Source organism: Erinaceus europaeus, chromosome 8, assembly GCF_950295315.1.
Source record: "Erinaceus europaeus chromosome 8, mEriEur2.1, whole genome shotgun sequence".
NCBI lineage: Eukaryota > Metazoa > Chordata > Mammalia > Eulipotyphla > Erinaceidae > Erinaceus > Erinaceus europaeus.
In genome coordinates this window covers 100,523,920-100,812,277 of record NC_080169.1, presented here as the reverse complement: position 1 = coordinate 100,812,277, position 288,358 = coordinate 100,523,920, and the positions used below count along the sequence as shown (strand labels likewise).

At 44.5% G+C, this 288,358-nt stretch overlaps 1 protein-coding gene, 1 long non-coding RNA gene and 1 other non-coding gene across 6 annotated transcripts; all 3 read left to right on the top strand.

Moving 5' to 3' along the window:
- The first annotated feature begins 63,728 nt into the window (after positions 1–63,728).
- On the top strand, positions 63,729–195,879 carry UBE2H (ubiquitin conjugating enzyme E2 H). Of its 4 annotated transcripts, XM_007524195.3 has the most exons (7): positions 63,730–64,216; positions 133,743–133,819; positions 135,220–135,294; positions 160,567–160,606; positions 161,991–162,043; positions 185,863–185,991; positions 191,747–195,879. In XM_007524195.3, exons 1-7 carry the CDS (start codon positions 64,164–64,166, stop codon positions 191,869–191,871), a joined length of 552 nt encoding a protein of 183 aa, XP_007524257.1. In that variant the 5' UTR covers positions 63,730–64,163; the 3' UTR covers positions 191,872–195,879. The 4 variants fall into 4 exon arrangements, with proteins under 4 accessions (XP_007524258.1, XP_007524257.1, XP_060052534.1 ...); XM_060196551.1 differs by lacking the exon at positions 133,743–133,819 and having other exon boundaries at positions 63,730–64,240; XM_060196552.1 differs by lacking the exon at positions 133,743–133,819 and having other exon boundaries at positions 63,774–63,810.
- LOC132539929 (uncharacterized) lies at positions 91,372–128,545 on the top strand. The gene is made up of 4 exons (XR_009551220.1): positions 91,372–92,214; positions 99,517–99,579; positions 125,136–125,219; positions 127,625–128,545. It is a non-coding gene; the product is annotated as an uncharacterized LOC132539929 (long non-coding RNA).
- On the top strand, positions 96,421–96,526 carry LOC132540050 (U6 spliceosomal RNA). Its single transcript, XR_009551326.1, has one exon. It is a non-coding gene; the product is annotated as a U6 spliceosomal RNA (small nuclear RNA).
- Positions 195,880–288,358: the final 92,479 nt, after the last annotated feature.

Sequence of the window (288,358 nt, the reverse complement as noted above, 5' to 3'; positions counted from 1 at the left end):
CATAGCCATACAAGCACACATAAAGAAACAAGAAAAAGCACAAATAAACAGCCTGATTGCACATCTTGAATACATAGAAGAAAAACAAAGGAACCCTAAAGCAACCAGAAGGACAGAAATAACTAAAGTTAAGGCAGAAATAAATAAGACTGAAAATAAGAAAGCCATACAAAAAAAAGATCAACGAAAGTAAATGTTGGTTGTCTCAAAGAGTGAACAAAATCAACAAACCTTTAGCCAGACTCACAAAATAAAAAAGGGAGAAGACCCAAGTAAATCAGATCATAAATGAAAGAGGAGATATCACAACTGACACCACAGAACTTCAGCATAGCATGCGAGACTTCTATGAACAATTATATGCCACCAAGTTAGAGAACCTGGAAGAAATGGACGATTTCCTAGATACCTACAAACTTCCAAAATTAAGTAAAGAGGAACTAGATAACATGAACAGGCCCATCATAGCTAATTGAAATTGAAACAGTTATCAAAAACCTTCCCAAAAATAAATTTCCTGGACTAGATGGTTTTACAAATGAATTCTACAGAAACTTCAAGGAAGAGTTAATACCTCTACTTTTAAAAGTCTTTTAAAAGATTGAAGATACTGGAATACTCCTTTCCAGCTTCTATGAAGCCAACATCACTCTGATACCAAAAGCAGACAGGGACACAACCAAAAAAAGAAAACTACAGACCAATATCTCTCATGAACAGAGATGCGAAAAGATTGGACAAAATTCTAGCCAACCGGATACAGCAGTCTATTAAAAAGGTTGTTCATCATGACCAAGTGGAGTTTATCCCAGGCATGCAAGGTTGTTTAATATACATAAATAAATCAACGTGATCCAGCACATCAATAAAAGCAAGACCAAAAACCACATCGTCATATCAATAGATGCACAGAAAGCCTTTGACAAAATACAACATCCCTTTATGATCAAAACACTACAAAAAATGGGAATAGAAGGAAAATTCCTCAAGATAGTGGAGTCTATATATAGCAAACCTATAGCCAACATCATAATCAATGGTGAAAAACAGGGCTGCCCACTATCAGCATTACTATTCAACATAGAGTTAGAAGTTCTTGCCATAGCAATCAGGCAAGAATAAGGAATTAAAGGCATACAGATTGGAAGAGAAGAAGTCAAACTCTCCCTATTTGATTTAATATGACATAATAGTATACATAGAAAAACCTAAGGAATCCAGCAAGAAGCTTTTGGAAATCATCAGGCAATATAGTAAGGTGTCAGGCTACAAAATTAACATTCAAAAGTCAGTGGCATTCCTCTATGCCAACACTAAGTTAGAAGAAATTGAGGGAAATCCAGAAATCAGTTCTTTTACTATAGCAAAGAAAACAATAAAATACCTAGGAATAAACCTAACCAAAGAAGTGAAATACTTGTATACTGAAAATTATGAGTCACTATTTAAGGAAATTGAAAAAGACACAAAGAAGTGGAAAGATATTCTATATTCATGGGTTGGAAGAATTAACATCATCAAAATGAATATATTACCCAGAGCTATCTACAAATTTAATGCTGTCTCCATCAAGATCCCAACCACATTTTTTAGGAGAATAGAATAAATGCTACAAATGTTTATCTGGAACCAGAAAAGACCTAGAATTGCCAAGACAATCTTGAGAAAAAAGAACAGAACCAGAGGCATCACACTCCCAGATCTCAAATTGTATTATAGGGCCACTGTCATCAAAACTGCTTGGTACTGGAACATGAATAGACACACTGATAGTGGAATAGAATTGAGAGCCCAGAAGTAAGCCCCCAAACCTATGGACATCTAATCTTTGACAAAGGTGCCCAGACTACTAAATGGGGAAAGCAGAGTCTCTTCAACAAATAGTGTTGGAAAAAATGGGTTGAAACATGCAGAAGAATGAAACTGAACCACTATATTTCACCAAATACAAAAGTAAATTCCAAGTGGATCAAGGACTTGGATGTTAGACCAGAAACTATCAGATACTTAGAGGAAAATATTGGCAGAACTCTTTTCCGCAAAAATTTTAAAGACATCTTCAGTGGAATAAACCCAGTGACAAAGAAGACTAAAGCAAGCATAAACCTATGGGACTACATCAAATTAAAAAGCTTCAGCACTACAAAAGAAACTACTACCCAAACCAAGAGACCCCTCACAGAGTGGGAGAAGATCTTTACATGCCATATATCAAACAAGAGGCTAAGAACCAAAATATATAGAAAGAGCTTGCCAAACTCAACCACAAGAAAACAAATAACCCCATCCAAAAATGGGGAGAGGACATGGACAGAATATTCACCACAGAAGAGATCCACAAACCTGAGAAACACATGAAAAAAAAATGCTTCAAGTCTTTTGATTGTCAGAGAAATGCAAATAAAGACAATGAGATACCACTTCACTCCTATAAGAATGTCATACATCAGAAAAGGTAACAGCAGCAAATGCTGGAGAGGTTATGGGGTCAAAGGAACCCTCCTGCACTGCTGGTGGGTATGTAAATTGTCCAGCTTCTGTGGAGAACTCTCAGAAGGCTAGAAATGGACCTACCCTATGACCCTGCAATTCCTCTCCTGGGGATATATCCTAAGGAACCCAACACACCCATCCAAAAAGATCTGTGTACACATATGCTCTTTGCAGCACAATTTGTGATAGTCAAAACCTGGAAGCAACCCAGGTGTCCAACAACAGATGAGTGGCTGAGCAAGTTGTGGTCTAGATACACAATAGAATACTATTCAGCTGTAAAAAATGGTGACTTCACCATTTTCTTTTTATTTTTTATTTTTTATTTATAAAAAGGAAACACTGACAAAACCATAGGGTAAGAGGGGTACAGCTTCACACAATTCCCACCACCAGACCTCCGTATACCAAACCCTTCCCAATAGCTTTACTACTGTTTAACCCTCTGGGAGTATGGACCCAAGATCACTGTGGGATGCAGAAAGTTGAAGGTCTGGCCTCTGTAATTGCTTCCCCACTGAACATGGGCATTGACAGGTTGATCCATATTCCCAGCCTGCCTCTCTCTTTCCCTAGTGGGAAAAGGCTCTGGGGAATCAGAGCTCCGAGGCACATTGGTGAGGTTGTCAGTCCAGGGAAGTCTGGTCGCATCCTGCTAGCATCTGGAAACTGATGGCTGAAAAGAGAGTTAATATATAAAGCCAACAAACTGTTGGAAAATTATGGACCTAAAGACTGGAATAGTGCAGGTGAAGCGTTGGGGGGGGGTCCTCCATTTTTGTAGATAGTTAGTAGGCATATTTTAGTTATATTTCAAAGGGCCTGTAGCTGTACTAGTTTTTTTTTTTTTTTTTTTGCCTGAGCCTGAAATCTGGGGAGATGATGTCATGGCTGGGAAAAGGACCAGAAAGCTGGATTAGGGAAGAGAGTAGCTCCCTAATATGGGAAAGGGGTAAAAATATTACTGTAAACCCCATCAATTTGATGTGATCTGGGCCCCATAATTAGCTTAGGAGCCTGTGTGACCTCTGCATCCCTCTAGATCTGGGGTCACATTCTGTGGTTATGAGTAGGAACATTCCATGCTGCCCCAGTATTGACCCATCTTCCTCAGGTGTAGCATAGAGTATGTTGTCTATCCTCCCTTCAGAGGATGGAACATTCTCTACCATGATCCTCGTTGAGGGCAAGGTCCTATGTGGGCTTACAAAGGGGTCTATTGTGTTGTTCCTGATGGAGATGGCCAGTGACAGGTCCCATGAGATAGGGCATATGAACACGTGTCCTTAAATTAGGGCAAATTAGATGACAGGAAACAATGGAGAGAGGGATTTATTTGAGGTCTAGGCCCATCAAGTCTGTTTGGGAATCTCAGGACTCCCCGATTAGGGCCCCAGCTGGTGGAATGGCCTGATAGTGACTAAAGAGTCATCGTTAAAGTATGCCAGTCTCTTGCTCTTATTCAGCTTTTGCAGTTCTTGCTTTGCTAAGGTTAGCTTTGGAGTGAGTGAGAGAACTGTAATAGGAAGTAGGTGAGGAGGGTATTTAAGTCTAAGTGGACACTATTTCATTATGAACTTGATAGTGACTCACTACAGACTATTGTGTACTTCTGCTTTCAGGTATATATTTTGCCCTAATTTACAGAGACATGTGAACATATGCTCCATCTTATGGGACCTGGCCTATATCTAAGTTTTGGGACTTTGTTAGGAAGTGAACCTCCTGGAATGGAATTAGAGAATACCATGAAAGGAAAGGTCTCACCAGAGTGATGAGGGTGAATGAAGGGTTGGCATTCCATGCCTGACGTCTCTGTACACAGTCTGAGGTGAAGCATGCTGAGATGGTACTTGTTGCATTGATTAGGTTGGAATCAGCAAATGCAATATCATTTGGCCTGACTTGAGAGAAGCATGCAGGGAAGTGAGCCCCACCCCAGAGGTGCCAGGATTGGGAGAAACATAGGCTCTATAGACGAAGCGGGAGATTCCTGTTGTCTTAGGGTTTAAGAAGACAATAGATGGTTATTGCAATAATCACATTGTTTGGCAATTGGGTTACCTTTGAAGACTTCACCGTTTTCAGCTGATCTTAGATGGCCCTTGAAAAATTCATGTTAAGTGAAATAAGACAGAAACAGAAGGATGAATATGGGATGATCTCACTCTCAGGCAGAAGTTGAAAAACAAGATCAGAAGAGAAAACACAAGTAGAACCTGAACTGGAATTGGTGTATTGCACCAAAGTAAAAGACTCGGGGGGGGGGGGGGGGAGAGAGAGTACAGGTCCAAAAAGGATAACAGAGGATACCTAGTGGGGGTTGTATTGTTATATGGAAAACTTGGAAATGTTATGCACGTACAAACTATTGTATTTACTGTCTAATATAAAACATTAATTCTCCCAATAAAGAAGTTAAAAAAAACAAAACCAACAAATAATTCTGAATTTATTGCTGCTTAGGCAGCTTCACAGCCATTAATACACCCTTTTTAACAACATCAGAGACTACCTATAAATAGAAGTTTTAAGTTACCAAAGTAGTAGATTTAAATATTTACCAAATGTGGGAGTCGGGCCATAGCGCAGCGTGTTAAGCGCAGGCGGCACAAAGAGCAAGGACAGGAGTAAGGATCCCAGTTCGAGCCCCCAGCTCCCTACCTGCAGGGGAGTCGCTTCACAAGTGGTGAAGCAGGTCTGCAGGTGTCTTTCTCTCCTCCTCTCTGTCTTCCCCATCTCTTTCCATTTCTCTCTGTCCTATCCAACAACAAATGACATCAATAATAATAACCACAACAAGGCTACAACAACAAGGGCAACAAAAGGGGAAAATAATGGCCTCCAGGAACAGTGGATTCATGGTGCAGGCACTGAGCCCCAGCAATAACCCTGGAGGCAAATATATATATATATATATATATATATATATATATGTTTATCTATTGTGATTGTTTCACAAAATTTCATAAACTGAATGCTTGCTCACACACTATTTACAGTGACCATATTGTGTGTATCATTATGTTGTTACTTACATGAGTTGATATCATGCAAACTCAATACCTGAGAAATTTATATGTATTATTGAAGATTTAAAAAAAAAAAGAGGAAGTCCGGCGGTAGCACAGCAGGTTAAGCACACGTGGCTCAAAGTGCAAGGACTGGCATAAGGACCCCGGTTCGAGCCCCCCAGCTACCCACCTGCAGGGGAGTCACTTCACAAACAGTAAAACAGGTTTCACAAACAGTGAAGCAGGTCTGCAGGTGTCTCTCTTTCTCTCCCCTTCTCTGTCTTCCCCTCCTCTCTCCATTCTCTCTGTCCTATCCAACAACAATGACATCAATAACAACAACAATAATAACTACAACAACAAGGGCAACAAAAGGGAATAAATAAATATTAAAAAAATTAAAAAATCTAACTGAGAAGGGAAAGTTAGGGGCACAAAGGGGCTAGTGAGTGCTGTATTTATCTCCTTCCCCTCCCCTCACCATCCTTCCTTCCTTCCCTCCCCTTCCCCTTTTTGGCACTAGGCTAATTGCTGGAGCTTGGTGTCCACCACTCCTAGCAGCCATATTTTTGACAGAGGGTGAGAGATAGAGGCACCAGCAGCATTGCTCCACTGCTCATGAAGCTTCCCCACTTCAGGTGGGTATCGAGGCTTGAAGTTCAACAATTAAAATTTTTTTTTTGCCTCCAGGGTTATTGCTGGGGCTCAGTGCCTGCACCACGAATCCACTGCTCTTGGAGGCCATTTTTTCTCTTTTTCTCCCTTTTGTTGCCCTTGTTGTTGTAGCCTTGTTGTGGTTATTACTGTTATTGTTGATGTTGTTCGTTGTTGGATAGGACAGAGAGAAGTGGAGAGAGGAGGGGAAGACAGAGAGGGGGAGAGAAAGATAGACACTTGCAGACCTACTTCACCTTCTGTGAAGCGACTCCCCTCAAGTGGGGAGCCGGGGGCTCAGACCCGGATCCTTCCGCTAGTCCTTGCACTTTGCGACACGTGCGCTTAACCCGCTGCACTACCGCCCGACCCCCACAATTAATTATTTTTAAGAGGGCAGCCTGGGAATGACAACACCTGAGATCTGACTCCTTCAGTGCCTTTGAGAGCAGGTGTTTTTCTGAAGGGAATCTGGAAATGCATCAAGTTAGGGTCAACACACAAACACATCAATGACAGCAGGTACCGTGTGTGTGTGTGTGTGTGTGTGTGTGTGTGTGTGTGTGTGTGTGTGTGTGTGTGTGTGTGTGTGTGTGTGTGTGCGCGTGCGCCAAACTATCAGCCAACGTCTAGGTGAACTCAAGCCTGAGGAATCAGGGGCTCTGCCCACAGGAAAAAGCAGTCTGAAGGGGGAGCAAATGTTTTCCAGAATAATGTGGTCAAGAGGGTATTCTGAGTAGAGGGTTATATGGCAGATGGGAGCTGTTTTGAAAGTTTGTGGTGGGGAGATGGGTGGTGGCCTACCCAGTGGAGCTCACACATTACCATGCCCCAGGACTTGGCTTCAAAGCCTTTGTCTCCACCTGCAATAGAAGGAAGCTTCATGAGTGGTGAGGCGGTGCTGCAGGTGTTTCTCTCCCTCTCTACCTCCCCCTTCTCTCTTGATTTCTCTCCACCACTATCCAAAATAAATGAAAAACATTTTTTTTTAACTGTGGTTGTTGGTATGCATGAGACTCCTTCTGTTTCATTTGGTTTAAATCCCCCCTGCTTAACACTATTCTATTTACATAACCACTTCATTCTATTTACATAACCACTGTTAACAAGTTCCACCCTCCCTCCAGGGCATTTGTGGTTCAGTGATAGGATTCTCACCTAATCTGCCCGCTCTTTGTCACACTCCGATTTTCACCAGTCACTTTTCTCTCCACCCTCTCTATGTCACATCCTGTTTCCACCCTACTTCGCAAGTATATATAAAGACAGCATTGTGAGTTTTACTTTACCTTGAGTTTAGCTTAGCTCGGCTTAGATTGTGCTGCGTCCTGCATGAATAAAGAGATACTGCCTACAGCTCAACCATGAGTCCCTGGTCGTCTGTTACCTGCCCGTGAAGCCAGCCCGGCGAAAACAACCTAGCCCAGCGAAAACAACAGTGGTAAGTTGGGGAGTGGTGGGCAGTGGTGGTCTCAATTGAGTGTACTTATCATATCACCTAGTGCAAGGACCTGGGTTTGAGCCCCGCTTCCCACCCATGGGGGGAGCACTTGATGAGCAGTGAAGCAGGCCTGCAGGTGTCTATCTTTCTCAACCCCTCTTTATCTCCTCTCCCTCTCTCAATTTCTCTCTGCCTTGTAAAAAAGAAAAAAATATGGTAGTCCCGGGGATGGAGCATTGGATAAAGCGTTAGACTCTCAAGCATGAAGTCCTGAGTTCGATCCCCAGGAGCACATGTACCAGAGTGATGTCTGGTTCTCTCTCTCTCTCTTTCTCTTTCTTTCTCTCTCCTCCATCCCTCTCATTAGTAAATAATAAATATGAAAAAAATTGTGGTCTGGGAGGTAGCACAGTGGATAAAGCATTGGACTCTCAAGCATGAGGTCCTGAGTTCAATCCCCAGCAGCACATGTACCAGAGTGATGTCTGATTCTTTCTCTCTCTTCTCCTACCTTTCTCATTAATAAATAAATAAAATCTTTAAATATATATATATATATATATATATATGAAAAAAATTATGGTGGGAGGGTCAGATAGTGGCACACCTGGTTGAACACACATGTTACAGTGCACAAGGACCCAGGTTCGAGCCCCTGGTCCCCACCTGCAGGGGGAAAGCTTCACAAGTGGTGAAGTAGTGCCTCAGGTGTCTCTCTGTCTCTCTTTCCCTCTCTATCCACCCCTTCCCTCTCAATATCTGTCTCTATCCAGAAAATAAAGATTTTTTTTTAATTATGGTAGATTAAATTGAAGATACCAAGCACTAAAAAAAAAAAAGTTTAGTGGAGGGTAGATAGCATAATGGTTATGTAAGCCGACTCTCATGCCTGAGGCTCCAACATCCCAGGTTCAATCCCCTCACCACCATAAGCCAGAGCTGAACAGTGTTCTGGTAAAGTAAATAAATAAATAAAACAGTTTAGAAGGGTTGATGAAATAGCTTATTGGATAGAGTGTGTACCTTGCCATGCATGTGGATCAGGTTTGAGACCCAGCACTGTATAGGTGATGCTATGACACCAGATGAAGCTCCAGTGATGTGGTATCTCTCCCTCTCTGTGAATCTTCTCTGCCTCAGTCTTTCTCTCTAAGTTTTGAAAAGGTTGTTGCAAATATAGTTTAGTGGAGTGGTGGAAGCCAAGTCCTGGTTAGAAGGGTTAAACAGACCAATGTGTGTGTGTGTGTGTGTGTGTGTGTGTGTGTGTGAGAGAGAGAGAGAGAGAGGATGGTTTTTTATTCTATAGAGAATTAAAATACAGAACTAGAAGAGAATTTGGCTTGACTTGTTTCTGTTTCAAGGTGTGTGTGTGTGTAATTTATTTATTTTGCCAGAACACTGCTCGGCTCTGACTTATGATGGTGCTGGGGGCTGAATCGGGGGCTTCAAAGCCTCAGGCATGGAAGTCTCTTTGCAGAACCATAATGCTGTCTCTCCAGCCCTGCAGCATGCTTCTGTGCTGATGGGAATGGTCCGTAGGGGTGGAAGAACGAATGATGCCAGAAGATCATGCAGAGGAGAGAGGGATTAACTGCAGAAATAGCATGTTTGAGTAGAGAGCAAGGAATTAGCCCAAGATGAAGGGAGGTAGATGGGGTTCATTCTGAGAAACAAAGGTGATTGTCCTTGTTCATCTGTGTTTGAGAGGGAAGACAACCTGTGTATATCAGATTGGATTCCCTTGCAGGAAGCAGCACACTTTCCAGCACACTTTTCAGTTGTCAGCTGAATAGGATTTTTTTGTAGAGCTGAAGGTTTATAAATTCACTGGCAAACATCTGGCTATGTAGATAGCAAAGAAGGGACTTGCCAGGGCAGCTGCTCCCTCAGCCATAGTCAGAACAGTGGGAAGCATTTGAGCACAAAAATATACCATGCGCTGTGGCTTTAGAAGGTGGTGCAGTGGATAAAAATATTGGAGCTTCAAGCATGAGGTTTTGAGTACACCTGATGGTTTTATTTATTTGCTTGTTTGTTTGTTTAAAGCCATTTTTATGTGGGGATCGGGCAATAGAGCAGTGGGTTAAGCGCACTTGGCCGTGGCGCAAAGCGCCAAGGACCAGCTTAAGGATCCCCGTTGAGCCCCAGGCTCCCCACCTGCAGGGGAGTCGCTTCACAGGCGGTGAAGCAGGTCTGTCTGCAGGTGTCTGTCTTTCTCTCCCCCTCAGTGTCTTCCCCTCCTCTCCCCATTTCTCTCTGTCCTATCCAACAACTACGACATCAATAGCTACAATAAAACAACAAGGGCAACAAAAGGGAAAATAAATAAATAAACAAAGCCATTTTTATTTGTGATTTATAGTAGTTTGCAAGATAGTAAGATTACTGGGCATCAGGGCTGGGTGGCCGCTCACTTGGTAGAGTGTACATATTGCAATGTGCAAAGATCTGGGTTCAGGGCAGGGGTAGATAGCATAATGGTTATGCAAACAGACTGTCATGCCTGAGGCTTCAAAGTCCTAGGTTCAATCCCTTGCACCACTGTAAACCAGAGCTGATCAGCGCTCTGGTGAAAAAAAAACAAAAAAAAACTGGATTCAATCCCCTGCCTCTACCTGCAGGGGGAAAGCTTCACAAGTGGTGAAGCAGTGCTGGAGGTCTGTCTATCTATCTATAGCTCTAGCTCCCCCTTCCCTGTTGATTTCTCTCTGTCTCTACCCAGTAAATAAATATTTTTTGTAATTACAGGACGTAGTTCCACAGCACACCTACCACCAAATTTCCATACCTCTACCTTTCTAACTCTAACCGCCATAGTTTTCATAAAGTCTTAGTGACAGTTATTTGATTCTTTTTTTGTCTGTTTGTTTGTTGCAAGTTTATGTATTATAATTCTCTAGACTTCATACATGAATGAAGCCATCTGGTAGTTTTCTGCTCTTGATTTTGCAAAGCATAAGCAGCTCCAGTTCTACCCATTTTCTCCCAAAGGACAGAGTATTATTCCATAGAATATATATCCCATAACTTTCTTTTTCTTTTTTCCTTTTTCTTTTTACCAGAGTACTGCTCAGCTCTAGGTTATGGTGGTGCAGGGGATTAAACCTGGGACTTCAGAGCTTCAGGCATGAAAGTCTCTCTGCATAACCATTATGCTATCTACACCCCGCCTATCCCATACTTTCTTTATCCACTCATCTGTTGATAGGCTTTTAGGCTGCTTCTTCTCTCTGGCTATTGTGTAGAATGCAGCCCTAAACATAGGGGTGCATTAGCCCCTTGGAATTAATGTTTAAGTATCTGTTGGATAAATACCTAACAGTGGTATTTCCAGATCATAATGAAATTCCATTTTTACTTGTTTAAGGACTCTCCATATAGTCTTTTTGTTGTTGTTGTTAAATATTTATTTATTTATTCCCTTTGTTGCCCTTGTTGTTTCTTTTTATTGTTGTAGTCGTTGTTGGATAGGACAGAGAGAAACGGAGAGAGGAGGGGAAGACAGAGAGGGGGAGAGAAAGAGAGACACCTACAGACCTGCTTCACCACCTGTGAAGCAACTCCCCTGCAGGTGGGGAGCTGGGGGGCTTGAACCGAGATCCTTAGTCCTTGCACTTTGCGACACGTGGGCTTAACCCGCTGCGCTACCTCCCGACTCCCTCTCCATATAGTCTTCTAAAGGGGCTGTACCAGTTTGCATTCCCACCAGCAGGGTAATGGAGTCCCTTTTCCTCTATAACCTTGCCAGCACTTGTTATTTCCTGTTTTGTTAATGTAGACTGTTCTCACAGGTATGAGGTAGACATTTAGTGGTTTTAAATCTCTAGCAATAGCAACCAAGACAGAGAGTATGCTGGTTTCAGGATGGTATGGGAGAGAAAATATACCATCTGGCTAGTTGAGATGGTTCACAGAAAACTAAAGTAAAAACTTTTTTTTTTCAGTGAGAGAGATGTAGAGAGAGAGAGAGAGATCAGAGCACTGCCCAGTTCTGGCTGATACTGGTGCTGGAAGGGAATTGAACCTGGCACCTTCCAGCCTCAGGTCTGAGAGTCTTTGGCATAACTGTTACGACATCTCCCTAGCCCTAAAGTCACTTAAAAAGCCTTAAGTGTTATTTATTTCTGCCCTAACTTTAGTAATTTCTGTCCTTCTGGTTGCTTTAGGGTTCCTTTGTTGTTCTTCTTCTAGGTCTTTAAGATGTGCAATCAGGCTGTTTATTTGTGCCTTTTCTTGTTTCCTAATGTGTGCTTGTATAGCTATGAACTTCCCTCTTAGGACTGCTTTAGCTGTGTCCCAAATATTTTGATAGCTTGTGTCTTCATTTTCATTGAACTCTCGAAACATTTTGATTTCTTCCTTGATTTCCTCTTTGACCCAGAAATTGTTAAGAAGTGTACTGTTGAGCTTCCACATTTTGGCACTGTTACTAATCTTTTGTTGATTGTTAAGTGTTAGTTTAATTCCACTGTGGTCTAAGAAGATGCTTGGGATGATTTCAGTGCTCTTGAATAGGCTGATGCTGTCTTTGTGGCCTAACATATGGTCTATCCTTGAGAATGATCCATGTGGATTTGAGTAAAATGTGTATTCCAGTTTCTTGGGATGAATGACTCTGAAAATGTCCAATAGTTCTAGTTTATCTATCTCTTCATTTAGCTCCCTTATGTTTTTACTGATTTTCTTCCTGGATGATCTTTCAAGTTGAGATAGTGGGGTGTTGAAGTCCCCTACTATGATTGTGTTACTGTTAATATATTGCTGTAGCTCTTTCAGTAGAAGTTTGATGTATTTAGATGGCTTCTCATTGGGTGCATAGATATTAATAATTGTTAAGTCCTCTTGATTGACTGATCCTCTGAGCATTAAGTAGTGTCCATTCCTATCTTTTTTAATCTTATGTATTTTAAAGTCTATCATGTCAGATATGAGAATAGCTGTTCCTGTCCTTTTTTGTGGGCCATTGGCTTGAATGATAGTTTTCCATCCTTTCACTTTAAGTCTGTGTTTGTCTTGTTGCGTTAGGTGAGTTTCCTGTAGACAACATATTGTTGGGTTGTGTTTTCTGATCCATCTTCCTACTCTGTGTCTTTTAATAGGTGAATTCAGGCCATTCACATTTATTGATATCAAAGATTGAAGATATTTTAACGCCATTCTTGTAGAGTTTTAGAGTGTTTTGATATATGTTCTATTTGTGGTGGTCTGGTTGTTTATAGGAAACCTTTCAGAACTTCTTTCAAGGCAGGCTTGGTGATGGTTGCTTCCTTCAACTGTTGCTTGTCTGAGAAGGTTTTGATGCTTCCATCTAGTCTGAATGACAATCTAGCAGGATATAATATTCTTGGCTGAAAGCCTTTCTCATTGAGCACTCGATAGATATCTTGCCATTCTCTTCTGGCCTGTAGTGTTTGTATGGAGAAGTCTGCTGCTAATCTTATGGGTTTTCCTTTGTAGGTGACTCTTTGTTTTTCTCTTGCAGCCTTGAGGATCCTTTCTTTATCCTTATTCCTTTCCAATCTAAGTATGACATGTCTTGGTGTCTTTAGGTCTGGGTTAATTCTGTTTGGGACCCTCTGGGCTTCTTGAATCTTTATGTCTTTGGTGTTGTCTAGACTAGAGAAATTTTCAGCTATTATGGCCTGGAGAACGCTTTCTTCTTCCCCTTCTCTTTCTTCCTCTGGTAAGCCAATAATGTGTATATTGTTTCTTTTGAAGTCATCCCATAGGACTCTGTTGTTGTTTTCAGCATCTCTTAATCTCTTTTTGAGATCTCTTACTTCTTCTTTAGTTGTCTCTAATTCATCCTCAATCTTGCTAATTCTGTCTTCAGCTTCATTGATTCTATTCTCTCTGCCCTCTACTGCTTTCTGGAGTTCATCTATTTTGTTGCCCTGCTCTGATACTGTTTTAGCTTGTTCAGCTAGTTGCCTTCTTAGCTCAGCAATTTCAGCTTTCAGCTCTCTAATAACCATGAGATTATTAGAATTTTCTTCCATATTCTCATTTGTTGTTCCTGCAGTTCTGATTACAATTTTTTCAAATTCTTTACTCACTCCTGTTATTATTTCCTTAGCTAATGTTTGGATGTTGAAATAAATAACATTGAGAATAGGAAAACCATACAAAAGATCAATGAAAGTAAATGTTGGTTCTTCGAAAGAGTAAACAAAATTGACAAACCTTTAGCCAGACTCACAAAACAAAAAAGGGAGAAGACCCAAATAAATCGGATAGCAAATGAAAGAGGAGATATCACAACAGACACTGCAGAAATTCAACATATCATGCGAGGCTTCTATGAACAACTATATGCCACCAAGTTAGAGAACCTGGAAGAAATGAATGATTTCCTAGATACCTACCAACTTCCAAAACTAAGTAAAGAGGAAGTGGACAACATGAACAGGCCCATCACAGCTAATGAAATTGAAACAGTTATCAAAAATCTTCCCAAAAATAAAAGTCCTGGACCAGATGGTTTTACAAATGAATTCTACAAAACTTTCAAAGAAGAACTAATACCTCTACTTTTAAAAGTCTTCCAGAAGATTGAAGACACTGGAATACTCCCTGCCAGCTTCTATGAAGCCAACATCACCCTGATACCAAAAGCAGACAGGGACACAACCAAAAAAGAAAACTACAGACCAATATCTCTGATGAACATAGATGCGAAAATATTGAACAAAATTCTAGCCAACCGGATACAGCAGTATATCAAAAAGATTGTTCATCATGACCAAGTGGGGTTTATCCCAGGCATGCAAGGTTGGTTTAATATACGTAAATCAATCAATTTGATCCACCACATCAACAAAAGCAAGACCAAAAACCACATGGTCATATCAATAGATGCAGAGAAAGCCTTTGACAAAATACAACATCCCTTTATGATCAAAACACTACAAAAAATAGGAATAGATGGAAAATTCCTGAAGATAGTGGAGTCTATATATAGCAAACCTACAGCCAACATCATACTCAATGGTGAAAAACTGGAAGCATTTCCCCTCAGATCAGGTACTAGACAGGGCTGCCCACTATCACCATCAATATTCAACATAGTGTTGGAAGTTCTTGCCATAGCAATCAGGCAGGAGCAAGGAATTAAAGGAATACAGATTGGAAGAGAAGAAGTCAAACTCTCCTTATTTGCAGATGACATGATAGTATACATGGAAAAACCTAAGGAATCTAGCAAGAAGCTTTTGGAAATCATCAGGCAATACAGTAATGTGTCAGGCTATAAAATTAACATTCAAAAGTCAGTGGCATTCCTCTATGCAAACACTAAGTTAGAAGAAATTGAAATCCAGAAATCAGTTCCTTTTTCTATAGCAACAAAAACAATAAAATATCTAGGAATAAACCTAACCAAAGAAGTGAAAGACTTGTATACTGAAAATTATGAGTCACTACTCAAAGAAATTGAAAAAGACACAAAGAAGTGGAAAGATATTCTATGCTCATGGGTTGGAAGAATTAACATCATCAAAATGAATATATTACCCAGAGCCATCTACAAATTTAATGATATCCCCATCAAGATCCCAAGCACATTTTTTAGGAGAATAGAACAAATGCTACAAATGTTTATCTGGAACCAGAAAAGACCTAGAATTGCCAAAACAATCTTGAGAAAAAAGAACAGAACCGGAGGCATCACACTGCCAGATCTCAAACTGTATTATAGGGCCATTGTCATCAAAACTGCTTGGTACTGGAACATGAACAGACACACTGACCAGTGGAATAGAATTGAGAGCCCAGAAATGAGGCCCCACACCTATGGACATCTAATCTTTGACAAAGGGGCCCAGACTATTACATGGGGAAAGCAGAGTCTCTTCAACAAATGGTGTTGGAAACAATGGGTTGAAACATGCAGAAGAATGAAGCTGAATCACTGTATTTCACCAAATACAAAAGTAAATTCCAAGTGGATCAAGGACTTGGATGTTAGACCAGAAACTATCAGATACTTAGAGGAAAATATTGGAAGAACTTTTTTCCGCATAAATTTTAAAGACATTTTCAATGAAACGAATCCAATTACAAGGAAGACTAAGGCAAGTATAAACCTATGGGACTACATCAAATTAAAAAGCTTCTTCACAGCAAAAGAAACCACTACCCAAATCAATAGACCCCTCACAGAATGGGAGAAGATCTTTACATGCCATACATCAGATAAGAGTTTAATAACCAACATATATAAGGAGCTTACCAGACTCAACAACAAGACAACAAATAACCCCATCCAAAAATGGGGGGAGGAATTGGACAGAATATTCACCACAGAAGAGATCCAAAAGGCCGAGAAACACATGAAAAAATGCTCCAAGTCTCTGATTGTCAGAGAAATGCAAATCAAGACAACAATGAGATATCACTTCACTCCTGTGAGAATGTCACACATCAGAAAAGGTAACAGCAGCAAATGCTGGAGAGGATGTGGGGTCAAAGGAACCCTCCTGCACTGCTGGTGGGAATGTCAATTGGTCCAACCTCTGTGGAGAACAGTCTGGAGAACTCTCAGAAAGCTAGAAATGGACCTACCCTATGACCCTGCAATTCCCCTCCTGGGGATATATCCTAAGGAACCCAACACATCCATCCAAAAAGATCTGTGTACACATATGTTCTTGGCAGCACAATTTGTAATAGCCAAAACCTGGAAGCAACCCAGGTGTCCAACAACAGATGAGTGGCTGAGCAAGTTGTGGTCTATATACACAATGGAATACTACTCAGCTGTAAAAAATGGTGACTTCAGCGTTTTCAGCCGATCTTGGATGGACCTTGAAAAAATCATGTTGAGTGAAATAAGTCAGAAACAGAAGGATGAATATGGGATGATCTCACTCTCAGGCCGAAGTTGAAAAACAAGATTAGAAAAGAAAACACAAGTTGAACCTGAAATGGAATTGGAGTATTACACCAAAGTAAAAGACTCTGGGGTGGGTGGGTGGGTGGGGAGAATACAGGTCCATGAAAAATGATGAATTAAATAGTGGGGGTTGTATTGCTAAATGGGAATCTGGGGAATGTTATGCATGTAAAAAAAAAAAAAAAAGAAGTAGAAACACAAAGCAGAAATTGACTGAGTTTGGAGTATGGCACCAAAGTAAGAAAGCAGAAGTATACTAGAGTTTGCAGGGAGTACCTCCCTAATACTACCTCTCCACTTTTCCAAGCTTTGGGTCCATGATTGCTCAACAATTTGTTTGGCTTTGTATGTTAATTCTCTTTTCAGTCACCAGGTTCCAGGTGTCATCAGGATGCCGGCCAGACTTCCCTGGATTGAAGACACCACCAATGTGTCCTGGAGCTCAGCTTCCCCAGAGACCTATCCTACTAGGGAAAGAGAGAGGCAGACTGGGAGTATGGACCGACCAGTCAACGCCCATGTTCAGCGAGGAAGCAATTACAGAAGCCAGACCTTCTACCTTCTGCCACCCTCAATGACCCTGGGTCCATGCTCCCAGAGGGATAGAGAATGGGAAAGCTATCGGGGGAGGGGGTGGGATATGGAGATTGGGCGGTGGGAATTGTGTGGAGTTGTACCCCTCCTACCCTATGGTTTTGTTAATTAATCCTTTCTTAAATAAAAAAAAAAAAAAAAAAAAGCCTTAAGTGAAAGGTTGCCTTATCAACATGAACCCCCCAGTAATGCTTAGGACAAACTAGTGCTCTGGCCCCTTTCTCATGGAAAAAAAAAAAAAGTTAACCCACATGATTTTGTGTTTTTCTCTTTATTATTATTATTATTTTATTTATAAAAAGGAAACACTGCCAGAGTAAGGATCCCGGTTCGAGTCCCCAGCTCCCCACCTACAGGGGTGTCCCATCACAGGAGACAAAGCAGGTCTGCAAGTGTCTTTCTCTCCCGCCTCTGTCTTCCCCTCCTCTCTCCATTTCTCTCTGTCCTATCTAATAACGATGACATCAATAACAGCAACAATAATAACTACAACATTTTTTAAAAGGGCAACAAAAGGGAAACTAAGTTAAAAACAAGAGGGGTACAACTCCACACAATTCCCACCACCAGAACTCTGTATCCCACCACCTCCCTCGATAGCCTTCCTATTCTTTAACCTTCTGGGAATATAGACCCAAGGTCATGTGGGATGCAGAAGGTGGAAGTTCTGGCTTCTGTAATTGCTTCCCTGCTGAACATGGGCATTGACAGGTCGATCTATACTCCCAGCCTGCCTCTCTCTTTCCCTAGTAGGGCAGGGTTCTGGGGAATCAGAGCTCCAAGACACATTGGTGGGGTTGTCTGTCCAGGGAAGTCTGGTTGGCATCATGCTAGCATCTGGAACCTGGTGACTGAAAAGAGTTAACATATAAAGCCAAACAAACTGTTGACTAATAATGAACCTAAAGGCTGGAATAGTGCAGATGAAGAGTTGAGGGGTCTTCGTTTTGTAGATAGCTAGTAGGCATATTTTAGTTATACTCCAAAGGGCCTGTGGCTATACCAGTTTTATTTTCTTTCTTTTTTTTTTCCCTGAGCCTGAAATCTGAAATGCAAGTGGATCCAAGTTACTGTCTGAGGAGATGATGTCATGGCTGGGAAAAGGACAAGAAAGCTGGATCAGGGAAGAGAGTAGCTCCCTAATATGGGAAAGGGGTATAAATATTGTTGACTGTAAACCCCATCAATTTGATGTGATCTGGTGCCCATACTCAGTTTAGGAGCCTATGTGACCTCTGCATCTCTATAGATCTGAGCTCACATTCTGTGGTCATGAGTAGGAATGTTCCAAGCTTCCCCAATATCAGGACCCATCTTCCTCGGGTGGAGCATAGAGTATGTTGTCCAGCCTTCCTTCGGAGGATGGAACGTACTCTACCATTGTTGATCCATGTTGAGGGCAAGGTCTTATGGGGGCCCACAAAGGGGACTATTTTGTTGTTCCTGATAGAGATGACCGGTAACAATGGAGAGAGGGATTTATTTGAGATCTAGGCCCATCATGTCTGTTTGGGAATCTCAGGACTCCCTCAATAGGGCCCCAGCTGAATTTTGTGGTTTTTTTAGAGGGCTATTTACAGAGCAAGCCAGAGTGACTGGCGGCTGCCATAACAAAAGCTCACAGACAGTGGATTTATGCCTCAGACACTTATTCCCTCTGAGGCAATTCTGCAAGTCTTAATTTCTAACACTGTCAAGGCTGTGCTCTCTGTGAAGGTGCTGAAGGCACTGGGGTGGGGAGACATTGCACTCCATGTGATGCTGACTCCATTCCATGTCACATGGTGCTCTCGCCTCTGCTTGTCTGTGTGCCCACAGGGCCCTGTTTTTCATTTGTTTTAATTTTTTTCTTTAATTGCCACCAGGGTTACTGCTGGGGCTCAGTGCTGGCACTACAAATCCATGGCTCCTGGTGGCCATTTTTACTTTTTTTTTCTTTCTACTTTATTTATTTATTTTTGACAGGACAGAGAGAAATTGAGAGGGAAGGGGAGACAGAGAAGGAGAGAGAAAGATAGACACCTGCAGACCTGTTTCACTTCTCATGAATTATCCTCCCTGCAGGAGGGGAATGGGGGCTCGAACCTAGATCCCGGCACATGGTGATATGCGTGCTTAACCAAGTGCGCCCTTCATTTATTTCAGTAATAAAGTTAGACTCCTTGTTTGTTTTCCACCATGGCTACCACCTGGGGTTCATCACCTGCCTCCACTGCTCCTGTCTGATACTGGGACGGGAGGGGGGGTGGGTGGGGAGGAGAGGAGAGACACAACACCACTCAATCACTTGTGAAGCTTCTCCCCTGAAGGTGGAGACCTGAGGCTTAAACCGAGGTCTTGTACATAGTAATATGTGCACTTTACCAAGTGTGCCACCACCAGGTCCCCCATAAAAAATTATTTGATTTTTTTATTTTCTTTTTTTTAAACTACTTTATATGATAGAGACAGAAAGAAGTAGAAAGGGAAAGTGGAGAGGGTAAGAGAAAGATGCCTGCAGCACTGCTTTACCACTCGTGAAGCTCCCTCAGGTGGGGATCAGGGGCTCGAATCCAGGTCCTTGTGCATGGTAGTAACGTGCACTCAACCAGGTGCGTCACTGCCTGGCCCCTATAGCAACAACAACAAAAATACTCTTTGTTTATTTATTTATGAGAGAGTGAGAGCAGATTCCCCATATCACAAATCTTGGTATTCACAGAATGAATGCTAAACAGGTGTGGGATGAATGAATGAATGAATGAATGAATTGCCTGTGTAATTGAGAACTCTCAGCACAATACATTTTGTGCTCACTGACCTTGCTTCAAAGCTTGAACACCAAGGTCCGTTTCATTCTCTTCCACCATCCCAGAGCTCCTGACTGTCAGTGTGCTGGTAGGTCACCCTCCCAGCCTGGGGACCCACTGTGTAAGGCAGAATGCTCATGCTGGGATTTTCTAGCCTATTAGATTAGATCTTGGTCAGTCAATAATGGCTCTGTTCTACTGTCAGTGAATGGATTTGATCTTTCTGATTCCAAGCAGTCAAGAGTCAGAGTGTTGGGAGTCGGGCGGTAGCGCAGAGGGTTAACTGCACTTGGCACAAAGCGCAAGGACTGGTTTAAGGATCTCAGTTCGAGCCCCCAGCTCCCCACCTGCAGTGGAGTCGCTTCACAGGCAGTGGATCTGCAGGTGTCTTTCTCTCCCCCTCTTTGTCTTCCCTTCTTCTCTCCATTTCTCTCTGTCCTATCCAACGACAACAACAATAATAATAACCACAACAATGATAAAACAACAAGGGCAACAAAAGGGGAAAAAATGGTGTCCAGGAGCAGTGGATTTGTGGTGCAGGCACCGATCCCCGGCAATAACCCTGGAAGCAAGAAAAAAAAAAAAAGATCCAGAGTGTTGGGGGTGTGGGAATAGCATAGTGGTTATGCAGAGACTCTAAGGCCTGAGGCTCTCAAGTCCCAGGTTCAATCCCCCATGCCACCATAAGCCAGAGCTGAGCAGTGCTCTGGTAAAAAAAAAAAAAAGAGTCAGAGTGTTGAGTGGTCTGGAGGTGGCGCAGTGGTAAAGCTTTGGACTCTCAAGCATGAGGTCCTGAAGCATGTGCCAGAGTGATGTCTGGTTCTTTCTCTCTCTTCCTATCTTTCTCATAAATAAATAAAATCTAAAGAAAAAAAGAGAGAGAGAGAAAGTGTTGAGCCAGGTGGTGGCACAGCAAATTAAGCGCACATGGCTCAAAGCACAAGGACCTGCATCAGGATGCTGGTTTGAGCCCCTGGCTCCTCACCTGCTGGGGAGTCGCTTCATAAGCAGTGAAGCAGGTCTGCAGGTGTCTTTCTCTCCCCTCTCTGTCTTCCCCTCCTCTCTCAATTTTTCTCTGTCCTATCCAACAATAATAATAACAACAATGATGATAAACAAAAGGGGGGAAAGTTTTTAATTTTTTTCAAAAGGGTCAGAGTGTTAATAATTGGGCTGGGGAGATAGCATAATGGTTCTGCTAAAGACTTTCATATGGGTTGAGGGTAGGTAGCATAATGCAAACAGGCTCTTATGCCTGAAGCTCCAAAGTCCCAGTTGTTTTTTTTTTAAGATTTTATTTATTAATTAGAAACACAGGAGGAGAGAGAAAGAGCCAGCCATCACTTTGTCACATGTGCTACCAGGGATTGGACTCAGGACCTCACGCTTGAAAGTTTGATGCTTTATCCACTGCGCCACCTCCTGGACCACCAAAGTCCCAGTTTCAAACCCCCACCCTACCACCACCACCACCGCCACCATAAGCCAGAGCTGAACAGTGCTCTGGAAAAAAAAAAAAAAAAAAAACTTTAATGTGTGAGACTCTGAGGTTCCAGGTTCAATCCTCAGTGCTACCATAAACCAGAGGTGAGCTATGCTCTAGTCTCTTTCACTTTCTTTTCTTTTTAAATTTTTTAATTATCTTTATTTATTGGATAGAGACAGCCAGAAACTTAGAGGGAAGGGGGAGATAGAGAGGGAGGGAGACAGAGAGATACCTGGCCCCTCTTTCACTTTCTATATCTTTTTCTGTGTATCTCTCTCTCATTAAAATAATTTTTTTTTTTTAACCAGAGCACTGATCAGCTCTGGCTTTTAGTGGTTGGAGGGCGGGTGGATTGAACCTGGGACTGCAGAGCCTCACACATGAGTCTCTTTGCATAACTATTATGCTATCTACTTCCACCCAATAAAAATATATTTTTTAAATTTTTTAATATTTATTTTCCCTTTTGTTGCCCTTATTTTTTTTATTGTTGTTGTAGTTACTGATGTCATCATTGTTAGATAGGACAGAGAGAAATAGAGAGAGGAGGGGGAGAGAAAGACACCTGCAGACCTGCTTCACTGTCTGTGAAGCAACACCCCTGCAGGTGGGGAGCCAGGATCTTGAACCAGGATCCTTACGCTGGTCCTTGCGCTTTGCGCCACGTGTGCTTAGCCCATTGCGTTACCTACCGCCTGACTCCCTAAAAATATTTTAATTTTTTTATTATCTTTATTTATTGCATAGAGACAGCCAGAAGCCAAGAGGGAAGGGGGAGGTAGAGAGGGAGGGAGACAGAGAGACACCTGCAGCTCTGCTTCACTACTTTCGAAGTTTTCCCCCTGCAGGGGGGCTCGAACCCAGATCTTTGTGCACTGTAACCAGTGCGCTCAACCAGGTGCGCCACCACCCAGCCCCCCAAAAAACATTTTTAAAAAGAGCCATTGTGTTGATAATTGGGTAGTGGAGACAGTATAATGGTTATGCAAAAAGGCAGTTGTACCTGATTCTCTGAGGTCCCAGGTTTAATCCCCAGCACCACCATAAACCAGAACTGAGCAGTACACTGGTTAAAAAAAAAAAAAGTTAATAATTTCGTCAGGGAGACATTTAATGGCAGAGAGCAGAACTAGATATGCATGAAGTCAAATGTTTGATTCCTGGCATCCTGTTTGCTGGAACCATACTCTGGTTCTTTCTCCCACAAATAAAACAAAGTTTTCATGATTTATCACTTGTGGACTTGGAAGAAATGTTCACCCAAGACCACTGCAAGTTCCTATGAGGTTTGGGCAGGGTTTTGCTTGGAAGCAATTGTGTTTTATTTTGTTTTGTTTTGTGCTTACTCCATCCAAACCTTGACTTATTTCAGGTGTCATTAAAATCAGCTGAATGACAAAGAACTGAGGCAGCACCGGCCCAGAAACCGAGGTGCCTGGGGATGAAGCGTTTCCATCTGTGCTACAAATGAGCATTCTGAGCACAACTGACCGCAGCACAGCACCGTCCGTTCCAGAAGGCAGGCAGCCAAAGGAGGGCTCCTTGGCACCAGCTCCCAGGCTCTGCTGACTCAAGAGCTTCAGCCAGCACTGGGAACAGAGGCGAGCTTACTTATCTCCCCCAGACAAGTTGTTAGCTCCAAGTGAGAGAAATTTATTTCTGGTCACCTCTGTGTATGAGAACTCACAAGTGCAAAGGCAGCAGGACTTGTGACGAAAGTGTCTGAGAACCTCAGACGTGTAACAGGAAGGTGGTGCTGTGGAGAGTGTCAGACTCACAACGTGAAGTCCAGAATTCGATCCCTGGCATCGCATCTGCCAGAGTGATGCTCTGGTTCTCTCTTAATAATAAATACATCTTGGGGCCGGGTGGTGGTGCACCTGGTTGAGCGCACATGCTACAATGCACAAGGACCCAGGTTCGAGCCCTTGGCCCCCACCTGCATGGGAAAAGCTTCACAAAAGGTAAAGCAGTGTTGCAGATGTCTCTGTCTCTATTACCCCTTTCCGTCTTGATTTCTGATTGTCTCTAGCCAAAAGATAAATAAAGCTAATAAATCTTTAAATCTAAATAATAATCAGGGCTGGGCAGTGTTATACCCAGTTAAGTTCACATGTTAAAATGTGCAAGGACTTGGGTTCTCCAAGTAAATAAATAAATAACAACAATCAGATGCTTCTGCAAATCACATCAGGTACATTTATAGATTCTCTCTCTCTCTTCACTACCAGTGTTATTACTGAGGCTCAATGCTAGCACAATTCCACTGCTCCTGGTCACCATTCTTTTCTTTCTTTCTTTCTTTCTTTCTTTCTTTCTTTCTTTCTTTCTCTCTTTATTTCTTTCTTTCTTTCATATTTATTTATTCATTTTTCCTTTTTTTTTTGCCCTTGTTGTTTTATTGTTGTAGTTATTGATGTCTTCGTTGTTGGATAGGGCAGAGAGAAATGGAGAGAGGAGGGGGAGACAGAGAGGAGGAGAGAAAGATAGACACCTGCAGACCTGCTTCACAGGCAATGAAGCGACTCCCCTGCAGGTGGGGAGCCGGGGGCTCGAACCAGGATCCTTATGCCGGTCCTTGTGCTTTGCACCACCTACCATTCTTTTCTTTTCTTTTTTCTTTTCTTTTTCCCTCCTCCTCCTCCTCCTCCTCCTCCTCCTCCTCCTCCTCCTCCTCCTCCTCCTCCTCCTTTTTAAAGTATTTATAGGAGGGGTTTTCACGTCCTGATATATACAGTGATGGACCTAGTTGAGGGTGAGAGTGTTTTGCAGACACCCATCTTGGTGACATGAAAAATGGTATCTATGTGCCAACAACTGTACTGTAAACCACTAACCTCCAAATAAAAAAAATAATAAAGAAAAAACATTTATTTGATTTGATAGTACAGAGAGAAAAGGGGGAGATAGAGAGAAAGAGAGACACATTCAGGACTGCTTCACCACTCTTAAAGCTTCCCCCTGCATATAGGGACAGAGGGCTTGAACCTGGGTCCTTGCACACTGTAATGTGTGCACCCACTCAGCCCCTCATTTTTTTTATATATAGAGATAGAGAGGGCGAAAAAAAAGAAGGAGAGACACCACTGCATCCCTCCACTGCTCGTGAAGTTTCCTTTTTCCAAAGTGGCCCCTTGTGATGCTCGGGATTTCTGACCCGGCTCCAGTTATATGATCAGATGTGCATTCTACCTAGTAAGCTGTCACCAGGTCAATATTTATTTCTTCATTTGTGGAGATAGGGCATTGAACATGCATGATTTCACTGATCTCCCCCCACCCAGCCCCCACCCCCACCCCCGGACTGACTTTTTCTATTTCATTCAAATAGAGACGCCAAAGTACTGGAGTTTCCCCTAATATCATCATTCTTCCATGTGGTGCCAGAGTTCAAACCTGGGTTTCCCACTTGGCATGGCACACCAAGTCTGTCTTATTTATTTATTTATTTATTTATTTATTTATTTGCCTCCAAGGTTCTTGCTGGGGCTCAGTGCCTGCACCATGAATCCACTGCTCCTGGGGGCCATTTTTCCCCCTTTTGTTGCCCTTGTTGTTGTAACCTTTGTTGTGGTTATTATTGTTGTTGTTGATGTCATTCCTTGTTGGATAGACAGAGAGAAATGGAGAGAGGAGGGGAAGACAGAGAGGGGGAGAGAAAGACACCTGCAGACCTGCTTCACCGCCTGTGAATCGACTTCCCTGCAGGTGGGGAGCCGGGAGCTGGAACCGGAATCCTTATACCTGTCCTTGTGCTTTGTGCCACATGCGCTCAACCTGCTGTGCTAACGCCCGACTCCCCAAGTCTGTCTTTTATGCCCGAGTCACAGGTTGTCATAGAGTTGTCCTCTAGTTCCCTTTCCCTCTCTCTTTCTCATTAATAAATAAAGAAGTAAATAGGATTTTTTTTTAAGTCTTACAAAGTTCATACCCTTTGCCCAGGAGTTCTATTTTCTTTGGAATATAATCTTACGTGTTTTGTTTTTGCTTCCACAGGAAACCCAGGCAATTTTTCAACCATTAACATTCTTTTTGTTTGGCCGCTTCTTTTTTATGAAGTGCCAGGGCTCAAACCCAGGACCTCACACAGACAATGCTTGTGCTTCTCCAGTGAGTCACCTCCCAGGCCCCTAAGGGGGGGGGGGTAGTTAAATTAGTATTATGTGCAAATATTAATTACAAATGACCAACAAACAAAAGGGAGACAGAATGGGGGGGAGGGATGCAGCAAGTGTCCTTGGGCCTATCAAACACACAGCAGTCTTGTGATGCCATAGTTTGCAATAGCTAAAAACGACTGTAGGAGCAGGTGTTTGTGATAAAGAAATTGGAGGGGATGGTAGCATAATGGTTATGCAAAGAGACTCTCAAGTCTGAGACTCCAAAGTCCCAAGTTCAATCCCCCCATAGCTGAGCAGTTTTCTGAAGGGAAAAAAAAAAAAGGCAAGTGCAAGAAAAAGGTGCTTTACACTCATATATCAAATTTAAGCCCTTCCATGATCTGAAAATAAGTAAACATAAAAACTGAAAACATGGGCTGGAGAGAGAATATAATGGTTCTGCAAAAGAACTTCCATGCATGTGGCTCTGAGGTCCCAGGTTCAATCTTTAGCATAAAGCAGAGCTGATCAGTGCTCTTCTCTATCTACTATATATATAATAGAGAGCATTTTACTTATTTTACTTTTGAGAGAGATGCACAGAGAGAAAGACACAGAGAGAAACACTGGAGCACTGCTCAGCTCTGGCTTATGGTGGTGCGGAGGTTTGAATCTGGGATTTCGGAGCCTCAGGCATGACAGTCTCTTTGCATAACCACTATGCTATTTCTCTTTTTATTAAAAATAAAGTAAATAATGTGATGTTTAAACAAAACTGAAGGGGTGGTCTGGGAGGTGGCGCAGTTGATAAAGAATTTGACTCACAACCATGAGGTCCCAAGTTCAATCCCCAGCAGCACACAAACCAGAGTGATGTCTGGTTCTTTCTCTCTCTCCTATCTTTCTCATGAGTAAATAAATAAATAAATTCTTTTTTAAAATTTAATTAATTTATTTATTTAGCCTTTTGTTGCCCTTGTTGTCTTTTTAATGTTGTAGTAGTTATTGTTGTTGTTATTGATGTCGCTGGTTGTTGGATGGGACAGAGAGAAATGGAGAGAGGAGGGGAAGACAGAGAGGGGGAGAGAAAGATAGACACCTGCAGACCTGCTTCACCTCCTGTGAAGTGACTCCCCTGCAGGTGGGGGAGGGGGACTAGAACCGGGATCCTTCCACCCGTCCTTGTGCTTTGTGCCACGTGCGCTTAACCTGCTGCGCTACCGCCCACTCCCAATAAATAAATTCTTTTAAAAAAACAGAAGGAGGGAAAACCGAAGGGCTGAGTGGTGGTGCACCCTGTTGAGCGCGTTTGCTACTACCATGTGTAAGGATCTAGGTTCAAGCTCCTGATCCCTGCCTGCAGGGAAGAAGCTTCATGAGCAGCAGAAGAGTGCGGCAGATGTTTCTCCTTTTTTAAAGTTTTATTCTCCTTATTTAGTTGATAGAGATGCTAGAAATCGAGAGGATAGGGAAGAGAGAGAGGGAGAGAGACAGACACCTGCAGAACTGCTTCACCATTTGAAAAGCCTTCCCCCTGCAGATGGGGACAGGGGCTCAAAGCTGGGTCTTTGCACATTGTAATATGTGTGTTTAACCAAGTGTGCCAACGCACCAGTCCCCTGCAGGTGTCTCTCCTTCTCTTTCCCTCTCTATCTCCCCCTCCTCTCTCCATTTCTCTCTGTCCTGTCAAGAAATTAAAATAATAAAATAAAATAAAGTAGGCCACCGAGAGCCGTGGATTCATTGTATAGGCACTGAGTCCCAGCAATAACCCTGGTGGCAAAACAAACAAACTGAAACTATGCCCCATCTTAAGGGAGTTTTCACAAGGAGAGGAGTATTCTGGCGGGGCTGCTCTTCTCTTTAGGTGTTCTAAAATGCTTGAAATTCCCAATTCCCTCTGGGTAGTTGTTACTTCTAAATTCAGAAAACTATTTAGGGCAAGGGAGACAACATCATGATTATGCAAAGGACTCTTAGGCCTGAGGTTCAGTCCTCAGCACCACCATAAACAAGAGCTGAGTAGCTCTCTGAAATCTTGTCCACCCCACCCACCATGCACTCCTATGTGATATACTGGGGGCTCTTGGTGCATGGCAAAGCAGGAGTCCTCCCAGGTGAGCTTTCTCATCTGCCCAGGTTTCTCTCCCTTTTTGTGCACTGGTTAAAAATCCTGAGCGATGGAGCCCATGAGGTGACCTAGTGGTAAAACATTGGACTCTCAAGCATTAAGCTCTGAGTTCAGCCCCTGGCATCCCATGGAACCAACCCCCTGGTTCTCTGGTTCTCTTTCCCTCTCCCTCTTATTTGATCACATTAACAAAAGAACAAATCTTTACTAAAAAAAAAACAACAGCAACAACAACAAAAAAAAACCCACCATATATAGAGGTAGACCGGGCAGTTGTGAAGCCTACCAAGCACACCAAACTCACCTTTAGGCAGGAAACTTCGAGAGCAGTGAAGCAGTGCTACACATGCCTCTGTCTCCACCCACCCTTAATTTTTATCTATCTCTATCTCTTAAGTAAATAAATGGCATCAGGGCAGTGGTGTATCTGGTTAAGTGCACATGTTACTATGTGCAAGGACCCAGGTTCAAGCCTCCTTCAACCTGAATGGGGAAAGCTTCACAGATGGTGAAGCAGTGCGACAGGTGATTTTCTCTCTTCCTCTCTATCTCACTCTCCCCTCTCATGTTCTCTCTGTCCTATCAAATTAAATACAGTTTGAACTATCTTTAAAATAAATCAATAAAATATATTTTTAAAAATAAAATAAAATGTAGCTGAATAGGTAAGTATCCAGGGCAAGGGCTCCAGAGAGCTGAGTCTGTTAGAGCACAAGCTTATATGCCTGAGGCCCCAGAGGTGACAGGTTCCATCCCTGGCACCACTTATGCTGGAGCTGTGCCATGCTCTGGTTTCCCTCCCCTTCCTCTCATAACAAAGAGAGAAGTCAATCCTGGGCATAGAGGTCGAGTAGGCAGAGTATGAAATCTTTCTGTGCTCAGAGTGTTTCTTGTCTCTTTCCATCCTGTGCCAGAAAATACCAGAAAGAGTATTGCTTCCTTTCCAGGAGGTCAAGATCCCAGTGGCTCAGGGGATGGGGTTGGGGGAACAGAGCAGCAAACAAAGGCACAGTTACCTATGCTCAATACCCAGCGCACCTGTGGAGGCGGGGAGGGAGTGCGTTGGGGAGGGGGGGTTCCTGGGGAAGGGAGGGGAATCTATTTGGAGCTGGGAAGGAGCAGGGGAAATGGCCTCAAGGGGCCAGAATCACTAACTGAGAGGCAGAGGCAGAGGTAGGGCCTAACTGTTATTGCTAGGAGAAACAAATAAGGAAGGCAGGGAGGAAAGATCTGCATATTCTGCTGCCCTTTCTTTAGCACAGCCTCTCATTCCTCTGGCCACCTTGTTTCAAACGAGCCTTCTACTCAGATAAATCAGCTCTGTTTCCCCATAAGGGATGCTAGGTAGACACAGGCTGTCTGCATTTGGTTTCCTTGATTCCCTGATTCATTCGACACATACGCGTCTGATCGGCTTCTCGCATCAAAGGATCCAAAACATTTTCAGCTGGCAGGCAACTTCCAGGGAGGCCACGGATCCCTGATTAAAGGCGTGATTGTCTTGTCTGTGACAGATGAGGCTCAGAGACTGGTCTGTCTTCTCCAGTCATTTATGTAACACAGGTTTCACTGTGGGAATAACACTTTATAATAATCACACATGCCATTAGCACACAGGATAATGCTCAGTGGTAAATTGTTGCATTCTTGTTCCAGGCAAAGAGATGTGTGTGTGTGTGTGTGTGTGTGTGTGTGTGTGTGTAATGAATTCCCAACGCAGGCGTGCGTGCGTGCGTGCGTGCGTGCGTGTGTGTGTGTGTGTGTGTGTGTGTGTGTAATGAAGTCCCAACTTAGGCAAGGTGCTCTTTTCTCTGCGGGCTTCTTGAAAGAATCAACTGGTCAGCCCAGGACTGCAGTGCAGGCCAAAGCAAAAGCCTCTTGTTGCTGTAGCTGCATGCCAGCAGAACAAAGAGGCTGGTGTTGGCAGGCGAGATAATCTCCTTCAAGGACTGCTGCCCAGTTTGCACCACTGCCAGTGAAGAGAAGCCTTGCCTTGGCAGAAGAGAATGCCCCAAGGTCTTCAGAGACTTCTTTAGACCAGCAGAGGGTAGTCACCTTGCCCAGACAGGACAAATCCTCCCAAACCAGTCATCATAAATGCTTGGCATTTGTTTGTTTTTTCATCCTTTTAATTTTAGACTGACAGAAACAGGGAGAGAAACACTGCCCCGCCAAATGTGGAGCTTTCCCCGGTGCTCCAACATGCAGGTTTGAACCCAGGGCTTCAAGCTTAGTAAGGAATGTGTCCTATATCTTTTGTTCCCACACTCTTGGTATTTCAAGTTTAAAAACCAGAATAGTGAAATAGCTCGCTTGGATAGTGCGCTGTTTCGTCATGCATGCAACCCAGGTCTGATCTTTCACTTCACTGAAGGAAGGGTTGGTGCTATGGTCTTTCACTTCCTCTCTCTCTCTCTCTCTCTCTTTCTCTCTCTCCTTCCCTCCCTCCCCTCTCCCTCTTCATCTCTATCTAAAAATGGATAAATAACACAGGACTAGGGAGACAGCATAATGGTTTTGCAAAAGACTTTCTTTTTTTAAAATTTTTTATACTTATTTATTTACTTATTCCCTTTTGTTGCCCTTGTTGTTTTATTGTTGTAGTTATTATTGTTGTTATTGATGTTGTTGTTGTTGTTAGATAGAACAGAGAGAAATGGAGAGAGGAGAGGAAGACAGAGGGGGGAGAGAAAGACAGACACCTGTAGACCTGCTTCACTGCCTGTGAAGTGACTTCCCTGGAGGTGGGGAGCCGGGAGCTCAAAACAGGATCCTTACTCCGGTCCTTGCGCTTTGCACCACGTGCACAAGACTTTCTTTCACGCCTGAGACTCCAGGGTCCTAGGTTCTATTCCCAGCACCATTATAAGCCTGAGCTGAGCAGTGTTCTGATACCTCTCTCTTTCCCTTGCTCCCTCTCTCTCACCATCCTCTCTCTGTATCTTTTTTTATTAAAATAAATAATTTAATTAAAATAAATAAATATAAAGCTTAAAACCCTGCTCTGTTCATAATGGGTAAACACTAGGTAATGCAACCATTTGGATAACACCGTCCTACCTCTGTTCATATTAAGCAAGTTCATTATCCCAAATCCAAACAAGTTCAAAGCACACACCACTTTGTCTGGAACATAGGTTTGCAATCATTAAGAAATCAGAACAGGGGAAGGGGGTAGATAGCACAATGGTTATACGAAGTGACTCTCATGCCTGAGGCTCCAAAGTCCCAGGTTCAATCCCCTGCACCACCATAAGCCAGAGCTGAACAGTGCTCTGGTAAAAAAAAAAAAAAAGTACAAATGATCCTAGGTAAAAAAAATAAATAAATAAAATTAGTTTAAAAATATAAGAATAGGGCAGGCAGCATAATGGTTATGCAAACAGACTCTCATGCCTGAGGATCCCAAGTCCCAGGCTCAATCCCCTGCACCACCATAAGCCAGAGCTGAGCAGTGCTCTGATGTTTCTCTGTCTCTCTCTGCATCTCTCTCAAAAATAAAATTGAAAAAAAAAAAAATCAGAACATGGGCAGGGGGAAGATAGCATAATGGTTATGGTATCAAACACTCTCATGCCTGAGACTCCAAAGTACCAGGTTCACTCCCCCCGCCCTACCATAAGCTAGAACTGAGCAGTGCTCTGGTGTTTCTGTGTCTTTTTCTGCATCTCTCTCAAAAATAAATAATTTTTTTTTTAAAGTCAGAACACAAGTGAGGTCTATCTTGATGTTTCGCAGACAATTTCCCTTCATAGCATGCTCTCCTATCAGATGGACCTTTGTAAACAACTGGGTAGCAGCCCCAGAAGCACCAGGACAGGGTGGAGGGGTTGGACAGCCCTTCTCCACACATCTGTAATATTCACCTTCCACTGGGAAGTCTCAATCTGAAATTTGGAAACCTAGCTACTAGGGGCCAAGTGGTGATGCATACATTAGACTGCACATAATACCATGTGCAAGGACCCAGGTTCAAGCCCCTGGCCCCCATTTGTGTGGGGGGATTCACAAGTAATGAAGCAGTGCTGCAGATGTCTCTCCTTCTCCTTCCTTCTCAATTTCTTTTTTTCTCCCCATTTTTGTTGCCCTTGTTGCTCTTGTTGTTGTTATTAATGCCGTTGTTATTGGATAGGACAGAGAGAAATGGAGAGAGGAAGGGAAGACAGAGAAGTGGAAGAGAAAGACAGACACCTGCAGACCTGTTTCACTGCCTGTGAAGCGACTCCCCTGCAGGTGGGAAGGGGGGGGCTTGAACCCAGATTCTTACTCCAGTCCTTGCGCTTTGCGCCACCTACGCTTAACCCGCTGTACTACCTCCCAACCCCCCCCCCAAATTTATCTCTGTCTTTATCAAAAAGATAATTTGAAAAATGGCTGCCAGAAGTAGTGGATTTGTTATGCAGGCACCCAGCCCCAGTGATGACACTGGCAGCAACAAAAAGGGAGGGAGGAAGGAAGGAAGGAAGGAAGGAAGGAAGGAAGGAAGGAAGGAAGGAAGGAAGGAAGGAAGGAAGGAAGAGAGGAGAGGGGAGGGGAGGGGAGGGGAGGAGAGACCTATGACACACTTGATAGAGTGTACATACTATGCATGAGGACTCAGGTTAAAGCCCCCTCTCTCAACTTAGAGAGGAAGCTTCATGAGTTGTAAAGCAGGTCTGAAAGTGTCTCCCTCTACCTCCCCCTCTCCCCCCCTCCTTTCCCTCTCAATTTATCTGTCTCTATCCAGAAAAGAAAGGAAGGAAGGAAAAAATAAACCTAGCTACCAAACAAAATTCATGGAGGGAGTCGGGCAGTAGTACAGTGGGTTAAGCACAGGTAGCGCAAAGCCCTTTGCACAAAGCACAAGGACTGGAGTAAGGATCCTGAGACCCCAGCTCCCCACCTGCAGGGGAGCCCCTTCACGGGCGGTGAAACAGGCCTGCAGGTGTCTTTCTGTCCCCCTCTCTGTCTTCCCCTCCTCTCTCCATTTCTCTCTGACCTATCCAACAATGATGACATCAATAATAACTACAACAATAAAAAACAACAAGGACAACCAAAGGGAATAAAGAAACAAACAAACAAAAAATGACCAGTCAACGCCCATGTTCATCAGGGAAGCAATGACAGAAGCCAGACCTTCCACCTTCTGCAACCCACAATGACCTTGGGTCCATACTCCCAGAGGGATAAAGAATAGGAAAGCTATCAGGGGAGGGATATAGAGATATAGAGATCTGGTGGTGGGAATTGTGTGGAGTTGTACCTTTCCTATCCTACGGTTTTGATAATGTCTCCTTTTTTAAATAAATAATTAATTTTTAAAAACTGATCAGTCTCTTGCAAAAGAACTGGATCACTATTTCTATGCCATACATGCAAAGGAAAAAAGTAATAAAGCTATTTTAGTTACACACACACACAAATTAATAAATGGAATTAATAAATGGAATTAATAAGTGGAATTAATAAATGGAAAGCATATTGGGGGACCACACATTACAGTACACAAGGGCTGGCTCGGGTTCGAGCCCCTGGTCCCCATCTACAGGGGGAAAGCTTTGCAAGTGAAAGCTTTGCAAGGTGAAGCAGTGTTGCAGGTATCTCTCTCTCTTCCCATTCCCTCTTGATTTCTGGCAGTCTCTATCAATAAATAAAGAAAAAAAACTTTTTTTTTTTTAAAAAAAAGCATATTGGTCAGTAACAGAATAACCACCATATATATTAGTGTGGACACATTTTTATTTTTATGCCCTAGGAAAAACCTGGGCATTTTTATTAAGATTCATTTTCTCATTTATGAAAGAGAAAACTAGAGCCTCATTCTGACATACATGGTGCCAGGGCTTGAACTCAGGGCTTCGTGCATGGAAATCTGGTGTTCTGTCCAGTGCACCACCTCCCAGACTGCAAACCATTGGCATTCTAATATGATGATGCCCTCCTCCTTGCCAGGGTCATCCTTGTAAAGTCTCTGCCTGCTTGTTAACCCAGTATGATTCTGAGCAAGCCATTGGCCAAAGGGCAGCTTGTTCTGAGCCACAGGAATACTTGATGGTTTCCAGATGTCTGTTCTTGCCCACGGATGGTCTGAAGTGTCACCATCCTCATTACAATCGCATAACCATCAGATTACTATAATTTTATAGTAATTCCCTCCTCAATCACCATAGATGCTCCAGCCAGTGAGAATAAGGCTTCTAGATTAGATGAACTGAGAGGACAGTGAAGCTTTCTTACTGATAAAACTCAAATGGAGAAAAATGTGGCTGAGTACTGCCTCCAAATTGGTTGTCTTTTTTCTTCCCGGGAATCAGCTTTCCCTCAGAGTCTTCTGCAAAGAAACTAGATATCTGCTGGGCAGATAACCCCCATCCTTCCAGCACCCCACAAAATATGGTAGAATGGGAGAAGGGAGAATTTTTTTCTTTTTTATGCTTTTAATTTTTTATTGTCTTTATTTACTTATTGGATAGAGACAGCCATAAATGGAGAGGGGAGGAGCAGATAGAGGGAGTGAAAGAGAGACACCTACAGCCCTGCTTCATCACTCAGAAAGCTTTCCTCCTGCAGGTGGGGATTCTTTTCTTTTTTTAACCAGAGCACTGTTCAGCTCTGGTTTATGGTGGTACAGGGGATTGAACCTGGGACTCTGGAGCCTCAGGCATGAGAGTCTGTTTGCATAACCTTTATACTATCTACCCTCTTTTCTCTTTTCTTTCCTTGCTTTTCTTTTTTCTTTTCATACCAGAGCACTGCTCAGCTCTGGTTTATGGTGGTTCAAGGGATTGAACCTGGGACATCAGAGCTTCAGGCATAAGAGTCTCTTTGCATAACCATTATGCTCTCTACCCACCCCCCCACTTTTTTTCCAGTCCTATTTCCTCCTCACCAGGCCAGTCCAGTTTCTGCTTAAAGAGGTAGGAATGCAGTTGAGAGAGAATAGCCCAAAGAGCCTGGGTTGATAGAGCCTCTACCCTCAAACAAATGAATAGCTTGCCTATCTTAATCTGGTTTTCTAAAAAATAGTTTGAGGACAAGCCTCAGGGTTGAGATTGCTTTGGATAATGTATAATCCCCATGAGAGCAAAAGTAAGACAAAGAGAGGGGAGGCTGGGAAAATAAATTGTGAGTTTGTGTCTTCTTGTGCCTAGTGTCCACCTGGTGGGGGGAAGTTTCACCTGTGGTGGAGCAGTGCTGCAGGTGCCTCTTTTTTTCCCTCTCTCCTTTTCTGTCTCCCTCTCTGCTTCTCACTGTCTCTGCCAGAATAAGTGGAGGGGAAGATATAAAAATTAAATTTAAAAAATGAAAGAAAATGCACAAGAGAGCTGGCAAAATATCTCACCTGGGAGGCACTTGCTTTGCCATCTCTATGACCCAGGTTTGAGTCTAGCCCCCTCCACATTGGGTGTTGATGTCTTTCTCTCTGTGCCTCTCTTTTTAAAATTAATTTATTTATATTTATTGGATAGATACAGAAATAAACTGAGAGGGGCAGATGAGACAGAAAAGGAAAGAGACAGAGAGATGCCTCCAGCCTGCTTCACCACTTGTGAAGCTTTCTCTCCCACAGATAGGGGCCAGGGGCTTGAACATTTAAGCAGGTACAGGTACACCACCACCTGCCACCCTCTCTGTGCCTCCCTATTATAAGAAAAAGTCAACTAGGAGCGGCAAAGCTCCAGAGAGATAAGAAGAAAGGAAGGGAGGAAGAAAGAGAAAGACAGAGACAGGACTGGGGACACAGCATAATAGTTCTGCAAAAGATTTTCATTCCTGAGGCTTTGAGGTCCCATTTCAATCCTCAGTACCACCATAAGCCAGAGCTGAGCAGTGCTCTGGTCTCTCCCTTGTAAAAATAAATTTTAAAAAAATTTTAAGAAATAAAGAGAAATTATAGAAAAAGCAATGAGACAGGAGTCGGGCAATAGCACAGTGGGTTAAGTGCATGTGGCACAAAGCGCAAGGACCGGTCAGGATCCCGGTTCAAGCCCCCGGCTCCCCACCTGCAGGGGAATCACTTCACAGGTGGTGAAGCAGGTCTGCAGGTGTCTCTCTGTCTCTCTTCCTCTCTGTCTCCCCCTTCTCTCTCAATTTCTCTCTGTCTCTACCCAATAACAAATAAATAAAGTTAAAAAAAAAAAAAGAAAAAGCAATGAGGAAGGGAAGGGGGACTTGTGCAATGGTGAACCTGGTTGAGTGTCCACATTACCACTGCCAAAGACCCAGGTTCAAGCTCCCGATTCCCAACTGTAGAAGGGGAAGCAGTGCTTCATGAGCTCTCTCTGTCTCTCTCTCCTTCCCTCACAATTTCTGCCTCTATCCAAAATTATATATGAGAAAGGGAAAGAAAGAAGATAAATAGGAGGTAGCATAGTGGCTAGAGAATTGATTAAAAGCATGAGGTTTTGGGTAGAAGGCAGATAGCATAATGGTTGGGATGCGTTGAATCGACCTTCTCGTGGTGCATCCCGTGAGTACCCATTCATTGGGGAAACTGACGATCCTTCCTAGCCGACTGAATCCACATGGATCCCAGTCACTTTCAAAGCCAGCAACAAGCAGCTCCTGACAGCTTTCAACCTGACGCTGTTGACTGGCTACGGAAGAAGGGCAAACGCTAGAAGAAGAAGAAGAAGAAGAAGAAGAAGAAGAAGAAGAAGAAGAAGAAGAAGAAGAAGAAGAAGAAGAAGAAGAAGAAGAAGAATGGTTATGCAAAGAGACTCTCATGCCTTAGGCTCCAAAGTCCCAGGTTCAGTCCCCTGCACCATCATAAACCAAAGCTGAGCCTAGGAGATAATTTTCCTGGTAGAACACACTGTACCATGTGTGAGGACCTGGGTGTGAACCCTGGCACCATATGAGAGCACATGGACTCCACAGATGGTGGAGTGGTGCTGTGGTGTCTCTCCTCTTTCTATCTCCCCCTCCCCATCTCTTTATCTGAAATAAACAAAATGAAAAAGTCAAGCCTGGAGGGTGGAACTACATATGATCTAGGCACTGGGGCTTCAAAATGATCGTAGGAGGTAGAAAAGAGAAAGAGGAAGAGGAGATAGACAGGAGGGAGGAGAAGAGGCAAGGAAAGAGGAAGGAACAAAGGAATCAGGGAGGCAGGGCAAGATAAAGCAAGTTCCAGCCTTGGGAAAGGATGGGACTCAGCCAGTCTAGGAAGGTATCTGTCTACACAGGATCTAGAACTTACTTAGGAAACAATGGTCTGAAAGTACTCAGATTCATGGATGCTCTAGGTATCAACTGTATTGTGACTATGACTTTGATGAGCATTGACTTAAAAAAGGGGGTGAGTCGGGCAGTAGCACAGCAGGTTAAGCGCATGTGGTGCAAAGTTCAAGGATGATCCCGGCTGGAGGCCCCAGCTCCCCACCTGCAGGGGAGTCCCTTCACAAGCGGTAAAGCAGGTCTACAGGTGTCTACCTTTCTCTCCCCATCTCTGTCTCCTCCCCTCTATTTCTCTCTGTCCTATCCAACAATGATGACAACAAGAATAACTACAATAAAACAACAAGGGCAACAAAATGGAATAAATAAATAAATGTTAAAAAAAAGTTTTGGGATCTGGGTGGTAGCACAGCTGGTTAAGTTTATATTGTGTAAAGTGTAAGGACCAGTGTAAGGAACCCGGTCCGAGCCCCCAGCTCCCCACCTGCAGAGGAGTCATTTCACAATCAGTGAAGCAGGTATGCAGGTGTCTATCTTTCTCTCCCCCTCTCTGTCTTCCCCTCCTTTCTCAATTTCTCTCTGTCCTATCCAACAGCAATAACAAGGGCAAAAAAAAAAAAAGAGAGAGAGAGAAATGGCCTCCAGGAGCAGTGTAATTGTAGTGCAGGTACCAAGGCCCAGCGATAACTCTGGAGGCAAAAAGGAAAAAAAAAAACAAAAAAAAAAAAAACGGGGGTTTTCAGAGCAAGGATAGATAGCATAATGGTTATGTAAGGAGACTCTCCAGCTTGAGGCTTCAAAGTCCTAGGTTCAACACACACCCCCAACCCCAGAGCTGAATAGTGCTTTGGTAAAGAAAAAAAAAGTTTTAAATAGTATCTTACTCATTTCATATGAGACACAGAGAACTCAGAATACCACTCTGGCACTGGTACCAGGGATCCAACTGTGAGCTTCAGACATGCAAGTCCCCCAATTGCAAGGCTGTTCATTGAGAGATCTCTTGTGTTTTCTTTCTTCTTGTGATTAAATGATAAGACTGTCTGCAAGGACTCAATAGCCCGCTAAGAGTGCTAGGCATTTATCCAAAAGGCATGAAATTACTCATTAGAATGGACATGCACCTCCATATTCATAGCTGCGTTATTCACCATAGCCAAAACATGGAAGCAACCTAAATGCCCGTGACTGGCTAAAGTTGGGGGGCATATACTCAATAGAGTACTACTTGGCAATTTAAAAGGCTGATCTTGCGTGGGAGTAGATAATGGTTATGCAAAGAGACTCCAATGCCTGAAGCTCCTAAGTCCCAGGTTCAATTCCCCACCCCATCATAAGCCAGAGTTTAGCAGTGCTCTGGTAAAAATAAATAAAATAAAATAGTGGTCCGGGAGGTGGTGTAGTGAATAAAGTGTTGGACTCTCAAGCATGAGGTCCTGAGTTCAATCCCCGGCAACACATGTACCGGAGTGATATCTGGTCCTTTCTCTCTCACTTCCTATCCCTCTCATTAATAAATAAATAAATAAAATATATTTTAAAAATAAATAAAATAAAATGATGGTCCTGTGTCCTTCAGGACAAAATGGATGTACTCGGAGGTGATTATATTTAGTGGAGTAAGGAAGGAAATGAAAGACAACTACCAGTTGGTTTTGTTACAGGGAAAACATGTCCCCCAAATTAATATGGGGTTTTTGTCTGTTAATATAGAAATTACTACTTCAAGGTCATTACCTTTTAGGCTATTATAAAACCAACAGACAATTAATTGAATGAAAATGGGATTTTTATTGCCTGAAACTAGAGATAGTGAAAAACACTTAGATAAGTGCATGATGACTGCTGCCCCTCCACCCTCAGTCACTGTTTCTGTGCTTGGCTGATCCAGCCCTCATGTGTCCTCTGCTCAGCTCAGCTCAGTGCTCCCAGTTCCAACTACACCTCCTTCTCCACACTGTTCCTTCTGTGCTACTGCTTCAAGCTTTTCTTCTGGTGCAGCTGGTATTTATAGCCCAGAGTCAAAGGTCTTTTCCTGTCTAATCATTTGCCTTACATCTTCCCTTTGAAGCACCTTTTCTTTCTTTGTTGCCTGGTACCAGGAATTCTGGGAGATATAGTTTTTCTGTATCAAGTTTCACACCTTAATTCTTTTTTTTTAACATTTTAATTTACTTTTTAAAGTATTTTACTTGTTTTATTTTTGAGAGAGATGTAGAGAGAGAGAGACACAGAGAGTAGCACAGGAGCACTGCACAGCTCTGGCTTATTGTGGTGCAGGGGGGTGGGGTGTGGGGGGGTTTGAGCCTGGGACTTCCGAGCGGCAGGCATGAGAGTCTGTTTGTATAACCACTATGCTGTCTACCCCTTCCCCAGCCCTACTGTTTTCTAAAGTGGTTATACCATTTCCTTTCCCACTAAAAATCTATGAGAATTCTTTTTTTTTTGTACTTTTAAAATTGATTTAATAATGATTGACAAGATTGTGCAATGAGAGGTACAATTCCCACTACCAGAATTCTGTACCTCATCCCGTCCACTGGGAGTTTCCCTATTCTTTATCCCTCTAGTAGTATGGACCCAGGATCATAATGGGGTGCAGAAGGTGGAAGGTCTGGTTTCTGTAATTGATTCTCTGCTGGACATGGGCATTGGCAGGTCGATCCATACCCCCAGCATGTTTCTATCTTTCCTTAGTGGGGCGGGGCTCTGGAGAGGTGGGGTTCCAGGACACATTGGTGAGATTGTCTGCCCAGGAAATTCAGGTTGGTGTCATGGTAGCAACCACAACTTGGTGGCTGAAAAGCATTAAGATATAAAGCAGAACAAAATGTTTAATAATAATCAGGAAACTAAAAGTAAGGATATAGTACATGAGATTTGGGGTCTACATTTTGTAAAAAGCTAGGATATCTATTTTAGGTATATTCTTCTTCTGGTTTTGTTTGTTTGTTTGGGTTTTTTGTTTGTTTTTCTTTTTTGCTTTTCCCCCTCTTTTGTTGCCCTTCTTTTTTTTCTTTAATTGTTGTTGTTGTTATTATTGTTGTCATTATTGTTGGATAAGATAGAAAAATAAAGAGAGGAGAGGAAGACAGAGAGGAGAAGAGAAAGATAGATACCTGCAGACCTGATTCACTGCCTGTGAAGAGATTCCCCAGCAGATGGGAAGCCGGGGGCTCGAATCGGGAACCTTACACTGTTCCTTGCTATTTTAGGTATATTCTAAGGGGTATAATTCCATAATATTCCCACCACCATAGCTCTGTCTCTCCATTGGAAACTGCAGGGGTAGGGGAGACAGCATAACGACCATGCAAACATATCATCCCTGAGCCTACAATTCTCAGATTCAATTCCCCTCCCCCCATAGGCCAAAGCTAAGCAGTGCTCTGGTAAAATAAATAAATAAATAAAGCGGGCGGGTTAAGCGCACATGAGGACAGGCATAAAGATCCTGATTCCTGGCTCGAGCCCCCAGCTCCCCACCTGCAGGGGAGTCGCTTCAGAAGCATTGAAGCAGGTCTGCAGGTGTCTATCTTTCTCTCTCCCTCTCTGTCTTCCCCTCCTCTATTTCTATCCTATCCAACAACAACAGCAAAAACAAAAATAACAATAATATTAACGAAAGCAACAAAAATGGGGAGAAAAAAAAGGCCTCCAGGAGCAGTGGATTCATGGTGCAGGCACCCAGCCCCAGCAATAACCCTGGAGGCACAAATAAATAAATAAACAAACAAACAAATAAGGGAGTCGAGCGGTAGTGCAGCAGGTTAAGCACAGGTGGCACAAAGTGCAAGGACAGGCATAAGGATTCCGGCTGGAGCCCCTGACTCCCCACCTGCAGGCGTAGGTGGCATAAAGCACAAGGACCAAAGTAAGGATCCCGGTTTGGGCCCCCAGCTGCAGGGTAGTTGCTTCACAGGCGGTGAAACAGGTCTGCAGATGTCTATCTTTCTCTCCCCCTCTCTGTCTTCCCCTCCTCTCTCCATTTCTCTCTGTCCTATCCAACAACAACATCAACAACAACAATAATTACAATAATAAAACACCAAGGGTGACAAAAGGGAATAAATAAATAAATAAATAAAATTAAAGAGTGGATCCATGGTTACTGATACAGTTTTATTTTTATTTTTGCCTCCAGGGTTACTGCTGGCCACCTGCACTCTAAATCCCCTGCTTCCGGGTTTGTTTTTTTTTTCTTTGGTTAGGACAGAGAGAACTTGAGAGGGGAGTGGAAGATAGAGACAGAGACAGAAAGATAGAAACCTGCAGATCTGCTTCACTGCTTCTGAAGACATACCACCCCCAAACCCCCAAACCCCCTGCAGGTGAGGAGCCAGGGACTCCAATTGGGATCCTTGCAGGGTCCTTGCTTCCTGTTATGTACGCCTAACCCCATGTGCCATCACCTGGCCTCTGGTTTACTTTTTTCTTTTTTAAGATTTTGTTTATTCATGAGTAATGACAAGAGGAGAGAGAGAGAGAACCAGACGTCACTCTGGTACATGTGCTGCCAGGGATTGAACTCAGGAGCTCATGCTTAAAAGTTCAGTGCTTTCTCCACTTTGCAACCTCCTGGACCTCATGGGTTTACTTTATATCTATAACTACTATATGTATTTTTTTGCCCATTTAAAAACTATTTTTTTTATTTATTGAATAGAGACATAGAGAAATCGAAAGAGAAAGGGAGATATTTGTAGCACTGCTTCACTGCTTGTGAAGCTTCCCCTCTGTAGGTGGGGGCTGGGGACTTGAACTGCAGTTCATGTGTAAGGACACATTATAACATGTGTGCTCTACTGAGTGTGTCACCATCCATCCTCAATGCAAGAATTCTTTATATTGTCTGTATCTAACCGCACTTTGTCAGCTACCTGCTTGTAAATTATTCAGTCTATTCTGTGGTTCCTTTTATTTTCTTGATGTGTCCAGTCATGTGTAAAATGACAAAAATTCTAATATGGTTCATGTCTTTGTATTACTTATATATGTGCATGTCTAATGTACTCTCCAGGGTTATTGCTGGAGCTGGTTATATATAAATCTATACTATAAATCCACCGCTATCAACAGCCAATTTTTTTTTTAGATTTTATTTATTGATTGAGAAAGATAGAGGGGCCGGGCAGTAGTGCAGTGGGTTAAGTGCAAGGACAGGACTGGAGTAAGGATCCCAGTTCGAACCCCTGGCTTCCCACTTGCTGGGGCGGGGGGGGGGGGTCACTTCATAAGTGGTGAAGGTCTGCAGATGTCTGTCTTTCTCTCCCCTCTCTGTCTTCCCCTCCTCTCTCCATTTCTCTCTATCCTATCCAATAACAATGACATCAATAACAACAATAATAACCAAAATAACAATAAAGCAACAAGAGCAACAAAAGGAAAAAAAAATAGCCTCCAGGAGCATTGGTGCAGGCACTGAGCCCCAACAATAACCCTGGAGGCAAAAAAAAAAAAAAGAAAGAAAAATGAAAGATAGAAAGACATATAGAGAGATTATCAGAGATCACTCTAGTACATGTGCTACCAGGAATTGAACTCCAGACCTCATGTTTGAGAGTCCAACACTTTATCCACTGTGCCACTTCCTAGATCACTCGACAGCCCATCTTTTTTTTTTTTCCTTCTATTTTTTATTGGCTAGGACAGAGAGAAATTGAGAGGGGAAGGAGGGATAGAGAAAGAAAAAGAGAGACTCCAGCAGACCAGCTTCACTGCTCATGAAGCATCCCCCCCCCAATGTGGGAAGTGGGGGTTGGAACTCAGGTCCTTACACATGGTAGCATGTGTGCTCAACGAGGCATACCACCACCTGTCCCCCTGTGTACTTTCTCTTGAGATTACAACCTATATATAAAAAGTTAGTTTGGGGAGTTGGGCAGTAACGCAGTGGGTTAAGCACATGTGACACAAAGCACAAGGACCGTCGTAAGGATCCCGGTTTGAGGCCCCGGCTCCCCACCTGCAGGGGAGTCATTTCATAGGCGGTGAAACAGGTCTGCAGGTGTCTATCTTTCTCTCCTCCCTGTCGTCCCCTCCTCCCTCCATTTCTCTCTTTCCTATCTAACAACAAAGACATCAATACAACAATAATAACTACAACAATGAGGAACAAAAGGGCAATAAAAGGGGAAGTAAATAAATATATTTTTAAAAAAGTTAGTTTCAACAACAACAACAAAAAAGGCCCCATCAAGTGGGGAGAAGATGTGAACAGAATATTCACAGACTTTTCGCCAAAGACGAGATCCAAAAGGCCAACACACATATGAAAAAATGCTACAATTGACAGATTATCAGTAAAATGCAAAGAAAGACAACAATAAGGTACCACTTCATTCCTGTGAGAATATTACCCACCAGAAAGGTTAGTAACAACAGAACTAAAGAGATCACAGGGGTAAAGGAACCCTCCTGTACTGCTGATGGGGATGTAAATTGGTCCAAATCCTGTGGAGAGCAGTCTGGAGAACTCTCAGAAGGCTAGAAGTGGACCTACCCTATGACCCTGCAATTTCTCTCCACGTGATATATCCTAAGGAATCAAACATACCCATCCAAAAATATCCGTGTATACCTATATTCATAGCAGCACAATTTGTAATAGTCAAAACCTGGAGGCAATGCAGGTGTCCAACAACAGATGAGAGGCTGAGCAAATTGTGGTCTATATACACAAAGGAATATACTCAGCTATTAAGAATGATGAATTCACCTTCTTCACCTCATCTTAGATGGCATTTGAAGAAATCATGTTAAATGAGATAAACCAGAAAGAGAAGGGTAAATAGGGATGATCTCACACATGGACAGCAGTTGAAGAAGAAGAACAGAATGATGAAACACAATGTAGAACTTGGACTGGGTTTGGTGCACTGCACCAAAATACAGGATTCTTGGGGAGCTGGGGGTGGTTTTCAAGTGCTGGTGCATGATGATGAAGGAGAACCTAGGCTTGGGGCTGAGACTATGTTTTGCAGAGAACAAAAATTTGGGCAGGGGTAGATAGCATAATGGTTATGCAAAGAGACTCTTATGCCTGAGGCTCCAAAGTCCCAGGTTCAATCTTCTGCACCACCATAACCCAAAGCTGAGCAGTGCTGTGGTAAAAAACAACAACAACAAAACACCCAGAAATCTTACACATGTACCAAAAACTGTTATTACTGTAAACCATTAATTCCCCAAATAAAAACAAAGGGGGGGGATAGATGGTAGATAGCACAATGGTTATGCAAACAGCCTCTATTGCCTGAGGCTCCAAAGTCACAGGTTCAAGCCCCTGAACCACCATAAGCCAGAGCTGAACAGTATTCTGGTAAAAAAATAAATGACTAAATAAATAATAAAATAAAATTAAAAGGGCAAATAAAATAAGATTGTTCATATTTGTTCATGACTTGGGGAAATTTCAGTAGGTTTGCTAAAAATGAAATAAAAATTATCATCAAGGGGCCAGGGGTGGCACACCTGGTTAAGCACACACATTTCAGTGTACAAGGACCAGGGTTCAACCACCATTCATGAGCCTTCCCCCCTGCAGGTGGGTACCAGTACATTGAACTCAGATCCTTGCTCATTATAATGTACGTGCAATTGGGTGTGCTACCACCTGGCCCAAAGTGTTGATTTTTAATCAAGAAGGATGTGACTGAGTCAAATTAAATCATCATAGAGTTTGGTAAGAACCCCCCCCCCCCATTCCCCACTGTGGGTCAGTCAGCTGAGGGCACATTTCCTGGACTGCCTGTGTGTGACCATGGAGGAAGGCCAAGGCAGTTAACACACCCTGGAGAAAACCAAACAACCTCTTGAGTCATTTGGGAGAAAACAGACGAAGAGAACTGCTGAAGAAAAAGCAATCATGGGGGGGCTGGGTAGTGGCACACCTGGTGGAGTGCATTTTACCATGCATAAGTTCCCAGGTTCAAGCTCCCCGTCCGTCCCCACCTGCAAAGGGGAAGCTTCATGAGCTGTGAAGCAGTGCTGCAGATATCTCTCTATCTCCCCCATGCTTCTCAATCTTCCCTGTCTCTATCCAAAATAAATAAATACAATTAAAATAATAATAATAATAATAAACCAGGGGCTGGTGAGATAGCTCTCTTGAAAAGTGTGCTGCTTTGCCATGCACATGACCCAGGTTTGAGCCTAGTCTCCAATGAATTGAAGGAAACCTTGACGCTGTTGTCTCTTTCCCTTTCTTCCATTTTTGCTTCTCCTGCAGAAGGAGGGAGAGAGAAAGAAAGAGAGAGGGAGAGAGAGAGAGAGAGAGAAAAAGGAATGGAGGAAGAAAGAGGAACCAGGTATACTGTTTCTCCTTTAAGATTTCTTGCATTTGGATGTTTTTGTTGGTGGTGGTACATTTGCTTGCTGCTTTTTTTTTTTTTTAAGATTTTATTTATTAATGAAAAAGATAGGAAGAGAGAGAAAGAGCTAGACAGCACTCTGGTACACATGTTGCCGGGGATTGAACTCATGACTTCATGGTTGAGAGTCCATTGCTTTATCCACTATACCAACTCCCAGACCATGCTTGTTTATTTTTGTCAATGAAGCAGATTCTTACATCTCACTTTCCACTAAGCCAATTCCATCTCTTCTACATCAGAATTAGCAGAAATGTCCTGGCTGGCATTGTGTTGGGCAGTATGCTAGCTTCCCCCTGCTTATCCTTGTGGTCTATTTACATAACCAGTTACCTAGGAACTGCCCTGCCTGCAGGGCATTGGTTTAATCCCCACTGGTTCACAATGTCTTTTTACTCCCTCCCCTCTCAGCACCCTGATTTCCACCAGTCTCTTTTCGCTCCACCCTCTCTATGTCACATCCTGTTTCCACCCTACTTGGCGAGTATATATACAGCTGCTCATGTGTTTTAACACACTTGGGATTGCCTTCTGGCTCCCAGAGTTCCAGAGTTTATCTCCTGCAACTCTAGCTCGGCACGAGTTCCTCATCCCTCTTCCACACAGCAGCCTAGGTTGGCTCCAGTTGAGTTCTCTCCAACCCAGAGAGCACTTGCTCGGGAAGAAACACCCTCAGGCTATCCCGGCAGCATTGAGAGGAATAAAGAAAAAAAAATCAGAGTTAATAATGTTTCAACAAAGCTACTGTGTCAATGTAAACTGTCAAAAGTGTATCTCAGGTAGGGAGATAGCATAATGGTTTTGCAAAAAACTTTCATGCCTGAGGTTCTGATGGTCCAGGTGTAATTCCCTGCACTGCCATAAACCAGAGCTTAACAGTACTCTGTTTAAAAAAAAAAAAAAAATCCTGGTATTAACCAGCCCACGGGTGTGCATAGGTGAGTCCCCAAGTTGTCAAAAGTTGGGCTTGACTTCATAACCCTAGATCTTGAGACCATGCCCCTCAAGACCAAATCCTCCAACCCTTCCCAGAGTTAGACTGGAAATGCTAATTCCACATATTCTGCCTTGTAAGCCTAAATGGCTGTTCCAGACATGGGAATGACAAAGATGAATAAGATAATTTCTTCTCTGAGGGCAGTGGGGAAGCTGGACTGACCACAAGTAGCCATTTCAGCCACACAGCAGCCGGAACATGGGAGAGCAGTGTATACGTGGACTGAGGCAAGGCCGCCTTTGATTGCAGTGGTGGCAGAGGGGCAGCTGTGTGTGCCCTTGCAGAGGACCTTGGCCTACAAAAGCCACACAAGCCAGAGGAAAGAGCCAAAGCCACATTCGGAGGGGCAAAATGAGACTCTGTCTCCAGGAGGGGCAAAGTAGTTTATTTAGTGGGAAAGCAAGTTGTGGTTCTTCTACACCAGCAGACTAGAAAATGACTGGCTTTCTCCATCCAAACAGGTGAAGTTTCCTTCTTTCCACTCAATTACCTTGGGCTTGTTTTAGGTAGAGGGGAGAAAAGAGAAGCAGGAGAGGAGAGAGGAAGGAAGAGCATGTTTGCTCAACATTTGCTATTACTGAGATGCAAAACAAGGAAGAGTGGAACTCTTAAAAAAAAATTGGAAGTCAGGAGCAGCGGGTTAAGCATATGTGGCATAAAGCTTAAGGACTGGTATAAGGATTCTGGTTCAAGGCCGCGGCTCCCCACCTGCAGGAGGGTTGCTTCACAGGCGGTGAAGCAGGTCTGCAGGCGTCTATCTTTCTCTCCCCTCTCTCTGTCTTCCGCTCCATTTCTCTCTGTCCTATTCAACAACAACAACATCAATAACAATAATAACTACAACAATAAAAGAACAACAAAGGCAACAAAAGGGAATAAATAAATAAACAAATTATTTTTTTAAAAATCTGTTGAACTGTAACTCACATCCCATACAATTAACTCCAAGTCTATAAGCCACTGGTTTCTAGTTTCAGAACTGTGAAGCCACCATTACAATCAGTCTGGGAACATTTTCATCACCGTGGAAAAAATCTTGGACAAAGAAGATGGCACAGTGCTCAAAAAGTGTTAGGTTTGAGCCCTGGCACCACCAGTAGTGAGAGCTGAGTGGTGCTCTGGTAGTAAGTAAATAAATATATAAGGAATAGGAAAGAGAGGAAGAAAAAAAAGAAGGAAGATTAAAGGAGAAAGCCTGAAGTCTGTAACTATCATCCACAATCCTCCCTATATCTCTGCTCTTGGCAAATGCCCATTTAATTTCTGCCTCTCTAGATAAGTATATTCTGGGTATTTGATATAAAAGGAACTGTGCAGTCTTTGGAGACTGGCTTGTTTCTCTTTACATAATGCTTCCAAGGTTTTTGCAAACTGTAGTATCAATATTTTGTTTCTTTTTGTCGATGAGTCAGATTCCATTATATGGATGCCATTGCAAATTTTATTTGTCAATTTCAACAACTGATAGGTATTCTGGGCATCTCCCCTTCCTTCTTTCCTTTTTTTTTCTTTTAAATATTTTATTTATTTTCCTTTTTTGTTGCCTTTGTTGTTTTTATCATTGTTGTGGTTATTATTGTTGTTGTTAATAATGTTGTTCTTGCCAGACAGGACAGAGAGAAATGGAGAGAGGAGGGGAAGACAGAGATGGGGGAGAGAAAGAGAGACACTTGCAGACCTGCTTCACCGCCTATGAAGCGACTCCCCTGCAGGTGGGGAGCCGGGGGCTCGAACCAGGATCCTTAGCCGATGGTCACCTGCAGACCTGCTTCACCACTTGTGAAGTGACCCCCTGCAGGTGGGGAGCCGGGGTCTCGAACCAGGATAATTAAGGGTCCTCCAGTTTCATGCCATGTGCGCTTAACCCGCTGTGCTACAGCTGACCCCTCCCCTTTTTTTTTTTTGTGGAGTCCTGTGTGTGCCATTTCACTGCTTGCTTCCAGGTCACTTTTCCATTCACCTCCAGAGATGGAGATAGAGAAGGAGGGAGAGAGCACAGAACTAGAGCTTCTTCCACTGCCATAGAACCTTCTAGAAGGTGTCAGGGTTCCAATCTGAACCATTCACATGGCCAAATCCGTGTCCTACAGCTCACTTGGATGGTAAACTGTTTTGCCATGTGCAAGATCAAATTCAAGCCCGGCCCCACACTACTAAGGAAGCTTTGGTGCTGTAGTCTCTCTTTCTCTTTGTACCTCTATCTAAAAATCAATAAAGGCCCACGCCTTACCTGATGAGCTAGCTCTCCAGCTTCTCCAATTCTTGACAGTATGGGGGGAAAATGCTACTTAGAAGCTTTCATGGGGGGCTAGGAGGTGGCACACCTGGTTAAGTGCACACATTACAGTGCACAAAGATCTAGGTTCAAGACCCTGGTCCCCACTTGCAGCGGGAAAGCTTCACAAGTGGTGAAGCAAGGATTAAGGTGTCTCTGTCTCTTTCTATCTCTACCTCCTCCTTCCCTCTAAATTTCTGTCTCTATCCAATAAATATGTAAATAAATAAGAAGCTTTCACGGGTAGAGGGTAGATAGCATAATGGTTATGCAAACAGACTCTCATGCCTGAGACTCCAAAGTTCCAGGTTCAATTACCCACGCCACCATAAGCCAAAGCTGAACAGTGCTCTGGTTAGACAATAATAAAAAATAAATTAATTAATTAGAAAAGATAAGATTTCTAAAAATAAGAAGTTTTCATGCCCTAGTTCATTGGGTGGAGGAATAGAGTTTTCAGCTACCATTTCCTAGCTATCTAGTTTGTACTCAGCACAGAAGTAGGAGCTAGGGTGAGGGAGGGACTAGTAAGGCTGCAATCCAAAAGAATCATAACCAGAAGTCACTCCCCAATTGTCCTTTGACTACTTTGGGGAAGCCAGACTGAGCACTGAAGGCATGTTGTATAACCAGTGATCATCACCCCACCAATGTGTCCTGGAGCTCCGCTTCCCCAGAGACCCACCCTACTAGGGAAAGAGAGAGGCAGACTGGGAGTATGGACCGACCAGTCAACGCCCACGTTCAGCGGGGAAGCAATTACAGAAGCCAGACCTTCTACCTTCTGCAACCCACAATGACCCTGGGTCCATGCTCCCAGAGGGATAGAGAATGGGAAAGCTATCGGGGCGGGGGTGGGAAATGGAGATTGGGTGGTGGGAATTGTGTGGAATTGTACCCCTCCTACCCTATGGTTTTGTTAATTAATCCTTTCTTAAATAAAAAATAAAAAAAGTGATCATCATCCTTTTTTTCTATTTTTTTTTATTTTCCCTTTTGTTGTCCTTGTTTTGTTGTTTTAGTTGTTGCTGTTGATGTCGTCGTTGTTGGATAGGACAGAGAGAAATGGAGAGAAGAGGAGAAGACATAGAGGGAGGAGAGAAAGATAGACACCTGCAGACCTGCTTTACTGCCTGTGAATCGACTCCCCTGCAGGTGGGGAGCCGGGGGCTCGAACTGGGATTCCTTACGCCGGTCCTTGCGCTTTGCGCCATGTGCGCTTAAGCCCCTGTGCTACCCTCCGACTCCCTGATCATCTTTAATAGTTGTTAAAACCTTATTGCTGAACTCTGACACTCAGGTCAGAGGGTCAGGCCTGTTTTGCCTGGCAACAGAAGCAGAAAGGTTAAGCAACTCGCCCAAGGACACACAGGTGAGGAAAGGCTCAATCCAGATTCAAACTGAGATGGGCTTCATCTAGAATTCTGTTATTGGGTTGAGGAGAGAGCATAATAGTTATATAAAAAGACTTTCATGCCCAAGACTTTAAGGTCCCTGGTTCAATCCCCAGGACCACCATAAGCCAGAGACATACTCTTTGTGACTCTCTCATTCTGTATATATCTCATTAAATCAAACAAATAAAATTTTGTTTTGCCATCAAGGTTATTTCTGGGGTTCCATGTCTACACAATTCCACTGTTTCTAGTGAAGTTAACATTTTTTCCTTTTATGATGTTACTGGGAGGTCAATGGCTTACATACAGTACAGTTGTAGACACCTGGGTACAATTTCTCCTCTCCCCATGATAGGTGTCTGCAAAACACTCTCACCCTCAACTTAGGTCCTTCTCCTCCATCATGTGCCATGACCCCAAAGCCCCCCCCCCAACCCTCCCTCTCCAGAGTCCTTTGCTTTGGTGCAGTACACCAAACCCAGTCTAAGCCTTGCTTTGTGTTTTCCCTTTACCAGAGCACTGCTCAGCTTTGGCTTATGATGGGGGGGGGGGGGGGGGATTGAACCTGGGACTTTGGAGCCTCAGGCATGAGACTCTGTTTGCATAACCATTATGCTATCTAATTTCTGACGGTCAGAAATTAAGAGGGAAGGGAGGAATAGAGAGGGAGAGAGACAGAGAGATATCTGCAGCACTACTTCACCACTTGTGAAACTTTCCCCCTGCAGGTGGGGACTGGGGGCTCAAACCCAGGTCCTTGTGTATTGTAACATGTGCTCTCAACCAGGTGCGCCACTACCCGGCCCCCTCCTTTCTTTTTTTTAAGATGTTTTTACAGAGACTGCTGCATGAGGTCACATAAGATGACCTTTAAAATTATAAGATACCTAAACCAGTTATAATCATCGAGTTATCAATTATAGTAAAATTCTAATTTGTTACAAGTTTTTTCTTCATAAGTAATTGACTACAGCTATGTCGAGCCTTCACATGATGAAGCATCTGCTCATATGGAATCCCCAGAAATCCATCTTGGACCCCTGTCTTCTGACATTGCCCACAACTACAGATACCCCCCCCCAGAGCAGTCTTATCTCTATGGTCTCTATCTCTCTCTCTCTCATGTGTATGTATGTGTATGGCTATATATGGTCATATATATATTACTCAAAGATAAGTAAATATTTAAGAATATTTTCTCAAGGTTTACTTTATGGGAGAGACAGAGAATTACACATGAGGCACAGAGGGAGAGAGAGAGAAGCCAGAGTACCGCTCTGATACATGGAATGCTGGGGGTTGAACTGGGAACCTCAGATCTGCAAGGCTGGTACTCTACTAGTTAAGCAATTTTCCTGGCTACTGATAGGATATTGTTTAAAAGGATTTATTGGGCCAGCAAAAGAGCTCACTTGGGTAAGTGTGCTGCTTTATCATGTGAGCAACTCTGGTTCAAGCCCAGCCCCCACTGCATTGAAGGAAGAGGAAGTTACTGCATTCCGTCTCTCTTTCTCTCTTTTAATTTTACCAGAACACTGCTCAGCTCTGGCTTATAGTGGTTTGGGGGATTGAACCCAAGACTTTGGAGCCTCAGGAATGACAGGCTGTGTAACTATTATTTTATCTACCTCTGCCCACTTCTCTTTCACGCTTATCTTTATCTAAAAATCAATGAATGGGGCGGGGGTAGATTGCATAATGGTTATGCAAAGAGACTTTCATTTCTGAGGATCCAAAGTCCCAGGTTCAATCCTCCTGCACCACCATAAACCAGAGCTGAGCAGCGCTCTAGTATTTCTTTTATATATATATAAATATATATATATTTATTTATTTCCTTTTTGTTGCCCTTGTTTTTATTGTTGTGGTTATTATTGCTGTTGATGTCATTGTTGGATAGGACAGAGAGAAATGGAGAGAGGAGGGGAAAATAGAGAGGGGAAGATAAAGACACCTACAGACCTGCTTCACCGCCTGTGAAGCCACTCCCCTGCAGGTGGGGAGCTGGGGGCTCGAACCCGGGTCTTTGTGCTTTTCGCCACGTGCGCTTAACCTGCTGCGCTACCACCTGACTCCCAGTGCTCTAGTATTTCTCTCTATATCTTTCTCTCTCTGCATCTCTCTCAAAAATAAAATAAATAAAATACTTTTAAAAAATGAATGAATGGATGGATGGATGGGTGGGTGGGTGGGTGGATGGATGGATGGATGGATGGATGGATGGATAGCCTATAGCCAGGTTATGTGACATCACAGTGGCCAGAGAATTGAGATCCTAGTCTGAGTTTCAGATTCACCCGCTGTAGGAGAGTGAGGAAGGATTGGTTGTTTGGTCTGGGCTGACTCACTGCCAGTCTCCAGCTCCTTAAGGGTGGGCATTGGAGTGGGTGTGGGGACTCTGGGTGTGAGTGTGGAAGCAGAGGCCCATACCCTGAATTTATTGAAGAGAATGTAGTATTGAGGCTAGGTGGTGGTGCACTCTGTTGAATGCACATGCTACAGTATGGAAGGACCTAGGTTCAAGCCCCAGGTCCTCACCTGTGGGGGTGAGGGGAGCTTCAAGAGTGGTGAAGCAGAGCTATAGGTGTCTCTGTCTTTTCCCTTCTCAATTTCCCCCTTCCTTTCAATTTCTATATCCAATAAATAAAAATAAATAGTGTCTCAGACTAAGTGATGAGCCTGGGGACAGGCTGAGAGTGGAAAATATGTTGAATTGTGTGTGTGTGTGGTGGGGGGGGGTCCTAATGGAGTCTGGTGATAAACTGGGTGTGGGGAGTGAGAAAAAAAAAAAGCAAGAGGCTAGGTGGTGGTGTGTCGTTTTTGCTGGGCAAGGACATGGGTCCAAGCCCCTACTCCCCCCCCTGCAGGGGAGAAGCTTCATGAGCAGTGAAGTAGAGTTGCAGGTTTCCACAGCAACAGAGTAACTGCTGAGTTGGGGTTTTTGTTGTTGGTGTTTGTTTTTAATGGCTTTTAATCCACAATTGATAATAGATTTGTATCATTAAAAAAATGTTTGACAGGACAGAGAGAAATTGAGAGGGGAAAAGGGGAGAGAGAGAGAGAGAAAACACACCTGCAGCACTGCTTCACCACTCTTGAAGCTTCCTCCCCTGCAGGTGGGGACCAAGGGCTTGAACTTGAGTCCTTTGCATATAGCAACATGTGCACAAGTGGGTGTGCCACCGCCCCACCCCAGAAACTACTGATATTGTAGCCTTCTTAGGGAAAGTGTGTGTGTGTGTGGGGGGGGTCTGGACCTGTAGTTTCAGATGCCACGAGCACCAACTCCAAAGAAACTGATACCCTGATGAGAAAACCCAGCGGCCTCAGGAGGAGGCCTGATTTGGGTGACTTTGCTTTTCACAGGGACAAAGAGAAATCCACTTTGGTTTGCTACGAGCTGTTGGGTGGGCAGCTCCCTTCCAGGTTGGGTCTCATCTTATACCCTCTTAAGTGATTGGTTTGTTTTTGATGCCATAGAGCACAGCAGAGGACATTTCTTTCTTTCTTTTCTTTTTTTTTTTTTTTAAAGAATTTATTTATTTATTCATAAGAAAGATAGGAGGAGAGAAAGAACCAGCCATCACTCTGGTACATGTGCTGCTGGGGATCGAACTCGGGACCTCATGCTTGAGAGTCTAGTACCTTAGCTACTTCACCACTTCCCGGACCACCGGCAGAGGACATTTCTAGTCTCTCCTCATTCTAGGCTCTCACCTTTCAGAATCTTCAAATGGGTGTTTTCTCTTAGTCAAGCTGTGTCCTGCTCCAGGGGAGAGATAAACAGGCCCCGAATTCATTTCCCAGATTGCAACATTGGAGGAGGGGCAGGGTCAGACAGCTGTTCCCCAGCAGCCTCTGGCAGCACCTGATAAGGAGGAAGGTGGCTCATTCCAGCTTGTGCCTGAACATCAACAGGCACTCCCAGGCCCCCATGTTGTCTTCGAGGCAATTACTGACATTCCAGATGGCTGAAACACTGTAAAGGTGTTTTTTTTTTTTTTTTTTTTGCCTCCAGGGTTATTGCTGGGGCCCAGTGCCTGCACCATGAATCCACTGCTCCTGAAGGCCATTTTCCCCCTTTTGTTGCCCTTGTTGTTGTAGCCTTGTTGTGTTATTATTGTTGTTGTTGATGTCATTCGTTGTTGGATAGGACAGAGAGAAATGGAGAGAGGAGGGGAAGACAGAGAGGGGGAGAGAAAGAGAGACACCTGAAGACCCACTTCACTGTCTGTGAAGCGAGAGGAAGAGAAGCTTCCCCCTGCAGGTGAGGACTGGGGATTTGAACCTGGGTCATTGTGCAGGGTGACATTTGCACTTTACCAAGTGCACCACCACATGGCCCATGCTCTTGTTGTCATCATCATCATCTTCTTTTTCCTTCTTCTTTTCTCCACCTCCTCTTTCTCCTCCTCTTCCTTCTCTTCCTCCTCCTCCTTTGAAGGAAACATATCAGGGTACTCACTGCTCAACTCTGGTTTAAGGTGGTGCTGGGGATTAAACCTGGGACCTTGGAGCCTCAGGCACAAAAGCCTTTATGCTGAACCATTCTGCTGTTTCCCCCTGCTCCAGGTTCTAGGAGTCACAAATCACTAAGACCAGGACTATTCATGGGCACTGCTTTGTTTTGCTCTTAAAGTTTTTAGGCTGAGGGTGAGAGACAGAGAGACATGGAGAGAAAAGGAAACTCTACAGCATTGCTTTACCTGCTTCAACCAGAGTTCTCACTTGGTCACATGTGCACTCTACCTGGTGACCCACCTGTGGGTCCCACAGTGGCGTTCCTTTGAACTCACCTGATCAAGGGCAGGACTGCAAGGAAGGAAGGGCAGGAGGTGAGAACAGGGATGGGCAAGGTTAGCACTCTTTCACCAAAACCCAAAATGTTTTCCAAAGCAAAGCCTCAAGCTGGGGAGATAGCATAATTGTTCTGCAAAAGACTCATATGTCTGAGGCTCCAAGGTCCTAGGTTCAGTTCCCAGCACTAACATAAATCAGAGCTGAGCAGTGCTCTGTTGTATGTCTCTGTTTATCTATCTTCCTCTCTTTACCTCTCGCTCTCACTAGAATAAAAATTTGTAACTTAAAAAAAAAAAAGCACAGCAGGTAATGCGCACATGGCGCAAAGCGCAAGGACAGGCGTAAGGACCCCAGTTCGAGCCCCGGGCTCCCCACCTACAGGGGAGTCGCTTCACACGTGGTAAAGCATGTCTGCAAGTGTCTATCTTTCTCTCCCCCTCTCTGTCTTCCCTCCTCTCTCCATTTCTCTCTGTCCTATCCAACAACAATAATAACTACAACAATAAAACAATAAGGGCAAAAGAAGGGAATAAATAAATAATTTAAAAAATATATTTTTTAAAAAAGCAAAGCCTTAGATTTGGGAGATAGCATAATGGTTCTGCAAAGGACTCTCATGTTATGTTTGAGTCTCTGAGGTCCCAGGTTCAATCCCCAGCGCCACCCTAAGCCAGAGCTGAGCAATACTCTGATAACACACACACACAAACACAATTTATCAACAACTGTATTTACTGTAAACCATTAATCTCCTCAATTAAAAATAAATAACGGGAGTTGGGTGGTAGTGCAGCGGGTTAAGCACTTGTGGCACAAAGCACAAGGACCAGCATAAGGATCTAGGTTCGAGCCCCTGGCTCCCCACCTGCAGGGGAGTTGCTTCACAGGTGGTGAAGCAGGTCTGCAGGTGTCTATCTTTCTCTCCTCCTATCTGTCTTCCCCTCATCTCTCCATTTCTCTCTGTCCTATCCAACAACAATGACAATAAAAATAACTACAACAATAAACAAGGACAACAGAGGGGAATAAATAAATATAATAAATAAATAAATAAATAACAAGGGAGTCAGGTGGTAGCGCAGAGGTGGCGCAAAGCACAAAGAGAACGGCGTAAGGATCCTAGTTCCAGCCCCTGGCTCCCCACCTGCAGGGGGGTCACTTCACAGGCGGCGAAGCAGGTCTACAGGTGTCTGTCTTTCTCTCCCCCTCTCTGTCTTCCCCTCCTCTCTCCATTTCTCTCTGTACTATCCAACAACGACGACATCAATAACAACAACAACAATAACTACAACAATAAAACAACAAGGGCAACAAAAGGGAAAATAAAAATTAAAAATAAATAAATAACACAACTTTTCTTCTCTTTAAATGATATACAAAGAATCAGCTAGGGAAATAGCTCAACTGGTAGACACCAGATTCATGCCTAAGGTTCCTGGCACAGTCCCGGGCACTACATGTACCAGAGTAGTGCTCTAATTTTTCTCTCTCTCTTCTCTCTGCCTCATCTGAAACTCTCTCATATGGAATAAATAAGACAAATCCTTACAAAATATATATAGCATATAAAGAATTGTGCAAGTGGGGGCATTAATACTAATAATGCCACAATGCTGTCATACACTGTGCTTTGTAATCCACACTTAAAGCTGCTTTTTTTAATATTTAATATTTATTTATTCCCTATTGTTGTCCTTGTTATTTTATTGTTGTAGTTATTATTGTTGTTGTCATTGTTGGATAGAACAGAGAGAAATGGAGAGAGGAGGGGAAGACAGAAGGGGAGAGAAAGATAGACACCTGCAGACCTGCTTCACAGTCGTGAAGCAACTCCCTGTAGGTGGGGAGCAAGGGGCTCCAACAGGGATCCTTACACAGGTTCTTGCACTTTGCACCACGTGTGCTTAACCCACTGCACTACCACCGGACTCCCTTTACTTTTTTTTAAATTAATTCATTCCCTTTTGCTGCCATTGTTTTTTATTGTTGTAGTTGTTGTTATTGATGTAGTTGTTAGATAGGACAGAGAGTGTTAGGCCAGCTCCCCCCTGCTCCATTGCTTGATGCTGTGGTCTATTTACATATCATTGTTTTGTCTGAGACCTGCCCTGCCTGCAGGGCATTGGTTTAATCCCCACTGGTTAAATGGAAGCTTGCTAGATTTGAGCTCTTTCCTTCTTCCCACCCCCTATCCTACCCATTTCCTTTTCTGTCCTGGCACTTCTGCTGGAAGATATAAAGGCAGTTCTTTTCTGATCAATAAGGGCAGAGTTGCATTGTGTTCCTGCTCAGCCATGAGAGTTCCTGGTTCCTCTCCCAAGTCCCTGAGTAAGCAGCAGCCTAGGTTGGCTCTGGCCAAGTTCTCTCCAACCCAGAGAGCATGTGCCCAGGAAGAAACACCATCAGGTTAGCCCAGCAAGAGAGAAATGGAGAGAGGAGGGGAGACAGAGGGGGAGAGGAGGGGAGACAGAGAAGGGGAGAGAAAGATACCTGCAGACCTGCTTCACCGCCTGTGAAGTGACTTCCCTGCAGGTGGGAAGCCAGGGCCTTGAACTGGGATCCTTAGGCCAGTCCTTGCGCTTTGCACCACCTGCGCTTAACCCATTGCGCAACTGCCTGACTCCCTTAACTGTTACTTTCATGAAAAACAATTTAAGTTTACAAGGGGGATTTATTTATTTTATTGCCATTAAAGTTACTGCTGGGGCTTGGTGTCAGTACTATGAATCCACCACTCCTGGTGGCCTTTTTTTCTTCTATTTTGTTTTCATAGGACAGAAAGAGATTGGGGGGAGCAGGTCATAGCACAGTGGGTTAAGCGCACATGGCAAAGCTCAAGGACTCTCCCCCCATCATCTCCCTGCCTGCAGAGGGGTTGCTTCTCAAGCAGTGAAGCAGGTCTGCAGGTGTCTATCTTTCTCTGCCTCTCTGTCTTCTCCTCCTCCTCCTCTCTCAGTTTCTCTCTGTCCTATCCAACAACAACAGCAATAACAGAAAAGGGCAACAAAATGGGAAAAATGCCTTCCAAGAGCAGTGGATTCATAGTCCAGCGATAACCCTGGAGGCAAAAACAAAACAAAACAAAACACCCAAAAAATGGGAGGGGAAGGGGGAGATAGAGAGACCTGCAGACCTGCTTCAGCGCTAGTAAAGCAGCCCCCTTTAGGTAGGGAATGGGGCTCAAACCCCAGTGCTTGGACATGGTAATGCGTGCACTTAACTAGTGCGCCACTGCCCAGTTCTCCGCAAGGGGGCTCTCAGATTCATCTATTCCGTTGACTATTACCCACTGAGCTGGGTGGGGCATGGTAAATCACTTTTTTTTTTTTTTTTTTAAATCACAGGTGTTTCACTGCTTCCATACAAAGTTTTTCAGATAGAGGACTGGGTGGGTGGCTCACTCACTAGAGAACACAGGTCACCATGCTTCAGAACTCAGGTTCAAGACCCCAGTCCTCACATGCAGGGTGAAGCTTCACAAGTAGTGGAGCAATGCTACAGGTGTCTCTCCTTTTCTCTATTTCTCCTAACTCTCTCTGTGTGTCTCTCACCCTCTTTTAAAATAAAAAAGTGAAGCAGTGGAGTCATGCAGCTCCCAAGACCCAGTGATAATCTTTGGTGGCCAGAGAGAAACAGAGGGAGAGAGAGAGAGAGGAAGAGAAAAAGAAATCACAGCACCAAAACTTCCTCCAATACAGTGGGGCCCGGCTTGAACTTGGGTCACACCTATGGTACACTAGCCAGGTAAGCTATCTTGCAGGTCCCTGAGCCACATTTTGCAGATGAGAAAACCAGGCTCAGAAGCTGCCGGGAGCCAAGGCCTTAGCTAAGACTCTCATATAGCCGGTGAGCGGACATTCCGATCATTGGAACTGAGATTACCATCTAGCTGTTTGGAAAGTTGCTCACCCACCTCCCTCCCCCACTACCTTAGCAGAACTTCCTCCTTGTGTATGCATAAATTGTGGCTGTAAAATAAAATTTTCAGAGCTTGATCAGACCTCCTGTCTTGCTCTCGTTCTTCGTGTCTCTTGTCCCCTCCATTCTCTCGCCCCCTACCCTAGGTTTCTGTCGATAACCCCGCAGGCCGGGGCAAGAAGCAGCTATGCAATGAAAGGAGGCGTGATTGAAAAACAGCCTGAGGGGCTGGGCCACCTGTAACATACTCACTTGAATGCACACTTTACCAAGTGCAAGTACCTAGGTTTGAGCCCCAGTTCCCCACCTGCAGGGGGGATGCTTCACAAGCAATGATCAGTCTGCAGGTGTCTCTCTTTTTCTGTCCTTCTCTATCTCTCCCTCTTCTCAGTTTCTCTCTGTTCTCTCCAATAAAATAGAAAGAAAAAAAAAAAAAAAAGCTGCTGGGAGCCGTGGTTTCATAGTGCAGGCACCGAGCCCCAGCAACAACTCTGGAGGTAATTAGAAAATAACAACAAAATTAACAAAAACCCTGAAAATAATATATTTTTTTAAAAAAAAATTTTATTTTTGAGAGAGATGCAGAGGAAGAGAGAGACAGAGCACTGCTCAGCTCTGGCTTATGGTGCTGTGGGGGATTGAACCTAGGACTTTGGAGACTCAAGCATGAGTCTGTTTGCATAACCATTATGTTATCTCCCCCACCCTATTTTTTTAAAAAAAGATTTTATTTATTTATTTATGAGAAATGATAGGCGAGAGAGAAAGAACCAGACATCATTCTGGTACATGTGCTGACGGAGACTGAACTCGGGACCTCACCTTTGATAGTTCAATGTAGTGTGCCACCTCCCGGACCACAGAAAATAATATATCCTTAAAAAAAATATATTTATTTCCTTTTGTTGCCCTTGTTGTTTTATTGTTATACTTATGTCGTTGTTGGACAGGACATAGAGAAATGGAGAGAGGAGGGGAAGACAGAGAGTGGGAGAGAAAGGCAGATCTGCAGACCTCCTTAACCACTTGTGAAGTGACACCCCTGCAGGTGGGGAGCCGGGGGCTGGAACCGGGACCCTTCCGCTGATACTTGCGCTTTGCGCCATGTGCGTTTAACCCACTGCGCTACCGCCCAACTCCCAAATAATATACTCTTAAGATCAAGAATAACACACAACTGTTGGTAAGGAAAATAAAAGTGAAACTTTATTAAAAAGAAAAAGAAAAACCGGGAGTCAGGCGGTAGTGCAGCGAGTTAATCCGACGTAAGAATTCCGATTCGAGCCCCAGCTTCCCACCTGCAGGGGAGTCACTTCACAAGCTGTGAAGCAGGTCTGCAGGTGTCTCTTTCTCCCTCTCTGTCTTCCCCTCCTCTCTCCATTTCTGTCTGTCCTATCCAACAAGGGCAACAACAATGATAACTACAACAACAACAACGGCAACAAAAAGGAAATAAATAAACATTAAAACAAAAAAAGAAAAAGAAAAAGCCTTTGGCCAATGGGGGGCGGAAGAAGATAAACTTCTCAAATCTTGGGAGTCTGGTGATAGCGTAGGGGGTTAAGCGCAGGTGGCACAAAGCGCCAGGACTGGCGTAAGGATCCCAGTCGAGCCCCAGCTCCCCACCTGCAGGGGAGTCGCTTCACAGGCGGTGAAGCAGGTCTGCAGGTGTCTGTCTTTCTCTCCCCCACTCTCTCTGTCTTTCCCCTCCTCTCTCCATTTCTCTCTGTCCTTTCCAACAATGTGACATTGGTAACAACCACAATAATAACTACAATAATAAAACAAGGGCAACAAAAGGGAATAAATAAATATTAATAAAAAATATTTTTTAAAAAAGCTTCTCAAATCTTTTCCCTTATTCTCCTTGTCTTTCTCACTTATGTAATTTTTCTCTTCTTGTTTACATGTTGGTTCTTCTTCTTCTCTTTTTTTTTTTTTTAAGATTGTATTTATTTGTTAATGAGAAAGATAGGATGAAAGAGAGAAAGAACCAGACATCACTCTGGTAGTACATAGGCTGCTTGGTATTGAACTTGGGACCTCATGCTTCAGAGTCCAATGCTTTATCCACTATGCCACCTCCCACACCACATGTAGGTTCTCATATGCTAAAAAAAAAAAAGTGAAAAAATTATTTTAATGATTAACTATTGTTATCTTCCAATATATATTCAAACTAGAGTAAATGCCATTGATACTCAAAGTAAACATCACAGACATTCAGACTACAGTAAACTAGAATTCCTTTCCTACCACTAAAGAGGCATAAATCAAAATCTCATTTTATAAATTTTTTAAAATACTTCACTACATATATAGATATGCAAGCACAGATGATTGTTCAGTTCTGGTTTATGGTGATGCTGGGGATTGAACCTGGGACCTCAGAGCTTCAAGCATGAGAGTCTTTTGCATAACAATTATGCTGTCTCTACTGGGATGGGGCAGTGGTACACCCAGTTAAATGCACATAGTACCAAGTACAAGGACCCACTCTAGGATATGGGTTTGTACCCTTGGCTCCCCACTCCCTCTGCAAGGGGGATGCTTCATAAGTAGTGAAGTTAGTGTTCTGGGAATCACCTTTGTGTCTTGCCACATGGCTCTCAAGTGAGGAGGAAACACCTGCAGAGGACATTTGGGGAAGCACATGACCTACCTAGACGGGTCTGGCAGGTGTTTTGAAAAGTCCCCACGCCTGATGGAATCCTCTGGCAGTGGTTCTCAAACTTTGGCCTGCTTCAGAATCACCTGGAGGGCTTGTTAGTGATGTGGCCATTCAAGCTCCAAGGCAGACCTTCTGCATCACAATCCCTGGGGGTGGGGCCTGGACATCTGTGAGCTTAATGAGCTCCCCCGGTGATCCTGAAATACACAAAAGCTGAAGACCTACAAGATTGGCACAAGGATGGAGGGTGGGGGAGAGGGGTGAGTTTGGGGTAGTGGGAGGTGTGATCTGGGAGGTGGCACAGTGGATGGAGCACTGGACTCGGAAGTGTGAGCTCCTGAGTTCAATCCCCGGCAGCACATGTACCAGAGTGATGTCTTGTTCTTTCTCTCCTCTCCTGTCTTTCTCCTCAATAAATAAATAAATAAATAAATAAAATCTTTAAAGAGAGAGAGAGGAATCTAGTTGAGAGAGGAGGTGATAGCCATTGGAAACTAAGAGCTTGGAGGAAACATTGCCAAGTCTCAGCCCCATAAAGATCTTGCTTGAACAAAGTGAATTCTCCAATGAATTTATTAAAGTTTCTGTTTGAAACCGATAGTGATGGCTGTACAATACTGTGAACGTATTTAATGTCACTGAATTGGACATACTAAAATGGCAAATGTTTGTGTACCGGGGATGGCATAGTGTTGAGTTCTCAAGCATGAAGTCTCAAGTTTGATCTCTGGCCATGATCATATACCCAAGTAATATTCTGTTCTCTCTTTCATCAATGCATGAATAAATCTTAAAAGAAATTATATTTTGCTACAAATGACACATCTTCTTGAGGGATGGGATGATAGGAGCAAATAACACTAACTTTAATAACTTTAGCTGGCAGCTTCTGCCCTGTGAGTGTGTCTCTGTGTGTGTTTATATGGGGTCTCAACTCACACAGCACACAAACTGACAAAGTACAAATGTATTCATGAGAACAAGGGAGTAGATTAAACAAAAATGAAAACAGATGGCAGCACAACTGTAATAGAGAAGGCCCTGAAGGTAGCATAGTGGTTATGCAAAAAGAAGCACCAGAGGTGCCAGATTCAGTCCCTACAGAGCTGAGCACTGTACTGATGAAACAATCAAATGTGACAGAAATATAGGACTACAGGTTGGGTGGTGGTGCACCTGGTTGAATGTACATGTTACCAAGCACAAGGACCTAGTTTTGAGCCTCCTCCTCCCCGTGTCCTCCCACCTCCCTGCTCCCCATCTGCAGGGGGGGATGCTTCAGGAGCAGTGAAGCATGACTGCAGGTGTCTCTCTTTCTCCCCCTCCTATGTCATTTTCTCTCTGTCCTATCAAATAAAATTGTAAAAAAAAAAAAAAAAGACATTAGGAGTGGTGAATCTGTAGTCCAGGCACAAAGCCCCAGCAATAAGCCTGGTGGCAATAAGAGAAAGAAAGGAAGGCAGGCAGGAAGGCAGGCAGGCAGGCAGGCAGGCAGGAAGGAAGGAAAAAAGGAAAAAAGGAAGGAAAGATTGGTCAGAACAGAACATCCCATCCTTCCCAGCCTTCATTGCCTCATTGACTCCTGGGTCCCTTATCCCTTCCTTTGGTAGAATAGTGTCTCTGAAACTTCACTATGCATAGGAATCACCTGGGGACCTTGTTAAGCTGCAAATTCTAATTCAGTAGGTCTGAGGTGAAGCCTGAGACTGCATTTCTAACAAGTTCCCAGGTGATATTGACACCATAGACCCACAGACTATACTGGGAAGGCCCTGTGAATTCCAAGTATTAGAGTTTGCTGTGCTGTGCTGTGCTTTTGCCCAGAAAAGAGATGAGTGTACAACAAGTGGTCTTTTTTTTTTTTTTTTTTTTAAACTAGAGCACTACTCAGCTCTGGCTTATGGTGGTGTGTGGGGTGATTTTTTTTTTTTTTCATGAAGGATGTAGGAATCTGAGGACAGAAAAATCTTTATCCTGAGCCACAGTGTGCTGACTTTTCTTCCTGTCCTTACCACCTTGCTTCTTTGTGTCACTCCTTGAGATAGTGGCCTTCTAAGTGTTGAGGGTAACTAGCCTTGGGTTTGCAACTGGGAGGAAGCCTGGCAGTCTCCTGCCATTGTTGCAAACAGGCGCTCTCCACCCAGCCAAGGAGCAGAGTGCAAGGCAGCTAAGGGGGTGTGGGGATTTCCATATTTTTGGTGCTTGTCTTACTGCCACTTTGGTCTCCAAACTCAAATAAGCGACTTTTTTTTAACAACGTGTAAGATCCTAGGGGTTTCATGACCCTAACTCCCATGAATGTACCCATACTGCCATTATGCACTTCTATCGTTTATGGTGATGATCACGACACTGGCAGTTGAGCGATGAAGTGTGCGAAGAAGTTGGGGGGGAGGGGGGCCCGGCAAGAGGGCCGAAGGGAGAGAAACTACAACTCCCAGAAATCCCCGAGAAAGCCCACGCCGGGGCGGCGGCGCCCCGCCCATTTCGCCGGCTGGGCCCGCCCCGCGGATGACGTCACAGAGGTGACATCACGGCGCCCAGAGCGAGGCTGGGGTAGAGGCCGACCGAGCTGGAGTCGTCCGCTTGTCGTGGAGGCTACTAGGGAGCCGGCGAGAGGGTGAGCGGGCGAGCAGAGCCGAGCAGAGCCGAACAGAGCCGAGCAGAGCAGGCAGGAGGCAGCGCCGGGGCCGGGCCTCGGCGGAACTCACCGCCCGAGAGGGGCAGCCCGAGCCGGGCGCCGCGGGGTCCCCACCCCCACTCGGCCGGACAGTGCCCGGTGTTCCCCCGTGCGGGGGGCGGCGGCTGCGGCTGACGGGACCCGACAGGACCGCGGCGGGGCTGGGGGTGGGGTTGCCACCTCCACCGAGGAGCCGGCGCGGCCGCCGCGGGCTCTTCAGCGCCGGGGCCCCGGGGCCCGTGACAGACGGGCCGAGGAAGGGAGAAAGGCGACGGGGAAGCAGCGGCGACACCATGTCATCTCCCAGTCCGGGCAAGAGGCGGATGGACACGGACGTGGTCAAGCTGTATCCTTCGTGGAGGACTCGTGTGTGCGCGCGCGTGTGTGTGTGTGTGTATGGGGGGGTGGGGATGCCCAGGGCGCCCCCAGAAGCCAGGCAGTGACCCCACCTCCGAGCCACCCTTCCCCCCCCGCACCCCGCACCCCCAGGCCCTCGACTGCCCCCTTGGCACCTCCCCGGAGCAGAGAACCCCCTTCTGCTCGTCCTTTTACCCGCAGCACCCCCGAAATAGTGCGTTGTTTCCTCGCTTTTCTTGCACCCCCATTTTCCCTCACAACCCCCCTCCAGTGCCCGTGACTTTTCGTCCACGACGTCTGGACTCCCAAAGCCACCTTCTAACATTAAATTTTTTTTAAATGTTTTTTTTTTTCTTCTTTTTTCTTCTTTTTTTTTTTTTGCCGGACCAGCTTACCTCTCTCCTCCAGGCTCGGTCTGTCCTTTCTGTGGGCTCGCCCCGGAACGAGGGAAAAATCCCCCCCTCCCCGAGAAGGGGGGTGGGGTGGGGTGAGTGAAGCTTTTTTTTTTTTTTCTTTTTTTTCCCCTTAACCTTTCCTTGAGATCTCCCTCCTCCATTCCTGCCACTCACAATGCTGCCCTAACCGGGGGAACTCGAGTGACCTCCTTTATCCCTAATTCCTTTCTATATTAGGAAGAGAGTCTCCTGGGCCGCCCCCTTCTTGGCATAAAGAGCTCCAAAGCTTCCAGCCAGAGGGGGAGAGAGAGACCCCCAACGCCCCGGAAAAGCTTTCGGAGTTGCAGGCGAACCGAACCCCACTGTTTGGTTCTTCTCCCCCCCCACTTGACAAAAGCCTGTCTCACCCATAGTTGTAGGTGACGAAACCCCCCCCCGCCAAAGCAAGTCACCTCCATGTTGTGGCTGTGACAGCTGGGGGTGGAGAAAGAGGAGCTGCTTAAACAAAATAGCTCCTGAACTAACCACTTGAACAAACTCCCTTGGTGAAGATCAGGGTGCTGGGGAATAATTGCCCTGAACTTGATCTCACCCCCCCCCCCAACTTTATACACGCTGGAGGTTTCAAGTGGGAAAGCTACTATTGATAAAGAGCCCTCCAGGCAGTGGTTTGGGCCGGAATCCGGACCAATTTCTTTCATGAGCAGCTAAGAGAAATTCACAAAGGTCCCTGAGCTACTAGGAGAAAAGATCTGAGGGGATCGTGGGGGTGGGGGCCAGGATATGAGCCCTGTGGTTCTGAACAACAGATCTTTGGGGTGGGGGGGAGTGGTCGTGTGTGAGAAAGTCCTGTCTGCCTGCTGCTGCTCTCCCCCCACCCCCACCCCCCCCATCTCCCCCATCTCCCCCCTGTTGCAGGGTTTTGTTTATATAACTCAAGTTGTTTGGCTAGATTCTTCAGGTGAATTTCTTCTCTCCCCCTTCTTTTATTTGTTCCTGGTTGCGATTGGCTGTCGTCCCTCTCGGTGGAGATCGATAATTATTGTTCAATACTTAGGGAATTCACAGAAGTATTAAAAATAGTTTTTTTTTTTTTTTTTTTTTGGCATTTGGTTGGAAGTGGGGGATGGGAAGGGAAGTTGCCTGGGCAAGAGTTTTTTTTTTTGTTTTGTTTTGTTTTTCTCCTCCCCTTCATCTTTTCAGGAATAAGTAGGTGGGTTTTTTTGTTTGTTTGTTTTGGTCTTTTTAACCCCCTCCTTGGGAACACTTGCCTAGACATTCAGAACTGTCGATAAACTTCTACATTTTCAGGGTTTGAACTTTCAAAGTCAGGGGCCACAGGGATGAGAGGGTAGCAAGCAAGAAAATAATATTTTCCATATTAGATCTACATGGAGGCACAAGTGGAATGGACTCTGAGCTGTTGTGTGGCTGTGATTGAGTTTTGTCACTGTGTGAGTGGCACCATTAATTGTTGGTGTTTCATAAGATTGCAGGAAAACTTATAACTATGGCTGTGAGTACATTTTACACAAAGCAGCTTCTGGGTTTTGTTTAGAAACTAGGAAATGACATGGTGGCAGAATCGAAGTTATTTTTATCTGGAGAGTTACTGTCACACCTAATGCAGATTTCTACCTAATGCTTAATTGGGGACTGGTGATGGTGGGTGGGAGAGGAGGAGTCCAGCTGTTTTTGATCAATGTCAGATTCTCAAATTATACACCTAGAGGTTTTTTTTTTGTTTTTTTTTTAAAGAAGATTGAGGATAGAGTGAGGCCTAACTTGACCTGATGCCTTTTCCATACAGAGCCTTTTGTTCATCTAGTAGTTGTGGCATCTAGAATGATTACTGCATCTAAGAGTGGGGTGTGGGGGGTGGTGTGGAGAGGCAGAGGAAAAACAGACAAAGAACAGCAGGGTGTCCCCCCTTCTCCTAAGTGGCTTATTTCATAGCTTATTTTTAGTAAAAGATGAAGAAAGGCAAAGATGCATTGACATTATGTTCTTTCTCCACCTTCCTCCTTTCTGACAAAAGAAAGCAGAGGCGCTTTTAAAATCTGAGATAGGAGGACAACAGTCTCAGGGTTTAGAAGCCAGAGGTTATCTTTGTTCTGTGCTGCTTTTCTGGTCGAAGGTAGTTTGGAAGTTAACATTTTCCTGTTTCCTTTTGTGTGTGCATGTGTACTGGTGTGTGTGTGTGTGTGTGTGAATTCGTGTGGCCTCCTTTCTCTGTAGGATTCACATTAGCAGGCCCAATAGTTTTCAAGCAAGGTCTGTTGGGGTGGGGGGCTGAGAAATTCCCCAGCTGATGGGAAAAAACGAGTACAATTGTGTGAAAGTGCTGAGGGTTGAAAAGGAAAGATGGTGGAGAGGAAGTAGAAAAGATCTGAAGGAATGTGATTGCTTTTTTTTTTTTTTCTTTCCCTTCCCTGCTCCTTCGTCGTGGTTCCCCCACTCCCTACCCCGGGTAATTTCTTTGGGGTGGAGGCTGATGGTTGGTTTCATTGCAAGCTCCTGTTTCAGCCCATTTTTGGATGTCATTATGCCTCCGAGATTCCCAGCCTGGCAGGGATCCTATATAGTAGGAAAGTAGTGGGGGTGGGGGCAGGGAGGAAGAGGATGTGTAACTAACTGGCCTTCCACCATCTCGGACTCTTCTCTGGCTGCTTGTTGGGAGCCTGGGCAATTTCTTTTGTGCCGGGTTGGTAGGAGGAAGGGCTGCCTCCCAAGTTATGCAGGGAGTGAGTGTTTTTGCACCAATGCTCTTAATCTGCTGGGCGATTATGTTCTGAAACTCTGACTCATTCATTGTTTCTCTTTCTGATCCTCGGCTGAGGGTTGAGCAAACCTCTCCAAGGAGCCTAGAAACCGATTGGCATGACTTTTGGGCTCTGTTGGAATGTGTCCCAATTCACACACACACACACACACACACACACACACACACACACACACACACACACTTCACAGTGAGCCCAGGTCTTGTGACACGGTTGTGAATCATGTGGCCATTTGTTTGCAAAGTTAGGTCGGTCGGGTGACAACCCGTGTGCTCTCTCCCCCAGCTCAGCCACCTTTGAGGTTTCCACCTTTAGCCTGACTGTTGGTGGTGGTGGTGGTGATTTAGATGGTCTGAGGACTGGGACCCTGGTGACCTTAAGGCGTGATTTGCTTTGCCCCAAAGGAATATCAGTTTGAAGTTCTCTCCGGTGGAGGAACCCACAGCTCAGATTACACGGGTTTCCTGGCCGGTGAGGGTGAGCGGTCTCACCCTGTTGCACCACCCGGTGAGCCTTTTATCTGTGCACCAGTGGCCCCTGCCGAAGGCTGGAACTGCTTGTTTTGGAAAAGCGTCTGAGGGCGAAGGCCTCAGGCACAGCTGCTCGCTGCTCATTGGCTGCCCTGTTACTACCCGGAAAGGGAGCAGGGGCGGGGCCAGCAAACAGCTGATGGAGTGTGTGGCCAGAGCGTGTTTATATACAAAGAAGCAGGGGCTGGGGGAGGCCCGCCGTTGAGTTCCCGCACCCAGTGGCTGTTCACAGGGCGAGAAAGCAAGGGAGGGAGACCTGTCAGAGCCCAAGAACTGCTCAGAAAAAAATAGTAATAAGGCCGGAGCAGAAAAGTAGCTCTGATAGTAAAGGGAGGCTTGGCGTGCGCTGCAACTGTTGATGCCAGATGTCGAAGTTTGTTTTCTAATACCAAGAATATTGTTTATAATTTATTTTTATTTTGTTAACTTTATTTTGATAGGACAGAAATTTAGAGGGAAGAGGTAGATAAGGAGGTAAAGAGACAGAAAGACACCTGCACACCTGCTTCACCATTTGTAAACTCTCCTACTCCCCCCCCCCCCCCCCCGCAAGTGAGGACAGGGACTTGAACACAGGTCCTTGCTTACTGTAATGTGTGCACTTAACCAGGTGCGCCTCCACCTGGCCCCCATTTTTTTCTTGTAAGATTTACTTTTTCAAATGGAGGACAGTAAGTTGAAACAAGAGAAGCTATCTAAACACACTTCTCAGACTCATGCAAGGATTCAAAAGTATGGTAACAATGCAAGCTTTTCCTGTAAATTTTATTTTATTCACCTACTATTTACTTATTTATTTTACAAGATCATGGCATATGGTGGTGCTGAGGATTGAACCTAGGATATTTTGTGTCTTAAGCATGATTCTTTTTTTTTTCCTTCTTTTATGATCAATATGCTATGTCCCCAGCTTTTCCTGTCAAAGTTTAAGTGACTGCCCCAAAGCAAAAAAAAAAAAAAAAAAAAAAGCAGTTTCTGGAAACTGTACTGGTTACCAAAGACAACAGGGTGGGGCCTCTTTGATAGTGAGAGGAAACCAGAACTTCGGTGGTGGGTATGGAGAGCCTTAGACACAGAGCTGTAAGCCGGTGTTAAGCCACGTGATTGACAGAGAGGAGCAGTGTCTTCCATTGAATTCACTTAACAGTATTAGTGAATTTTGCTGACTCTTGGATATCTGCTTTAGGAGTCCTGAAGTTTCTATAGCACATTCATCTCCACAGATGTGATCGTGAGAACTACTCCTTTTTGTGGCAGCCTAGGTGCTGGGGGTTCAGCAATGAAAAATTCAGTGTGGGTGGACATATTTATATAATTAAAATTTTTTTAGATGAAAGTACAGGCTGTGTTTATAGCGGGTCATGCACACACACACACACACACACATGTTCTTTTTTTTAAATGATTTGTATTTACTTTCAGCAGTGACTCTTTAAAGAATAGAAAGGTTGAAAGGTGAATTTTATATGGTGGGGTGTTTGGAGCTGTTATTTGAAAGATGTTAAAAAACTGCATCAGAAACTTTATTAACATGAGTAGCTGTTTGCCTTTGTCTGTCATTGTTTTCTCGTTAATCAGTAGTTTCTCTAGTCCTTGTAACTCTGATTTGTGCTCCAAACATAGACAATTCTGCAGTCTCTTGACTAGTTCCAGAGTCAGTCGGGAACTTGTGGTTTGCCTGTTACTTACTGCCTGTGGCCTGTTTCAGTGAGATGATGGAGTGGAAGGTAGGGCAGCTTTAAAGGCCTTCACATGAAGAATGAAAGCTTTAGTTAACTCCCAGTGTTCTGATTTTGTTTCCTCTGCCTAGAGTTTGGTGACAAATATAACACATTTGCTCTTATTTTGGTTAAGCAGCCACCTCCATGAGTAAGCATTCACAGCTTCACAACATCTTACTCCTGCAGTGCAGTTCTATTAAGTTAACATTGGAACTTAAAATTTAGCTTTTGTGGAAAAAAAAATAATTTGCAGATGTGACCTATAAAAATCCCTAACCTTGTTTGTGTGTCTGTTTGCCAGAAAGACCTGTATATTTTGGAAAGTGTTTTGCAATTTGACCCATGTGTGTTTCTGTATAATTTAGATTTTAAGTTTAATGTTTTTAGATCTGCAAAAATGCTTAAGTGTGTAATAGTTTATAGTTTTTTTTTTTGGTTGTATGGAGTTAGAACTCAGGGGTTCACACATGAAGCGTGTTTTCTTAAAAATTTTCTTTTTATTATCTTTATTTACTTATCTGGTAGAGACAGCCAGAAATAGAGTGGGAAAGAAGTAGAGAGACAGAGAGACACCTGCAGACTTGCTTCACCTGAAGCTTTTCTCCTGCAGGTGGGCATCGGGAGCTTGAGCCCGGTATGTGTGATGTGTGTGCTTAACCAGGTATGCCCCTACCCAGCCCCAGGAGCATATTTCCTACTACTGGACTACATCCCCATAAAAATAACTTTTAGCTATAGGCTCACAGTGTACATTTTAGAAAAATGATTTAATAAGAAAACTTAGTTGGATTATAAAAGAAATGGGATAATTAAGAAAAATACAGGTTACAGAGAGGGAAAGAAAACAATAACCCACAGTTTAGTCTTTTACGCAGTAGCCCTCAGTCTTTGCTTCTAGTCCTAATTACCTAGAGGATTTGTCAAAACAAGTTACTAGGCCCTGCTCTTGGAGTTGTTGGGACCTGAGACCAACCAGCCCTTCTTCCCTCCCTACCTCCTTCCTCTCTTCCTTCCTTTGTATTTATTAATGAGAGAGGAAGAGAGGAAACAAACCAGAGTATCACTGTAGCACTTGAGATGCTAAGAATCAAACCTGGGACCTCATGCCTGAGAGTACAACACTTTATCCACTGCCACTTGCTGGGACAGCGAGCCTGTATTGCTAACTCATTCCTGGGTGCTGCTGTTGTTGGCCCTGGGACCACAGATTAGGAACCCCTGTCTTCAAATTTGTGACTTTCTTTGTTTTGCCTTTGTTGTCAGTGTCTTATTCCCTCCTAGGTATGTTATAGTATCTTGAATCTGTTGGTCATATACTGTCCATGCCCTTTTTTTGCTGAATGTTTTTTGCAATTGTTTTTCCTAGTGACAAATAATCAGACATGGCTGGAAGGTTACTCTTGGCAGAGCACATGACTTGCAAGCATGAGTGCGACTCCCTAGCACCACACTGGCTGGAATGACGTGCTGATCCGCTCATTAATAAATACATTTATTAAAAAATAAGGTCAGGGATGAGGTGGTTGCTCACCTAGTTGAGCACACATGCTTTTTTTTTAAAAATTTTTTAAAATTTATTTTCTCTTTTGTTGCCCTTTTTTTTTTTTTGGTTGTTGTTGGATAGGGCAGAGAGAAATGGAGAGAGGAGGGGAAGACAGAGGGAGAGAGAAAGAGAGACACCTGCAGACTTGCTTCACCACCTGTGAAGTGACTCCCCTGCAGGTGGGGAGTCAGAGGCTGGAACCGGGATCCTCCCACTGGTCCTTGCACTTCGTGCCACCACCACCTGCGCTTAACCGCTGCGCTACTGCCCAACCCCCCCCATGCTTCCAACACAGGTTCAAGCCCCTAGTCCCCTCCTGCAGGGGGAAAGCTTCACAAGTGGTGAAGCAGGGCTGCAGGTGTCTTAACTCCCACTATATTTCCCTTATCCCTCTCTTGATCTCTCTGTCTCTGTCCGAGAGATAAATAAAACATTAAAAAAAAATCAAACATAGGGTTCAGATCAGGTTGAATGCACACATCACAGTGTTTGAGGACCGAGCTTCAAGCCCCTGGTCCACACCTGCAGGGTGGAATCTTCATGAGCAGTGCTGCAGACTTCTTTCCATCAAAAACAAAAGTCAAGCATAAGGAATAACTTTTTTTTTTGGGTATCTTTTTTTAAAAATATTTTATTTATTTATTCCCTTTTGTTGCCCTTGTTGTTTTATTGTTGTAGTTATTATTGTTGTTGGATAGGACAGAGAGAAATGGAGAGAGGAGGGGAAGACAGGAGGAGAGAAAGATAGACACCTGCAGACCTGTTTCACCGCCTGTGAAGCGACTCCCCTGCAGGTGGGGAGCCGGGGTTCGAACCGGGATCCTTATGCCGGTCCTTGTGCTTTGTGCCACCTGCGCTTAACCTGCTGCGCTATAGCCCGACTCCCAAGGAATAACTTTTTTGATGTGCCAATCTGTACCTCTGTGATTGAGTTAATGCTTTATCATTTTTCTGTGATAAGATTGAAATCCATGCTTTAAAAAAGAGTTACATATTAATGCAAGAGTGTGTACCAGATACAGAGAGCTAGAATGTTGCTCAGCCTTAGAACCTCCTGCCAGCAAGGACTGCTTTCCTGCACTGAGGCCCCTGCCCACCAAAATGAGCCACTCTGTATAGTCTTCCTTTGTATTTTTGGATTACTTCTTGTTTCCAGAAATGCGAGACTAGATCAAAGTAGGTATGAAATTTGGATCAAAATATTCACAGTAAAACTTTTTTTTTAAGTAAAAAAAGTCAGGGATACAGCTCAGTGACAGAGCCCATGTCTTGTGTTTATGAGCCTCTGGGTTTGATTCCTATCACCCCCCAGCCCCACATTGTTAAAAATCTTGGATCCTTATGCTCAGTGGACTTTCACCTTGTTCTGTTGTGCATTAGTTTTGTCGTGTCAGTACTGAACCAGCCGGACATAGTGATTAAAACATGTTAATTTCTTTGTTTCATGTTTCATGTATGTGTGTGAGAGAGCTAGTGGTCATTCTCAAAACAGCAGCTTTTTACTTTTTGTTTTTGATTTCTTTACGGGGGGGGGGCTAATGGTTTACAGTCGACAGTAAAATACAGTAGTTTGTACATGTGTAACATTTCTCAGTTTTCCACACAATTCAGCCCCCACTAGGTCCTCCTCTGCCATCATGTTCCAGGGCCTGGGACCCCCCCCCCCATTTCTTTTACTTTGGTGCAGTTCACCAACTCCACTCTTCAGTTCTGCTTTGTGTTTTCCTTTTTTTTGCCTCCAGGTTATTGCTGGGGCTCAGTACTGGCACTATGAATCCACTGCTTCTGGTGGCCATTTTTCCATTTTATTAGATAGGACAGAGAGAAATATAGAAAGGAAGGAGAGAGAGGGAGAGACAATGATAGACACTTACTTGTATGTGTGTACGTATTTAATATTTACTGCAGAGACACCTGAACACTGTTCTGGCATATATGGTGCCAGGGATTGAACCTGAGACTTCGCACTTGTAAATCCTGGTGTCTACCCATTGAGCCACTTCTTGGCTACATATTTGATAAGTTTTTTATAAAAAAGATTTTATTATTTATGAGAAAGATAGGAGGAGAGAGAAAGAACCAGACATCACTCTGGCACATGTGCTGCCAGGGATCAAACTCGCAACCTCATGCTTGAGAGTCCAAAGTTTTACCACTGCGCCATCTCCCGGACCACATATTTGATAAGCTTTGACATGTCACCCCTGAGTCTCATCATAGCAGTCCAGAAGACACTGAAAATAACGATCCTCATTTCCTCCCCAAACTTTGTGTCCACTTAGGTAATCTTCCCCTGACTATCCGCTCCCTGTCCCCCTCCATTGATACTGTTTCTGTCATTGTAAGCTGTTTTGCATTTTCTAAAATTTAATGTAAGTGGAATCATATGGTGTGTATTCTGTGTAGATTTTCTCTATTTTTACTTTAATATTTTGAGATTTTACTTGTTTTGTTACTATACAGTACTTTCCTTTTTATTGCTGAATAGTATTTATTTTTTAATTTTTTTGTTTCCCCTTTTGTTGCCCTTGTTTTTTATTGCTATAGTTATTATTGTTCTTGTTACTGATGTCGTTGTTGGATAGGACAGAGAGAAATGGAGAGAAGAGGGGAAGACAGGAGGAGAGAAAGATAGACACCTGCAGACCTGCTTCACTGCTTGTGAAGCGACTCCCCTGCAGGTGGGGAGCCAGGGGCTTGAATCAGGATCTTTACACTGGTCCTTGCACTTTGCGCCATGTACGCTTAACCCGCTGGGTACCACCCTACTCCCAATGAGTAGTATTTCATTGTGTGGTTATATCACAATGATTTATCTCTCTCTTTTTTTTTTTTTTAGTTCCACCTGGGTTATTGCTGGAACTTTGCTGGTACTACAAATCCACCTCTCTCAATGTCCATCCTTTTTTATTTTTATTTTTATTTATTGTATTTGAAAGGACAGAATTGAGAGGGTAAGGGGGGGTTGGGAGAAAGACACCTGCATACTTGCTTCACTGCTCATGAAGATTTCTCCCTGCAAATGGGGACCAGGGGCTTGAACCCAGATCTTTGCACATGGTAATGTGCACACTCAACTGGGTCTGCTACCGCCCATCCCCTGTACTCATCTCTTTTTTTTTTTTTAATTTATATTTATTTTCCCTTTTTGTTGCCCTTGTTTTTCATTCTGTTGTAGCTATTGTTATTGATGATGTCGTTGTATAGGACAGAGAGAAATGGGGACAGAAGGGGAAGACAGGAAGAGAGAAAGATAGATACTTGCAGACCTCTTTCACCACCTGTGAAGTGACTCCCCTGCAGATGGGGAGCTGGGGGACTGGAACCAAGATCCTTAACGCTGGTCCTTGCGTTTTGCGCCATGTGCGCTTAACCCACTGCGCTACTGCCCGACTCCCTTTTTTTTTTTAAAAAAAAAGAATTTATTTATTCATGAGAAAGATAGGCAGAGAGAGAAAGAACCAGGCATCACTCTGGCACATGTGCTGCTGGGGATCGAACTCGGGACCTCATGGTTGAGAATCTAGTGCTTTATCTACTGCACCACACCCTAGACCACTGTACTCATCTCTTTATAGGCATTTATTGTATAGAGACAGAAATCAAGAGGGAAGGAGGAAATATAGAAGGAGAGGAGGGAGATAGAGAGTTGTAGCACTGCCTCACTGCTTGTGAAGTTTTCCCCTTGCAAGTGGGAGCCAGGGGTTGGAACCAGAGGCCTTGCACATGTTATGTCCTTCAGAATGTCACAGTCAAATGACGCATGGTTGCAAGTGAGACTCTGTACACCCTTTAGAAAGGTAAGCAGTGTTGTTGTTTGTTATTGATTGGTGCCATTCTCTGGCTTTTTATGAAGGATTGAAAAGAACCTTTTTTGTGACTGAGGAGGAGGTGGCTCAGCAGGTGAAGACAGGCCATACACACAACCCCCAGGTTCTGTTCCCGGCACCACATAGGACAAGGCAGTGCCCAGGTTTCTCTGACACAACAGTTCTTAAAACAGTATGCATTTTGTAACATGAAAGTCTTACTTATCACGTCTAGTTAAAGTGTACACCCATTTACAAATGTTTACAGAGGACTCTTGTTCTGAATAGCATCTTCACTTTTCATCTCTGCTGAACTCAGATGAAAGGACCCGGCACCATGTCAGTGACAGAACTGGAAACATTCTAAGAGTACCCTTTTCATTAGTTTTCTGGAGTCTACTTTTTTCAATTTAAATTTTGAATTTATTTTGTCAGTGATTAAATACTGGTTTACAAAATTACAAGATAACAGGTACAGTTATACACCATTCCCACCACCAGAGTCTTGTGTCCCTATTCTCTCTATTGGAAACTGCAGTGGTTCTCCCAAGGTTACAGATATGGGTCGACTATTATTTCTATATCTATGTGTCTATCTCTATATATTTTTGCCTATTTTTTTCCTGTGATCCTGTCTTCTCCTTCCTTACTAAGTCATACCTGCATCTATTACTGCTTCTGAATGCCTTTTTTTCCTTCTCTCTCTGTGTCCTGATGGAATTGGAGTTCAGAGCCCTATAGTCATCTTTCTCTAGTATTTCTCCCCCTCTGGGAGTATGTGCCAGGATTCTTTTTGGGGTGCAGAAGGTAGGACTTCCAGCTTTTGTAATTGCTTTTCTTTTCTTTTTTTCTTTTTTTTAAATTTTTTAAATATTTATTTATTTATTCCCTTTTATTGCCCTTGTTGTTTTATTGTTGTAGTTATTATTGATGTCACTGTTGTTGGATAGGACAGAGAGAAATGGAGAGAGGAGGGGAAGACAGAGAGAAGGAGATAAAGGAGAGACACCTGCAGACCTACTTCACCACCTGTGAAGGGACTCCCCTGCAGGTGGGGAGCCGGGGGCTCGAACCAGGATCCTTACACCGGTCCTTGTGCTTTTGCACCACCTGCGCTTAACCCGCTGCACTACCACCCGACTCCCTTTTCTTTTCTTTTCTTTTCTTTTCTTTTTTTTTTTTTTATCTATTTAAAAAGGGAGACATTAACAAAACTGTAGGATAGGAGGGGTACAACTCCACACATTTCCCACCACCAGAACTCTGTATCCCATCCCCTCCCCTGATAGCTTTCCTATTCTCTATCCCTCTGGCAATAATATGGACCCTGGGTCATTGTGGGATGCAGAAGGTCTAAGGTCTGGCTTCTGTAATTGCTTCCCTGCTGAACATGGGCTTTGACTAGTCGGTCCATACTCCCAGCCTGCCTCTCTTTCCCTAGTAGGGTGGGGTGCTGGGGAAGCGGAGCTCCAGGACACATTAGTGGGGTTGTCTGTCCAAGGAAGTCTGGTCGGCATCACGCTGGCATCTGGAACCTGGTGGCTGAAAAGAGAGTTAACATACAAAGCCAAACAAATTGTTGAACAGTCATGGACTTAAAGGCTGGAATAGTGCAGATGAAGTGTTGTGGGGGTACTCACTGCAGACTATTGTGTACTTTTGCTTTCAGGTACATATTTTGCCCTAGTTTATGGATACTTGTGAACATATGCTCTATCTCAGGGGACCTGGTCTATATCTAGGTTTTGGGACTTTGTTAGGAAGTGAACCTCCTGGAATGGTATTAGAGAATACTATGAAAGGAAAGGTCTCACCTGAGTAATGAAGCTGAAGGGTTGTCATTCCACACCTGAAGTCTCTGGACACAGTCTGAAGTGAAGCTTGCTGAGGTGGCACTCGTTGCTTTTCGTAATTGCTTTTCTATTGGACATGGGCATTGCTAGGTTGAACCATACCCCCAGCCTGTTTCTCTCTCTTTTTTTTAATGATTTCTTTAAAAAAATTTTTTAATTATCTTTATTTATTTATTGGATAGAATCAGCCAGAAATTGAGAGGAAGGGAGAGACAGAGGGAGAGAATCAGAGAGACACCTGCAGCTCTGCTTCTCCACTTGTGAAGCTTTCCCCCTGTAGGTGGGGACTGAGGGCTTGAACCTGGGTCCTTGCACATTGTGACGTGTGCACTCAACCAGGTACACCACCACCTGGCCTCTTTCTCTCTTTCTCTGGTGTATTTTTAAATATTTTATTTTAATGGGAGGGACACACAGGGAAAGAATGAGAGAGACCAGTACACTTCTCAGCTCTGGCTGATGATGGTGGTGCTGGGGATTGAACCTGGGACCTTGGAGTCTCAGACATGAAAGTCTTTTTGCAGAACCACTGTGCTGTCTTCTCAGTCCAAATTTTGAATTACTAATGATAGGAGGAAGCCATATGATTGCATGAGATGACAGGGATCAAACTTGGGACATCATACTTGAATCCAGTGCTTTATCTACCAGCGGTCCACTTCCTGGGGCACAATTTATAAGTGGTGTGTTAAAAAAAATTGTTGGTATTCTACATGGGTCATTGAGTATGAGTCAATAGATGTCATAGTAAAATTTTTAGACAAGACTTGCAAACATGAAAGGGGCTTGGCGGTGATACACCTTGTAGAGCACACATGTTAAAATGAACAAAGACCCTCGTTCAAGTCTCTGTAGCGCGGAGGCCTTAGAAGTAGTGAAGCATTGCTGTAACTTCTCTCCCTCTTTCGTTATCTTACCCTCTCCTCTCAACTCCAAAATAAATAAATATCCAAAATAAATTAAAAAAATATTTTTAAAAAGTTGCTAGCATGAATACTTATGTGTATATGTATTGACTTGCTTATTGCTTAAAAAAAAATCAACCTCTTACTGCTGTCTGAAACCTACCTTGACAAGAAAAAAGACAGTCTGGTTTATCTTTTCCGATGTTGGACTCAGTGGCAATTTGGTGGGTAGATTGGATGGATGGTGCTCTGACTGCAACTATTACCTTCAGATTGTCAAGATGTAATTCAAGTGCAAGGTAGAGACCTTCGGAAACAGGTCAGCATGTACCTTTCGAGGCCATTGTTGCTTGCATTGGTGATTCTCAGGTTGGGGCATTGCACTGGAGGAGAATTGCTGTGCCTTTATAGGCAGGTTTTGTGGTTTCTTCTCTACCCTTCACTGCTTGCAGGCTGGTGCTTGTGTTGAAATCTGACATTGTCTGGCAAAGTTGAAATCCTTAAGAGCCATGCAGGAAACCCCAGGAGACCCCTACATGAGCGATAAGGATCATTTTGACCCCCACCTGTTCTTCAGGTATCTAAAACTTGAACAGGTGCTTCTGATCTTTTAATCTGACCCTGCAGAGGAGTAGGGGGGAGTAGGAAACGCCTGGGAAGGGAAGAGACATGTTTGGACTTTGTCACCTTTAGAAGACAGGTATAGCTGATCAGCTTGTCTTTGGGATTATAGAAGGTGTCTGGACTCTCTAGCGTTTGGAAAAAACTTTTTTTGGGGGGAGATAGAATATATATATATGGAGACATTAACAAATTAACAAAACCATAGGATAAGAGGGGTACAACTCCACACAATTCCCACCACCAGATCTCCGTATCCCATCCCCTACCCTGATAGCTTTCCTATTCTTTAACCCTCTGGGGGTATGGACCCAAGGTCATTGTGGGATGCAGAAGGTGGAAGGTCTGGCTTCTGTAATTGCTTCCCTGCTGAACATAGGCATCGACAGGTCGATCCATAATACTCCCAGCCTGCCTCTCTCTTTCCCTAGTAGGGTGGGTCTCTGGGGAAGTGGAACTCCAGGACACATTGGTGGGCTCACCTGTCCAGGGAAGTCTGGTCGGCATCATGCTGCCATCGAACCTGGTTGCTGAAAAGAGTTAACATACAAAGCCAAACAAATTGTTGAACTATCATGGACCTAAAGGCTGGAATAGTGCAGATGAAGTGTTGGGGGTGGGTCCTCCATTTTGAAGATAGCTAGTAGGCATATTTTAGTTATATTCCAAAGGGCCAGTAGCTATACTAGTTTTTTTTTTTTTTTGCCTGAGCCTGAAATCTGATATGCAGGTAGATCCAAGTTATTGTCTGGGGAGGTGATGTCATGGCTGGAAAAGGGACAGAAAGCTGAATCAGGGAAGAAAGTAGCTCCTTAATATGGGAAAGGGGCATAAATATTGTTGACTGTAAACCCCGATTGATTTGATTTGGTCTGGGGCCCATATTCAGCTTAGGAGCCTATGTGACCTCTGCATCCCTGTCGATGAGCTCACATTCTGTGGTCATGAGTAGGAATATCCCAAGCTGCCCTAGTTTCAGGACCCATCTTCCTCAGGTGTAGCATAGAGCATGTTGTCCAGCCTCCCTTAGGAGGATGGAAAATTCTTCTACTGTTGTTGATCCACGTTGAGGGCAAGGTCCTATGGGGGGCCCACAAAGGGGTTTATTGTATTGTTCCTGATAGAGATGAGCAGTAACAATGGAGAGAGAGAGAGATTTATTTGAGGTTTAGGCCCCTCATGTCTGTTTGGGAATCTCAGGACTCCCCGAATAGGGCCCCAGCTGATGGGGTGGCCTGATAGTGACTAAAGAGTCATCGTTAAAGTATGCCAGTCTCTTGCCCTTATTCAGCTTTTGCAGTCCTTGCTTTGCTAAGGTTAACTTTGGAGTGAGTGAGAGAACTGTAATAGGAAGTAGGTGAGGAGGGTATCTGAGTCTAATTAGATACTATTTCATGAGGAATTTTATACTGACTCACTGCAGACTATTGTGTACTTTTGCTTTCAGGTATATATTTTGCCCTAGTTTATGCAGACATGTGAACATATGCTCTGTCTCATGGGACCTGGTCTATATCTAGGTTTTGGGACTTTGTTAGGAAGTGAACCTCCTGGAATGGAATTAGAGAATACTATGAAAGGAAAGGTCTCACCTGAGTAATGAAGCTGGAAGGGTTGTCATTCCACACCTGAAGTCTCTGGACACAGTCTGAAATGAAGCATGCTGAGGTAGTACTTGTTGTGTTGATTAGGTTGGGATCGGCAGTTGCAATATTTGGTATGAATTGAGAGAAGCATGCAGGAAAGTGCGCCCCACCCTAGAGGTTCCAGGACGGGGGGAAGCATAGGCTCTATAGTGGAAATGTGAGGTTCCTGCTGTCTTAGGGTTCAAGAAGACAATAGATAGTTATTGTTATAATCACACTATTTGGTAATTGGGTTAACTTTGAAATATCCCTTTGTTAGGATTTGCTGTATCATACCCAACATCACCATAATTTATTTGACATTATTTGTATATAGCTGTGCCATTGGTTGCTTTTGTTCTCCCTGGTCTAGGCTTTTGAGAGAGTCAACATATCAAAGATTCAGCTTATGCTTTAAAAAAACTCTGTGCTTTAAAAAGTTTGAGACATACAATCAATTTTCCCCCTCTCATTAAGTAGTGATTTATATGACTATAAATTAATAGGAGTATACAAAAACACCATTCCCACCATCAAAAAACTGTGTTCCATCCCACTCACCTGGTAGAATATTTTATTTATATATTTATTATTGGAAAAAGAGAAATTGAGATGGAATGGGGAGATGGAGAGAGTCAGAGAGACACCCGCAGCCCTGTTTCACCACTTCCCCCCTGCAGGTGGGGACCAAAGGCTTGAACCTGGATCCTTACATACTATAAAGTGTGTGCTTAACCAGGTGCGCTACCTACTGACTGGCCCCTAGCATTTTTTTTTTTCCCCCAAATTGACTGGGAGTGGAATCCTTTTTGTTCAACTTCCTGGCCATTTATTTATTTATTTTAACCAGAGCATTGCTCACCTCTGGCTTACGGTGGTGCTGGGGATTCAGCCTGGAAACTTCTGAAGAACTGTTTTTTTTTTTTTTTTTGAATTTTTTTTTATTTCTTTATTGGGGAATTAATGTTTTACATTCAACAGTAAATACAATAGTTTGTACATGCATAACATTCCCCAGTTTCCCATATAACAATACAATCCCCACTAGGTCCTCTGTCATCCTTCTTGGACCTGTATTCTCCCCACCCACCCCATTTTTTTTGAATTTTATTAGTGATTTAATAATGATTGATAAGATTGTGGATTGAGAGGGGTACAATTCCATACAGTTCCCACCACCAGGGTTTCAGATACCCTCCCCTCCATTGGAAGGGTCCTTAGTTTTTATTCTGGGAGTATGGACCAAAGATTGTTATAGGGTGCAGAAGGTGGAAGTTCTGGCTTTGGTAATTGCTTCTCCCATGGAAATGGTTGTTGACAGTCAATCTATACTGCCAGCCTGTTTCTCTCTTTCCCAACTGGGGTAGGGTTCTGGGGAGGTGGAGCTCCAGGACACACTGGTGAGGTCCTCTGCCCAGTAAAGTCAGGAAGGCGTCATGGTAGCATCTGCAACTTGGTAGCTGAAAAGCATTAAGATATAAAGCAAAAAAAAAAGATGTAAAGCAGAACAAATAGTTTAGTAATCAGGAACCTGGATGTTGGACGGTGGCACACCGGTTAAGCACACATAGTACTAAGTGCAAGGACCCACTCTAGGATCCCGATTCGAGGCCACCCCCCCCCCCACCTGCAGGGTTGGGGGTCACTTCACAAGCAGTGAAACAGGTCTGTAGGTGTCTCTGTCTCTCTCCCTCTCCTCTCTCAATTTGTCTTAGCCAAAAATCAAAAAAAGAAAAGAAAAGAAACGAAAGCCACAGGAGCAGTGCAGGCACTGAGCCCCAGTGATAACCCTGGAGGCAAAAAATAAAATAAAATAAAATGTGGTAGTTGAGGGTAATATAAATAGAAAATTAGACATAGCATGTGCTTGGTTCATTTTACTTCAGAAGCAGTTGGGTTTCTGCTCAACTGAGTGAAAATAAGTTCTTTTATCCAAATGGTGCCCATGCAACTTTTGTTATGAGGCTATTGATTTACAGTTAGTTGATTTTTGTATCACCTAGACAAGGTTTTGAAAAGTTGATGAATTAAAAATAGGAGTGTCTCCAATGTAGTGTTTATCCATTGAAGGTTGATTCAGTTAAAGTCCTGACTGTAGGTGAGCACAGGCCCAATACAGGTGAATATACTGATTAATCTCCTAGGCTTCTGAATGCTTATTCTCCTTTCATAATCAATTTATCTCAGTTTGTAAATAAGTGTCTTTGGCAACAGAGCTTGAAATAGCATAACTTTTTGTTTTACTCCAAAGAAAAGAAATGGGATATATTAACAAGTGGTCACTTTCATATAACTTTTAAGCTCTCAGTTGTGAACTGGTGTTGAGATGCAAACTCAGGTGCCTACTGTGAGATCATTCCTTGCGGTGCCCTGCTTGGACATTGTAGATTTTTGCCTCCAGTTATGTTTGCATTCACTTGGACAACACTGGAGAAAAATACATTTTCAACCTTTGTATTTTCTTTTTCTTTTTTTTAAATTTATTTCTTTATTGGGGAATTAATGTTTTACATTCAACAGTAAATACAATAGTTTGTTTTTTTTTAAAATAATTTATTTCTTTATTGGGGAATTAATGCTTTACATTCAACAGTAAATACAATAGTTTGTACATGCATAACATTCCCCAGTTTCCCATTTAACAATACAACCCCCACTATGTCATTTATCATCCTTCATGGACCTGTATTCTCCCCACCCACCCACCCCAGTCTTTTACTTTGGTGCAATACGCCAATTCCATTTCAGGTTCTACTTGTGTTTTCTTTTCTGATCTTGTTTTTCAACTTCTGCCTTAGAGTGAGATCAGCAACCTTTGTATTTTCTGACAAGAGGATTGCTTGCTTTAATTTTATGACTGATCTTAGTCTTGCTTTAAAGTGTATTTCAGTAAATAGACCAAACAGTATAAACATAACACTTTTTTTTGTTAACACAATCACTAGGTTAATTGAGGAATGAAGTGCTACATGTAGCAGCAGACTTTGACATTAACATCTGTTATCATTACCAGCTGCTTCATTCAGTTCACCCCTAGCCACTGTCTTGATAATGGATCAGTAAGAAACCTGGTTTTTGCTCACTCATTCATATCTTCAGAGACCAAAGGGGGGCAAAAATAGCAAATCGCTTTTAAATCATTTGTTTTTATGACAGGAGAGAGGAAATAGGCCTTTGAATCTGCCCTTCGACCTAATTACCTGGATTCCTGCCCATTTCTTTTCCTGGTAAAGAAAGACAGCTCTTAAATGCTGTCTTTGATTATCAGGCGAAATATATTTGAATATACCTGTAGTGCCTCATTCAAGCTTTTGTAAACACATACTTTCATTTTTTTTCATTTCCACAGGTTCTTAGAATTGCTAGGTACCACATTCTGTCTTTGAGTAATTGGTGACTTTTTCCTTTGAGATTTAGTGAAGAGTTTTACAGTGTGTAAATGTTCTCATGATATATCAGAGAAGTCTATGGGTGGATCATAAAAGACTGTGATTTTTCATTTTTGCAGGCTTTTCAATCTCCATGGTCTGTTACTGTATCTGGTTTATACTTTGACTAAATTTCTAGAACTTGAACAAGGTAGTTAAATTCACTGGCAGGAAAGTACACAAATAACATCTTTGGTGAGAAAGTATTATGAGATCCATTACAGCACCTTATATTCAGGTGTAATGCAGAGTAGAAGGGGGTGGCCTAGGTAGTAGCACAGTGGATAAAGCAGTGGAGTCTCAAGATGAGGTCCTGAATTCATTTTCTGGCATCACAAGTGCCAGAGTGGTGCTCTGTTTCTCTCCCTCACCCCCTTACTAATACAATGCATCTTTTAAAAGTGTGTTAAGTAGTAGTAGGCTAGGTAGGGCTTAGTGGTAAAGCTACATATAGTTTATATGTGAGGCCCTGGGTTCTATCTCCAGCTCCTGGAACAAAAAGCAAAAACCACAAATAGTGAAGCCAGCTTCTTCATAGGAGTTGAAACTCCAGAGTCTACTGACCTATTTCACTTTGTGCAGTGTGTCGGTTTTCATCAGACTCAAACACATGTTGAAAATGTGGCCTCTGAATGTAGAAATATAGTCTGTGCCTTATGCTTGTCTTCACTCTTAAACAACGCCTGACACGATGGAATGCGACACCCGTATTTTGTGTTTACATTGGAGCTCCTGGTCGCTCTTGGCCTCTGAAGAACTCGATTTTTTCTAAATTAGAATTTTTATAATCTGGTTAGTCTTTCTGAGCTTCAGGAGCTACTACCTGACTGTTTTCTTTTTTTGTTATCACTGGGACATCACTGCTTTTCAGTTAGGGGTGGGGGGAGAGGGACCACAGCACTTAGGCTTCCTCGATTGTAGTGTGGGCTGGGTTTGAACATGGGTTGTGCACATAGCAAAGCAGATGCACTGTGCAGTATTTTCTTGAAGTCCTCCAAGTAGGAAGTCTCTGATAACCACCACTGTCTTGTGCTCTTCAGGCAAGGTAAATGGGAATTCTTCCCAGGTCCCATGGGAGCTTATTCCCAGGGTCAAATTTCAGCCCCATCTCATCTTTGCATCAACCAGTGCAGTGACTAGTGAAATACTCTTTCTGTTTGTGCTTATTTCGCATTGGTGGTGGTGGTGGTGCGTGGTGATCTGATAACATACTCAAGCCTTTGAACTAGAGTATTTTAATTAACCAGAGGTACATGTCTTATCTCTCATTGCTTTCTGGAAAATAAGAGTAGGGGGTCGGACAGTAGTGCAGCGGGTTAAGCACATGTGGCGTGAAGCACAAGGACTGACTTGAAGGTCCTGGTTTGAGCCCCTGGCTCCCCACCTGCAGGAGAGTCGCTTCACAGGTGGTGAAGCAGGTGTGTCTTTCTCTCCCCCTCTCTGTCTTCCCCTTCTCTCTCCATTTCTCTGTTTTATCCAACAATGACATCAATAATAAGAATAATAATTACAACAACAATAAAAAGCAAGGGCAACAAAAGAGAAAATAAATAAGTATTAAAAAGAGAAGAGATCTCTTTGGTCACATGCACAGTTTCAGCCTATTACTCTAGGGCTGACTTTTTCATTCATTTTATTTCAGGCAGGGAGAGGGGGAGATACCATAGTGTCACTCCATCTTCTATGCAGTTTTTTTTGGTGCTGTAGTGCTCCCAAATGGGGCCAAGTCTCCCATCCAGGACCTCACAGTGGTAAAGGCACATACTCCACTGGGTGAGCTATCTCTCAACCTCTAGAAACTCTGCTTTTTATAAAGGAAAAGATTAATGAATGACTTTTGTGCTTTCACGCGCTAGGTAAAATGGAATGATTTTAGCCTGTCACTTCTGGTTGTTTCATTTCCTACATGTCATTCTTAATGTGTTTTGTCAGTTCTGATGTCCTGGTGACAATTTTTATTATTTAAAATTAAGTTTTAGTAATCTGATACTTGTGTAGATTTTAGTGCATCGTTCTACTTGGAGAACACCCAGAATGCAGATAACAGTACCCCTAAGCAATGGGTTCTTTCTGAATATAAAAAGTTTGAGTTGGGCTAGGGAGACAGTGTAATGTCATGCGTGAGGCTCTGGGATCTCAGATTCAATAACAGAGCTGTGTAGTGCTCTGGTGTAAAACAAACAAGCAAACAAAACCTGAGTTAAAATTAACTGTGTTCTTTGTGAGCAGTAAGGAGTGTGCATCACCATGACTTTAACAGCTTAGAAAATACACTTGACAGAGGACCTAGTAGGGGTTGAATTGTTATGTGGAAAACTGAGAAATGTTATATATGTACAAACTATTGTTTTTACTGTCATATATAAAACATTAATCCCCCAATAAAGAAATTAAAAAAAATACACTTGATTGTACGGCTTCAGGTCAGAAAAGTAATTTCTGGGAACTTTTTTTTAAAAAAATTATTGATAGAAAAAAAAATCCTAGGTATAAAATGAGTAGTCTGCTTTTGACTTGTGACTTACATTTAATAGTCACATTTTTATGGTAATTAGATTAGACCATTCCAACAATCTTCGTTAAGCCTATTTAAGAGTCATAAAGAAAAAAATTAAAAAAAAAAACTTAGTTGGTTTTAGTGTGCATGTGTTAAGATAAGATCTCTTACACAGTAGACGATATGGTGTTGTAGAGAGGGGGAGTATGTGTGTGCACATGCTTTTAAAAATTTATTAATGAGAGCATGAGAAGCCAGAGCATTACAATGTTGGGGATTGAACCTGGAACCTAACATATATTAAATTGTGCACTTTACCACTGAACTAAGTCCCCAGCTGCATGCATTTTGTATTCTCAAGATGTCTGAATTATAATTATGCAAAGTAAAAAAAAAATGCCCAGTAAGAGTTTCTGATTTATGGAAGCTTTTATCAGGGTCCAATGGCAGCATACTATTCCTTCTGAGTTTTCATGTATTTAATAATGTAAATTATATTTTGTTTTTTTAAAAGGTAGACTAGAGAATTGGGAATATGAGTGTAAAGAATATACTTAGGGCCATGAAATAATTCATCAGAGTTTAGCCCGTGAGTGTTTATTTAAACCTAATTTTTAATTTTATTTATTTTTTATTACCTGTATTTATTGGATAGAGACAGCCAGTAATGGAGTGGGGGAGGAAGAGAGGGAGGGAGAGAGAAAGAGAGGCACTTGTAGCACTGCTTCACCACTTGCAGGTGGGAACCAGGGACTCGGACCTGGGTCCTTGTGCATTGTAAAGTGCTGCACTCAACCAAGTGTGCTAACATTCAACCCCCAGTATTTAAACTTTGTCTTTATTAGAGAAAATTTTGGCTCTTTTTTTTTACTGTGAGACAGATAAAACAGGCCAAGCTGTGTGTTTCTTCTTAAATATTCTTTTTTCTTGTTCTTATGTGATGCTGGGGGTCTCATGCACACAAGGCATATATTCTGCCACTGAGCCACCGTCCCTGCCCCTTGCCAACATTATTATTATTACTATTATTGTTATTATTATTGCAGTGGTGGGTTTATGAGCTCACTGCCTCCAGGCTGCTTTCATTCAGACTGTGAGACACAGACATCACAGCTCTGGAGATTCCCCCACTCCCATGTAGTGTCCTGGGTGAAGATTTCTTTTCTGATCCACCAACAATCATTTATTTATTTTCCCTTTTGTTGACCTTTTGTTTTTTATTGTTGTTGTTATTGATGTGATTGTTGTTAGATAGGACAGAGAGGAGGGGAAGACAGAGAAGAAGACGGAAAAACAGACACCTGCAGACCTGCTTCACCACTTGTGAAGTGACTCCCCTGCAGGTGGGGAGCCGGGGGCTTGAACTGGGATCCTTAGCTTTGCGCCATGTGCGCTTTACCCACCGTGCTACCGCCCGACTCCCCAAACAATCATTTTTAATTGATATTTCAAAAATCTGTCTAGATCAGTTGTGCTTCATGTGTTTCGGTAATTTTAATATTTGTCTCCAAACTTATGTTTGTATGAGAAGTTTAGGGGCCTACTTTTTTAAATGGGGTGGCTTATTTATTTTTTTTTTGAGAAGTCATTTTAAGAAACATTACGGGAGTCGGGCTGTAGCGCAGCGGGTTAAGCACAGGTGGCGCAAAGCACAAGGACCGGCATAAGGATCCCGGTTCGAACCCCGGCTCCCCACCTGCAGGGGAGTCGCTTCACAGGCGGTGAAGCAGGTCTGCAGGTGTCTATCTTTCTCTCCCCCTCTCTGTCTTCCCCTCCTCTCTCCATTTCTCTCTGTCCTATCCAACAATGACTACAACAATAAAACAACAAGGGCAACAAAAGGGAATAAATAAATAAAATAAATATTTTAAAAAATAGTTTAAAAAAAAAAGAAACATTTCAAAATGATAGTTTCGGGATGCTACATGTGCAGTTGAAAAAGATTTAAGGCTAAGTTTCTACATTAAGAAAAAAAAACCCAACGACCAAAGGGTTGGAGAGATGAAACCAGGCACGACACCCAGTTTCCATATATTCAGACCGACTTTGAGTCCAGGCACCACACAGCACTGCCCCGGTGGCACATGGGGAACTGGTTCTGTGGTGTCTTTGTCTCTGTCTCTTATCTGAATGATGGGCCCTGGACGGGAAGCCTGGGCTTCGCAAATAAATACCGAAAGACCAAAATTGTAACTTGGGGTAAGACTTGGGATGCCGGTAGCCTTTCTTATAGTGCATTGTTGCCTCAGTGTTTGATTACTTACAAGTTATTTTACCAGAACTGTTTAGCTCTGGCTTAAGGTGGTGCTGGGGATTGAACCTGGCACCTCAGAACCTCAGGTATGAAAGGTTTTTTTGCATTATGCTTCTCTCCAGATCAACAGTACTTAAATTTTTTTTTTTTTTAACCTCCAAGGTTATTTCTGGGGCTCAATGCCTGTACTACGAATCCAGTGCTTCTGTGGACATTTTTTAAATTTTAATTTTTTTTTGGATAGGACAGAAATTGAGAGGGAAGGGGAAGAGAGGGAGTGAGAAAGATAGACACTTGCAAACCTGTGACCCCCTCCTACAGGTGGGGAGCTGGGGACTTGAACTGGGATACTCGAGCAGGTCCTTATGCTTCGTACTATGTGCGTTTAACTTGGTGTGCTCCACCACCTGCCCCTCACCCCACAGTATTTAAAAAAAAAAAATTATTAGAAAGGTAAGAGGAGAAACAACCAGATATTTATCACTCTGGTATGTGTGCTGCTGGTGTTGAACTCAGGACCTCATGCTTTATCCAGTGTGCCACCTCCCAGAACTTGACACAGTACTTTTCTAGATAAACTTCTAATTTCAGATTTATAGAAAAGTTACAGAAAGGTCATAGAAAATTCACTCATTTATAGTTTTACCCCGTTACCTTATGTTACAATGGCTAAATTATTATTATTATTATTATTTTTATTACTGGATAAGAGACAAAAATTGAGAGGGGTGGGGGCATTAGAAAGGGAAAGAGACAGATACCTGCAGCCCTGCTTTACCACTTGTGAAGCTTTCCCCTATAGATAGGGACCAGGGGCTTGAGCTTGGGTCCTGTGCGTGGCACCATGTATACTTAAGCTGGTGTGCCACAACCTGGCCCCTATTTTTTTTTTTTGCCCACTGTGGTTCTTATTGGGGTTTGGTCTATACAATTCCATCACTCCCAGTGAGCCGTTCCCCCCCCCCACACACACACACACCCCCTACTTTGTCTTTCAGGGTCAGAGAGAAATAGGGAGAAATGGAAAGAGAGAGAGAGAGAAGGAAAGACACTTGCAGCACTGCTCCACCGTTTGTGAAGCTTTCCCTCTGTAGTTGGGGGCCTGGAATTTGAAACCAGGTTCTTGGCCATGGTAACGGGTGTTCTTTACTGGATGTGTTACCACCCAGCCCCAATGGGTCAGTTTTTTTAAAAAAATATTTTTATTATCTTTATTTATTTATTGGGTAGACAGCCAGAAATGTAGAGATAGACACCTGTAGGCCTGCTTCACTTGTAAAGTGACTGTCCTGCAGGTGGGGAGCCAGGGGCTCGAACTGGGATCCTTGCGCTTTGTGCCACCTGCGCTTAATCCCTGCTGATTTTAGTTCTAATGACTTGTACAGCTTCAGATTTGATTTTGAACAAAGTATGAATTTGTACTGCCTTCCTGGCAGCAAAAGGGAGTGGGCTATATGGGGAGGTGGTCTTGGAGTACACAGATTTGATGGCATTTGTTTATTTAGCAGTATTTTCTTTAATACCAGAGCACTGCTCTGCTTTGGTTTATGGTGGCACTGTGGATTGAATCTGGGACCTCAGAGCCTCAGGCATGAAAGTCCTTTGCATAACCATTTATCTCTCCCCAGCCATTGATTCAGCAATTTGCACAGCAAATATAGCTTTGTACATTTGATGTTTTTTTATTTATTAAATGGAGATATTGACAAAACCATCGGATAAGAGGGGTACAATTCACAGTTCTTACCACCAGAACTTCCTATCCCCCACCCCAAAGCTTTCCTATTCTTTATCCCTCTGGGAGTATGGACCTAGGATCATTATGGGATGCAGAAGGTAGACGGTCTGGCTTCTGTAATTGCTTCCCTGATGAACATTTGACTTTTTTAGATCTATAGTATCATTGAATGTGGAAATGTTAAGTAGCTTAGCAATGTGAAAATAAAGACAGAAAGGATGAGCTGCAGAGGTTTTAGTTAATAAAATTGTGACTCAAATAGTGCTATAAAGAATTTTAGACCAGAAGGGGAACTTGGAGGGAAAAGGCACAGGGTAGTGATAAAATGCTGTTTGATTCTGTATATTTTATTTTATTTTTAAAAAATATTTATTTTCCCTTTTGTTGCCCTTGTTGTATTTCATTGTTGTTGTAGTTGTTATTGATGTCATCGTTGTTAGATAGGACAGAGAGAAATGGAGAGAGGAGAGGAAGACGGGAGAGATAGACACCTGCAGACCTGCTTCACCGCCTGTGAAATGACTTTCCTGCAGGTGGGGAGCCGGGGTTCGAACTCTGATCCTTAAGCCGGCCCTTGCGCTTTGTGCCACATGCGCTTAACCCACTGCACTACTGCTTGAGTCCCTATTTTATTATTATTTTTTTACCAGAGCACTGTTCAACTCTGGCTTATGGTGGTGCAGGGGATTGAACCTGGGACTTTGGAGCCTCAGGCACAAGTGTCTCTGCATAACCATTATGCTATCTACCCATATATATCCCCCCCCTTTTTAAAAGATTTTATTTATGGGAAAGACAGGAGGAGAGAGAGAGAGAACCAGATATCACTCTGGTACATGTGCTGCGGAGAATCGAACTCAAGACCTCACACTTGAGAGTCCAGTGCTTTATTCATTGAGCCACCTCCTGGACCATGATTCTGTATATTTCCTTCCTTCCTTCCTTCCTTCCTTCCTTCCTTCCTTCCTTCCTTCCTTCCTTCCTTCCTTTTTACATTTATTTTATTTTCCCTTTTGTTGCCCTTGTTTATTATTATTATTATTATTATTGTAGTTATTATTACTATTGTCATTCATGTGATCATTGTTAGATAGGACAGAGAGAAATGGAGAGAGGAGGGGAAGAGAAAGACAGACACCTGCAGACCTGCTTCACCGCCTGTGAAATGACTTCCCTGCAGGTGGGGAGCCCGGGGCTCGAACTGGGATCCTTACACAGGTCCTTGCACTTTGCACCACCTGCGCAGGTCCTTGCACTTTGCACCACCTGCGCTTAACCCACTGCACTACCACCCAACTCCCACTGTATATTTTCTTATAAGTATCTAGTTACATAAATTAACTCAGAAAAATTCTTTAAAAATTTTATTTCATTTTCCCTTTTGTTGCCCTTGTTGTTTAGCATTGTTGTGGTTATTGATGTTGTTGGATAGGACAGAGAGAAATAGAAGACGGGAAGACAGAGGGCGAGAGAAAGACAGACACCTGCAGATCTGATTCACCACCTGTCAAGCGACTCCCCTGCAGGTGGGGAGCGGGGCGCTCAACCGGGATCCTTACGCTGGTCCTTGTGCTTTGTGTCACGTGCGCTTAACCCGCTGCCCCACCGCCTGACTCCCAAGAGAAAAATTCTTAACTCCTAATTCTAGCAGAGGTGCACTGTTTTGGCCCACAAAAACTAAAAAAACAAAACAAAACAAAAAACCTCAAAGGAGTTTATTCTTCACCAATATTTGCTTATTATGAAAGAGCAGAGCACTACTCAGCTCTGGCATAGGGTGGTGCTGGGGATTGAACCTATGACCTGTAACTTTAGGCATGCAAGTTGTCAGCTCTCACAGGCACACCTAACTCCCTGGTCCTAACAATTACACATTGTTTTCTAGAACAGAGTATATTTATAGTTGAGGCTGTTGGCTAAATAGCTTCTGGAGAAGTAACAGTGAGATGTTAAAATTTGGCCAGACCCTGCGGGTTCCTTAAAGAATGAGGTGGAAATTGAATGTTAATGATAAATATCTTGCTGGTTACCAGTACAACAGTAATAAAGTTATTAATTTGAGACTGACAGAGACCATTCAGGATCAGTGTATCAATTCATGGGACCACGTGAGTTTCTTAAATGTAAGTCAGAAATGTTTGTCATCAGTTCTTCATTGGTTTAGTGACTGGGGTGGAGGGAGAAGTGATTATAGACCTTTGACTTAAATATTGCCATCACCTACACACCCTGCAAGTGCCAGGAGCTAATTTTGTGACAGGATTGGCCAACTAGAGTCTGGGCAGGTATGCATATCAGATGTCAGGCTCAGGAAAAAAATGTTTTTTTGAAAAAGATTTTATTTACTTATTTTTTATTTTTCCCATTTTGTTGCCCTTATTTTTTTTATTGTTGTAGCTATTATTGTTGTTGTTATTGATGTTATCATTGTTGGATATGCAGGTGGATCTAAGTTATTGTCTGGGGGAGATGTCATGACTGGAAAAAGGACAAGAAAGCTAGATCAGGGAAGAGAGTAGCTCCCTAATATGGGAAAGGGGTATAAATATTGTTGACTGTAAACCCCATCGATTTGATCTGATCCAGGGCCCATATTCAGCTTAGGAGCCTATGTGACCTCTGCATCCCTATAGATCTGAGCTCACATTCTGTGGTCAAGAGTAGGAATGTTCCAAGCCGCCCCAATTTCAGGACCCATCTTCCTCAGGTGGAACATAGAATATGTTGTCCAGCCTCCCTTTGTAGGATGGAGCATTCTCTACCAATGTTGATCCACGTTGAGGAGAAGGTCTTATGGGGGTCCACAAAGGGGCCTATTTTGTTGTTCCTGATAGAGATGACCGGTAACAATGGAGAGAGGGATTTATTTGAGATTTAAGCCCACCATGTCTGATGGGGTGGCCTGATAGTGACTAAAGAGTCATCGTTAAAGTCTGCCAGTCTCTTGCCCTTATTCAGCTTTTGCAGTCCTTGCTTAGGTTAGCTTTGGAGTGAGTGAGGGAAGTATAATAGGAAGTAGGTGAGGGGGGTATCTAAGTCTTAAGTAGACACTATTCATTATGAACTTTATGGTGTCTTTGGGTCTTTCTACTTGCTGCATATACTGACTCACTGCAGACTGTTGTGCACTTTTGCTTTCAGATATATATTTTGCCCTAATCTATGGATACGTGAACATATGCCTTATCTCACGGGACCTAGTCTATATCTAGGTTTTGGGACTTTGTTAGGAAGTGAACCACCTGAAATGGAATTAGAGAAGGAATTATGAAAGGAAAGGTCTCACCCGAGTAATGAAGCTGAAGGGTTGACATTCCATTCCTGACGTCTCTGGACACAGTCTGAAGTGAAGAGGTGGTACTCGTTGCGTTGATTAGGTTGGTATCAGCAGATGTAATATCATTTGGTATGAACATTTGGTATGAGAGAAGCATGCAGGAAAGTGAGCCCCACTCTGGAGATTCCAGGACTGGTGGAAATATAGGCTCTGTAGAGGAAGTGGGAGGTTCCTGCTGTCTTAGGGATTAAGAAGGCTATTGATAGATAGCCAATAACTATTAATAGATAGTTGTTGCTGTAATCGTTATTTGGCAATTGGGTTAACTTTGCAAATCCCATTGTTAGGATTTGCTATATCATACACAACATCACCATATGTAAAAGGCTATCATGCCTGAGTGTCTCCTCTCCCAGCTTATTGCTGGGGCTCTGTGCCTGCACTACGAATCCACTGCTCCTGGAGACTATTTTTTTAAAATAATTTTTAAATATTTATTTATTCCCTTTTGTTGTCTTTGTTGTTTTATTGTTGTGGTTATTGTTGTGGTTATTGTTGTTGTTATTGATGTCATTGTTGGATAGGACAGAGAGAAACGGAGAGAGGAGGGGAAGACGGGGATAGAAAGATAGACACCTGCAGACCTGCTTCACTGCTTGTGAAGTGACTCCCCTGAAGGTGGGAGCCAGGGGCTTGAAACGGGATCCTTATGCTGGTCCTTGCACTTTGCGCCACCTGCACTTAACCCGCTGCACTACTTCCCGACTCCCTTTTTATATATATATATATATATATATATATATATATATATATATATATATATATATATATATGTATTTTTTTCTCCTCCAGGGTTATTGCTGGGCTCGGTGCCTGCACCATGAATCCACCGCTCCTGGAGGCCATTTTTTCCCCCTTTTTGTTGCTCTAGTTGTTGCAGTCTCCTTGCGGTTATTATTGCCATTGTTGACGTTGCTTTGTTGTTGGATAGAACAGAGAGAAATGGAGAGAGGAGGGGAAGACAGAGGGGGGAGAGAAAGATAGACACCTGCAGACCTGCTTCACCGCCTGTGAAGCGACTCCCCTGCAGGTGGGGAGCCGGGGGCTGGAACTGGGATCCTTACGCCGGTCCCTGCGCTTTGCGCCACGTGCGCTCAACCCACTGCGCCACCGCCCGACCCCCCCTTTTTAATATTTTTAAGATCAAAGAAAAATGTTAAGATTGTGGATAAAGGAAACAACTCAGATGTCTATTAATTTCACTTGTAACAAACACCTTAGACTCATTGAAATCATATGACTTAACAGTATTCTGTTTCATAATATGTAAAGTTGCTCAAGTCTCTCTTTGCAAAGTTAGTGCATCTGAAAGGTTACTTGTAGCACATTAAGATTTGATACTATCATTGTTTTGAACTTCTCAGGACTTCTTTGGGAACCTTTCTTTATTTTGTACTTACTTTTGCCTTTCATCCAAGGAAAGAGATTTTAAGAAATGCTTAAAGAGCTCATGCCTTCTGTAAAAATTGTGACCAGCTTCTAGTTATTCAGAATCATGGAGAAAATATTTTATAATAGCCAAGTATTTACTTAATTTTACTTTGGAGACACAAAGCTCAAGGTTTAGTCTTTTTTTTTTTCTTTTCCTTTCAAAATTACAGGTACAATTCCACACCATTCCCACTCCCAGAGTTCTGTATCCCCATTCCCTCCGTTGGAAACTGCAATGATTCTCCCAGGGTCATGGATATGGGTTAATTTAGTGATGTTTTTAACTGCATATACACACCAAGTAGCTTTCTTTCTTTCTGTTTCTTTCTTTCTCTCTCTCTCTCTTTTTTTTTTTTTCCCTTCATGATCACATGCACTGTTAAGGAAGAACAGATTTTACTCATCAGGTTCTGAGTAACTTCTCCATTTTAGCCTTCAGAACAGAGAGTTGGCAAAGACTATGAGGCCAAAGCTTGTTTCATAGTTATTTTAACTCATGTGCTTGTCTATTTTAGTAGTATTGATACTTCAAAAACCACAGTGGATAAAGCTTTAGCTTCCAAAACTTTGTTCACAGCACCACCACATACCTGCAGTTTTAAAGAAGGTGGTTCTTAGACCACCTTAGATCAGTGGCATAGAGTCAATGCATTTTTTCTATATTTATTTTTTTCCCTTTTGTTGCCCTTTTTTTTTATTGTTGTAGTTATTGTTTTTATTGATGTCCTTGTTAGATATGACAGAGAGAAATGGAGAGAGGAGGGGAAGACAGAGGGCGAGTGAAAGATAGACACCTGCAGACTTGCTTCACCACCTGTGAAGCGACTCCCCTGCAGGTGGGGAGCTGGGGGCTCAAACCGGGATCCTTACACTGGTCCTTAAGCTTTGCACCATATGCGCTTAACCCATTGCACTACTGCCGGACTCCCGAGTCAATGCATTTTGACCCTTGACTATGTGTCTCTTTAATAATCCATCTGATGCCATGGGAAGCACCTTTCCTGCATACTGAAGTATCGTGGCTGCTTCTAGAACCTTGGACTCTCTCTCAAATCCATCCCTGGCAGCACATGTACCAGAGTGATGTCTCATTGTCTCATTCTCTCTCTCCCTCCCTCGTCCTGTCTTTCTTATAAATAAAATACTTTAAAAAGAAACGGACAAAAGAGATAGATAAAAATGAGGAACCAGCATTTAAAGAAAAAAAAGTACCTACCTGATGTTGAGCTGAGCTGTTTTTTTTCAAGAGAGGCCATTTGTGCTCGAGTCTGACTGCCTACAGAACTGTGGTTATTAAGCCTTCACTTTTTGGCAGTTCTTTCTTTTCTTTCCTTCCTAGCTTTCTCTCTCTCTCTCCCTCTCTCCTTTCTTTTCTCTCTTTATTGCTGGGATTAATGGTTTACAGTCAACAGTAAAATATAGTAGTTGGTACATATGAGCAGACAGTTTCTGCCAACAAAGTGAGCTCATCACTTGAAGGGGTGTTGATGGAATATATGGCAAATGACAGAAGATGAACGCTAAGCAAACAGAATTATGGAAAATTCCTGACACATGTTTTTGATGGCTTTTCTAATACTTTGATATTTATGAACTCAATGGTGATGTTAACAGGTGTGGATCTTGATAGATAGTGATATGTACATGTCAGTATTTGGGAGATCTGTGTAAGTCATTGAGCCAGTATTTTCAAAATGACCAGTGAAAAGTCTAAATATGCTCTGTGCTTGTCTTGGCAGCACACACACTAAAACTGAAACAATACAGGGGAGACAGGATGACTCCTCTGGAAAGATGACATGCAAATTTGTGAATCATTCCATATTTAAAAAAAAAATTCATGCTTGAAGCATGACTAGGGGTTGGGGAAAGTTCTCAGAGATAGAATGCAAATCGAGTGGTAGACACTTGTGTGTGTGAGGTCCTGAGTTCAGTCCAGGCACCATACGCTAGATTGATGTTCTGATTCCCTCATTCTTCATTAAATTTAAACAAAAGAGATTTTTGAAAAAAATTCAATTAAAAAAAATAAATGTGTGTGTCTTTGTGTTTGGGTAGAGGATACATTCAAAATGCAAGGCAGACCAGTGGATTTTAATGTAACCATGTGAAATTGAAAAAGCTCACTGGTACTCTTTCAGAATCCATGTTGCACTTAGCGTGTTTATCTTATTAACCAGAACAGTGCTCAGCCCTGGCTTCTGGTGGTACCCCCAAACCTCAGGCAAGAAGGTCTGTTGCAAAAACCACTTTGCCATCTTCCTGGCTGCACTTAGCATTTATGATACTACCACTTGGAAAGTTTTGGTGTAACGTCAATAAAGAATGTCCAAGATTTATCAGAATGTACTTACTAGACTCCCACTCACTCTCTTCGCACTAAGAATACTGCATCAGGTGGAAAGTAGACACACGTGAGAATCCAGCTTAGTTTCTGTTAAGCCAGACTTTTAAGAGAGTCACAAAATTGTGAAAGTTGTCATTCTACTCAATTGACTTTTGCTCTGGAAATGGGGATATATATATATATTTAAATAAAAATGATATATTTGCATTTTAAATTTTAAATTGTTTATCATTTCTACAATGGTAAATCTTGATGTTGCCACATTATAAAAAGCCCTTTGGGAGAAGGTGGTCACCAGTATTTGGGTGTAAAGGAGCCTGAGGCTAAAGTGTTGAGATCCACTGCTTTAACTAGTGTATGTTGGAAGAAGAGTCACATTGTTAGACATGTTTTATTTGTACCTAGCAGAGTGTTGACATAATAGTAGGTTCCTCAGTAAGATCTTGAATCCCATCAAATTGAATTATACAGTAAAGCATGTAAATATACATTTAGCTAAGAAGGAAAATTGGTATTATGTGAAGATGGCAAGTGCTTTTATAGCTAGGAAAGAATGTCAAATTTGTATCATATTTTATAGGTTGTAAGACGTTTTTCTCCCCCCTGTACCTCAGATCTGTGAAATTGAGATGTCTTACAATAGGCGATGAGTCATCGTTTAATTGGCAGCTTCTTTCTTCTCTGGTGTGTCATAAAATAATGGCATGTCATAAATGTGATGAAATCAGGTAGCGCCTGGTTTTGTGTGGAGATGAGGAAACTTTGGAAAGCAGTTTTGTTTTGGGGCCACAGGGCATATGCCGAACTGGGCAGTTGACAGTGCACCCATGGGTAGCATACTCCCTTCACAAAGCAGTTGTCTTTATCCCAAGTTAGAAGACTCGACTCTAACATACAAATTCAGGCTTTTCAAATAAAATGCAAAACTAAGAAATTGTATTTATTTTATATGCAAACAGTCTAGTTATTCTCATTATTTGATCAGACCGCTGCTAAAAACATAATAGTGAATATTGAGTTCCTGCCATTTCTGTTGTAAAGCAGGCCTTGACAGAGTTTACTGGCTACCTCTTGGAAAACAGAGGAAGTAGGGACTGGGGAGACAGCATAATGGCTCTGTAAAAGACTTGCGTCCTTGAGGCTCTGAGGTCCAGGGCTCAATCCCGGCACCGTCATAAGCCAGAGCTGATCAGTGCTCTGGGGAAAAAAAGGTTTTAAATAAGTTTAATACTTCACTGGCATTTCAGAAGTTAGTTCATAGATTTACTATAGCCATACCACCTTAGATGCATCGGATCTTGTCTGTTACTGTGAATGAAAACATTGTTAATGTTCTGTGTACTGAGGAGTCCTCCTCCCCTCTCTCTCTCTGATGAAAAGATACCACAGTATTCAAGCTTCCTTTAATGCAGTGGGAGTTGGCCTTGAACCTGGAGTCCAGCACAGGGGAATGCAGTACACCCAAATCAGCTGTTTGCTAGCCCTCATTTCTTCATCCTTTGAGTTTTTTCCCCTCTGTTCTCTCAAATAAGACTATTTTATAATGAGTTTTTGGAGTTTCTTTCTTAATTCTGTATAAAAACAAACTGGATCATATTCTGGAGTGATAAATAAAAATACCATACAAACAACATAGGTTCCTTAAACTTAAAAATGAGGGTAGGACCTGGGAAGTGTTTGGTGTTGAGTCTACCAGCAAGGACTTCCTGGAGGAAGCTGAATATCAGAGAGACAAGAGATAAGTGAACAAAAGGACACCCATGGAACTAGGAGATGGTTGTAAATTAGTCATCATAAGTACACATGTACTCAAGTGCAGTGTGTGGAACCATGTGGGCTGCCTTGCCATAAGGTGACAAGAATGAGGTGGTCCCCCCCACCAGGATTATCGCTGGTGCCTGCACTATGAATCCACTGCTCCTGTGGCCACTGTTTCAATTTTTTTTGGGGGGGTAGGACAGAAAGAAATTGAGAGAGGAAGGGGGATAGGGAGAAAGACACCTGAAGACCTGCTTCATTGCTTGTGAAGTGACACCCCGCTGCAGGTGGGGAGCTGGGGGCTCAACCGGAATTCTTGTGCAGGTCCTTGCACTTGCACTTAGTAGTATGTGTGCTTAACTCAGTGTGCCACTGCCTAGCCCCTGGATGAACTTTTTTTTTTTTTTTTACTTTCTATGATCTAATTGGCCACTCGAGCAAATAGTAGGTCACATCTGGTACTCTGCTGGAGGTAGGGTCTCTGATCTATCAACCAAAGAAGGATTTTTGAGAAAGAATCTACCCATCCACAGTGGAGGTTAAAGTCTAATCTTGATTAGCAGGGTTTTAATAATGTTTGTAGAAGGGAGTGAATGGGTTTACGGCATGTTATGTGAGAAATATTACTTGTGATAATATTTTCAAATATATGTACCTTTTTAGATAAGTCCTATATTTGATTAAAATGTTTTTTAATTTATTTTATTTCATCAGAGCACTGCTCAGCTCTGGCTAATGGTGGTGTGGGGCACTGAACCTGAAACGTTGGAGCCTCAGGTATGAGAGTGTCTTTGCACATAACCTTTATGCTGTCTCCTGCACCCTGTGCTATATTGGAAAAGTAAATTTCGCTTTGGTCACATTAGGATGTGCATCTGCATTTGTTTTCCTCTTCCTAAAATGAAGAAAATGCCATGTTACAGGATTGCCTAGAGGGTTTCTTGAAATAATGTCTGTGAATATATTTATATGTAATTGCTTAGGTGAATTATTCAGGAGTTGTAGTTGATCTGAAATAGTGTGGCTGTAACATCTGTAACATGGATATAACAGACAAGGTTGCTATTCCCAGGGGGAGGGGGGAGGGGGGAGGGGGGAGGGGGAGACATCTATAACATTGCTTGTGAAGGGCCTTGGTTCCGTCTTTTTTTTTTTTTTTTTAGCCAGAGCACTGATCAGCTCTGGTTTGTGGTGGTGGTGGTGGTGTTGGGTTTATTGAATTTGGGACCTGGGATCCTCAGGCATGAAAGTCTTTTTTTTTTTTCTTTTATTTATAAAAAGGAAACACTGACAAAACCATAGGATAAGAGGGGTACAACGCCACACAGTTCCCACCACCAGAACTCCATGTCCCACCCACTGCCTTGATAGCTTTCCTATTCTTTAACCCTCTGGGAGTATGAACCCAAGGTCATTGTGGGACGCAGGAGGTGGGAGAAGGTCTGGCTTCTGTAATTGCTTCCCCGCTGAACATGGGTGTTGACAGGTCGATCCATACTCCCAGCCTATCTCTCTTTCCCTAGTGGGGCGGGGTTCTGGGGAATCAGAGCTCCAGGACACATTGGTGGGGTTGTCTGTCCAGGGAAGTTTGGTTGGCATCATGCTAGCATCTGGAACCAGGTGGCTGAAAAGAGAGTTAACATACAAAGCCAAACAAATTGTTGACCAATCATGAACCTAAAGGCTGGAATAGTGCAGATGAAGAATTGGGGGGGGGGGTGTCTCTATTTTATAGATAGCTAGTAGGCCTATTTTAGTTATATTCCAAAGGGCCTGTGGATATACTTTTTTTTTTTCCTCTGAGCCTGAAATCTGATGTGCATGTGGATCCAAGTTATTGTCTGGGGAGATGATGTCGTGGTTGGAAAAGGGACAGAAAACTGGATCAGGGAAGAGAGTAGTGCCCTAATATAGGAAAGGGGTATAAATATTGTTGACTGTAAACCCCATTGATTTGATGTGATCTGGGGCCCATATTCAGCTTAGGAGCCTATGTGACCTCTGCATCCCTGTAGATGAGCTCACATTCTGTGGTCATGAGTAGGAACATTCCAAGCTGCCCCAATATTGACCCATCTTCTTCAGGTAGAACATACAGTATGTTGTCCAGCCTCCTTTCGGAAGATGGAATATTCTCTACTGTTGTTGATCCGAGTTGAGGGATCTTATGGAGGCCCACAAAATGGGGAGGGGGTGTCTATTTTGTTGTTCCTCATAGAGATAACTGGTAACAATAGAGTGAGGGATTTATTCAAGGTCTAGGCCTATCATGTCTGTTTGGGAATCTCAGGACTCCCAGAATAGGGCCCCAGGAAAGTCTGTTTTGCATAGCCATTATGCTATCTTCTCCACCTTCTTCTGTCTTTTTTTTTTTTTTTTTTTACCTCCAGAGTTATCACTGGGGCTCAGACAAATCCACTGCTCCTGGAGGCAGTTTTTCCCATTTTGTTGCACTTGTTGTTAATGTTGTGGTTGTTATTATTAGATAAGACAGAGAGCAGTGGAGAAAGAAGGGAAAGACAGAGGGGGAGAGAAAGATAGACACCTGCAGACCTGCTTCATCGCCTGTGAATGGACTCCCCTTGCAGGTGGGGAGCTGGGGGCTCGAACTGGATCCTTGTGCTTCACGCCAGGTGTGTTTAACCCTCTGCTATCGCCCACCCCACCCCCACCTTCTGTCTTTTTTACCCATCTTTATACCTATTATTCCTCTTGTCACATTAGTGTTTTGTGTAGAAGAAGGAAGAGAGGAGTAATATAAAAGGATAAGAACTAGTTAAGACTTCCTCTCCCACTAATTTTGAAGGGTTTTTTTTGTGAGTGTCCTTTACAAATTACTTATATCATGGACAAGAACTGTCAGATGGTCAGCCTTACATGTAGGGGAGGCTGGGAAGTATAACCTTTGACTTCTCTGAATAAAATCAAGAGTTCAGCTAATGAGAAAACCTGATAGAGTAGATATTGAGTAACCGGCAGTGTTTGTCACAGTGAGTGTTAAATTTCATTTTTAGATCTGACCTCCTACGAAATACTCCACTTCCTTGGATCTTGGTTCATAAACTGTATCTCTTCATTTCCATGTCTAGGTTCTGCTTTGCTAGGGATTGAGCTCTGTGATGAAATGATTTTCTCTTAGGCATTAGGAGAGAAAGAAATACATTGATTTGGTTTCTTTCATCTAGTTTAGTTAATATGGTTAAACTTCGGCTCAGAGACCCTGATCCCTGATTTGGGTCACTGCTGCAAGTCTGGTAGAGAGGCAGCTAGTTAATATGCAGACTTCCTGTAAGGCCTGACACTCAGGCTCTTGTCCTTGACTTAGAGTCCCAAGCCCTTGTGTCTTTCACTTCCTTCCTGGGTGTCTGTTTCCTTGTCTATTGATAAAGGAATCATCTTAGATGAGTATTCTATACAAGACCAGGGTTGGGTAGTGACACAACTTGTAAAGCACATAAGTTATTGTGCCAGGACCCAAGTTCAAGCCCCCTGGTTCCTTCCTGTTGGGAGAAAGATTTGTGAGCAGTGGAGCAGTACTGCAAGTGTATGGGTTTCTCTCTCTCTCTCTTCCCCCCTCTCCCCCTCTCACACCTCACTTCTTTCTGCCTATCATAATAAATAAATTTTTAAGAAGACCACCTTTATAGCCATATGTGTATCTGCCTTCTAGGGAATAGGAATTAAAAATAGCTTTATATCATAAATTTAGAATCTTACTCCTTGTACATACTAAAAATAAGTTCTGCCATTTTTACTTTCTTGGAATTAGAAGTATGAAATAGAAAACCTGACAGCTTCATTTCTGAATATGAAATATAGTAGTAAAATGTGACTTCATATTTAGAAACCTGTGTTGTTTTAAAAAAATTTAGAGACTAGGAGGCCAGCTCACTGCTCACCTGTGGTGTAATGATGGTGCCGGGGAATAAATTTGGGATCTCCAGGCCCCTAGGCATGCAAGTCTGGTGAAGTACTGCCACACAATCTCACCGGTTAAACTTTTGACTAGGAAAAAAGTGTCTTATATCAGTATCAATCATTACTCTTTCATTTCTGTTGGTTTGTCGTAAAAGTCATGATATAGTTTTATGATGCCAAAAAAAAAGTGTCATGACTTTTCTAACAACCCACTAGAAATCACTCTTGAGATTAGCTGAAGCATTATGATACCGTAAGCATTAAAATGCTACCCAGTGTCAACTCATCACTTGAGAATTCAAATCCTGTTTACCTGTTTACCAAATCCTGTTTAAGTCAGACTTTGACTTACTCTATGAGTCAGTCAGCTGGCCATTGTTAGGATTGGTGGAGTTAATTCACCATTATTATGGTCCTTGTCTGGTTAAGAGCACATGCTGATTTGGTTCTGAGGGGTGAATGTGTCTCAGTCACTGTGCTTTGGGGGAGGGGAACTTGTGGTCCCCACATGTCTGTCTTTAGTTTTGTCTTTATGCATAGTACACCTTGAAAGGCAGGCAGTATGGCTTTGTTGATCAAAAGGAACCCATGTTAAAATTCTTTCAAATAATTGATGGAAATTTTTTTTTTTTCATTTTGGCCTATGACTGCATGTGTTATGAACAGTATACTTAGAACTCTTCCATGGTTAGAATCAGTCCTATTGAATGCCAGTTACCTTAGATATTTTTAATTGTAAATTGGGCTAGTTTAGCTAGTTACTAGATAACAACAAGGCATAACATTTCCAGAACTTGCCTTTTTAGTTGGAAATGTGATTGAGAGAACTATCAGTTTTATGATTTTCCTCCTAATTTTTTTTTTTTTTTTTTTTTTTTTACACCAGAGCACTGTTCAGCTCTGGCTTATGGTGGTGTGGGGGATTGAACCTGGGACTTTGGAGCCTCAGGCATGAGTCTTTTTGCATAACCATTATGCTATCTACCCTCCGCCCATACTACATAATTTCTAATCACATAAAAAGTGTCTTAAGATAAAGATAATTCCAAAAAAAAAAAAATGGAATGAACTCCCCCCCCCCTTTTGAAACAGGAACTGGCAGAATTATTCTCTCACGATAAACTCTATGGCTGGCGAAGTAGTTCACTTGAATAGTGTGTTGCTTTGCCATGTGTGCAGCCCAGGTTCAAGCCTGGCCTCACAACAGATTTACTGAGAGTTAATGACTGCAGGGAGTCAGTCCCAGGGCTTAGGAGGCCAAGGAAAAGCAGAGGAGAGTCTGCAGCCGTGTGGGCAGGTTAAAGGAGTTGTGCAGGTTTGAAGAAGGGTATTAGCAGTAGACTTTTCTTAAAGTCTGTAAATGGATTTTTAAGATTGTGGTCAATCCTCTGTTTTAAACTCATCCAGTTGACTCTTACTAGTGCTGGTTTAAAACAGGTAGATAGTAGAAACTGGTGTTTTTTTCTTTGAACTGGATTCGGTCATTTGCTTTTCAAAATAGGAATAATTGTAGCCTAGCATGTGACATATTTGCTCTCACCCATGCTCCTGGATTTTAAGTAGGGCAACAGATGGTCTTCACAGTATTTTATTTTCGTCATCAGATTGAAATAGGTGTAGGTCTGTACAGGGCTGGTAATTTACAAATTCGTAATTTTGGACGAGGGTTTTTTTTTATGAATATAGTATGAATATAGTTGAAATAATCTCCTTTAGAATGTGTGTCTTTTCCTTCGACTGTATATGTATTTCTTGTATAAATGAGAAATCTATGGGGTCCTTGCTGCTTTTAATATTCCTGAGATGTCAGCTCTCTTCCGCCCTCCCCTCCCAGATTTATATATGAGAAAGAGAGAGAGAATGAGAATGAACTAGAGTGACATTCTAGTACATGAAATGGTGGGGATTGAACTGGGGACTTTATGCCTGCAAGTCCAGTGCTTTGTTTACTGTGCCACACATCCCACCAGCTGGCGTGCATGCCCCCCCCCCTTTTTAATTAGGGCATTTGCTTTGCTTTAAGGTACTAGAGCTAAGGCCTGCCTGTGCCCGATGTAAATAGGAAGTTTTAAAGATCAAGTTGTAGAGGTACACAGCATCTTGAAATTCTCAGTGCCTGAAAAAGAATAAATGATAAGCATATAGGAAAGAATCATGAATACTTGCTGGTATTTGCGTGTTTGTAATAAATAACCACATTTGGTTTGTGCTCTTGGTAATCTCACTTGTGCTAGGTTGAAAGAAATTACTTAATGAAAGAGTGAGAGAGACTGACCTACCAGAACACTGCTCTGGCATGTGTGGTGCTGAGGGTCAAATCCTGTGTGCAAAACATCTGCTCTACCTGCTGAGCCACCTCACCAGCATCTAGAATATTTAAAAGTATATGCATTGGGATGCTGGGTTAAAAATGAGTATTGTACAGATAGTATGTTTAGGAAAATCAAAAATTTTTAAATTAGTACTTAATTGGATTTTTGTTTAAAATTTTTATTATTGAATAGAGGCAGAAATAGAGAGGGGAGGGGGTGACAGGGAGAGAGAGATAGGCAGCTATAGCTATGCGTCGTTACTTGTGAAGCTTTCCCCCTGCAGATGGGGACCAGGGACTTGAATCTGGATCCTTGTGCACTGTAATGTGTGCATTTAACCAGGTGTGCCACTACCTAGCCCCTGTTTATTTTTTACCAGAGCACTGCAGCTCTGGTTTATGGTGGTGCAGAGGATTGAACCTGGGACTTTAGAGCCTCAGGCATGAGTGTTTCTGCATAACCATTATGCTATCTTCCCCCACCCCTATCAGTGGATCTTTTAACTCTCCAAACTTTACACTTCAATGTTTTCTAGTTGTCTTTCCTAGCTACTTGATGCTTTGAAAATGCATATTTTTGTGACATGGGGATGGCACAGTGGACAAGGCATTGGGGTCTCAGACATAAGATCCTGAGTTCCAACCTGGCATCATATATGCCAGAGTGGTACACCTGTTTTTTTTTTCCCCCTTTCCCCTGTCAAATAAGTCTACTAAAAAAAAAAAAAAAGGAGATGCATACTTTCCTTCATGATATCTCTAAAGTACAGATTGTTAGTTTAGAACTTCGTGCAAGGAGAGTTCTTTTATTTATTTTTTACCAGTGCACTGCTCAGCTCTGGGTTATGGTGGTGCAGGGATTGAATCTGAGACTTTTGGAGCCTCTGGCTCAAGAGTCTATTTGCATAACCAATATGCTATCTTTTCTGCCCCAATGAGAGTCCTTAGTGAGAGAGTCATACTTGGGATTAGACAAGCTAGAAAGACTTTGCATTGCCCAAAGTGCCTGCCTGTGCCCATTCCTAGTGGAGCTGCCTGCAGTGTTGATGCCCTCAGCCTCCTCTTCTGCTGTCACCTACACAATCTCTCTCTTGTGTGTGTGTTTTTTTAATATGTGGGGAATGAGCTGGGATGTAAGTGTCCTTGTAGGTTTCTGGGACAGGAATTTGCTTCCTGCCTTGAGCAAGTGTGCCACATGTGAACACCTTGGCAGCAGAAGTGGGCTGGCAGGACCAGTTCGTTACAAGGTGACTGCTAAAGTCAACAAAGCGAGACAGTTAATCTGGAGTTTGTGGGCCACATGCAAGACTGAACAGTCACAGCCGTAACTGGTGCAGGTGGTTTGACCCTGTGGGCGATCCCAGTAGACAGGCTGTTCCCTATGTTTACTGTAGAACCTGGCCTCCATGCCCAGGAAGGACCATCTACAACAGAAAAACTGCCTGCCTTCTTTAGAGCCTTCAAAACAAAAGTCAGACTTGTACATAGGAACTCAGCTGCTGCCTAGTGCTGGAAAAGATGCCCCTGGCCAGGGATTTGGGCCTGGTGAGAATTGAAAACAAGAACAAACAACCTGTTACAAAGTGAGCGTAGGGACCAGGCAGTGGTGCACCTGGTTTAGTGCATGTTACAATGCGCAAGGATCTGGGTGCAAGTCCCTAGTCCCTAACTGTAGCGAGAAAGCCTCATAAGTGGTGGAGCAGGCTGAAGGTGCCTTTGCCTGCCTGCCTCCCTCCTGCCTTGCTGTCTCTCTCTGTCTGTCTGTCTTATCTATCTCACTCTCTTTTAATTTCTCTCTGTCCTGTCAAGTGGAAAACTATATAAAAGCCCCTGGTCCCCACCTGCAGGGAGAAAGCTTTGCGTGTGGTGAAGCAAAAATGAAGTGTTGCAGGTATCTCTCTCTCCCTCCCTCTCTATCTCTACCTGCCTTCTCAGTTTCTGCCTGTCTCCAGTAAATAAGGATAATATGCATATATATTTAAAGATTTTATTTGTTTATTAATGAGAAAGATAGGAGGAAAGAACCAAACACCACTGTGGTACATGTGCTGCTGGGGATTGAACTCAGGACCTCATGTTTGAGAGTCTAGAGCCTTAGCTACTGCACCACCTCCTGGACCATTGGATAATATATATTTTTTAAGTGAGCATAGATTAATAATTGAAAATAATAATGGCCAGGGGTCAGGCAGTAGCACAGCAAGTTAAGTGCACATGGCGCAAAGCATAAGGACCGGTGTAAGTATCCTGGTTCAAGCCCTCAGCTCCCCACCCACAGGGGGGTCACTTCACAAGTAGTGAAGTAGGTCTGCAGGTGTCTTACCTTTCTCTCCTCCCCTCTGTCTTTCCCTCCTCTCTTGATTTCTCTCTGTCCTATCCAACAACAGCAGCAGCAACGACAACAATAATGGAAAATAATAATAATAATAATGGCCACCTATGCATGTTCTCATGCCAAGGGCTGAGAAATTCAAGGCATGCACATAAGGTCTGTGTAAACTAAATGTTGACTTGTGTGATGGAGACAGCTGATGTGTATCAGTAGCCCATTTTCCTTGACTCCCTCACCCTGAACTACTGGGTATGTTCAGTGGCAGAGAGGATTTCTGTTTTCTGTTGGTTCTGGTACCCATTAGAACTTTGCTTAGTGGTCCAGGAAGTGGCACAGTGGATGAAGCATTGGACTCTCAAGCATGAGGTCCTGAGTTCAATCCCCAACAGCACATGTACCAGAGTGATGTTTAGTTTGTTCTCTTCTACTTTTCTAATAAATAAATGAATCTTTAAAAAAAAAAAAAAAACAACTTTGGGAGTCAGGAGGTAGCACAGCAGGTTAAGCGCATGTGGCACAAAGCACGGGACCGGCATAAGGATCCTGGTTTGAGCCCCTGGCTCCGTACCTGCAGGGGAGTCACTTCACAAGCGGTGAGGCAGGTCTGCAGGTGTCTTTCTCTCCCCCCTCTCTGGCTTCCCCTCCTCTCTCCATTTCTCTCTGTCCTATCCAACAATGACGACATCTATAACTACAACAATAAACAATGGCAACAAAAGGGAAAATAAATTTATTTATAAAAAAAACTATGTTTAAGGACATTCGAGTCCTGAGCTAAATATATAGTTTTCTGCTGATAAAAACAAACAAACAAGCTGAGATCATTTGAAGAAAAATTAACAAACATCAGGAATATAAACTGTTTGAAAACTTCTAGTGCATCTGAGAAAGCCTTCCGAGAACTATAGGATTTTATGTATTTCTCCTGTGGGTCATTAGTTAATTGCCCTTGGTGCGAAAGGCATGTTTAACATTTTGGCCAGGTGGACTTTTGAGGCTCACATTAAGGGAATTAAAAAAAAATATTATTACTATGTTTAATCATAGCCTATTTTCGCATATTCTCTAGTCTGCTTCTATATCCTGAATTAATGCTTGGAAGAAAAATCTCTTAATGATTCGTGAGATGGGGTGTAAGGCTTAAGGCTGGGGACAGGCGTTCTCTCGTAAGACAGGCAGAATTGGGTTTTGGGCCACGTTGCCAAATTTCTTTGCTTTTGCTCTGGTCACAAGCACAGAAGGCAGACTGTGCTACAAAGAGTCAACATTCTACTTCGAAGCCGATGACTTTCCGGTGATTCTTCTTGGCGCTTTGAAAATGGTATTTGTTTGGGGGCAAATAGTCTCGATCTCTTTAGCAGCATTGCCTGCTGAAAGCACCAGGAGTAGTTTGTAAATATTTTAAAGTTTGAAGCAACAGATGAGGAAAACTTTTCTCTATTTTGACAAAGTGGAGCCAGATCTCACACCCTTGGGTTTTCTCCCACTCTTCTACAATAGTTTATTTCCTCTGAAGATCTGAGTTGTCCTTTTGGTATGTATTTTAGACAGGTAGAAAACCTCTTTCAGTGCCTTGCATGTGCCAAGCACTGTGCACCTAGCACTTCAGCTGTCTCAGTCCTCAGAATAACCCCAACAGGTCAAACTTGGCTGACATTGTTCCTGCTTTGCAGATGAGAAACCTGAGGCTCGGACGCCTGGCTCGTGCCAGGCAAGCTGCTGAGCCGGGTGATACAAACTCAGGCCTTCTGACTCTGAGCGACTAGACTGTTCTAGTGCAGATTGCTGCCAGGACCATGGGTCGAGGAGGGTGGTCTCATTTCTTGGGGCAGGGGTGGGGTGAGTGGGCTTAGAGAAGATAAGCAGTTAGCATTTGTCATCCATAGGGTGAGTCTTAGAGCCAGAACTCACACCCCACCCCCACCCCGGGTCGGTTTGAAGCGAAAGCCTGTGTTCTTTCCACTGAGCCTCTCCTGTTACCTCTGAGAGTACATTACTATAATATCTGATTTACAAAGATCTTTTCATCTCTTGTGTTGGCTGACCTCAGCCTACAGTGGAGGTTAAGAAAGTTCACTTTGGGAGGTGGTTTGGAACTGAGAATCCGATGTCTGCTGGTGGTGGTGCTGCACCCGGTTGTGGCCGTGAGGCCAGAGCTCATTGGGAAGGATGGTTTGCTTCACCTTCTTTAATGCCTCTGATACGTATGTGTGAGTTGAAGGTTGAAGGGGGGAGAGAAGCAGATAGGTGTTCCTCGTTGTCTCCAGATTCCATTTGTACCTCTGCCGATGTTATCTCCCCCGGTGCAGGTAACACACTGTCCAGGATGGGGTTGAGGGTAAGTACAGGGCCTTCTGAGGTGAGACCTGCTTCCCACGGCGGCTGCACCAGTTCCTGCTCTCCCACTCTCTACTGCTAAGAGAGAAGACTCTTAATTTTCACAGGTTCCGTCTCCTTATCTGTAAGCCGGGTGGGGATTACAGGACCTACACAGGTGGCATGAGACACAGATAGCTAGTGCTCACCTGGCAGGCACTCTGGCAGTGATGTCAGTGGTGGGAATGGGCCTGGTTTCTCTGCCTCAGGGCCTGTCTCTCCCATCACCCAAGGTTGCTTTAGAGGTGAATGCTTTCTGTAGTGGACTATACTGTGAGGTATTTGGAGTTGGATCTAAAGTTGTTTGGGATTTCCTTTATTTCGTAGTTACATATAAATCAGTAGATTGCCTTGTAATTTAAATATCCTATCCTTTAATTATAGGCTATAAATTTTTATAGACTTTAAAACCTTGACTCTCATTGAAAGTACATTTGGTTGCATTGATCAAACATTTTTGAGGGTTGAGCATGGTAATTTTGATGTGCAGCTTTGATAGTAAGAGAGCAAATTTCCCGAGTGTTTTAAGTTCTGCTTGCATTGAAACAGATGGTACTTTTTGCTTCTCAAATGGGGAAACGGAAGTAGGGATGGTCTCTGCCCAAGGGCTGTTGACTAGAGCAGGGGTGGGCTAAACAGGAAGTGTCCTGTAGAAAGCCCAGTACCAAAGAGTTTGGCTTAATGGGTCAGTCTTCTTTTTGTAGCTGCTCATCTCTGCTGTTGCAGCCACACATAAATGGGTGGGGAGGGCACAGTGTTGGAGTGCAGGCCTTGCATGCAGAGAACTCTGGGTTCAACCCTCAGCACCATATGAAAGCAAGAGGGGCTGGACGGTGGTGCAGTCAGTTGAGTGCATATGTAACCCTGATTAGGGTACCAGGTTTAGGTCCTGGTGCCCCACCTGTGAGGTAGGGGTGAGGGGGTTTCACAAGTGATAGAGTAGTACTGTAGTTTTCCGTCTCTCTCTCTCCCTTCCTTCCTTCCTTCCTTCCTTTTTTAAAAAAATATTTTATTTTTGAGAGAGATGCAGAGGGACAGAAACACCAGAGCACTGGTTGTGCGGGGGATTGAACCTGGGACTTTGGAGCCTCAGACATGAAAGTCTTCCTTGCATAACCATTACGCTGTCTCCCCCACCCTCACTCTTCCTTTTTTTTTTTTTTTAATATTTATTTATTTACTTTTGTTGCCCTTGTTTTTTATTGTAGTTTTTATTGTTATTGATGTCATCATTGTTGGATAGGACGGAGAGAAATGGAGAGAGGAGGGGAAGATAGAGGAGGAGAGATAGACACTTGTAGAGCTGCTTCACCACTTATGAAGCGACTCCCCGGCAGGTAGGGGGCGAGGGTCTCAAACCAGGATCCTTAAGTGGGTCCTTGTGCCACCTGCGCTTAACCCGCTGCGCTACCAGTTCACTCTTCACCCGCTGCGACTCCCTTCACTCTTCCTTTCTATTTCTGCCTTCCCCTCTCAACTTCTCTGTCCTATCAAATAGGGAAAAAAGGAGAAAATGGCTGCCAGGTGATGGATTCATTTTGTAGACACTAAGACCCAGCAACAACCCTGGTGGCAATAAATAAAATAAATCAACACATTATATATAGTGGGCTAGTGCTCAGCTTTCTCCCCTGCACACAATTATTTGCAAAAATAGATAAAGGTCTATCGTTCGTGAATGCTTCGACTAACAGAATGGTCTTAATTCTGTCTCAAGAAGTTCTTCCTATAATCTCTTTTTAAAGGTTGGTGTAGATAAATTAAATGTTGGTTTCCTGTGAGCTTCACCTGTAGTCTTCTTTTCAGCTAACACCTTCTGTGCTGTAACATGGTTCACCTATGCGCCTGTGAGCCTGAGGTCTTGAGTTTGACCTCTGACATATGTGCCAGAATAATAATGCTCTTGTGTTCTCTCTCTCTCGTTAATTAATAAACAAAATCTTAAAAAAGAAACACACACACACACACACACACACACACACACACACACACACACACGTACGTCTGCATCTCTCTGTAGTCAAGTTATTTCCCAAATTCTAAGTGGGTCTCAGCTCGACTTTCCAAATGTCCCAGCAAATCCATAAAACTTTCAACAGGTTTGATACCGATTTCAGTACCACAGAGTCCAAACTTAGTTATTTTGGGGTATATGTATTCACTCATCTTTTGCCCAAGTAGGAAACTTCTCTGTCCCTTAATTCCTCCCTCATCCTTTTAGCTCTGCTCCCCTTACTTTTCTCCTCTCCTTCTCCTAGTCGGTCACCACAACTTTATTCAGACCCTCCTGATCGTGGGCGGACTGTTTGAAATCATCACACAATCTAAGGCTCCCTGCATCTAGTCTCTTGTCTCCTAGCCTGCCTTTCACTTTGCTGTTAGAGTGATCCTGTTTTTAGCACGTCTGATCATGCCACTTCCTGCTTAAAACCCCTTAGTTGTTCTTCCGTGCCTGTGGCTGAACGTCTAATCTTGCTACAGAAGTCAATTTGAGTAGCTGAGGAGGTGGCTTGGTGGGGTAGATGCATGCTTTGCATCCATGTGTTCTATCCCTAGCACCACATATGACCAAGAGCTGTGCTAGTTCTCCCCCTCCCCCTCCCCTCCCCCACCATATAAGAGTCAGTTCCCTGGAGAGGTGGTCACGTCTTCTTCCTGCTGTGAAGGCGTGTAGATTTTCTTTCTTTCTTTCTTTCTTTTTTAATATTTATTTTCTCTTTTGTTGCCCTTTTTTTTAAATTGTTGTAGTTATGATTGTTGTTATTGATGTCGTCGTTGGATAGGACAGAGAGAAAAGGAGAGAGAAGGGGAAGACAGAGGGGGAGAGAAAGATAGACATCTGCAGACCTGCTTCACTGTTTGTGAAGCAACTCCCCTGCAGGTGGGGAGCCGGGGGCTTGAACTGGGATCCTTACATCGGTCCTTGAGCTTTGCACCATCTGTGCTTAACCCACTGCGCTACCACCCGACTCCCGGCATGTAGATTTCATTGCTGAACCACCTCAGTAATACATCATCCCTCTAAGGACAGCTCCCAGCTGCTCTCCATAGTTCCTTTTCATGTAACTTTCCTTGGCTAAACTTTGCATCTTCGTGGGGGTCTTCCTTGAACTCTTCCCCCAACTCTGCTCCGTAATTGCCTTAGTTGCTTTTCCTGTCTTCTTCATGCTTCAGCAGCACTCTGTGTCTCCCCCACATAGGCAGTTGCCACTTTATAATCAGCCTTGTACTTGTGGGTTCAACTCCCACCTCTTTGTGCTGTGGAGGTTAGGTTCTATATTGTTAATGCCTTGGTCCCCAGCTTCTATGACAGGGCACTGAATATCAGGGTTTGAACAATCTATAAAGAATGGTGAACTTTTATATTAATAGAGAGGTGGCTGCATGTACACTTTCTGGTAGGGGTGTGTGTGTGTGTGTGTGTGTGTGTGGTGTCTTAGTATCTACTCTGGGAAATTTAAAAGCCTGTGGAGAGGCCAGTGTAGTTCAGTGGTAGAGCTCATCCTGTGTGTCAAGGCTGGTCTGGCCCTTCCAGAGCAACCTCAAGCAGGCTGGGACATTGAGTAAATCTGGGGGCTTTTTTTTTTTTTTTTTTAAATTAGTTATTAAAAAGAGAAATGTGGGGGCAGAGTGTGTGTGTGAAGAGAGAGAACCAGACTTCACTCTGGTACATGTACTGCCAGGGATCAAACTCGGGATCTCAGGCTTGAGAGTTCAACATTTTATCTACCTCCCAGACCACTAAGTGCTCATTACTAAATTAGTAATTTTATATGGCATCTGTCAGTGATGTTAATAATATCTGAGTGGTGGTCCTTGGCAGAAAAAATGGCTTCCAACCCTAAATATATGTGTATGCGGCCCCAAAGTCAATCCCTGGCACCAGAAAGAAAAATAAAAAGGCCCAAGGACAGTGCAGACAGAAAAGAAGCTTAGGCTACAGTCTGTGCTACAGAGAGTGTCCAGTGAACAGGCGTGGGGGTCAGCGTTGCACCTTTCCCTGGCTTATCCTCTCAGGGCTTGATCAGTGATCCTTAATTTAGACTGCAGATTAGAAACTCATGGGGTGCCTCCCCAAGATAGACAATTCTTGTGAATCCTACCCATATACTCAGTTATAAGTGGCAGGTAATTACCAGCATTAATATCCCGGTGACATTGATTGATGGATTGATTGATTGGATAGAGACGAATTCAGAAGGAAGGAGGGGAGAGATGGGCTGGAAAGCGAGGGAGGGACGGAGACAGACAGACAGACAGACAGGCAGGCAGACCGACCGACCTATAACATTGCTTCACCGTCTGTAAAGCTTTCCCCTGTCAGGTGGAGACTGGGGGCTTGAACCCCGTCTCCCCTGCACATTGTAACACCTGCGCTCAACCAAGTGCATCACCTGTGGCCTGGCCCCTCTTGGTGATTCTCAGACACACATTTCTTTCCATTTCCAGTCATTGCTCCCACCTGCCTTCACAGTATACCATCTTATTTTCCTTCCTGTAAAGGGTGTTGGAGGCTGTAGGTCATAGAGGATTGAACGATGAAGGTGTTAGTGTCTGAATTTAGTGCTGTTCCAGTGTGTCGGTTGCCTAGTAGAAACACTGGTGTCAATGAACCTCACACTTCAGGTGCCAACGAGTTAAATTGGTTTTCATCCACGAGAAGTTACTGTGTACGTTTTACTGCTGGACTTAAGAATTTCCTTTTTTTTTTAAAAAAAATTAATTTATTTATTCCCTTTTGTTGCCCTTGTGGGGACTTAAGAATTTCTGAAGCAGTTTCTGAAGAGTCTGTTAAGAACTCGTGACATTGGGTTGTGGGGAACACCATCCTGTTCCTCTTGCCAGGTAAACCTGCCTTCTGCCCTGATTTCTTTCACTGGTTGGGACCCATGAGTTCCTCTTGGGAGGACCGGCAACTCCGGCCTCTAGAAGTGGGCTGGAAAATGCAAAGGAGGTACACGTTTTTCTTTCTTTCTTTCTTTTTTTTTTTTTTTCAATTTAATTTTTTAAATATTTATTCCCCTTTGTTGCCTTCGTTGTTTTTGTTATTGTTGTAGTTGTTATTGATATCATCGTTGTTGGATAGGACAGAGAGAAATGGAGAGAGGAGGGGAAGACAGACCTGCCCTGCAGGTGGGGAGCCGGGGACTCGAACCATAATCCTTAAGCCTGTCCCTGTGCTTTGCGCCACGTGTACTTAACCTGCTGCGCTACCGCCCGACTCCCCACGTTTTTATTTCTTTGCAGCTAAATCTAAAGAGTTTGAGCAGTTATTTGCTGTCATATTTAGGGGTGTACTTTGCTGGTTTTTGTGGCTGAGCCTATGCAGATAGAGCCTCTGAAAAGAAGATACCTCTTCTATAACATGACTGCTTGGCAATCTGCATAACAAGTGAGCCTCTCTATTTCAGAATTGCAAAGTAGTCATCTATAAGTGAATGGTTTTGGAAACTAAAGTTAAGACAAATTCATCTTTTCACAGTAGGGTTTCTCCAGAAAGCCTCTTCATATTGACAGGCAGTTTGAACTCGGAGGGCCCATTCCAATATTAGGTTTGTGCAATTAACCTTTGCTCTGGTGGAATGGATGCCGGCATTGTTTGCACACCACCATCATCAGTTGGTCTTAGTCCCAGGGGAACCACATAAGAGTGAGAAAACCGGGAGTCCGGCTGTAGCGCGGCGGGTTAAGCACACATGGCGCAAAGTGCGAGGACCGGCATAAGTAGCCCCTGCTCCCCACCTGTAGGGGGGTCGCTTCACAAGCGGTGAAGCAGGTCTGCAGGTGTCTGTCTTTCTCTCCTCCTCTCTCCATTTCTCTCTGTCCTATCCAACAACAATGGCATCAATAACAACAATAAAAATAAATTAAAAAAAATTTTTTTAAATAGTGAGAAAACCTTGATTGAGAGATGCACACAAGGTCTCTGTCTTACTCCTAGGCATGTATTAGTTCTTGAAACTAAGGAAATATTGGGCTCTGACTTGCTAAACCTTTTTGGTAGCCACCTGCTTACAATAAGGTTAAAAAGTACTGTATTAGGGCTAGGGTTCTGCAAAGCACCTTCCCTGCCTGAGCCTCTTATCTCTCAGGTTCAATCCCCATCACCACCATAAGCCAGAGCTGAGCAGCACCTGCAGAATTCTACCATTCTCAGTGGCCACGTTTTCCCTTTTTCTTTTTTGATAGAGGATGAAAAACAGGGAGAGACAGAGACACATACAGGACTGCTCTACTTACTGTGAAGCGACCCCCCCCCCCATACACACATAGATGGGAACTGGGGCTTGAACCCAGACCACGTGTGCATTAGCAGTTATACCACTCCCCCCACCCTTGCCTATATATTTTTAGAACTTTACTTTGAGTGATTGTGGTGCTAGGGTTCTAATGAAGGGTCTCACGCAAATTCTACCCGTTGAGCCACTTCCCTGTTCATGATACCCCCCCCCCCCATATTTTTAAAGCTGATTCCTGTCTTTTTTAAATTCCCTTTTGTTGCCTTTGTTGTCTTACTGTTGTTGTAGTTATTGTTACTGATGTTGTTGGATAGGACAGAGAAATGGAGAGAAGAGGGGAAGACGGGGAGAGAAAGACACCTGCAAACCTGCTTCACTGCTTAAAAAGCAACTCCCTTGCAGGTGGGGAGCTGGGGGCTTGAACTGGGATCCTTACTCCGGTCCTTGTGCTTTGCTACTGCCTGACTCCCACTGATTCCTTTCTTTGTCCTGTTTTAAGTTGCCTCATCAGTGCATAAGACTCATCAAATAGAACTGTACAGGTTGAGTTTTGATAAATGTCTGCCTAGGGCAGAGGCAGTAGCATAATGGGTTATGCAGAGAGACTGTCATACCTGAGGCGCTGAAGTTCCAGGTTCAGTCCCTCCACCACCATAAGCCTGAGCTGAGCAGTGCTCTGGGGGGAAATTGATGTGTATACCTCAGAACAGTCATGGCACCCTTCTATATGCAGGTGTATTTTCTAAAAGTCTTGCTTTGCATCCTCCACCACCCCCCCTCCCAGTGTATAAAACCATACCTGGCTAATACAGTTCATAAGGAAAGTACAAAAGGCCACCGTCTGGCCTTCCACGGTCTTTTCTCTGACCTTACTGATTATCACCTACTTACGTGACTCCCTTTATCCCGAACCGATCGGCTGGTTCCTAACACAGTTCCTGCACCTATACCTTTGCTCATGTCTATACCTGTACTCCTGGCACTTCACATTCTTCCTTGTCTTTGTCTTGCCTTTCCTTAGACTTTGCCACACTTTTCCCACTTCTCTTTTTGAAAAATCATTTTACAGGGAGGGGAGCTCATGGTTTACAGTACAGCTGTGGACACATGGGTACAACTTCTCATCTCCCCATGGTAGATATCTGCAAAAGTTGGCAAAACCCTCTCTGCTCCCAAACTTCGGTCCTTTGCTTCACCATCATGTGCCAGGAGCCCCAATACCCCCTACCTGTGCCCCTCCCCGTCCTCCTTCCCATTTCTGTTTAAGAGGGGGAGATACACCGTAGTATCTGCCAGGCATGATGCTTGTATGTTGTGTCCATGGCTCAAATGTCTGAGCCCTTACGCATGATAAGGTGTGCATTCTACCAGGTGAGCTATCTCTCAACCCCCTCTCAACCCCATTTCCATATACAACCCATTCTCCTACCTCTGACCTATCCTACCACTTACTTGGCACTATGCGACTTGTATTAAAACCCACCTTTTTAATGGAATAGCTTGGTCTTCAGAACAAAAGCACTAACTAGAAAGAAGGGTAGGGAAGATTGTCCAGCTCAGGTTTTAGCACCTGGCTTTGCTGAAGAGGGAGAGAAAAGATTTTAAATGATTCTTGACAAATTTTTTGATGACTTTTCAAAGTCACAAACTAAGTGACAGTGTTGAGAAGTACTGGGCGATAACATAGATCTCTTAGAGCATGAAGGTTTGGTATAGACTTATAGTAAAGTCTTTGAAAGCCAGTGTTAGTCATTAAAACAGTGGAGCTGTTGGCTCTGCCTTGAAAATTCAAAGGTGGCTTGCACCATGGACTTTATACTCTTGGCAGGATTTAAACATTTAAGTAGGTCCCTGAGAAAAATTCTTTGTTCCTTTCAAGCAGCTTTATTCCACTTTCTGAAGTCCTGGTGAGAAGTCAGTAGGGTGTATCTCACTGATTAGACTTCCTGTCCCAGGAAGCCAGATCACAGTATTTTTGAAAGAACATTGGTGTCTTTTGGGGCTGCATTTCTATAAACAGAGTGTATTTTGAAGCCCGTACTTTCTCTGTAAATAACTGCAGGCGTACCTTTGCAATCTAACCTTGAATGATAGCCTAGCAGACATCCACAACACGTCCACGTGTCTGTTCACAGACTCTACCTTAGAGGCTCCTCTCCCCAAAATGGTTGTACCGTTGGTGCTTGGCTTGTTGCCACCTAAGTACAAATGTCTTTGGGATTCGCGTATCTCTGAGTTCAGGTGCTAGGACATATCCTCATAGGTGCTCTTCAGAAGCCGCTGCTTTTCCCCTCCTGAAAGGAGCATCACCGTTGCAAGTCTGGCGCCTCTTCTGACTGCTGTTGCTTCCTTGCTCATTGGCGTCCCCACTCCCAGACCACTCATGTCTAAGACTTTGGGCTCATCCTTAGCTGCATCCTCTCCCCTCACATTCTATATAAAGCCTCTCTACCCAAAACACTTTTCTTAAATTCTTTTTCCTTCTCCCTGTTTGAAGTCAGGCTAACCTCATTTCTTTGTTGGCAGCCCCTCCCCAGCCCCCACTCTCTTCTCACTCCACCCCCAAAAAGGATTTAAAGAGCTAAGAGCAGACCCATAGTCCATTGTTCTGTTCCAGGCTGCAGATTAAGCCAGCAGCTCATGAATCTGTAAAGTCAGGATATGATTTTCACAGGCTGAATCTGTAAAGTCAGGATATGATTTTCACAGGGTACCGGTCTGAGTAGATACACTGTCTTTCCAAATTCTGTTGTCTGCTGTAGAGCCAACCACCCATTGGTGTGCTCTCACAGAATTGAGGATGTGGAGAGCCACCCACTAGATGCCAGGGAAAAAAGCAAGCCAGCTATGGCTCTGGCTCTCCCGGGACTTGAATGTTACTGGAACTGAGGAAGGATGTAAACAAACTAGGACTGATAGGAAGGTAAGACTTATAAGAAAGGCCAGGAAATGGCTCATTCGGGGTCCAAGTGCTAGTGCCTCAAGGCTGCACTGGAGAACCAGGGGAAGTTGTATGGTGCTGTGATGTTGCCTCATCTTTATGCATCTATCTGCAATAAAAAGAACGAGAAAGTCAACGCTGGTGCCGTGGAGCTGAGCCCTAGCACTGGGGTGGGGAAGAACCCTACAAGCAAATGGGCAGTAGGCGAGGGTAATGCATAACTGGGAGTCTGCTGGGATTGTGCAGCAGGAGATCAGAAAGGTTTCTGAGCAGCTGGCATTTAAACCCTAGAAAGGATGAAAGGGCCTCTGCAGAGACTGGGGGGAAGTGAGGACTAGCTCAAAGTAGCCCTTGCTGCTGGAGGAGAGTGGCTTGGTTCCCGGAAATGAAAGAACAGTGAGGCTGGGAAGTCTTTCAACCATAAGTCATGGTTGAAAGAAAACATAGACATTCATACATGTCCGCCAAGTGACCACTTTTGGGAAAATCTCTCTATGCCTGGATTTCCATCTCTAGGGTTCCTCCAGTGCAGGCCGATGAACCTCCTGTACTACAATAAGACTTTTTTTTTTTTTTTTTTAATTATACCAGAGCACTACTCAGCTCTGGTTTATGGTGGCACTGGGGATTGAACCTGGGACTTTGGAGCTCAGGCGTGAGAGTCTCTTTGCACAACCATTATGCTGTATACTTCCATGACAATAAGAGTTCACTTAGTCTTTTTCTTTTTTGATTTCGCAAGAGAGATAAGAGCACACTGATCAGTCCTGGAATAATGCAGTGTCAGGGAATGAACCTGAGTCTCTCCCATGCAAATCCTGTGTACTACCATTGCACTCCCTCCTCTGCCCTGCCCTTATTTTTACTGGCCAGTATTATTTTTGGCTAGTTGACCTACCTTTTCAGCGTAACAGTTAAGATAAATACTATTAATCTAATGTGACAGCCTCATCAGGATAAACAGAGGTGAGTCATTTAAACTTTTTTGAGTAGTTTCTGAACTATGTTTGATTGATGGCTTAGCCTATTTTAAACTATCCCCCCCCTCCTTTAAATGCACAACTTCTCTTCTTCCCCTCTCAGAACCCTGTTTTGTGCCTTGCTCTGCGGTAGGTCCCGGGCCCATGCAGTGTTGAGCTTAGTGAGAAGCAGAATGCTGAGTGGGAAAACAGTGGGTGTTGGTAGCTTGACTACTCCCCAATATCTTCCTGCCCAGCCATTTCTTCTTGTGGAGAATAGAAGCAAAATACCTGCCTGATGGGGCTGTAGAGAGGATTAAAGGAAGTGACTCTTCCCAAACTGGGGCACATCTAAATGAGCTCTCCCACCTCCAGAAACTTTATCATCATCTGGTTAGAGAGACGATGCATGAGGGTTTAGAGCCCAGGCTGGAGGTAAGACTTGGAGGGTTCCAATCATAGCTCAACAACTTCCAGCTGAGAGTCCGGCTGGGTTACTGAGCCTTCTCTGTAATAATCCCATCTCTCTCTGGGCTGTTGTGAGGGTGTAGTAGGTTAGCTCAAAAGATTTAGAATGGCACCCAGCACATTGTATATGCTTATGGGGCAAGCTGTGACTAGAAAGAGGAAGTAACAAATAGAAAAGGTGGAAAGAGCCTGTACCACTATAGAAATTGTACAGAATCCTTTTGTAAATTTTTTAAAAATTATTTATTGGATAGTAACAGCTAGAAATGGAGAGGGAATGGGGTGATAGGGAGAGAGACAGAGACACCTGTAGGCCCTGCTTCACCACTTGTAAAGCTTTCCCCTGCAGGTGGGGATTGTGGAGCTTGAACCCGGGTCCTGTGCATTGTAACATACACACTCAACCAGGTGTGCCACCACATGGTCCCCAGAATCCTTTTCTTTATTTAAAAATAAAAATCTTTAGGTTAATCTTTATCAATTGCTTGTATTAATAGAATATAGGCTTTAAACATTACTAGAGGTAAAAAGGTCACTTACATATTTTTCTTGAGATTGATGAAATCTCAGCTTAGGAGGTTAGTAGCCAAGGTAGATTAGATGAATAGATGGATCCTTTTAAATCTCCTATTTCTGGAGTATTAGTAATAGCAAACACTGAGTCTTTCTTTAATCCTTCGATGTATTTACTATAACTCCCTTTTTGTATTGAAGAAAACCAAGCTAGGTGCACAGAGGTTAAGTCACCTGCCTAAGACCGTATGGCAAGCACACAGTCAAGCTGAGATTTGAAGCTAATGAGCCCACTCTAACCACAAGGTGCTGCATTCATTTCATTGTGCAACTTCTGTTCTTGGAAAAGAGCTCTCTTCCTGTGGGGTAAGGGAGTTCTGTAACTGGGTGATTTTGTAAAACTGAGCAGCGTGGTCTTTGAGTATTAGGGCTTCTTGACTATCCTTAGTTCCCAGCATTTCTGGGTTTTACTGTCTCGACAGTGCTGATGATGTTGAATACGTTTTCTTTGTTTCACCGGGGTTATCACTGGGGTTTGGTACCGACAAAACTCTATCACTCCTGGCAGCCATTTCTTTTATTTTGAGAGCCAGGGATAGAGAAGAGACACCTCAGTACTGCTCCGTCATTCTTGAAGCTCAAGTGAGGACCAAGAACTCAAACTCAAGGTCTTCTTGAGCGGTGACCTGCATACTCTACTGGGTGAGCCGCCCGCCACCTGAGCTGGATACTTTGCGAGTGGATGTAGTGATTCCTTTCCAACAGGGAGATTCCTCATTGCTCCTGGGCACATCGCAGCCAGGTGCTGGCCCTGGCCTTCCGTCAGCTAGCATCTTCCTGTGCCGTGGTCTTTTGCCATGGAGCTCATGCTTAGTGAATGTGCAATGTCTGGTCAAACCATAGAGCAAACTTTGCAAAAGAGAACACTTTGAAATATAAATATTCACCTTGATGTCTAAGTATATCAAGACAGCTGTCATACTTGGGGGACAAATTGATAGATATGCTGGTTTCTGCTTTGTTTGGTTTCTGAAAGCAGTGATTATTTCCTTAGAAGGAATGCTGAAAAGTTAAAAAAAAAAAAAAAGTCAGCATGTAGTACTCCATGGTTGAACAGTAAGTAATTTTACATCTCTGAATATGACCAGCAATGGTACTCTATCTATATGCCGTGGATAGGAAGAGGTTGTGGGGGTAAAGGGAAAGACCCTAATGTCTCACAGTGAGGAAGATGTGCGGTTCTTGAAACTACAAAGTCAACAGCTTTATTAAAATGGTGTGTGTGTGTGTGTGTGTGTGTGTGTGTGTGTGTGTGTGTGTGTGTGTGTTAGATTTCATTTCATGTGCTTGACTTTTCTCAAAGATCTTTCATTTGTTTTAAACTGTCAAGGGTCAACTCTATAGTTTTCTCTTAAAATACTGATGAAGGATTCAAATCTTTACTTCTCTTCTGAGAATTTATTGTTTTCATGCTTAATAGCAAAAGTGGTTTGGCATAAAGAGCTATTAAAATATTGGATCCCACCTAAGAAATAAAAAATAAACATCACATTCTGCTTGGGGCTTAGCTTTAGAAAATGTTGAGAGAAGTAGGTAAGATACTACTCCTCCGGGCAGACGACTTCACCAGTGTACCGTGGAACCCTATCTCTCCGTAGCTCTGTCCCACCAGGGAAAGATAGAAACAGGCTTGGGGTGTGGATCGACCTGCCAATGCCCATGTTCAGTGGAGAAGCAATTATGGAAGCCAGACCTTCCCCTTCTGCACCCCATAATGATTCTGGGTCCATACTCGCAGAGAGATAAAGAATAGGAAAGCTTTCAGTGGAGGGGATGGGATATGGAACTCTGGTGGTGGGAACTGCGTGGAATTTTACCCTTCTCCTCTGGTTTTATCCATACTTTCTATTTATTTTATAAATAATAAAATAAAATACGACACTACTGTTGAATAGCAGTTGGGTAGTGTTTGAAGATAAGTTTTATTTTAACAAAGAAGGTGGCTCATATGACAATGAAATCAGATGCAATTCTTTTTGGAGATGTAGGCATATATACACATGTATTCATACACATCCCTTTGACTCAGGCTTCACATCTGGAAATCACACTCAGAAACTTGAAAAAACAAGCATGACTGACACATGTACTGGGATGTTTATTATAATAGCAAAAAAAGCAATAGCAGGCAGCCTCTTTGTTAAGGATTGCTGAAATTATGTACCTCTAATGGTGTATAGGCATTTTAAAAGAGAAGCTTCAAACGCTATGTACTCATAAAGATGATCTCTCTCTCTCTCTCTCTCTCTCTCATATATTTGTGAAGCTGGAATGAGGAGAAAGAATCAGAGAAGTATGTACTCTGGCACATGTGATAACAGGGACTGAGCTTTGGAACTTCCTGCTTTAAAGTGTAGTAGCTCCCCTTCGATGCCAGCTTCCCAACCCGCCTTCCAAATATCACCACAAAACAAGGTGTTTACAGAAGAGTTTGCACCGGTGCACGCCCCCCCCCATATACATGGAAAAAGTGTTTACAAAATACTTTATTTTTTATTATTTTTTTTAAGATTTAATTTGTTAATAAGAAACATAGGAGGAGAAAGAGCCAGGTATCACTCTGGTATATGTGCTACCAGGGATTGAACTCAGGACCTCATGCTTGAGAGTCTGAGGCTTTATCCACTGCACCACCTCCTGGACCACTTTACAAAACACTTTACACCTGTGTGTTCAGTGCGGGTGATGTTGTGGATGTGTATATACAAACATTTCCATGTGAAACAGGCAGGCTGGGCACTAGATGGCGCGGGCAATGGGAAGACTGCCTATTTCTTACTCATGTCTTTTTTTTTTTTTTTTTTTTTTTCCTTTTTAGATACAGAGAAGTGGGAGTGGGGGTGGGGGTGGGGGAAAGAACCACAGCACTAAGCTTTCTTCAACGCAGTGAGTACCAGACTGGGCCATGCACATGGCAAAGCAGCACACTATGCAAGTGAGCTATTTCCCCAACCCTTTACACTCACCTTTTTTTTTTTTTAATTTCTTTATTGGGGAATTAATGTTTTACATTCAACAGTAAATACAATAGTTTGTACATGCATAACATTCCCCAGTTTTCCATATAACAATACAACCTCCATGCGGTCCTCTGTCATCCTTAGTGGACCTGTATTCTCCACTCCACCCCCACCCACCCACCCCAGAGTCTTTTACTTTAGTGCAATGCGCCAATTCCAGTTCAGGTTCTACTTGTGTTTTCTCTTCTGATACTGTTTTCCAACTTCTGCCTGAGAAAGAGATCATCCCATATTCATCCTTCTGTTGTGAAACACTTTGATGGGGTCTGGTTACACCTGCTGGACCCTCTCCCCACCGCCAGATGCAAAAGAGAAACCAGAGTATCACGCTGCTGTTTGTGATATTCTGTTTTGTTTTTATCTGACATTTTTATGTGACACCAGGGATCGAACCCAAGACCTCACTTATATTCAGCTGTACCATACCACTGAGTCACCTCCCCAGTCTTAAGACAGGTGTTTTTTTTTTTTCCCCCCTTTAAAGTCTGAAATTCTGTACTCGATTAGATGAGGTCATTTTAGCTGATTGAACAGCCTTCTCAGAACTGGCCTCTGATTGGCCCCTGGACCTTCTAGTCCTGTCCCTCTATGGTACAAAGGTGTGAGAGGAGAGGCTGGGAGGTGGTGCACCTAGTAGAGAGTGCATGGCACAGGACACCAGGACCCAGGTTCAAAGCCCCAGCCCCCACTTGCCATGGGAATGGGGGACAAGCAGTGAGGCACAGTACTCTAAGTGTGTCTCTCCCTTCATCTCCTTCTCAATTTCTCTATCTCCAAAGTAAATAAATAAATATTAAAATTAATTTTAAAAATGTGAGAGAGGAAAGCCATGCCAATCTGTTCCACTGTCTTTCCTCCTCCCCCTCTTTCTCTGTTTTTATCAGAGCACTGCTCAGCTCTGGCATGTGGTTGTGCTGGGAATTGAAGCTGGGGCCCTGTATCCTCAGGCATAAGAATCTTTGCATAACCATTTTGCTATCTCTCCCTCCCGTTACCTTTTCAGTGCCAGATCTCCTTACTATACACACCCCGACTTTTTGTGTCCAGATTTGCTTTGCTTATATGACTCTATAATTTTGTCTTTACATTGTTTATCCAGGAAGCACTCCTTGTGAGAAACCTGCTTTTAATGGCCTTCCCCTACCTTAAAACAATACTCTTTATTCTTTTACTGTTTATGCATTTTTAATTCTCAGGCATCTGTTGACTTTACGTTGCTTGGCTAACTTCCATACCACCGAACTGACTTCTTGATACCACCTGACAACCCATTTCTCACTGTGAGTTAAGTTTCTATGGATATTGAGCTCGTCATCTTACACCATTGCAAGAGAGCTTCCTTCCCGAGCCCTGTCACCTGTTATGACCTTGTGTGATGCTTAAAATAGGTCTGGCCACTCTTGTATCACATTGCACACCGAGTTTACAGTCCACTTTGACCTCCTGTCTCTTGACTTTCCAAGGTTTTCTGCTTATTTATTGGTGTGTTGGGGGAATACTATAATACGGCGTTTCTTTAAAAACAGCTTTTTCCATTTAAAAATGCTGTGTCCTTTGCTCATATTCACTATGGACTTTTTTTTTTAAGGCAGCATTCAGGTTTCTGTTGAAAGTAACTTTCATTCTAATTATTAAGATAATAAAGACATAAAGGCTGCTTGAACATGTCAAAGAGGGTATTTGTCTAGCTAGCATTTTCTATAGTTTTCTGTAGTTTCTTACAGTTTTCTATAGTTTTACCTAAAATTTCAGTCCCCCCGCGTCTCTTCTTTTTTTCCAGAGCACTACTCAACTCTCGTTTATGGTGGTGCAGGGAATTGAACCTGGGACTTTGTTTGCATAACCATTATGCTGTCTACCCTCCACCCGATACTGTTAGCTTCCCATCACCTCAAATTGCTTTTGAATCCTTTTTAAAAACTGCTAGGCCTTTATTAAACTACCAACAGATAGTTGCTATCGCCTCTTATAAGACTTCATAATGAAGACTGGGGTACTCCAAGGTTCTACACTCAGTCAAGCTCTTGTACTACCATAAACCAGAGCTTGGAAGTGCTCTTGGTTTTGTTTGTTTTTGTTTTATTTTGTTGTTGTTATTTTTACCAGAGCATCACTCAGCTTTGGCTTGTGGTGGTGGTGCTAGGGATTGAGCCTGAGACCTGGGAGCTTCAGGCACTAGAGGTTATTTTCATAAACATGTCATCTCCCCTACCCTGCCCAGTACTCTGCCTTTTTTATTGGCGGGGGGGGGGACACCAAAACCTTCATGATGGGTACTGGAAACTGGGTTTACATTTTGCAGCAGAGATTTTGCTCCATAGGGCACCACACTTAGCATCCATCCTGTGTGTTTTCCTGTGGTTTTTCTTAGTTTAGTACAACACCCTGACACTGATCGATCTTAAATCTACTGTTTAACTCCTTTGCCATGTAGATTGAGGGTAAAAAAGATTACTCTGTGTCGTATCCCTTTTTATGAAGTCGTGGTTGAGTTGTTCGTAATTTCATTTTTTTCCCCCCAGAATACAGCTCTGGTTTATGCTGGTGCAGGGGATTGAACCTGGGACTTTGGAGCCTCAGGAATGAGTCTCTGCATTTGCATAACCATTATGCTATCTACCCCTGCCCTTTATGAATGTCATTTAATTTAATTTCTGCTATGTCTCATGACTACGGAGTAGCCTAGGGGATGGCAAGTGATAGTTGTTTATGTTTTGGAAAAGAATTTGGGATTGTGGGGACGAGAGGTAGCTCCGGATAGGGTGCACACCTTGCCGCGTGTGCAGCCCAGCCTGGAGTGCTGGCATCACTTGGGAATACCACACACTCGGGGAGCTCCAGTGTTAGTGTCCCTCCCTCACTCTGCCTCTGAATGAAAAGTCAGCTGGAGTGATGAAATAGGACATGCACAAGGCCTTGCCTCTGCCAAACAAAAACAAAAAAACAAGCAGGCCACCAAGTGGAATTGAAAAACATTCATTTGAATTTTTTGTTATCTTACCCCCTTTTTCTCTAGGGGTAAATAAGCATTTGAAGTTTAAAGAGCTTGTTATAAGAACTTGCCCATGAGATTATTAAAGCACTAAACTTAAAACGGAGGAATCCTTGCTCTCTAGGGGCACAGCTTATATTTGGGCAGCACAGAGCAGGACCCCTGGCCTCGTGAACCCCAGCTTCTAAGTAGATGCATGCCTTTGGGATATGTTGATACGGTCTTGCACGAAAAAGGAGTGAGAGAGTGTAGTGTAGTGTGTGTGTGTGAGAGAGAGAGGTGGGGGGAGGGGGGACTGTATAGCTTCCCATCTCCGCTTGCTCATTTTCTACCATTCATTATTTTTCACTCTTCCACATTCTTCATCTGCTGAATGGGTACTGCTGCTTGGTGTTTATTCATTACTACACATCACTTTGCAGTTGTACTTACTATATGTCACTTAAAGTGTGCCAAAGAAAATACTTCTTTTAGAATGTCACTGCTTCATGTGAATGATTCACATGTGCCTTGATGAGAATGTCTGTGGGCAGGGAGCATTAAACACTTACTTGGCTTAATTCTATCTTCACTGAGTGGCATTGCAATCTGCATGGTAGGCATCGGTAAAGACACTGTAAAACGCCTCATTCGATTTAGCTTAATAGAATGTGTTGAGATTTTTTTTTCTTTTTTTCTTTTTTTGCGAAACAGAAATAGGGAAGAGGGAGAAAGAGACAGAAAGGAGAGACTCCTGCCACACTGCTCCACCACTTCTGAAGCTTCCTCCCTACAGGTCTGGACTTGGAGATTGAACCTGGGTTCTTTTTGAATGAGAAGCTGCTCCTTGAACTTTGTCCTTTGCCTTGCATGGGAAAAGGCATGCAAGTAATGGGTTTGTAGTGCTGGCAGGAGCCAGCAAGTCAAGAGCCTGACCTGCAGTCATAAAGTAGCAAAGCAGTGAGGTGTATTAAATTGTTTCTGTTTTATTGACAGCCTTCTGACGTCTAAACCATTTTTTAATATTTATTTTCTCTTTTGTTGCCCTAGTTTTTTTATTGTTGTTGTTGTAGTTATTGTTGTTATTGATGTCATCGTTAGATAGGACAGAGGGGGAGAGAAAGGCACCTGCAGACCCGCTTTATCACCTGTGAAACAACTCCCCTGCAGGTGGGGAGCAGGGGTGGGGGGGCTGGAACCAGGATCCTTATGCTTTGCACCACGTGTACTTAACCCGATGCGCTACCGCCCTACTCCCCAGTAAACCATTTTTAAATAGAAACAGAACCTATGATCATTTATGGATTGGACAAATGCTGCTACCTTATATTGTTGATAGCTTAATGAGTCCCTCTTAATGTATGTGGAAAGCTTAAATATTTTTGGAGGGAGAGACAGAGGCTGCTTGAACTGGATTGGGAAGATAGCATAATAGTACCCTAAGACCTCCAAGCCAGTAGTTTGCCTTTTTCTTATTATTATTAGGACAGAAATTGAAAGGGAGGCGGTAAAGAGGGAGAGAGACACCTGCAGCACTGCTTCACTGCTCATGAAGCTCCCCCCTGGAGGTAGGGAATGAGCGTTCAAATCCATGTGCACTACCACAGTGCCATGTTTTTGTCAGGGGAACTAGGAAGTGAGGGTTGCAGTTAACTTCAATTTTGGTAGGTTGAGTAATCAGTCTCAGAGACTGGAAACACGGTTTGAACAGAGAGAGGGAAAGATCTGCCACTGCTTGTCTTCGACACCAGAGGTCTAGGGAGGCCACCATCTTCGTTTTATAAATTCATTGTAGTTAACTTGAGAAACAGTGTCTGAAGTCTGGGTCTGTGACCTGTTAGCATCAGTGCTATGTCACGGACTTGGCCCTTGGCTCCCTTTCTGGAAAATTCCAGCACTACATAAAAATCATTTCCAAAAATCTCGACAGTTTTGCCAAGAATGTCAGTTATCTCTTAACAGTTTAGCATTAGCCTTTAAATATTGCATTGTGTAATCATAATGCCATTTAGGGGGAATAAGGTGGTAGGTGGCTGGCATTTTAAAAAAGTAAACCAGACTCAGGATCCTGGGAATGTTAATCATTATTCTGCTAAAAGTGCTGACACTCCTTAATAGTTAAATGCTAAGTAAGTAGAATGTAGCATTTTACAAATAATTTAGAACTGATGTGAGTAAAATCTGATTTTGTTTGTTTAACAATTTTATCTGAATAGCATCTGAAGGTCGTTTTGTCTTTTCACACTTTGAAACTGAGGAAATAATGGAGAAACTTTTTAGCAAGTCCCTGCCAGTCTCCTTGCCTGAACAACACATCTTAGAAATAGATGATTATTTCTGTCATTGTAACCTGCCTTCTCATTGCCTTTCTTGCCCTTGACTCTGCAGCAGAAGCTAGAGAGACTCACGACCTCTTCCAGAAATATACATAGTAACAGAAGTCATTTTAGTTTCTGTGGACAGGTCGTTGTGGTGCTGGATTGACTTTAAAAATCATTTATTGAATAGAGACAGAAATTGAGAGAGGGGAAGGGCAAATTAGAGAAAGAGACATCTGCAGCACTGCTTCACCACTTGTGAAACACTCCCCCCCCCCCCCCACCAACCCAAGCCCAGGGGTTTGGGCTTGAACGCAGGTCGTTAAGCATTGTGATACGAGCTCTATGAGATGCTCCACCACCCGGCCCCTGGAATGACATTTTTAACGCAGTGCTTTTCTTTCAACTAAACTTAAGGTTCTTTTCCAGCTTATTCAGTGTCTGTATCATTCAAATGCAGTGTAAATTTAGCACCTCTTCTCATTCCGCCAACTTGGTAGATGTTTTAAAAGGTCTCACTCAGTTTACTCTCAGTGTTTCCTATGAAATGGTCTAGAAGAACTTTTTTTTTTTTTTTTTTTTTACTGTATGATTAAAGGCAGACCTATATATCTGGCTTGCAGATTGTACCAGTGACCTTGGGGAAGAGACTGGGGGATATTTGGAGTATTGATTTTCTAATCTTAACATGATTGTTTGGAACTGTGAATCATCTTTGGAAAGTAGATCATTCTAGCATGGACTTCAGTCCCAGACAGATCACAAAATGGAAGAAATCTGAATTTACTGCAAAGGATTGGGGGGGAGCAACTTCAATTTTCTAGAAAAGCCATCCATGTAGATAACTTTAAATGAGGGGTAATTGCTATAAATCAGTATCACTCATAGCAAATCAGTCCTAATTGGTGGGGCATGCTGCTTTTACAGATTAAGACTCCTCTTGTTAAATTCAGTCCTCTTTTTTTTTTCAAGTTCACATGTTCTTGTCCTCTGCATTCCACATACGAGAAACCATCCTGTAGTAGTTATTCACCTCTTTACATATTTTGCTTAGCAGAATCGCCTCCCGTTCCATCCATTGCATTTCAAATGATACAATCTTGATTTCTTTTTTTAATTGCAGAGTAACATCCTATTGAATATATATCCCATAACTTGATATTGGGACATTTAGGTTGCTTCCATGTTTTGGCTATTGTGACAAGTGTAGTTGTGAATATGGGAGGGGGATCACTAAGAACTCTGCAAAGAGGTTGGAACTATGTCACACTTCATCGGCAGTGTTTGGTTACTTAAAAAAAAAAAAAAGTAAAACTTGAATAAGAATAAATTCATTTGAAGATATTAAATACACTGCTAAATTTGTCCTCAGGTGCCAGCAGTGTTTTGTGCCCTCCAACACTTGTTTTTATCCAGCCCTTCCATCATTATATAGTGAAAATGTCTCCTTTATTTAAACTAGTGAGTTGAACTTCTTAGATTGTGTGACTGTTCTGGGCTTCTATTTGTTAGGGCTCGCGGTGCCTGCACTATGAATCCACTGCTCCTGGAGGCCATTTCTCCCATTTTGTTGCCCTTGTTATTGTTATTGTTGCCATTGCTGCTGCTGCTGCTGCTGCTGCTGCTGCTGCTGCTGCTGCTGCTGCTGCTGCTGCTAGACAGAACAGAGAGAAATTGAGAGAGGAGGAGAAGACAGAGAAGGGGAGAGGAAGATAGACATCTGCAGACCTGCTTCACTGCTCATGAAGTGACTCTTTCCCTGCAGGTGGGGAACTGGGGGCTTCAGCCGCTGGGATTCTTCTGCCGGTCCTTGCACTTGGCACCATGTGCACTTAACCTCCCTGAATAACTTTTAATTAACTAATTAATCAATTTGTTTATTTTACCAGAGCACTGCTCAACTCTGGCTTATAGTGTTGTGGGGGATTGAACCCGGGACTTTGGAGCCTCAGGCACAAGAGTCGCTCTCTCTCTTTTTTTAAAATATTTATTTATTCCCTTTTGTTGCCCTTGTTGTTTTATTGTTGTAGTTATTGTTGTCATCGTTGTTGGATAGGACAGAGAGAAATGGAGAGAGGAGGGGAAGACAGTGAGAGGGAGAGAAAGATGGCCACCTGCAGACCTGTTTCACAGCCTGTGAAGCGACTCCCCTACAGATGGGAAGCCGGGGGCTCGAACCAGGATCCTTAGGCTGGTCCTTGCGCTTTGTGCCACTGTGCTTAACCCGCTGCGCTACTGCCCAACTCCCCACAAGAGTCTCTTTACATAACCATTATGCTATCTACCTTCTGCCTGATACCCCCTTTTTTTTAATCCACACTTTTTTGCCATAGATGCTGTGATTCTTCTTTTCCTTCCTAATTTGTATTTAAATTTGTCTTTTTTTTCCAAGTCCTGGGTACTGAACTCAGTGTACTACACAAGCATATTACTGAATGATCTCAGTAATATAACTTCCATGACTGAATTTATGTATTTATTTTGGAAAGAAATAGGAAAGTCCTTTGTGGGTTTTGTATTTGTGTTTGTGGTAACTAGATTTGATTCTCATTTTACTAGTAGAAAGTTTTTGTTTGTTTTTTTGCCTCCAGGGTTATTGTTGGGGTTCTGCAGGTAATCCACTGCTCCTGGAGGCCATTCCCCCCCCCCCATTTTTGTTGCCCTTGTTGCCATTACTGTTGTGATTGCTGTTGGATAGGACAGAGAGAAATCAAGAGAGGAGAAGATGGGGAGAGAAAGGTAGACACCTGCAGACCTGCTTCACCACTTGTGAAGCAATTCCCCTGCAGGTGGGGAGCCAGGGGCTCCCTTACACTGGTCTGTGCACTTCATGCCATGTGCACGTAAGCCACTGTGCTACCACCAGGCCCCGCATCCTTTTAGTTTTAAAGCAGTATAAACCAGTACATTTATTTATATATTAGCATTAACTCTGGTCTGTTTTTTAGCAGAGAGTGACTGGTCAGGAAGAATTTAGTAAGCTAGATCATGTATGTGTATATGTGCCATTTGACCAAGTGAAAAATGAGGCCAACTTTCCTATGTGAATGCTGCTTGAATCTTTTTAGTGTGCATATTATTAAAGTAGTTTTCATTTAGAAAAGAATGGTCTGAACTCAGCATAGAATAATTAATTGTATCACCTCTAGTGGATACTATTCAACACCTATGAACAAGGACTTTTACCAGTGCTGCTGACCCTTCTGACAGAGGACTGGAGAGCCAAATAGAGTTCACACCTTTAAAAATCACCTTTTTCCTCCTATACAAGAGATTGTATAAATTTTTTCTGTTAACTTTCTTCTGTAGTAGTATATGTAATTAAAATGTTATTTGCACACTGAAAATCAAGATGAGACCAGTCTGTTTTATTTTTATTTTACATCAGAATTTAAAAAAAAAACAAAAAAAAAACACCTCCATAATTCCTACTAATGGAATCTAACTGATAAGAGATTGATTCACTTTCAGTAATTGTATCTTAGCAACTTAAGGGGGTGAAAGTCTCAGAGACAGGTAAGAGTTTAAGGAAAACTCAGCAGTGTTAACGCTCTTGTATTTTGGTGAAGAGGGTAAGAATAGGTGAAAATGTGCTAGGGAGGTAGCCTAAGATTATACACAAATAATTTAATGTCTAAGGTGCCAGAGTCTCGGGTTCAATCCCTACAACCACCGTAAACCAGAGCTGAGCAATGCTTTGGTTAGAAATAACAAAAGTAAAATTTAATACTACAGACAAGATTATAAAGAATTTTTCCCCAAATCTTTTGCATTTGGTAGCCACTTGTAGCAAGATTGTATCATCATTTTGATTATTCCATAAACTGAAGTGAAAGTTATGGGCATTTTTCTTGGTAAACCTATAATTTTAGGAAAATAATATCTCATAGTTCACTAAAATACATAATTTGCCTAAGGATGTGACTAAAAGAAGTATTAAATGCTAGATTATGGTAAAGAATTATTGGGGAAAAAAAAAAGAAAACCAACAAAAGAAGAAGAAAGCCAAGTACCTATTTGATTTACACATATACAAAATGAAGTCTTGGGCATATTAATATATAGCGTATATTTTACAGAAATTTTATGGGGTGGTGGTTTCCCAACTTGCCAGAGACAACAAAGGCACATTGAGTGAATTTAGTCTAAGCTTACAAATTACTAAGTAATGGCAGTTTTGGGATTTGACACCAGGATTTCTGAATCTCTAGCTCATGCATACTTGTTTCACCTTTTAAATTACCTGAATTATTTTTGACATTATTAACACTGAAATGGCCTCTCTTGTTAATGCTGTCAAGTGGGTTTTTGTTTTAAGATCTATTTTAGAGAGAGAAAGAAACTACAGCATTGCTCATCTCCGGTTTATATTAGTGCTGGGGATTGAACCAGGGACCCTGGAGCTTCAAGCATGAAACTATGGTGTGATATTGCTGCTTGTCTCCCTGGTCTTTTTCATTATTAGTTCTTTTAGGTAGCATAAAGCCTTGTAATTTCCTTAACCTTCCACTTAGCATTGAGAGTAAGCATGAGGTTACAATCCTGGGAGGACTCAATGAATTTGTAGTGAAGTTTTACGGACCACAAGGAAGTAAGTACATGTGTTGGTATGTGATCTTTTATTGTAATCTTTTACTCTGTTCCATAATACACAATGAGGCTAGTGGAGACAGGTGGTGGTAGATAGCTTTTGAGAAAAAGGTATCATTGAACTTTGGAAGCACTTAGAAAGTCACACTCATAATTGTATGGGTTTTCTGTGGTCTCACTAACAATATTACACATGAATTGCGAATTTTGGGTTTTGTTAAGGATTATTTAGGGAAAATACTTTTTGACTTGTTTTTGTTTGGGGGTAGGGGCATGAGTTAGATTAAAACAGAAAGCTGTTGCTTACCAAATAATTAAATAGCATTTAATGTTTCAAAGAATCAGGCAGCTGTGAGGGAGAAAATGTTTGGGGTGTATGTGTGTGTGTGTGTGTCTACATTAAGGCCTTAGGCCTGTGTGATTCCACACCCAAAACACTATTATTTCTTTAAATTTTTTTTTGCCCCCAGGATTATTGCTGGGGCTCGGTGCCTGCACCACGAATTCACTGCTCCTGGAGACCATTTTTTCCCCTTTTGTTGCCCTTATTGTTCCATCATTGTTGTGGTTATTATTGTTGTTGCTGCTGCTGTCGTTGGATAGGACAGAGAGAAATCGAGAGAGGAGGGGAAGACGGGGAGAGAAAGACACCTGCAGACCTGCTTCACCGCCTGTGAAGCTACTTCCCTGCAGGTGGGGAGCTGGGGGCTTGAACCGGGATCTTTACGCCAGTCCTTGCACTTTGCGCCACGTGCGCTTAACCTGCTGCGCTACCACCTGACTCCCATTTCTTTCATTTTTACCAGAGTATTGCTCAGCTCTGGCAGAGTGAACTTGGGACCTTTGGTGCCTCAGGCATGAAAGTCTGTTTCATGATGATACCGCTATTCCCCTGCCTCTCCCCATCCCTCCATATAGATAGATGAGAGAGAGACCACATTTCCCCACTGCTCATGAAGCTTACCCTCTGTAGGTGGGGGCCAAGGGCTTGAACCCTGGTCCTTGTGCATAGTGATGTGTGTGTTATACCAGTTGCACCACCACATGGCTCCTTATTTTTCCTTCTAATTTCAGAGAAGGAGAAGACACTACAGCACCACTCCACCATTCCTGGAGCTTCCCTCGGTGCTATGTATGCTACTCCCATAAGGCAGAGGGGCCTCTAACCCAGGCCTGCATGCTTGGTAAAGTGTGTGCTCCACCGGGAGAGTGATTTCCTGCTATGGACTTTTAAAAGGATTTTAATCTGAATATGGGGTGCCTGATAGTTGTAATAGTGACACGTGATGTGAGTGAGTTAATCTGCAAGGTTTTCAGGAAATTAGGATTTAATGTTTAATTTACACTCAGATTCACTAATTTAGAGACACAGTTCTAATGTTTAACTTTTTTTTTCTTTAGCACCATATGAAGGCGGAGTATGGAAAGTTAGAGTGGATCTCCCTGATAAATACCCTTTCAAGTCTCCATCTATAGGTATGTAATCACCCGTGTTCTCTCCATAAAGAATTTTCAATTCAAAGGGAAAACAAAAATGCACACCTTACAGTTTGTGGGAGGTAATCAATTCCAGAAGTAGTTACTTAAATGAAATTCTTCCTTTGGGGGGACTCTCATTGTGATAGGAGACACTTAAATACCCCTTTGCATGATTCTGATAACTATAATTCTAGATTTTTCCCTTTTTTGAGGTTCAAAGAAACAATTTTAAGACCCACTGTTCACTATAAAGCCACCAGCACTAAAGCACACATAACCTTCAGTCTCACTAATATGTTACACTGTTGGAATTTTTATTTTATACTGTCAAATTCTGTCACTTAATAATCCTCTCCATTTCCTATTTTGCTTTTTTTTTTTTTTTGTCTCCACTCTGTCTGTGGATTCCTTGCAATGAAATGAACCTCTTCCACCCTCTCCACTCCTAGTCATTTTAGCCCTCTAAACTGCAGGAGAAAGTAGAAATGAAATTTCAGTGGGATTGTATAAAGTGTCACATTTCCCTCATCAGTTTCCCTCTGTCTTAATTGGTGATATTATTAACCTGTCATCCCCATTAAGACTTAGTGACAGTTTAAGTACTGAAGGTTGATACCTTTAAATATTTTGAGATTGTAGAATGGTAGTAATTCAGCTTGCTAAATCCAACTTTAGCAAATTTCATTCTGTAGATGACTTTAAAAGATTATTTAAAACACTGACCAATTTTAAGAAAAAGATAATAAAACTGGGATATATTGAGCATTCTCTGATGGTCATACTAAAGGTTCAGAGTTGTCAGAATTCAAACATCTTTTTTTTAATTAGTTTTTAAAAATATTTATTTATTTATTCATTCCCTTTTGTTGCCCTTGTTTTTTATTGTTGTAGTTATTATTGTTGTTGTCATTATTGGATAGGACAGAGAGAAATGGAGAGAGGAGGGGAAGACAGACAGGGAGAGAGAAAGATAAGACACCTGCAGACCTGCTTCACCGCTTGTGAAGAGACCCCCCTGCAGGTGGGGAGCCGGGGTTCGAACCGGGATCCATACGCCTGTCCTTGCGCTTTGCACCACGTGCACTTAACCCACTGCGCTACCGCCCGACTCCCAAGAATTCAGACATCTTACTACTGTTGTGAACTTGTCTTTAGAAGTGATGCCTGGGGCCGGTGAAGTGATGTTGTGGTGCACCTGGTTAAACACACATGTTAAGATGCGCAAGGACCTAGTTCGAGCCCCTGGTCCCCACCTGCAGGGGGAAAGCTTTGTGAGTGGTGAAGCAGGGCTGCAGTTGTCTCTGTCTCTCTACATCTCTATCACCCCCTCCCCCTTAAATTTCTGGCTGTCTATCCAATAAATAAATATAATTAAAAAAATTTTAAACAGAAGTGATACTTGTCTTCTTATAGTTTAAATGCCTCCACCACTGTTGTTAAAATTCGGGAAGGCTCTGGCCGGGCTAGCTTCACGGGCGGGTAACAGAGACGACCAGACACACGGCTGGGAGGGCTAGAACAAGCCAATGTAAAGCATACGACACACCACCCAAACTTTAAAATAATGTTTTAAAAAGAAGTAGACTAGAGTATCAGAGATTTCTCAGAGGTAATGTAGGCTTTCATGCCTGAGATCCCACAGGTCCTAGGTCAACTCCCAACAATACCATATGGCAGAGTTGAACAGTGCTCTCTCCCTCTCCCTCCCTCCCAGTTAGAGTCTTGGTGGCAGGGGGTGGGGTGAACTAAAGACATTCTGAGCGTTCTGCTTTGGTTCCAGGCTCCCACTCTTCTGTCTAGGGTAAATCAGACAGAAAAGTTAGAAAAATCAAAGATTAATTCAAAATTAAATACAGTGGTCTCTCCCCAAACATAGAGGTTTTTTTTGTTGTTTGTTTTTGATTTTTTTTTAATGTGCATCAGCGTTTTACACTCTAAAAAATCCTACAAGTTTCTATAATTCCTCCTCAGCCAACTCTTGGTACTCACGTTAGGGATGAATTGGTTTGCCTCTACTACATTGAAAGAAGATTCAGTGCTGTCGTCTCTTTCACTCTATCTTTAAAAAAAAAAAAAGCTGGTAATTTCTTCTTAAGGTCTCTTGAGTGAGTTTTCTAAACTCAGTAATTGAGAAGATACTTTATGGATAATTAAATTGGAAATTTCCCTGTTGGCTCAAAGGAGTTTGAGAGTTGTCAGGTGGTAAATAGGAAGGGCCCTTGAGATGTTGAGTCTTTGTGATAATCTTTGAGTACCTCTGACTTAACTATCTAGAAAGGTGGGTAGTGACTCTTTCACAGTTCAGTGTCAGTGTGGCGCAGTGTGAGTTTTCACTCAGATTGGGAAACTTTGCTTGGCTTTGTTCTTGTGCTTCCCTATTCCCCACACATTTCTGAATTGTAGGTGTTCTTTCTATACAAGCAGTTAAAACTTGGTATGTAGTTGAGTGGTATGATCTTTAAGCCTTTACCAATTGTTCATATAAATCCAGATAAATTTTACAAATAACTATTTACTTAAAAACTAAAACCTGGGGGAGTCGGGCAGTAGTGCAGTGGGTTAAGCACGTGGTGCGAAGGATCCTGGTTCGAGCCCCTGGCTCCCCACCTGCAGGGAAGTCACTTCACAGGTGGTGAAGCAGGTCTGCAGGTGTCTATCTTTCTTTCCCCCTCTCTGTCTCCCCTCCTCTCTCCATTTCTCTCTGTCCTATCCAACGACGGCAACAACCACAACAACAACAATGATAAAAAACAACAAGGGCAACAAAAGGGGGAAAAATGGTCTCCATGAGCCAGAGGATTTGTGGTGCACCAAGCCCTGGCAATAACCCTGGAGGGAAAACAAAACAAAACAAACAAACAAACAAAAACACTAAAACCTGGCATGCTGAATCTCATTTTGCTACTCTAAATTATTAGTGAGAGAGAAAAATGTATGGCTTGTTAAAATTAACAGTAACTCTACAGAAATGCTATTAGATATCCTATAGCAATGCAGTTGTTTCAAGGCCATGGCAGTGCATATGTTACTATGCACAGGGTCTCAGCTTCTAGCCCCTGGACCCACCTGGAAGAAAGAAGCTTCACCGATGGTGAAGCAGTGCTGCAGTTGTCTCTGCCTCACTGTATTTTCCCTCCCCCTCTCAATTCTTTCTGGTCTATCAAATAGAAGGAAAATAATTTTAAAGTGTTATTTTCAAAAAGAAATGTAGTTATTTCTCAAATTTTGTCTTAGGGCCTTAGGGGCCAGGTTGTGGCACGTCTGGTTGAGTGCACACTTCACAATGCGTAAGATTCGAGGTCCCCACCGGCAGGGGGAAAGCTTCATGAGTGATGAAGCAGTGTTGCAGGTGTCTCTCTGTTCCTTGCCCTATCTAACTCCTCTCCCCTCTAAGTTTCTCTCTGTCCTAACAAATAAGTAAAAGTTAAAAAAAAAAATTAAATCTTGTCTTAACATACTTTTCCAGGCATTACAATGGTTTCATTGTAAATCACAAAATAAAAACATCTAAATTTTAGGCATTATTAACTAATAACACATTCCCGTGTCTTTTCTTAAATCAGTGGTACAATATGAAATTGGTTGGGCCAAATGTAAACTAACCTAACTTCATAATTTTTCCATTTGCTTTTCTGTGTACTTTTAGAACTGGTAATAGCTCCAAATGTGTGCCATCTTCTCTTAGGGAAGTAGATCTAGTTGAAATATTTGTACAAGCTGTCCTTGTTTCCTCCAAAGGAACATTGCATAAGAGTTTTAATCATTTGTGTGGGGTGACCCATTTTCAGGTCATCAACAATGTAATTACTGTTGGAATGTGCTTTAAACATTTTCAGAAGTAGGGACTTACTTGGAATATAGTTACTGAAATATAGTTGTACAACTATACAGAAATGCAAGGAAATATGAAAAACAAACTAATATTTTTAGACCTTGCCACTATAATGCCAGACAAGCATACCCTTTTTCCTGAGCTGAATTTTGAGCTCTTAAATATTAAGATGTGTACATTTTAGATGAAACATCTTTAAATGCAAAGATCTAAAATTTTACTTGTACCTCCTTGTTTGATTTTGGGGTTACATAATCTAAATTTTGTTTTTTCTATTGTATAAACCCTCCATATCTATAATAGGAATGTAACAAAGTCCAGGTGAGCAAAAATAAGGAAACTTTTCAATGTTTTCTAATCATATCCTTCAGTAGGTATAATTATTTGCACTGAGGTACTTACATTTACAGGGGTTTTTTTATTTAAAGGTGCACCTGGTTCAATGCACATGTTACCATGCACAGGGTCCCAGGTTCAAATTCTTGGTGGTCCCTCTCTTCCCCCCTCCACCTCCCTTAGGGGGAAGGCTTCAGGAGTAGCGAAACAATGCTGCCAGTGTCTCTCTGCCTCTCTCTCCTGCTCTCTGTCCTCCTTCCCTCTCAGTTCCTCTCTGCTCTCTCAAATAAGTAGTTTTAAAAACCAATTTTTGGGGCCAGGTGGTGGCACGTCTGGTGAAGTGCACACTGTAGTGTGCGAGGACTTCAGTTCAAGCCCCTGGTCCCCACCTGCAAGGGGAAAGTTTCACAAGTGGTGGAGTAGGGCTGCAGGTGTTTCTCTTTCTCTCTCTACTTCCCTCTCCCCTCTCAATTTCTCTTGTCTATCAAATAAATAAAATTTTAAAAGTTCTTTAGATGCTTAAACATGTATACATATATATACATATGCATATATATAATCTTTGGGTTAGCCTTCGAATGCAGGTTTAGATTTTAGTAGTTATGTGATTACATGAGCTATAACTAATAAAAGTCCTTTAAATAAATATTTTTATTTTTTTTCTCCAAATAGTAATAAATCAAGCTCATTTCCTTTTTTGAAAAGAGGAGTATAAATAGACACCCTGAGTGGTTATAAATTTGTTCTGACAATGCTATCGTTGTTTCAAACATCTTAAGCTTATGGGGGGTTGGGGTACCTTCTCTTTGAATATCATAAGTGATGGCAAACCATGATGCTTTGAAGCTGAATATAAATTTTTGAGATGGTTAGAGGTTATTTAATTTCAGAGAATAGAATGAATGGAAAAGCTGATAATATCAATTGACAAAATGATAAATGATTTTGAAATTGACGTAGACTTAGGGATTGTGATTTTCTTCTTAATAGGCCCTATAAACACTTTCAAAGAAATAGAAAACTCCTTTAGTTAGTTGTAACATCATTGAAAGACTTGCATAGCTTTCCAGAGATAGTTCTTTAAAATGAGTTACAGCTGATTGTTCAGACTGTTTCCTAAAATATCAAACAGTGCCTCAGGATGTCACCTGTGTGGTAATTGGTCAATGGACCATTAGGAAAAAGTGCTTTGTACCCTGATACCTTTGACCCTGAGAGTGATACTCCTTTGTACTGTAGTCTCTTCATTTCAAAAACGAGGTACTGCAATTTTGTGAGCTCTGATACTGACCACATATTAAACACTCAGGCAGGCTGATGAAATAGCTCACTTGGGTAGTGTGCTGCTTTTACCATGTTCTCAACCCCGGTTCAAGCTCTGCCCCACAGCTTCAGTGTTGCGTTCTCCTGCACTCTCTCTCTCTGCTGCCTTTCAAAATCAACACAAACTGTCATGCTAGCTTCGCAGGCGGGAGAGAGAGACGACCAGGGACTCATGGCTGAGCTGGGAAGCAGTATCTCTTTATTCATGAGCGGAGATACGCTTCAACAATCTAATCTCTTCTAATCAAAACACAGTTTTCTCCTGCATCTCTACTAAGACGGAAGAATCAGGAACAAGGAAGTACGTAGGATAGGAGGTGGGGAGAAGGAAAAAGCTCGAACTAGTGAGGATTAAACCAATGTCCCGGAGGCAGTGGGGTTTTTAGTTAACAGTGGGTATGTAAATAGAATACAGTGCCAAGCAGGGGGGATTAAACCAATGAAACAGAAGGGGTCTTAGAAGCAGGATTTAGAAGCAGACCAACAACAAACGCACACACAGGTTATATGGCGCTATGCTGTAAGGACTTTACAGTTTAGCAGAGAGGGTCAACATAAATGATTACTGTGTGTGCTTTACTGACAGTGTTTAGTTTTTTAGGAGAGGTGGGAGTCAGCTTCTCAATTTATTTACAAGAAAAATTGTGTTAATTGATAATTTGAGCTGTACAAAGCTTCAGCAATGTAAAGTGCACACAAGGACTTTAGGAATGCACTTGTTTTTTCTTCTGATCTTTTGCTAGGATGGAGAAAAACAGGAGGGAGAGCTAGAGGGAAAGATAGACACCGGTAGACCTTCTTCACCACTCATGAAGTGTCTCCCTTGCAGGTGGAGAGCTGGGGCTCGAACCTGGGTGCTTGTGTTTGGTAATATGTGTGCTTAAGCAGGTGCTCCACTGCCCAGCCCCCAGGAATACACTTTTAAGGACACGGGAGATAACTCACCCACACACTTCACTGTTATATAGTCCAGGACCCAGGCCTGAGTCCTGGTCACCACACAGGTACACTATGTAAAAGGAAAGCTTCATGAGTGGTGGAGCAGTGCTGTGACCTCTCTTTCTCCCTCCACCCCCCTTCTCTGTTTATGAGATTGAAAGGAGAAAAGAGAATCCACTGGGAGCAGTGGACTCACACAGGCATGAAGCACTATAGTTGCAAGCAAAAAAAAAAAAAGAGAATGGGAGCAGGTAGCGCAGCGGGTTAAGGGCAGGTGGTGCCAAACTCAAGGACCGGCGAAAGGATCCCGGTTTGAGCCCCCAGCTCCCCACCTGCAGGGGAGTCGCTTCACAGGCGGTGAAGCAGGGCTGCAGGTGTCTATATTTCTCTCCCCCTCTCTGTCTTCCCCTCCTCTCTCCATTTCTCTGTCCTATCCAACAACAATGACATCGATAATAACTATAACAATAAAACAAGGGCAACAAAAGGGGGAAAATAAATAAATAAATAAATAAATAAATAAATATAAAATTTTTTTAAAAATGAGAATGTACTTTCAAAATCTAGGTAATCCCCAGTCAGTGAAAAAAAAAAAATTTTTTTTTCCCCCAGTGCAAAGAAAGCCCTTGCTACAGAGAGGACCATAGTCTCAGATTATCTTTACAGCCTTTATGCACGTATATTCTCACCCATTAAGAAAAATGCTTTTGTCCTGGAAAAGGATGACAGAGGGGGTTGTATTGTTATGTGGAAAACTGAGAAATGTTATGCATGTACAAACTATTGTGTTCACTTTCAAATGGAAACATTAATCACCCAATAAAGGGGGGAAAAAAAGAAAAAAGCTTTACCACTCAAAGAAAACTGACCTACAGTTTTCTGTAAGGGTGAAAGATGAACAGTTTTACATATAAAGAATATAGAGCATCCAGGAAATGGTGTACCTGGTAAGGCACACAGCTTCCTATGTGCAAGGCCCCAAGTTCAAGCCCCGGCACGTCATGGGGGTGCCATGAACAGCAGTGGGCACATGTACAGATGATGGAGTGTTGTTGAGGTGTCTGTCTCTTTCTGTCTCTCCCTCTGTCTTCTTTCTCTCTTTGCCTCTGTCAAAACTTTAAAGAATGAAAATTGAGCCTGCAGGGCCAGTCAGCATTATCTCACAGGTGCAAAGCTCTGAGTTCGTTCCCTGGGGCTAAATGGGGGAGGGGGAATAATACAGAGCAGTTTAAAAAAATCTAATAAAGGTTTCATTGGCTATAAAATGATACCATCTAATCCAAAGAATAGCAGCCAGAGAATGAGAGGAGAGGGCTGGGAAGATAGCATGTTTCTACAAAAGACCTAGATGCCTGGGTCCCAGATTCAATCCCCAGTATTACTATAAACCAGAGCTGAGCAGTGCTCTGGTCTCTCTCTACTTCTCATTTAAAAAATGAGAAAACATTTGTCATCAGCAAAGGTGTTACGATGTAGTAAACCTAGCAATATATGAAGATGAGTGACTATCTTTTTAATGATTTTACGTTAAAAAAATCAAATTATCCTAAATAGCTACTCAGAGATGTTCACGGAGATTGTCTAGGAATGGATATATTATGCTATTTTTTAAAAAAACTTATAAGTTGTAAGCATCCTAAATGACCCAGTTGAAAACAAGAATTATAGTGCATTTAAATTGATAAAATGTTTTTGCAGCTATTACTCAAGGTTTTAACACTATCTTTGATGGAACACAGCAAAAGATAATATAACAGTATTATGTAGTCTAACTTTTTCCTCATGCAAACACCAAGTATGAATGTAAACATATTAACTGTAGTTATCTGTGGCTGTTAAAGAGACCGAAAAGCATACTTGCCCTCAATTTGCAGATGTTGCACACATTGAATATTTTTTGAAAGACGGTAAATGCACATCTTTTGACTGTCTTCTCTGTATATTTGATTCTGTATTTTCATTGTCTATTGTTTGAGAAAGTCAAGTTATACTTGGCCAGAATCCTTTCCTGGTAGCTTGCACATTGTCTGTTGACTCCCATATTTTCCACCAGCCTCCTTTTATTCCTTTAAAAAGTACATGTTGTTCTTTTTACTTTGTTTTCCCTACTATCTAGTTTATTCGATCTTGACAGTCTTTATATTTTTAAAATGTGATTATTCACTTTTTTTTTTGCTCCCTCCCCCATTTCCTTCTTTTGGGCTGTTACCTCAAATAATTCATATATAGATTAGGATGAAGATAAGTTGTGTGTGTGTGTGTGTGTATAATTTATTTTTTAAAATTATATATATTTGTATAGGATGGAGAGAAATTAAGAGTGAAGGTGGGGAATAGAGAGGGAGTGAGAGAGACCAGTGCATCAGTGCTTTACCATTCATGAAGAGCCCCTCCAGCAGGTGGGGATTGGAGCTTGAACCTTAGTCCTTGTGCATCATAAAGTGTACACTTAACCAGGTACTCCACTGCTTGGCACCATTGGTCCTCTCTTTCTTTCTCTCTCTCTCTCTCCCTCTCTCTCTCTCTCTCTCTCTCTCTCTCTCTCTCTCCCTCCCTCTCTCTCCCTCCTTCCCTTCCTTCATTCCTTTCCTTTCTTTGCCCTCTCTTCCTTTCCCCCTCCCTTCCTCCCTCCCTCCCCCTCTCTCTCTCTCTCTCTCTCTCTCTCTCTCTCTCTCTCTCTCTCTTTCTTTCTTTCTTTCTTTCTTTCTTTCTTTCTTTCTTTCTTTCTTTCTTCTATAGCTACATATGGACTTGCATCCCAGGAGCAAGCTTTCCTTTGGTGAAACTAAAGGTCAGAGCAGGATTCTGGGGGCGGCGGCAACCACTTAGTGGCTTATTGAATGAATATTGGTAGGATGTTGGCAGGTGGGGGGATGGGGAACAATAAAGCTCATTCTGCAGTGACATTCCATGTCATTAGCACATAGCATGAACCAGCCAAACCCTCTTGAGTGAACAGAGACAAAAGGTAAATGACCAGAGGCATTTACAGTAGTCCTTTACAGTTAGCTCAAAGTGTCATCTAAGGCATCTTCTTTTTTAATTTTATTTATTATTAGATAGAGACAGAAATTGAGAGAGTGGGGAGGAGATAGAGACCTGAAGCACTATTTCACCACTCATGATACTTTCTCCCGGCAGGTCAGGTCCTTGCACACTGTAGTGTGTTCACATAACCAGGTGTACTGCCGTCAGTCAGTCATAGAATGAACAGACACACACTTTGGTTATAGGATCGTAATCAGACCTCCACTGGTGCTTAAGAGAAATTATCCTTTTATCAGATTGGTCTGGCATTATGAATTTATTTCACTATAATAAGAAATTGCCCCACAATATTTTGGGGATTGAGTTTTATAGTATTGTATGGCTAAATTAGCAAATGTAATTAGCAAATAATAAAATTAGTAATATTCATCCATATGGAGTTTAGAATATTTATCCTTTTACCTTGTTCTTTTTGGGTGGGAACACTATAGGAAGTACTTTATTAGGAGCTAGTGTCAGTAACCGTATTTGACTAGGGATGAACTAGATTTTGAATAGTGTGTCATTCATAAAAGGTTTTGCTTTAGTCACTTTACACAGGTCTACTGGGACCACTGTATTTCCACAAATAGGAAATAGTATGTTGTATTTTCACAAATAGCATTTATATTTCCATAAATAGGATTCTTAAACTGCGGAAACAAAATTCCATTAAGATCATCTATATACTTTTCTTTATTAATTTATTTTATTATCTATATACTTTTCTATTTTCATGACTTTCAGTCTCATTTTAGTTCCTGCCTCAAATTGTTATATAATTGCTGTATTACTGATCTGTGCATTTATCAGAGATTTTATTTCTGTGAAATAGAGACCAGAGCACTGCCTGCACTTTCAGGTACTCAAGCCCTGTGCTCTAGTGCTGAGCTCTCTTCGTGGCCCTTATCCTTAATAAGTTTGTATAGAATAAGACCCTAGTAGTAGGGAGATTCTGTTTAAAACAAAAAAAAATAGTTAATGCTGCGAAACTTTTGTTTGAAAGTTGGTTTCTGTTCAGAAAATAAGAATTTTCAGAATAGAATTTTTTTTTTAATTGCCATGTGGGTTATCATCATTGGGGCTTGGTACAAGCAATATAAATCCATTGCTCCAGACAGCCGTTATTCTGCCCCCCCATCTTATTTGATAAGACAGAGATTGAGAGGTGAGGGGGGATAGAGAGGGAGATACCTGCAGACCTGCTTCCCCACTGCAGGTGGGGAGTAGTGGAGGGAAGGGGTTCGAATTTGGATCCTTGCACATAATACTATGTGCACTTAACTGGGTGTACCACCACTGCCTGGCTTCCCAGAATGGAATTTTTAAAAGTATTTTTCTGGCAGAACTCAGTTTCTGAGAAAAAGTACATTTTATCCATTTCTTCTAATCATCTCTACAAATTTATTGAGGACCGCCTGTGTACAGGTACATTGTTCTAGTTGCCAGTGATACAAACGTGAACAAAGTTGGGAAAGAGCAAAATTTTAAATGATGGTTTTAGGCAGAAAATTGATGAGCTAGGATTGACATTATGGCTACCTGAAATTAGGTATTCAGTAAGGACCTCTTTGACTAAATTGAAACTAAGGTTTACATGAAGAAAAAAAAAAAAAAGATCTGGGAGTTGGGCGGTAGCCCAGCAGGTTAAGTGCAGGTGGCTCAAAGCGCAAGGACTGGCATAAGGATCCTGGTTCGAGCTCCCGGCTCCCCATATGCAGGGCAGTCGCAAGCGGTGAAGCAGGTCTGCAGGTGTCTATTTTTCTCTGCCCCCCTCTGTCTTCCCCTCCTCTCTCCATTTCTCTCTGTCAACGACGACAACAATAATAGCTATAAGGGCAACAAAAGAGAATAAATAAATGAATAAATATTTTTTTAAAAAAGTAATAAATAGCCATTAGTCCAAAAATGTCTAGGGATCAGAACCTTCCAGTCAGAAGAAACTGTGTGGACAAAGGTCTCGAGGCAGATAGTCACGCAGCATGCTCACGGGTGAGACTGGGTGAAGAGGGAGGCAAGCGACAGGTCAACTGGCAGGCAAAACAAGGTCCCATGGGACTTTGCAGGCCAGGTCAAAGGTGGTTTATTGATTTTCTGTTTTCACTGGGTCTTCACTGTTCCAGACTGGCTTTCTCAAAGCGAGAGACACACCACAGTACTCAAATGTCTGCTATGCCCTGGTAGCCAGACTCACCTGGGTAGCACACTTGGCAAAGCAGAAAAGCTTTTTATTTTTTATGTAATGGAAAAGTCATTAAAGTGCTGTCAGCAGGTTTTAGTGATCATTCCACTGTTGTGATGGCAGAGTGATTAGGGTGCCAGGGCTGAGAACCTCTGGTGTAGAAACATGTTACTTTGAATAAGTTAGGCTCTGGCCAGCAAAACAGCTCACTTGGATAGTGCCCTGCTTTGTCAAGTGTGATGCACAGGTTCAAGCCCAACCCCTACCACAAAGGAAGCTACAATGCTGCGGTTTCATCCCCTCTGCTTTCTCTGTCTTTCTTAAAAAATAAAACTAAAGCGCTGGACTGGGGGGTAGTCATACCCAGTTGAGTGCACAGTAAGGGACCCTGCTTTAAGCCCCCGCTCTCTGTCTTCAGGGAGAAAGAATACAAGTGCTGCAGGTGTCTGTCTGCCTCTCTCCATATGTTCCCTCCCTCACAGTTCTTAGTTGTTCTATCAAATAAAGAAAAAGGAAGAAAAAAAAAGTAGAAAAATGGCCACTGGCGCACCTGGTTAAGCATTCACATTACAGTGTGCAAGGACCCAGGTTCAAGCCCCTACTCCCCAACTGCATGATGGAAGCTTCACAAGTAGTGAAACACGGCTTCAGGTATCTATCTCCTCCCCATCTCTCAATTATTCTGTTTCTATCCAAAAATAAATAAAAATAAAAAAATTAAAAGGAAAAATGGCCACTGGTGGTCCAGAAAGTGGTGCAGTAGATAAAGCACTGGACTCTCAAGCATGAGGTCCTGAGTTCAATCCCCGGCAGCACATGTACCAGAGTGATGTCTGCTTCTTTCTCTTTCTACTCCTATCTTTCTCATTAATAAATACATAAAATCTTAAAAAAAAAAAAAAAAAGGCCACTGTAAGCAGTGGATTCGAATGCTGGCACTGAGTCCTAGCAATAATCCTAGTAGCAATTAAAAAAAAATTAAAGAAAGAAAAAAATAAAATAAATAAATTTGGCTATGTTAGGGAAAACACAAATGAAACAGTCCATAAAGGAAGATGGTTTTTAAAAAAAATTTTTTTATTTTAGAGACAGAAGTTGAGAGGGGAGGATGAGATAGGAGGAGACAGACACCTGGAACATGGCTTCCCCTGCAGGTGGAGACCAGGGGCATGAACCTGGATCCTTGTACACTGTGATGTGTCTGCTCAACCACGTGCACCACTACCTGGCCCAGGAAGATAGAGGCTTAAAAAAATTTTTTTTTTTAATATTTATTTTCCCTTTTTGTTGCCCTCGTTTTTCATTGTTGTAGTTATTATTGTTGTTGTTATTGATGTCGTCCTTGTTAGATAGGACAGAGAGAAATGGAGAGAAGACGGGAAGTCAGAGGGAGAGAGAAAGAGACACTTACAAACCTGCTTCACTGCCTGTGAAGCTACCCCCTGCAGGTGGGGAGCCAGGGGCTAAAACCAGGATCCTCTCACCGGTCCTTGTGCTTTGCACCACCTGCACTTAACCTGCTGCGCTACTGCCCGACTCCCTCTTTTTTTTTTTTATTGCTACTGATGTTGGATAGGACAGAGAGAAATGGAGAGAGGAAGGGAAGACGCGGGGGGGGGGGGGGAGATAGACACCTGCAGGTAGAGAGTCAGGAGCTCAAACCGGGATCCTTACATCAGTCCTTGTGCTTTTCCCCAGGTGTGCTTAACCCGCCATGCTACCAGCTGATTCCTGCTTTTTTTTTTTTTTAATACTTTATTAGATAGGATAGTCCCTAGAAGAAGTTTACAGAAAAAATTTTATTACCTCTATTTATTTATTGGATAGAGACAGCCAGAAATCAAGAGGGAAAGGAGGATAGAGAGGAAGAGAGACAGAGAGACACCTGCAGCACTGCTTCACCACTCGTGAAGCTTCCCCCCTGCAGGTGGGGAATGGGGACTCGAACCTGGGTTTTTGCACATTGTAACATGTGTGCTCAACCAGGTGCCCCACCACCCAGCCCTCAGAAAAAAAAAATTTTTTTTTAACTGATTTTACTAGAGAGACAGACCAGAGCCCCTGCTCCAGCATATATGGTACCCAGGATCAGACCTGCAGACACACACACACACACACACACACACACACACACACACACACACACACACACACACACACAGTCTCTTCCCACTAAGCCACCTTTGCTGGTTTTATCACACATGGGATTTCCTTCAGGATGTTTATATGCTCTTTGTTTACAAACAAGGTGGCTGGGCTTTCAGCAGAGGAAGAACATAGGAAGGGTCAAGGTCAGACACTCTTTATAGGCCTGCTATTTGAGAAGATGAGAACATCTGAGTGAGCGAGTGTGTGGACAGGGGTGGATTTTGTTGAGGGAAAATAATCCTATCAGTTGGTTCCCATTTTAATCACTGAAAAGAGGAAGGACTGTTAAGTCAAAGCGAGTCATGGAGGAGGGGGAGGAATGGGAATACGCACAGAATAATAGTAAAAATGCACAATTCATGGGTGAGAGAGAGAAAAATCTAGGCAACAGTAAATCTACAAGAAGTCACTGAGCACTGTTTTTAAAGGCTGGTGTAGTTGTTGACTTTTGTCTCTGCTCCCTGCCTGTCTAAAGATAGCAACTCCATGAAGGCAGTGCCCAGGTCTCTTCTACTAACTCCTGCTCAGACCTGATGCAGTCTGTTTTGTAGAAGAATATTCAGTAAGATAGCTCACTTGGATAGTGGGCTGCTTTGCCACGTGCATAACCCAAATTTGAGCCCAGCCCCCACTGCATCGAAGGAAGCTTTGGTGCTGTATGGTATATCTCTCTGTGTCTTCCTCTTCCCTTCCCTTCCTTTTCTTCCCTCCCTCCCTCCCTCCCTCCTGTTTCTGCCTACAAAAGAATATTGAGTGAGTGAGAGTGCCTTTTTGAGTTGCACCATAGTGTCAAGTTTAGAGAATGAGAGTGAGACTTGCTCCAAGTGTTGGCATTTTGAAGGGAAAGTTAGAGTTACAGAGAATTGGAAGGGAAGGTTAAAGGAGTTACAGATAGTGGTGATGGTGGTAGCTCTTACATTACTAACTTTAGTAAGATAGGAGGTCCAAAGGGTTAGCTTTTTCAGGTGGAAAAAAATGTTCTTAGTGGAAAGCTGACCATGGATCTGAGGCTATAATAGTGGGGCGGCGGGGGTGGGGGTGGGTGGAAGACAGTAGCACAGCAGGTTATGCACACATGGCACAAAGCTCACAGATCAGCATAAGGATCCTAGTTCAAGCCCCTGGCTCCCCACCTGCAGGGGGGTTGCTTTACAAGCAATGAAGCAGGTCTGCAGGTGTCTATCTTTCTCTCCCCCTCTTTGTCTTCCCCTCCTCTCTCCGTTTCTCTCTGTCCTATCCAACAACAACAAAATAGCAATAATAGCAAGAGCAACAAAAATGGGGGAAAAGTGGCTTCCAGGAGCAGAGGATTCATTGTGCAGGTACTGAGCCCCAGCAATAACCCTGGAGGCAAAAAAAGAAATAGTAGAGGGGTATCTGGATTTTTATTTTTATTGAAGGTGTAAATGTTTGTAAAAATGCTAGTGTCCACCTGGGAATGTGAATGAAACGGAGTAGAGGAACCATCATGGAGGAGCTTAAGGAAGGCTGGGGTGACAGGAATACGGGTGATAATGTCACTAAAAATGACAGGAGTTGGGGGGCCATGGGTCTATTAGTCTTTTCACTAACTCCACACACCTTCATCTTGGTTAGCAGCAGTGTTAGTGCTCCCTCTTCCTCCCCCTCCCCCTCCCCCTCCCACCCCTATAAGGGTGGCTCCACCTTGATAACATGCCAGCTTCTATCAGACCTCTCTGTTTCTCTCCTGAAGCTGACTTATACCAGTTTTAATTTTGCCTTGGGCAGTTCATTATTATATAATAGAATATTATATAATTTCCACTTGCTGAATTAAGGCACCATCTGATTTGCTATTTAGATGACTTCCTGCTTTACTATCATGAGTGACCTCTAGTTTTTAGACTGGTTACTGATTCTGACAGCTTTTTGGCATTTGATCCATTTCTTCTCATTTAGGATTTGGTAGCATCATGAGAACATGTACTCTTGGCTTTTTTTTTTTTGTCCTTGAGTTAAATTGAAATTCTTTTACAAACAAATAAAAGCATTGCTTTAGGTTTCCCTTTGGAAAGCCTGTTTACACAGATTTATTCATGCCCCTAACCTTGGTTTAAAATAAATTGTTGGACGTACTCAGAGATTGTATCATTGCAGTTGGCGCCTTTTGTGGATGGCAGAAATGAGGCCCAGACAGACTGGATGGATACATCACATGAACCGTTGAGCTGTTGGGAAAGTCATGACGCATTTTACATAGAAAAATGTTTCATGACTTTTCCGACAGCCCAGTAGTTGCAGGATCAGTCTTGTAGCTTCCAGCGTGGTTCCCCCCCCCCCCATCATGCCCAATCCAAGCAGACCAGTGTTTTTAATAATACAGAAAATGGAAAGCCATGTTTTCCATTCCCAGTGTGGTAGGAGCATAGAATACTTAACATCCCATAGTCAGAATATCCCCTCATGTTCCTCACGATTCCTCAGAGATTGAGGTGGAGATTTTGAGCGGGTAGTTTCTTCAGGACGAAGAGACGCCTAGGCTCAGTGAGCTAACATAACATTACCGGGCCAGTCACTGTTCAGATGCTGTACATGTATTGCTTCATTTAATCTTTTTGTTTGGTTTTTTAATTTGATTTATTATTGGATAGATAGAAATTGAGGAGGGAGCTTGAGAAGGACGGAGAGAGAGACATCTGCTTCACCGCTCATGAAACTTCCCTCCACAGGTGGGGAGCCCAGATCCTTGTGCACGGTAACATGCGCTCACCATCCGGCCCTCTTCATGTAATAGTCATGTCAGCCCTCTGACGGGTAGGGACTATCACTTAGATTGGTTTGCAAATGAGGGAACAGTGAGACAGATTCAGCAACATGCCTGGGGTTCACAGAGTGGAACTTCAACCATCTGACTGCTGGAGCCCTGAAGGTTTTTTTTCACCAGATCTTCCAGTAAGAGGGCAAAGTTGAAATTGGCTCTCACAATCCAGTGTGTTCTGTGTTTGATGGCCTTTGACCATGGAAGTAAGTACTGCCTGATTTAGACTGTGTGGTTATATAAATGACCAGAAGCCGGAAAGATAAACTGTTGGAAATAGTACACAGATTTGAATCTTGTGACCCAAGAGGTGGCTCAGTTGCTAGAGGATTGGGCTTAAAAGCCTGAGGTCGGAGGCCAGGTGGTAGCACAGCAGGTTAAGCAAACATGGCTCAGAGCTCAAAGACAGACTTAAGGATCCTGGTTTGAGAGCCGGCCTCCCCCCCACTCCCGTTCCCCACCTGCAGGGGGTTGCTTCACCAGAGGTGAAGCAGGTCTGCAGGTATCTTATCTTTCTCTCCCCGTCTTCCTATCTTCTCTCAATTTCTCTTTGTCCTATCCAACAACAATGAAAGCAACAACAATAATAACAACAACAGTCATAAACAAAAGGGGAAAAATGGCCTCCAGGAGCAGTGGATTCATAGTGCAGGCACCGAGTCCCAGCAATAACCCTGTAAGAAAAAAAAAAAAAGCGAGGTCACCAATTATATCCCAGCACCACATATGCCTGAGTGATGCTGTTGTGACCATGGGAGATGGTACAGTGGATAAAGCATTGGACTCACAAGCAAGAAGTTGTTAGTTTGGTCCTGGATATCACATATGCCAGAGTAATGCTCTAGCTTTCTTTCTCCTCCACCACCAACCCCCCCCCAAAAAAAAAAAAAAAAAAAACAACCAGAAATAGTGCAGTCTGAGATAGGACAAGAGGCGAGAATGTTCAATCTTTTTTTAACTGGATAGTGACAGAGGGAAATTGAGAGGGGAGGGGGAGATAGAGAGGGAGAGAGACAGAGAGACACTTGCAGCCCTGCTTCACCATTCGTGAAGCTGTCCCCCTACAGATGGGGACCGGGGGCTTGAACCTGGGTCCTTGTGCACTGTAATGTGTGCCCTCAACCAGGTGAGCCACCACCTGGCCCCGAGAATGTTCAATCTTTTTAATAATATTAAAAAATAGACCTCCTGAAATTAAATCAGTTTGATCCTGATAGTTGACTTTATGTGGGCATTAGACTAACAGGATAATTTGATGTAGTCGCTTACTGTTTTTCACAGGGATTCCTAAGCATATGATTAAATTGCATCAGCCTCAGCTGCCTCAACCATCTGTAATCTAGGCTCATTTCATCCCTGGGCGACCTGCCGTCTCTTTCCACCCCCCCCCCCCACCCCACACACACACACACACTTACTTGTCACCTGTTTTACCTTAGGTGAATTTGCCGTGTTTCAACCTCCTAATTTCTACAGTCATTCTAAGTAATAGATGATTGACCCAAGGTCTTTAATTCTACTCACAGATGTGATCATTACTAACCTCACAAATAAAAAAAGAATATAGTGAATTTTTGTCCCCCTTACTTGCATCTTGATCCCACCTCAATAGCAGATGTGACTTGAAGGAGTGAGCAGCTTTGCACAGATTCCTCACTGGCACTGGATACAGAAGCAGGCTGAAACCAGTTTTCAGCATGACTCGGCATGATGTTATTTTCTCTGCCCAGTAGCCTGTAGGTCGAGAGATTGTGTTACTCTAGAGCAGTTGAGTATTGAAGTGCAAATAGAGGGAAAAAAAAACCCAGTGTATTTCTCTGCCTAAATCTATGCTTCAATTTCCTTAAGCAGTTTTACATCAGCTGTTGATTTTGACTCCTCTTCCAAAATTTTAAAGTGATTTCCTTCTGCTAAAAAAGAAATACAGGACAGAGGTGGGGAACTTTTCTAGCTAAATATTCGGTCCGATGTCTCCTGTTTTGTTTTCAAGCAAGTGCTTAAGCCATGTCAGAGAGCAGTTGTTTCAAAGATGCTCTAAATTTCATCTGGTCAAACCACTGGATTTTATCACTAGAAAATGTGTATTACTGTGTGCAATCTTAAATCATGGAGCCTAATTATGATTACTGCTCTCACTGTGTTTCCATAAAAAGTTTGCAAAATAATACTCTTAAAATATCTCTAACATAATTCCTCGTCAAATGGAAACAAGCATTGGAAAAGCACTCTCAGCACAGACGTATTCATTAGTATAGTGCTAGCATTGCCAAGAGGAAGGAGAACATGCCAGGGCAAACACGCTCGGTCCTGAGAACGTTCCTTCTCTGAATACTTAGCCTGTTCTTTCTCAGCCTCCTTCCACTCCCCATCCAGAAGTTCTATTGTTGCCATCATTATCCAGAATATAAATGACTTTGCCAGAAATGCTGCCTACATCATATCCAGAAACAAGAGAAAGGTACCTGTACGCTTCTGTTTATTTCCTTTGGGTATTTTTCTAGTAACAGAACATCTTAATATAGGCAGAGATCAAAAGAGGTCCTCAAAGGTTATAAACTCTGTTTCTGACCACTTTGGTCAGTGAAGTTTCTTTAAAAAAAAAAAAACAACGTATTATTGCATAGAGACAAAGAAATTGGGGGGGGGGGAGAAAGAGGAAGAGACTGAGAGACATCTGCAGCTCTGTTTTACCACCCATGAAGCTTTCCCCCCTTCATGTGGGGGACAGGGGCTTGAACCTGGGTCCTTATGCGCTGTAATGTATACACTTAACCAGGTGTACCACCACCTAGCTCCTGGAGTTTCTTTTTGCGAGTATGTTAACACATTGTTAGACTTGCATTCTATTTTCTTTTGTCCTTAATGTACCCCAGTGGCAGGCTGGGGAAACAGTATAATGGTTATGCATAAGACTTTCAAGTCCCAGGTTCAATTCCCCTGCATCACCATAAACCAGAGCTAAGCAATGCTCTGGTTTTTCTCTCTGTATCCCTCTCTCACATTGAAATAAACAAAATACTTTTTAAAAAAATATTTATTTATTCCCTTTTGTTGCCCTTGTTGTTTTATTGTTGTAGTTATTATTGTTGTTATTGATGTCGTTGTTAGATAGGACAGAGAAATGGAGAGGAGGGGAAGATGGGGGAGAGAAAGGTAGATAGATACCTGCAGACCTGCTTCACCACCTGTGAAGCCACTCCCCTGCAGATGGGGAGCCGGGATCCTTACACTGGTCCTTGTGCTTTGCGCCACCTGCACTTAACTCACTATGCTACTGCCTGACCCCCAAAATACTTTTAAAAAGAAAAAGAATGTGCCATTATGAAATTAATTTCCTTTAAGAACTTCACCAGTTTTCGAACATTTTGCCTATAACCCTCTGTTCTCAGCTCTGTAGCCATTGTTATTAAGCCTGAGACTAGAGATTTGTGAAGGTTACACAGCCCAGCTGTTTCTTCTTGCTAGTTGGAAAACAAGCCCAGAAACATGATGACTTGCCAAAAGGCCTGCAGTTAACAGTAGAGTTGGGCTTCAAACCCATGTCTTTGTTAAATGCTTTGCTCTTCCCATTCTCAGCATTCTGTCTCAGAGCTCAGGTGGTGGTTTATCCTCAGCATGGGCCCTGGGGAAAGGGCTCCAACCCACTTACTACTGAAGAACATTTACTAAGCAAACCCACCACTCCCCCTCCCCCCCCCTTATTATCTGTTCTTGGACTCAGCCAAGCCAAAATCTAGATTTAGCTGAAAACAGCAAACTATATTGATTGAAGAGTAATCTCCAGGCTCTGTGTACAAGGAAGGAGAAGGCACTCTAATCTTTTCAGAGACATTTCACTAAATATTTATTCTTTTCACTTCTACACCACTTGTGAAACTCCCCCTACAAGTGGGGACCAGGGCCTTGAATCCGGGTTCTTGCATACTCTTAACATGTTCACTCTGCTAGGCGTCCCACTGCCCTGCCCCTTGCTAAACACTCAAACTTCTTTTCACAGAGGTTTTCTTGATTCATTATTCCTCTAAGATTCCTTGTAACATCAAATTGTGGGCACTTCACTGTTGCTGTAGGAAAGAGGTGACTTTGCATTTTATTTGACACCACCAGAACCTCAACCCCTTTTTGACTTCACTGTTCCCATGGGCTCTCTCTCCTTCTCTTTACTCTCTCCCCTTTCAATCTCAGCCATGGGGGGAGAGGGAGAATGCAGGCACTGTTCCACTGTTCAGGAAGCTTTCTCGCCACAGGTGCTCCCATGTGGTGGCTGGAAGCAGATGGATTTTGCACATGAGACCTTTGCAGCTCTCCTGTCCTCAGAGAGTCTCACAACTCAAAACAAAAACAAAAAACACCGCTTTGACCTCACTTCTGGTGTTCTCTGAATTCACTCCACTTGCACTTTCACTAGTCCCTTTGCGGCTCTACAGACACATCCAGCAAGACTCCTAATGCATTTGCACATGGCTGTTCATTCTGCAGACCCTTTCTCCTTGGACTGGACTGACTCCTTCTTCCCCTCCTTTAAAGCACGCTACCTGTTCCACCAGCCCTCCCAGGCCATTCTGTTATAAACTATAGCCCCCGCCCCAACATTCCTATTCCCAATCTCCGTCTTTGCTGTATTTCTTTCTGTAACTCCGTCTTTGCTGTATTTCTTTCTGTTTTCTGTCACCGCACTTCTGTTTTTTAAAAAATCCTCCAGGTGTGGGATGCACATGTTATTCACTGTGTGCAAGGAGCCAGGTTCTAGCTCCAGATGCCTACCTGTAAGGAGAAGCTTCACAAGCATTCTCTTAAGTCTCTCTCTCTCTCTCATACACTCTGCACACACAAAGGAAAAGGGGAAAAAGGACCACCAGGAGTGGTGAGGTTCTGCAGGCACCAAGTCCCAACTGGAACCCTGGTGGGGAAAAGGTGCTCTGGTAATTCTTACTTTGGCAACATAGGTGACATTTGCCACAGATCTTGCTTCATAGGTGTTACTCATGAGAATTCTAATGGAAGTGGGATTCTTAAGTATCACAACTGAAATTTAAATTTTTTATATTGAAATGACTTAACGAAAGAGAGAACCAGAGCATCACTCTGACCTATGCCAGTGCTGGGGAATAAATTCAGGACCTCACACATTCATCTTGCAACCCCCAGCTGAATATTAAGTTTTTAATTGTAGCTTCAAGCAAAACTTCTCACACTTGCATACCAGGTTTCTGGAATTAAACTATATATTAGCTAAACATTGTTTCTGACTCGTGAAGTTTCTGGGCCATGGCAGTGTAGTATACATTCCTACATATAGCTAAATCCTGAGACCCCTACATTATATGACACATTAAGTCATATATATTGAACCTTATAACTTGAGGATCTTCTGAAGGGGGTGTTTGTTTTATTTGAGAGGGGAAGGGGTAATGAAATTGTATTAAACAAAATAATTTAATATCCCAGAGCTCAAATAAAATTTGGACTAGTGACACTTTTTTTCATGAAGGTTTAACACAGGCTGGGGAGACAGCATAATAGTTATTATGCAAAGGACTATCATGCCTGCGGCTTCCAGTTCCCAGGTTCAATCCCCAGCACCACCATAAGCCAGAGCTGAGCAGTGCTCTGGTGTTCCTCTCTCTCAGTATCTAATTAAAAGAATTATTTTTTTAGAAAGGCTCAGGACCAGATAACCTATATATAATTAAATCCACTTTAGAATGAATGTCACTATAATTCTCATTTAAATATGGGTTCCCCCCACACCTTTTCCTAATACACATTGTAGAAAATTTGAGAAGGTAGCAAAAGAAATAATACTGGCACTTGACCTTGTTACTTGGCTTTGTTACAATACTGTGATCCTACTGCTGCTACAGTGGCGGGGAATGGGGGGAGGGGGTGATTTGAGAAGTACAGCAAAGAAACACAAATAATTAAGCACTGTTAACATTTTACATGTTTGGATCCAGTTTCTTTCTGTGCACACACACATACATGCACACACGCACACACACACACAATGGAGCAGGGCCAGTGAAATGGTTCCTTTGGATATTGTGCTGCTTTGCCATGTGTGTGAACTGGGTTGAAGGAAGCTTTTATGCTCTTTTCTCTACCTTTCTGTCTCTATCTTTAAAAAAAAAAAAAAAAAGAAAAAGAAAAAAAGCAAATAATCCACAAGCATATTACCTCTTTTTAAAAAGGAATACAGTGTTGAAATCAGTTTCTCTCCATCTGTCTGTTCCTCCCATGACCTTGGCCCTATACCCTCTCTAGAAAGAATTGCTTTATTAAGGGTGGTGTGTCTTGCTGCAGCACAGTTCTCCGAGAACTTGTGGTCTTGCCAGTTTCTCAGCCTGCAACTTGCCCCTCAGTTTTAGATCTAAGTTGACACATTTGTTAATTACTTTGACTATATAGGACTCCCAATATGTGGATCCCCATTTTCTCTAGTTTCTTATAGATAGAACAATTTTTTCCCCTCACCTAACATCAAGCTATACATCTTCCCATTGGCTAAGTATAAAAGAGTCTCTTCACTTCATAAGAACATACCTCTGAAACCTAGACTTTTGAAACATCTTTCATTTCCTTAAGGAGAAGTGAATATGAAATAGTAATGATACACAGGACTTCTCTTTTTGCATCAGAGTGCTTTGAACATTGCATGAGCTCTCTTCATGACCCATATTATAGATAAAACTTTAAGCCGTCCAGCACAAAGAATGAAAAACAAACAAAAAAGGGGGGGTTTCGTGATTCATACTTAGGAGTGGCTCTTAGATCTCAGGAGTTCAGGTGCCTAGGGTTTTGTATTTTTAGCCTTGTTTTCTAAGTCTAGAGGAGTTGATCAGCTTTTTGGAAATCTGCAGTGTCCTCCTGCATCTTTGCTCACGTGTCCTCCTCCAGAGTGCGTCACCTTTTTGTATACATTGCAGTTTTCTTCTCAGCTCTTGTCCCACCACTACAGTAACCTCAAGAGTAGTGCCCTAGGGGCTGAGTGATGACTCACCTAGTTGAACACACACATTACAGTGTGCAAGGATCGAGGTTCAAGGCCCTGGTCCCCACCTGCAGGGGGAAAGCTTCACGAGTGGTGTAACAGTGCTACAAGTCTCTCTCATTCTCATTCTCACTCTCTTGCTCTCTATCTACCCCCTTTCCCTCTCCATATTTTCTCTATCCAAAATAAATATTTAAAATATATATACACAAAAATGTTGTACCTTAAACAGACAGTTTCTGTCATAGAAATGTGACCCAAAGGTATTTTTATTGATTGTAGAAAAGTATGTAGGGATGAGCAAGGGGTGGGGTTTGGGCGTATAGTGCAGAGGCAGTGTTAGGGAGAAGTTTCAGTTTAAGGGCCAAGTGGTGGTACACCAGGTTGAGCTTACATGTCACCATGTGTAAGGGCCAGGGTTCAAGCCCCCAGTCACCACCTGCGAGAAGGAAACTTTTCAAGTGGAGAAACAGGTGTCTATCTCTGTCTTCCCCTCTCTCAATTTCTCTCTGTCCTATCCAGCAACAGCAGCAGCAACAACAACAATGAAAAAAAAGATGACTGCCAGGAGCAGTGGATTCATAGTGCAGGCGCTGAGCCCCAGTGATAACCCTGAAGGCAAAATTAATTAATTTAATTAATAAATAGAAACTAAGGTATGAAACAGAATAAGGAAGTCTTAAAGGAAGTAAGGTGTTAAGTAGCAAAATGATAGCTCTGACAGTGGATGTTGGTTTTAGAACGTTATCGTCCCCATTTACAAAAAGTGATTAAATCATTGAATTTAAGTTAGAGAATATCTCATGGCCTAGGAGGTGGCGCAGTGGATAAAGCATTAGACTCTCAAGCATGAGGTCCTGAGTTCGATCACCGGCTGCATATGTGCCATAGTGATGTCTGTTTCTTTCTCTCTCCTCCTACCTTTCTAGTAAATAAATAAAATCTTAGAAAAAGAAATAATAAATAATCTTCTTGGAATGTAAATATATATTTATTAATAATGGGACAATAAATAAAAAATTTGTGAAACCCTCTGTAGATAAAACTCTCCCTCTGTAGATAGAACTCTCTGATAAGATCATATATATATATGTATATATATATATATATATATATATATACATATATATATATATAAAAGCTCCTTGCCTCATTTCTTGGTTTCCCCAATTTTAATCAGAACTGGATTTCCTGGAGTGAGTAGGCTAAAGTTAAAGGAAATATTCTGGTCACTTTTATTATGAAATCCTCTGTGGTCTGGAAGGGGTGTTCCTGCAGTGTTTCAACAGCTTTGTTCAGGTTCCCCACTCAGCAGAGCAGAATGATACCAGTAAATGTACTTAGGAGAAATGCAAAAAAGGAACCTCCAAATCCAGAGGTTGGACAGCAAAAACTTGTGGTAGGGGAGTCAGAGTTCTAGTTATAAACCCATTGGTATTTTAAATCCTCTTGGCAAGCACCTTCATAGCTCAGAAAGCAATTTCTTTCATGGCTATTTTATTTATGAAGCTCAAATTTTGCTCTTTTAGATAGTAGAACTCTGGTGTGTCTCCCGATTAGAGCCTTATGTGTGACGAAGGTCTAAGGTGAAAATGTATTCTGAGTACCATCACCTTTTAGACAATAATCTAAATTGTCTCCAAAACTGAAATACTTTAAAACTGACTTTTCTCTGGGTACTTTTTGCTGCTAATTAACATCTCTTTTTACAGGATTCATGAATAAAATTTTCCATCCCAACATTGATGAAGCGTAAGTAATTATTTAAAAATGTCTAAATCTTAGCAGCAACAACTCTCAATTAGAGTTCATCCCTTTCACTACGAGAAGGTCTCAATTATCTTTGGTATAGTCCTTATCAGCAGATAGGACTGTTGGAGTGATCACTTAAATTGTGGAATCCCAGGGATATAATCTTTTAAATGAATTAGTTGAAATGCTGCAGTGGGAGTGCGTAGTTTTCCCTATTGTCACGAGTGAGTCCCACCCAGCCCCTTGATATGTAGCTAGCATTTTTAAAAACCCACATCTCTTCTCTTTGTACAGACACAATTCAGAGATCTAGTTCCAGGATAAAGACTGACTGATTTCAACTCTTAAAGTTACTTCTCAGTTCTTGAAAGTAAAGCAAACACAAATCAGCGTGGTTTCCTGCCAGGGCATGAATCTTAATCATCCTTTCTACTAGTGGATTAATTGTGATACCAATGCTTCCTGTTCTGTACATCTAGTGCTGTTTAGCTTACCCAAGTAATTGCTCTGGAGTTTTTCCCTTGTCATGGCACTGAATGTTGCTATTACAGGCGCATGCTGTGTAAGGTACTAACGCTGTGTGGCTCAAGCCCATTGCCTTTTAATATCTGTGTCTCGGTCAGCCTAGTATGTTTGCTTTTAAGACTACAGTCTAGTCATCAGATTGAGGATTTAATATTAATGTAGTATTTTTCACTCTCTGCCATATTCCAGGGATGTGCTTTTTATCATTCAGTAAAGGTACCTAGCCTAGATTCAGCTACTGCATTAAGTTCTCATGTTTCTTTAAACCATTTTAATCTTGAACTGGTCCTCAGCTTGCTTATTTATGTATTACCAAAGTGTTGGCGTTAGAGATTGAACTTGGGACCTTTGGTGCCTCGGGCATGGAAATCTTTTTGCATCACCATTACGCTATCTCCCCAACCCCCTTCAGCTTGTTTGTTTGTTTGTTTTTAAGTAATATTTGAAAAGAACTACAGACCAGGTTTGCTTGTTTGTTTTTTCCCAGATAGTTATTTTGTAGGAAATTCAGGTGTGTCTGGTGTTTCCTTATAATTAAATTTCAGGATATGCAGTTTATACCAGAAAGTACATCCAAGACTTAGTCCTTCTAGGGTATTGTTCTGGGGTGCCCCTGGTTGCCATTGTTAATTCTCATCCTTGCTACGGTTTGTTATCTGGTTCCTCCTAGGTACAGTTATTGTTGTTCCTTGTTTATTTGTAAGGAGACACTGTACTCTGCTCCTCATACTTTATCCAACAGGGATTTTTTTTCAAGCTATTAATAAGTATTTTTTTTTAAATAAATTTAGTTACCAGATTCATGCAACTAACCTTCTGACTTTTTTTTTGTAAATGTCATTCTTTCCATCTGTTTCAGGTCAGGAACTGTGTGTCTAGATGTAATTAATCAGACTTGGACAGCTCTCTATGGTGAGTTTGGCTGTGGAATTTTTTTTTTTTTTTAAGAGATGTTGAGACACTGCCTAAAAAAATGTTTGGCTTTTTCTTGTTTCAGAATTTGGTTGGGAACGGGAAGGGATTGCCAGAGCCTGGATGGGAAAGCTTAATTTGTGGAAACAAGTTTTTCTCTCAAGTACAAACTTTGGTTTGGCAGTAAAAGTTTAAAATAATCTTGTGAGGTTCTGAAATTAAAAGTATAGTGATATACATATGTGGATATACAAATACATACATGAATATCTACAGTGCTAAAAACAACATCTTACACAGTGGGTTAACAATCCCATTGTCTAGCTCTGCAGAAAAACTACACTGAATAACAGAACTATACAGAGTATTAAGTGATCTTTCTCTGAACTCTAACTTGGATGGGAGCTAAAAGATATCTTTAAAAATATGGAAAGTTAACTAGGAATACAACAAATCTGTTTTTCCTTGTATTCAAGTCTTCAGGCTTCAAACTCAGCCTATTGTTGTTGCCCCAGCTTATAATTTTGTAACTAAAGCTCCAGCTGAAAGTTTTTTTTTAAATCAGTATCTGATATCAAATCCCCTCTCTCATACATATACAGTACCACTAAACCAACTCTCCAGACCACTTCTTTTAAAAAAATACATTTTTAGAAAGAGACATACAAAAGAGAGAGAAGGGAGTCAGACGGTAGTGCAGCAGGTTAAACGCACGTGGTGCAAAGCACAAGGACCGGACGAAGTAAGCAGGTCTTCAAGTGTCTGTCTCCCCTCCTCTCTCCATTTCTCTCTGTCCTATCCAACAACGACGACATCAGTTACAACAATAATAAAAACTACAATAAAAAAAAAACAGGGCAATAAAAGGGAATGAATAAATAAATATTAAAAGAGGGGGAGAGATACAGACACCAAAATACTATTGAAAATCAGACCTGATTTTGTCTTCGTTGCTCTCTCTCACGTTACCGGGGATCACTTCAGGGCCTCACCTCAGTTGAATGCATTCCTCTCACTGAGCCACCTCCTAGAACCTCTAGAGTAATAGGGGTTTTGTTTGTTTGTTTGTTTGTTTGTTGTTTTAGCCCACTTTTACGTTCTGCCCTGTATTTGTCTGTCTTTTGTGTGTGTGTGTGTGCCACTGGACTTAATGCTTTGAGAGCTAGCTGTTGGATGCAGGTCTGGTTTGTCTTAAGTCCTTGCACTCTATGACTTAGAACAGGGTGAGCAGAAAGGATAGATAAATACATAGAAACAGAGGCTTAAAGGAGACTAACCAGAGATGGCCTGCTTCTCTGTCAGAGTTGTGACAAAAGTTGTGTTTAAAATGCATGAGACATCTTATTCCAGCCATAATCTCCCAGTCACCTTGCCTGCTATTTTTGTACTGGGCTGGTGGTTACATGAAGAATCACATGGGAAGGTTGTTCACTAGTAGTACTTTGTCCTCTACAACGTAAAAGCCTACCGTTCTTAAATGGGTTCCTCTGCCAGGCGTTACCTCCTCTGGTCTTTGTGGGATTGGTACCTCCTTTCATAGCCATACCCTCTAAAATAACACTCCTCCAGAGGATAATACCCTGCTTTTAAAAGCAGAATTGGTTTATTATGTATCTTGTCCTGTTAAATGATAAACTCCACAGGAGCAGGGCTGGTTATCATTTTGCATGTGTGTGTGTTATATACACACACTGTGTGCCCTGTGTGCCCTGTTTTAGTCTCTGGTACACAGTAAGGGCTTGAAATGTCAGTCAAATTAATGACTTTATCATGACCATTAAAAAAAATCATTTACTAATTCAAGATAGAAAACCAGAACACCGCTTTGGCACATGGAATGCCAGCGATCAAACATGGGACCCCATGCTTGCAAGTTCAGTGCCCTACTCAGTGCACCACCTCCTGAGCCCTAGGATGACAACTTGCAAGGAAATGAGAGAGACAGCAAGAAAGAACATATACTCAAGTGGTTGATTAAATGGTTGACTCCTCAAGACCTTTTTTTTTTTTGGTGTGGGGGGGGCGGTTAAAAAATCTTGTGGCAGGCTGCCTGGAATATCTGATGTAATGAAACGACATTCGTATTTTAGAAGTGTACATAACAAAATACTGCAAGCTGGCTTCAATTACAGTAAAGTGAATTGGGCTTTGGTTTAACTAATTCATTTACTGTTGACCCAGAAAGCTTAGGAAGAGGTTGCTGGTTCTCCAGAGCCTCATATCTCAGAACAGAGATTGTGTGTGTGTGTGTGTGTGTGTGTGTGTGTGTGTGTGTGTGTGTGTGTGTGTGTGTTTCTCCCACCAGACCACTGCTAAGCTCCTGCTTATAATGGTACCAGGGGTTGAACCTGGGACCCTTTTGTGCCTCAGACATTAACCACTGTGCTATCTCCCTATCTCTCAGAACAGATTGTTTTAAATAATAGCTATTATAGTTTATATATTGGGTTGAGAAAAAAGTCATGATGCATATTTGCATAGAAAAGATACATCAGGGAGTCCGGTGGTGGTGCAGTGGGTTAAGCACACATAGCACAAAGCGCGAGGACCAGCTTAATGATCCCGGTTTGAGCCCCCGGCTCCCCACCTGCAGGGGGGTCACTTCACAAGCAGTAAAGCAGGTCTGCAGGTATCTTTCTCTCCCCCTCTCTATCTCCCCCTTCTCTCTCCCTCTCTGACTTCCCCTCTTCTCTCCATTTCTCTCTGTCCTACCCACAATGACAACATCAGTAAGAACAACAATAATAACTACAACAATAAAGCAGTAAGGGCAACAAAAGGGAATAAATAAATAATTTTTTAAAAAAGATGTACCATGACTTTGCTGACAACTAGTACATATAATTCACCCAATGAAGGTGTGTAATTAGATAAATTTTCTAGTAGGTTCACTTGGGTACAGCCATTTCTACAATTTGAAATGTCATCACCCCAACAGAAAGCCCTGTAACCTTTAGCTGACACCTTGTACTCCTAGCCGCCTCCCCATCCCTAAGTAACAACTTTGTCTACTTTTTAATCTGTAGGTTTGTCCTTACCTATATGTGTTTTATACCTGAGCTTTTGCAATTCCATAATTGCACTGCCACTGAGCTATACCCTATCTCCACATACATTTCTAGGGGCAGGACTGCTGAGTTACATTGGTAACCCTTTGTTTAACCATTTGTGGAACTGACAGCCTTTTCCAAAGTGGTGGTGCCATTTTGCTTTTATCAAAGATACATGGTTCTAAAACAGAAGGCCAACATGACTAAAATTTCCTCACAACTATGTTGTTACTGTATGTTCTTGTATTACCTTGCCCAGTATTTAATAAGTAACAAGAATTCAACCGCACTCTTCAAAGTGAACTTTTACTTCTGTACTGTGTGTGTATGTTCCTTTAAGTATTTTGCAATGCAAACATAGGAACAGTGGTGTTAACACGTAAGTGTAAGAAACCAAGAAGTATTTTGAAGGTGTAACCTAAAGTGTGTGTTCTGTATAGGGTCATTGTTTTGACATTTTACATGAACCAAAACCATTTCTCAAAAATACTCGACATTTCTTTCATGGAATCTCTATGGGCAAGTAATTATGTAAAGCTACTGGTTAAGTGTCCTGAAAGTTTTTTTTTTTTAAGCTGAATTTGATCTGTGACTTAAAACCAAATTTTTATTACAAACTGCTTAATGCCCCTGGCATCAACGTTTCATTCATAATTGTTCTGAATTGCTCAATTTCCCAGTGTTTCTTGGAGAGAATCTTAGTTCAAAGGACAGAAAAAAAAAATTGTATGTAACAACTGACAGGAGAAATTGGCATGTTAGAGAAATATTCAACTGAAAAGCAAAAGGTTTAAGCCTGGCAACCAAAACTTGTTTCAACACCTCTGCTATATAATACGGTAAGGAGGAGGGAGTTGCTTATGAAATTTCCTGCAGTTAACTTTGCCCCAGGACATGTACTGTACGGTGTGCATGTGTATTTGTAGTATAACAACAGTTCCCAGTTGAAAACTTTCAGATTTATACTTACTGCAACCTGATAATAAACAGTGTTCATGGGGGCCTGGGGTGACTTCCCCAGTTCAGTGTATACAGTGCCATGCACATGGACCCGACCCCACTGCAGGAGAGAAAGCTTCTCAAGCGATGAAGCAGGTCTGCAGGTGTCTCTCTCTCCCATCCCTCTTAATTTTCCTCTGTCCTATCAAATAAAATAGAAAGGAAAAGAGAGAGAGAGAGAGAGAAAGAAAGAAGAAAAGAAAAGAAAAAGAAAAAAAAAGAAAGAAAAGATGGCCTCTGGGAGAGTAGTGGATTCATAGTGCCAGCACTGAATCCCAGCAATAGCACTGCCTGGTGGCTCCCCCCAAAAAGGGAGGGTGGTTGGGGCATGGTTGTGCAAACACTCATTCCTGAGGATCTCAAGTCCCAGGTTCGATCCCCTGCACCACCATAAGCCAGAGCTGAGCAGTGCTCTGATAAATAAAAAAATAAAAAATCTTCAAGCCAATGTTCTGTATGTACACACACACACACACACACACACTTTTTTTTGTTTTGTTTCTGGTAGCACATTTGATACATTGTCTCTGTCCTCAACCTGTTTTCCTTTGCCAAGTATACATGGAGTTTAATCATTCAAAATCTCAAAGTGTGGGTATAATTGTAGTTTAATCACCCAGTAATTTTTAATTTGATATTATTTAACCTTTCAAGAAAGCTAATTACAGTGGGTGAGATGGTTAATTTTATAAAGTAAGAAGTTACCCTTTGAGTGTGACTTGAGGTTATTGTTACTCCTCTTCTGCCATTAAAAGGAAAGTCAGATGCCACCACAAAATTGATTCATTCTGACTTCCTGCATGGTAACACCCACCTTCCTTCCTTCCTTCCTTCCTTCCTTCCTTCCTTCCTTCCTTCCTTCCTTTCTCTCTTTCTTCCATTCTTTCTCTCTTCCTTTCTGTCTTTCTTTCTTTCCATCCCTTCCTGCTCTTCCATACAGTAGTGATAAAAGCTCCAGGAAACCTAAAATGCAGCCAAGGAGGACTAGATTTCAGTTTGAAAAGAAAGTACTTTTAATGTCTGATTAGAAAGGGGAAAATAAAGTTCACAGGTAGCTTTTAAAACCGCTGCTTTCTAGTTTTCTCTTTTTTCACTCCAAAATATATTTTGTCTACATTTGCCATTTCAAACCCACATGCTTGGAGGCTCTGACAGCTTTGCTGCAGTACAGATTTAACTTTTCTTCCACATTTCTGGGTTGTGCATACCCAACCCCTGCAAACTGTGTTTCTTCCCCCAATTTCATTTCAACTCATTTATCATCTGATAAATGAGTAAAGTAATCAATACATTACTTGCTTTCACCATTCAGATGTGAACCCGTAAGGTAGAAGACAATTTTCTTATAAAATCAGACCATTTGCAAGTTTATTCTTGCTCTTTGGGTTGCTAGCCACTGGACTGGATAACGCCTTATTTTACTGATAAGGAAAAAAGTCCACATGTGGGAGATTACTGAAGTTAGCTGGGGAGGCAATAAAAGATAAATGAAGTTGCCTCAATAAAAGGAGTGCTCCAGGATCTTTGAGATTAAAATTGGACCAGAGAAACATTGTCTTTTACTGGGAAGTCAGATAGACTTTTTAACATCTGTTTCCTAGTATTGCACTATCTCCTGATGAAGTTACACTGCTAAGTGGATTTTGTTTTCCCCCATTGGAGATGGTTATTTCATTTCTGTACAGTCAGGGAACTTATGAATCTTGCTAAACAATTCAAATTCTCCACTGAAGGTAATTATATTATCAGATAATGCCGTGTTGCCTTCTTGTGCACTAACTATGCTTCTGGACATTTTAGTGTCGCTATGTGAACTTGAGCTAGATAATATCTGTCTGCATGAATGAGTGATTGGTCAACAATTGCTGGTTGAGCAGGCTTTAAGAACCTAGTATTGACCCAGCCTTGTTAGGATCACAGGCGTCCTCTAGAACAGACAGATGTCATTATGAGTCTGCTAGCCAGAGACTAGCTCAAGCATTTTTTCCCAGCAATACAATGGGAGAAATGGCAACAGTAGTAGATTTAAAAAAAAAAAAAAAAAAAAAGCTGAGTTTTGGATTTGTTGAATTCAGTGCTAGCCCTAGGGCCGAGCAGTGGAAAACTTGGTAGAGCACACACATTACCATATCCAGGGGCTTGGGTTCAAGCCCTACTCCCACCTGCAGGGGGGAAGCTTCAAGAGCATTGAAGCAGGGCTGCAGGTGTCTCTCTTCCTCTCGATCTCCCTTTCCCTCTCATTTTCTCTCTGTCTTATCAAGGAAACAAAGGTTGGGAACTGGGGGAAGAAAAGAACATGGAAGTAGTGGATTCTATATTGCAGGCATCAGGTTCTAGCAATAACCCTAATGGCAATAACAAAAACAAACAAAATTACTAGTTCCATTTTTTAAAATTATCTTTATTTACTGGATAGGGACAGCCAGAAATTGAGAGGGTAGGAGGAGATAGGGAGAAAGACAGAGAGACACCTGCAGCCCTGCTTCACCACTCGCAAAGGTTTCCCCCAACAGGTGGGGACTGGGGACTCAAACCCTGGTCCTAGCGCACTTGAACATGTGGGCTCAACCAGGTGCACCACCACCCAGTGCCCATGGCCCACTTTTTTATCTATAGATATATACTTGAGGCATTCAGGTGTGGTGTTGATGTCTGGTCCAAAGAGTTTAGTCAGCTATAGATAGAAAAATGAGAATTTCTGCTGTGTTGTTCTTGGGTTGAACAACACAGCAGAAATTCTCTGTAGATACTTGTGGTCCACATTATTAGCACCATAGAATGCACTGTCTTTGTCAGTCGTGAGCATGAGACTCCTGGGTTGTGTTCCACTTTCTTTGGAGCTGTGTTCAGGGTGTAGCTGTGTGATTATATGAACAGACAACCCAAATAGTTCATTCTCTTTCTCCTCCTTTTTTTTTTTTTTTTTTTTTTGCTTGTGATGACTGAATAAAGTCTTTCCCTGAGCATGGCCACCTATCTATCTCATAATGGCACAAAGTTATCCTGGAAATCTTTTTTGATATTAAGGGCAAACTAAATTGTTTAGTAACTAAAAACTTTAGTAATGAGTTTTAATATGACTGTGAGAATGCCCAAGCTAACAGATTATGCATTAACTGCCCTCATTTCTCAAAGGTTAATAGCAAATCCTATTGCCATGTTTTAGCTCACAATCCTTTAGGGTCACATCAGGTTTGAAATAGGATGACTGGGGGCCAGGCCGGTAGCACAGCAGGTTAAGCGCACATGGTGCAAAGCACAAGGACCAGCATAAGGATCCCTGTTCTAGCCCCCCCCTGCTCCCCACCTACAAGGGGGTCGCTTCACAGGCAGTGAAGTAGGTCTGTAGGTATCTGTCTTTCTCTCCCCCCTCTCTGTCTTCCCCTCCTCTCTTCATTTCTCTCTGTCCTATCCAGTAACAATAATAGTAACAACAATAACAACAATGATAAACAAAAAGGAGAAAAAGAAAGAAAGAAAGAAGATGACTGGCCTCTGAATAGTATTGGGAAAGCTTGGAGTCTGACCCAGCAACAGGACAGTGTGTTTGAGGAATAGGAGCTCAGTAGCAACTCTCATTTGCTTCTACAGATCTTTACAGTTTAAGTGCATTGGGGGCCAGCCGAAACTACTTTAGGCATGGAAGGAAGGTGATTCTCTGAGTCCACAAATGCTCCAAACCGGTCCGGGTTACGTAACTGCACAGCCCTGCCTGGTGACCTCATGATCTGGCACTTAGCAGAATGTACCTGGTCTTCCTCCAAGTTTCAGTACTCGACATCTTTGGCCTTGACTTTCCCCACAGTGAGCAGAAGTGCTTGTTTTCAGCTGGGAATACTAAAACTGCAATATTGTCACTAGTATGTTTAAGTTTTTTTTTTTTTATCTTGTTTATTTTTGATAAGACAAATTGCGAGGGAGGGCCCGGCAGTGGCACACCTGGGTAAGTGCTCCCTTTATAGCACACCAGGATTTAGAGTCAAGCCCCCGGTCCCCACCTGCAGGTGGAAAGCTTCTCGAGTGGTGAAGCAGTGCTACAAGTGTCCCTGTCTCTTCCCCTCTCTGTCTGTCCCTCCCCTCTCAATTTGTCTGTCTCTATCCAATAATAAATACATAAATTTATTTAAAAAGAAATGGGGAGGGAGAGAGGGAGGCCTGCAGCACTGCCTTGCTGCTCTCTAAGCTCCCCAGGCAGGTAGGTACTAGGAGCTTGAACCCAAGTCCTAGCACGTGGCAGCATGCATGCTCAGCCAAGTGCTCTCCTCTGCCTGGGCCCCTGTGCTCAAGTATTTCAGGTGTTTAGCTACTAATTGGTACTATTTTCTATTGTTCTCATATTTATTTGTGTGTTTGTTTATTTTATGCCATCACTATGATCCACTGCTCCTGGCAGCCATCTTTTTTCCTTTTTTTTTTTTTAATTGGATAGAACAGAGAGAAATTGAGAGGGGTGGGGAAAACAGGAATGGAGACAGGCACCTGCTTCAACCATTCGTGAAGCATCTCCCCTGCAGATGGGGAGTAGGGGCTCCTTGCGCATGGTAACGTGCACTTAGCCGAGTGCACCTCTGCCCGACCCCTCCCTTTTTTATTAATGAGGGCGTCAGAGTATCATTTTGGCACATGCAATACCAGGGATCAAATTCAGGACCTCATGCTTGCAACACTTTTATCTATTGTGCCACTTGCTAAGTTGTGCATGTGTGTGCGTGTGTGTGTGTGTGCGCGCGCGCACATGCGTGCGCATGTGTTTGTGTTTTGTTGTTTTGGAGAGAAGGAAGGTGTTTTATCTATCTTCTTGCTTGCCCCTCTTCGTGAGACCTTGCATATCTTTAAGAGACCCCCACAGATGAACTATCACATGTGTATATCTGGTGCAAGCAAGCGTTTTCTTTTCTTTTATCCATACAGAATCCCCACTACCACCCCCAGTTAAGTAACTGCATACTTTCTTGGATTTCTCATCTCGAAGATCAGTGGCTAGAGACACTCTCCCATTTGGTGGCCTAAATAAAGCGTGGTGAGCCCTGTACTCAGCTGGCCGTGTATCGTGGGGCCCTGGAAGCCTTCATGGTGGTCTGCTTCGGCTCACCCCATGACTGCCCTCAGAACAGCCCAAGAAATAGTCTTCTCTTCCTGGAGTTGGGTTCAAATTCGTTTTTTAAAGGGTTGTTTTTTCATCTCTGAGCCTTTTCGTCTTTCAAGTCGGCCTGCCTTTCTGAGAACATTCCTTCTGATCAGTTTTTGTATTTCCCCCTAAAAGACGTCTTCTAGAGTTCTCTGCTTACCAAATCTTTATCAGCCATAACAGATGCTTGTGTGAAATGTCAGTCATCTAGTTGAAGATAATGTGGTTTTCCTCTCTCAGGTGGTTTCTTTGTTTTGTTTTTCCTGACTCCTATTTTGGGGTGTGTGGAGCTTTTTTTTTCTTTTCTTCAAACTATAGGCAGGAAAAACTTAAAATTACTATTATTATCATTTATCTTTGCTAGGGCTTCACTGTTCCAGGCCAGCCTTCTCAGGGAGAGAGAGAGAGAGAGCTAGAGAGAGAGAGAGAGAGAGAGACATCACAGAACCAAAGTTTCTTCCAGTGCGCCGGGTGCCGGGCTTGACCCCGGGGTACATGCTTGGCAGAGCAGGAGCACGGTCTGGGCGAGCTGTTTTGCCAGTCCTATTATTAAACATTAATAAGAATGTAAGTGCCATGGTTGTGGGCTGGGAAGATAGCTTACTTGCTATACAGAAATGCTTCCATGCCCGAGACTCCGAAGTCCCAAATTCAGACCCTAACATCGCCATATACCAGAGCTGAGCAGTGCTCTGGAAAAACAAAATAAAATGAGAAAAATGACAAAATAAAAGTAACATTTACCTTGTTACTTTGTAATTTTGTAAATCACTGATAAAAAAATAACTATATGGAGCAAGGAACCTGTTTACCTCCAATTAATCAAGTTTTTTAATTTGAAGCTAGGAGTTTTTAAATCTATTTCAGAACATCTATAAATAAATATCTCATAATGTAATTATATTGCTCGGGGCATATTGTTTAGCATTGTCTTAAACACCTTTCAAAAACAAAATTGAGATAGCAAAACTGAAAAATGTTACACATATACAAACTGCTGTATTTTACTGTCGACTGTGACTGTAAAGGAAAAGGGGGAGTCGGGCGGTAGCGCAGCGGGTTAAGCGCACATGGCGCAAAGCACAGGGACCGTAAGGATCCCGGTTCGAGCCCCCGGCTCCCCACCTGCAGGAGAGTCGCTTCACAAGCGGTGAAGCAGGTCTGCAGGTGTCTATCTTTCTCTCCTCCTCTCTGTCTTCCCCATCTCTCTCCATTTCTCTCTGTCCTATCCAACAACAATGGCAACAAAAGGGAATAAATAAATATAAAAAAAAATTTTAAAAAAAGGAAAGGGGGGGAGCAATGTGGATGTAATTGCAAGTGATCTCAACTTTCCTAACTATTTATTACTAGTTTCAGTTATAATGACTAAACCCCCAGAGAAAGATTTGTCACAGAGCAAATCATTAGTTCTTCCTAATTTATTTATTTACTGAATAGAGAAGAAAAAGTGAGGGGGATGGGGAGATGGGGAGGGAGGCAGACAGACCCCTGCAGCACTGCTTTACCACTCGAGAAGTTTCCCCCTGCAGGTGGGGCCAGGGGGCTTCAACCTGGGTCCTTGTGCACTGTAACACGTGCACTCAGCTGGTTGTGCCAACACCCAGCCCCCAGATCATCAGTTCTAGAGCGCTAGAATTGGTGCCTTGTAGTTTTCACCCATCTCTCTACCTCTGATTCTGAGCAGGACAGTCTTGTTCTTCCTGCTCTTTCCGTCTTGCTCCCTGTTGCACTGCGGGGTAGATTACCTTAGGGAGTTGTGGTTTTTCACTCGGAAAGCCAGGGTGCTCCTATAGGAAGACAGGGACGGTGAAACCTAAGTTTGTTTGGGTAGCACGCGTCCCTTCAGCTGAGTAGTTGTTAGAAGGAGGCTTCCTCTGATTATAAAGGCAAGAGTTTGGAGCTGCAAAGGCCATCCAGGAGGCAAGTGGCTACATGGCCGTTGAAATAGAAGAGGAACAGGAGTCTAACAAGGTCTTGTAGAGGCTCACCACCTAGCCATACAGGTACTGAAGTTAACCCAGCTTTTAGGAAAAAGGAATGGATTTTCAGGGGGAATGATAGGCATGTCAGCTTTGATCAAACCAGAAATAATAACAACCACTTAGAAAGATTGGTAGTCGACCTGGTGGTGGTGCACCTGGTTGAGCACACATGTTACAGTGTGCAAGGACCCGAGTTTAAGCCCCCACTCCCCACCTTTAGGGGGAAAGCTTTACAAGTGGTGAAGCAAGGCTGTAGGTGTGTCTGTCGCTCTGCCTCTCTCTTTCCCTTTATAATCAGAACACTGCTCAGCTCTGGTGTACCAGTGGTGCAGGGGACTGAACCTGGGACTTTGGAGCCTCAGGCATGAGAGTATCTGCATAATCATTATGATATCTTCCCCGCCTTTAAAAAAAAATAAAAAAGATTGGTGGTTATCATTAAAATCTTATTGATGGAAGTCGGGTGGTAGCACAGCGGGTTAAGCGCAGGTTGCACAAAGCGCAAAGACCAGAGTAAGGATCTCGGTTCGAGCCCCCTGATCCCCACCTGCAGGGGAGTTGCTTCACAGGCGGTGAAGCAGGTCTGCAGGTGTCTCTCTCTCCATCTTTCCCTTTGCCTCCCCTATTTAATCTCCCTGTCTCTATCCAATAAGTAAATAAAATTTAAAAATTTTTTAAATTATATGGTGGTGATCATGTGTATGTAAAACTATTAAAACACAAACACCACAGAATTCGCACTGCTACAGAAATAAGCCATCTTATGGATGGTGGGCCAGCAAAATAGCTCACTTGGATAGTGTGTCACTTTGTGCCATGTGTATAACCCAGGTTTGAGTCCGTCTTCCACTGCATTAAAGGGAGTTTCCAGGCAGTCTTCCATGTGGTCTCAGGCTTTCTCTCTCTCTCTCTCTCTCTCTCTCTCTCTCTGCCTCTCTATCTTTAAAAAAGTGTTGGGGGAATATAAGCATTGGACTTCTGGGGGACAGGCATTGGAGAAAGGGGTACATGGGTGACCTTTATGAAGGGGGGAGGAATCACTGACAGTTGTAGCAGCCTGACCTGACTGTGTGTGTCAGTTCTCAGTCACAGCATTTTGGCTGTGAAGTCTGAAAAACAACGGAAAGATCTTGCAAGTTTAAAGTCTCTTCGATGTTGGCCTGCTGGGTAATTGTAGTTCCCGGCAGAGCAAACCATGCCAATCTTGACGTGTCCACAGGATTTTAGCCTGAAGATAGTTCATGCTTTACAAAAACTTCCATTTTAATGTTCAGAGGAAGGAGAAATAACTTATGGTCACTGGTTCATAAACAACCAAGAATAAAACATGAGCTATGTGATTCATCCCTTCCTGTCTTTTCTCATTTAAGCCATGGACTGTCTCTTTGTGAGTCACCTGGAATTGAGTGACTTTTAAGAATTGTGCTCTTCTTCCTCTTCTCCTCCTCCTTCTCCTTTTCCTCCTTCTTCCAGTGTGATTTATTTCAATTAACATACATTCCTTGAGGGATACAGGTAGCTAAAATTGCTACTCTGAGATGTCATATTTGTATTAATATTTTAGTGGAATCTTTTGTAGTTTGAGTCTGTTTCATAGTCATTCTTAGTAATGTGCAATTGTTCCTTGTAAAGACCTGTGGCAGTATACTTCTCTTTTCACAGATGAGGAAATTTGGGTGCAGAGAGAAAGAGTCTGGCCCAGGGTCAAAAATTAAAATTGAGGGAGTCGGGTGGTAGCACCACGGGTTAAGCGCACGTGGCGCGAGGTGCAAGGGCCAATGTAAGGATGCCGGTTCAAGCCCCCGGCTCCCCACCTGCAGGGGAGTCGCTTCACAGGCAGTGAAGCAGGTCTGCAGGTGTCTATCTTTCTCTCCCCCTCTCTGTCTTCCCCTCCTCTCTCCATTTCTCTCTGTCCTATCCAACAATGACAACATCAATAACAACAGCAATAGTAACTACAACAATAAAGCAACAAGGGCAACAAAAGGGAATAAATAAAATATTTTTGAAAAATTGAAATTGAAAAACAAGATCAGAACAGAAAACGCAAGTAGAACCTGAACTAGAACTGGCGTTATTTCACCAAAGTAAAAGGCTGGGGGGGGGGGGGGAGAGTTAGAATACAGGTCCAGAAAGGATGACAGAGGACCTAGTGGGGGTTGTATTGTTATATGGAAAACTGGGAAATGTTATGCATGTACTAACTATTGTAGTTACTGTCAAATGTAAAACAGTAATTCCCCAATAAAGAAATTAAAAAAAAAAAAAAAAAGCCAGTTGGTGGAAGGCCTGAGATTAGACCTGTAGTCTTCTAGGCTTACAGACCGGTCACCACTGAGGAGCTAGCATCCCTTTTGCTGAAGACAGTTCAGCCTAATGGAATTCTCCCTCTCTCTCTCTCTCTCTCTCTCTCTCTCTCCAGAGCACTGTTTAGCTCTGGCTTATGGTGGTACAAGGAATTGAACCTGGGACTTTGGAGCCTTGGGCATGAGAGTCTTTTTGCATAACCGGTATGCTATCTACCCCCACCCCTATGGAATTTTTTCTACCACAGTGTATTAGGTAATACCCATTCATAAACGCCCTGTTCTCCTCTTAAAGCAGCCCTTCAATGCCTGTCCTAAAATGGAGCTACTTTTTCCCTCCTATAGTTTGCAATACCTCCAACCTGGAGAACGTGGTGTGATAGTGACAGCAAGGTGCAGAAAAGAGCTGTGAAAGGCTCAGGGAGGGCTGTAGGCTCAGGCCTCTTCAACAGGTCAGCAACTGAGACCTCAGCCAAAGGAGCCACAGGCAAATAGCTTGCGTGCCCTTGGCCTTTGGGGATAAGAAGTGTAGAGGGCAGGTGACATGTTCAAGCTACCCATTCACTTGCACCCCATAAACAAATGCCAACCAGGGTCTAGGGAGATAACATAACAGTTATGCAAAAGACTTTATGCTTGAGGCTCTGTGGTCCTAATAGGTTCAGTCCCCAGCACCATCGTCAACTAGAGCTGAGTAATGCTCTGGTGTCTCTCTCGTGTTTAAAAAATATTTTTGTTTAATTTAATAAGAGCAGGGGGTCAGGCGGTAGCGCACGTGGCGCAAAGCACAAGGACTGGCGTAAGGATCCCGGTTCGAGCCCCTGGCTCCCCACCTGCAGGGGAGTCACTTCACAGGTGGTGAAGCAGGTCTGCAGGTGTCTATCTTTCTCTCCCCCTCTCTGTCTTCCCCTCCTCTCTCCATTTCTCTCTGTCCTATCCAACAACGATGACATCAATAATAACTACAACAATAAAACAACAAGGACAACAAAAGGGAATAAATAAATTTAATAAGAGCAATAAAGAGAGAAAGACGCCAGAGCACTGCTCTGCTCTGGTTTATAATGCTGCAGGGGATTGAACCTGGGATTTTGGAGCCTTAAGCACAAAAGTTTTTTTGCATAACTTCTGCGTGTGTGTGTGTGTGTGTGTGTGTCTAAAATAAAAAAAAAATTTTTTAGGGGGTCGGGCGGTGGCGCAGTGGGTTAAGCGCATGTGGCGCAAAGTGCAGGGACCGGCGTAAGGATCCCGGTTCGAGCCCCCGGCTCCCCACCTGCAGGGGAGTCGCTTCACAGGCAGTGAAGCAGGTCTGCAGGTGTCTTATCTTTCTCCCCCCTTCTCTGTCTTCCCCCTCCTTTCTCCATTTCTCTCTGTCCTATCCAACAACGAATTGTGCCAACAAGGGCAATAATAATAACCACAACGGAGCTACAACAAGGGCAACAAAAGGGGGGAAAAAATGGCCTCCAGGAGCGGTGGATTCATGGTGCAGGCACCGAGCCCAGCAATAACCCTGGAGGAGGAAAAAAAAAAAATTATTAAAATGTCAGCCAGTCCTAAACCAAAAACGAAGTGTGAGACCTCTGCATGCACATTTTGGGGGCAGGATGCTGCTTTGAGAGATGTAGTGGTTTGGGTTTATGTGTTAGCAGAGCATTGCTCACGTCTGGTTTATGGGGATTGAACCTGGTACCTTTGCCTCAGGCATGAGATTTTCTTGCCATAAGCATTATACTATCTTCCCAGCCATGGGTATTTAAAAAACATATTTTTTTAATTTTATTTATTTTCCCTTTTGTTTCACTGCCTGTGAAGCGACTCCCCTGCAGGTGGGGAGCTGGGGGCTCAAACTGGGATCCTTCCGCTGGTCCTTGCACTTTGCGCGCCGCGTGCGCTTAACCCACTGTGCTACCGCCCAACTCCCGGTATTTTTTTTAATTAAACATGAGAGGCTGGGTGGTGGTGCACCTAGCTGAGTGCTCATTTGATCCTATGCAAGGACCCAACTGGGTTCAAGCCCCAGTCCCCACCTGTAGGGGGAACTTCACTAACAGTGAAGCAGTGCTGTAGGTGTCTCTGTCTCTCTCCCTCTTTATCTCCCCTCTCAATTTCTCTCTCTCTTATCAAATGAATAATTTTTAAATATATAACCATGAATCTAGGTCATTAGTATGGTATCTAAAAGCAAGGCTTAAGTACTTTAACATTGTTAACATTAATACTAGGAGATCGGGCTGAATAATTGTCCTTAATGGACTGCATTTTTGGTGAGTGCTGATTTCATCCAAGGTAAAAGTTAAGAGCTGTTTGCTCATCAAAAAATGAGACTTCTCAGGGACCTTGGGACTTCTTGAAAAATGAAGGCAGCCAGTAATGGAGCCAGCTGTCTCTGGCTCCCTCTTGCAAAAACACTGGAAGTCAGAGTGTCTTTAAAAAGATCTTAAAAGGGGATCTTTGGACATATTTTTAGTCACTTAACAATTCTAGGAAGAGAGAGCATCCATTGTGATGCACTTTTCCAGAGATGAAAATCTGTACTTCATTCTTGGTCTGTCTTCCAGATCTCTCGTGTCAGTGTGTGAATCTGGAAAAGAAAACTTTGCAGGTCTGAGAGCTCTGGGTGGAGCTCTCAACAACAGCCACTCTGTTGGCCAGTCTCAGGAATGTTTTCAGAATATTCTTTATTACATATTGGAGACAGAGTTTCATATGTGGCAGAGAAAGGGATTCCAGGGCAGCCCTCTTGTACAGGCAGCTTCAAGGGGCAAATCAGGGGCCTCAGGGCATGCCAAGTCCATTGCTCTGCCATTTGAGCTATTTTCCCAGCTACCATTTTACCACTTTAAAAAATGACCATTGTTGGGATCAAGTGGTGATGCCTCCAATAGAGCACACACGTGACAGTGTTTAAAGACCTGGGTTCAAGCCCCTGGCCCCCACCTACAGGGGAGCGAGCTTCATGAGTAGTGAAGCAAGTATCTCTCTTTCTCTCCTCTCTCTCCCTCTCTCTCCCTCTCTCCCCCCTCTCTCCATATATACATATATATATACATATATATGCACATATATATATGCAAAATATATATGCATCCTAGCCTTTGGGAGCTGTCCTCCCCTGAAACTACACTGTGTGCATTTCCTTCTCTGCTGGTGTGTTTCACAGGTGTGACTCAGCACATCTGGAAAATGATAGCCACAGGAAGGAAGCAGATGATTGATAGTTCCTCTATCTCTTTGGAACAAATACCTGGGCATAGCCACTCCACTGTAGTTTGAAAAGCTCAAAAGGTGTGGAGAATGATCTAAAATCTCTTCCTGGAACTCATAAAACACCTTGCTATGAAACACGTTTGCAGCATATCTTCAGTTCTGAAGCACTTCTGAATATTACTCAGTGAGAATAAGGCCTGCACTTTTTAAAGGGGTTTGTCATTGTCATAGGAACAGCCAGCTTCTAATCTCTTTGAACAGTACTTGTAATGGTGCCTCTGCAAGTCCCCAGCTCAGTCTGTGCCAGTATTTGAACAATCATGAGCTACTTCCTGTGGTTACCCTTCTTGGAAACTAGCATATTACCTCTGTGAATTATCACAGAGAGCCACAGAAACATTCTCTGCTTAGAGATCATCCTTCTGGCGTTGAACTTAGGAGAAAGGAAAATTTGGTATAGGGTGTGGGAGCATCCTCTGAGAGTGTGCGCACTTCTTAAGCAGAGAAGTGAAAAGCTTGTGCTCAAGTGGTAGTTGAGAACAGTGTTCATTTGTCTGGTTACAGGCAGCAGCGTGACAGATAGCCCTGGACAGTCCCTTGCATAAGTTACTGAGCTGGACTGTGCCTAAGTTTCTCCACCTGAAAAATGGTGATGGTAATGGTGCCTGCCTCACTAGCAGTGGTGAAATTAAGAGTTGATGTGCTAGTGTTGGTCGGTTGGACTTGTAGTGACTAAGTGTTCATGTAACTCTTACTACCTCTACCCTCCTCTGGCATCACTGTTCAGATTGTTAGGAACTTTTCATATCTCTTGTTGACTTACATTTTATTGTTTTGTTTCACTTGGGATCCTTTTTTTTTTTTTTAACACTGGAGATCAAGCTTAAAGCCTCATATATGGGAGATGTGTAACTTTGCTACATATCTGTTCTGTATCCAGAAATATTTTTTTTTAATTTATTGGATAGAGACAGCCAGAAATCAAATGGAAGGGAGAGACAGGGAGAGAGATAGACACATGCAACACTGCATCACCACTTGCAAAGCTGTATTTTTTTCCCCCTTAATTTGCTTACCTCTATATTTTCTTCTTGACTAGAGCACTGCTTATCTCTGTTTATGGTGGTGTGAGGGGTTGAACTTGGGACTTTGGAGTCTCAGGCATAAAAGTATTTATGCATAACCATTATGTTCCCCCCTGTCCCAATTTACTTACCTCTTAGTATTTTCTACCACTGCATTAATAACCAATGCACCCACAGATAAAGATAAGATATTTTCCCCCCAGATTCTTCATGTTGTTAGGCATATACAAAAAGAGAAAAAAACATAATTATAGCAAACTACTACTTTGTTTGTGTTTCTGTTTTGACCAAAGCACTGCTCAGCTTTGGCTGTTGGTGGTGCCAGGAAGTGAACCTGGGCCTGGAATGTAAGTCCTGTCTGTGCTCTTACCCCTGTGCTATTTCTCTGACCCCCCAAAATTTTTGTTTGATTTTTTTTTCCAGATGGGTGGGCCTGGGGAAGGGCCTTGTTTAACACCAGAGTCTCACCATTCCAAGCCCACTTTTTTTAGTAGAGAGAAGGAAAAGGATACCATAGGACTGAAACTTCCTCCAGTACAAAACAGGTGAACCGTCTTGCAAACCAGAATTTTTTTTTTCTCAGCTTCTGGAGGCTATTTTTTCTTTCTGTTGCCCTTGTTGTTTATCATTACTGTTTTTGCTATCATTGTTGTTGGGTAGGACAGAGAGAAATGGAGAGAGAAGGGGAAGATGGTGAGAGTAAGATAGACACCTGCAGCACTGCTTTACCACTTGTGAATTGACCCCCTCTCCAGGTGGGGAGCTGGGGGCTTGAACTGGGATACTTGAGCCGGTCCTTGTGCTTTCACCTCACACCATGTGTACTTAACCCACTGTGCTACCACCTGACTCCCCAGGAAATACTTTTTTTTTTTTAATTTTTTAATTTATTTTATTTATTTATTCCCTTTTGTTGCCCTTGTTGTTTTATTGTTGTAGTTATTATTGTTGTTGTCGTTGTTGGATAGGACAGAGAGAAATGGAGAGAGGAGGGGAAGACAGAGAGGAGGAGAGAAAGATAGACACCTGCAGACCTGCTTCACCGCCTGTGAAGCGACTCCCCTGCAGGTGGGGAGCCAGGGTTCGAACCGGGATCCTTATGCCGGTCCTTGTGCTTTGTGCCACCTGCACTTAACCCGCTGCGCTACAGCCCGACTCCCAGGAAATACTTTTTAAGAGTTAGGAGGAAAATAATCACTTGAGTTCATCTTGATAAAACTTTAAAATATCCTTTTTTATATATAGTTATTTTATTTGTGATCTGCGCGTTTTTTATTTTTTTAATTTTTTAATATTTAGTCTCTTTTGTTGCCCTTGTTTCATTGTTGTAGTAATTGATGTCATTGTTGTTGGATAGGACAGAGAGAAATGGAGAGAGGAGGAGAAGACGGGGGGAGAGAAAGATAGACACCTGCAGACCTGCTTCACCGCTTGTGAAGCAACTTCCCTGCAGGTGGGGAGCCAGGGGGGCTCAAACCGGAGTCCTTACGCCGGTCCCTGCGCGTCATGTCACGTGTGCTTAACGCGCTGCATTGCGGCCCGACTCCCTCATCTCTTTATTTTCACTGATTGTTTTACAGTGCACTCATTGTCAGATGCATACAATGTCATTACTCAGTGCCAAGGATCGAACTTGGGACCTCATGTTCCATCATTTGCTTATGTAGCTGCCTGGGTAGTGGTACAGTGGATACAGCGTTGAACTCTCAAGCACAAAGTCTGTAGTTCAAACCCCAGCATCAGCATGTGCCAGAATGATGCTCCGATTCTCTCCCTTCTTTCCCTCCCTCCCTCTCATTTATAGACACAATTTTTAAGACCTTAAAGGTAGGGGTAAATAGTGTAATGGTTTGGCAGAGAGATTCTCATGCCTGAGGCTCCAAAGTCCTTGGTTCAGTCCCCTTCACCACCATAAGCCAGAGCTGAGCAGTGTTCTGGTAAAAACAAAATAAAAATACTTTCTCCACCCAGTATTCAATTGTAAGCATTTTCCTCTTAGTCTACAAATATTCTACTTTTTTTTAGCCACAAATATTGGTTTGTTGAATATGTTGTAATCTTTAAGAAATGTACTATGGCAACGAAAAATATCACTACAGATGGTTGGCATTCTCATAGATTTATTTAGCCTTTGTTGTTTTTGTGAATGTTGTACTGGGGAATGAACTCGAGACCTCACACATACACAAGTACTGCTGAATAGCCTCTCGGCTCCAGTTTTTTCACCTTTTTTTCTGTGTCTGTGTGTGTCTCGCTGGGGCCTAGCACATGCATAAATTTTCCACTCTGGGGGAGTCGGGCGGTAGCGCAGTGGGTTAAACACATGTGGCGCAAGCGCAAGACCAGCATAAGGATCCCGGTCAAGCCCCTGGCTCCCCACCTGCAAGGGAGTCGCTTCACAAGCAGTGAGGCAGGTCTGCAGGTGTCTTATCTTTCTCTCCCCCTCTCTGCCTTCCCCATCTCTCTCCATTTCTCTCTGTCCTATCCAACAACAATGACATCAATAACAACAACCATAACAGCAAGTAAAACAGCAAGGGCAACAAATGGGAATAAATAAATATTTAAAAAAAATTTTTTTTTAATTTCCCACTCTGCTCTGGGTCAGCTTTTTCTATCTTCCGGGCCCTGTTTTGCTTTTTTGGATTAGAAATCACAGCATCAGATGGGGTGGTGGCACACCTGGTTGAGCGCACACACTACAGTGTGCAAGGATCTGAGTTCAAGCCCCAGGCCACCACCTGCAGGGGAAACTTCATGAGCAGTGGAACAGTGCTACCGGTGTCTCTCTATCTCCCCCTTCTCTCTCAATTTCTGTCTCTATTCAAAATAAATAATCAATTTAAAAAAGAAAGGAAACACAGCATCTGTTTCTTGCCACAGAGACCTTACTATGATATGGTTCTTTGGGAAGTCGACCTTAATGAAGGTGAAGTGATTTCCACCACCATCCCCTGAATACCAAGTTCCTCACTTGAGATTAACGCCACTCTGTTCCAAGATCTGGTCCATGGAAATGAAACTGTGCTAGCTGTCATGGACTCTCCATGACATACCCTCAACCCAAGCTGCACAGGTGCGGTATGCTAGCCACATGTCACTGTTTAAATTTTCTCTGTATGTTTTTGTTTTATTTATTTGAGTCAAATTGAGAGAGACAGGGTGGGGGCTGCAGCACTGTTTGATCACTTGGGAAGTTTCCCCCACAGTTGGGGACCAAGGGCTTAACCCAGGTCTTTGCTTATTGTGAATATATATACTCAACAGGGTGTGCCGCCACCTAACTTTTAAAGCAATCAGAATGAGGGCAGGGGAGACAGCATAATGGTTCTGCAAAAGACTTGCATGCCTAAGTCTCTGAAGGTCCCAGGTTCAATCCCTAGCACCACTGTCAGCCAAAGCTGAGCAGTGCTCGTGTGTGCGTGTGTATATCTTTCTCTTATCTGTATCTCTCATTAAACATAAAATAATGATAGTAAAATAAAAATTAAAAACTCAGTTCTTCAACCATACCACTAGTGCCACATGCATCAGATGTCTGTGAGTGTAGCAGAGACAGCACTGCAGAATGTTCTGCCAAGCGTAGCCCTAGACTCTCCTGACTGCTCAGTCGCCTGCTCTTGTGCTGACGAGGAAGAACCACCTCTCCTATGACGGCTGTTGCGGAAGTTGGCACACTCTGCATGCCTCATTTGTAGGTGAGGTTTTGTTGGAACACAGCCACCCTGTCAGTCCGCTGACCATCTTTGGCCACTCTTGAACTGCAGTGGCAGAGCTGCATGATTCTGCCAGAGACCAGAGTGGCCCACAAAACCCAGACGGGCCCACCTGGCACTGTAGCCATGGCGGCACGCAGCTAGGTGGGCATCTCCATCAGCAGCCTGGGCTGGCAGTCATCTGCACCACATAGGCTTGTGTAGGTCCACACTGAGGTGTCTGCACAAGGATGAAGCCACTGAGTGACACATGCTTCACGACTTCTGTCATTAAGCTGCGTGTGACTATATTTACTCTGGCCCTTTGCTCAGAAAGGTCAGCCAGCCTCGTGTACCGAGACCAGGGTTTCACTGCCTCGGCAGTGTAGATATTTTGATCCAGAGAGTTCTTTGCTGTGGAAAGTGAATGTGCAGTGTTTCGAAGCAGCCCTCCCCCTCCTCTTCCCACTGCTGATGTCCCGCCCTCTGCTGGCTGTGATAGCCGGTTATCACTCCAGTCATCGCCAGAAGTCACCTCTAATCTAAAGTGATCTGACGGGCTGAGGAGATGGCAGAATGCTTGAGGCTCTGAGGTCCCGGGTCAATCCCCTGGACCATTATAAGCCCGCCATTTAGCAGTGTCCTGATCTCTCTACCTCTATCCTTCTTTTCTTTCTCTCTCTTGGTGTGTCTCTCCCTCCATATCTTTCATTAAAAAATAAGTAAAATTTTAAAATAATAGTGATGTGACTTGACAAGCCTCATAATACTGTTTAAGCCCCCCTCCCCTCTAGCCACTGCACTACCTCCTGTGCACAACAGAACTTTGGCAGTGGGTATGATATGGAACTATAATAATATATACCATCACCCTGGAATCTTACAGCCACTTTTAATCACAAATAAAAATAAATACACTGCAAGTAAAAGCCATGTAAATGTTACTGCATAGGACTACTCTACAAAGAATTCCATTGAAGGAAAATAGTCTTTTTTTTTTTTTTTTGTACTACCATACTTTCACATATTCTACAAGAACAGAGGTGTTTTCTATAAAACAGACAAGGGTATGCACAGCAACAAGGAGAATGGAAATCACAGCATCTCTGAAGTTGGGGGTTTTATTTTGCAATTAGATTTTCAAGCTGAAAGTGATGACAGGCTTTTTGTTTTTGTCATGTATGGATATCATCTGTGTATGTGCCATGTTAGGCTCATTTGGGCATAGTGTGAATTAATGTTTATTCAGATACTTAGTAGTAAATATATTAAATTGGTACTTGGCGATCTTACTACTTTATAGTTTGAAGTGATCCGTAGAGGGTCCTATCCTGATTGCTCAGAACAGTTGAAAATCTGGTTTTATTTAACTCTGGTAGAAATGATGAGAATTAAATGTGAAAGACTTATCAATCGTGTTCTTTGAGATCTGGCACTTGAGTGCTTTTCAGATGGAAATTTTCAATGCTGTACAAAAAAGCCTAGTGGGAGCCGGGCAGTGGTGCAGCAGCGTAAATGCACATAGTATGAAGCACAAGGACCCACACAAGGATCCCCATTCGAGCTCCCAGCTCCCCGCCTGCAGGGGGTCACTTCACAAGCAGTGAAGCATGTCTGCAGGTCTGTCTGTCTCTCTGTCTCCCCCCCTAATTTCTCTATCCAAAAAGAAAGAAAAAAAGAACCACCAGGAGCAGTGGATTCGTAGTGCAAGCACCGAGCCCCAGTGATAACCCTGTAAGCAAAAAAAAAAAAAAAAAAAGAAGAAGAAAGAAAATAGCCCACCTAAGAAATTAGCTAATTTTGTGGGAATTTGTTGTATAATGTCAAAGCACATATTTTTATGTATTTATTTGGGATAGAAACAGATTGAAAGGGGGGAAATAGGGAGAAAGGTACCTGCAGCACTGCTTCACCATTCATGAAGCTTCCCTGCTGCAGATGGGGACTGTGGGTTTGAACCTGGGACTCATACACTATAATGTGTGCATTCTACCAGATGCCCCACCACCCAGCCCCTCAAAGAAGGTGCTTTTAATTAATAAACTGTGTAATATATGTGCTCAGTCTAGAAATGGGATGAATTAGTATTGGTACAATTGATTTTCAAAGCAAACAGCAGGTGTTCTTAATGTGGTTCTTCAAATTAAATTTAAAAATTTAATTGGTGCTAAGAATAATATATGATAGCAGGTTACACATAGAGAAAATTGTCTTGTATGGTTAAAATATCCAGGCAAGTAAGCAGTTTTCATGACCAAACTGATGTAAATTTTAAGTGAACTGTATCAAATACAAGAAAAATAAATTTTAAATGGACTTGCTTGTTCTGGGCATGATGTATTTCCATTTGTTTGTTTTCAGATCTTACCAATATATTTGAGTCCTTCCTGCCCCAGTTGTTGGCCTATCCTAATCCCATAGACCCTCTCAATGGTGATGCTGCAGCCATGTACCTCCACCGACCAGAAGAATACAAGCAGAAAATTAAAGGTAAGACAACAAAGAGATCAACCTCAAGACAGAAGAATTTCACTGTTAGGAGTTGGTCACTAAAAGCCCTCCTTAATAACTGATGTTTCTCAGGTCTACAAGTGGCGACTGGGGAGCTAGGGAGATAGCATAATGGTTATGAGGGTGGAAACGAACAAAAATGTCCATGTCTGAGGCTCCAAGGTCCCAGGTTCAATCTCCAGCACCACCATAAGCCAGAGCTGAGCAAGCAGTGCTCTGCTAAAATTAATTAACTGATGTGACATTTGGAGCAGAGCTCAGTAGACTAACTCTAAGGGTCTGACACACCTTTGGAAGAGTAGAGAAGGAAAGGAAACATCTGAAGGAAAGATGAGACCAGGTGAGAGGCTGACCGGTTGGGTAGTAGTAGCTGCCACCCAAGGAAACCCCTGGGGACACCCCCTACAAAAGAACCTTTGCCTTTCTTAGCTGCTTTCTGTCTTGTTAAATTAGATACTGAGACCTGAGAGTGCAGTATTAATTGAAAGAGATAATCTTGCACGCAAAATCCTATCCTGCCCCTGCAGGACAGTAATTAACTTTGAGGATGGGAAAATAAATGCTCAGTTCATCATTAGAATCTTCTTATATCATCTTACCCATTGAGTTAAAAAGATCCAGCTGACTTCTTTTTGGCCCCATACTGATTTATTTTATATATAGTTTTGCTTTTGTTTTTGAGGAGTTTATACCTAGCTCACATTTCTCATCTATTACAGATAACCTGGCCCCATTTTCCTGAAATGTGTTATTAAAGTTAGATATATTCTAGCACAGTGGGTTAAGCGCACGCGGCACAGTGCACAAGGACCGGCGTAAGGATCCCGGTTTGAGCCCCCGGCTCCCCACCTGCAGGGGGTCTGTCTTTCTCTCCCCCTCTCTTGTCTTCCCCTCCTCTCTCCATTTCTCTCTGTCCTATCTAACAACGGTGACATCAATAACAACAATAATAACTATGACAACAATGAAAAACAAGGGCAACAAAAGGGAAAATAAAATAAAAATATAAAAAAATTAGAGTTAGATATATTCTAGTAGTGGTAGCTCTAGTATGATCCTCCTCTGAATTAAGAATTCTATTTTTGGGGTCAGGTGGTGGCATACCTTGTTAAGCGTATACATTACAGTCCACAGGTATCTGGGTTCAAGACCCTAGTCCCCCACCTGCAGGGGGAAAGCTTCACTAGTGGTGAAGCAGTACTACAGGTGTGTTTTTTTTTTAAATCTTTATTTATTTATTGGATAGAGATAGCCGGAAATCAAGAAGAAAGGGGGTGATAGGGAGAGAGACGAGAGACACCTGTAGCACTGCTTCAACACTTGCAAAGCTTTCCCCCTGCAGGTGGAGACCAGAGGCTTGAACCTGGGTCCTTGCGCATTGTAACATGTGCGCTCAACCAGGTGCGCCACCACCCGGCCCCTACAGGTGTGTTTCTATCTCACCAGTCAGGCTGCTGTTTGCATTCAGCTAGAAAGGCCATGCTACCACAGCACCTTCCACTGGTCCCAGGACATGTACTTGCACTGTGCCCTGCCCAGGGGAAGCCTTGCTTCAGAATCTTTTTATTGTTTTTCATCTTTATTATCGTTATTTATTTGGTAGAGACAGCCAGAAATTGAGAGTGAAGGAGGAGTTAGAGAGGGAGAAAGAGACAGAGACACCTGCAGCACTGCTTGACCACTCAATCAAGCTTTCCCCCTACAGGTGGGGACCAGGGACTTGAACCCAGGTCCTTGTGCACTGTAACATGCACTCAACCAGGTGCGCCACCCCCTGGCCCCTACTTCAGAATCTTTGTAAAGAAAACAAAAATACCATGTTCTCCTAAAGTTATATGTCACCACCCCAGCCACCTCCTTCTTCCCCTGTGCTCTTGGCATTAAAGTTTTTATTAGTGGAACCAGGTGGTGGCACACCTGGGTAAGCGCACACATCACACTGTGCAGGGACCCGGATTCAACCCCTGGTCCCCACCTGCAATGGGAAAGTTTCATGAATGGCGAGATAAGGCAAAGTTTGTATTAGTGATCCAATTGTAATTTACATGGTTACAAGATAATAGACGTATAATTCCACACCGTTCCCATCATCAAAGTTCTGTGTCCTCCCCTCCGTGTCAAGCACCATAGTTTTCCCAAGATCATAGTTAGCTATTTTTTTCCAAGTTTATGTGTTTCAATTCTCTGCACCCCACGTATGAGTGCAATCATCTCATAATGGTCCTCCCTTTTGCCTCTTCTCTCTCAGATTAGCAAAATGGTGCCTGACTTCCTCAGGTGTTTATCAGAATCTCAGTGGCGGTGTGAAAACGGAGGTTCCAGATCCCCGTGAAACTGAGGTTCAGAGCTCTCTAGTCAGCTTCCCTAACACTTAGTGTGGGCTAGTGCCCACGAATACGATAGAGAAAGCTCATAGCATCCAAACTTCAGTGTCAGAGATCTACGGTAAAGTGCAAGAGGAGGAAGCAGAGCAGCCGGTCCATTAAAGAATTAAGACGCACATGTTACAGTGTCCAAGGACCCGGGTTTGAGCCCCTGGTCCCCACCTGCAGGAGGAAAGCTTTGCAAGTGGTAAAGCAGTGTTGCAGGTGTCTCTCTGTCTCCATTTCTGTCGCCCCCTTCTCCCTCGATTTTGACGGTCTCTATCCAATAAATTAAGATAATTTAAAAAAATTAAAAAAGAGGGGCCAGGGTTAAGTAGCACAGTGCTTTAAGAGCACATGGCAGGGCCAGGTGGTGGCGCACCTGGTTGAGCGCACATGTTACAATGCACAAGGACCCAGGTTCAAGCCCCCAGTCCCCACCTGCAGGGGGAAAGCTTTGCAAGTGGTGAAGCAGGGCTGCAAGTGTCTTTCTGTCACTCCCCCTCACTATTTCCCCCTTCCCACTCAATTTCTCACTGTCTCTATCCAATAAATAAATAAAGATAATTTTAAAAAATCAAAAAAAAAATAGCACATGGCACGAAGCGCAAGGACCAGCACAAGGATCCCAGTTCGAGCTGCCCGCTCCCCACCTCTGGGGGGTTGCCTCATAAGTGATGAAGCAGGTCTGCAGATCTGTCTTTCTCACCCCCTCTGTCTTCTCCTCCTCTCTGTTTCTCTGAACTATCAGTGAGAGCTCCCCTGGGCAGGTGCTAGTTTTTGCCATGCACAGCCCAGGTTTGAGCCCCCAGTATTACGGCACTGAGGGGAAGTCTCAGAAATTTGGTGTGTTGTCTCCACTCTCTCTCCATGGATCTGAAAAATTAGGCCTGGCACACTGAAGCGCCAGAGACAACAAAATGTTCCCCATATGGACTAAGGATGTACCTTAGTGCTAGGACACATGCTTCAGTGTCTCAAGACCTCGGCACAAAGCAAGAAATAACAACATGGGGGGAGGGGGCGCTGGGAAGATAGCATAATGCTGATGCAAAAAGAGTTTCATGCCTTGGGCACCAAAGGTCACAGGTTGAGTTCCCAGCACTACCGTGAGCAGAGCTGTAGCAAATCAAAATAACAGCATTGAGGGCTGGGAGAGAGCTCAGCTGCTGGAGTGCTGGCCTTAGCATGCAGGAGGTCCGAGAAAAACATTTCTCTTGAAAAGGCGAATTGAGGCAATTCTTGCCTAGGGCTTTTTCATCTCAGTGTCTCCACATCGAATTGTGTGTATGAGTAATGTCTAGGACTCTGTCAGAAACCTGCAAATGCCAGGTTTGGCCACATATGGTATTGGCCACATACTTTCTTTAATTTTTTTTATATTTATTTATTTATTTATTTATTCCCTTTTGTTGCCCTTGTTGTTTTTATTGTGGTAGTTATTATTATTGTTGCTATTGATGTCATCATTGTTAGATAGGACAGAGAGAAATCAAGAGAGGGGGAGAGAAAGACAGACACCTGCAGACCTGCTTCACCACCTGTGAAGTGACTCCCCTGCGGGTGGGGAGCCGGGGCTCGAGCCGGGATCCTTAACACCGATCCTTGCGCTTCGCGCCACCTGCGCTTAACCCGCTGAGCTACAGCCCGACTCTGTCACATACTGTCTTCTCTCTTTCTCTCTCACTCTCTCTCTCTGTTTTCTCTTTCTCAACAGTCCTCTAAATATATGTACTTTCTAATTTTTTCGCTAGGCTTCTACATTAAGCCATTTGTTTGTCAGGCTCATTTGATCACTTCCCTTCCTTCGAATTAGTCCCTACAGTTCCATGGCATAGGGACACAAAGTGGCTCCCACCCACCCACCCTTGCTTTCTAAGATTTTACTATTTTTTAAAAGCTATATTTACTTAGGAGAGAGAATCAGAGCACCACTCTAGCACATGTGATGCCCAAGGATCAAACTCATGCCCTCGTACTTGAGAGTCCAGTGCTTAGTACATTGCACCACTACCAGGGCCACCCTCTTTGCTTGCTTGCTTGCTTTTAATATGTATTTATTTATTTATTTATTTCCTTTTATTGCTCTTATTGTTTTATTGTTGTAGTTATTATTCTTGTTGTTGGATAGGACAGAGAGAAATAGAGAGAGGAGGGGAAATCAGAGGGAGAGAAAGATAGACACCTGCAGACCAGCTACACCACCTGTGAAGCGACTCCCCTGCAGGTGGGGAGCCAGGGGCTCGAACCAGAATCCTTACACCGGTTCTTGCGCTTTGCGCCACATGCGCTTAACCCGCTGTGCTACCTCTGGACTCCCTCCTCTCTTTGCTTTCTGAATGGACTTCTGTTTTGTCTCTTCATACTGTGTAGAGACTATATACTGACAGCGCTGTGCACCTGGCAATTTCTAGAAGTAAGCAGAATTGTTCCGCATTTCTTCAATTTTCTTTTCCAGCCAACAAATTTAGGTGGGGCTGTGGTGGGCTGAATCTTTAGGGAAATAATATAGGATCCAGCCACTCAGGCCAGCTGGCTGCATCCTAAACAGACCAGGAGATTGTTTTTATCAGCTGCTTCAAAGCCCTGCCAAGCAGGACCGTTCAGACTAAACTGTCCCTAAAGGAGTAGGAGGTGGGGGAGGGTGAAGGGCGGTGGTGGCATGATGATTCTGCAGAAAACACTTTCATGCCTGAGGCTCTGAGAACCTAGGTTCAGTCCCCAACACCACCATAAGCCAGAGCTGAGCAGAGCTCTGGCCTCTGTATCTTTCTGTATCTCTCTTTAATAATGAAATAAAATATCTTAAAGAAAGAATAGAGCTGGGACTGACACCAAATATATAACCACAAGTCACAAAATGATAGTGGTGTCCCTGTGAATTACCATGGAGTCACAGCTGGTCCTGTTCTATCTGGGAGGCAAATGTTCACACAGAAGGAAAAAGAACATGTGTGATAGCAGCGCTTTGAACCCATCAAGTTCAGAGGAGTAAAGTCGCTGTGGAGAAGCCAACAGGAAAGAGCTAGAGTTTCGGGGCGGTAGGAGGGGTTGGCCCTTGACTCTTGGCTCCCAGGCAGCCTCCTTGGCCTCTGTACAGTGGGTTGGCTGCCCAACCCACATCCATCTGGCAGGTGCTAATCCTTGGTGTGGAGACGAGGGTCTAGGATGGTGGTTCAGTGTGTCCGCACCCCCCAAGGTCCTGTGCCTGGCCCTTCTTCCTGAGAGGATGCAATGCACCAACTTGACTCCAACAGTGTTGTCACCCTGTGAGACTCTCCCCTTAGCTTCGGTGCCCATAAAAACTGTCACCTTTGTCCCCACTTTGCCTTCCTACTCACTGCCCTTGTGCTCTTTCTGTCCCCCTGCAGAGTACATCCAGAAATACGCCACGGAGGAGGCGCTGAAGGAGCAGGAGGAGGGCACCGGGGACAGCTCGTCGGAGAGCTCCATGTCTGACTTTTCGGAAGATGAGGCCCAGGATATGGAGTTGTAGTAGAGAAGGCACCTGCTTTTCAGAAAAAAAGACTATTATTTCCTAACCATGAGAAGCAGACTATAATATTCATATTTAAACAAAGCAATTTTTTTTATTACTAAACAAGGTTTTTATGAATAATAGCATTGATATATATATATTATATATCACCCTTTAGATCTTGATTTCTCGGTCATTTCTCAACCTGAGGTGCATAGCATATTCCCACATTCCATTTTGGTAGCAATATGCGGTTTCGAATGCATGCATTCTTTAAGTCCATCTGGCCAAGTCAGCCCATGCGCTACTGAAGTGTCACAAACGAGGGAGCCGCTCTGATAGCTAGGCACGAGTGACAGTAACAGGACACAAAGGAAAAAAGTCGCTTCTTGTAAGAATTTGATGGTTCCAAAGAAACAAACCAACCAGCTCTCAGACATGAAGATAGACTAGTGTGGCGTGTTCAAACAGTGGAAGAGAGAAAAAAAAATTGGAAGAAACAAAACAAAACAAAAAAGCCTGTCGGGGAAGGGAACACGGAGAACCAGCTTCCCATGACCCATAGGTGGGTCCCATCCCTGTGGAGTGACAGTCTCACACAGAAAGCTAATTAGAGGATTGAAACTAAAAGAAAAAAAAAATTGACTGGGATCTTTTTAAGTACATTTTTATATGTTGGTTCCTGCCCTTCTTGCTACCAGGCCTTGTGCAGCCACGAGTGTTTTTGCTTTTTGAACCTTTTTTGGAAGTGTTTTTGGTTTTTTTTTTTTTTTTTTCCCCTCTGGACCTGGTGTCTTTCCTTCCTTTCTTTCTTCCTTTCTCTTTGTTTCTTTCTTTTCCTTCCTTCCTTCCTTCCTCTTGAGGGTAGAGCCTGTGACCCAGAGCCTTTTTTTTTTTTTTTTAACAGGCCAGGAGGAAGGAAGGAAAAGTGATGTACCGCTGCCCTGGACTTAAGAGCTTTAAATTGGAGAGGTCGTGGGAATTCTGTTAGTTTCTTTTCCTGGGGAAGAGGCAGGGACAGGTAGACGTTTGGAGAGTGGGGTTGTGCGTGAAGTGTGCTTAGGTGGCAGAACCAGCCACCCCTGCCGAGAGATGGCCTCCTTGGTAGGGCCCGAGCCGGGAGAGAAGACCCGCTGTGGTACCTGGGCACCCAGCTCACGTTGGGATTTTGTTTTCCCTCACGGCAGCTGCTCTTGGCAGCTGCCTGGTCATCATCTGTTTGTGGGAGTGGCAAATGAGTATTTTAGACCCAACACACACTCTAAATTGACAGCAAGTAATGATTAGAACAAATAAAGGTTCTTTTACCCAAAATGACTCTCCATGGAAAACAGCTTTTTGGGGTTTTTTTATGTTTGGTTTGGTTTCGTTTGGTTTGGTTTTTTTAATCCCCCCCCTTCCCCAAATGTGTGACTGAAGTAGGAAGAAATGATTTAGAAAGACTGTGTAGTGTAACGGGGTTTTGAAGGAAGACAGATTTCTCTGCTGTGTAGGGTGAGGGAATCCGACAGTTGTCAGAGGCCTGCTAATCAATTGTTTCCTCAGCTAACCATATGTCCAGGTAGCCGACGCATCTTTTCAAATCTGAGTGCCGCCTGCTGAGTCTGGAGAACTTACACACAGCAACTCTGTGCTTTTTTTTTTTTTCCTTCTTTTTCTCACTTCCCCGCCCCCCCTTTCTTTTTCCATAGTAGGATTCTAGCAGTGAGCCAGTCTTAAAACTTTCTAAAGATTTTTTTTTTAATGTCCCACAGGAATGATTTTTCTTTCTTATGTTTTTTTGTTTTTGTTTTTTTAATTTAGAAGTGCTATATTCCACAAGATTATCATCAATGAGGTTGAAAGATACCTTTTTTTAATTCAAAAAGCACAACCAATCTTTTTCTTTGAAAAAGCTACATAACGTACAACTTGCTTTCAGCATGATTATTTTCCTAAATGAAAAAAAGACAAAGGATTTACTTATTTTACGTTAATTACGGGCATGAAGCAAAAGGTTTTCTTAATAAAAAAAAAACTTAAAGTGCAGTTATGTAGGGCTGTGGTTAGTTAACCGTACTGAGTTACTTGTCTAGCATTGTGGCTTGTTGGAAGGGTAGTATTAACTATTTAACATGTACCGGTGTACTTTAACTCTTATCTAGCACGTTGTCTTCTCATTACTTTGGGGGAGGGAGGGTCTCGACCGGCACTGTCTTAACTTGCTTCCCTGCTGAATTAGCAGTTTGCTTGTGCTATAAACCGTCACTGTAGGTGCAAATTAGGGTAGGCTTCAAGTGCTGGGGTGGTGATTTGAGTTCAAAACAATAAAATATTGTATTTTTTCAATATTGTATAAATAATAGTGTCCTAATTACCTACTCCCCCCCACACTCCTACCACCCCTCCACCAAAAATGTCCAGAGAACAGCTGCTGTAAATCTTGTCCAAGAAAAATAGCAGAGCCAAGTTTAGGGGCGCAGGCCCTCGAGCAGTGCCCATGGCCCTGCTGCCCAGCTCAGTCCATGTGTCTCCAGTGAGAGGACAGTCACCTGCCAGTACCAGCAGCTTGGTGGCACTGGATTTCCCGGGAGTGCCGGGAAGCCGTGGAGGTCAGGAGCAGATGAGGTTTGCTCCTGACCATCCCGATCTGTGGCGAGGTTGTAATCAGGCTGCTCTGTTGGCACTGGAATCTCTACCCAAACCACACCGAACCCTCCTCCCCTCCTGCACAAGCCTGTCCTTTCTGGGTTGGCACCCTGGTCCCATGCTGGTGGGTACAGGAGTCGGCCCGGGGACTCTGCGCACCTAGGACAAGTGGGAAAGTTGGTCAGGGCAGGGAGTGATACAATGCCAAGGCTTCCAGAGGGTGCCGCAGCAGAGCCCCCGCAGAGAGGCTGGGCATGACCGGCTCCCAGGGATGTGCAAGCTAGTGCCCTCTCGGTACCCCGTCACTCCTAGCTTTTGAAATCCTCCCATTCCTTGCCCTTGTCCAAATAATTGAGGCTCAGACTCGCGCCAAAGCCAGGAAGCAAGAGGCCACTGCTTGCTCACCCTCGTGCCTGAGTTTTGTTTTGCTTCGTCTTCTATCTCATCGCCCTACTCAAGGTTGCTGTGCATTTCACCCTAATGAGATAATCACCCGACATTGCCATTCAGCCCCTAAGATCTTCCTCCAAAAGCTCTTCTAATTGCCAACTAGCTGATCCAAGCTTTGAGGAGTGTCTCTCCTCACGTGGCTCCCTGATGCCCTAGTTGGCCTTGGTCAGACACTGCTTCTTGCTTCCTTTCTTTCTTCCTTTCTTTGTTTTTAAGGCCTCCTCTTGGGGTGAATGAGAATCAGTGAGAGGTAGGACTTACCTCATGATTCTCAGTGTCTAGGCATCAATTTTCTGGAAGGTAGTGTGTTTGCTTTTACAAAGGGTATGACCCATCTGTGCCCTTCACAGAAAGTAGCTAGAGTGTTTGTACATTTGTTTTTGTTGTTGTTGTTGTTGTTTTTATCAGTTTCCTAACTGGGTTCAGGGCCTCACTGAGTGGAGTCAAATCATTTCTGGTTGGGTGTCAAGAACTCCATTCCTTCAGATTCATGAATCCGCACTCTCCTCTCCTCTGGCACTCAGTACCTTGGCAGTTCCTTTAGGGGTGGAATGAGTGCAGACCCTGGCGGTGGGGATGGGGGTGGGGAGGATCCATTAAGGGGCCTCAGACACCAGAAGAAGGGCCAGGACTCACCATCCAGCAAAATCCTCCTCCTGGCTGTGGGCTTGGAAAGAAATGACCATTAGTTATTGACTGTCTTTGGTACCTGTTGTGTGATACTTGAAGAGATTTTTTTTAAAGGGATTTACTGGCCCTTGATTGAAATCTAAGCTTTTTATTGCCTTTTCCCCCCTTGCCCTCTCTCCTGTCCATCTTCCGTGCATTGTGATCACCTAGTGGGCATTTCTGTCTACAGGACGAATGCCTCCTCTGACTATAACCTCTTAATAGTTGTGTATAGTGAAAACTGTAAACTTTTTTTAAATAAAATGTGTATATACCTTGGCAAGTGGCTGGACCTTGATCACTAAGATGGCGGCCCCCATGAATGAGTCACTCAGCCCATTCTTTAAAAAATAATAATGACAAACCCTGCCTGGTTCACCCGACTTCTCTGAGCAGCAGACTTTGTCCAAGAGGCTATTGATAGGTCAGTGACTGGGTTAGAAAAAGCCATCTCTTCAGGCTGGGGTAGATAGCATAATAGGTATGAAAAGAGATTCTCGTGCCTAAGGCTTCAGGGTTCCCAGGTTCAATCGCCCACCATAAGCCAGAGCTGAGTAGTGCTCTGGTAAGAAAGAGAGAAAGAGAGAGAGAGAGAGAGAGAGAGAGAGGGAAAGAAAGAAAGAAAGAAAGAAAGAAAGAAAGAAAGAAAGAAAGAAAGAAAGAAAGAAAAAGAAAACAAGCCATCTCTTCTCTGTATCCTCAGTGGATGACCACCACCCCCCAGTCTGGATCTGTGGGTGACAAAACTAGATCCCTTCAGCTCATGCTGAGCCAAGGGTGCTCACTTGTGCTCACAAGCAGGGCAGCTTCCTGCCAGGATCTTGCTACCTAAGCAGGTAGCTCTTCTCCTCCTCGGTGTCAACCACAACTAGAAAGTCACGGGCTCATCTCTGGGTTTCAGTTGCTTTCTCAAGCATATTCTCCGACAGTCACCAGATGGCGATGTTGCCCAGTCTACTGGAGAACCTGCTGGACTTTCGATTTTGTTCTAACAAAAAATCTTAGCAGGGCCAGGCGGTGGCGCACCTGGTTAAGCACTCACATTACCGTGCACAAGGACCCGGATTCAAACCCCTGGTCCCCACCCACCTGCAGGGGGAAGGTTTCACAAGTGGTGAAGCGGCTGCAGGTGTCTGTGTGTCTCCTTTTCTTCTCCTCTCAATTTCTGTTTATCCAATAAGATCTTTAAAAGGGAGTCGGGCGGTAGCGCAGCAGGTTAAGCACACGTGGCACAAAGCGCAAGGACCAGCATAAGGATCCCGGTTCGAGCCCCCCTGGCTCCCCACCTGCATGGGAGTTGCTTCACAAGTGGTGAAGCAGGTCTGCAGGTGTCCATCTTTCTCTCCCCCTCTGTCTTCCCATCCTCTCTCCATTTCTCTCTGTCCTATCCAACAATGACGACATCAATAACAATAACTAGAACAAAACAACAAGGGCGACAAAAGGGAATAAATAAATATATCTTTAGAAATCTTAAGTACTGGGGGAATAGTGGGAGGGCAGGCAGTGGTTCAACTGGCTTAGCACACTGCTTTGCATAAGAACCTGGGTTCGAGCCCCTGGTCCCCACCTGCAGGGAGGGGCAGTTACCACACACCAAGACCTGGGTTCAGGCCCCTGGTCCCCACCTGCAGGGAGAAAGCTTCACGAGCAGTGAAGCAGGTCTGCAGGTGCCTCTCTCCTCATCTCCTCCTCCCCACTCAGTTTGTCCTATCTTGTAAAGAAAAGGAAAAGGTTTTAGTGCTTATGGCTCCCATGTCTCAGGTTCAGGCCCCAGCACCACTGTAAGCCAGAGCTGATGATTATTTTCAAAAGGGATGATAAATCTGAAGACCAGAATAGCTTTCCTCTCTCTGGCTATTTGTTCGTATTCCCCCAAACTCTCTTCTGTTTTCTTTCTTTTTCTAATTAAAAAAAATTCTTGGGGATTAATGGTTTACAGTTGACAGTAAAGTAAAATGCACTCGTTTGTACATTTGTAACATTTCCCCGTTTCCCACATAACAGTCCAACCCCTACTAGGTCTTCCTACCATCCTGTTCCAGGACCCGAACTCTTCCCCCCACACACACACACCCCAGTGTCTTATACTTTTTTTTATTTCTCTATTGGAGGATTGTTACTTATTTATTCCCTTTTGTTGCCCTTGTTGTTTTATTGTTGTAGTTATTATTGTTGTTGTCATCGTCGTTGGATAGGACAGAGAAACGGAGAGAGGAGGGGAAGACAGAGAGGGGGAGAGAAAGATAGACACCTGCAGACCTGCTTCACCGCCTGTGAAGCGACTCCCCTGCAGGTGGGGAGCCGGGGTTCGAACCGGGATCCTTATGCCGATCCTTGTGCTTTGTGCCTCGTGCGCTTAACCCGCTGCACTACAGCCCGACTCCCCTTTTTTTCTGATTTTTTATAAGTATTTTATTTATTTATTTGGATAGAGACAGTCAGAAATTAGAGGAGGAGGGGAGATAGAAAGGGGGAAAGGGGTGGGGGTGGGTGGGTGGGGAGAATACAGGTCCAAGAAGGATGACAGAGGACCTAGTGGGGGTTGTATTGTTATGTGGGAAACTGGGGAATGTTACGCATGTACAAACTATTGTACTTACTGTTGAATGTAAAACATTAATTCCCCAATAAAGAAAAAAAGGAAAGAGAGGGAGAGACACACCTTCAGCCCTGCTTCACCACTCGCAAAGCTTTCCCCCTGCAGGTGGGGACCGGGGGCTTGAACCTGGGTCCTTGTGCACTGTAATATGTGCGCTCAACCAGGTGCGCCACCACCCAGCCCCTTTTTTCTGATTTTTTAAAAGCATTTATTGGGCCTGAGAACTGGTGCACCTGACTGAGTGCACGTTATAATGAGCAAGGACCCAGGTTCAAGCCCCTTGTCCCCACCTGCAGGGGTGAAGTCATCATGAGTGGTGAAGCGGGGCTGCAAGTGTCTCTCTCACCTATCTATTTCTCCTACCCCTTTCAATTTCTCTTTGTCCAATCAAGTAAAAAGGAATCTTTTAAAATACATATTTACACAAGGGCAAAGAAAGGGAGAAAATAGCATCCAGGAGCAGTGGATTCATAGTGCAGGCACCAAGCCCCAGTGATAAAACTGGGGGCAAAAGAAAAAAATAAATAAAGCCAAAGCATCATTCTGGCACTTGTGGTGTTGGAGAATTGAACTCAGGGACACATACTTAAGAGTCCAGTGTTTTGGGAGTTGTGTCGCTTCTCAGCACGTGTGTGTGTGTGTGTGTGTGTGTGTGTGTGTGTGTGTGTGTATAATTTGAAAATGTTTACTAATGAGAAAGAGAACATCACTGTCAAACATGCAGTGCTGGGAACTGAACTCAGGACCTTGCACTTGACAAGTCAACATTCTACCCACTGTGCCACCTCTTGGGTCATTCTTCCTCTTCAGTCCCCCAAGTATGTGCTTTCCCTCATTGCACCCTGATTCATCCTGTAGTGGGTCCAGTTTTTATCTGCCCGGGAAGGAGAGGTAAGCCTCCTCAGAACATAAGCCCCTCATGCTCAAGGGAAGTATTTCAGGGTCTTTGCTGGCTGCAGGGCCTCAGCTCTGCGGATCTGAGCTCTTCTGTAAAATGTCCCATGGGCCAGGTGGTGGCACACCTGGTTGAGCACACATGTCACGGTGCTCAGAGCCCTGCCCACTGGGCAAAGATAGAGACAGGCTGGGGGCATGAATCGACCTGCCAATGCCCAAGTCCGGTGGACAAGCACTGGACCGGAGCTCTTAACCATCTGCACCCCAGAAACAATTTGGATCCATACTCCCAGAAGGGAGAAGTGATAGGAAGAGGAAAAGAGGGTTCTGAGCCCCAGCTCCATCAGGACCCGCAGAGAGAGGAGGAAAAAGGGAGGGACATTTGGATGTAATAATGGTACCATGAGTGACTTGGAGAAGAGCGGGCTTGACCAGGAATAAAAGGGGGCAATTAATACAAACGTAGACAGATGTAGAGATGACAGTTAACCCATGTCTGCAACCTTGGGAGAACTGCAGTGGCTTGCAGTGGAGGGGTGGGGATTCAGAGCTCTGGTGGTGGGAACGGTGTGGAATTGTACCTCTGTTGACGTGATTTTGAGATCAATATTAAACCACTAATAAAAATAAGGTCCCTAAAGGAGCAGATTCTAAGCAGAGTTTTTCTTTTTTACCAGAGCACAGCTCAGCTTTGGCTGTTGGTGGTGCTGGGGATTGTACCTGGGTCCTTGGAGCCTCAGGCACGAGAATCCCAAGAACCGTTATGTTATTTCCCCTGCCCTCTCCTCTAAGCAGGCTGGATTCTGACATACTGACTCAGAGCTCCATCCAGCTTCTGAGGACGCAGTGCTCTGTAAACAGGGCACAGTATCCTGAGGGAGGACAGTGTATCCACCTGTGGTTTCAAAACTAGAGGTCGCTATTTCTGGACCCGTAGAGTTTGGGGAGTGCAGCCAGGTAAGTGGTGCAGTGGTAGAGCTTTGGGCTTGCAACCATGAGGTCCTGAGTTCCATCCTTGACACCACATATGCCAGAGTGCCACACTGCCCACTCCCTTTATCTGTAGGTCATGAAATATATGTGTGTATAGACAGAGGACTCTTGGAGTTTAGAGCACCCATTTTTTTTCCAGCTAAAAGAATCAACAGGGTACCCAGGAGATGGCATAGGGAGTAGGCTGCTAAACTTGGAAACATGGTCCCCAAGTTCGATCCCTGTCAGCCCATGTGCCAAAGTGATGCTCTGGTTCTCTCTCTTCCTGTCTTATATTTTTTTTCCTCTCTCCCTGTCTTGTGTTAATAAATACAGTATTTTAAAAAATACGTATCTACTGTTGAATGTAAAACATTAATTCCCCAATAAAGAAATAAATTTAAAAAAAATACGTGGGGCTGTGTGGTGGTGCACCTGGTTTAGTGCACACATTACCATGCACAAGGAACTAGGTTCAAGCCCCCAGTCCTGACCACATGCAGGGGGAGGGCTTTGAGAGCAGAGATTAGTGCTGCAAGTTTGGTCTCTCCCTCTCTCTTTATCCCTCCCTTCCTCTGTCTCTCCCCACTTTTTTCTTTTTCTCTCTTTTATTTTATTAGGACACAGAAATTGAGAGGGAAGGGGGAGATAAAGAGAGATACCTGTGGCACTGCTTCACCGCTCTTGAAACTTTACCCCTGCAGGTGGGGAACAGGGGCTCGAACCCAGGTCCTTGTGCATGGTGATGTGGACATTCAACCCAGTGTGCCACCACCAGTCCATCTCCCCCCACCCCTGCCTCATGATTTCTCTGTCTCCAGCCAATAAACATTTAAGATCAATCAGAGGGGCCAGGTGGTGGTGCATATGGTTGAGCGCACATGTTACAATGTGCAAGGACCCGGGTTCGAACCACCGGTCCCCACCTGCAGGGGGAAAGCTTTTCAAGTGGTGAAGCAGTGCTGCAGGTGTCTGTCTCTTTTTAAAGACTTTATTTATTTATTTATTTATTTATTTATTTATTTATTTATTTATTTATGAGGAGACAGAACCAGACATCACTCTGGCATATTTGCTGCCAGGGATTGAACTCAGGACCTCATGCTTGAGAGTCAGTGCTTTATCCACTGTGCCACCTCCTGGACTACAACATAATTTTTTTTGAAATGTTTAAAAAGTGGTCCAGGTGGCCCAGGAGGTGGCACAGTGATGAAGCTTTGGACTCTCAAGCATGAGGTCCTGAGTTTGATTTCCCCAGCAGCACATGTGCCAGAGTGATGTCTGGTTCTTTCTCTCTCCTCCTGTCTTTCTCATAAATAAATAAAATCCTTAAAAAAAAAAATTTAAAAAAGGTGGTCCAGAAGGTGGAGCAGTGGATAAAGTGTTGGACTCTCAAGCATGAGGTGCTGAGTTCTATCCCCGGCAGTACATGTATCTCTCTCTCTCTCTCTCTCTCTCTCTCCTATCCCTCTCATTAATAAAATATTTTTAAAGTAAAAAAGATAAATCTGAGTCATAGAGCTTTATAGCGCCCTTTTATATAGCTCTGTCGTGTGCATGACCCAGATTGAGTCTGGCACTCAGTTTCCATGTTGTGGTCCTCTCTGTCTCCGTCTCTCTGATAAAAATTAAAACCACCCTACAAGGAGTATCTCTGTTTGGGGGGGGTGTGCTCTTCCCTGTCAATTCCCTCCCTCTGCTCCCCAAAAGGCTCTCCCACCTAAGGCACCCCCCACGTTTAGTCAGGGCCTGTGGTTTCTGAGGCTCTCCATCCTGAAAACAAAAGGCCTCAGGCCCACAGCCACACCGCTTCCACTCACCTTTCATTCTCTCCCGGCTCCGTCCCAGGAGTGAGCTCCCCACTGGAGCCAGGGCCAGGAGTGTGCAGACTCCCATAGCCCCTGCCTCCAGGACACCCCTTGGAGCCCACAGGCTTCTCAGCCCAGCACCCCACCTCCACCCTGCCCATCAAGGTCCCAGGATCAATCTCCAGCACCACCATAAACCAGAACTGAGCAGTGCTCTATTTCAATCTTTCTCTGTGTCTCTCATTAAAATCAAATTTTTGGGGGGAGTCGCCGGTAGTCCAGTGGGCTAAGCATACATGGAGCAAAGCACAAGACCCGCGTAAGGATCCCGGTTTGAGCCCCCGGTTCCCCACCTACAGGGGCGTCGCTTGCTTCACAGGCGGTGAAGCAGGTCTGCAGGTGTCTATCTTTCTCTCCCCCTCTCTGTCTTCCCCTCCTCTCTCCATTTCTCTCTGTCCTATCCAACAACAACATCAATAACAATAATAACAACAACAATGAAAAACAACAAGGACAACAAAAGAGAAAATAAATATTTTTAAAAGAATGCCATTCTGATCTTGTTTTTAACTTATTTATTTGACAGAGATAGAAACTGAGGAGGCCAGGTGGTGGCACACCGGGTTAAGCACACGTATTACAGTGCACAAGGACCCGGATTCAAGTCCCTGGTCCCCACCTGCAGAGAGAAAGCTTTGCAAATGGTGAAGCAGTGTTGCAGGTGCCTCTCTCCCTCTCTTATCAGCCCCTTCCCTCTTGATTTCTGGCTGATTCTATCAAACAAATAAAGATAATTTAAAAAAAAAAAAAAGAAACAGAAGGAAGGGAAAATAGAGGGAGGTCATGGCTTACCTGTTTAAGTGCACACAGTACAGTGTGCAGGGACCTGGGTTCAAATACCAATCCCCACCTGAATGGGGAAAATTTCATGAGTGGTGAAGTGGCACAGCAGGTGTGTCCCTCTCAATCTTCCCCTTCCCTCTCAGTTTCTCTCTGTCTCTAGCCAATAAATTAACATTTTAAAGATGTAATCACATATATAGAGAGAGATACCTGGAGTCCTGCTTCACTCGTGAAGCTTCCTACCAGTGGGGACCCGGCCCCTAAGAATGTCATTCAGAACTCTTTGGAGCTCAAACTAGGCTCTGTGGCCCTGGTGTCAAGTAGCCAGGGGGCAGCAGAAGCAAGGATGGAGTGAGTCTCTGTGAGAAAAACACACACACACACACACACCGTCGTTGACAGTTAACCTTGGGCTGGAGAGATAGCAGTTATTCTGCAAAGAGACTCTCATGCCTGTGATTCAGAGGTCCCGGGTTCAATCCCCAGCATCACCATGAACCAGAACTGAGCAGGTGTTTCTGTGTGCTTTGGTAAAATAAAAACAAAAATAGTTCATCTGGACAGGGGGTTGTTGGTCAGTGGGAGGTGGGTGTAGGGGCAGACTTGGGGTCTCTCTCGGTCCTTTCTGGGTCCCTTCCTCTTCAGTACCCCCTCCAAACCAGCCAGCCCAGAGAGCATACTCCCTTTGAGACATTCCCACCTCCACTTTGGGTGCCTGCTTAAAAGTATGGATAAGTGGCCCAGGAGGCAGAGCAGTGGATAAGGTGTTGGAGTCCCAAGCATGAGGTCCTGAGTTCTATTCCCGTGTGGCGCAGTGATGCTCTGTTTCCTGTTTCTTCCTCTCTCTCTTCTAATAGATTTTTTTAAAAAGACTCTATTGGTTTATTAATGAGAAAGATAGGAGGAGAGAGAGAATCAGACATCTCAGGGTTGATTTGCTCACCACCACCCCAATCCCAGGCAGGAGAAGTGTCATCATGGCAGGTAGAGCTTGCATAGGAGAACGACTCCGGATGGGCTTGTGCTAATGGCAACTGGCTTTCCACTCGGGCAAATGTGCTGCCAGGGACTGAACTCAGGACTTCATGCTGAGAATCCAATGCTTTATCCACTGTGCGACCTCCCGGACCACACTTTACATATGTTTTTATTTAATGTGTTTATTAAGTGTGGACAAAGAGCAAGGAGACATCCTCCGGAGACGAGGCATTTATAAAGGTAGCAAATAAATTAATCACTGGAGCCACTTTTATTGGGGATTTAGTCCTGGGGTCCCTCCATCACTATACCGATGCGAGCTCGGGGCGGGGTGGGGGCGGAGGCGGGATTCAGATGCGTATTCGCACCAAGTGGGAAGCTGGTTGCCTACTGAGTGACATCTCGGCGCTGCGGAACCGGCTGCTCATTCCCACTAGGGCCACCAGGGGGCGCTCGAGCCTCACGCTGCGTCCGGCTTCCCAGGCGCACCCGCGGGCCCTTCAAACCCTCCAGCCGCTGATGCCACGCCCCCCCGAGGCCACGCCCTTCGCCGTGTCCGCCAAGTAGCATGAGGTCCAGTGTTCGGTTCCTGCCACAGTGATATTTTAATTTTTCTTTCTCCACGTTCATCAATAACTCAATAAATCTAATAAAAGTTGAACAGCCAAAGCCACTGAAGTCTCGAACCCTGCAAAGTGACCCCAACCCAAATCCTTCCAGGCCATTGCTGTTCTTGACTTTGACCCACCTCTTGGTAGAGGCTCCTAGCTGTACAGTGATGGATGGAGCTGCTTAAATCTGCAGAAGCTAATGGGAGAATCAGGTCTTGGCCCCAGAATTCCAAGGAAACTGTAGGACTTGGGAGATGCAAGGAGATGAGTCCCTATAGGAACCAGGCCCTGGATGTCCAGGGGCATCCCAGCCACCTAGAGGGAATCGAAGCTGCCACCCCCCCCCCCGTCGGGAGGGGGTCCCAGAGCAAGCGGGGTGAGGTCCTTTCCAAGGTGAACACACTAGGAGAAGGCACGCCCCCCCCCCCCATTCGTCCAGAAAGGGGGTTGAGTGCCATGACCCCACTGTTACCACCAGGCCTCTGCCTCTCCACCTTACCTCTCCCCCAACCCACAGAAAAACACACACACACCCAATTATAAGGAAGGGCTTCCTGGAGGAGGAGGCTTGGTCCTGGTCTGTGGAAACAGGAGGAACTGGATCAAAGGATGGAGGGGAGAGAAGCTTGGCGTCTGCAAGAGGGGGTTGCCTCTGCAGAGAAGGGGTGAATCTCAGGGTCTGGCTGTGTGTGGCTTCTGTCCAAATCAGGCATCAGAGACAGAAAGCAGAGATAATAGAGATACAGAGAAGTGGACTGGGAGCTGATGCGTGAAGCAAAAGGCAGGGCGAGGGGGTGGGGAGGGAACAGTGGATAAGCTTCCTGGGCCAGGGTGGAGCGCCAGGGGTGGGGAATCAGAGTGGGGCGCGGAGGTTCACATCATATCTAAACTGGGTTGGAGGCTGAGGTCCACCCTGAGCATGGGCTCTTTTCTCCCTCTACGACCTGCATCGCTCTGTTGACGGGTTTGGAACTGCCCTCCCGGGAGACCCACAGGACTGAAACTTGAAGCCCCAAGCCCATGGCTCTTCCAAAGCCAGACAAGTTAGGAGGTTCCTGACCCTGAGAAAAAGGGGAGGGGAGACAGACAAGCAACTGCTGCTTGAAGCATTACATTGTGGGTGTCATGAGCTACCCAGCCACAGAGAGCCAGTACTCTGTGACTTTGGGGGGGGGGTTGCTGCAGGGGGACTGCTGTGCTGACCCTGGGTTGCTTACCTCTCAACTTATTTTACTTGAGAGAGAAAATTTCTATCATGTGTAAGCCACAGCTTGGGCCAGAAGCTAGATCACTTGGTAGGGCGTTTGCTTTGTCATTCACATGACCTGGAGTTGAGCCCAGCACCACTACATGGGAGCTCCATGGAACCAGAAGTAGTTCCAGTGCCGTGGTGTCTCTCCTCTCTGTATGTCTCTGTACACATCAGAAATAGAGTAAAAAAGTTGACTGAAGGGGGCTGGGCAGTAACACGCCCAGTTAAATGCACATAGTACTAAGCACAAGCGGTGAAGCAGGTCTGCCGATGTCTATCTTTCTCTCCCAGTCTCTATCTCCCGCTCCTCTATCCATTTCTCTCTGTCCTATCCAATAAAATGGCCACTATGAGCAGTGTATTCATAGTGCCCCCAATACCTGAGCCCCAGCGGTAATCCTGGAGGCAAAAAAAAAAAAAAATAGTCGACTGAAATCACACATGTGACGCTCTAGTTCCACCCAATATAAACAAACAGACAGACGGCAAATTACAGGACACGGCCAGGGATGTGACTCAGTGGTAGAGCTCTCCATGTATGAGTCCCCGGGTTTGATCCCTGGCAGCCCTCTCAAAAATGACAATGCACCTGGAGAAGTCTGAACAGTGAGTGAATATGGGCTGTTTATCAAATGCCACTTGGGGGCTGAGATATTGCTCACCTGGGAAAGTTCATACTTTGCTGTGTGAACAAGGACCTGGGTTCAAGACTCCCTGCCTGCCATATGGGAACACATGCATGAAGAAAGTCATTAACAACATAATGGTTCTGTGGGGTCTCTTCTCTCTCTGTCTCTTTCCCTGTCTCTCACCTTCTTTCTGAGAGAGAGAGAGAGAGAGAGAGAGAGAGAGAGAAATAACTCACATGGATAATGTGCTGGGGCCAGGTTTGAGCCCAGCATCCACTTCCCTGAAAGAAGCCTCAGTGTTGTGGTCTTTGACTCTGACTCTCTCTCTCTCTCTCTCTCTCTCTCTCTCTCTCTCTTCCTTCTATGTCTCTGAGAGAGGGAGAACATTAGATCAAAATTGCTGGGAGACGTGAGCCCCCACACCTATGGACATCTAATCTTTGACAAAGGGGCCCAGACTATTACATGGGGAAAGCAGAGTCTCTTCAACAAATGGTGTTGGAAACAATGGGTTGAAACATGCAGAAGAATGAAACTGAACCACTGTATTTCACCAAATACAAAAGTAAATTCCAAGTGGATCAAGGACTTGGATGTTAGACCACAAACTATCAGATACTTAGAGGAAAATACTGGCAGAACTCTTTTCCGCATACATTTTAAAGACATCGTCAATGAAACGAATCCAATTACAAAGAAGACTAAGGCAAGTATAAACCTATGGGACTACATCAAATTAAAAAGCTTCTTCACAGCAAAAGAAACCACTACCCAAACCAAGAGACCCCTCACAGAGTGGGAGAAGATCTTTACATGCCATACATCAGGTAAGAGTTTAAAAACCAACATATATAAAGAGCTTGCCAAACTCAACAACAAGACAACAAATAACCCCATCCAAAAATGGGGGGAGGACTTGGACAGAATATTCACCACAGAAGAGATCCAAAAGGCCGAGAAACACATGAAAAAATGCTCCAAGTCTCTGATTGTCAGAGAAATGCAAATCAAGACAACAATGAGATATCACTTCACTCCTGTGAGAATGACATACATCAGAAAAGGTAACAGCAGCAAATGCTGGAGAGGGTGTGGGGTCAAAGGAACCCTCCTGCCCTGCTGGTGGGAATGTAAATTGGTCCAGCCTCTGTGGAGAATAGTCTGGAGAACTCTCAGAAGGCTAGAAATGGACCTACCCTATGACCCTGCAATTCCTCTCCTGGGGATATATCCTAAGGAACCCAACACATCCATCCAAAAAGATCTGTGTACACATATGTTCTTGGCAGCACAATTTGTCATAGCCAAAACCTGGAAGCAACCCAGGTGTCCAACAACAGATGAGTGGCTGAGCAAGTTGTGGTATATATACACAATGGAATACTAATCAGCTGTAAAAAAAATAGTGATTTCACCGTTTTCAGCCGATCTTGGATGGGCCTTGAACAATTCATGTTAAGTGAAATAAGTCAGAAACAGAAGGATGAATATAGGATGATCTCACTCTCAGGCAGAAGTTGAAAAACAAGATCAGAGGAAAAAAAAAAAAGTAGAACCTGAAATGGAATTGGCATATCTCACCAAAGTAAAAGACTCGGGTGGGTCAGGACACTGCAGTTACCTCACTACAGCCTCCCACTGGGTGGTCAAGTTTCCTTTGATCTTAGGGACCAGCACCTTATGCTGGGGACTGAACCTGGGATCTCAGAGCCTCAGGCATAACAAGTCTTGCAGAACTATTCATTATGCAGGCTCTCCAGCCCTTTGTCATCCTTGTTGTTGTGCAGTGCCAGGAATCAAACCTAGAAGCCTCATGCTTGCAAGGCATGTGCTCTTCTTATGAACTGCCCCCCCAGCCCCCAGTTCCATGGCCAATCATGTCAAGAGATAGTATAAAATATGTTATGCATGTACAAACTAGTGTATCTACTGTCAACTATAAAACATCAATCTCCCAACAAAGAAATAAAAAATAATAAAATATTTAGCAAACAATGTAGCAATGGTAGTCCAGGAGGTGGCACAGTGGATAAAGTGTTGGACTCTCAAGTATAAGGTCTTGAGTTTGATCCCCGGCAGCACATGTACCAGAGTGATGTCTGGTTCTTTCTCTCCTCTGTCCATGCGATAAATAGATAGATAGATAGATAGATACATAGATACATAGATAGATAGATAGAAAACAATGTAGCAAAATGTGACATAAAGCCCATAAACATCACTGTAAAAATAAGTAAAGAATTAAATAGAAAAATATTATAGGGGCAGGGTGATGGCACACTTAATTGAGTGCACATGTGACAATGCACAGCGACCCAGGTTTGAGTCCCCCAGTGGTGAAGCAGTGTTCCAGGTGTCTCTCTGTCTCTCTCCCTATCACCCCCTCCCCACTCAATTTTTGGCTGTCTCTGTCCAATAATAAATAAAGATTTAAAAAAGATAAACCCATTCTGTTGTGGGAATATCTTTAAAAAATTTATTGTTGGGGGAGTTGGGCGGTAGCTCAGCAGGTTAAGTGCACGTGGTACACAGTGTAGGGACCTGCATAAGGATCCCAGTTCAAGCCCCCGGCTCCCCACCTGCAGAGGGGTTGCTTCACAATCGGTGAAGCAGGTGTGCAGATGTCTATCTTTCTCTCCCCTTCTCTGTCTTCACCTCATCTCTCCATTTCTCTCTGTCCTATCCAACAACAATGACAGCAATGACAACAATAATAACAACAATGATAAACAACAAGGGCAACAAAAAGGGAAAAAAAAAAAAAAGGTCCAGGAGCAGTGGATTCATAGCAGCAGCACCAAGCCCCAGCAATAACCTTGGAGAAATATATATATATATATATATATATATATATATAATTTACAGGTTGGAAAACATACTGCTTGTTTATGTATTTATCACCTTTTTTTAGGTAGAGACAGAGAGAAATTTAGAGGAGAGGTGGAGAAAAAGAGAGAAAGAGCAACAGCCCTGCTTCACCACTCATGAAGGTTTCCCCCTGAAGGTAGGGACCAGGGGCTTGAACCTGTGTCCTTGTGCATTGTAACTTACACACTTAATTTTTTTTTAACAGAGCAGTGCTCAGATCTGCACCAGATGATGGTGTGGGGAATTGAACCTGGAACTTCAAGCCTCAGGCTTGAAAGTCTCTTTGCATAACTATTAAGCTAACTACCCTGCCCATTTTGTTTATTTATTTATTTATTTATTTATTTATTTATTTATTATCTTTAACCAGAGCACTGCTCAGCTCTGGTTTTTGGTGGAGCGGGAGTTTGAACCTGGGACTTCAAAGCTTCAGGCATGAGAGTCTATCTGCATAACCATTATGCTACCTCCCCCACCCCCTTGTGCACTAATATGTGTACCACCGCCCAGCTCCCACAGTAGTCCCTTCATTGATCAACAGATCCAATGCCGCTCCTGTCAGGAATCCCAGATGGTAATTATTTCTTTATTTAAAAAGAAAAAAAAATGCAGACTGTAAATTGGCAAGCATTTCATGTGGAAATGCCAACAGAAGTAGAATAGCCAAAGCAAACTTAAAAAAAAAAAAAAAGTCAACATGGCAGTGGAGCTCAAACCTCTCAATTTCAAAACTTAGTCCAGAGCCACAGTAACTGAGAGGCCTGGTGGCTGGAGCAGGGGGCTTCTGCGAGGTGATTTTGCAGGCTTAAGCCCCATGCGGTGGAGAGGTGTCCCAGTCCCTCTCACATTATATGAATAACTAAATACATCCTTTTCTCTCTTTTTCTTCACTTTCCTCCTCCTCCTCTTCCTCCTGCTCCTCCTCTTCTTCTCCTTCTTCCTCCACTTCCTCCTCCATATATACCAGAGCACTGTTCAGCTCTGGCTTACGGTAGTGTGAAGGATTGAATCTGGAGCCTTTGGAGACTTAGGCATGAAAACCTTTTGCATAACCATTATGCTGTCTCCCTGTCCCCATCCTTTCATTTTGTTTTTTTTTTAAATATTTATTTATTTATTCCCTTTAGTTGCCCTTGTTGTTGTCATTGTTATTATTGATGCTGTCATCATTGTTGGATTGAACAGAGAGAAATAGAGAGAGGAGGGGAAGACAGAGAGGGGGAGAGAAAGATAGACACCTTTAGACCTGCTTCATCACTTGTGAAGCGACTTGACTGTAGGTGGGGAGCCGGGGGCTCTAACCAGGATCCTTACACAGGTCCTTGCACTTTGAGCCACGTGCACTTAACCCGAGGTGCTACCACCTGATTCCCCATCCTTTCATTTCTTTTTTTTCTTCTTTTTTATTTAAGAAAGGATTAATTAACAAAACCATAGGGTAGGAGGGGTACAATTCCACACAATTCCCACCACCCAATCTCCATATCCCACCCCCTCCCCTGGTAGCTTTCCCATTCTCTATCCCTCTGGGAGCATGGACCCAGGGTCATTGTGGGTTGCAGAAGGTAGAAGGTCTGGCTTCTGTAATTGCTTCCCCACTGAACATGGGCGTTGACTGGTCGGTCCATACTCCCAGTCTGCCTCTCTCTTTCCCTAGTAGGGTGTGTGTCTGGGGAAGCTGAGCTCCAGGACACATTGGTGGGGTCTTCAATCCAGGGAAGCCTGGCCAGCATCCTGGTGGCATCTGGAACCTGGTGATTGAAAAGAGAGTTAACATACAAAGCCAAACAAATTGTTGAGCAATCATGGACCCAAAGCTTGGAATAGTGGAGAGGAAGTGTTAGGGGGTACTCACTGCAAACTCTAGTGCACTTCTGCTTTCAGGTATATATTTTGCAGTAGTTTACGGATACGTGTGAGCATATGCTCTCTCTCACAGAAACTGGTGTATATCTAGGTTTTGGGACTTTGTTAGAAAGTGAACCACCTGGGATGGAATTAGAGTATACTATGAAAGGAAAGGTCTCACCCGACCTTTCATTTCTTAAAGAAGATGTATTTGTGGAAATAGCACTGAGAGAACCAGAGGTGGCACATTTGATGCTGGAGATGACTTGGGACCTCATGCTTCAGAGTCCAATTCTTTATGCCCTGTGCCACCTCTCAGACCACAAAAACACACCTTTAAAAAAGCAAAAAAAAAAAAAAAAAGAAAGAAAAAGAAAAAGAAAAGAAAAGAAAAGATCTACAACATTAAGATCTTGGGAGGGACCTATGGACATCTAATCTTTGACAAAGGGGCCCAGACTATTACATGGGGAAAGCAGAGTCTCTTCAACAAATGGTGTTGGAAACAATGGGTTGAAACATGCAGAAGAATGAAACTGAACCACTGTATTTCACCAAATACAAAAGTAAATTCCAAGTGGATCAAGGACTTGGATGTTAGACCACAAACTATCAGATACTTAGAGGAAAATACTGGCAGAACTCTTTTCCGCATACATTTTAAAGACATCATCAATGAAACGAATCCAATTACAAAGAAGACTAAGGCAAGTATAAACCTATGGGACTACATCAAATTAAAAAGCTTCTTCACAGCAAAAGAAACCACTACCCAAACCAAGAGACCCCTCACAGAGTGGGAGAAGATCTTTACATGCCATACATCAGGTAAGAGTTTAAAAACCAACATATATAAAGAGCTTGCCAAACTCAACAACAAGACAACAAATAACCCCATCCAAAAATGGGGGGAGGACTTGGACAGAATATTCACCACAGAAGAGATCCAAAAGGCCGAGAAACACATGAAAAAATGCTCCACGTCTCTGATTGTCAGAGAAATGCAAATCAAGACAACAATGAGATATTACTTCACTCCTGTGAGAATGTCATACATCAGCAAAGGTAACAGCAGCAAATGCTGGAGAGGGTGTGGGATCAAAGGAACCTTGCTGCACTGCTGGTGGGAATGTAAATTGGTCCAACCTCTGTGGAGAACAGTCTGGAGAACTCTCAGAAGGCTAGAAATGGACCTACCCTATGACCCTGTAATTCCTCTCCTGGGGATATATCCTAAGGAACCCAACACATCCATCCAAAAAGATCTGTGTACACATATGTTCTTGGCAGCACAATTTGTCATAGCCAAAACCTGGAAGCAACCCAGGTGTCCAACAACAGATGAGTGGCTGAGCAAGTTGTGGTATATATACACAATGAAATACTAATCAGCTGTAAAAAATGGTGATTTCACCATTTTCATCTGATCTTGGATGGGCCTTGAAAAATTCATGTTAAGTGAAATAAGTCAGAAACAGAAGAATGAATATAGGATGATCTCACTCTCAGGCAGAAGTTGAAAAACAAGATCAGAAAAGAAAACACAAGTAGAACCTGAAATGGAATTGGCATATCGCACCAAAGTAAAAGACTCTGGGGTGAGTGGGTGGGGAGAATACAGGTCCATGAAGGATGATAGAGGACCTGTATAGTGAGGGTTGTATTGTTATATGGGAAACTGGGGAATGTTATGCATGTACAAACTATTGTATTTACTGTTGAATGTAAAACATTAATTCCCCAATAAAGAAATAATAAAAAAAAAAAAAGATCTTGGGAGGGGGCACAGGGAGTAGGGAGCTGAACTTGGAAGCATGAGGTTTAGACTTTGATAGGTGGCCAGCCGTGTGTGTGTGTGTGTGTGTGTGTGTGTGTGTGTGTGTGTGTGTGTGTGTGTTGTGTGTGTGTGTGTGTGTGTGTGTGTAATGAACTGACAGACATGAAAGATATAAAATTCTGATAGATGTAATAGCATGAATGAACCTGGAAAACGTCATACTCACTCAGTGAAAGAAACAGACACAAAAGTTCATATACTCTTAACAAAATGTCCAGAATAAGCAAAACCATAGATAAGAAGCTAGATTTAGGATCTAGGCTGTGGCATACCTGGTTGAGTTCACAAGTTACCATGTGCAAGGATCCGGGTTCAAGCCCCTTGTTCCCACCTGATGGAGGGAATCTTCAAGTGTTGAAACAGTGCTGCAGGTGTCTCTCTCCTCTGTCTCTACCTTTCAATTTTTCTCTGTCTCTACCAAAACAAATAAATAAAAAATAGAAAAATGAGGAGGAGCAGCTAGGCTAGGCTAGATTGAAGCTGGGAATAGATAATTCCTACCAAGCAGTATCAGGTTCCTTCCCAGGGAGATGAGAAGATTCTAAAATGTTAGATTGGTTATTAGCCTCTGACTTTATGACAATATTAATAGTTCAACGTGGCTGGACAGTGGTGCACCTGGTTGAGGGCACATGTCACAGTGCACAAGGACCAAGGTTCAAGCCCACAGTCCCAACCTGCAAGGGGGAAGCTTCACAAATAGTGAAGTGGGGGAGTCGGGCTGTAGCGCAGCGGGTTAAGCGCAGGTGGCGCAAAGCACAAGGACCGGCATAAGGATCCTGGTTCGAACCCCAGCTCCCCACCTGCAGGGGAGTCGCTTCACAGGCGGTGAAGCAGGTCTGCAGGTGTCTATCTTTCTCTCCTCCTCTCTGTCTTCCCCTCCTCTCTCCATTTCTCTCTGTCCTATCCAACAACGACAACAACAATAAAACAACAAGAGCAACAAAAGGGAATAAATAAATAAAATAAATATAAAAAAATTTTTTTAAAAGTTAAAAAAAATAGTGAAGTGGGGCTGCAGTTGTGTCTGTCTCTCTCCCTCTCTATCTCCCCCTTCCTCTCAATTTCTAGCTATCTCTATGCAATAAATAAAGATAACTTTTAAAAGATTATTTAAAAGCCCATACATGGTTTTATTTGTTTATTTTCGTTTGTTTTACACTAGAGCACTGCTCAGCTCTGGTTTATGGTGATGCTCGGGATTGAACCTGGGACCTTTCGTGCCTCAGACATGGAAAGCTTCTTGCATAGCCACTGTGCTGTCTCCCCAGCCGTAGTACATGGTCTGATTGAAAAGAGTGAGTGTTATGGAATGTGGTTACAATACCAAGAAAGTGGTTTTAAAAAAAGGAGAGGTTACTGGAATTCTCTTAATAAGGTAAATAAGCTGGTGTGTGTGTGTGTGTGTGTGTGTGTGTGTATTTTAAAATTCGTTCACTTCATGAGAGAGATGCAAAGACAGAGGAGACAGAATGGTCAGGGCGCCACTTTAGCATCTGCAGTGCTGGGTATCGAATCAGGTGCTCTCTGCACTCCAGGCCTGCGTTCTGCTTGAGCCACCGCCCTATTTTGATATTTATTTCTGGCTTTCATGGTTTCAGGACAGAATTCAGGAAATAATTCTGATGCTGTTTTTCTTTTTTTTTTTTTAAGGTGATTTTTTTAAAAAAATTATTTTCCCTTTTGCTGCCCTTGTTTTATTGTTGTAGATATTGATGTCGTTGTTGGATAGGACAGAGAGAAATGGAGAGAGGAGGGGAAGACAGAGAGGGGGAGAGAAAGATAGACACCTGCAGACCTGCTTCACCGCTTGTGAAGTGACTCTCCTGCAAGTGGTGAGCCGGGAGTTCAAACCGGGATCCTTACGGCAGAACCGGGGTCCTTAACCGCGGTCCTTGAACCTCACACCATGTGTGCTTAACCCGCTGCGCTACCGCCCGACTCCCAGCTGTTTTTCATTTTTATAGATAAAAGCACTGAGCTGCCTTGTTCACCTAAACTACGTGAAGGGAAGAGCAAGCTTTCTGATGCAGTAATTTCAATCAAGTCTTTGAATTCTCCCTGAATTACAGCCAAAGTCACAACCTACTCTGTCATCACAAGTTATTTTAATGAACCACCTGCTGACAAATCAATTCAGTTCTCCTCCAGTTTGTTGTGAAGAATGGGACTCAGCTGACCTCCAAAACAATTTTTTTTTTTCAGTTACCAAAGTTACTCTGTCATTACTTGCAAGCATACCAAGAAAGTTTGATCAAGATTTATTAAATACAGGCCAGGGAGATAGCTCTGCCATGTGCCAGAGCCACGTTCAATCCCAGCCCCCAGCTGTACAAAGGTCTGATGGTGGTGTCTTTTGGCTGATGTGGTGTCTTTCTTTCTCTCTCTCCATTTCTTCCTTTAAAAAAAATAGTGTGGGGAGTCGGGCTGTAGCACAGCCGGTTGAGCGCAGGTGGCGCAAAGCACAAGGACCGGCATAAGGATCCCGGTTCGAACCCCGGCTCCCCACCTGCAGGGGAGTCGCTTCACAGGCGGTGAAGCAGGTCTGCAGGTGTCTATCTTTCTCTCCCCCTCTCTGTCTTCCCCTCCTCTCTCCATTTCTCTCTGTCCTATCCAACAACGTCAACAACAATAATAACTACAACAATAAAACAACAAGGGCAACAAAAGGGAATAAATAAATAAAATAAATATTTTTTTAAAAATAGTGTGGTCTGGGAGATGGTGCAGTGGGTAAAGCATTGAACTCTCAACTATGAGGTCTCAAGTTCAATCCCCAGCAGCACATGTACCAGAGTGATGTCTGATTCTTTCTTTCTCTCCTCCTATCTCTCTCATTAATAAATAAACAAGATATTTTTTAAAAAATAGTTCATCCAGAGCAGTGGAACTCTGGTGATAAAGAGAAAAAAGAAGAGAAAGAAAGAAAATCACTAAATAATCCAATTATGAAATCATCAATGGTTGATCCCACATTCATCATGTCTGTCATTCTTTCCACCAAAGCCAGTAGCAACCATTATCATTCTTTTTAAAAAAATATTTATTTATTTATTTCCTTTTGGTTGCCCTTGTTTTTATTGTTGTAGCAGTTATTGTTATTGATGTCATCGTTGTTGGATAGGACAGAGAGAGATGGAGAGAGGAGGGGAAGACAGAGAGGGGGAGAGAAAGACAGACACCTGCAGACCTGCTTCACCGCTTGTGAAGCGACTCCCCTGCAGGTGGGGAGCCAGGGGCTCGAACCGGGTTCCTCATGCCGGTCCTTGTGCTTTGCGCCACCTGCGCTTAACCCTCTGCGCTACCTCCTGACTCCCAACCGTTATCATTCTTCTGGAGGGCTTAGAATAAAAGCAAAAACGTTGTTGATTTTAACATGACTGTGCAAGAGAATTTTACATAAAATGTCTTTCGTTATCACACATGAGTATCCACATGTGTACATATGTGTTACATGCACGTATACAGAAATTTTTAATTGAAAATCCTGAAACAGCTGGCTTAATTATTGAGCTCATGGAAAATGCTGGTTCTATAGCCCAGTTCAGTCTTCACCATTAAACCAGTCAACCAAATTGCTTATACTGAAAAACCGGACATAATTTTCAATTCAAATCATTGTTTTCATATGCATATTGGAGAATTTAAAAAAAAAAACAACCTGAGGTGGTCCAGTGATAGAAGTCTGGATTCTCAAGCATGTGGTACTGAGTTTGGTCCCCAGCATTACGAGTGCCAGAGAGATGCGCTAGATTATTCTCTCTCCATCTCTACACACACACACACACACACACACACACACACACACACCACCCCCTCTCTCCTGCCTCTGTTTTTCTTCTTTTTTTCTTTTTGGTAAGGATACAAAGAAAGTGAGAGGGAAGGGGGAGATAGAGAGGGAGAGAGAGTAGGAGTCAGGCGGTAGCCAGCAGGTTAAGCACACTGGCGCAAAGCACAAGGACCGGCATAAGGATCCTGGTTCCAGCCCCAGACTCCCCACCTGCAGGGGAGTCGCTTCACAAGCGGTGAAGCAGGTCTGCAGGTGTCTGTCTTTCTCTCCCCCTCTCTGTTTTACCCTCCTCTCTCCATTTCTCTCTGTCCTATCCAACAACAACGACAACAATAATAACTACAACAAGAAGACAACAAAAGGGAATAAATAAATAAATATTTTTAAAAGGAAAGAAAGGGAGAGAGAGAAAGACACCTGCTTCCTTGAAGGTGGAGACTGGGTGCTTGAACCTGGGTCCTTATGCATATTAATGTGTGTTCTCTACCAGGTGTGCCGCTGCCTGACCCCAGCTCCTTTCCCTCTCCATCATTAGCAAATAAATACATTAAGGAAAAAGGTTAAATCAGGGCAGGTAAAATCTCTCTGTCTCTCACCCTTTGTCACAGAGACAAGCAGACAACAGAAGAAGTGGAGGAGGGAGAGAGGGAGGGAAAGAGGGAAGGAGCGGGAGAAGGAAGAAAGGGAGGGAGGAAAGAAGGAAGGAAGGAAATCAGAAAGGGGAGAGGTAAGTGACAGAAGTGGAGGGGAAGCAGGGGTCAGGGCAAGCGAGGCCCTGGTGAGGGGAGGCTCCAGGGAGACCCTCCAGGGTGTGGTGGAGTCCAGGGACAATGGTGCCCTGGGGCTCTCTGCTTCACTGCATGGTGGGGTGGCTTTGTCAGGGGTGGCCCACGGCTGTACATGGGATGGACACACACACACAGAGTTGGCCTCCCAGGAGGAATCAAGATACGCAGCACTGCTGAATTATTCAGGCTGCTCTGCTGGCTGCTGGGGACAAAGGGACCAGGGTCCCCTGAGTGTCCAGGGAGAGAAGCCACCTCTCTTGTGCCACCAGGCCTCTGAGCTGGGTGGGGACAGGACATTGCGCTCTCCCTGCCCCCACCAACACTTCCCAGGAAACAGAAGCCTGGTCTCCCTGGCTGTGTCCATGGATGTTCCATGGGCACTTTGTAGCCTCACCCTGGTCTAGGGTCCCAGACACCACCACCCATCTGCTTGCTAATCACTCAGAAATTCAGTGCTGCCACCAGTGTCCCCAAGCCCAGGGGGGCAAAGTCAACCAGCGGCTTCTGGGCCTGACTCCTGCGGACCTGGGGCATCCGTGGCCACTCTGGTGTTTGTAAAAGCATCAACCTGGGCCAGGGAGATAGTTCAGTGTGTGAGAGCGCCAGACTTGCACCCCTGAGGCCCCAGAGGTGTCAAGTTCAATCCCTGGCAGCACTGTAAATCAGAGCTGAGTGGTGCTCTGGTCTCTTTCTTTCTTCTTTTTTAAAAATTTTGTTTATTAAAAAAATTTTTTTTTGTTTATTTATTATTGGATAGAGACAGAGAGAAATAAGAATGGAAGGAATGAGAGAAGAGAGACAGAAAAACATCTGAAGCTCCACTTCACCACTGGTGAAGATTTCCCCCTGCAGGTGGGGACCAGGGGCTTGAACCTGGGTCTTTGTGCACTGTAGTGTGTGTGCTTAACAGGTACACCACTGTCTGCCCTCCCTTTCTTTCTTCTTCATACAAATAAATATATAAACTATTTAGGGAAGGGGAGGCAGCATAATGATCCTGCAAAAGACTCTCATGCCTGAGGCTCTGAGGTCCCAGGTTCAATCCTCAGCACCGTAAACCAGAGCTGAGTGATGCTCTGTTCTCAAGGTCTCTCTCTTGTTAAGATAAGATAAATAGGGTCGGGGTAGATAGCATAATGGTTATGCAGAGAGACTCTCATGTCTGAGGCTCCAAAGTCCCAGGTTCAATCCCCAGATAAGCTAGATCTGAGCAGTGCTCTGGTTAAAAAACAAAGATAAAATAAATAAAACTTAAAAAATAAATATATAGGGTCTGGGCAGTGGCACACTGGGTTAAGCGCACAGAGTAAGAAAAAAGTACAGAAGTCTTTATTTATTTTAATTTCTTTATTATAAACCTTTTTCATTGTTTTATTTTATAAGATGGAGACAGAGAGAAAACAAGTGGGAAAGGGGAGATAAAGAGGCTAAAAGAGAGAGGGAGAGAGACCTGCACCACACTTAACCATGTGTGAAGCTTTTTTCCTGCAGTTGGGGACCAGGGGCTTGAACCCAGTAGTAGTAATGTGTACACTCAACCAGGTGCACTCAACCCAGCAGTAGTAATGTGAACACTCAACCTGGCCCTTTATTTTTTTTCAACCAGAGCACTGCTCAGCTCTGGCATACGGTGATGCCAGGGGTTGAACCTGGGGCCTTTGGGACGTCAGGCCTGGAAGTCTGTTGCACTTATACTACAAATGGTGCTATGTCCCTGGCTCATATACATTCTTTTTTTAGAAGTCTTTAATATATATGCTGTGCATATGTCCCCTCAGGCTAATGCCAGTTCCCGCAAGAGTTGGGACATTCTCAGAGCGCCTGTTCCGCCATGTTGTCCCGTCAGGCTAGTGCCAGTTCCTGCGAGAGTTAATAGGATATTCTCAAAGTGCCCTTCCCAACCAATCCTGTCCCAGCTTGTCACTTCCGGTTTTTACCCTACAAAGCCCTTCTTCTTCTGCCCCTCTCTCTCTTGCCCGCTTTTCACCTCAGTGAACGGAGGGCTGCTGCTCGTAGGGGGAGGCGGCCATTTTTGCTACCTCCATGTGGCCCAAACCACTGTGCTCTCACTCAACTCTGAGGTGCCCACGGGAATAAAGAATTGTGTTCCCTCTCCACTCCGGATCTCCTCTATCTTTCCTCCGCGCCACAGCCAACACACACACACACACACACACACACACACACACACACATATATATTACTGGATAGAGACAGAACTTGAGAGGGGAGGGGGAGGTAGAGAGGGAAAGAGACAGAGAGACACCTGCAAACCTGCTTCTCAACTCATGAAACTTTCCCCCTGCAGGTGGGGACCTTGAACCTGGGTGCTTACACACTGTAATGTGAGTGTTTAGCTAGGTGCGCCACTGCCTGGCCCCTCCAGATAAATTATTTAGAGATAGATAGACAGACAGACAGACAGACAGACAGACAGAGTGCAGTGGCTGGGTGGTGGTGCAACCAGTAAAGTGCAAATGTTACCCAGATTCAAGTCTTAGGTCCCCACCTGCAAGGGTGGGGGTCACAAGCAGTGGAAAAGTCTGCAAATATCTCTCCCTCTCTTTTTTTTAAACATGCAGACATCTATCACAAGGAGATAAAAAAATGTACCCATGGGGGCCGGGCGGTAGGCAGCACAGCAGGTTGAACGCACATGGCATAAAGCGCAAGGACCGGCGTAAGGATCCCGGTTGGAGCCCCCGGCTCCCCACCTTCAGAGGAGTCGCTTCACAGGCGGTGAAGCAGGTCTGCAGGTGTCTATCATTCTCTTCCCCTCTCTGTCTTTCCCTCCTCTCTCCATTTCTCTCTGTCCTATCCAACAACAACAACAGCTATAATAACAATAACAACCACAACAAAGGCAACAACAAGGGCAACAACAAAATGGGAAAAGTGGCTTCCAGAAGCAGTGGATTCGTAGTGCTGGCACTGAGCCCCAGTGATAACCCTGGAGGCAAAAAAATAAAAAATTAATTTAAAAAATTTCACCCATGTACAACTATCTTGTAAATCATTATTCTCCTTCCAATAAAGCCATTTAAAGCAAACAAAACAGTATCCTGGGGGCCAAGGGTGACACGTCCAGTCGAGTGCGCACATTACCATGCCCAAGGTTCCAGCCCTTGCTCGGGGGGATGGACAGACTTCACCGGTGGTGAAACAGATCTCTTTTCCTCTCTCTCTCTCTCTATTCCCCCCTTTCTAGTTCTGTCATATCTAATAAAATGGAAAGAACAAAAGAGAGAGAGAGTGGTAAAGCATTGGACTCTCAAGCATGAGGTCCTAAGTTCGATCCCCAGCAGCACATGTGCCAAAGTGATGTCTGGTTCTTTCTCTCCTCCTATCTTTCTCATGAATAAATAAATAAATTATTTTAAAAAATGAAAAAAAGAGGAAAAATAGCCACCAGGAGCAGTAGATTCATAGTGCCAGCACCAAGCCCCAGTGATAAGCCTTGTGGCAATAAAATTTTTTTTAATGAATTTAAACGGGCCAGGTGGTGGCATACATGACAGAGTGCACATGTTATAATGCGCAAGGATCTGGGTTCGAGCCCCTTTCCCCACCTGCAGGTGGGAAGCTTTGCAAGTAGTAAAGCAATACTGCAGGTCTCTCTGTGTCTCTTTCCCTATCTCCCCCTCTCCTCTCAATTTCTGACTGTCTCTATCCAATAAGTAAATAAAGATAATACTAAAATATTTTAATAAAAAATGAATTTTTTAAAAAAGTTGAGGTGCCTGCTTGCCTGAACTACCACTCTTTCTCATCTTCGCAGCCTTCCCCCCCACCCCAAAGCCCCACCTGTTCCACAGCCAAGTTTCCCTTCCGACACAGACCCAGGGTCCCCTCGCTGTGGCCTAGTTGCCTGAGGTGTCCTCTTACCTGTGTGATCTGTGTTCAGGTAACCGGGTCTTATCTCTCATGGGGAGGATTACAAGGCTTTTGGTGGGGGGCATTTTGAGGTGGGCGAAGACCTTTACAGCCCAGGCCAGTTGCTGGGTGGAAAGGCCACAGCCCCCAAGACACAGACAGAGTCCCTCAGGGGACATCCCGGGGCTGCTGCAGGACTGAAGGAACCTTAGGGTGATGCAGGGTGGAGGCAGGGGAGGTAGTTTCAGTCCCGGGCAGGATAAACATCCTGCCACCTCCCTCATTCTCCACTGGGGCCTGAGCATGACTGCTGGGTGTGAGCAGTGCCCCCTGCACCCCAGCATGCCCTCTCAATTGTATCTTCCCACCACCATCCTGATCCCCCTGGATCCACACACACCCCAGGCCTACTGGGGCCAGGATGCCCCCCTCAAGGGGCCCACAGATGGACTGCTGCCTCTCTCCATCTCCCCCTGTGTCTGAATGTGGCATTTCTATGGCCACCTCTGTGAATGCGAGGACTCCTTCAAGGCTCAGAACACCTGCCTCAGAACAGACTTGGTCCTGAAGCCCTGGAGACAGTGGATAGAGCTGGACTCTTTGTTTTTTAATATTTATTTTATTTATTTATTCCTTTTTGTTGCACTTGTGGTTTTATTGTTGTAGTTATTATTATCATTGTTGTTGTTGGATAGGTCAGACAGAAATGGAGACAGACAGAAATGGAGAGAGGAGGGGGAATACAGAGAGGGGGAGAGAAAGATAGACACCTGCAGACCTGCTTCACCACTTGTGAAGCGACTCCCCTGTAGGTGGGGAGCCAGGGCTCGAACTGGGATCCTTATGCCAGTCCTTGTGCTTTGCGCCACCTACGCTTAACCTGCTGTGTTACAGCCTGATTCTCAGGAGCTGGACTCTTAATCATGAGGTCCTGAGTTCAAGCCCTAGCATCGAATGTGCCAGAGTGATGTTCTGGTTCTCTTTCCAAGAAAAAAAGAGAGAGAGGAAAAAGGAAGGGAAGGGGGAAGGGGGAGTAGAAGGAGGAGGTAATAGGGAAGGGAAAGGAAGGGAAATGAAGGGAAGGGAAGGGAAGGGAAGGGAAGGGAAGGGAAGGGGAGGGGAGGGGAGGGGAGGGGAGGGGAGGGAAGGGAAGGGGAGGGGAGGGGAGGGAAGGGAAGGGAAGGGAAGGGAAGGGGAGGGGAGGGGAGGGGAGGGGAGGGAAGGGAAGGGAAGGGAAGGGAAGGGGAGGGAAGGGGAGGGAAGGGAAGGGAAGGGAAAGGAAGGGAAGGGAAGGGAAGGGAAGGGGAGGGAAGGGGCAGCTGGGTGGTAGTGCACCTGGTTGAGTATGCATGTTACATGCACAAGGACCCAGGTTCTAATGCCTGGTCCCCACCTGCAGGGTAAAGTAGTGCTGTAGGAGCCTTTCTCTCTCTCTCCCTATCTCCCCTTTCTCTCTAGATTTCTTTCTGTCTCTAGCCAAAACAAAGAAGGAGGAAAAGGAGGAGGAAGAGGAAGGAAAAAAGAAAGAGAATGAGGGTAGATAACATAATGGCTATGCAAAGAAACTTTCATGATTGAGGCTCCAAAATCCAGGTTTAATCTCCTACATCACCATTAACCAGCACTAAGTCATGCTCTGGAAGAAAGAGAGAGAGAGAGAGATAAAGAACAACAATAGGGGGTCGGCAGTAGTGCAGAAGGTTAAGCACACATGGCACAAAGTGCAAAGACCAGTGTAAGGATCCCGGTTCAAGCCTTTGGGTCCCCACCTGCAGGGGAGTCACCTCGCAGGCGGTGAAGCAAGTCTACAGGTGTCTGTCTTTCTCTCCCCCTCTCTGTCTCCCCCTCCTCTCTCCATTTCTCTCTGTCCTATCCAACAACAACACCAATAACAACAATTATAATAACCACAACAATGGTAAAACAACAGGGACAACAAAAGGGAAAATAAATAAATAAATGTTTTTTAAAAAAGAAAGAAAATAACAACAATAAACAATGAGGGCAACAAAAAGGGGAAGAAAATGGCCTCTAGGAACAATGGATTTGTAGTGCAGCCACCTAACCCCAGCAATAACCCTGGAGGAAAAAAAAAAAAAAAAAAAAAAACGGAAGGAAGGAAGAAAGAAAAGACTTATTCTTCCAGGAAAGAAAACTAAGGACCAGCCCAAAAATGCCTGACACCCCAACAAAGCTATCCTGAGAGGTCTTCCAGGTCACGGTCACTTCCATTTGGGGGAACCTCTAAAAGAAATGACAGTGTGAGGGTGGAGCGTAGATAACATAATGGTTCTGCAAAGAGACTGTCATGCCAGGGCCAAGCAGTGGCACACCTGGTTAAGGGCACACACTATGGTGCACAAGGACCCGGGTTCAAGCCCCTGTTCCCTACCTGCAGGGGGAAAGCTTCACAAGTGGTGAAGTAGGGCTGCAGGTGTCTCTCTCACTCTCTATCTACCTCCCCTCTCAATTTCTCTCTATCCAGTAACAATTTTTTAAAAATATTTATTTATTTATTCATTCCCTTTTTTGTTGTCGCCCTTTTTTTTTGTAGTTCTTATTGTTCTTATTGATGTCATTGTTGTTGGATAGGACAGAGAGAAATGGAGAGAAGAGGGGAAGACAGAGAGGGGGAGAGAAAGATAGACACCTGCAGACCTGCTTCACCGCCTGTGAAGCGACTCCCCTGCAGGTGGGGAGCCGGGGGCTCCAACCGGGATCCTTACGCCGGTCCTTGTGCTTTGTGCCACCTACACTTAACCCGCTGTGCTACCGCCCGACTCCCTATAAATAAATAAATTTTAAAAGAAAGAGAGAGAGATTCTCATGCCTGAGGCTCCATCAACCATAGCTGAGCAGTGCTCTGGTTAAAAAAAAACAAAAAAGAGTTGGGTGGTAGCACAGTGGGTTACGTGCATGTGGCATGAAACACAAGGACCGGCATAACGATCCCGGTTTGAGCCCCCGGCTCCCCACCTGCAGGGGAGTCACTTCACAGGCGGTGAAGCAGGTCTGCAGATGTCTATCTTTCTTTCCCCCTCTTTGTCTTCCCCTCCTTTCTCAATTTCTCTCTGTCCTATGCAACAATGATGACATCAATGATAACAACAATAATAATAACTACAATAATAAAAAACTAGGGCATCAAAAAGGGAAAATAAATAAATGTTAAAAAAGCAAATGTGAATAACAAATGCTTTTCTTTCCTTTTCTTTATTATATATTTATTTTATTCCCTTTTTGTTGTCCTTGTTTTATTGTTGTAGTTATTATTGTTCTTATTGATGTCATTGTTGTTGGATAGGACAGAGAGAAATGGAGAGAGGAGGGGAAGACAGAGAAGGGGAGAAAAAGATAGACACCTGCAGACCTGCTTCACCACTTGTGAAGTGACTCCCCTGCAGGTGGGGAGCCGGGGGCTCAAACCGGGATCCTTATGCCAGTCCTTGTTCTTTGTGCCACCTGTGCTTAACCCACTGCACTACTGCCCGACTCCCCTCCTTGTCATTTTTAAAATTTAGCCTATCAATTTATTCTGTTGGGGCTCAGTGCCTGCATGACTACTGCTTCCTACTCATGAAGCATCCCCCTTGCATGTGAGGACCAGGGGCTTGAACTCAGGTCCTCCTGCATGGTAATGAGTACACTCTATCGGGTAGGCTACCACCCCACCCCACCCCACCCATCAAGTGCTTGTAGTACTGGATAATCAATGGATATAACTTGTAGGCATTTTTCTTGAATTGGAGACAGAGTCAGAGGAGAGGAGGAGAAAAGAAGGGGGGGGGGAGGAGGAGAATGGAGAGAGAAGGGGGGTTAGGAGGGGAAAAGAAGAGGTTGGAGGGCCCCACTGCCCCAGAGCCCAAGGGCAGGGAGCCAGGCTCAGGTTACCGCCCCTCTGGAAACAGGGCTGAGGGCCAGTGGATCGGTGGCCATTATTAATGCATGTGCTGACTGCAGGCTCGCCAGCTGGGTTCCCGGGAGGGGCCTGGGCCCATGGTCACCTCAGACTTGGCCCCAGTGATGGCCCCAGGGGAGCTCCAGGCTGGCCCCAGGGGACCTCCGGCCCCTGTGTCTGAAAGCTTAGACCAGCACCAGGGAGAACCCTGCAGAATCTCCTCCCTGCCCCCTCCAGCAGTTTAGCGCTTAAATTTGAATGTTTTTTGCAAGGGAAATGACCTCACCTGGCAGTCTGTCCACTCTATCCCCCCAGTGCCCAGCACCCATACTCCATAAGTCACACCTCCACCCTCCACCCCCCACCCAAGGGCAGCCTGGTTCCCCTTGAGCCAGGATCAAGACATGGGGCGTGGGTGGCGGGAAGAGGGACTGAATGGTGGCGTTCCAGATTGAACACACACATTACAGTGCACAAGGACCCAGGTTTAAGCCCCTGGTCCCGCCTGCAGGGGAAAGCTTCATGAGCTGTGAAGCAGTGTTTCCCCCTCCTTCCCCTCCACTCTCAATTTTTCTCTATCCACAATTAAAACAAAACAAAACAAAAAAATTTAAAGACACTTCTGGTGCAGAGGAGATAAATTAATAGTTATGCAAACAGACTCTCATGCCTGAGGCTCCCCGGTCCCAGGTTCAATCCCCTGCACCACCATAAGCCAGAGCTGAGTAGTGCTGGAAATAAATTAGTTAATTAATTAATTAATACAATCCGGGGGGGGGGGCAAGTGAAATAGCTCACTTAGATTGCGTGTTGTTTTGTCATGTATGTCACCCACATTCAAGTCAGTCCCCAGTTCATTGAAAGAAGCTTTGGTTTTATGATGCTCTCTCTCTCTCTCTCCTTCTATCTAAACAACAAAAACAAAAAAATCTCCTGGGTCCATGGGTGCAAGGTTTTTCTGGACTGGACCCTCAGTCTCTTCCCCTTTGGATATCAGTCTGTTTGGAATTTGCCTGGTAGCTGAAAGAATTCCAGTAATGAGTCATTATTATTGTTACTCAAAAATTTACTTACTGAGATCTGAGTAGTGACATACCTGGTTAAGTGCACGTTACCATGTGCAAGGACCTGAGGTTCAAGCCCCTGCTCCTCACCTGCGGGGGGAAGTTTCATGAGCAGTGAAGCATTGCTGCAGATGTCTCTTCCTTCTCCCCCTCTCCTTCCCTTCCCTCTCAGTGTCTCTGTCTTGTCAAATAATAAATACACAAACATTTTAAAGGTAAACTTACCAATGGGGGGGGAGCATACACCAGGACATCCCTCTGACACACTCAGTGCCGGGGGCTGAACTGGAATCTCACACATATAATTTCAACACTCTATCCCTCAGCCTGTCAGCCCGAGAGGGAGGGCACCTGCCTTGTTTGAAGGTGCAATCACTTCCTCAACAGATTCAGCAACTTGCTTGGGGCCAAATAGGACTCATCCCAAGAGCGAAGGAAAGGGCATAATGTTTTAGCAAAGACCTTCTTCTTGCCTGAGGCACCAAATACCCAGGTTCAGTCCATGGCACCACCAGAGCTAAGCAGTGTTTCTGGAAAAAACCAAACAACTTTCTCTGTCACTCATCTGTTGTTGGATACCTAGGTTGCTTCCAGGTTTGGGTTATTACAAATTGTGTTGCTATGAATATCGGTATACACAGATCTCTCTGGATAGGTGTGTTTGTATCCTTAGGCTATATCCCCAGGAGACGAATTGCCAGATCATAACATAGGTCCATTTCTAGCCTCCTGAGAGTTCTTCAGACTGTTCTCCACAGGGGTTGGACCAGTTTACATTCTCACCAGCAGTGCAGGAGGGTTCCTTTGTCCCCACAACCTCTCCAGCATTTGTTGTTACTGTCCATTCTGAAGACATTCTCACAGGAGTGATCTCTCATTGTTGTCTTTATTTGCATTTCTCTGACAATGAATGACTTTGAGCATTTTTTCATATCTGCTGGCCCTTTGGATCTCTTGTTTGGTGGATATTCTATCCAAGGAATACTACTCAGCTATTAAAAATGATGAAGTCACCGTCTCTTGGATGGAGCTTGAAGGAATCATGTTAAGTGAGAGAAGCAAGAACAAGAAGAGTGAATATGAGATGATCTCACTCATGGCAGAACTCAAAAAATAAGGATAGAAACACAAAATAGAGCTTGGATTGGTGGGATGTACTACACTAAAGCAAAGGACTCTGGGGAAGGAGGACAAGAAGGGTGGAGGGGGAGCATGATATGGGGTCCTGGTGCATGAGATGGAAAAGGAGGACTTAAGTTGGGGATGACAGTGTTTTGCAGACACCTATCACGGGAGATGAGAAATAGTGCCAACAACTGTGCTGTAAACCATTAACCTCCCAATAAAAAAGGTTCAAACAACCTTGTTGCAGGCCACACACTGACCTCCTCCTCTCGTGGCAGCCCTGATTCTTTCCACTGGACTCCTCTGCCTCCCTGTGAAGCACTGGTCCCGGGGCGGGGCTCTGCTGAGGCTTCATGCTGGGCTCTCTGCTCCTCCCTCTTTCCCTACTCCTGTGAGCCAGCAAGAGGATGCTTTGAGGGGAGCTGGGTCTTGGAAATTTATTTTGAGCACACACAGACACACACACACACACACACACACACACACACACACACACACACACACACACACGTCCTTCCCTTCCCTTCATCTGCCTGGAGTCATCCTGATTGAAATCTCATTCTCAGAAGCCAAGTTCATGGCTCCGTGGGTAGGGCACCTGCCTCAGCACATTAAGTAGCTTAGGTTGGAGCCGCATGGGAGGTATCACAGTTGGGGGTGGGGAGGGGCAGGGTGCTCTAGTATTACGCTTTCTCTCCATCTGGCTATATCAGTCTATCAGAAAAAAAGGGGGGGAGGAAGAAGGAAGAAAAGAAGGAAGAAAGGTATATTAGACAGAAGGACTGAAAGAAAGAGGGAGGTGGGGGCTGGCAGTGGCAGTGGCACAATGGGTTATGCACACTGTAAGAAGCACAGGACCCTGCAAGGATCCCAGTGAGGCCACTGGCATGCCATCTGCAGGGGAGTCGCTTCACAGGCAGTGAAGCAGGTCTGCAGATGTCTCTCTTTCTCTGTCCCTCTCTATCGCCCACTCCTCTCTCTGTTTTTCTCTTTCCTATCTAATAAAAATGGAAAATGGCCGCCAGGAGCAGTGGATTCGCAGTGCCAGCATTGAGCCCCAGTGATAATCCCTGGAGGCACACACACACACACACACACACACACACACACACACACAAAGAAGGGATAGAGAGAGAGAATAATAGTTATTCAAGAAAACTGTGTCTGAGATTGAATTCACAGGTTCTCCTCCCAGCACCATTGTAAGCCAGAGCTGAGCAGTGCCCTGGTCTCTCTCTCACTCTCTCTCTCTCAGTAAAATATAAAATATGGATATTAAAAAAAAAAAACTTAGACTGGGGGGTCTGGGAGGTAGCACAGTGGGTTAAGCACACATGGCACAAAGCACATGGACCAGCAGAAGGATTCCGGTTTGAGCCCCTGGCTCTCCACTTGTGGGGGAGGGGGGGGTCGCTTCACAAGCAGTGAAGGAGGTCTGCAGGTGTCTTTCTCTCCCCTTCTCTGTCTTCCCCTCCTCTTTCAATTACTCTCTGTCCTATCCAACAACAACAACAGCAATAACAACAATAACAATACAAGGGCAAGGGAAACAAAAATAGGAAAAATGGCTTCCAGGAACAGTACTTTCGTAGTGCAGGCACCGAGCCCCAGTGATAATCCTGGAGGCAAAAAAAAAAAAAAAAAAATTGGAGGGGCTCAAGAGGTGACAGAGGGAAGTTAAAAAACTGAATAGGGGTTCAGGCATTAGCACAGAGTTAAGCACACGGCACAAAGCGCAACAACCTGCGTAAGGATCCTGGTTAGAGCTCCTGGATTCTCACCTGCAGGGGGGTCACTTCACAGGTGGTGAAGCAGGTCTGCAGGTGCCTATCTTTCTCTCCCCCTCTCCGTCTTCTCCTCCTCTCTCCATTTCTCTCTGTCCTGTCCAACAACGATGACATCAACAACAACAATAATAATAACCACAATAGCAATAAAAAACAAGAAGGGCAACAAAAGAGAAAATAATAATTTAAAATTTTCTTTAAATAAAAACTAAAATAGGGTGATCCAGGAGGTGCCACAGTGGATAAAGCATTGGACTCTCAAGCATGAGGTCCTGAATTCAATCCTCAGCAGCACATGTATCAGAGTGATGTCTGGTTCTTTCTCTCTCTCCTCCTATCTTTCTAATAAATAAAATCTTAAAAAAAATTTTTATAAAAAAACTGAAATAAGGGGGGCCAGGTGCCACACCTATGGACATCTAATCTTTGACAAAGGGGCCCAGACTATTACATGGGGAAAGCAGTCTCTTCAACAAATGGTGTTGGAAACAATGGGTTGAAACATGCAGAAGAATGAAGCTGAATCACTGTATTTCACCAAATACAAAAGTAAATTCCAAGTGGACCAAGGACTTGGATATTAGACCAGAAACTATCAGATACTTAGAGGAAAATATTGGAAGAACTTTTTTCCGCATAAATTTTAAAGACATTTTCAATGAAACGAATCCAATTACAAGGAAGACTAAGGCAAGTATAAACCTATGGGACTCCATCAAATTAAAAAGCTTCTTCACAGCAAAAGAAACCACTACCCAAATCAAGAGACCCCTCACAGAATGGGAGAAGATCTTTACATGCCATACATCAGATAAGAGTTTAATAACCAACATATATAAAGAGCTTACCAGACTCAACAACAAGACAACAAATAACCCCATCCAAAAATGGGGGGAGGAATTGGACAGAATATTCACCACAGAAGAGATCCAAAAGGCCGAGAAACACATGAAAAAATGCTCCAAGTCTCTGATTGTCAGAGAAATGCAAATCAAGACAACAATGAGATATCACTTCACTCCTGTGAGAATGTCACACATCAGAAAAGGTAACAGCAGCAAATGCTGGAGAGGATGTGGGGTCAAAGGAACCCTCCTGCACTGCTGGTGGGAATGTCAATTGGTCCAACCTCTGTGGAGAACAGTCTGGAGAACTCTCAGAAGGCTAGAAATGGACCTACCCTATGACCCTGCAATTCCCCTCCTGGGGATATATCCTAAGGAACCCAACACATCCATCCAAAAAGATCTGTGTACACATATGTTCTTGGCAGCACAATTTGTCATAGCCAAAACCTGGAAGCAACCCAGGTGTCCAACAACAGATGAGTGGCTGAGCAAGTTGTGGTATATATACACAATGGAATACTACTCAGCTGTAAAAAATGGTGACTTCACCGTTTTCAGCTGATCTTGGATGGACCTTGAAAAAATCATGTTGAGTGAAATAAGTCAGAAACAGAAGGATGAATATGGGATGATCTCACTCTCAGGCCAAAGTTGAAAAACAAGATCAGAAAAGAAAACACAAGTAGAACCTGAAATGGAATTGGAGTATTACACCAAAGTAAAGACTCTGGGGTGGGTGGGTGGGTGGGGAGAATACAGGTCCATGAAAAATGATGAATGAAATAGTGGGGGTTGTATTGCTAAATGGGAATCTGGGGAATGTTATGCATGTAAAAAAAAAAAAGAAGTAGAAATGCAAAGCAGAAATTGACTGAGTTTGGAGTATGGCACCAAAGTAAGAAAGCAGAAGTATACTAGAGTTTGCAGTGAGTACCTCCCTAATACTTCCTCTCCACTTTTCCAAGCTTTGGGTCCATGATTGCTCAACAATTTGTTTGGCTTTGTATGTTAACTCTCTTTTCAGTCACCAGGTTCCAGGTGTCATCAGGATGCCGGCCAGACTTCCCTGGACTGAAGACACCACCAATGTGTCCTGGAGCTCAGCTTCCCCAGAGACCCATCCTACTAGGGAAAGAGAGAGGCAGACTGGGAGTATGGACCGACCAGTCAACGCCCATGTTCAGCGAGGAAGCAATTACAGAAGCCAGACCTTCTACCTTCTGCAACCCTCAACGACCCTGGGTCCATGCTCCCAGAGGGATAGAGAATGGGAAAGCTATCGGGGGAGGGGGTGGGGTATGGAGATTGGGTGGTGGGAATTGTGTGGAGTTGTACCCCTCCTACCCTATGGTTTTGTTAATTAATCCTTTCTTAAATAAAAAAAAAAGGGGGGGGCCAGGTGGTAGCGCACTAGGTTGAGCATACATGTTAGAGTATGAAAGAACCCAGGTTCGAGCCCCTGATCCCCACCTGCAGGGGGAAAGCTTCATGAGTGGTGAAGCAGGGCTGCAGGTGTCTCTCTGTCTCTCTCCCTCTTACCCTCCCCTCTCAATTTCTGGCTGTCTCTATCCAATAAATAAATAAAGCTGAGATAAAAAAAGAAAATATAGGGAGTCGGGCTGTAGCGCAGTGGGTTAAGCGCAGGTGGCGCAAAGCACAAGGACCAGCATAAGGATCCCGGTTCGAGCCCCGGCTCCCCACCTGCAGGGGAGTCGCTTCACAGGCGGTGAAGCAGGTCTGCAGGTGTCTATCTTTCTCTCCTCCTCTCTGTCTTCCCCTCCTCTTTCCATTTCTCTCTGTCCTATCCAACAACGACAACAACAATAATAACTATAACAATAAAACAACAAGGGCAACAAAGGGAATAAATAAATAAAATAAATATTAAAAAAAGAAAATATCTTAAAAAACTGAAATAAGGAATACTCTGGTAAAGGGCAGGGTGGGATACAGAGTATCCCCTCCCCAATCATCTAGGAATATCAAAGGAGACCACCTGCGACCGCAACAAGACAGGACTAGAACTACCTTGGGAACCCACCAAGTCACCAGTGAGTGAAAACATGTGTGGCTCATGGACAGAGAGAAGCCTAAGGAGAAATTCCTGGGGTTAAAGCCCATATCTATTCCTGAGTGGCTGGTAACAGTCTGGCAGTTTGCCAGTTGAGGAGCCACCTCCAGTGTGTTTTACCAGCAAAAAGACTGTTTGAGGGAGGAGAGGACTCCCCTAAGACTCACCAAATGCAGCTGTGACTCTCCATTGCTACTGCCCTCAGAGGCTGGAGCATCAGGGGGGAAGCCCTGTGCTGGTATCGGGAGGCAAAAAAGTGACCAGGAAACTCAGAAGATCTACACCCTGGTACCCTAGTGGCGGTGGGGGGGGGCTATAGTGTATATATAGGCTAGAAGAGAATGGCAAGATATCCATCAAGTGCTCAATGAGGAAAACTTTCAGCCAAAACTTCTGTATCCTGCTAGACTGTCATTCAGACTAGATGGAGGCATAAAAACCTTCTCAGACAAGCAACAGTTGAAGGAATCAACTATCACCAAACCTGCCCTGAAAGAAGTTCTTTAAAAAAAAAATTTTTTTTTAGATTTTATTTCTTAATGAGAAAGATAGGAGGAGAGAGAGAAAGAACCAGACATCACTCTAGTACATGTGGTGCCAGGAATTGAACTCAGGACCTCATGCCTGAGAGTCCAATGCTTTATATACTGTGCTGCCCCCTGGACCACCCCTGAAAGAAATTCTGAAAGGTCTCCTATAAACAATCAGATCACCATAAACATGCCATATATCAGAACACTCTAAAAACTACAATAGTGGCATTAAAATATCTTCGATCTATAACATCAGCAAATGTCAATGGCCTGAATTCACCTATTAAAAGGCACAGAGTAGGAATATGGATCAGAAAACACAACCCAACCATAACCACCTAACTCAACAAGACAAACACAGACTCAAAGTGAAAGGATGGAAAATTACTATACAAGTCAATGGACCACAAAAAAAAAAAAAAAAAAAAAAAAGGCAGGAACAGCTATGCTCATATCTTACATGACAGGCCTTAAAATAAAAAATTTTTTTTTAATTTTTTTAATTAATTTTATTTTTGAGAGAGATGTAGAGAGAGACACACACAGAGAAACACCAGAGCACTGCTCAGCTCTGGCTTATGGTGGTGCAGGGGATTGAACCTGGGACTTAGGAGCCTCAGGCATGAGAGTCTGTTTGCATAACCATTATGCTGTCTCCCCTGCCCAAAATAAAAAAAATTTTAAAAGACAGGGATGGACATTACTTAGTGCTCAGAGGATCAATCAATCAAGAGGACTTAATGATTATCAACATCTATGCACCCAAGGAGAAGCCATCTAAATACTTCAAACATCTACTGAAAGAGCTATAGCAGTATATTAACAGCAACACAGTAGTAGTAAGAAACTTCTACACCCCACTCTCTCAACTTGACAGATCATCCAGGCAGAAAATCAACAAAGAAACAAAGGAGCTAAATGAAGAGATAGATAAACTAGAACTATTAGACATGTTCAAAGTAAAAGTGGTGATTTCATCATTTTCAGCCCATCTTGGTTGGAGCTTGAAGAAATCATGTTAAGTGAAATAAGTTAGAAACAGAAGGATGAATATGGGATGATCTCATTCACAGGCAGAAGTTGAAAAACAAGATCTGAAGAGAAAACACTAAGCAGAACTTGGACTGGAGCTGGTGTATTGCACTAAAGTAAAAGGCTCTGGGATGGTGGGTGGTGGGGGCAGGGTGGGAGCTCAGGTCCTAGAACAGGATGACAGAGGACCTAGTGTTGTATGGAAAAATGAGAAATGTTATGCATGTACAAACTATTGTATTTACTGTCAACTGTAAAATGATCCCCCAATAAAGAAATAAAAAATAGGGCTGGGGAGACAGCATAGTGGTTATGCAAAAGATTTTCAAGCCTGAGACTCCAAAGTCCCAGGTTCAGTCCCCAGCAGCACCATAAACCAGAGCTGAGTAGTGCTCTCTGTGTATCTTTCTCTCTGTATCCCTCTTTCACTAAAAATAAAAAATAAAATATTTAAAAAAAGAAATAAAAAATAAAAATAAAAAAGAGAGAGAGGAAATTCTATTATTCCATTTATATGAAATTTCTTAGTATTGCAAATAATTTGACATTGTTGAAGAAAAATGTTAGTTAAAGTTTAGGGGCTAATGGGCCTGCTAAATATAAGAAGAAAAAAAAAGGTGGCACAATGACTATAATTTTGGACTCTCAGGCATGTGGTCCTGAGTTCAACCTCTGGAATTATATGAGCAAAAGTAATGCTCTGGTTCTTTCTCTCTCTCCTCCTCCTCTCTCAAAAATTAAATTAAATTAAAATTAGTAAATATCTTTAAAAAAAAAAAAAACAGAGGTAGATAGCATAATGGTTATGCAAACAGTCATGCCTGAGGCTCCGGAAGTCTCAGGTTCAATCCCCCACACCACCATAAGCCAGAGTTGAACAGTGCTCTGGTTTATTTAAAAAAAGAAGAAGGAGGAGGAGGAGGAGGAGGAGGAGGAGGGGGAGGGGGGGGGAGGGGAGGGGGAGGGGGAGGGGAGGGGGAGGGGGGGGGAGGAGGAGGAGGAGGAGGAGGAGGAGGAGGAGGAGGAGGAGGAGGAGGAGGAGGAGGAGAAGGAGAAGGAGAAAAGAAAGAAAAAGAAACTTAGGAGGTGGTGTAGTGGATAGAGTGTTGGACTCTCAAGTGTAAAGTCCAAAGTTTGATCCCTGGCTTTGCATGCACAAGAGTGATGCTCTAGTTCTGTCTCCCTCTCTCTCATCAATAAAGACTTATGGGAGTCGGGCTGTAGCGCAGCGGGTTAAGCGCATGTGGCACAAAGCACAAGGACCGGCGCAAGGATCCTGGTTCGAGCCCTGGATCCCCACCTGCAGAGGAGTCCCTTCACAGGCGGTGAAGCAGGTCTGCAGGTGTCTGTCTTTCTCTCCCCCTCTCTGTCTTCCCCTCTTCTCTCCATTTCTCTCTGTCCTGTCCAACAATGACGACAACAATAATAACTACAACAATAAAACAGCAAGGGCAACAAAAGGGAATAAATAAATTAAATAAATATTTTTAAAAAATAAAATAAAGACTTATTTATTCTTTCCTGAATCTAGGACTTCTAGTGCTTCAGGCATAGAAGTATTTTACATAACCATTATACCATCTGCCCAACCCAACAAATACATCTTAAATCAACTTAGAATGTTAAAAATCATATGTATATGTGAAGCTCCGTGATGCCAAAAAATAAAAATAAAGTAATAATAACACAAGTCTGACCCACACAAATATGAGACACACTCTCCTACACACATACACACACATAGATTTACTCACATTTTGAGAGCACCTGCAATAAAACATCTTTAATTCATAATTTGTCATTGTGAGATAAGAAGAGTACAAGGAAATGGACCTTTGCACCCTCTATGCAAAAATAAAAACAGAACAGCCCACGACACTAAGGGCAATAAATGGCAAGATTAAGAAAACACCTGTGAGGAGTTTTCCGATTTTGTCTTCCCAGGTTTCTAGCAGGGAAAACCTGGAGGCAGGAGCCTGATTCCCTAACTGAGCCCAGGGCCGGGACTCCAGGGTGGACCATCTGTCCCACATGAGCACAAGAACCTTGTCCCAAAGATAGAGGTACAGGCTCTCAGATAGTAGCTGTGACTGGACCCTTTGTCATCCACTGAGACACCTCCCGGAGCACTACTGAACCCTTTGTTACCCTCCAAAATAGAATGTTGCTGATTGGGCAGTGTGTCTCCAGTGTCTTCATCATCCCTGAGGCTCAGTCTGGAGTGGCCTGAATTCCTAGGTGTGGAAATACTGAGTAAACCTCCCCCCTAGAGCATGGGGCAGTGCCCCAAACCTAAAGAGTGGGTGTTCTGACCTCTCTCTCTCTCTCTCTCTCTCCAGGTTGTTTGTTGTTTTTTATTTTTAAAGATAAAGGACAATTATTGCCTCTTATTATTAATTTTCTTAACCAAAGTACTGCTTGGCTCTGGCTTATGGTAGTGCTGAGGATTGAACCTGGGGCTTCGGAGACTCAGGCACGAGTATCTCTTTGAATAACCACTATGCTATCTCCTCCACTCTCTACATTCTTTTAAAGTTTAAAAGGCAGACAACAGGGAGCCAAACAGCAGGACACTGGGTTAAGTGCACATGGCGCCAAGCTCAAGGACCAGCTTCAGGATCCTGGCCCAGGGGAGTCGCTTCACAAGTGGTGAAGCAGGTCTGCAGATGTCTATCTTTCTCTCCCCCTCACTTGATTTATCCACTGTACCACTTCCTGGACCACTGTAGAGATAGTTTAATCATGGATCTGACTTTGGCCTTGCAGTAAAATATAATTTTTGTATTGCCACCAGTGTTGTTTCCAGGGCTCAGGACCAGCACTACGAACCCACCACTCCCAGTGGCAACTATTTCCTATTTACTTTCTTTTTTTCTTCCTTTCTTTCTTTCTTTCTTTCTTTCTTTCTTTCTTTCTTTCTTTCTTCCTTCCTTCCTTCCTTTCTTTCTTTCTTTCTTTGTTTTTTTCTTTCTTTTTTAAAGTATTATTATTGACTAGGGTGTTGCTCAGCTCTGGCTTATCGTGGTACTGGTGACTGAATCTGCAACCTCAGAACCTCAGGCATGAAAGTCTTTCACAGAAACACATTATGCTGTCTGCCCCTCTAACCTCTCTCTCTCTCTTTTTAAGCTCTTCCCTTCCTGAATAATTCATTCTAAAAGTGGGCTAGATAAAGCCAGGTGGAGGCTGCAGAGCAAGTGGGAGCCTGAGCAAGGTCAGGGGGGCACTGGCACAGGAGAATGGGGCCTGGAGGCTGAGGGCAAGGACAGGCTGGGGGACCAGTGCAATAGCAATAGCTCACCCAGGTAGTGTGTGACCCAGGTTTGAGGAAGTGTCAGTGCTATGGCCTCTTTCACTTTCTGTCTTCCTCTCTGTCTAACAAGGTATTTCATGTCACGAACCTACAACCTACAAAAGGAAAAAAACATTTGAAATGTACTAACCTATTAGTAAGATCTTACCTAAAAAAAAATACCCTGTTCTGGGACCTGATGGTGGTGTACCCGATTAAGTGCACATATTACCATGTACAAGGACCCTAGTTTAAGCCCTGGTCCCACCTGCAGGAAAACTTCACCAGTGATTAAGCAGTGCTAGAACTCCCTATTTATCTATCTATATTTCCTCTCCCCTCTCAATTTCTCTGTCTTATCAGATAAAAATAATTCATTGGGAGAAAAAAATAATGACAGGAACCAGCTTTCTCACACCTGGAGAGGGAAGTGCAGATATGGAAAGAGAGAAAACTACAATCCATCCTACTGAGTTGGGAAACTCATGATTTTGATCCTGCACACACATACACATGGATATAGTACAGATCTAGGAAAAGGGGTATTTACAGTGGTCCTCGAGGTGGCACAATGGATAAAGCACTGGATTCTCAAACATGAGGTTCTGAGTTCAATCCCCAGCCACACATGTACCAGAGTAATGTCTGGTTCTCTCTCTCTCTCTCTCCCCTCCTATCTTTCTTATAAATCAAAAATAAATAAATAAATAAATAAAGGTATTTACATGTATAGATACCAAAGTAAACATAAATGTCCTCCTGAGAGGGATGGGGAGGGGACCAGTGGATGCCTCTCTAAGTAGGGTGTACATGTTACATTTCAAGAGGACCAGGGTTCAAGCTCTGGGCAGCCACATGGGAACACTTGAAGGGGTAAGGGGGATGGGAGGACTTCTTCATGAGTGGTGGAGTGGTCCTATAGTGTCTCTCCTCTCCTTCTCTGTCTCTCACCCTCTATCCGGCTCCACTGCACTAGTCTCTTTCATCCTCTCTCTCTGTCTCTTTCTGTTTCTGTCTCTGTCTCTCTCTGCCTCCAGGATTATCTCTGGGACTCAGTACCTGCACAAGAAATCTACTGCTCCTGTAGCCATTTTTTTCTATTTGGGGGGGGGGGAATAGGACAGAGAAAAATTGAGAGGGGAGGGGAAGATAAAGAGGAAGACAGGCAGATAGACTCCTGCAACACAAGTACCACTTCAGCAAGCTTCACTTCAAACTGTGTCCAGTGACATCAGGCATGGAATGTCAACCCTTCAGCCTCATTACTCAGGTGAGACCTTTCCTTTCATAGGATTCTCTAATTCCATTCCAGGAGGTTCACTGCCTAACAAAGTCCCAAAACTTAGATATAGACCAGGTCCCATAAGATAGAGCATATGTTCACATGTATCCATAAATTAGGACAAAATATATACTTGAAAGCAAAGGTACACAATAGTCTGCAGTGAGTCAGTATAAAGTTCATAATGAAATAGTGTCTACTTAGATACCCTCCTCACCTACTTCCTATTACAGTTCTCTCACTCACTCCAAAGCTAACCTTATCAAAGCAAGGACTGCAAAAGCTGAATAAGGGCAAGAGACTGGCATACTTTAATGATGACTCTTTAGTCACTATCAGGCCACCCCATCAGCTGGGGTCCTAGTCAGGGAGTCCTGAGATTCCCAAACAGACATGATGGGCCTAGACCTCAAATAAATCCCTCTCTCCATTGTTACCAGTCATCTCTATCAGGAACAACACAATAGACCCCTTTGTGGGCCCCCCATAGAACCCTGCCCTCAACTTGGATCAACAACAGTAGAGAATGTTCTATCCTCCGAAGGGGGGATGGACAACATGCTCTATGCTCCACCCAAGGAAGATGGGTCCTGAAATCAGGGCAGCGTTCCTGTGGAGATTAGAATGTGGAGATTAGAAACTGTTACTTCTTAGAGACTGTTACACTGAAACCAACTGTTACTTGTTAGAGACTTTTTACATTGAAACCAACAGTTCCTTGTTAGAAGCTGTAAGAAGCCATTAGAGCCCTTAAACTGAAACCAACCGCTCTTGTTCTGTGTACTATAAAAAGCCGAGAGCAACAATGTTGTGGGGTCCTCCTCAGCAGACTCTCTCCTTCCACAGCAGACTCTCCCCTTGCGTGGAAGGGTGTCTGCCGCCCAAGCTGAAGCTTACTAATAAAGGCTCTTGCTATTGCATGTGATGCTGGTCTTCCTTGTGTGAGATCGGGACTCGAACTTCTGCGCACAACAGTTCCTACTCATGACCACAGAATGTGAGCTCAGATCTAGAGGGATGCAGAGGTCACATAGGCTCCTAAGCTGAATATGGGCCCCAGACCACATCAAATCGATGAGGTTTACAGTCAACCATATCTATACACCTTTCCCATATTTGGGAGCTACTCTCTTCCCTAATCCAGCTTTCTGGTCCTTTTTCCTGCCATGACATCAGCTCCCCAAACAATAACTTGGATCCACCTGCATATCAGATTTCAGGCTCAAGGGAAAAAAAAATATATACAGCCACAAGCCACTGGAATATAACTAAAATATGCCTACTAGCTATCTACAAAATGGAGGATGCCCCCCCACTCTTCATCTGCACTATTCCAGACTTTAGGTCCATGATTAATCAACAATTTGTTTGGCTTTATATGTTAACTTTCTTTTCAGCCACCAGGTTCCAGATGCTACCATGATGCCGACCAGACTTCCCCAGACAGACAATCCCACCAATGTGTCCTGGAGCTGAAGAGGTAAATAAGAATAGCAATTGACCCGAAACCAAGTGTTCCTTGTTTTGCATAAATATTTCCATCTATACCCACCCTGTGATAACTATAAAAAGGTGGGATGAAATATGATCGGGGTCGCAGACTCTCCCCTTGCGTGGAAGGGTATCGGTGGCCCAAGTTTAAGCTTGCTAATAAAGGCTCTTGCTATTGCATGTGATTCTAGTGTTCTTTGTGTGAGATCGGGACTCGAACCTCTGGGCATAACAGAGTTCTGATTCCCCAGAACCCCAGCCCACTAGGGAAAGAGAGAGGCAGGCTGGGAATATGGATTGACCAGTCAGTGCCCATGTTCAATGAGGAAGCAATTACAGAAGCCAGACCTTTCACCTTCTGCGTCCCACAATGACCTTGGGTCCATACTCCCATTTCCTATTAAAGAATAGGAAAGCTGGGAGTCAGGTGGTAGCGCAGCAGGTTAAGCACAGGTGGCGCAAAGTGCAAGGACCAGCTCAAGGATCCCGGTTCTAGCCCCTGGCTCCCCACCTACAGGGGAGTTGCTTCACAAGTGGTGAAGCAGATCGGCAGGTGTCTGTCTTTCTCTCCCTGTCTCTGTCTCCCCCTCCCCTCTCCATTTCTCTCTGTCCTATCCAACAATGACAACAACAATAATAACTACAACAATAAAACAACAAGGGCAACAAAAGGGAGTAAATAAATATTTTTTAAAAAGAATAGGAAAGTTATCGGGGGAGGGGATGGGATACAGAGTTCTGGTGGTGGGAAATGTGTGGAGTTGTACCCCTCTTATCCTATGTTTTTGTCAATGTTTCCTTTTAATAAATAAATGAAAGAAAGAAAGAAAGAAAGAAAGAAAGAAAGAAAGAAAGAGAGAAAAGATAGACTCCTGCAGATCTGTTTCACCACTTGTGAAACAAAACCCAGGAGCTCAAACAGAATCTTTGGGCGAGGGTGGGGGAGATAGCATAATGGTTATGCAAACAGACTCTCATGCCTGAGGCTCCAAAGTCCCAGGTTCAATCCCCCACACCACCATAAGCCAGAGCTGAGCAGTGCTCTGGTGTTTCTTTCTCTCTGTGTCTGTCTCTGTCTGCATCTAAATAAAATATTTAAAAAAAAAAAAAAGAATCTTTGGGCAAGTCCTTACACCTCATACTATGGATGCTGCCGGCCCCCTCTTTCACTCTCTGTCTCAGCTTTCCACCTGATAAAGCCAGTTAAGTGGTGAAGCACTGGAAATGACAAAAATTAAAATAAGTCATATCTTTTAAAATAGTGATAATAGCTGTCTGGGAAAAGGCACAGTGAATAAAGTGTTGGGATTCTCTAGCATGCAATCTGAGATTGAACCCTAGTATTGCATGTGCTGGTGTGATGTTTTAGTTTTCTTATGTTTTCTGCATCCTTCTTATCTCATAAATCAAATATATATATATGTATATATGTTATACAGTTACTTTTTAAATATTTTTTAAGTATTTTATTTTATTTTTGAGAGAGATGCAGAGAGAGAAAGACACAGAGAGGAACACCAGAGCACTGCTCAGCTCTGGCTTATGGTGGTGCGGGGGATTGAACCTGGGACTTTGAAGCCTCAGGAATGAGAGATTCTTTGCATAACCACCCCCATAGTTACTTTTTTTTATCAGAGTGCTCCTTAGTTATGACTTATAGTGGTGCTGGGGATTGAACCTAAAACCTTAGAGCCTCAGGCATGGGAGTCATTTGCATAATCATTATCTGTGGTTTGAGAGGTGGTGCAATGGATAAGGCATTGGACTCTCAAATATGAGGTCCTGAGTTCCTCAAATATGTGGTCCCTGGCAGCTCCTGTACTAAAGTGATGTCTGGTTCTTTCTCTTTTCCTATATTTCTCATTAACATACATATATATATAACATATATATGTTATATATATATATATATGATATATATAAGATATATATAACATATATATATAACAATCATTATGTTATTTCCCCAGCCTATAAATAAACCTTTTTTTTTGCCTTCAAGGTTATCACTGAGGCTCAGTGTCTGCATGAATGAATCCACTGCTCCTGGAGGCCATTTATTCCATTTTGTTGCCCTTTTTGTTACAATAAATCTTTTTAAAAGAAGTCAGGCGGGGTAGATAGCATAATGGTTATGCAAGCAAACTCTCATGCCTGAGGCTCCAAAGTCCCAGGTTCAATCCCCCGCACCACCATAAGCCAGAGCTGAGCAGTGCTCTGGTGTTTCTCACTGTGTCTTTCTCTGCATCTCTCTCAAAAATAAAAATAAATAAAATACTAGAAAAAAAAAAAGAGAGAGAAGTCTGTGGGTGGGTGGTGGAACACCTGATAGTGGATATGTCACTATGCATAAGGACCTGAGTTCAAGCCCCTGCTCCCCACTTGCAGGGGGGAAGCCTCGAAAGCCTTACATAAGGTCTGCAGGTGTTTCTGTTTCTCTTTCCCTCTCTATCTCCCTCCTCCCCTATTGAGTTCTCTCTGTCTCTGTCTCTCAGTAAAGCTGTAAAATATTAGAAGAAAATAAATCCTTGTTAAACAATAACAGCAGAGATGCTTTCTCTGGGTGCAGGAAGCCCCAATTTGAGGTAGTCCAGAGCCTCTGGCTGTGAGCATCGTAGCCTATCCTTCTCTGGGGCCAGGTGTCACTCCCCTTCCAGCCTCCTTCCCCAGCCCCTCCTCCTCTGCTGTGTCTGTCTCCTCTGTGTTGCCCCTGAGGATACTTGTGACTGGACCAGGGGTCCTTGTGGATAATCCAGGATGATCTCTGCAGTTCTTAACTTGTTTGTGTCTGCAGAAGCAGCTTCCAAATAAGGGAGCACTCACAGGCCGGGGGATTAGGATGTGGTGAGGGGGGGTGGGGAGGATGGGGGACAGCACTGTTCAACCTCTGACCCCAGCCTCTAAGGAGAAGCAGGTAGGCACCCCGAGAATGAGTGTCACTCTGGGGCTGATCTGATGTCACAGGACAGCAGGGTCCTGCTTGGAGAAGGAGAGAAAGAGGAGCCGTTATTTCTATTTATTTATTTATTTATTTATTGCCACCAGCATGATCACTGGGGTTTGGTGTCTGCAGGACTCTATTGTTCCCAATAGTCATTCCCTTCTTTCATTTTCTCTTTTTTCTCCTTCCTTCCTTCCTTCCTTCCTTCCTTCCTTCCTTCCTTCCTTCCTCTTTCTTTTCCTTTTCTTCCAGAGCATTACTCAGCTCTGGCTTATGATGGTGTTGAGGACTGAACCTGGGACCATGGAGCCTCAGGCAATGATAACATTTTTGTATAAACTGTAAGATATCTCCCCCACACACTCGGTGGGGGAAACAGCATAATGCTTATGCAAACAGACACTCATGCCTGAGGCTCCTAAGACCCAGGTTCAGTCCCCCGCACCACCAGAGCTGAGCAGTGCTCTGTGTGTGTGTCTCTCTCTGTATCTCTCTCAAAAATAAAATTAATTAAAAAATTTTTAAAGATATCATCCCCCCCAACACACCCTTCTCTCTCTGTCTTTCTTGACTAAGTATGAGACAGAGAGGTGAGAGACAGAAAGGATAGACACCTGCAACACTGCTCCACCACTCATGAAGTTTTTTTCCCCCTGAAGGTGGGTTTTAGGGGCTTGAACCTAGGTCCTAGTGCATGGTAATGGGTCCAAGTAGGTCACTGCCTGGTCCCTACTTTGATTTTTTGTAAATATTTTATTTATTTATTGCATAGATACTGAGAGAAATTGAGAGGGAAGGGGGGAGAGAGACCTGCAGCACTGCTTCACCACCTATAAAGCTTCATTTGCTTTTAAAAAAATACTTTAGGGGCCAGGCAGTGGCACACCTGTTTCAATGCACACATTACAGTGCACAAGGAAACAGGTTCCAGCTCCTGGTCCCCACCTGCAAGGGAGAAAGCTTCACAAGCAGTGAAGCAGGTCTGCAGATGTCTCTCTGTCTCTTCCCCTCTCTATCTCCCCTCCCCTCTCAATTTATCTCTGCCTCTGTCTAATAAAAAATATATATATTTTTTAATTTTTTATATTTATTTATTTTCCCTTTTGTTGCCCTTATTGTGCTTTTATTGTTGTAGTTATTGTTGTTGTTGTTATTGATGTCGTCATTGTTAGACAGGACAGAGAGCAATGGAAAGAGAAAGAGAAAATAGAGAGGGGGAGAGACAGACAAACACCTGCAGACCTGCTTCACCACCTGTGAAGCGATTCCCCTGCAGGTGGGGATCTGGGAGGCTCCAACCGGGATCCTTATGCCAGTCTTTGAGATACATGAGCTTAACCCACTGCGCTACTGCCTGACTCCCAAAAAACTAAATAAAATATTTTAATAAAACAATAGAGCAACAAAAAGGAACAAATAAATATTAAAATATATATTTTTTAAAAAGAACTATGGGGGGAGTTGGGCAGTAATGCATTCTCTTCCTTTCTGAGTCACACCTACCACTTATGAGTGTCCTTCCTTTTGTTTTTCCCTCTTCATTCTCTGGGTCCTGATGGAATTGGGAGTTCAGAGCCCTCTGATCATCTTCCCCTAATGTTTACCCCTCTGGGAGTATGAATTAAATCCTGTATGGGGTGCAGTAGGTGGAAGGCCTGGCTTCTGTAATTGCTTCTCCGCTGGACATGGGTGTTGGCAGGTTGATCCCTATCTAACTGAAATGTAAAGGGTAGAGTGGTGATGATGGGGGCAGTTGGGGAGTCTTCCAGGAGCTGTGGAATTATGCAGACAGACAGTACAGTGACAAAGCATGCCTTGTGCCTGACATGGTGTGCCCTCTGCCAGGTGGGGCTTTCTCTAGCCCTTGAGCACCTCTGCCAATGGCCTCATGCTGGGCCCAGGCACAACTCTATGTTGAGTTGTTATGCTGACACTGTAAGGGGAGGGAGGAAAAAAAACTGCATGGGGGGGGGGGGTTGGGTGGTAGTGCAGCAGGTTAAGTGCACGTGTCTCAAAGAGCAAGGACCGGCTTAAGTATCTGAGTTTGAGCCCCCTGGCTCCCCACCTGTAGGGGAGTCGCTTCATAGGCAGTGAAGCAGTTCTGCAGGTGTCTATCTTTCTCTCCTCTCTGTCTTCCCCTCCTCTCTCCATTTCTCTCTGTCCTATACAACAACGACGACATCAATAGCAGCTACAATAATAACTACAACAATGATAAAACAACCAGGGCAACAAAAGGGAAAAAGTGGCCTCCAGGAGCAGTGGATTCATGGTGCAAGTAAGGAGCCACAGCAATAACCCTGGAGGCAAAAAAAAAAAAAAAACCAAACAAACCTGGGAGCCCGGTGGTAGCGTGGCAGGTTAAGTACACATGGTGCGAAGCACAAGGACCAGTAGAAGGATCCCGGTTGGAGCCCCCGGCTCCCCACCTGCAGGAGAGTTGCTTCACAGGCAGTGAGACAGGTCTGCAGGTGTCTATCTTTCTCTCCCCCTTTCTGTCTTCCCTGCCTCTCTCCATTTCTCTCTGTCCTATCCAACAATGACAACATCAATAATAACTACAACAACAATAAAAAACAACAAGGGCAACAAAAGGGAAAATAAATAAATAAAATAAAATAACCTGTATCAGGATTGGAGGCCTATAATGACAATTGCTTGCCCTTGACTTTGGGGACCTGAAGCTGGGGAGGGGCCAGTGGCCACCTGGAGGGGTCAGAAGCAGTCTTAGAGCAGCACTTTGGGCTTCCATTCGCTTCAAAAGCAATTTCCCTTATTACTGGCTTCCTGGGTAGCACTCAGAATGAGCAAGTTAATGCTGGAAACAGGTGGGCACAGTTAATACCTGTGTTTGACTTTTCTGTTCTTTCAGGGGTAAACAAAGATAATCCCAGCTCTAAACAATCAGCTTCAGGCAGTCCTCCTCTCCCTCCTCAGGCCATGGCCTGGTGGGTTCCCAAGATACCAGGGCTCTTCCTGATAGGATTCAGAGTGGACAGTGCATACCTTGTAGAATATACATATAACCATGCTTAAGGACCAGGGTTCAAATCTCTACTCCCCACCTGTAGGGGGGAAGCTTCATAAGTGGTGAAACAGTGCTATAGATGTCTCTTTTTCTCTGTCCCTCTCTATCTTCATCTTCCCTATCAATTTCTCTCTGCCTGCCTCTATCCAATAAGTAATTGAAAAGTAAAATAAAAAAAATATTATTATTTTGCCTCCAGGGCTATCACTGGGGCTCAGTACCTTATGTGCTCCTTGCACTTTGCACCATGTGCACTTAACCTGCTGCACCACCACCCAGCCCCCTAAAAATAATAATAATTATTATTATTATTATTTTGTTTACCAGGGCACTGCTCAGCTCTGGCTTATGGTGGTGCAGGAGATTGAACCTGGGACTTTGGAGCCTCAGGTGTGAGTCTCTTTGCACAACCATTATGCTATCTACCCCCACCCCTAAAAAAGTTATTTTTAAAAAAGATTCAGAGATTTTAAAAAAAACTTAAAAATACAAAAAAGATTCAAGGAAGGACAGGGGTAGATAGCTTAATGGTTATGCTAAAAGTCTCTCATGCCTGAGGGTCCAAGGTCCCAGGTTCAATCCCTCACATCACCATAAACCAGAGATGATCAGTGCTCTGGTAAAAAAAAAAAGGGGGGGGGTAGCACCATGAGTTAAGTGCATGTGACATGAAGTGCAAGAACTGGCATAAGTATCCTGGTTAAAGCTCTCAGCTCCCCAATTGCAGGGGAGTCGCTTCACAGACAGTGAAGTGTGAGGTTAGAGAAAAGCCCTGAATATTGAGAGCAGCCTTTAACCCGAAACCAACTGTTCCTTGTTCTGCGTAAACATTTCCACCTGTACCCACCCTGTGATAAAAAGGTGGGATGAAAAATGATTGTGGTCGCAGACTTTCCCCTTGCGTGGAAGGGTGTCGGCGGCCCAAGTTTAAGCTTGCAAATAAAGGCTCTTGTTATTGCATGTGATTCTGGTCTTCTTTGTGTGAGATCGGGACTCGAACTTCTGGGCATAATAGAAGCAGGTCTGCAGGTGTCTATCTTTCTCTCCCCCTTTCTGTCTTCCCCTCCTCTCTCTATTTCTCTCTGTCCTATCCAACAATGACGACATCAGTAACAACATAACTACAACAACAAGGACAATAAAAGGGAGGGGCAAAAAAAAAAACAACCTAGGGCAGACCTTGCACATACATGATGCTGCCACTTCCTGGGCCAATGTTTCCATTTATTTATTTGTTTGTTTTTGATAGAGACAGAGAGAAATAGAGAGGCGAGAGGAAGGGAGTAAAGGAGAGACACTTGTAGCACTGCTTCACTGTTCTATTTACTTATTTTAGATAAAAATAATAAGACTGGGAGTCAGGCGGTAGTGCAGCAGGTTAAGTGCATGTGGCACAAAGTGCAAGTATCGGTGTAAGGAACCCAGTTCGAGCCCCCTGCTGCCCATCTGCAGGGGAGTCGCTTTACAGGCGGTGAAGCAGGTCAGCGGGTGTCTATCTTTCTCTCCCCCTGTCTTCCCCTCCTCTCTCCATTTCTCTCTGTTCCATCCAACAACAACAATAAAACAAGGGCAACAAAAGGGAAAATAAATATTTTTTTAAAAAAAAATAAAAATAGTAAGACTAGGAGAGAGAGAGAGAGAGGCTGAGACTACAGGACTGAGGTGGGGCAATAGTATAGTTGCTATGCAAAAAGACTTTCATGTCTGAGACATCAAAGGTCACAGGTTCAACCCACCACGGGCCAAAGCTAAGCAGTGCTCTGGAATAAATAAACAAACAAATCAATGCTTCCTTCAAGTGTGGTTGGTGGAGCCTAAACACATGACAAAAATATCACTATTTATTTTGTTTTTTCTTTTCAGAGGGGCTAGCAGTAGTACCTCCATCACCTTTCTGGGCTGATTTTCTCAGATAAAGAGAAAAGGAACCCAGTTCGGGGCCAGGTGGTGACACATCTGGTTGAGTGCACATGTTACAATGTGCAAGGGCCCAGGTTCAAGGCCCCGGTCCCCACCTGCAGGGGGAAAGCTTCACAAGTGGTGAAGTAGGGCTGCAGGTGTCTGTCTCTTCCTATCTCCCTCCCCTCTCAATTTCTGGGTGTCTCTATCCAATAGTAAAAATAATTTAAAAAATTTTAAATACAGAGAGCTACCACAATACTGAAACCTACCATTCTATCCCCAGCCTGTAGTCCTGGCAATGCTATGGGGTGCTGGGTTCAAACCTGGGTCATATGCACTAACTGATGGGCTATCTCTCTGGCTGGAAACATTTTTCCCTAAAGGGAATCTTTCTTGGAGGCTTTAAGAGCTATGGAAGGTGGAGGGTAGATAACATAATGGTTATGCAAAGAGACTTTCATGCCTGAGGCTCCAAAGTCCCAGGTTCAATAAACCAGAGCTGAACAGTGCTCTGGTTAAAAAAATGAATAAATAAAATTTTTAAAAAAGAGCTATGAATATGGCTGAGGAGACAGCATAACAGCTTTGCAAGAGATTCATGTCCCCCCCTTTAAAAAATATTTATTTATCCACTTTTGTTAACATTGTTATTTTATTGCTGCAGTTATTATCATTCTCGTTATTGGTGTCATTGTTGTTGAATAGGACAGAGAGAAATGGAGAAAGGAGGGGAAGACAGAGAGGGGGAGAGAAAGATAGACACCTGCAGACCTGCTTCACCACCTATGAAGTGACTCCCCTGCAGGTGGGGAACCCGGGGCTCAAACCCAGATCCTTACCAGCAGATCCTTGCACTTTGCGCCACACGCGCTTAACCCGCTCCGCTACCACCAGACTCCCTTCTTCCCCCTTTTGTTGCCTAATGCCCTTAAGTATCACGTTCAATTCCCAGAACCACCATAAACCAGGGCTGAGCAATGACTTGGTCTCTCTCTTTCTCTCTCTTTCTGTCTGTCTCTCTTTCAAATAAAAATAAGTAATATATACTTTAATTCTAAAAAAAAAGAGAGCCGGGTGGTGGTTTATGGTGGTGCAGAGTATTGAACCAAGGATTTTGCAGCCTCAGGCATGAGAGTCTTTTGTATAATAGGGCTGACTTTCAGTCCCGCCCGGTCAAGCTCATCTTAAGGACTTCTGGCTAACTTCCAGTTTCCTCTTGTTGCCCCATATGGGTTTCTTTGGGGCTTATTCTGATAAGTGCTATCTCTAGGTCACAGGGCGTGCAGAACCACACACAGGCAAGATAGGGAGAGTGACACCTGCAGCTCTACTTCACCACTTGCTCTGGTTCTCTCTCCCTCCCATAAATAAATGCATTTATAAATGAAGGCTCACATACACATATTTTTTAAAAGATTTTATTTATTTATGAGAAAGATAGGAGGAGAGAGAAAGAACCAGACATCACTCTGGCACATGTGCTGCCGGGGATCGAACTTGGGACCTCATGCTTGAGAGACCACTGCACCACCTCCCGGACCACAAAGATATTCTTTTTTTTTTTTTACCAAAGCACTAGTCAGCTGTGGCTTATGGTGGTTTGGGGTATTGAACCTGGAAATTGAAAAAGCCTCAGGCATGAGAGTCTGTTTGCATAACCATTACGCTATCTACCCCCGCCCTCACATACACATTTTTTTATTTGCCTCCAGGGTTATCACTGGGGCTCGGTACCTGCACTACAGGTCCACTGCTTCTGGAGGCCATTTTTTTTGTCCTTGTTATTACTTTTGCCATTGCTGCTGTTATTGTTTGATAGGACAGAGAGAAATTGAGAGGAGAGAAAGATAGACACCTGCAGACCTGCTTCGCTGCTTGTGAAGCAACCTACCTGGTGGTAGAGAGCCAAGGGCTCAAACCTGGATTCTTACTCCGGTCCTTGCTATGTGTGCTTAACCCACTGCATTAACACCTGTACCCCCCTTTCTTTTTTTTTAAATATTTATTTTATTTATTTATTCCCTTTTGTTGCCCTTGTTGTTTTATTGTTGTAGTTATTATTGTTGTTGTCATTGTTGGATAGGACAGAGAGAAATGGAGAGAGGAGGGGAAGACAGAGAGGAGGAGAGAAAGACACCTGCAGACCTGCTTCACCGCCTGTGAAGCGACTCCCCTGCAGGTGGGGAGCCAGGGTTCGAACCGGGATCCTTATGCTGGTCCTTGTGCTTTGTGCCACCTGCGCTTAACCCGCTGCGCTACAGCCCGACTCCCCCCCTTTCTTTTTAAAGACTTTATTTATTTATTCATGAAGAAGATAGGAGAGCAAGAGAAAGAACCAGGCATCACTCTGGTACATGTGCTGAGGGGATTGAACTCAGAATCTCATGATTGAGAGTCCAGTGCTTTATCCACTGTACCACCTTCCAGACTACTACATACACATTTTAATTAAATATGTACTCATTTAATTAGTGAGAGAAAGACATGAGGAGACAGAGAACCAGAGCACCACTCTGGCACATGCAATCCTAGGGATCAAACTCAGGACCTCATGCTTGGGAGTCCAGCACTATATCCACTGAAACCATCTCCTAGGCTGCAGTGAATATATAAGTAATATTTTGTTTCTTTTCTTTTAGTGAGAAAGATACAGAATGAACAGAGCACTGCTGAGCTCTGGTTTATGGTGGTGCTGGAGACTGAACCACCTGGGATGTTGAATCCTCAGGCATGAAAGTCTTTTGCATAACCATTAATGCTATCTCCCAAGCCTTGCAGTAAATATTAAAAACAAGCAAACAATAAACAACTTAGAGAGTCAGAAATTAGCTCGCGTGGTCCGGGAGGTGGCGCAGTGGATAAAAGCATCGGACTCTCAAGCATGAGGTCCTGAGTTCAATCCCCGGCAGCACATGTACCAGAGTGATGTCTGGCTCTTTCTCTCTCCTCCTATGTTTCTCATTAATAAATAAATAAAATCTTTTAAAAAAAAAAGAAAAAAAAAGAAATTAGCTCGCCTAGCTGAGCTTCAACTGTGCAGCTAGGAAAGTCTTTTTGCATAACCAGTATGTCTTTCTTCACCCCCTCCCCTATTGTCCGCTCCCCTCCCTTCCTTTCTCTCTGCCTACCCACCCGGAGACTAAAACAATGCAGAGCTGGTGACATAGCTCACTTGGGTAGTGCATTTCTTCGTCACATGTCACAATCCATGTTCAAGTCCGGCCCAAACCACATTGATCCTTGGTGCTGCGGGCTCTCTCAGTAAATAAATAGCTTGCACATGTGTGATGTCACCAGTCTGGATCAGTTTTCAGACTGAGGCTGAGACAGCCAGGGAGCCACCTCCCTTGGGGTTCTAGGCTCCTGAGCCTTAAGGATGGCAATGCTCTGGCAACCCCCCACCCCCCCAACCCTCCACCTCCTGTGCCTACTTGCCATGATTGGCAACATCTGCTGTGCCATGGACTTCAGCTTCCCCACCTGGGAAGTGAGGGGTGGGAGAAGTAAGGCACTGTCACCCTGGGGCTCCCAGCAGCCCAGTGATGCAGGGTTTGATTACAAGGGATGAGAGCTGGGTCCACTTGATCCGAGTAACCCAACTCCAGACATGGAGAGCCTGCTGGAAAGCAGCCTGGGGTGGCCTTTCCCCAGCCCTCACTGGGTGCAAGGGAGGGAGAGAGGGAAAGAGAGGGAGAGAGACGCATTAGGAGGCTGGAGTGTCAGCCTTAGCCTGCTGCTGGCCCCTCTTCCTCCACTTGCACCCCAGCCTGCTCCCTGGGTTGTGTCTCCCCACTAGTACCCTGATCCCCTGAATCTAACCACATTCCAGGCCTACTGGGGGCCAGGAAGAAGCCTGGGGGGGCCACAGACTGTGCCAGAATGATGTTATTTAAAAAAACAGTGGGCCGGAGTTGGGTGGTAGTGCAGCGGGTTAAGCGCACATGGTACAAGGACTGGCTTAAGGATCCCAGTTCAAGCCCCCGGCTCCCCACCTGCAAGGGAGTCGCTTCACAGATGTTGAAGCAGGTCTGCAGGTGTCTGTCTTTCTCTCCCCCTCTCTGTCTTCCCCTCCTCTCTCCATTTCTCTCTGTCCTATCTAACAATGATGACATCAATAACAACAACAATAACTACAACAATAATAAAAAAACAAGGGCAACAAAAGGGAAAATAAACAAATAAATAAATATAAAAATATTTTTTAAAAAGTGGGGGCTGGGTGGTAGCCCAGTGGGTTAAGCATAAGGATCCCAGTTTGAGCCTCTAGCTCCTCACCTGCAGGGGAGTTGCTTAGCAAGCAGTGAAGCAGGTCTTCAAGTGTCTATCTTTCTCTCCTCCTCTCTCCATTTCTCTCAGTCCTATCCAACAACAGCTGTAACAATAATAATAACAACCACAACAAGGGCAACAAATTGGGAAAAATAGCCTCCAGGAGCAGTGACTTCTTAGTGTAGGCATGAGCCCCAGATATAACCCTGGAGGCAAAAAAAGTGCTGGGGTGGGGGTAGATAGCATACTGGTTATGCAAAGAGACTCTCATGCCTGAGGCTCCACAGTCCCAGGTTCAATCCCCCTCACCACCATAAACCAGAGCTGAGCAGAGTGCTGGTTAAAAAAAAAAAAAAAAGCAGAGGTAGATAGCATAGTAGTTTTGCAAAGAGTCATGCCTGAGGCTCTGAAGTCCCAGGATCAACTCCCACATCACTATAAGCCAGAGCTGATGGTGGGAGGGTAGATAGTATAATTGTTATGCAAAGAGACTCTTGTGCCTGAGGCTCTAAAGTCCCAGGTTCAATTCTCCTACACCGCTAAGCCAGGGCTGAGCAGTGCTCTGTTTAAAAACCAAAAAGAAATAGAACTCATCTGCGCTCTGGTAAGTAAAAAAATAAAAAGGGGCTTCCTCACCTGCAGGGGCATCACTTCACAGGTGGTGAAGCAGGTCTGCAGGGGTCTATCTCTCCCCCTCTATATCTTCCCCTCTTCTCTCCCTTTCTTTCTGTCCTATATAACAATGATGACAACAGTAGTAACTACAACAATAAAAAGAAACAAGGACAACAATAAGGAATAAATAAATAAATAAATTTTTTTTAATGTGCTGGACTCTGAAACATGAGGGTTTTTTTTGTTTGTTTTGTTTCTAATTTATTTGGGGGCTGAGCGGTAGCACATTAGGTTAAGTGCACAAGGCACAAAGTGTTAGGACTGCCAGAAGGATTCTGGTTCGAGCTCCCAGGCTTCCACCTGTGAGGGGGTATGGGGGGGGTCACTTCAAAGTGGTGAAGCAGGTCTGCAGGTGTCTATCTTTCTCTCCCCCTTTCTATCTTCCCCTCCTCTCTCAATTTCTGTGTTCTTTTTTTTTTTTAATTTCTCTGTGTTCTATACAACAACAATAACAACAAGGGCAACAAAATGGAGGAAATGGCCTCTAGGAGCAGTGGACTCCTTAGTGCAGTGCCCCAGTGATAACCCTGGAGGCAATATATATATATATATTTATTGTATAGAGTAATTGAGAGGGAGAGAGAGACCTATAGCATTGCCTCACTGTTCTCAAAGGCTCTCTCTCCCTTGCAGGTGGGGACAGGGGCTTAAACTTGGGCCCTTGCACATGATACTCTGTACTGGGAGTACCACCACCCAGCCCAGACATGAATTCTTGAGTTCAATCCCTGGCATGGCATGTGCCAGAGCGATGCTCTGGTACTTTCTCTCCCTACTTGATTCCTCATGAACAAATATATATATAATTGTATTTTGTATTTTTTTATCAGAGAACTGTTTATCTCTGGTTTATGGTGGTAGGGGGGATTGAACCTGGGACTCTCAAGCCTCAGGCTTGAGAGTCTCTTTGCATAACCATTATGCTATCTATCCCCTCCCCAAATATATCTTTTATTTATTTTTTAATTATTATTATTTTTTGCCTCTGGCGTTATCACTGGGACTCAGTGCCTGTACTAAGAATCCACTGATCTGGAGGCTATTGTTTTCCTTTTTTTGCCCTTGTTTTTGTTATTGCTATAATTGTTGTTGGAAAGGACAGAGGGAAATTGAGAGAGGATGGGAAGACAGATTGGGGGAGAGAGAGATAGACACCTGTAGGCCTGCTTCACCGCCTGTGAAGTGACCCCTTTGCAAGTTGGGAGCAGGGGGCTCCAGCTGGGATCCTTATGCTAGTCCTTTTGCTTTGTGTCGTGTGCACATAACCCACTGTGCTACCGCCCAGCTCCCCAAATATATCTTTTAAAGATAAATATTTGCTCACTAATGTCTATCACTGTGGTACATGGGATGTCAGGGATAGAACTCATGACTTCATGCTAAGTTGGATTCCTACTCACTGCACCACCACCATCGCCCCTCACCCCCCACCCCGAGGCTTAGATCTGGCCTTTGCCCAAGACCTGGCCACCTGATGTCCCCTAGATACTCCAATGGGGCACAAGTGAGATCTGTCCCCTGAACAATCCCCCCCCTTCTCCCCCCACCTGCAAGGCCCCCTCTAGCCTGTTCCTTGTCAGGCAAACCTTAAGGGCTCCCTGAGGGCAGGTTATGGACAGCTAGGATTCGGCCCCATCCGGTGTGGTGCCCCAGGAGCCTAGCTTCCTCCTGAAGGGGGGATTTGCTGTGCTTTACCACAAATGGCTCTGTGGTACCTTCTTCTGGAAGCAGACCTCCAGTAAACAAGCAGTCAGTGAAACACGGTCCTGTGGTTTTTAGGAATCTGTGTGGTTATGCAGTAACACTGCCGCCCCCCAAATAGCCACCTCCCAGGAGGTGGTTTGGACCCTTCGGGCTAATGATCGTAACACAGGGAATAAAGCGCTGTACTCTCAAACAGGAGGTTTTGAGATCAAACCCTGGCATTACCAGTGCCGAGTGATACTCCGGGGGTTCTTCCCCCTCTTTCTGTCTCCATCATAAACAAAACACAGGTTGGAGAGACAGCACAATATTTATGCAAGAGACTTTCATCCCTGAGACTCCAAGGTCCCAGGTTCAATCCCCAGCCAATGCTGAGCAGTGCTCTGGTAAATAATGATGATGATGATGTAACAATAAATAAACTGGGGGGAGGGTTCGGGTCCTGGAACAGGATGGCAGAGAACCTAGTGAGGGTTGCATTGTTATGTGGAAAACTGAGAAATGTTATGAATGTACAAACTATTGTATTTACTGTTGATTGTAAAACATTAATTCCCCTAATAATAAAAAATTATATAAATAAAAAAAAACAATAAATAGGGCCAGGTGGTGGTGTACCTGGTTGAGCACACATGTTACAGTGTGCAAGGACCCAGGGTCCAGCCCCCAGGCTCCACCTGCAGGGGGAAAACTTCACTAGTGGTGAAGCAGTAACTGCAGGTGTCTCTCTTTATCACCCCCTTTCCTCTCAATGATGATATCAATAACAACAATAATAACCACAATGGGCAGGGGTAGATAGCATAATGGTTATGCAAAGAGACTCTCATGCCTGAAGTTCTGAAGTCTCGGGTTCAATCCCCCGCACCACCATAAACCAGAGTCGAACAGTGCTCTGGTGTTTCTCTCTGTGTCTTTCTCTCTCTTCATCTCACTCAAAAATAAAAAATAAATTGTAAAACAAACAAACAAACAAACAATAATAACCACAACAACAATAAAAAAACACCAAGGGCAACAAAAGGGAAAATAAATAAATAAATATTAAGGTTATGCAGAAACTCTCCAAAGTCCCAGGTTCAATCCCTCCCCGCCCCCAGTACCACCATAAGCCAGAGCTGAGCAGTGCTCTTGTAAAAAAAAAAAAAAAAAAAAAAAAAAAGTATCCCTCTTCCAAGGAAGGTAGGGTCTGCTGGAGACTGGCAAGACTACCAGAGGTACAGCCCTCAGCTCCCTGCGGCCATTCTCCCCCCATTTGCCCTCAGCCTGAGGAAGCTGCCAACCTGTGGCTCCTGATAGCTGAAAACACTATCTCTGGGGGCTGACTGGTGGTGCAGCTGGTTGAGACACACATTACAGTGCAGAAGGATCTGGCTCAAGCTCCTGGTCCCCACCAGCAGGGGGAAGCTTCATGAGTGGTAGGAGTGCTGCACGTCTCTCTCTCTCTCTCTCATATATATATTTGCATGGAGATGAAAAGAAATTCAGAAGGGAAAGAGAGAGACACCTGCAGCCCTGCTTTTACCACTCTCAAAGCTTTCCCCCCTGCAGGTGGGGACTGGGGGCTCAAACCCAGCTCCTTATGCTCAACCAGATGTGCCACCACCAGCCCCTATCTCTATATCTCTATCTCTCCTTCCCCTCTCAATTTCTTTTCCTCTCCATCCAAAAGAAACAACAGCAAAATGCTATCTCTGCCCCCCCAAGTGCTGGTGGAATGGGGAGAATTGAGGGCACTGGTGCTAGAGGAAAGATGGGGGGGGGGAGTGAGGGCAGGGAGGGCCTGAGACTGTGTCATCCCTCACCATGTGTCTCTGTGTGCTGGGAGGCTAAGCATATGGCCAGTAATGACCAGCTGTTCCCTGTCTGCTCCAGATGGACTCAGAGAAAAATAGTTTTGCTGGTAGCAGGAAAGACTGAAGTGAGACATAAGCGTGAACTTCCTGCAGCCTGGGAGGTGGTGCAGTGGCAGAGGTCTGGATGCACAAGCATGAGGTCCTGAATTCAATCCCTGGCACAGCTTATGCCAGAGTGATGCTCTGTGTAAGCTCTCTCTCTCTCTCTCATTTATCTTTCTCTCCCTCTCTCTAGCTTGTACATTAAATAGAATAAAGTTAGAGTGAGGAGGGAGAGGAGGAGGAGGAACAGAGAAGAAAAAGGCAGACCAGAAGGTGACGCATTAGATAAAGCATTGAACTCTCAAACATGAGTTCCCAAGTTTGATCTGGGGTATATTGGATGTACCAGAGAGATCCTCTGGTCCTTTCTCTTTCATAAATAAATAAATAATCCTTTAAAAATACTTGTTTATTTATTTTGGTTCGAGACAGAGAAATTGTGAGAGGAGGGGGAAACAGAAACAGGGAGAGAAAGACACCTGCAGCCCTGCTTCCCTGGTGGTGAAGCTTCCTCCTTACAGGTGGGGACCTGAGGCTTGAATCTGGATCCTTGAGTGTTGTAACATGTGCACTCAACCCAGGGCACCACTGCCTGACCTCTTGTGAGGTTAAAGAAAAACCCCGAATACTGAGAACAGCCATTAACTCGAAAACAACTGTTCCTTGTTCCGTGTAAATATTTCCACCTGTACCCACCCTGTGATAACTATAAAAAGGTGGGATGAAAAATGATCAGGGTCCGGAGTTGGGGAGTCGGGCGGTAGCGCAGCGGGTTAAGCGCACGTGGCGCAAAGCGCAAGGACTGGAGTAGGGATCCGGGTTTGAGCCCCCGGCTCCCCACCTGCAGGGGAGTCGCTTCACATCTTTCTCTCCTCTCTGTCTTCCCCTCCTCTCTCCATTTCTCTCTGTCCTATCCAACAACGACAACAACAATAATAACTACAACAATAAAATAACAAGGGCAACAAAAGGGAATAAATAAATAAAATAAATATTTAAAAAAATTTTAAAAAAAAGAAAAATGATCGGGGTCGCAGACTCTCCCCTTGCTTGGAAGGGTGTCCGCAGCCCAAGCTTAAGCTTGCTAATAAACGCTCTTGCTATTGCATGCGATTCTGGTCTTCTTTGCATGAGATCGGGACTTGAACCTCTGGGCATAACACTCTGTAAATAAGTGAAACCTTGAAAACAAAACATGAGCCCCCAAGTAGGTCCTTGAGAAGACAGACAGGTGTGTGCACCCCCATTCAGGTATGTGTGTGTATGTGTGTGTGTGAGAGAGAGAGAGAGGGAGAGGGAGAGGGAGAGGGAGAGGGAGAGGGAGAGGGAGAGGGAGAGGGAGAGGGAGAGGGAGAGGGAGAGGGAGAGGGAGAGGGAGAGGGAGAGGGAGAGGGAGAGAAGCTGAGCAGCCGAGGAAGCACTAGGCACTACAATTCCTTTCTCTGGAGCATTTCAGGAACTGGGAAAACAAAGCTGACCTCCAGAAATGCTGGGGTCCCTACAGGCGGGAGATAGAGGCGGACTCATGCCTTTCCTCTCTCAGTACCTCAGAGGGCAATTAGATTGCTGCTCCAACAGTGAGACGCCCCACTCCCAAAAGCAAAGGTCTATGGAGCCAGATGGGTACTTAGGTCCAAGCCCCTCCCAGAAGGCCCAGTGCACTCTTCCTCACCATTAGGGCAGAAGAGCCCCATCCATCAGCAGCAATGATGATGTCACAGCTCGAACCCCTCAAATGCTAAATCATTCATGGGGCAGAGCTGGGGAGGGGGAAAGCAGGAGATTTTAGTGCTGAGGAAACACTTCAGGGACTCATAGAAATCAATTCCTTTTTTTTTTCTTTTTAAATCAAGATAGGAATACAACTTTTAAAAAATATTTATTTTTTAAAAATAAATATTGCCCTTGTTGTTTTATTATTGTAGTTATTATTGTTGTTATTGATGTCATTGTTGGCTAGGACAGAGAGAAATGGAGAGAGGAGGGGAAGACAGAGGGGGAGAGAAAGATACCTGCAGACCTGTTTCACCGCCTGTGAAGTGACTCCCCTGCAGGTGGGGAGCCCGGGGCTGGAACCAGGATCCTCCCACCAGTCCTTGCACTTCACACCACTTGTGCTTAACCCACTGCACTACTACCCAACTCCCAGAAGTAAATTCTTTAAAGAGACCCCATTAGGGGCAGGTGATCCAAAGCTGGGCATGTATATATATGATGGGAATCCAAGGAAGTGAAAACTGGGGTGGGGGGTCATTCTGGCTCCCCAACTCCTCCTAGGGGGTCTGTGTCCATCCTCTGGGAAAACTCTGCAGGGCAGTAATGAGGTCAGACAGAATGAGGATGCAAGTCAGGAAGTGAGGCAGAGTATAAAGCATTGGACTCTCAAGCATGAGGTCCCTGAGTTCAACCCCTGGTGTTGCATGTGCCTGCATGATGCTCTAGTGTGCTCTCTCGTGTTCATCCATCTGTTGGGTGTCTGACAGGGGTCATGCAGCCTCCACTCAGCACTTGGAAGAAATGAGGTATGGATGGGATCAGTTGTTGTTTCTGGGGATAGTCTGAAGTATTACATCCTCTTGCCTCTAAGAGAAAGAGAATGTGAGTTTTCTTTGTTTTGTTTTTTTTACCAGAGCACTGCTCAGCTCCGGCTTAACGTGGTGCAGGGGACTGAACCTGGGACTTTGGAAGCTCAGGCATGAGAGTTTCTTTGCATAACCATTATGCTATTTACCCCCGCCCTGTTTTTGCTTTATACTAGAACACTGCTCAACTCTGCCTTATGGTGGTGCTGAGGATTGAACGTGGGACCTCAAAGTCTCAGGCATGAATGTCATTTGCATAAACATTATGCTATCTCTGCAGTGGAATTTAGATGACTTTGTGATCCATAATTTGATGACTAAGCTCTTGGGGTACCATGCACTCATTTTCAAAAGGTTTTTCTTTTGTTTTGTTTACTTATTGACATGAAAAAGGGCTAGTGAGGGAGTCGGGCTGTAGCGCAGCGGGTTAAGCGCAGGTGGCGCAAAGCACAAGGACCGGCATAAGGATCCCGGTTCAAACCCCGGCTCCCCACCTGCAGGGGAGTCGCTTCACAGGCGGTGAAGCAGGTCTGCAGGTGTCTATCTTTCTCTCCTCCTCTCTGTCTTCCCCTCCTCTCTCCGTTTCTCTCTGTCCTATCCAACAACGACAACAACAATAATAACTACAACAATAAAACAACAAGGGCAACAAAAGGGAATAAATAAATAAAATTTTTAAAAAATAAAAAAAAAAAGAAAAAGGGCTAGTGAAATAGCTCTCTTAGATAGTGTGCTGCTTTGCCATGTGCCTGACCTAGGTTCATTGTGCACAACTGAGGTTCGAGCCCAGCTCCCACTGTACTGAAGGAAATTTTGGTCTGTAGTCTTTTTCACTCTCTCTTGTTTCTCTGTCCCTAAAAAAATAACATTAGAATGAGTGAAAGAACCAGAGCCTCTCTCTGGCACATGTGATGTCAAGGATCGAACTCAGGCCCTGAGAGTCCAGTGCTCTAGCCACCATGCCTCTTCCTGCACATTGCCCGTCATGCATACTGGCACAGGGGAGTATCCTAGCTAGCACAATGGAGCTCTTCCAATTCAAGTCGAACCCAGCCTGCCACCTTGATTCCACCCTGCTTCCATTCCTCAATATTACTTGGACAAGGAGATGAAAAGGGTGAAGGAAGAAAGACTTTTGCAAATCCTCTTTGGAAAAGCAGAGGCAGCTCTGGAGTGCCCCCTCCCCCAGTCCTCTGCCTTTACAGATGAGGAAACTGGGCAAGGCTAGATAGCATAATGGTTATCCAAAGAGAATCTGCTGCCTGAGGCTCCAAAGTCCCAGGTTCAATCCCCTGCACCACCATAAGCCAGAGCTGAGCAGTCATTTTAATTATTATTATTAATAATAATAACAATCATATTATTATAATTAATAATAAAATTAATAATAATTGTTATTAATAATAATAATAATAAACAAACAAAATAGATGAGGAAACTAGGGCTAGTGAAATAGCTTACTTGGACAGTGTGCTGTTTTGCCATATGCACAACCCTGGCTCCAACTGCACTGAAGAAAGGTTTGGTGCTATGGTATCTCTCTCTCTCTCTCTTTTTTTTTTTTACCAGCGCATCGGTCAGCTCTGGTTTATGGTGGTGCGAGATTGAACCTGGGATTTTGGAACCTCAGGCATGAGAGCCTGAGAGGCATGAGAGCCTCTTTACATAACCATTATGCTATCTACCCCCACCCCCTCTGTCTCTATCTTAAGAATTCTTCTTCTAGCGTTTACCCTTCTTCCGTAGCCAGTCAACAGCGGCAGGTTGAGCCTGATGTCTGCTTGTTGCTGGCTTTGAAAGTGACTGGGATCCATGTGGATTCAGTCGGCTAGGAAGGATCGTCAGTTTCCCCAATAAATGGGTACTCACGGGATGCACCACGAGAAGGTCGATCCAATGCATCCCATCTTAAGAATAATCACTAGGGAAAGACAGAAACAGGCTGGGGGTATGAATCAACCTGCCAATGCCCTTGTCCAGTGGAGAAGTCAGACTTCCGTATTCTTCTGCACCTCATAAGGAATTTTGCTCTATACTCACAGAGGAGGAGAAACGATAGGGGAAGATGACCAGAAGGCTCTACTTTAATTCCATCAAGATCCAGAGAAAGAAGGGGGGGGGGGGAGACACTCAGAAGTAGTAGGTGTGACTTAGAAAGGAAGAGAATCCTTTGTATTTACTGTCGACTGTAAAACATTAATCCCCCAATAAAGAAATAAAAAAAGAAAAGAAAGGAAAACAGGCAAGACCATGGGGGGAATATATATATGTTAGTTAACCCATATATATGATCTTGGGAGAACTAATGCAGTTTCCAGTGGTGGGAATGGGGACACAGAACTCTGGTGGTAGGGAAAGGTGTGGAATTATACCACTGTTATCTTATAATTAAATAATTTTTTTTTAAATATTTATTTTTACTTTTTGTTGCCCTTGTTCTTATTATTGTTGTAGTTATTGTTGTTGTTATGATGTCGTCGTTGTTGGCTAGAACAGAGAGAAATGGAAAGAGATGGGGAAGACAGAGAGGGGAGAGAAAGATAGACACCTGCAGACCTGATTCACCGCCTGTGAAGCAATTCCCCTGCAGCTGGGGAGCCGGGGGCTCAAACCGGGATCCTTATGCCGGTCCTTGAGATTTGCGCCACGTGCGCTTAACCCACTGCGCTACCGCCCGACTCCCTAAATAAAATTTTTTAAGTAAATAAATATAGAGAAATTTACATTTTAAAAAAGTGAGGAAGCTAGGGGCCAGGCAGTGGCACACCACATTACAGTGCTCAAGGACCCAGGTTCAAGCCCTTGATCCCCACCTGTAGAGGGAAAGTTTCACAAGTGGTGAAGCAGGGCTGCAGGTGTCACACTCTCTTTCTCTCTATGTCCCCCCTCCCCTCTCAATTTCTCTGTGTCTCTAGTGAATAAAATAAATAAATAAATAAACATTTAAAAAATGAGGAAGTAGGATGGGGGTTGATAGCATAATGGTTATACAAAGAGACTCTCAAGCCTGAGGCTCCAAAGACCCAGTTTCAATCCCCTGCATCACTATAAGCCAGAGCTGAGCAATGCTCTGGTAAATTAAAAAAAAAAAAAGTGGGAAAAAATAAAATAAAAATAAAAATGAGGGAAGCTAAAACCCTGAGAGAGAAGTGACCTGTCTAAAGGTCACGCTGCCCACACCCCCTGGAGGTCACTCTCAGCTGTTTAAAGGAATGATGCTTAGGGAGTGGCTGTGCTGGAAAGACACTGACAGACCAACAGACAGGCCTAAGAGGCCATCCACATAATGTGTTCATAGCTGCTCCAAGTCCTTGCTTTGGGTCAAGATACTACTTCCCTAGCTGAGGAGCCCACGGTCTCCAGGAAAGGGTCTCAGTTGAGCCAGTGCGGCCATGTCTTGTCCTTCCCCTCCTCCGTGTGTGTGTGTGTGTGTGTGTGTGTGTGTGTGTGTGTGTGTGTGTGTGTGTGTGTGTGTATGCATATGCATAGGATAGGCTTCCACAGCAGGAGGGAACACTGCTTTCCCTGGGTGGCTAGAAAAGAAGAGATTCCTGCAGTGATGAAAGAGCTCCTGGAATTCTAGACCCTCCCCGGCCCCCAGGCCTCCCAGCCCAGCCCAGAAGGAGTCTTCCCTTCCCAGGGTGGATTCTCCACTGCCACCCCCCTGCAATGCCACTCCCCACAACCCACCCCTCTTTTGCTGGAGGACTGTCAGCTAGCAGCCAGGGACCGGCAACACTTTCCTAGGGGTCCCAGTTTTGCTCAGGTTTGTCTCCAGGGAACTCAAGAGGGTCATTCGGTGCACCCCCCAAGGCTGGATGCTGACTCCGCCCAAGCCCTGGGCCATTCATTCCAGCTATTTCATTGCAGTTCCTGGAAAGCTCCAGGCTCATGGCTCCCACCAAGTGGGGAAGACCATAGGCCAGAAAACCGGGCTCAATCCCCAGAAGGACTTGGGGTCCCGCCTCTGAAAATAACTGCACACTCCCACAGCCCTGGGAGGGTCAAAAGTCAGCACCGGGCAAACCAAAGGAACCTTGGGAACCTGAGGGGCATAAGTGGGAGGTCCTGGCAGGCAGCTGGGCACAGAGGGGTAGCCCAGCCTAACTGCCACGGAAGAGGACACCCCCAAACCCCAGGCATAGCCCTACTCCACAACAACCTTCCAGCAGTAACAAAGATTATCTCAGGAGGGGTTGAAGCTATGCATTCTCACCCGATAAAACCTGGTCCCTCAAACTGGGGGAGACTGAGGAACTAGAAACAAACAAATCAACTTCACTGTTTTCAAAATGCTGGCAAAACCACCTCATTCTTTTCCAGTAGCCTTTCTGCTTGGGCAATTTCTCTAATTACAGATGAGGAGACTGAGGCTAGATAAGACCAGGCAGGTACCTAACAAAACATGTCTGTTAAGCAAATTGAACTGGGACCTCAGAGCCTCAGACTGCAAAGTCTGTTTTGCAGAAATGTAGAAATCTGAGAAATGTTACACGTGTACAAACTGCTGTATTTTACTGTTGACTGTAAACCATTAATCCCCCAGTAAAGAAATTGGTGAGGTCTTTTTGCAGAAACATTATATTATCTCCCCAGTGCAAACATATTGTTTAAAGCTTTACTTATGGGGGTGGGGTGGGAACATAGCTTCATGGGACGCCAGGATAGAACTCAGGACCTCATGCTTTAGAATCCAGTGCTTTATCCACTGTGCCACCTCTCGGGTTACAAACAAAGACATATTATGTGATGAAAAGCAAAGCTTAGTGTGGTGGCCTGGGAGGTGTAGTAGCCAGAGTGCTGGGCTAGCTAGCATTTGGTTGTCCCAAGTTCAGTTCCTGGCACTACAACTGCCCAAGTGATGTTCTTATTCCTTCCCTTTCTCGTTCTTTTTTTTTTTTTAATTTCTTTTATATTTATTTTCCCTTTTGTTGCCCTTGTTGTTTTTTTCATTGTTGTAGTTATTATTGTTGTTGTTACTGATGTTGTCGTTGTTAGATAGAACAAAGAGAAATGGAGAGAGGAGGGGGAGACAGAGGGGGAGAGAAAGATAGACACCTGCAGACCTGCTTCACTGCCTGTGAAGCGACTCCCCTGCAGGTGGGGAGCCAGAGGGCTCGAACCCTTTCTCATTCTAAGAGAGAGAGAGAGAGAGAGAGAGAGAGAGAGGAAAGGAGAGCTGGGAGGTGCGCCCATTAGAGAGCACACATTATAGTGCACAAGGACTGGAACTCAAGCCTCAAACCCCATCCCAAGGGGTGGGCGGGTTTTGCTTCACAAGAGGTGAAGCAAAGCTGCAGGTCTCTCCTCCTTCCCTCTCATTTCTCTCTGCCTCTATCCAAAATAAATACAGTACTTTTAAAAAGATAGATCAGTCGGGGAGTCAGGCTGTAGTGCAGCAGGTTAAGTGCAGGTGGTGCAAAGCGTGAGGACCTCCTGCGGAAGGATCCTGCTTTGAGTCCCAGGCTCCCCACCTGCAGGGGAGTCACTTCACAGGTGGTGAAGCAGGTCTGCAGGTGTCTATCTTTCTCTCCTCCTCTCTGTCTTCCCCCTCCTCTCTCTATTTCTCTCTGTCCTATCCAACAATGATGACAATAATAATTACAACAATAAAAAACAAGGGCAACAAAAGGGAATAAATAAATATTTTTTAAAAAGATAGATCACACTACTACAAGACAATTAAATTCTCACTCTTTGAAGCATTCCAAAGCAGAATTTAAAAAAGTAATAAATCATGTTTTCCTGGTTGGCAGGCTGAATTTATTTGGTTCAGTTCTGTCCAAGAAGGACACTGTGGTCAGCGGCCAAAACTGTATATGGGTCACCGAGCTTTGGATAATCTTCCGAAGGCTGCTGGCTGCTGCTCCACAGAGCACAGTAATCTTAGAACTGTGGGGTCCCTGCACCCGGACCTGGGGTGCACATGTCTCACTCCTCCTACCCCTCCATATTCCCACCCCCACTGGCTGGGAGGCTTCTAGCACAGGAGGGACCCCTGTTCAGCCCATGCACTACTTGACTTCTAAATCCCAGATTGGGGTCAAGGACATGTCTAGGGCTGGAGCTTGATCTTCTATGGCCCCCAGGGGTCTCTGTTGAGGGAGGTGGGAGCCACACCCTCCCAGGCTAAGCCCCTCTTCCACATCCTGTGGCCCTGGCACCCAAGGGATCTAGAGAATTCTGGCTCAGGCTCTCAGTCTCTCAGATTCCACTTCGCACAGCTTTAGCACCCTGTACTTTTTTTTTTTTTAATCCTGGCAGAGAACTGGGAGATGGCACAGTGGTTAGATCCTCACTGTGCCAGATGCTCTGGATCTCTCTCTTTCCATCACGAATGTACACACACATACACACACAGACACACACACACCAGAAAGAACAGTTGAAATAGCTCACGTGGGTAGTGCACTGCTTTGCAATGCGAGCCACTCAGATTTGATCCCCCATAGCACTGAAGGAAGTATTGGTGCTGTGGTCTCTTTCACCCACTCTGCCTCTATCCTTTTAAAAAAATTTAATCTATTTTTAAAACGTGACTAGGTTATATATATATATATATTTTTTTTTAACCAGAGCACTGCTCAGCTCTGGTTTATGGCAGTATGGGGGATTTAACCTGGGACTTGACCAGAGCCTCAGGCATGAGAGTCTATTTGCATAACCATTATGCTATCTACCCCCGCCCTTAAAAATATTTTTACCCGCATTTGTTCAGGTCTGGTGGTGTGGGGATTGAAGCTAAAACTGGAGTTTCAGGCATGAATATCTTTTTTGCTTTACCATTACATAGTCTCCCCACTCGATTTCCTTAAACCGGAGGACTGCTAAACTCAGGTTCATGATGCTGAAGATTGAACCTGGGACCTGAATGCCTCAAGTATGAAAATATGTAGCATAGAAGCCATGAATCCTTCGCATTTTTACACTTAATGTCTAGGGTATGTTTTACTCACAGCTAATTTCCTCTGCTCTCAGAGAACAGGGCCAGCCAACTTTCTCCCTGCCTTTCCTATTGCGTTTCTCTTGACAGCACGGGCAAACACACCGCTTTTCGCAAAAACGGTTGTGGATGAGTTGAATTTGAATCCCCCCTGCGAGTGCAGACCAAAGCTTGGAAGGTTGGACCCCAGCCAAGCTCGAAAAGGCATAGCGCTCTCGGCTATGCAGCTTGTCTCGGAGACTGCAGCTTGTGGCCGGGGAAGACTGGGGGAACCCGGGACACGCTAGAAGTGTGTGCGGGGGCGACCGCACAGGCCAAGGTCAGGGGAGCGTCCGCGGAGACGCGGAGACAGTCATCTGCAGACCCCTGCTGCGAGCTATTGCGTCTGTATCACCTTTTATCCTCCCAGGAGAGGAGAGTCGTACTATACATTGCACAAATGGGGAAACTGAGGCGCTGAGAGGCTAAGGGAATCTCCCAGCCTCGCCCATCTGGTAACAGCAGCGCGGGGTCACCCGAACCCTGGGCTCCCTCGCATTTGGGGGAAGCCTAGCTACAAGGCAACAAGTGCCCAGGTCATCGTTGGGGTCCCACCCACCGGTATGAGAGAGATCAAGGTCGCGCCCGAGTAACCCAGGGTGTGTGTGTGTGTGTGTGTGTGTGTGTGTGTGTGTGTGCGGCGGCTACCATCCTAGTCAGCCCTCCCCACAGCCCTGTTTTGGGGGTGGGGGTGGATCCTAATACTAGTGACCTCTTGGACAGGGGACATCTTCAGCACTAGGGGAGACTCTGGAGAGGGCTTGGCTGACCAAAGCGCCAAGCCAGACTGATAGGCAGCAGGCGAGAAAGAAGGGCCCTGTCCAGGGCTGAGAAAGAGAAGCCAAACTCCACCACCCCCACCTTCCATTGACATAGGCAAGACAGTCAACCCTTTATAAGAATTTTGGGGTCTCTTTCTAAACCCGCTACAACGGTTGGGAAGCCCCAAATTTACAACATGGCGGATGCATGGCTTCGGGCCCAGTGCGGAGAGGTAAAGGTAAAGAGGTGGACAGGTAAAGGGGTCTCCCAGTTGGGGAGGACAGACAGCCAGAGCCGGGTGCAGGCAGGTGTGGGATGCGCAGAGCTGGGCAGCAAAAACGGGGACCCAAGTTCTGCCCGAGTCACAGCCTTCTCCCCCCGCCTGCACCCCGAGCCGAAAGGGATCTGAGGTATCGGGTCCCCCGGAGGGACCACCCCCTCACCGCTCAGGTCCATCTCTGGTTACACGCCGAGCCTGCTCCCTAAAATATGTATGAGGTCTTGCGGGTGCAGTTTCGCTGCCCCTCCCAAAGGGGGGCTGGGGGCGTCGGGGTGCGGGGGGGGGGAAGCGGCGCTGGCTCTGGAGAACCCGGCCGGTCTCGACTTTCAGCAGCGCAGTTAAGAAAAGGTGGAAACCGGATCCCTCTCCGCGGCGCCCCCGCCCCACCAGCCCCGACGGCCGGAGCTCGCGGCCCGGCGGCTCGCTTTGCGCGGCGCGGTGTCTGGTTCTCGACAGCAGGTGAATGGGACCGGGCGGGGCGCGCAGGCCCGAGGGGCGGGGCGCGCGCTATAAAGGGGGCGCCGAGCGCCGCGAGGGCCACTTGCAGCCGGCGTGGCCAGCACTCCGGCTTGGCGGCCCTGTGGCCATCACGCTCCTACACCCCTCCCAGAACTCCCTCACGGCTTTGGCGGGGAGCAGGTAGGGCGCCAGTGGGGAGGTGGCCCGGGCCCTGGGGTTTTCGTTAGACCCGGTGGGGGAAGATGCGTGAAGGCTGGGGAGGGGCTGGGGTGGAGTCGCCTCTCCCTAAGGCTTGCTGGGTCCAGTGGCCTTGTTCGCTCGGGGTCTCCCTAGCCCTGGTCCTGGCGCCCAGCGCCAGCCCACCCTTAGGTGGTTTTTAATTTTTTTGAGGGGGGTTTGCCTTCTGTAGCTAGGGATCGAGTAGGCCGCTCCCAGGAGTCAAGCCCTAGGAAAGGGTTTGTATCTGCACTGTCACTACCTCCGCGGGGGCGGGGGTAGAGGGAACTAGAGCCGCCCCATCACCCTACTACCACTATCTGCTTCCAGTCCACACCAGATCTTAAATATGAGAGTCCTTGATATTTTGTGGGGGCATCTGCAAAGGTCTGTACCCCAGCCCATCCATCTCCTTTCTGAGGGGGGCGCCTCATCCACCAGCCCCGTGTAGGTCGATCCGGAGAACTGGGAGCTAAAAGGGAGGACGGATTAACGTTTTGCTTTTAATCTGGTTTTGCTCTGAGGCTGCCGTCTGGGGCTGCCAGGCGGGGCTGGGGTGGTTATGGGGGATCTGTGGGGGTGGGGTGGGGTGCGCTTGGGAGCTTTGGAGACCAGGGCAAGGAGGAAGAGGCCACCCTAACGCTGACAGCCTGGGAGTCTCCCGGCCCCCGCCCCGCCCCTCGGAATGCTAGGGGTGAAATCGGAGGAAGGGCCGAGGGCGAGTATCTAATCCGAGCCCCAGTCTCCACCGGCCCCGCCCCTCCCCGGGGAGCCTCAGCCGCAACTGGGGGGAAGGAAGGAGGGTGGGAACGGGTCTGGGGGCGGCTCCCCTTCCCCACCCCCTTCCGGGACAGGCAGCCTTTGTTCCCGGTGGCAGCGGTGACCAGACACCTGTGAGTCCTCAGTATGAGGGCGAACCTAGGTGGATAAGGACATGGGGGGGGGGCTAGTCCTCTCTCCAGCTCGGTGCATCACTACCTTGGGCTGGGGGGGCAGAGACAGCTCAGCCGTGCGCACTTTTCTGCCCACGGGACGGCGAAGGTGGGTCCCCCACCAGGCGTCCAGGCTGCAAACGCACCTCCCCTCCCCCAGCCCGGGCTCGGGTTTCCTAGCGCGCCACGCTGCACGCACTCTGCTAGCTCGGGGCTCGGGGGGCGTCGGGGCGCGCCTCGGCCTGCGGCACCCCGCCCTGGGGCTGGAGGCCAGGCTTGCAGGCCCGGGGCTGGACCCCTAGGGGCCAGCCAGGGGCTGTAGGCGGGGCTCGCAGCGGCTCCGCTGTCCCGACCGGGCGTGCCCTGCTCCAAGCACCAACCTCGGCCACATTCAAGGTGAATCATCGCGGCCCGCCCTCGGCCCCTCCCCCGCCGCCTGCACCTGGGCCAATGGCGCGGCGCGGGGGGCGGGCGGGGCTCTGGGGGCTCGGGCCCTCCCCAAGCCATTATCCCCGCGCCCCGTCCAGCGCTTGCACCCCGCGCTGCAGCTCGCACCCTCCTCCGGCGGCGCCGTCCGGGCCCGCGCACAGCCTCTCCCCGCGCTCCGGCACCCTCTCCCCCGCCGCCCCTCCTGCCTGGTGGTGGCGACTCCTCCTCAGGTGTCCCGGCGGAGGCCTCCTCCAGCAGACCTGTCACCCGACACCCAGGAAGCGCGGCCCCAGCTCGGCTCCCTCTTTGTTCCCCCGCTGGGCTCTGTGCTAGGGCGCCACCTCCTCCCGCGGCCCGCGGTGGAGTTCTGGGTGTTGCGCTCGGCCCAGGCGCCCCTTGGCTTCCATCCACTCGGCCCGTTGCGGAACACGGACCCCCCCTTTTTCCTTTTTTTTGCCTTTCCCCCGTGTGGCCACCTCACGGAGCTGGGAGGCGGCGGAGCGCCCAGTCTGGAGCCGGAGCAGGTGAGTGTCCAGGGCGGGGCGGGGCGGAGCTGGGGCTGGAGGGAAGGTGGCGGCGGGCGCCCGGGGCGAGCTGTGGTGGCGGAGCCCTGGCGGCCAGCCTTCGGGGTGACTCTGCGGCGCGGCCTCCCGGCGTCCACGCGGCTCGAACCTGGGGCCCCATGAAGCCTGAGCCGGGCCCCGGGCGGCCACCCGGGGGGAGTCGGGGCTGCGCTTGGCGGGGACAGAGGGGTCGGGGCTTTCCGACACTTCCCGGAGGGATCGAGCGGGGTCGCCCCGGTGGGGTCAGGCCCACGAGTTCCTGCTCCCGGAGTTACTCTCCGGCCACGGCCCCGCCTGGTCCCCGAAGGAGGGGGGGGGGCCCGCCGCACCTCCCCCCAGCGGAGGAGCACGCGGCTGAGATCCCGCCTGCGGCCCCGCGGAGGTTGCGGGGCCCCTGAGCTCAGCTCTGCGTGGAGTGCGACTGTACGGGGCGTGCCCCCTGGCCCCTGAGGCCGGGCTGGGAGGCTGTCCCCAGGGCACGGGCGCCCAGGTGCGCGGAGCCGTCCAGGCTGAACCCCCCGCCCCGACCCCCAATTCTCCTACCTCCAGCCCCGCCATACTTCTGCGGGCTGGGATGTGTCTGCCGAGGGCTGGGGGCCCTTATACTCGCCCGAGGATTAGGGCGATTGCCTGTGGCCTCGCCCCCTCCCCCTCGCCACCTCCGTGGGCTAGGGGAAGCTCCAGCCTCGGCTTCTATCCGGCGGAGCGAAGATGGGGATTAAACGCCCCGGTTTCCTCCCGGGGCTGGGTGGCGGCTCTGTGCTGTGCCCCCGCTCGCCCCCAACCACGGCGGGGTCACAGCCTCCAAGGGGTGCGCACTGTGATCCGGGCGGGCGAGAGGGGGTGGTCTTTGGGTCCAGGCGGCGCCTGCTGACCGTGGGCCCGGAGGACCGCAGACTGGCGCCGGGTCCTCAACCCCGACGGCCCCAGCAATCCCCGCCAACAGCTCGGTTCGCATCCTCGCCGGATGGGGCAGTTTCGCCGGTGCGGGTGGCTTCCTCTTGAGGTGCCAGGCCCTGGTCCTGTTTGGGGAAATGGAGGCGGGGGATGAGGTGGGGCCTCATGGAATTGTCGCCTCCCAAGAGGGAAAAATTCCAGAATGCCACAGTCTTAGGATTTCGTTTATTGCTCTACCAGTCTGGAGTAGATCGAGGGGCCCGTGGCTTCTGGGCGCGCCCACTCTGATCCAGTCACCTGCATTAGGGGCAGGGGAAAGGGGTTGCTGGCCAAGACTGAAGCAGCCTTGGCGATCCCCACCCTATCAGGGGGAAGTGGAGGATGGCACCGTGCCCTGGGCTCCAGCCTCCTCACCTCCTCTAGTCTTGGAGAGACTAGAGACAGGGCGGGAGTGGCGCAGCTGGGGTCTGAGGCTCCGGAGTCGTTTTGTCCTGATAGAGAACCTCCAGGCTCGGTGATGGTGAAGAGTCCTCTCCGTCTCCCTGCCCCTCTCCCTCTTCTCTCTCCACCTTTCCCTCTCCTTTCCACCCTGGGCTCCGGGTCCAACAATGCTCATCTCTCCAGACCTGCCCTTTACGCCTGGGTGCTTGCGCCCCAGGAAGGCAACTCGCACAGGACAGATGCAGTGATTTCTGCAAAAAAATTGGGGTCAGCAGGCCACCCTGCTTAACACCCAGGTGTGTGTGGGGGGGCAGCACCCCTACGCATCCGTAGCGGCTCCCCACCAAATGGGAGCCCGGAGCCCTTCACTTGCTCTGTTATCTCAAGGTCACCGCTGTGTCACCGCAGCAGGTAAAGGAGGCGGCTTTGAGGGCACACCTGAAGCCTCAGCTCTTGCCCTTTTGACCTTTCCTGAGAATATCCGGGCTGCAAGATTCCTTCTGGAGCCCCCATCTCTACTCCATCTCCGCTCATTGCATCCTTTGATACCCCGCTTCCCTACCCCCCTACCTCCATCCTGGAGGTACTGCTGGGCTCGGGTTGGGCGGTGCTGGGGCAGTGGGTGTGGCCAACGGGACTGCGGCAAGAGGGCTAGCAGGGGCGAGGTCGGCGCAGGGGAGGAGCCTGACCCAGCCCTGCAGCCCGAATGGAGGAAGGGAGGAAGGGGATTTGAACTCCTAAACAGCTAGCATCAGCTGCAGGGATGGGAAAAACACATCCAGCGTCTCCAGAGGCCCCACCACTGGAAGGGGCACCCTTCTTCTAGAAGGACTCTGACCACCCCTTCGCAGTCTCCCGCGCCTGTGGTCGCTTTAGTCCACTCGTAGACACAGCCTTCTGCTGGACATCAATCTGCACCTTGGCCACTAGGTGCCAGCCAGGGTTGCCCCATAGCACCCACTTCTTGGCCCAGCCTCCCCGTTCCCAATGAGAATTTAGGGTTCTGTCTCCTGGAGTAACCTGGGGTTAAGGCTCCTGTTCTGCTTAAGGTGGAGGCCTCAGGGAAAGAGATCTCAGAATTTTCTTTTTGGTTGGGCACCTATTAAAATGCAGATTTATGGATAGGGTCTCCAATCTGCATTTCAAAGACCCCTTGAGTTACGTCCTGAGTAGAGTGCCCCACCTCCCAGCTGGGAGAGAGCATTTATTTACCAGAGCACTGATTATCCCTGGTTTCTGGTGGAGGGCGGTATTGAACCTAGGACTTCAGAACCTCAGGCTTGAGTTTCTTTGCATAACCATTATGCTGTCTACCCCGCCATTATCTTTAAAGATGGATTTATTTGCTAATGAGAGAAGCAGAACGTCATTTTGGTACTTGGAATACCAGGAATTGAACTCTGGATTTCATGCTTAAGTGTCCAAGGTTCCATCTGCTGCACCACCTCCTCCTGAACCTAAAGTAGCCTGTTCTTTAACGGAGTTGTGGGGGGCAGGGAGGAGACTGAGGCAGGATGTCTTCCTAAGACTGGTCCTTGCCAGATGGCTTGGCCTCACGGGACTGGGGCAGCTGGAGGACCAGAGCCCAGCTGTGAGCCTGTTGGGGTCCCTGGGGAGGTGAGGAGGTAGAGCGCTGAGCCTTCATCTTCGCCCCTTTGGGCCCAAGTGACGATGGTAGAGTCAGGGCTTGGCCTCAAGACTCCCAGCAGCCCAGAGGTTGCTGCGATAATCCTCACCAAGAGGTAGAGGGATTCATAGTTTTGGGGGTCAGGAAACCCTTCTAGGGTGCCTCCCTGGGCTCCTAGCTAGCCCAGAACACTTTAGCACACCTCTTGCTTGGATCACCAACCTCCAGAGACCCATGCTCTCCCCTCCACCCCCTCTACCCCCTCCACCCCCTCCTTCCCCTCCACCCCTTCCTCCCCCTCCACCCCTTCCTCCCCCTCCACCCCCTCCACCCTCTCCACCCCCTCCACCCCTTCCTCCCCTTCCTCTCCCTCCTCCCCCTCCTCCCCCCTCCCCCTTCCCCAGGGCGCCTGGCACCAGAGGCAGCAGCCTCCACAGCGACTTCTCTCAGGCAGCCTAGCGCTCTGGCAACCACTGATGCAACCTTCCCCGGCCCCTCCCTTGCTTCGCCTTCCCTGTGCAGTCCCCTCTGAGCCAGCCAGCCAGAAGCAGCTCACTTGGCTCGAGCGCAGCCCTGCACCTCCACTCCTGCCCTGGAACCAGACTGGGCAGCAGAGATGCAAAGGCCTGGCTGGTTTGGCATGGGAGCCCTGGAAAGCAGCAGGTTTGATCTCCCCCACCCACCCTCATCTGTTTCTCCCACCTGTAGGATGAAGTGGGGACCCTTTTGGAACAGGCCTATTGGCATCTGGGCCCAGAGCCCTCTGGGAGAGACACCGCTGGTCACCTGCCTCCAGGTACTAGCCAGCTGGTTACAAGGAGCTGGATGGACCCTAGTCTCCAGCTTGGGTGAGCCTGTGTGAGGGCAGGGGGGTTACACTTGGGCCTTTGTAGGGGCCCCTTAATAAGAGACATCCTGCTCTGCCCTCTGAGGCCTGAGTTCAGTCCTAGTCCCCCAATGTCCTTGTCTTTTCAAGGTCATCCAGGGCCTTTCAAGTCTTCAGACTAGCAGGTAAGGCCTGTGAGGATGTGAGAATGACTCTGAGGGGGCGAAAGCCTATAAGGGCTGGCTGGGGACCCTCCAGGGGGCGTGGATGGGAGGCCTGAGCTGGAACCCTCACCTAGGATGGGTGGTTCTCATCCAGGTGACTGGCCGAAGAGCGTGACTCCTGTTCTGTGTATGGCACTGGTAGAATTCACTGTGGACAGTTTCAGTCAGTGAATTACCGAAGGGCCATAAACAGAGCAGAGACAGATCCACAAGTATCTACGGAGTTTCGCCCCCCACTTCTGGGACCAGAAGTAGGGGGGCCTGGACATCGGAACACAGGATGAGGAGGAAGGTCCAAGGGAGGCTGGAGGGCTCACCCTGAACACCCCCCACCACCGCCATCTGCTTGGCCCATTTTGGCACTAGCACATTTTTGCTTGTGTCTCTCCGCTCTGAGCAATCATGTGCAGTGCCAATATGGGACAAGTGGGCTGCCATCACCGTCAGCTCCCCCTGTGTGGTGAATGGGTTGGGGGCCTCCTCAGCCCATCTGGCTCAGCTGCTTCAAGAGCCTAGACTGGGATCTCCTTACAGTGCCTGGGGCCACAAGTTGAGCTGGAAGCCCAGCAATCTGAGTCGGGCCAACAGATGGGGCCGCCTGCAGCTACCAAGGGGGGGGGGGTCACCATCTGGATGGGCAGCCTGGGTGATGCCTGGGGTCACAAGGGCCCAGAATGGCTGGTAGCACAGGGGCCTGACTTGCTGAAGGAACCCACAGGCTGGTCGGCCCCCTAGGATTGTTGTCCCCTGGGACTGCCATGGAGTGTAGAGAGGCTTGCACACTGTGTGTGTGTGACTCAGGCCCTGCATCTGGAAGATTCTAGGGGTGGAATATGCATGGACCCTTCTACATATTGCCCCAGAATATGGGCTGCTGGATTGCAGCAGCTGTGGGTCTGTCAGGTCAGTTTATTTACACAAGTCATTTCATTTTAACACACACACACACACACACACACACACACACACACACACACACACACACACACGAGGGAGAGAGAGAGCAAGCAAGTAGCTTGCTGGACACCTTTTCCTGGGCTCTGGGACCTTCCTGGGCAACCATTTTGGCTTTCTGAGTCAGGAAGCAGGAGGCTTTACTGACTTGACCATCAGAGAGAAAGTTGGTGTCCTAGGAGCTTTCCTCACACTGGTCCTAAGGGCTGCCTCTGGTGGGGTGGCTGTGTCAAATCAGGAGTCCTCCTGGTTCCTTTCTGGATGTGGCCATGGCATCACCCTGTGTCCAGGCTCTTCCTGGCCCTCCCTGGAAAGGGGGCTCTTAGATCCTTTCAGCTACTAGAAATGAAGGCACTTTTGCCTCTGTTAGAGATCCTTGAAGCTGAGTCTCCCCTTTAAGCAGCCCCCCCAACACACACACACACACACACACACACACACACACACACACACACACACACACACTGGAGCCTGTGCTCATTCTTGACCCTTGTCCACTCCAGAGCTAAAATGGCTGGGCTTCAAGGGGCACCCAAAATCCAAGTGAACCCTGGGAGTGAGAGGGAGTAAACTCACAGGGAAGGGGAGGTCTTTTTGATTTATTTCCATTTTTATTTATTGAATGGAAATGGGGAAGGGAGTGATAGCGAGGGAGAGAAACAGACACCTGCAGTCCTGCTTCACCACTCATCAAGCTTTCCAGAAGGGGAGGTCTTAGAAGCCCCCCAGCCATGGCAGTTTCCACAGAGATCCTAGAGTGCCAGCTACACTTATGTGCCTATGTGCCTTCCAGTAGGAGATGACACCCCGATTCCAGGGACAGAGCAGCTGCACCCCAGACCTGGGTGGTCGGCAGCTGGGGGAGGGGGCTCTTCTTCCTGTGGTCTCGCTTCAACTCTGCACACCTGCCCAGGTGGACGCCTCCACTGAGCCCCGAGAGGCAGGTGCTGGCTGGGGGTGTGAGGAACCTGTTCCCCGTCTCCTCCTCCCAGGCCGCTGGGGACCCTGCTCCAGGGATCCCCGAGGGAGAGCACTGCCCCACTGGTTTCTAGTTCACAGAGCTAGTTAAGTCCCAGGCTGGGTCCCAGGGGCTGAGGATGGGGGTGTCCCTTTACTTCTGCACCCCCTCATTCTGTTGAGGGGGGACCTGGGCTTTGTCTGGGAGCCCTCAGAGATAGTCCTGGAAGGGGCCAAATATCTCACTCATTCACCAAATACTGCTCCTTTTTAGAGATTTTTTTTTTCCTCCAAGTTTGTTGCTAGGCATTGGTGCCTACATCATGATGCTCCTGGTGCCTTTTTATTTTATTTTTACTAAAGTACTGTTCAGTTTTGGCTTATGGAAGTTGGCCTGGGATTGAACCTGGGGCTTTGGAGCTTCAGTCATGAAGAAAGTTCATTTTGGATAAAGACAGAGGCTTTGAGAAGGAGAGTCAGGGAGAAGACTGCTTCACCACTCCCAAAAGTCCCCCCCCTTGTGGGTGGGGACCAGGGGTTTGAACCCAGGTCCTTGCACACTGTAATGCACACCACCACCTGGCCCCAAGAAAGCCTTTTTGCATCACTATTCGGCTATATCCCCAGCCTTCCTGGAGGCAGTTTTTATTTTTCTGTTTTGTTTGACACAGTGGAAGAGAGAAGGGAAGATACAGGGAGGAGGGGAGACATTTGCAACACTGCTCCACCACTCGTCAAGCTGCTACCCCTGCAGGTGGGGACGAGGGGGCTTGAACCCAGATCATCATAACTCTGCTACTCTCCAACCCCTGGACATACTCAGCCCCAAGCCTGGAACCTGAGGACCTTTTCACTGAGCAGGGCAGCTTCCCTGCCTCTCCAGCTGCAGCTGAAAGGTATTTTCACGCTAGATTGGGAAGGTCCCTTGACAGTGCTTAGCTCTTTTATTTTTTTTTTCGGGTGGGGGGGCTTATTTTTTCAAGAGCTGCCTCCCTGGCAGGCCTTCTTACCTGTCTGAGGAGCTTGGAGCTGGTGGGAAGAGATGGCAGGTGGAGGGGGCTGGAGCAGGGCTGTGTGAAGTGACTTCCAGATTCTGGGGCCCTCCCCCACTTATCTTTCTTTCTTCTGTCCTAGCCATTATCCTGCCCCAGCTCTGCAGCAAGGGAAATGTGATCTGGCTTTCATTGATCCTGGCAGCCAGCCCAGCCCAAGAGCTCTGGGGGTGGGTCTGGGGGTGCTGGCCACAAGGCTGGGGCAATTGAGCTAGCTGCCCTTCCAGCATCCTCTCTATCCACCCCCTATTGGGTCTTCCTACTGTGTCCCACCCACATCTGGAGAAGCTTCCTGCCCATGTGGCCCTATCTCTTCGAGACCCCCGGGACCATGTCTTCACTTCCCAGCTGAAATCCGACAGGAGACCCCCAGTGCCCAGATTCAGGCTGTGGGCTCCCTTGGGAGCTCTGGCTGCTCCAGCCCAGTGGGACTTTGTTCTTCCCAGTTCAGTCTCTGAGCCCAAAGTGGTGGGGGTGGGGAGGGCTAGTCTGGTCTCCTTCAAGGTCACAGCCATCATGGAATGGAGCTTGGCCTCCCAGACACCTGCTTCTGGGGTCTGATTTCCCTAGAGGTGTTGGGGTTTGGAAACGTGGGTCATTCATGCAGCTGAGGATTTTTTTAGTATTCCCTTTAGTTGCCCTTGTTGTAGTTATTATTGATGTTGTTGTTGGATAGGACAGAGAGAAATGCAGAGAGGAGGGGAAGATAGAGAAGGGGAGAGAAAGACAGACACCTGCAGACCTGCTTCACTGCCTGTGAAACGACTCCCTTGCAGGTGGGGAGACGGGTCTCGAACCGGGATCCTTGTCAGTCCTTGCGCTCTGCACCACATGAGCTTAACCCGCTGCACTACTCCCGCAGCTGAGGATGTTTTTTTTTGTTTGGTTTTTAATTTTTATTTCTTGGGGCCAGGTGGTGGCACACCTGACAGGCGCACTTTACCAAGTACACAGACCCAAGTTCGAGCCCCTGGTGCCCACTTGCAGGAGGGAAGCTTCAGGAGTGGTGAAGCAGTGCTGTAGTGTTCTCTCTCTCCCTCCCTCCCCCAATACATAAATAAGGTATTAAGTTATTTACTTATTTTACCAGAGTACTGCTTAGCTCTGGTTTGTGGGGTAAAATATTAATTTTTTTTTTTTTTAGTCAGTGGAAGAGAGAGCCAGAGTATCACTGATAGAGTCAACACCAGAGATTGAGCTCAGTATCTCATGCTTTAGCTTAGTGCTTTATCCACGATGCTACCACTCTGGCTTTTATTTCATATATAAATCCCATAAATCGGCATAAATCCCGGTACGAGCCTCTGGCTCCTCACCTGCAGGGGAGTCGCTTCACAATCGGTGAAGGCCCATATTCAGCTTAGGAGCCAATGTGACCTGCAGGTGTCTGTCTTTCTCTCCCCCTCTCTGTCTTCCCTTCCTCTCTCCATCTCTGTCCTATCCAACAATAACCACAACAATAAAACAAGGGTAAACAAAGGGAATGAATAAATAAATAAATAAAATAGTATTTAAAAAAAAAGTGCAAGGACCTAGGTTCAAGCCCCTGGTCCCCACCTGCAGGGGGAAAGCTTCACAAGTGTGAAGCAGGGGTGCAGGTGTCTCTCTCCCTATCTTCTCTTCCCCTCAATTTCTGCCTCTATTCCATGATAAATAAAAAACTTAAAAAAGAAAGATATTGAGAGGGAAGGGTGGAGATGAGGAGGAGACACCTCTAGCATTGCCCCACCACTTGGGAAGCTACCCCCTAAATGTAGCTTGCACCCAGGTCCATGCACATGGTAACGTGTGCTCAACAGGCTACATTATCACACACCCCCTGGCTACCATTTTCTTAATTATTTTTTATATTCCTTTTTGTTGCCCTTGTTTTAATGTTGTAGTTATTGTTGTTATTGATGTCATAGTTGTTGGATAGGACAGAGAGAAATGTAGAGAGAAGGGGAAGACAGAGAGGAGAGAAAGATAGACACCTGAAGACCTGCTTCACCATTTGTGAAGCGACTCCCCTGCAAGTGGGGAGCCAGAGGCTTGAAACCGGGCTTTATGCCGGTCCTTGCGTTTTGTGCCACCTGTGTTTAATCTGCGCTACTGCCCGACTTGCCCTTTTTCTCTGCTCAGCTGTGGCTTCTGGTGGTGCCAGGGATTGAACCTGGGACCTTGGAGCTTCAGCATAAAAGTCTTTTTGCACAACTGTATGCCTTCTCTCCAGGCCTCAGTTGAGGATTTCAGGTGCCCTTGAGGGCTTTCAGCTCTGAGGAAAGGACTGTACCTCAGGAATCTGGTTGTGCTGACAACCCTCCAGGGCTGCTGGGGGCCTCCTGGTTGGGTAAATGCTGTGCAGACAGGCCATGTTGCTGCTTAGAGTCTCAACTCTTGAAGGCCACCAGGTGTCCGCCCCTCGGAGCTATCTGCAGACGACCTTGCCACGGCTCTATTTTTGCTGAGAACTGGCTGAGATGAATGATGGTCATGGGGGGGGGGGTGGACTCCTCACCCTCAAGAGGCCTCAGTAAGGCAGCTTCTTACAGGGAAGGAGCACCAACTGCAGACCTCCCCATCACCCCTTTCCAGTACTGAACGCAGCAGCTGGAGGGGGCTATAGGCTCTGGGAAATGATAAAGGAGGGGTCTCCCTGGAGGCAGTGATAGCCATTGCGCAGGAGGCCCCCTTTGGAAGCTTGGGGAGTTGTAAAGCAGGTGTCTCAGTCTCTCTATCTCCCCCTTCTGTCTCATTTTCTGTCCTATCAAATAAAAGTACAAAGTGGGGCCAGACACCCTATTAAGTGCACATATTACCATGCACAAGGACCCTGGTTCCAGCCCCCACTCCCCACCTGCCAGAGGGACACCTCACAGTGGTGAAGCAAGTCTGTGTCCATCTTGCTCCCTATCTCTACCTCCCCTCCTCAGTAACTGTCCTTTTCAAGAAAATAGAAAGGAAAAAGAGGAAATAATGGCCGTGGGGATGGTGAATTCGTTGTGCAGGCACCAAGCCCCAGCAATAACCTCAGTGGCAATAAAAATATAAAATAAATTTAGAAAGGTGAACCCCAAATCCTACCCATACTTGTTTCCTGCCAGGGCATGGAGGGTTGGGGGGGTCCCCAAGTGTCCCTCCATCCCTAATTTGGTGAAATATAAGGACTTGGGGGGTGGGAGGGACACCTGCTAACTGTCCTGTCTCGTACTCAGCTCCTGTTGCCGACTCCCCAAGCCACCGCCTGCACCACTGCCTCCCACAGTTTTTGGCAATGGTAGAACTCACACTGGTGAGGTAATGGGATCCGGTGGTTCTAGACTTGCCAACTACGGTGTGAGGCCTCCACTGCCGGCGGCTGGAACAGAGACCACGCTGGGCTGGTGCCTGGCACCCCACCTGACCCCACCCACCCCCAGGACAGGTCCTCAGACCAACAGGCAGTGGCAGAGGCAGGCACAGCTGGAAGTGACACTCTGTTTCCCTGTACCTGCCTGGGGTCACAAGTCTCCGAGTCATCAGGGAAGCTGTCTCTACCCTTGGGATGAGCTTCGGGGACATTCAGAGCTAGGTGCTCTGAAGCCTAGCTCATCCTCATATGCCAGAAGGTGTGGGTTCTGAGAGGGAGGGGAGGGAAGGGGAGGTCCATTTGGGTTTGGCTGTGAGAAGGGCGCTGATCTTGTTGGGGCAGTGGGGGGGTGGGTGCGGGCTGGGCAGCGGGTACAGGCCCCCAGAGACTGCCATTCAGACATGGCTGTGCTCCAGGCCTTCCCAGCTCCACCTGCAGCCAACCAGTCAGGGTGGGTGGCCATGTGGTAGGCAGACCCACTGGGGGTTTCCTGTGTCTGCCAATGGCTCAGGAGTGGCCATGTGTAAAAACACACACCTCATACAGGAAGGGCTGCATCCCTCCTTTTTTGTTCCTTAAAGAGGGGCGGGGGGGGGGGGGTAGGCGGTGGCAAACCTGGTTAAGCAAGGACCGGGATTTGAGCCCCTGCTCACCACCTGCAGGGGCTCCACTTCACAAGCAGTGAAGCAGGTCTGCAGGCGTTTCTTTCTCTGCTTCTCTCAATTTCTCTCTGTCCTAATAAAAATTAGAAAGGAAAAAATGCAACCAGGAGCAATGGATTCATTGTGCCGGCACCAAGCCTCAGCGATAACCCTGGAGGCAATTAAAAAAATAATATGTATTAGACAAGGAGAACCAGAGCATCATTCAAAAATAAAGTACATATGAGAGGGATAGGAGTAGAAAGAACCAGATATCACTCTGGTACATGTGCTGAGGATTGAACTCTAGTACCTCACACTTGAGAGTCCAGCACCTTATCTACTGCTCCACCTCCCAGACCACTCAGTTTTTTTATGTGTGTATATGTGTGTGTGTGTGTGTGTGTATTTATTGGACAGGCAGAAAATGAGAGGAAAGGGGTAATAGGGAGGGAGACAGATGCCTGCAGCCCTGCTTCACTCACAAAGCTTTCTCCCTGCAGGTGGGTACATGGGCTTGAACCTAGGTCCTTGTGCATTGCAACATATGCCCAATCAGGTGCGCCACCACCCGGCCCCTATTTCTCAATTTTTTTTTCAGTATTTCATTTTTGAGAGAGATGTAGAGAGAGGCACACACAGAAACACCAGAGCACTGCTCAGTTCTGGTTTATGGTGGTGCAGGGGATTGAACCTGGGACTTAGGAGCCTCAGGCATGACAGCCTGTTTGCATAACCATTATGCTCTCTCCCACACCATTTCTCAGTTTTGTGCATAACTAACCCAGAGACCTCAGAGCCTCAGGCATGAGTCTGTTTGCATAACCATTATGCTACCTTCCACTCCAAGATAAGTCTTAAACAAAAGCTTCAGGGGCCAGGTGGCGCACCTGGTTGAGCACTCACACTACAGTGAGCAAGGACCCAGGTTCAAGCCCCTGGTCCCCACCTGCAGGGTGCAGGTGTCTCTCTATCTCCCCCTCCCCTTTCAGTTTCTGTCTCTATTCAATAAAGGAAGAAAGAAAAAAGCTTCACACAAGGGCAGAGGGTAGATACCATAATGGTTATGCAAAGAGACTTTCATGCCTGAAGCTCCAAAGCCCCAGGTTCAATCCCATGCCCTACCATAAGCCATAGCTGAACAGTGCTCTGGTAAAAATACACAAGACAGAAGAGAGAAGCTAGAGTACCACTCAAGGAGATATGGTACCTGGAACTGAACTCAGGCATGGAGTCTGACACTACCAGATGAGCTGTTTCCTGCCACCATCACCCATCTTTTAAGGAGACACCATCTGTGGCCCAAGGCTTCTGCCTCCTCAACCTCATTCCCTTCCTAGCCTTCACGGGAATAGGACTGTTTCCAGCCACTGCAGTTGATAAGGGGTTCCGGCTGGGCAGACCTCCCCCAGGCTCACCTAGTAAGGCTTGGTAAAATAACTCACCTGGATAGTTCACAAGACTCCTGTTCAAGCCTAGCCTCCACTACGCTGAGGAAGTTTCAGTGCTGTGGTCTGTCTATCCCTCTCCCTCTCTTTCTGGAAAAGTAGCCCCAGAGTGGTGAAGCCCTGGCAGCAACAAAAAAACGGGGGAGAGGTACTGTAGTGAGTTAAGCGCACATGGTGCAAAGCCCAAGGACCGGCTTAAGGATCCTGGTTCGAGCCCCCAGCTCCCCACCTGGGGGGGATGTTGCTTCATAGTGAAGTAGGTCTGTAGGTGTCTTTCTTCCCCTCCTGCATTTCTCTGTCCTATGCAACAACAGCTATAACAAGGGCAACAAAATGGAAAAAATGTCCTCTGGGAGCAGTGGATTTGTAGTGCAGGCACCGAGCCCCAGCAATAACCCTGGAGGCAAATAAAATAAATAAATTAACCAGGCTTACCGAACTCCACACAGCCACAACCTTTCAGGAAGTTAGGGACTGAGTATAAAGATGGCTCAGGATGGGAGGGGCCTCCCTAGAGGATGAACTTGAGCCTCTAACTCTTGAGCAAGAAGAACATAATCCTTCCATAGGTCTGCTGCTTACAATCTGACCAGTTCTGTGCCAGGCGTGGAAGAAGGTGGGTTCCTGTTGCCAAACACATTTTTAATTTTATTTAAGGCTCTCCCCCCACCCAGGGTTATCACTGTGACTTAATGCATTATCTGTTTTATTGGCTAGAGATAGAAATCAAGAGGGAAAGGGGAGATAGAGGAAAAGAGACCTGTAGCGCTGCTTCACCACTTGAAAGGCTTTCTTCAGGTGGGGACTGGGGGCTCAAAACCAGGTCCTTGTGCATTGTAACATGTGCACTCAACCAGGTGCATTACCACCTGGCCCCTATTTTAAATATATTCTTAATGAGAGAGAGCATTACTCTGGCACATGTGATACCAGGGATTGAAATCTGGGACCTTATGTTTGACAGTCTGACACTAAGCCCACTACCCTACTTCCCAGGTTATTGCCAAACATTTATTAAGCAGTGATTCACACACCTGCACAGGGCTGCGTTTGGGAATGAGGGAAGGTCACAAATTCCCCCTGGAGGAGGGGGAGAAGGAAGAGCCCTCTGTTAGAAAGCACAGATTCCCTTGGGGGACCGGGCTGGGCTATGAAGGCAGCCATATTTGTCCTTGAACCTGTGGCCTGGGAGTGTGGATTTTGCCCTCCCTGTGCTGTCCATGGTGCTTCCACACAGAGTGAGGGCTCTAGCCCAGGTCCTCATAGTTAGGTATGCACTCTACTGAGTGAGCTATTTCTCAGTCCCTGTGACTTTTGAAAACCCTGGGCCTTGTACATTTGCTCTCATGGGTCTAGGGAGTGTTTGTTTATTCTTTTCCTTCCTTTCCCTCTTTCCCCTACCCCTCTTCTCCTTGCTGGAACTTTACCTCCAATATTTGCAGAGAAAAAACAGGGAAGGGGCCCTGGCGGTAGTGTGGAGGGTTAAGCACACATGGTGTGAAGCACAAGGACAGATGTGGGTGTTAGGATCCTGGTTTGAGCCTCAGGCTCCTCACCTGCAGGGGGTCACTTCACAGGCAGTGAAGCAGGTCTGTAGGTGTCTTTCTGTCTTCCCCTCCCCTCTCAGTTTCTCTCTGTCCTATCCAACAACAGCAATGGCAACAACGATAAACAAGGGAAGCAAAAGAGGAAAAAAAAATAGCCTCCAGGAGCAGTGGATTCATAGTGTAGGCACTGGCCCCCAGCAATAAGCCTGGAAGCAAAAAAACCCCGCAAACATAGGGAAGGAAAGAAACCACAGCACCAACCTTCCTCAGGTGCTGTGGGGGCTGGCTAGAACCTGGGTTGCAAGCATAGCAAAGAGGGCTCACTCTCCATATGAGTCAGGCAATGGATATGTATATATCCAGGGTTACTGCTGAAACTGCCTGTACCATGAATCCACTGCTCCTGGAAGCTTCCCCCCCCACTTTTGTTGCCCGTGTTTTTTATTGTGGTTGTTATTATTCGTCGTTGTTAGATAGCACAGAGAGAATTGGAGAGAGGAGGGGAAGACAGAGAGGAGGAGTGAAAGATAGACACCTGCAGACCCCCTTCACCACCTGTGAAGTGACTCCCCTGTAGGTGGAGAGCCAGGGGCTCAAACCAGGATCCTTATGCCGGTCTTTGTGCTTTGCACCATGTGCACTTAACCCCCTGCGCTACCGCCTGACTCCTGACTCTCTTTTTTTAAGATGCATTATTTTAGGGTCCAGGTGCACATGTCACTGCACAAGTTTGGTGCTCTGTCCGCTGTCATCTCCCAATTCACAAAAACTATTAGAACCAAAGAAGCACTCTGGCACATTAGGTGCTGGGGCAAGTGGGCTGAGGAGATAGCACAATGGGTTACACAATAGATTTCCATGTCTGCGGCTCTGAGGTCTCAGGTTCATTCCTCAGAACCACCTTAAACCAGAGCTCAGCAATGCTCTGGGAAAAAGTGCAAAGCAAAGCAAATGAACTAGAGACAAAAACACATGGAACATCGCTAATGGCAAAACGGTCCTGTGGTTTCAGAAAATGAAGCTGGGCTGTTAAAAATGATAAAGCTGTGAGTTGGGCAGTAGCGCAGCAGGTTAAGGAGCTGGTGACACAAAAGTGCAAGGACCTGCAAAAGGATTCTGGTTCCAGCCCCCGGCTCCCCACTGCCGGGGAGTCGCTTCACAGGCAGTGAAACAGGTCTGCAGGTGTTTATCTTTCTCTCCCCCTCTCTTCCCCTTCTTTCTCCATTTCTCTCTGTCCTATCCAACAACGGCAAAACCAATAACAACAATAGCTACAATAATAAAACAAGAGCAACAAAAGGGAATAAATATTTTTTTAAATGATAAAATCGGGAGTCGGCAGTAGTGCATCGGGTTAAGCGCAGGTGGCGCGAAGCACAAGGACTGGCTAAGGATCCCCCTCTGTCTTTCCCCCTCCTCTCTCCAATCTAACAGAGAGACAATAATAACAACTACAACAGCAATAAAATACAAGGGCAACAAAAGGGAAAATAAATAGATAAATATAAAATTTTTTTAATGATAAAGATTATCTCCTTTGCTTCATCTTGGTTGGAACTCGAAGGTGGCATGTTGAGTAAGCAAAAAAAGAGGTCAGATGATGGAGCAGTACTGTAGGCTCTCTCATTCTCCCATTGTCTATCTCAAATTTAAAAGAATTAAAAGGGACTGGTTAAATAGCTCACTGTGATAGTGTGCTGCTTTGCCATGTTTCACACATCTCGAAGACCATCTCCCAGCACTCTAAGAGTCAGTGCTGTGGTATTTCTTTTAGAGAGAGGCAGAGACAAAAGAGGATTGGGGAGACAGTATAAAAGGTTATACAAAAAAACTTCCATGCATAAGGCTCTGAAGTCCCAGGTTCAATCCCCAGCAACACCATAAGCCATGCTGAGTAGTGCTCTGGAAAAAGGAAAAAAAGAAGGGAGGTTGAGAGTATGGCTCCATCTGTCAGTGCCCATGTTCAGCGGGAAAACAATTACAGAAGCCAGACCTTCCACCTTCTGCACCCCACAATGACCTTGGGTCCATACTCTCAGAGGGTTAAAGAATAGGAAAGCTATCAGGGGAGGGGATGGGATACGGAGTTCTGGTGGTGGGAACTGTGTGGAGTTGTACCCCTCTTATCCTATGGTTTTGTCAGTGTTTTTTTTTTTTTTTTTAATATGGTAAATGTATTTTAATTTCTATTATCTTTATTTGTTGGATAGACAGCCAGAAATCAAGAGAGAAGGGGGTGGCAGAGAGGGAGAGAGACATCTGCAACACTACTTCACCACTTGCAAAGCTTTCCACCTGCAGGTGGGGGCTAGGGGCTCCAACCTGGGGCCCTCGGTATTTCAACATGTGTGTTCAACTAGGTGTGCCACCACCCTGCCCAAATAAATTTCTTTTTTTTGTTGTTGTTGTTACTATTTTATTCCTTTTCTACTTTATACCTGCCTGAGTATTTAGAGCCGAAACACAGAACTGTTAAATATAAGAATACACTAAAAATGACATGAAAATATATTTTTTTCAATTAATGCTACGATAAAGTTTAGAGGGGGGCCGGGCAGTGGCTTCAGTTTCCTTTTTATAAATTAAAAAAAAAAGGAAAAAAGAGAGGGATGGAGGGAGGAAGGGGGAAAACATAAAAACAAAACAAAAATGAATATTAAAGAACTAGGGAACATTTGTTTCATGTATGTGTGACACCCCAAGCACATGTGCTCACTTACTTAGCTCTCCCCTGCCCCCCCTTTCTCCCTCTCTCTCTGTCTCCAGGGTTATCTCTGGGGATTGGTGTCTGTACTACTGAATCCACCACTCCTGGTGGTCATTTTTCCCCCTTTTTTCTTTTTATTTATAGAAAGGAAACATTGACAAAACCATAGGATATCAGGGTACAACTCCACACTATTCCCACCACCAGAACTCTGTATCCCATCCCCTCCCCTGATAGCTTTCCTATTCTTTAACCCTCTGGGAGTATGGACCCAAGGACACTGTGGGATGCAGAAGGTGGAAGGTCTGGCTTCTGTAATTGCTTCCCTGCTGAACATGGGCATTGACTGGTCAATCCATACTCCCAGCCTGCCTCTATCTTTCCCTAGTGGGTTGGGGCTCTGGGGAATCAGAGCTCCAGGACACATAGGTGGGGTTGTCTGTCCAGGGAAGTTTGGTCGACATCATGGAACCTAGTGGCTGAAAAGAGAGTTAACATACAAAGCCAAACAAATTGTTGACCTATCATGAACCTAAAGGCTGGAATACTGCAGATGAAGAGTTGGGGGGGGGGGTCCTCCATTTTGTAGATAGCTAGTAGGCATGTTTTAGTTATATTCCATAGGGCCTGTGGCTATACTAGTTTGTTTGTTTGTTTTCCCTGAGCCTGAAATCTGATATGCCAGTGGATCCAAGTTATTGTCTGGGGAGATGATGTCATGACAGGAAAAAGGACCAGAAAGCTGGATGAGAGAAGAGAATAGCTCCCTAATATGGAAAGGGGTCTAAATATTGTTGACTGTAAACCCCATCGATTTGATGTGATCTGGGGCTCACATTCAGCTCAGGAGCCTATGTGACCACTGCATCCCTATAGATCTGAGCTCATGTTCTGTGGTCATGAGTAGGAACGTTCCAAGCTGCCCTGATTTCAGGACCCATCTTCTTCCGGTGGAGCATAGAGCATGTTGTCCATCCTGTCTTCGGAGGATGGAACATTCTCTACAGTTGTTGATCCAAGTTGAGGGCAGGGTTCTATGGGGGGCCCACAAAGGGGTCTATTGTGTTGTTCCTGATAGAGATGACCAGTAACAATGGAGAGAGAGATTTATTTGAGGTCTAGGCCCATAATGTCTGTCTGAGAATCTCAGGACTCCCCGAATAGGGCCCCAGCTGATGGGATGGCCTGATAGTGACTAGAGTCATAGTTAAAGCATGCCAGTCTCTTGCCCTTATTCAGCTTTTGCAGTCTTTGCTTTGATAAGGTTAGCTTTGGAGTGAGTGAGAGAACTGTAATAGGAAGTAGGTGAGGAGGGTATCTAAGTCTAAGCAGACACTATTTCATTATGAACTTTATACTGACTCACTGCAGACTATTGTGTACCTTTGCTTTCAAGTATATATTTTGTCCTAATTTATGGATACATGTGAACATATGCTCTATCTCATGGGACCTGGTCTATATCTTGGTTTTGGGACTTTGTTAGGAATTGAACTACCTGGAATGGAATTATAGAATCCTATGAAAGGAAAGGTCTCACCTGAGTAATAAGGCTGAGGGGTTGACATTCCATGCCTGATGTCTCTGGAGATAGTCTGAAGTAAAGCTTGCTGAGGTGGTACTTGTTGCATTGATTAGGTTGGGATCGGCAGATGCACTGTCACTTGGTATGAATTGAGAGAAGCATGCAGGAAAGTGAGCCCCACCCTAGAGGTTCCAGGACTGGGGAAATATAGGCTCTATAGAGGAAGCAGGAGGTTCCTGCTGTCTTAGGGTTTAGATAATAGATAATTATTGCTGTAATCACATTATTTGGCAATTGGGTTAACTTTGAAATATCCGTTTGTTAGGATTTGGTGCATCATACAAAATGTCACCATAATTTATGTCCTTTGACATTATTTGTATATAGCTGTGCCACCTTATTTTTAAAAATTTTTATATTTATTCCCTTTTATTGCCCTTGTTGTTTTATTGCTATAGTTACTATTGTTGTTGTTGGATAGGACAGAGAGAAATGGAAAGAGGAGGGTAAGACTCAGAAGGGGAGAGAAAAATAGACACCTGCAGACCTGCATCACCACTTGTGCCTTATGCCAGTCCTTGAGCTTTGCACCACCTGTGCTTAACCCACTGCGCTACTGCCCAGATTCCCTGGTGTTCATTTTTTACATTTTATTGGATAGGATAGAAATTTAGAGAGGGCTGGGAGTATGGATCAACCTGTCAACACCCATGTTCAGCGGGGAAGCAATTACAGAAGCCAGACCTTCCACCTTCTGCACCCCATAATGACCCTGGGTCCATATTCACAGAGGGATAAAGAATAGGAAAGCTATCAGGAGGGGATGGGATATAGAGTTATGTTGGTGGGAATTGTGTGGAATTGTACCCTTCTTATCCTATGGTTTTGTCAATGTTTCAATAGTCAATGTTTCTTTTTCTTTTTTTACAAGATTTTGTTTATG

Bases quoted from the DNA above. Each gene is read 5' to 3' on its own strand.
- UBE2H (XM_007524195.3), top strand. From the start codon at position 64,164: ATGTCATCTCCCAGTCCGGGCAAGAGGCGGATGGACACGGACGTGGTC. The intron at 64,217-133,742 runs GTATCCTTCGTG...CCTTCCACTTAG, and splicing joins GACACGGACGTGGTCAAGCT to CATTGAGAGTAAGCATGAGG. The intron at 185,992-191,746 runs GTAAGACAACAA...GTCCCCCTGCAG, and splicing joins ATACAAGCAGAAAATTAAAG to AGTACATCCAGAAATACGCC.